Raw genomic sequence first — 288,358 nt, 5'->3', positions numbered from 1 at the left:
TGCATTACAGACCAGCTTTTATTTCACTGCAAGTTCTTATGGAGCATCCTCATCCCTGCTTGACAAATGAATAATAACTTTTGAGCACATAGAACTTCTTTATAACACCATTAAAAAGCACCTGTTTATAGTGTCTTGGTCTACCAACAGATAAAGGGTCTGCCAGTGACAGGAATCCTGGCTGCATTTTCCAAATAAAAAAGTCTCCTCCTGGTTGAATTTCAGCTGGACCTTGTAAAGCTATCTCCTGCTCCACCCACGCATCAGGTATTGCATATTTTGGTGTTTGACTGGACAGGACTAAGGGATAGCAATAGCAAAGCCACCTTCGTGCTGCAGAGCAACTGCTCAGCACAGCTCACGCTCAGCACTGATCTGCTGGTCATCTCAGTGTCACAACTCCTTTCCAGCCCAGGAACCAGTGTTTTCTTCCTACCAAAAGCAGAGTGTGCAGGAGAACTTCGTGTGGCAGGGCTCCACCTCACCCCAGAGACACAGCTGAAAAGCACTTTCTAATCCCACAGTAGAGATGCAGCCTCTGGGCCATCATCCATTCTGTGTTACTCCCTACCCAGGGTGGGTAAAGATCAAGCCCTCGCACAATTTAATGGTTCTGTACATGTGAGAGTCCACCTCGAGGAAACAGGACCATTCAAGATGCCTGACAGGGCTTCCTGCGATCTTCAGCTCTCCAAATTATCCCTAACAGTCAGGTAATCTGATTTCTGCTCAGGTGATCCTGGTATCTCTGGGCTACTATTTGGCCATCTAACTTTGCAAACATGATTTCATCATGAAGAATGGCTTTGGAATTGACTCTTGCTAGCAAAAATGCATTTAAAATGAAAGAGCACATGCTATTATTTTTGTGAATGAGCTACTCTGGTTAATGGGTGATACTGCAAGCCAAGTTGTGTGTAAATGCTAAAGAAAGCAAATAATCTTACAACTTCCTCCCTCCCTCAATTTCCAAGGAATTTCAACTAGAAAAGCACTTACATGAACATAAGTGGGCAGTTCCTGAAGTCCTAATTTCTCAGAAAGGAAAGCCCACAAACACCTCCTCCTTTCAAACCTTCCCTGTATAGCTGAATACCTCAGCCCATTCTTGTACCTTCAAGGGACAGCAGGAAAGAGAATATCCCTTTGGGAGGACAGCCAGGATAACACAACAGCTGGATGTTGCTGGCACCATGTGGGCTATTGTGAAAGAAACTAGCAAAGCTCTTTTATACAGCTTTATACCTGTATTTACTTACCTATAAATACCTATATCTACATAGATATACTGTGTTTTTTTTGCCATATAACTTCTTTATAGAGAGTGCTAATATTTCTATTTACCACACCAGGGCACTGTGCAGTGGAAGCTGAGCTTGAAGGAAAGGCAATCATGGAAAAAGACTCTCAGACATAGGCTTAAAAAGCAATGTAGCCAAAGACAAACAGTTTCAGGGTGAGGTATCTTATGGGGTGTGTTTTCCTGACAGAAATACAATTCCCTCAGCTGTATTCACATCTTCTGTGCACTTGCATCATGTTCAATGATATAATAAATCCATCTTAGACGAAACCTACTGCCGCTGTAAGACACAAAGCACTGATCCAGTATAAATTTGCTCTGCTGATTCAAATTTGTTAAAAAAAAAAATAAATTGTTGACAGGTTAACTTTTCACAGGCAGGCTTTATGTTGGATCACGTACCATCTGTCTGAAGTGCTTCAACATTTTCTGAGATCACATACCATCTTCGACTACCAGAAAAGAAACATATGCTCCTTATCTTATATTTTGGCTCATTCACTAGAGATGTAATTTCATGTTCATGCCTGATTTAGTTCAAATCTGCATTGCTGGATGGTCTTGCAAGTGCATGGATCTGGTATAAAGACCAGAGAATAACATCTTCAGCCTTTGCTGGAACAGTTCCAGATTGTATTGCCCCAGGGCAAAGTCCCTGGTCTAAGCAAGGGGGCAGATGAGTGCTCAAGGTGGCAGGAAAAGCCATTTGATGTGATCTGGAGCCAAAACCGTGGTACCCTCTCTAAATATGGATCTGACCTGAAACCCAAAGCTGCTGCTGACTTTGCTAAGGCTGGACCAGTTACATGCATACACTTTAGGTAATACAGACTTCAAAGTATTTAAAAGGCTTGAAAACAATCATCTTGCTCTTCTTGAAAACATACCCTTTGATCATTGTTTCAGAATTGCTTTTCTGACTTTTGTCTTTTTTTGGTGTTTTTCAGAAACCAGTTTCAACAGAAAGCACTTTTAGCTGTCTGCAAAGAACAAAATAAAGAGAGGGAACTTTTGATTTGTAACCTTTTCTAAACAACAAAAAAGCAGGTAGAACATCCCCTGACGACACCCAGGTCACCATCCCCTACAAGCCACCCCCGCTCAACTGAAGGCGAAATGGTTCTAGGTGAGCTCAGAAAAAGCTCAAAAGAGAAAAGACTGTTGGGCCCAGCTAAGGCTCTAACCTTGGTCTTTTTGAGATGACCTGTTCATTGAAGTTGCTATGTGGAGTGTAATAGATCAGTGGGTTTTGAAAACTCACTGAAGAATGTGTGGGCTGGAAGCATTAAAGCTATGTAAATGGAAATTTTCTTTCTAAAGAGTGAAATATGCAGATTTTGCTCATTGCTTCCACATAAATGAGTGACCAAATGAACAGAAAACTGATCAAGAAAAATGTATGCATAATAAAAATGTGTGCATGCTTCATCTAAAATTCATTGCCTCCAAAGGTTCATCAAATAATTACTTAATCTTGAACAGCTGCATGCACAATAAAATTTGCTTGCACTAGGTTTGAATAGAACTAATTTTTCCTGAAAATTGTAACATAACCAATACTCTCCAAGCATTCAGCAAGTGGCAACTCCAACTGAAAACACCACCAGAGTAACTTGTATTTAAAAGGACCTACCCAAATCAGATTGATTCTGAGCTGACATTTGCTGGTTTTAATCATGTACTTCACTGAATACTAGCAAGAGCCTGAAGAAATAACGGAGCTACTGCGTACAAAAGTTTATTAATGAATCGGATCCAATCCATGCATTTCTCCGCTCAACAAATCTCAGAAGCTTTATGTCACAGCTGAAATATTTCATTCCTGCTGTGAACTAAGGAGAGATTATTTAGGCGCCATGCAGGAGATTTTAGAAATTGTACTTATTGCAATACCTTAGTTTCTTTTGCTTCCCAAAACATCTGCAGGTAGGGCAAAGGGCTGGGGTCTCAGGCAGGGTTTGAGGGGTATCGCTCCTCAGTGTGGAAGGAAAGGGGGAGCCTCAGCAACCTTTTTGGAGCAGAACTTTAAAAGAAAGATTCACTCCACCCTGCTCTTTCAGTAAAATCACTTCTGTGCTGACAGCAGGATTTGTTCCAACATGCTTCATTTTTTAAAAATATCTGTTCTTATCAAATTTCCTTGAATAATGTTTATTACTGGGTCACCTGTCTTGAAACAGGAGGTGCAGGCAATGTCCTGACCAGACTGAATTGCTGTCCTAGGTCGCTGATGTCCAATAGCCTATCTCACTAGCCTTCCCTGCAATGCTGTTGCTGTAAGAAATTCCCCAAGTACCAGTAAATTATACTGCCCCCCCCACCCCCCGCCTCTTCCTGCTTGTACAAACCATCCAGCAGGAGACTTTCTTTGTTGCCCTGGTTAGTAGAAAGGCTCCCACTGACTTCACTTCAGTGACAACTGCAGCAGACTCCAGGTAAGTGCATCGAAAATTCACAAAGCACCAGTTTGGAAGCACTTAACAAATGTCACCGTTTACTGTAGTAAGAGGAGCTGCTTGCCAAAGATTCAGCTCCCAGGGTGAACAAAGGGATGAAGGATGTTCTCGATTTACCATGGATAGCTATCCCTCGAAGCACCAGGCTGCCTGTTTCCATGCTCAGTTATGAAATAAAAGAAGTTTCACAATAATCACAGGACCAAAGACTGCCTGTCCTCTTCACAAAGCTGAAAGAGCTCAAAATGCTTGGGATGACAGATGGCGATATCCGTAGTCAGACAAGGTGGGTGGCTGCCCATGTAGTTTTGTAATTAAGCTAGGTTTGCATGGGGTTTTTTTTTGAGAAAAAAACAACAGGATCTCTTATAATTGGAAATGAAACTAAACGAATGCCACTGCCTTTATTCTGGCAGCTGAATTCCAGTAATGCTTAGCAATTGACGTGTTTGTAATGTAAATATACTACTGTCGCTGCACTGAAATAGATTTCTTCTTTTTCCCTACTCATCAAAGTAAAAAATTTGCTCCAGCTGCTGCTGATCAAGAATTTGGAGAACATTACCCAGACTATTAGTATTCTGTGCACACTGCCAGGTGCACAAATAAATCACTAGCATCTCTCTCAATCCAGTTAATTGAATCGTGGCTCGATTAGGTTCAATAGACAATAAAAAATATTTTTCCTGTTTGAAAAGTTTTGACCTACTTCAATAAGTAAAAGAGTGATAAGGGACATCTCCACAAGAAAAAATGGGTTTGCCAGTCTCATCTGAATCTGTCTTCAATTTTGTGAGCGCTCAGCTTTTCTTTTGCTTCCATATTCACATTTCTTATGTTAATGCTGCAAGACAAATGAGCCAGCAGATACCACAAAAGGTCAAAAAACAGATAGCAAGAAAAATTATAGCATAAGTAGATACTGCCTTCCATTGCATGGTCCTGCAGTGTACAGATGGGATTTCTGCTCTAGTTGCATTCTCAACTGGGACTGCTACAGCTATATTTAACAGAGCAGGCATTGCCAAAGAAGAGGTGACCTGCACTGGACCACTGATTTGTCCAGCTGAGCATCCTGCCTCCCGCAGCAGCTGTCAGAAGGTGAAGTACAGGAATCCCCAAAGACAGGGAGAGCAGTTGGTTCCACTGAATTCAGCTGGAAGGGAACTAACTGTAAGGGAAACTAAGGAATTTTACAGCTGAGAAAACCTTCTCTGCTGTGCAGAACTACCAGACCATTTTTAAGGAAACTCCCTTTTTTTGTGGAAACGGAGGACTCTCATGCTTCCTAATTGTCTAAAAGTTTTCTGCATTTGCCAGAGGAACCATGGAAATCAGCTACAACAGTGGCTGTGCCAGACAAACCTTCTCCTGCTGTGTCTTCAGCTCATTTCTCCAGCTGACACTTCCTAAACTCCCTGCTTGCCGTGCTGGGGTGACCTATAGCATTGGTCCCAGTCCAAATCTCAGAATGCAGTTCCATCTCCAGCACAGCTGTAGCAACACCAAGCCAGCTAATGGAGAAGTCCAGAAGGCTGAGACCCAAAGCCCTGCAATCTTAGCAAAATCTGAGGCATTCAACAAGCATTGCCTAGAAAAGAGCAGAAGGTCCAAGGGGATGGAGCAGAACTGCATTGTCAGCATCCACAGCGCTAACAACTTTGCATTTTCTCAGTGACCTTGCACGTAACAGTCAGGATGAAGGTACCTGGAGGGCCATGTGAAGGTTGGCTTTGGGCCAATGCATGCATTTGCTGCCTGGCTTTGTGATCAGATTTGAACCTTCAGCCCTACCCATCATGGCATACTTTTCCACTTATCAACCCACAACTTTTCTGGGTTGCAAGAAGACAAGATTCGCAGCTGATGTAAATCAGCGTATCTCCAGTAAAACTAGCAGAGCTGCAGTGCTCTGCACAACTGATCTGTCATCTAGAAGGGTCCAGAGATCTTACTATTTTGTAAAATATCAGGCATTACATAGCAGGGATGAATTTGACTAATTCTGAGAGAGTTACAGTCCCATTCATTAGCATCTGCGTAATATTTCCAATTTCCTTGTTTATTGAAAACTAGTGTTTCCTAAATACTGAGGGTACTTTTTTAATAGACATGAGCCTCAAATAATTGTCAATCCATTCAAATTCTATTTAATAAGCTCTTGAGTAGAGCCTACTCTTCCAAATTTGTTTTCTGTTTTGGGCAAACTTCAGTGGAGGACAGGCCAGCTCTTAACATCTAGCTTTGCTGTGTTAACCACCATGTGTTAAAAGAAAAAGCTCAATACCCTCAAAAAACAAAATACAAATCAAGAATTAAGAGCTTTCAGCTGCATTCAGTTGTCAAACAGGCTCTGGAGTATTAACAGATGGAAACAGTATGTATTTTGGTGTGATTAATATAGAGAAGGAAGATTGATGATGCAGAATTAAGCATCAGATTCTGAATTAAATCTTGTTTTTATGTGCTGGACTGAGGTGTGCTTTATTATAGCATGACATCCACCTGCACAGATGAAGTTCAGGGTCTGTCAGCATTTTCCAGTCTAAGTCAGGTCTGTTTTCCAGAGCAGGAAGGAGATGCAGGCTGTAACTCAGCTGTGACCATTCTCTTGAGTCAGTAGTTTGGCAGACAAGGTCTCCTCTGAGGAAAGTGGTGTTTGTCCTGCTAATTATTGTTCCAACTGGCTTGACCTCTTCAAAATTAAAGGAGAATTTGAAAGGAAAAGTATACGCAGGTCAAGTTTTCCACAATTTCACCTAATTTCTTAAGGCTTGAGATACTGTACTTTGTGACTGTAAGTGCAGAATGTGGATGAAATGTGAAGAATGTACTGAAAATTAAGAACATGACCCTTCAGGTATTTGATCCTAACCCTTCCCAGAAAAGACTTCTAGGTTGCAGGCTACAAAGTGAGAACTAGTTTAGATTCCTTCAAATCATAAAGATGTCAGCGCGTAACAATTTGGTTTGGATCTCTGTTGACTGAAAGTGATACATCTTTGTAAAAGGCACGTTTGTTTTCACTGTTTTTTTCAAGTAGGCTAAAAGCAATGTAGTAAATGTAACACTTCTATCAGTGACCTCTGCGAATTTTAGAAATTAATATGGTAATTGGAAATTGTTAAAAATTGATAAACACCCATCAATGAAGAGGAACTGCTGAGAGAGAATTTAAATGGAGAAACCATGGAACAAAGCAAAAGCAGCAATAGAATTTTTTGGCATGTAAACCAGTTTTTCCTTAAAAAGTGTATGCATATACAAAAATAGAAAACATGTAGGAGAAAAAGTTGGAAAATATTTGCACGAAGGGACATATAAGGTTCATCCAGCCATCTCTTTGGAGTCAGAATAGAAGAGATGAGTATTAATTTAGCACTAGCAGAGAGCTGTTTTGGCTGCATCTTTATGCTTATGCTGAACTCAGGGAAGTTTCGATGGAAGACTTCAACTGGAATTGTCAGCGTTCTCAGAAAAGGAGGCCTGGTCCTGTCGTGTCTGGGAGTTTGCCTGAGTGAAAGCTGTACAAAACCACCCAGAATAAGGAGCTGCTCTGCAGAGGGTCTTTACACATGACAACTTGTCCTCACAACCAGAAAGTGAAGCAAAAAAGCTGGCATGGCAAACTCTGGAGTATCTAAAGATAATAATACAGTAATAATATAATTAATGGTCAAGATTATTAGTGAAATCTTTTTAAGTCATGAGGTTAAATAAAATATAAGGATTTAAAGGAAACCTCAGCTGACTACACTGCATAGAGATCACAAAAAGAAAAGTCTCTTCTAATTGTGGATTCAGAATACTAGTGAGAAACTGGCACTAGACTTATCTCACAAATTTGATATGTACAAACAAAAGAAAGGAACAGAGGACATAACTGAAGGAAAAACTGAACCATCCCTGTCACCTGCAGTTATAAGTGTCACGCCAGAGTTTGATTTTCCCTCAGAAGCAAATACTTACAGAAAGGTACTTAGGATACCTGGGAAATGGCTTGGACGTGTCTGAAGGATCAGCAAATAATGTCGTACATAATGAAACATTGCAGTGTCCTTCCCTAGTCAGTGATATGATGTGAGTAGACCTATTTCACCATGACTGTCCTTAGAGGACTGCAGTCTAAGGATCCAAAATCCCAGGCAGATAGATATTCATTCCTTCTTAAAAGTTGGAGGCTTACAAACACTTTGCATTCCTTCTGTGTAGATGTCTTTTTTCATCTCCTTTGGCTGTCACGAGGTCCTACAATATTTACAGCAACTCTGCAACGTCTCAGTAATTTATCCAAGATTCAGCAAGTTTCTCCATCTGCCACACTTTATGTATCCTTAAGGAGTCTCCTAAAGAAAAGACACTCTTGAATTTCTGTGCTCAAAAACACAGCGCTAGACCTGACTTAAATGCCAAACACACCTTTCAGATAAAGCACCAATTGATGTCATACTTCCACTGATTAAACCATGCAGCTTAAAAGTAAAATTTTATAGTTTCCAACAAGGGTTTTTTTATGTGCAATATTTTAAATATTCACTTCAGGCAGGATGCTGTTTGAAGAGGCACTTCGCCTAGAGATTTGAGTGCGATTCCTAGCCTCATTCTAGTCTCAAAGGAGACTAAAACTTTATGCTTGTGAAAGGTGTTTCATATGGGGAATCTCAGTGTTTCACAAATAAATATTAATGTATCGTAGTAAGGAAGCTGAGAAGTTCAAATGGCCAACCTAAGGCAGACACACATTTAGCAAATCACTGTTTTATGTACCTCACTTTAGACATGTGAGTGGAACTTACTGGCAACTTTCTGGCTTAATTTTATTTAAAAAAAAACCCAACTGTTTAAAAACCAAACTTATAATGAGGAAGGGCCTGATACTGCTATTTTACTGTTTCAAAATTATGAAAAATCTTCTGGTTTTATATTAAAAGCTAAGTCTAAATTACTTCTGTTAATAAGAATTAAATTTATATCAAGAGATAAAAACAGAAATGTTTTAGTTGGCTCAAATTTCCTCTTTCCTACCCTCTTAGTTTTGTTTATTTGAAAAAATTGTTAAAATTCTGATTTTTTCCATGACAATTTTAAGATGTGGAAAATTCTCGGAGAATGAAAAACACTTCCTACATGAGGTCATTTATGAGTAATCAAAATCAAAACAAGAATTTGACTTCTAATATCAAGAATGTGTATACTAAATTAGACTATGTGAAACACAAAAGAATCAAAAGTGTTTGTTCACTCTTGTAAGGTTATATTTATGACAGAAGTTACTTCAGACACTGATTCCATATGAAATTGTGTTCATCCTTTAACAGCATTTTCAAATTTTTAATTGAATTTTCTCCACCCGTTTAAAAGACAAGTTTATTCAGGAAAGGCATTCCTCTTCCAAAATAAGAGCAACCACCCAGAGAGTCAATTAAAAGCAGCTAAATGGCTTGACATTCCAACCTTGCATCTTATTCTACACTTTCTTGAGCATAAGCATAAATCTTGGTTCACCTCTTTCTCCTTGCCTTACTGCTCTCCCTTATCCAAGGCCATTAGAGACAGGTAATTCAATGAGTGGTGAGATAATTTTGCCTGAATAAAGACACTGCTTGAGCCTGCTGCAGATGCAGACTGAGAGCTTTCATCCCACCCTCTCTCCTACAAGCGTCCTACGCTGTCACAGCTCCTCCATGAGATGCTGTCACATTGCTAAGGCACAAGAAGTTGGAGCCATCTGCTTGCTTCGATTAATTACAGCTTGCTCCCGAGATTTCTTCTGGGACTCTCCCTTTTCAGGCATGCTGAAATGAGACCCGCAAGCATTAGGGGAATTGACCATATTGTCCCACCTTTTAAACAAGAATAAAAAGACATGTCCTTTTTCTAAATGGGAAAAATGGTATTATTTCAGCTCCCTCAGAAGTGACTGGTAATGCCTTTCTCTGCAAATGACTGTTTACCACATGCTCAAATAAGGCTAGGAGAGGTTGAAGCATCAAGAACGGTTGAATTCTCAGCTACTTGCTCTTTAATATACAATGACAGGCTGCACTTGGAGTTCAGCAAAGAAACTCTATTGCCTTTCTGCTGCCAGGACATCTTTATGCATTACAGGCTTGGATACAAAGCTTCCTGACACAGCAAGGTTAGTGCAGTCATGCACTTGAAAAGACGACCAGGTGATATTCAGGGTTGACAACTGGTAAGTATTAAACCATTCAGGTGTTAACGCCCTTGCTTTGTGAGCTCCTCCATTTGCTTGTTTACTGGAGAGACATCTTATGGGGGAATTGGCAACGAACACAGCGACTTTGGGTCTCACTGCAAAGAGGGCTGTTCGTAACTCTGGCGGTGAGATTTTTCTAAGTACCTAAAGTGAACACCTAGTAATATAATTTGCCAATTAGAAACAAAATTGCTGGCTCACAGCCTAAGTACCACCATGTTATATCAGATTTATCCTCTCCTCCCAAATATACATCTCTAACTAAGGAAGGCCATGAAGCAAAAAGCCCCCTCGCCTTTACGTGAATCCTCATGTAAGCATATGATGTTACAGTTTCTGTCACAAAAAAATAGAGTCATCTGCCTAATATTTTCCAAATCATTGAAGTCGAATTTCCACCGTTTTCTAATACCTCCACAGTTCATCTGAGCTAGCTCTGTGATTAGATCCTGGAGTATCATTAACTTGCCACCAGCCTTATGACCTACTCCAAGCACAGTTCGACATTGCACTGTAAAGAACCAATCTGAATTTTGCTGGATTATTCCCAAATTCACTAAACTCTCCTTCTCATTAGCTGCAGTGTAATGCTAAACAGTAAAGAGTAGGCTAAATCTAACTGCTTCAGTGTTGCTTAGAGTCAGCCAGCCAACTGCTCCTCAGGGTTCCTGACAAATAGATACACCCTTCCCTCCCAAGGGAATTCAATGCACTTGTTTAGCTCAAGCTAGCATCTTCTCGCTTGTCCTGGATACAAAGAGAAATATAAAAAGAAAGTTCCATTTGTAAAGTGTTTCAGATTCGTGTTTAACTCTGGTTTTCAGTCCCTGCCACAGATTTGATCCATTACTACGCCCTGTGCTCACAGTGAGCACTGGGGTTGCAAGGTATAATGAGAACAAGCTTCATTAGTACCTCTACTGCTGACGGGGAAAACACCAGTGTATCTCCCAGTTTAGCCTGCATGAGATAAGAAACCAGAAGGGAAATCAGTGTAACCTGCTCCTTTCACATTGCCTTCACAAGAGCCCCAGCATCCTCCAACAAAACCTTGGAGCTATTGCTCTGAAATGCAAACAAACCTAGAGTTGGGAAGCTTGGAAACTTCTGAGGAGGACTGACATAGTTTATTGATTTTCACCTTTTGTTCAAAATATGCATAGATATCTAAAGTCTGAGGTTCATAAAAGTCACTGAATAAGTGCCACTTTAAGAGATAAACTGCAAATAAAGGAACATATATCTAGCTGTTGAAATGATGCAGCCTATAAATGCCAAGAAACAGTGACTCTTTATAAGAGCTGTACATCTGCTACTTCTGTCTTTCCTTCCTATCCTTCATTTCTGTGTAAGGATGCCCTTCAGATGGTTCCTTCTTGTAAAAAAAAGAAAGGAGGGGGGATGGGAAAGACGTGAATGAAGAGCTTTAAATCAGAAATACAGGATCTGAACTCCTTTTTGATAGAGAACTTGGAGTCTGACAGTTCCCAAGCCTGAAACCTGACTTGTCTCTCCCAGTAGAAGATGAAGGAGACAGTTTGTTGCAGCGTTAGCATGTTAAAGTTTCTTAATCCATTCTTGCCAAGAAGCTGATTTTGGGTGAACTTGCTGACAGCTCTGTAAACCTTTCCAGATTAATCTCAGTGAGTGAATGACATTTGCAAGGGTTAGATGGCTCGGATTACAACCTTGGGCTGGAACTGCTTTAAAGCTTCTCAATTTCAGTAACCTAGTACTAACAATTCAATTAGAGAATTGTCACCAGTCAGTTTAACTAGAAGTTCTTCACATCAAGTTCTTAAATTCCCTTTTCTTCAATAAATCAAGGCATTTATTCTCCCTGTCATCCATCATCTACTTGTTATTTGCCTGGCTTAAATATTTTAGCAAGTGCTTTAAAAATGTTTGCTGTTTAAAAATTTAGGTGGTGAATAAATATGCCAGTTTCCTATTTCTTAAGCCCCACTGATGCCAGGGACCAGACATTAATGAGAACACTTTTCTGCTGAGCTCTCACCAGAAGAATTATACGTTCACATTGTTGTCAGAGGGTTTAGCACTGGATTGAATCAGTTCAGTGCTCTTAGCACATCATTCCTTTAAACATCTGTAAATGAATAAAGCGTATTTGATGAAAACCTGTCACGCACTAGTCATCTGTATTAGCAGATTTTTAAATTTTCATGAGAATTATGTTAGACTTTAATAATAATAAAAAACCCAACCTTGTCTGCAGGGAACACAGGGAGTAAGAGGACATTTTTTCCATACAGATTAAGGAGTTTTAAATGTATGAACTATACAGCTTACATCAGCGATGGTGAAGAAAAACATATATGGTCTACAAACTATTCACAGGATACAAAGAACGTAAGGATCAGGGAAGAAGAATTAATAAAAAGTGTGTACAGGGAAATACATCAGATTTATTCAGATTGGAAAGAGGGGAAGAAATAACTTTTCAGGAGATCAACCCACACTTAAAGTCCCATGAAAATCCCATGTGTCTAAAGCTGGGTACACCTGGGCATTTGTTTAGTGCTGGGTTCAGCTGAAATGGAAATTTAAGAATTACTTTTCAGGAAAAAGCAGCTCCATTGTGGCCAAGGAATTATCCTGGCCTTAGAATTGGCCCTGTTGTATACTTTCCCCAGTCTCTCTGGATTTGTTTCTTGATAATTGTGGGTCCCTGAAAAATACCTCCCAGGAGTCAGTAAGAGCTAAATGATCCTGGCTCTGGGAAAAAAAAAAAAAACAAAACCAAACCCCCCAGAGATTTAATCGAGAGCATAAGGTGAATATTAGTGATTTGTCCTCTCTTCACCCAATCACAAAATTATCCATGGTCCCAAGTAATGGGTCAAAACAGGTTCTCAAATATCTTTGAGGTCTGTTAAACAGCAGGATGTTTTTCGTGTTCTCCTTTCCACTGAGATCAGTCAAACAGCAGCCCGCTATTACTCAACAACAATCCTTTGATGGAGCTACACAGTCTGCGAGTCTCACACAGCACATGCCTTTGCGAAGTATGTGTTGGCCACCTTCTGAATTCATGCTTCCATGTATGAAAAACTGTACTGAAAGGTTTGCTTCACTACAGAGCAGACAATGAACAGTAATTTAAGAACCTGTCTGCTTAAACAAGACCTGCTAGAAATGAAAAATGACATTCCTGATACAAGGCAATTACTGTACTTCCAGCCATCCAGTCAGGAACAAGGTATAAAGGAACGCTTCCTGTATTTAATTTCCTATAAAATCACAGGTATTAATTAACTTGACTTTTCAGAAAGGTGCTGCCTTTGACATTTGAACACACGCAAATTTTACAGAGGTTTGTAATCATCTGGTTGTTGAAAACTTATCTGGTCTCTTTGACCTGACTGAAGAACTGTGCAGTGCACTATTTAACTGCTGAGAAACAGATTAATTTTTTTCTTCCTTCATCCAAGATATTTAACAGCTGTAGTAAGGGAACAAACCGTGGTTCAGATAAGTCTGCTGACTTTTCAACAGCAGTAACAATTTATGTGGACATTAGCCAGGGGAAGTGAACGAGGAACAGATTAAGAGCTTGTGACCATGCTGATTTTTTGATTTAGAAAGCAGAGGAAATGGGTTACATGATTAGATTTAGGTGGATATTTGTTTGAATCATGAAGCACTGGGAAAATCTTGATGCACTGCAAGATTGGGAAGCACTATTGAGATTTTTTTTTTTTCCCCTCAAAACTTAACACTTTTTCTACAAGGGGAGCCTTTCCTAGAATGACAGTGAGGTGAGTAGACCTGGCTGAGGGTTCTGCTCTTCCAAATATTTGGAAGAAAATGTCTTTCTACTAGCCTAAAGTTTCTCCTAGTGAAAAGATAAAGTCTCCAATTTCTGTGCATGTCATATCTCCAAACAAGTTTTCTTCTAGTTATTGTTACTTAAAAGCAGCTTGATCATTCTCCTAAGGTCAAAGTAATAAGTCTACTGCATCTCTGTAGGCAACACATTCTCCCCTGCAACCCATCTCTGAACCTGAGCACAACTCTACACACATACTGGCACATACAACTCTCACCAGCTGCTGCATGTCTGCTTAAATCTTTTTCTTTTCTCTAAGTAGGAAAATGTCTTTGTCAGTCCTGCCCTGAGCATCCTTGGATGAGAAGGCAAATTTAAAGTCTGTGCTGTGGTAGCCTCCTTGATATATCACTGGCATGAGGCCTCCATAGATGCGCTGTGAGCTGATGCAGTGCTATGGCTGCTGCCAGATGTTAATATCAGCAGCCAGGTACCCCGACACTGAAAGTCCTTGCTGCAGATAACTGAATATCCCCCTGTCTCTCATTAGTGTTCCTCACAATTCCCATTTATGATCTCTTCACTGTACTTACAAGTGCCTAGCTGTTAAACACTGTCACTCCAGTTATTACGTTTCAGATAAATACGTAGCTATAATTAATAGAGTGTAACAATTTGATTTAAAAGATACTGGCTTGCCCCAGTATGAAAAATGACTTGACTGTCACTGCAAGCTTGGTTAGTCCTCCATGAGATTATACGTGCAGTTCGCATGGGGAATCATACAGAAATCCCTCATCAGTAAAATTATATTCATTAGCCCTCGGTATAGAAGTGAAGCTGGTAAACCAACTTTATCTGCTATGTGTGGGGCAAAGAGACTTTTGATAACAGCTTTTTAATTAGATGAGGCTCCTTAGCATCAGCATGCAGATAAGTGAAACTGCATGAATTACCTACACTTTACAGAAATAGATCCTTTGATTTGAAATACAACAACAACAAAAAGATTTTAACATCAAAAGTATTGAGGACAGGACTGCTTATGAATAATAGCATTTGTGTAAATTATTGCAGAAACAGCTGCAGCAGAGATGAATGCCTATAAAAATGAGCCTACCAGAAGTCTGTTTTCATCAAAACCCAGAGAAATCCAGTGCCAAGCGACTATTAAAACTTCCAGCCGGTCTCCACTCAGATGGATAAGAGCTGCCTCACACTTGCTTTTGCTTATGGGATCTTGATTATAAAACATTTATCACATTTTCATCCCTTGTTAAATGATTTCTTCCAGGGGAGTTCTTTATTGGCAAGCATATCTAGTGCTTCCATATGCCAAGCAAGCAGGAAAAACTGCAGGAGAATGGAAAGATTTAATATATCATATAGTCCCTGGTTGCACAGTTGTATGCTTCTGGGACACTCTGCAAAAGATATGAGGTTTAAATAAAGCTATTTCCAAGAAAATGGCTGCTAAGTTTCGCCTTTTGAACCTGCTAGTCACATAACTTCTCAGGTGAGAAGTAACCAAGAACCTGAACTCAGCTCTTCCCACAGATGTACTGAAACTGGACTCCTGAGAAAACCAGCTTCCTCACATCGTCTTATTCATGCACTAGACTCAAGGCTTTTGCAGTCTTCATGGATGCAACACATTCATTCCTTGCTGCTCTTTCTGTAGATAGAGGAGAAAAAGGATGAGAAAAGGCTGTGGGCCAACAAGATGGCTACAAAAGCACCTATGGAAATAGGACAGGATCTTGCTCTCTGCCTTTGAGTTTTGACAGAAGACTGCTTTTAATGCTGGCTTTGAACCTCCTATTTGCTAATACATGGAGCATGGCAGAGTTTGGGCAGCCTCTTAGTGGACCAGGAAATTGCTGCATTTGTATGTGCCTTTGAAGATTTTGATAAGCACTCATCTTTTTCCGCAGAGTAAGTATACTCACACTGAATCATGAATCTGATGTATGTTTTCCTTCAGCGGTTACTGTGTGCATCCCAAACCTCCCTCTAAAGCTTCTCTCGGCATCTCCACGCTGTATGTGCAGAGATAACGTGCTTCTGGTACTGAGGCTCAGAGCTCTCATTTCTGTGCTGAATTATGAAGGGCAGCATTTCCAGGTCACTCATCTGTCACTACCGTCACCTCTGTCAGACTACCCTAGCTGGAGCTAACCTTAACTGTGTATTACCTGCCAGTGCTGGTGTTCTGAAAATCAAATACAATGCTCCCACTGCAAAGCTCAGAAAGTGTAACCTGGCACAAACTATGTGCCAACAGAGATTGAAATCTTCCTGGGTAAACAGCTGATCACAAGGTCCCAAGGCTCAACTCCGAGGTCTTTTAGAGGGACAGAGCTTGTACTCTGGAAACATATAGCAAAAGCTAAGCCATAGGACCTGTTCTCCTCCTATCGACATACCAAATAGCTTGCACCATCCAGCCTAGCCTGGAAAGCCATCCCAAGGGTCCTAGACCTGACAATTGCATTGATTTCTATGATTCTATGATTTCTCATCAGTTTTGTCTAAGAGAGGGGTTAATGTGGTCTGAGGAAAATGCAGAGCCCGGAGGTTTTTAGATGTTCCAGGAAGTGCAGGATTTCTAAGGTCCAGGTGAGGACGTGACTGGTTCTCAGCCTTAACGTCCTTAACATGAGTTAGGAAGAAAAAGCATCCTCCTGAGCTGGCATGAGGCTTCCCCTGTGGGGGCTGCACTGTCCTGCCATCAAGCGACTCATTTTTAACACTAGGATGCTGGATGGGAAAATACCAGAGCTGTCTACAAGTTGTCTCTGCTCCCATGATGGCAGCTGATAAGTGGGATACCTTGAGTCTGATCCTCCACTTGCTGTTCCAGAGCTATACCATGGAGAACTGCTGCAGGAAAAACTCAAGTGTGCTGAACTCCCAGGGAGTCTTTGCCTTCTCCCAGCAGGCACATGGGGACCGGGACCCAGTGCCTGCCAGTGCCCCAGTACAATACTGCCCGGCTTCGGCAGCGCTCTCCTCCTGCTGAGGTTCAGTTAGAAGACCTCATTAACATGCTTCCTCCATACCATACCTCTCACAGAGCACAGCTTTAAGTTTCCTCCCGAGGCAGGTAAAGCTGCCTGCCACGTAGCTCTTCACCGAGGCCGTTTGTGTTGTTACCGAGTTGCTTTGAAAATTCTGTAATTCTCCCCTGTCTGCTCAACACTGGATTTTATGGGAAAAGATCTTGCCTGGGTTTGAAATAATCGCAGAGAGAGAGGAGGTAACCAGAGGAGCACACACCTTTCTGAACAAAGACAGTTATTTTACATACTGCACAGTATCATTGTAATTTAAATGATGTCAAATGTAGCTCTTAGGATCTCTCTGCTCCAAGCAATAAACTTCCAGGCAGTTTTAATACCATTCAGTTGTCAAACAAAGTAGTAATTTACATAATAGTGTACTACTATGTCTGTGATAGTCCCAACTCTTTCATAAGGCTCCTTGGAATAACGCTTCTGCCTCTAGGAATATTTACATTATTTTATTCAGTACAATGCAGCTCTGTGGGCCCCAGCGGATTGAGCTGTCCCAAATGCATTATCCTTGAAATGATGGAAGTCTTTTGTGCTGTTTTGACAGAAGAAATTCCACCATCTGGTCTCAAAAGACTTGCAGAAGCAGCTGACTACTGGCTTCAGCACATGACATAGCTCTTGCTCGATGGGTTACTCATGGAAATGGTTTGCATGCATTCTCCTGCTTCTCAGAGAGGTAATGAGCAGAAAAGGGAATAATTCAATCCTGAATTTGATTCCAGTTCTGCACAGTAATGCTACTTTGTAATCCGTGTCCTCTTGTGCCTCCAAATGCTCTGGGGCTAAAGAGGTTTTTCTTCAAGCAGTCAACAGGCAAGAGTGACAGCACTGACCACATCTGACCCCAGCTGGTAAAGGGCACAGCAGGGCAACCACAGCCCAGGCAGCTGGCTTTGATTACACTATCAAGTAATCTGATTAACATCTGGATTCCAAACATGCATAAGGTCTGCTCAGGCATTTTTCTCCCCCAGTACAATTTGAAGAAAAATAAATAAAACAGAGTGCCTGCAAGAGAGCTGAATTCTCTCTGGTGCCAGGAAGCAGGGTTTGCACTCACTGTTATCGCTGTTTCAAGGTTCAAGGGCAGTGTGGGCCCAGGTGCCACACGCACACACTGTGGGAGAACCTCTGCTGCATTGAACCAGAACGACTGGGAAAGGTTTATAACAGATGATGTAAAACCTCAGGAACCCAGGGGCAAGAGGAGATTATGACCTGTTGTGACTTTCTGAAGGTCACACATTCTGTTTGCACAAATCTCAAGAGCCTTGTCATTCCAGCTCATTTTAAAACCCCAAAGAATTCTGTTTGTTATTCAAAATGACAGTATTTCACTTTGAGTGAAGTTTTGCACTGTTGTATTGTGCATCTAAACTTTCTTTTTCCACACAGAAGCAACTAAATTCCTCTGAGCAAAGCCTGCTTTGTGAGATGCCCAACTAGGCTGCCTAGAGTTTGACAAAAGCAGCTTCTATTCTGGTAGGTATATGACATACAAACTGCTCCGAACAGTGCAATCTCCAGAACTCCAACTAAACCTGAGTTTGAAGGACAGGCTGCCACATTTGCTACTTCTGCAACAAATTCTATCAAGAAGAAAACAGTGATCCTAACCACAGTTCTGCTTCGTGTATGGCAGAACAAGGAGGATATAAAACTTGATGTTTTCCCATGCAGAACGGCTATTGCATATATACGCTGAATAGCATAACTATGCCAATAACGTCAGTGACAGATACTTAGGTCAGAAAAATAAAACATCCTTCTCACTGGTATAGGGCACCAGCCTCATATGGTAGAGTAGCTTAACAGAACATAGTCACTTTCCTCTCCGTGTCAGAGGACCTCAAGAAATACCATTTTATTCCAGTTCCTTTTACCTCTTATTGAGTACTCCACATCTTTCAGTTCAGCTGCATATATCTCAAGAATAACTTAAGAATGGAGAAGAGGAATCAACCCTGGAGGATGAAAAAACTAAGACAAATCTTGAAGAGGGGAAGACACAGCAAAAAAAGCAAGGATGTGTCTGGAAATCTCTGAGTTTCAACCGTTTGTTTTTATCTTGGCTGCAAGGTCTGAACCGTGGTATCATCCAGCCATTCATGGTGCTTCTCTTTTCACTTAAACATTACAGTTAGGACAACTCCCTCCCCATCTCTCCAAAAAGCTACATTTCAGCTTGTGAAAAATCATCTGGACCACTTATAAAACAGTGCATGCACATGATCAGCCAAGAACAGCTCTATTACAGAATCACAGCTTAGCCATCACTGTGTTTACTTTGACAAAAATCTAATCCTTGTTCTTCTCTCAGTAGAGCTCTTGGCTCAGTCTCTGTGCTCTGCTAACCTTGCTCTGAATCCAAGTAGCTGCAGCTCACCACTTTCCAGTATGGATGTTGTTTTGTTAGGTATACATTGAGCATTTTAACAAGTACTGCAGTCATTAATGAACGGAATTTCAATCTGCTGTCATCTAGTTATGTAAATATGGGGGCTTTACTTCTCTCCTGTTAAAACCCCCACCTCATGTTTCATATTGGCTTCCAGGTATTATAATTACTGGTCTTATACACAGAACATTGTTTTACAGTATACTACATCTTGCTCAAGTCAGTCTTCAGTTAAAGCAGCTGAGGTTAAAGTCCTCAGTCTAAAATTATGTGAAACCATATTTTCATTTTCTTCATTGCATAGCATCACTCAATCACACAGGCATATAACCAACTTTAGGCGAAAGACATCTTAAAATGCCCAAAGGTTTTCAAAAACAGGAGAAATAAAGCCAAGAAGACAAAAGAAAAGACGTCTTTCACAAGATTCAAACAACCCTAAACACTAGGAGTACTAAAATATCTCAGCCCTGTCTCTTTAATTCAGCCCTTACCACCAGAACAGTGCTCTAAGTAGTACAAATATTTTTTTCTCATTTTGGTATTTCTAACAGGTTTCTTTGCATTCAGCACTGAGCAGACACAGACTAAGAGAGACCATCCTTGAATGTGAATTGAATTTGTGTTTTCAGGTTATAAATCTCTCCTATATTCCAGCACGGATTACCCATACAAGTAAGCAGCGCCAATCTGCACCTAAGTAAAATCGTCTCACTTGAGATTAAATTCTCTCTTTGCCAGAGAAATAGGAGCATTTATTTCAGTACGATACAATTTCTTTCCTTTCAATCCCTTTCACTCTATTTTCCTTGGAAAGGTGGGAGATCACAATGGCACTCTTCGATCTCAGTTTCCTGGATATGCTTATGCATATGAAAAAAAGTGATTCAAAGTTCACAGTCTTAGTAAAACAGAACTTCAGTGTCAGAATACACTGTAGAAAAAAGCCCTTAACTTGAAATAAGGATTTGTAGCCCTTCCTTACAAAGCCACAATATATACCGTAGTAATATTGTGGGTTTTTTTGTTGTTGTTTTTTTTCCCCTATTCTTTTTGTCTCTTACTGTTTGTGGAAATGGCAAAGGTGAAACTGATGCAATTATCAAATAAAGATTGTGGTTTAGATATTTTGCAAGGTCACCTAAACCTTGGAATAGCTGATGATTTGGTACAGACAGAAATAGATGAATCAACATGCAGTCATTTTTCAGAATGTTCAACTACGAATTGGTGATTAACCTTTGAAACATACTATGAAGAAAAGCGGCTGATTCTCTATCTCATTGCCTTCAAATCAAATCTGCTCATCCTTCTGTAACACATGCCATAGCCAAGATCAAGCTATTGTGTTCAGCACAGGACTCTGTCTGAAATTCTTCATCCTATTCTTTGTAAAGACGAGACTACATAAGCATATAATCTCTTTCAGTTGAAACTCTGTCAACTGGTGTATAACATTTCTTGTACCTACAAGCCAATATTTTAGTGTCCAACTCACAACCTTATTTCATCATTCTTTAATAGCATGAGGAAAAATTAGTTTGTTGGTATTGCTACATTCTAAGCCTCTAGAAACAGTGCATTTGTTTCTAATTCTCAAATTTCCTAATGCTTCCTGTCAAATTATATCGATATCAATTTCACTTAAGTGGGAGCCATTCCAATCGGCAGCCAAAGAAAATCTGCACTGACAGAATCCCAGAAGCCGATGATTAGGCATTGAATGGAATAGTGGAAGCAACATAAACACTGGCAAAACACACTATTGGTCCTTTAAGTGGAGAAAACATTATTTAATGAATGGTAAACTGACGATATTCCTCAGTGGCATGTGTTGATCCAGATTTGTAATGAAGTAGTAGGTCTTGTCCTTTACACAATGAATTTCATAAGAGGGTGTCCTGGTTAAACCACGATAGAGGGAAAATAACCTTGTTTTGACCTTGGTGTCAAAACAATTCTTCAAAGTTGATCAAAACGACAGATTGTCACCACCATCTCAATTATGTTTGTTCACTGCTTCCAATTGCTGTCAGAAAACCAGTGAAAAGCACTCTTCAGGTCCTATAAACCTGGATTTCTGCTCTATCAAGTGGCTTGAGATATAAACCTCTAGTTTGCAAAATTCAGTTGGCTGAAAAGAAAGATTTACATAGCTGTGTAATATGAAAATGAGGAGGGGATCAGATTTATGGAAGATACGTGTTTTTTCCAAACTGGGAATGTGTAACACATCCAGAAGCTACCTATAATTATTCAGAAATAGAGGAGGATGTGAACTGGTTGAATAAAGGCAGAGTTGGGAACAGAGAAATCTGTGAAGGTGTATCCTACTATGACAGGGAAAACAGACCCATGAAGCCCCAAAAAAACAAAATAAGGTTTGAAACCAAACTTATTTAAAATTAAAAACACATGAATGCTGAAGTTCCACTCCAGCACCATCTCTGATGATTAACTATCTAGCAGTGTCTGGCTCCAAAGACTCAACTAACACTCTTCTCTAGCTACACATGGCTATCAGTTTGACTTCCATAGTTACTGATCAGCACAGACAGAAGCCTTTTATTGTGCATAAGATATCAAAGAATATTTTTAGCCGTTTTTTTAAAAATCTATGCCTCCTTCTGAAATGATTTATATAGGGGCTTTAAAAACATGGCAAATGCAAGAAAGGATAAAACTGCAAAATTCTTTATTAGATGACTAATCCTGGTGTGTGGTCATTAAAAGAAGTAGTGAGTCTGTCCAGAGATGTACTGATATGGTGCTCCAGACTTTACTATTGCTTGTTTTGGAAAAAAAAAACGGATCTGGCAAATACCCTTGACATAGCTGCTACACCAAACTCAGTCTTCTGAGACAGAAGCCAGAGTGAAAGATTTGCTTTCTACTTGACCTTGAAGAAGTCACTTGACCTTTGAGTAACCACACTAGAAAACCAGGTTAATAGAAGAACTTTAATAAGAACCAGATGCTGTATCTGAACTGAATTTTCATGAGTTCATGAATTATAGAAACTCTAGCAGCAGAGGTAGTATCAAGCTTATAATTAGATTTCAGTTGATGTTTCAGAGTCCTGCTCCAGTATACAAAGATCTAGGGGGAAATCTGAACAACTTTTGTGAGTTGTTCTTTTTGTTGCATTTGAATATCAAATAATTCACTGATTTGCTTCATACCTCAGATAAGAAATCTCTAGGTCTGATTCTTCTTCACCTATCCCAGTGGGGAGTCTCATATGCAAATATCCTTATTATGGCTAATGACCACATTTCACCAGTGTATACATGGTTAAAGAAAGTACAGGGTAGTTGAAAATTGGTCTGCCTCTGAAACAATGCTTAGCCTTGCTTGAAGCTTCCCCTGACTTTGCTGGATGCTTTAAAAAATATAGCCAAACGACAAAATATTAAATAAAGGCAGTCACTAAGCAGCCTTTTCATGCATTTGGTGGAAGACTTCAAAAAACATTCCACCCCCTTATCTTTCAGCAGCTGTTAGTGACTACAGCAGGTGGAAAACACTTTTTCTGTCTGTAAAACTTGTGCTATGTAGTTTTGCTTCCATAAAATTAAAGAGAGTGTGCACACAGAAACAACATGCAAAGTTCTTGGCTTACTCATCTTTCTTCTTGTCTAGCTAACCAATACTGAAAGTGACCATTTGCTTTCTGGTCAACATGCAACACATCGGCATTGAACCCTTTTACTGAAGAGCCAGGCAGATATTAGAGCAACCCAGAACCCTGATAGCACCACCTTTATTTGGCTGTTCTGTCTCAAGTGCCGCTGGTTGAGAAGGTGGCCGCGTGTAGCAGATGGCCCGATGTGCTCCAATACACTCATGTCACATGCAATGCTGTGCACCGGCACAAAGCCTGCAGTTCCAACTTCAGACCTCACAAGCCCAGCACAGTCTCCTAAATCATTTATTTCTCAGATCAGGCTTAATAATGATGTGGGGAAGAATTTGGTTTTGTGATGAAGAGTGATTTCACAGAGCTAACAGTATGCCTACAAGCTTTGCCGAGGCTATTCAGCAGAGAGGTGAACATTCTGCTGCTGTTAATGGTTAATGGGTAGTTAGTCACCAGGCATTAACCAGCTGTCATGAATAAAATCTCTGCAATCTACCAATTTCTATACATGTAGCAAAGGAGTCTGCACTATGGACAAAAATACTACCTTCTGGACCAGGCGATAGGAGCACAAGATGTTGCAGTTTACTTTGGTTTTGTTTTGCTGAGAAACTGGCATTGTTGTTATTTGGATCAACCCTAATGAAACACCTGCTAGGTTTTAATTAAAATAAAATGGAATGCAGTTGCATGAACAGGTGGAAGGAGAAGATGATATACCATACAGCTCAAATCCCTCCATGTGTTCAGAGACTTTGTGAAGTCCCAGCTATCACATCCATAAAACAGCGATGGAGTGTGTCAAGAACATTTTGATTGTGCACATGAGTCTGGTTAAAAAGGTGTCTACTTAGTCAGGGAACAGCAGAAAGGTAATATTCAAGCAGCCTTACATTACATCCAGGTAATGACTGCTGCAACGGTTTCGCACTTCTAATGTACAACATGGTGAGATTTTCCAGTTGTGAGAAGGTGGACTATTCAAATAATTCACAAAAAAGTGTTAGACATTAGAACAACTGCCAGACATCAAAATACACAAAGCATATAATGATTATGATCTTAAAAAAAACCCACAAAAAAAAATACAACAAAAAACACATTACAATTCCTATCCTGTGCTCAACCTTTGTTGCAAAGAGCCATCTCCAAGAGGCACGAGGTTGTACACCTCTAGCCAACTGCCAAACAGAGCAGGGCAAGATCAGCTACTTGTTTAAGCATAGAAGAGAAGTGGTGCTCTTCAATAGGCCACTGCCTCTTGAACTTGGCACAAAGTTATTTGCCATCTGCACGTGGCAAGAAAACGGAAAGTAATGAAGAGACGGAATCATGCTCCACACAATCCTGGCCCTGGCATAAGAGAGAAAGGTAATTGTGAAATGTGCACGGTGAGCATCTAGTGTAAGAGCTAGTTCTAATCCTATCATTTATGGGTAATTCAAGTTTTGAATGACATAAGGGAACTTAGTGGGCTAGAAAATCTGGCCCTTTGCCAAGGAACGCTTAATACTGATTGCTTTAAATTATGTCTGTCCTTTAAGCATTGACTTTTTATGCATTTACTGTCAGTGAGCCTGTAAGTGTTCATCTATTATTATTTTGGTGGGTACTTTCTTCTAAAACTATAGCTCTAGAACCAAACGATTAAAAAAATCCTAAATGAAGTCTGAAAGGCCTTCCCATTTCCCTCAGGAGAAACTCAAGTCAAAGTTTTCCTGTTGCAAATAGACTACTACAGAAGCCCTTAGTGGGCATTATGTTCATCAGTAGACAGAAACTATTTAGTGCATGGGTTATTTATCTTTAATAAACTTCTCAGTCTATCAGGTTGAAGTAGTTCAATGTTATAAAATACTTATGCAAGAGAGGCTTTCTGTACGTGAACATCCACTAGTTTGAGATACAATGCATAAAACTTTTCTGATTTTTGCTTTCAAGATAATAAAAGTCCCCTAAGGACTAATGATTTGTAAAATTTCAGGTGGGTATTGAAGAAAACAGGAAAGCAGATGGCATGCTGCATTCAAAGGAGCTCTTCATTTCAAATAACTCCAAAAATTGCAATTGTATACAGTAAAAGGTAACAGATGGAGCTGGAAGTTTGACCTGCTAGCTACCTTCTAGTTCTGTTTATTGTATACTTCGTACAGTGGGTTGATTACTGGTTACCTCCTGTAAACCCAGGAGTTTTCTGACATGCTTGAATCCATAATTTGGAAAAACGTCTGCAGTTTGTGCTCCTATTTAGAAAGTGAAACAGCAGTGATGTTTTAAACGAGAACTCTGTAGAAGAACACATAGAACTTGGGGAAAGTTTTGCTTTCCAAGGGATGCAATCCAGGGCACTCCTCCCAGGCAACGGGTCATGAAGTTTAACAAGGCAACAAGCCTGACGGAAGCTGGTAATTGAAACAATGTCAGAACTGTAAAAATGGTTTGGAGACAGTAGAGTGTTAAGAAGGAATGATGACCTTGGCATGCGCCAGATCCTTACGTAACCCAAACATGTGCTGTACTATCAGAGGGCAAGGAAGTCACCAGATCCAATTAAGAAGGACAAGGAACTGCTTGAGAGAGTCCAGCGCAGGGCCACAAAGATGATTAAGGGAGTGGAGCATCTCCCTTATGAGGAAAGGCTGAGAGAGCTGAGTCTCTTTAGCTTGGAGAAGAGGAGACTGAGGGGGGATCTCATTAATGTTTATAAATATGTAAAGGGTGACTGTCATGAGGATGGAGCCAGGCTCTTCTCAGGGGCATCCAATGTCAGGACAAGGGGAAATAGATATAAGCTGGAACATAGGAGGTTCCATTTAAACATGAGGAAGAACTTCTTCACAGTAAGGGTAAAAGAACACTGGAACAGGCTGCCCAGGGAGGTTGTGGAGTCTCCTTCTCTGGAGATGTTCCAAACCCACCTGAAGGCGTTCTTGTGTGATCTGATCTAGACGGTCCGGCTCTGGCAGGGGGATTAGACTGGATGATCCTTTGAGGTCCCTTCCAATCCCTAACATTCTGTGATCCTGTAATTACTTATAGCAGATAATTCAGTACATTTAAAAGCATCTGCACAATTTCAGTCCATGAGATAATTAAGAAACAAAGCACTTCAGAGGATGAGTTGGTTCTGACCTCCCATGTTGAGGTCTATTTCCATAACTTTTCTCATAACAACTTCACCTCCCATATAGAGTTTTGGCTTAAGTCATGATTTTTGGATGTCTCCCGTGAAAAAGCAGGCTGCACTAGCAAAATAAGTCTTTGCATAGTTTAAAGCCATGTTTTCTTTCACTCTTGCTCTGCAGTCTGAATTTGTAAATTATATCTTCCCTGGCAGCTACAATGATTGATTTTCTTACTGGTTCAGATGGAAAAAGTAATGCTTGATCTGGAAAATCCACTTTATTTTTTTTTTAATTGATTTATGCTGTCACAAAACGCGAGCAATATACATTTTTACGTGACATGGTTTATTTTTGAATGTGAATTACCTCCCACATTAAACAAGAGAAATTTATCTCTCAAGAAACCCTAAAAACAATGACAAAGTATGAAGTTGCACACTCTGATAGGAGTTAAGTTCCTAGATAAGTATCTTTAAAGATCTGGGCCTGTGTTATCCAGGTTCTTTAATGTCCTGACCTGCCTGCATTTGCTATACTCCTGCATGCTTCGTATAACTGCTACGTTAAAACTTGGCAGCACTCTTCATCCGCTGGTGTAATAATTATTTACAACACAGAGGAAAAAGCAGCAAAACATTTGTTCCTTTGTGGTCATTGGCTGTGATAATTCGTGAAGCCAAACATTCAAGAACAAAGACTCAGGTAAAATAATAGTCATGGGGCAAGAGAGGAAGGGCAGGGAAGTCCAGCAAATAGTTATGCTTTTTATGATGTGTTATAGCTGACATTAACTCCGCATTTGTGTAAAGGTGAAAGGACGTGAAGCAACAAAAGCAAACACACCTCAACGCACAGAAACAGACACAGATGTGGTTCATATTAGACAAGAAGGTGGTCAAAGTATACAAAAATACGTGGGCAGAGGTAGAGCAGAGAGGAAAAAAAAAGATTATTGGGTTTGAACTCACTTTTACGGCTTTTACGCTGCCAAAGTTCTTGTGGTAACACCTATAAAGCAGAATGAAGATCTGAGGCTTTGCAAAGCAGCCTGAATTTTGGATTTTATTATGTACCATTAAAGTGCATAAACCATTTAATCACAAAGGCACCCACTGTTCTGGTTTGAAAAAAGAAAAAGCAATTGCTATCTCTTATTACACAAACATTCAAGCTAAGCATCCTGTATGGGTTCTCCATCAACAACCACAAACAGATGCTTCAAAGAAAGACAGAGAAATTCCACAGCAGACAATTATACAACAGTCTACTGTAGACAGAAGTACTTTCTAACACAATTAATGTTTCTTTTTTTTTGCCCAGGAGCCTGATAATCTGTATTGCACCAAACCAGATTTCTATGTAACTGAAAAAGGATTTGACATTTAAACAACAGCGAAAACATAAGACGTGTTGTGTCATCAATGCCACAGATAAAAGGGTATCGTATTTGCTCAGGTTGCATCTCTCCAAGCTCTGCAGTGGATGATGTTGATAGTTAATCCAGTTCACATCATTCTCAGTGTAAGAATAGACATTTGGAAGATCACTGAGCGATGTTTTTCTTTTCTGAGGTCCACAGATAAAACCATGTTTCCATCAGAAGTTTATATATTTATATTTTATATATTTATATTACTTATAACATCTGCAAGCAGATGCCTCTGGCTTCTTTGCCATATGACCTCTGTCATGCCAGTAACTTTTCAAGTACCTTCTAAAAGAGATAATTTCTTTGCTTGTACAGTCATTGCAAGCAGCAGGGAACACCATGGATTCCTTTAACAGATCCTTTAGCATCAACAAGAGTAGATTACAAAAAAAAAAAGTGTTTTCATGTTTCACTGAAACGAGCCAAACTCTTCCAGTAAAAAAAAATGAAGTAAAGTTTAACTAAGAAAACACTTGCTCATGCATAGTTGGATATAACCTCATGTCAATTAGTCACGTGGTCTGCACCAAAAAAGCAGTGACATTTAAACAAGTAATTAGGTACACATTTCTCTTGGCTAGGCATTCCACTATCTCATTTTCATCACTCTTTCTCTAGTCCTGAGGAGCAGAAATCTCTTTTTTTTTTGTTACACATGAAAAGCAGTCCTGTGGAACAAGACAGCAGCATGAATAGACGCAGCACAAATCCTCGGCGTGGTTGGAAGATGCAGTTTTCCTGATACTACAATTTCCACATCTGCACATAAGAGCTCCAGTCAGTTACGTTAAAAGAATCTAAGCTCTATTTACTTATTTTTTTTTTAATAAGCTTCTGAATGCTTATTTCTTCCATTCTGTAATTTAGTCTCCTAAGTACCTTAAGTTTAAGATCTTACTAGGTTAAAAAAAACAACCCAAACCTATTGGCTCTGATGTTGAAAGCACCATCGCTTTTGGACTCTATTTGAATACATAGTGTTTCTTTGCGGGTAAGTTCTGGGATTTGTGGGAAGCGTGAAGGGCTGCAGATGTTTCACAGGTCAGAGATTAAGTTTACCTAGTAAGACTGAAGTGGTTTAGGATACTTTGCCAGTGAAGGTTTCATTCCCTTCTCTCAACCACTTTAATAACGACAGTGAAATGAGCCCCCAGTGTCCCTTGTCACTGACCTATCAGGCGAGTTTAATAAGATTTCCTCTTAAATATTATATCACACAGGGCCTTGAGACATCTTTTCCTGTTTATAACCTATTTCAGTCTGGGCTAACCCTTTCATATTTTGTCTGTGTTCCTCTTCCAGTCCTATTCTTCTGTTCCCAGAGATACAAACTTGGAAGCTGGAACTCAGGAGCACAGGTAGCTCCTACCTTCTCTAGCAAGCTCAATGTGAACTTTACTTACACCACTGCTTCCCAACTGCATTAAAAAGGAAAAAAAAAAAAAAAAAAAAAAAATCACAGACCCTCTTCAACACTTGCAATTCCCAAACCTAACACTTCGTTTTACTAGATCAGAACAGATTGCCCTACTTTTTATATCCTAGTAATTGTCCGTTAATAAATCCTACTCCTGCTCAGCCTTATCCTTCAGTTACCCAGCAGCATTGCTGGCACCAGCAAGATCCAATTCAAAATTGTTCCCAGGAGGGCAATAAGTATGCAAGCTTTTGCCCTTGGCAGGCATCAGTGATAATAGTAAGTGGTAAGGTGCTGACCTACATCCATCTCACAAACACATGAGCTAAAGAAAGTCTTGAATGCCAACACTTTCATCTGCCTTTCAGTCTCGGTCTGTTCACATGTATCAGAATATCACATATTTGGAACTAGAGATAGCATTGCTTGGGTTTTTGTTTGTTTGTGTGGGTTTTTGGTTTTCGTTTTTGGTTTGTTTTTTTTTTTTTTAAAATGCTGTTAGGCATGGGAGCCAGGAAAACTGTGCTGTGAGTAAAAAAGCCTCTGTATGTTGAGAGTCCAGAACAAAGTCCAGAAGTTACAAATAGAGGTCTAATTGGAAAAGTTGAGCTTTTTTTTTTTAAAAAAAAAAGCTAAAAGATGATAATAAAGACAAATATTTGCTTCAAGGAAAAGCTTTGGAGCAAGTGTCGCCCATTTGATCAGCATGCTGTCTACTTTGCCTGCCTCCTCTCCTTTACAAGTCTAATAGAAATAATTTCTTTAGAGACTGCACACAACAATAAGTGCAAGGGAACTGTAGACCTCTGGTGAACGTGCTTATCAGCCACTTTCAAAGGGCATGGAAATGAACTAACTCCTTCTGACCTCATGAGCAGATTAGGAATAATTCAAAGACTTTGACCCTGCAAGCATTAGATTTGTACATCCATGACAAAAGGAAGGGTTACAGCAACGTGTATTTGTATTTCTTTCTATGCAGTCTCAACAAGGAGTGCAACTTGCTTTTTATCCGCTTTGTAGCATCTCACATAGAGGACTTTTTTAAAAAAAAAATATTGAAAAACCATCTTCTTGAGCAATTCATTTGTCCACCTGCTAAATTATCACTATTTCAAATAATGATATTTAAGGAAAAATGACAGAAATAAGGTCTGAAGAGGAATCTATTGAAAGTTCTTAAGAATAGGATCACATTTGCTATAGAAATGTCTTATCCTAGGATAAAACAGGTGAGCAGAACTCATTCTCATAAACTGAACTTGACAGGTATTATCACCAGTGGAGTTGAGTGTATGGCTGTATGTTCCCATGAGCCAGTGATACACTAGCTATTATGAGTAGAGACATGCAGTGCAGCAACATTTAGATTAGGTTCTTAATTTAATTCACTCCACCTCCAAACAGATTTTGCAGCTCCAACATACTTTGGTGAATGCATCCAGCAAAAGCAGCTTGCTCCTGGCTATTGGCAAGAGGTTTGCCCTTCTTGGGTTATATTCTTCTCTGGCCCACTGCTGCTTTTTGTTCAAAACCTCTTAAGCCCAGTTTCCATGGCACTAGTCAATTCTATCACCTATTCCTCCAAAGGACTATGTTAAGATGATTGTGTGCATCCAGTGGCATTCCAGACAAGCTGACTGTAATTATCTGACTAATTTAATTTTTACAGGCATTTTCTATGATTTTACCTCAGAGCATTTACAATAATTGTCTCATATCTGTATCCGAAGGAGAAAAAGAACTCATGAAAAATTAAAGTGTCTGATGCTCCCAAAAGATGATCTTAAATTGTGAAGCTTTCCCAGAGAAACTACTGTATTTGCTATGGCACTGAATCTCACAAGACATTTCCCCTAGAAAATATTACAGTATATTAATTTAAACTAAAGGTCATGCCGAAATAAATAAGGAAAATGAGTAAAGATGATCAGTAGGAAAGTGGTACAGAGACCAGTATTCTGTCTGCCATACAAAGGACCCTTCTGCTGAGGACTGCTGTACTTACGTGCCTCTTTTCTCACGAGTGAGTGTTACCATTCCTAAACAGAGCAGCATAGCAGCAAGCTCCAGGCATCGATTTTTGTTTAATTGTTGGAAGAGGGAAGGAGAGAGCAGAAAAAAAAAAAAAAAGAAAATAGAAAGGGGAAGTAGGAAGAGATTGTTTTCAAAAATCAACAACGTACAACAGGGTGATGAAACCACACAGAGTCATGCTGCTGTCAGCCCCACAGGTGCTCCTTTTGGAACCTCATGCTCTCGATCATTCCCTTCACTTACTCTCCAAAAGATGTAACTCTGCTTGCCATTTGTGTTGACTTTTCAAGCTCTATTTGCCTTAAATAAGTCTTGGCAAGATGATCTTGGGATCAAAGAATAATGAGGATAGGACTTATAAAATAGGTTTTTGATTTATTAACCACCAATTATGCCTCTTGAGCTTCACTGCTAACACGTCATTACTCCAAGAATTTGGCTTTAATTCTGTGGTGTCAATCAGGACATTCCTGAAGGACTCTACGAAGAAGAATGATTTATATTTCCAAGTGTTAAAGGAGAAATGATAGACACAGCTATTAGACACCATCTTTCTTTGTCGTTCATTAGCACAACGCTCTGGTGGGAGTCCTCTCCATGCATTTTATCCCATGCAAATGCTTGCAACGTTGTGGTCTAGCGAAACTAGAAAACCTAGCAAGCAGAAGACGTAGCCACACATCTCAGCTGCAAAACCAAACCTCCCTCCATTTAAACTCAGTCCTAGCCAGTAAACTTGGCCCCATTTTAGGTGCTAAAACATAACTTCAAGTGCTTAACCTGAAGTTGCCTGCATTTTAAGGGTTCTCACTGCCTCTCTTTGTATAAAATAAAACGGACACTCTTTAACGTCTCTGATAATTGAAATACAGTAGGCTATGCAGAAAGTGTTCTGTTGAGGCAAAGTCAGCTGTTCTCTGACCACTGTAGGGAGCAGTGCACATCTGGAAAATAAAGTTTTATTGGTCAGTGCTAATTGATCATAGCAGACCTTGCTAAGCCCAGTATTTCCACAGCTGCTTGCAATACCACTGTAATACAGCAACCTTGTAATAGCTGTGTTACTGCTTTCAGCACTAGCTCACATACTCTGACACAGAACCTATTTTACTGAAAAATAAAACTCCACCAAGACAAAACGCCACCCCATTCTCCATCTGGGAAGGTACAGAACTTCAGATAGATATTTTTTTAAACTATCAGAAGAACGCAGTGCATCAACAGACAAGAATTCCTGCATGCAATGGCTCCCAATGGAAACAACGCTCCTTTACAGATGTGTTGTGTAATAAAAATAGTTAGTCTGTGAAATATTTAATCTCTGCTATCCAGTTCTCCACAAAGGAGTTACACCTGCTCCTGAAGTAGCATGTTTCAGAAGTGCTACTTTATCACAGTGGCCTGATAAGAGCTTACTGAAACTAATGGAAAAGTTCCCACTGGCAGCTTCTTTTTGCTGGGTCAATTTCAAGCATTTTAGCAATAAACCTGCCCATTTATATAGCCTACTGCCTAATTTTGGAAGATTGCTTCTGAGACAAGCAATAATCAGCCAACCTCAATATTTCACAATATACAGTGAGTAAAACTTATAGTTAATGCTTTTACAAAAAGCCCTTAGCGCCATTTAGTTCTTACAATGGGAAAATTGGTTCTTTCCTGGCAAAGAAAAACAGGAGAGAAAAATATCTTATAAGCCTATAATCAAAAATACAAAATATATCCTTGGAGGAGAGTTGCAAAGGAGACAGTTTTTTAAGCAATGAATATAAGTACCAGTTCTGAACGCAAGCAGCTACAGAAAAATCAATGCAAGGGCTGAACACTTCTCTTGACACTTTTCCTTTTCTGAATGGTGCTCATAAATTAGTTTTTTAGCTTCTTGGAGTGCTTTGCTTCACAAAAGATTTAGAAATATCTGAATCCAACATTCCAGTCACTCCCCAGAAGATAATGTACTTGCTCATTCCAAGAAGAGTTATATAAAAAGCAAATTAAAAAATGCAAGATCACATCAAATCAAGGAAAGTCAGTCTCAAATATTAATGTCTCATGTCATAAAGGTACAAAATGATAAAAACACTCCCTATAGGCAATTGAAAAAATAGCAACTTGGCAAGCAATCAAGAAAACTGCAGCCCTGGTTTATAGGTCTGCTGGCTCTGCAGAATAATGAGGCTCCTATTCCATGGAGTGTGTAAATGCATGCATAAATCCCATGGTTTCTAACTGGATGCAGCCCCTGCTTACATATTTTGTGTCACAAGGGTGCCAGGGAGGTGAAGAAGACTCTTTGGGTAGAGGTTCCAAGTTTATAGATTGTTAATCTGGATTAGACCAAAAGCTCAATGTTTACAGCAAATTCATTAGTTGGTAGCCTCAGAAATGTCACGTTATCAGTTTCACTGGTACCAAGTTCTGTTCCTCTGCTAACAACTCCTGGGTCACAGAACTAGCGATGTCAAAACTGATGTAGGAACATTCCTTCTCAGATGATGAAGTAATGAAGGAACCACACTGTTTCTGGGAAAGTGATCCTGCTGTACCACCACTTATATTTGACAATTGATGAGGACAAGTTCACCCACAGAAGGCACATCCTATCAGTCATCCTCCGGTTCGACATGGGCAAGGAGTGACAAAATCCTAATAAAAATTTGTCAGCTTCCCTGAAAAATAGTGTGATGGAAATAGAGTTTAATTCCAGAAGGCATTATTCTGTCCAATTACTAGCAGAACACAGGCACAGAGTTTTACTCAGTTACCCCTGTAGTGGCCAAATGACTTGTGTCCACTTAAATCTAAACCAAAACCGTCTTGACAGGCTGCAGTGTCTCAAAGCTTGAAGAGAGAGGAGGAAGTCACCTATTACTTAGCAACTTGTTCTAACTGGCACTTACACTCATTGTTTAAAAGTGTATCCACCACATTTTAAATTTATTTGGATTTCTTCTTTGGCTCTTGGGCCTTTCGAGTTCACTTAAAGTGAGCAAAGTACATCTAAAAGCTAGGAAAAGTTTTAAGTTTCTGGTACCCACTCTAGAGAGGTCATAGCAGTGGAACACTCTGGGGAAGTGGAATTGGTCTTTTTCACTTTTTTTATAGTCACCAGCAGTTTGTAAACCTCAGAGACTGTAAGCAACATGTTTGCATAGTAAGGCTCCCTAGAGCACCTTTACCATGCTGGAGCCCTGCTAGGACAAGCAACAGCACAAGTCTGCTGTCAGTGCCACACCACCATTGACTTCAAACTAAATTCACTTCTTCCCACCCCAGCCAATAGCACTGGATGGGCACCCATTACAGCAAGGGATTCTGGCTTGCACAGCCAGCCAGCTGCAGTCCTGAAGCTTTTTGTCTTGCCATGAAGGAGTCTCCTCTGCTTTTACAAGAATTTCTCATTATAAAAGGTTATGTTTTTTCTCCCCTCCTTCAGGCATCTTCATTACAGAGTGCTTTAAAAAAAACCACAACAAAACCATAGTGCAGTGTGCCAGTCAATAGTGAAATTATGAGAAGTGTAATCTACTCTCCCCACCCTAATGAGCTGATGAGTAAATAACTGTCAGGCCATTGCACTAAGCTATTGATTAGGGCTTCCCACGGAGCTGATATGCTGCACAGGTACCTGCTGCTAAACACAAGAGATCAATAGAGGAAACTTCTGAAAACAGTAACAAAAGATTTTGGGTTTTTTAGATGCTTTCTCTCATGTGCTGGGGCAGCACATCTTCATTGTTACATCAATGTTCACTGTTAGATCGCACCTCCCACCCTGCCTTTCACCTTAAAAAGGTTCAACATGGTTTGTAAACACATAGTACCCTGAGACAGATAAGGCTGATTAATGAGAAGTGTAGATCATAGCAGATATTAAAGCAGCTGGCTGAGATAACATCACCTGCAATGAGTGCTCCAGAGAAAATTTCCTCAAAAATTTAAGCCTTATCTTCTCGTCCCTACACTACACAGCCATCACATCACACATGTTGGCTTCCTATTCTAACAAAAGCCAAAGCTTGAAATTGTTTTACTTCCAAAGTCTGTGGAGGGGTTCCTTCACAGTGTCATGCTGTGTCACTCCTCCTCCATTTTCCACACTATCATCCTTCATTTAGTGCCAAATTTGCAGGGCAAGACTCTTATCTTCTGCTGCATGTGTCTTTTTTTTTTTCACCATTTTTTTTCCAAGTCTCAGCTGAAAAGTTCTCTTCCCTTCTAGACTTCAAAGTATTAAATTTTCTGTCCTCTGATCCTATTATTTACTTGGATGGTCCAATTTTCTCAAGACTTATCATAGCTTTTGCTTTTGTCCTCACCTCTTCTTATTGAAGCTAAGTACAGATACAGATGTCAGCCTTGAATGTCAATTTTTAAGTTTCCTTTTTATCTTTTTATAAAATTACTTTGCAATCTTTTTAAAAGTCCATTTACAATTATTAAAAAGAATGAAACGTATGCTTTTTTAATCAAAAAAAGATTTCAATTGACATAGTTCATCTTTTAAAAAATTCCAGGGTATGAACAATTGCAAAAATCTTACTTCGTTTGGTGATCTAAAAAAAAAATTTCAAATTCAGGGAAGCTCTTATGAAATGTTAAATCCTGTTGTACTATAAAAGAAAGACTTGAATATCATGTGATTATTATCTGATGAATTCACAAGCAGCTACACCTGAAACTTCAAGTGGAGAGCACGTATCTCCAGATAAATAGCTAGTGACTTGAGTCCCTGTTAGATATCGCGTCTAAATCAACAACATATGGAAGCATGCTGTTCTCCTTCCTACAGAGCTGAGATTCTGTAAACACAAGCCATAAGCCTTGTCTTCTATTTACGTATTGCCTTTCACTGAGAAAAAAAATAAAATAAGCACACTATGTTGCTATGGAGTAGTATTATTAACATATTTAAATATTAATTTCACCACAAATAAAAATACATTTTCCTATCAGAAAATGGAGTTCATAGTATTTTTTAAAGGTGTAACAATTTGGATAGAATTTTTCAAATGGGAAAATTCAAAAAAGTGTTTGGGCCTTGTGAAACAAACCAGACGGTGGTTTTGAAACCTGGAAAACTTTTACTTGCATAGAGACCTGACGGACAACACCTTTCCAAAAAATTGGTTACATCTTCACATCTTAATCTGTGATAGGAAAAAGTTTCAGAACATCAGAAGTTTCTGCAAGACTGAAGTTGTGTTTGGTGATTTGTTGTAAGAATTCTTTAAGGCATATACTTAGCCTCACCACCAGTGTCCTGTTTTTTCAGAATTTGTTGTATGCTGCGGATATTCGGTTTCATCACACACCCCAGAAGAATGTCATTGCAACAGTTATTTGAAGTAACATCAACCTTTTCTTGCTCAAACTCAATAATTAAAGATAAAAAGGGGTGGTGGATTAGACAAGACATTCTATCTCTTCCTTTTACACTGCTCCAAATCATTTTATCATAGGGAAGATATTTTCAGCAGCTAGGTACTTGTCTCCATTGAAATGCAGCAGAGGACGTTTTAAGAATGATCAAGGGGACACACTGAGGTCTTCATGTTAAACAAACAAGAGAACTTGATGTATGATTCAGAAAGCAGGGAATAAAAAGAAAGCTTAAACAAGATAAAGGAGATAACAGCACACAGAGGATAAGTTATCAAACAGAAGACCTTGAAGCAAAGCTTATTTTGTTCATTTCAATAAAGAACATAAGATTCCACACAAGAAGATGGAAGAAGATTATTATTTTCTTCTCTGACAGATTCATGTTTGGAGCTTTTTAAAATTTATTTTTATTTAGCTGTACTATAATCAATTCCCTCCTTCAGTCTCCACTCCCAACCTATAGATCTCAAGCCCCAGAAGCTAGTGGCGCAGCTGAAGTTACTCAGTTAGGAGATACTGTCAACTATGAAATTAAAAAGAAAAAACCCAAGATAGATGAAAATAAGAAGCCTGGGAACTGCAAGATAGCTTTAAAATGAACAATGGACAGCACAGCAGAAGGCACTGAAAGCTATATCATAGAGCCAGTATCTAGATCGTTAAACTTGATATAACTGAGTTGCCAAAAGGAAAAAAAAAAAATTTATTCTTAAGAAACAATTTATTGCAATATAGACTCCAAACCAATCATTTGAGCCATGGGTCAAAAAAGAAAATACTACAGTCTTTAAATCCTAGTAACATTCAGCACTTGTTGTAAGGGCTCATTTTTAATATTTTGGTGCATGGATTAAGTGGATAGATCTAATCACGCAAAGCATGAACTTTACATCCACTAATTGGGGAGAAACACACACACATTTTCTCAGTGAACATGAAAATGGTACATGATCCCAGAGAATGGGAGGGACCATGAAAAATGCCAACCTCTCCCTCAACATATCAAGAAGTAAAATCAACAAAGTAAAAAGCAGGTAGTGACCAATCAGGACCTTGCTCAGCATTAGAATCTCAGCAGGTTTTTCTTCATGTTTCTTTGCAAGGGTCACTGTCTACACAAGGCAAATCTCAGAGAGCACCTGTGAAAGTGATAATCAATAATAGTGGAAGGAAAGATGAAATAACTGATATTGTTCTCTTCCCATCACTTTGGGACGCAGTGCTAATAAGACAAGGAAGAGCTATGGCAAGTCTGCAATCTCAAAAGGATAATCCCCCTGTCAAACAGAATGCCAGCAGACATCAGAATAATAATCAAGGAAAAGCTTTTCTGGTGCTCCTGGATGTGATTCGTATTACATTGTTGATTTCTAGAGTACAAAGGCTTTACTGCCATAAATCTGAAGGCGCCATGTGTTTTCCCACAGTTAGGATCCAAGACAGGTTGGCTTTTGCCCGAGAGCCCATCATCATAACTGTATTTTCAAAAATTAGATATGCAGGGGAGAATAAAAGAGACTCCTCTGCATTTGAGACTTCAGCTGGCATACATCAATCCTATAGCTAGTGGTGGTAGCCAAAATTAATCGATACTGCAAGATGGCAGATTCAAAAATGTTTTAAAAACCTACATACAGGCACTTTGTCTGACAGCATATAATTATTCTGAGAAATTCATTGGTCACTGGACGCTCATTAAGGCTGAAACTATCAAAGTTGAAGAGGGAGTGGACATCAGTTATGTAATAAGTGCAGATGACCCTAACACTTCCAAGGGCCACTAAATCTTCACTTCTTGATCTTAAGCCAATTTTTTTGTGACTAGACATTAGGACAAAAGCTTTAAGGCAGGGAAGAAGCAGCACAAGTTATTCCTCCTCCTAGCATGTAAAGGAATTTTCTTCTGCCCTACTTTGTTACAGGTCAGCATACTAGTCTGCTAGTCAGGTTACTACCAGGATGTACTCACTAGATGGGGCACAAGCTGGCAATTGTCACGTCCACAAACAGTTCTCTCAGATTCTTGTTAAAGCACTATGACATTGTTCCTCGTGTGTACTAGCTGCTGTTCAAATAGGCAAAGGAACAGTCCATATTCTGCATTCCCTTGTGTGGTAGGCAGGTGTTTAAGTACAATTGCTGCCTTACCATGAGCAGTACAAGACCCCCCAGTGCCTTTGCAGCCTTCCACGACCCTGTTCAGGGAATGCAAGTTCCAATGGCTTGTGCTAAAATGAAGCTGTGAATTGTGGTAATGAGGTCTCTTCCCTCCTTTATCCCAGGCACTCTTGCAGACTCCTTTCTAACTGGAAAGATCACAGGAGAAGAAAGGTTAGTGGGCTTCTTTCTTGCAGGACTGGCCACAATCCAGACCCAAGCATCTGTTAGAGAGCTCACTATTGCATTTTTCATAACAGATTTGGCTGGTAAACCCGGTAACAGCTGCATGAACTATGCTTGTGATCCATTCAATTAATTTGCAACTGGCAAACCTGTCGTCGTTCATCACTAGATGACAGCAATGCACTTTGGTGTATGCCTTGAACTGTTACTAAGGACATGACTCCAAGCAGCCTTGTGTGGTTCTGTGGCCTGTTTCTCTGCCACAGTTACGTCAGAAAACAATGGGAAGAGGACGCACTGGAGGAGGTAATTCTGTGTGGATGAGGTGCCACAGTCCCAAAGGGAGATAAGACACCAGTTTAGGAAAATACAAGTTAAAAAACAGTGGTGGGGCTCTAGATTTACCCCAAAGAAGAGACTGAAATATTAGCTCTCTTCCTTTCATTACCACAGGGACCGCACTCAGGGGAACTTAAGCCAACTGCACTACGCTATGTCATACACATGACTTTCCTGCATCCATGGCACAAGTGCTGATGCTGTTGCAATATAAGGCAGAAACATGAAGTGAGAAGTTTCTAACCATGTGATGCCATATAACTTCCATTACCAGGAATATACACGCTGGACTGCAAGAAAAGGAAAAGGGTTCCACAGGAAGAGTGAAGCCTGTGGTAGCAATTCCTGCCTCAAGATTCTTGCTTCCTCTTCTGCTCCTGGGTGCAGCACAGTGATTAGCAGTTATGCCAGCAAGACCACTTGAGTGACTGCACTGTGAACAAGTTGGTCAAGAAACTCAGCTGGCCTTGGACCGATTTGGTCCATGTCCACCAGTTTGTGTTGCAGCCAGGCAGCTGTGACACCCCCAAGCCATTATTCTAGCAGCACCATGAAGGCTGGGAACAGCAATAGCAAAAGCGAAGTTGCAGAAGGCAGGGATATTTTAACACCACATTCCATAGCAAGCAACCTGGCCAATTTGTATTTTCTCAAGAGGTTACAATTTAAACTAAAGGGTGGATGCAAGTGAGCTCATAGATGGAGATGGAGAGGGCAGGAGGAAGGGAAACAAACACAAAACTCCCATCAAAGCAAATGGACTGGATGCCTGACCAATTCACAGCCAAACACTACTTCAACCGGAGCAACTATAAGTTAATCCTCCAGTTTCCATAGGAAAGCAGTCTATAAGTTTAGCTGCATACATACATATGTATACCCACATTCACATAAATCCTTGGGTGAGAACAAGGAACGTGAATATCTGCAGCTTCAGTGATTCCTTGCCCCGCTGGCAAAAGAAGAGTAATTTCTTCTTATTTATATCTATGACAAGCCATTTATTTACACATGGTATTTTCATACTGCCCTTTTTTCCTTCTCATCTGATATTTTGCCTTTGCTGTATAGTTTTTAATTTATGATAATTATGCTAATTCTGAAGTTAGCTTTGGGGTAGATAGTCTTGCAGAATATAAATTAAGCCCTTGTCCACTTGAGGTCATTAGACACTCCATGGCAAGAAAATTTTTTGTGAACAAGAAAACTTAGCTCTCTCTACCTAAAAGGAATAAATCCCCGGTAAGACCAAAAAAAACCACCACACAATAAACCACCACACCAAAAACCCCCAACCAAAAAAACCCACAACCAATCTCCCTCCAAAAAAAAACATCTAGAAGAGCACAGAAGAAGATTCAGCTGAGAAAAAGGAACAATTTGCATTTGCATTGCTTCTGAAAAATCAAGTTCTCTGTGTTATCCACTCACAGGTGTCAGCAAACCCTGCCTTCTTTCTCCCTCATTTTAGTATAATAATCTTTGGTTATTTCCTTCTGGAATGGAATCTTCAACTAACAAGCTGGTAATTTTGTTCTAGTAGAAACCATCAGCCAGAGGTGCTCATCCTACATAAAAGATCTTTAGTGATTCCTCATCCTTGCAAGAACCATATCTTCTGAAAAGAGTTTATAAAGGAAGCTGCCGGTTTAGACATTCACCTTCATGACAATTATTCTTACAACAGCAACTTTTTTCAGACATGATAAGACTAGAGAAGGTAATAAATATACAAGTTTATCATGGTAGCCATACTATGGACACTTAGCCTAGCAATATTAATCAATAGGGGTTTTTCCCTTCTCAGTCAGTCATCAATCCTCAAGTCCATAGCAACTTCTCAGATTCCACAGTTCCCTGGAAGGTCTAAGAGGGTTCAGTTTGACCTTCCACTAGGCAAGATCTGTATGTATGGCTGTAGGAAAGCACAATGAAAAACAACACTGGGTTGCTCAAAGAGCTAAACTTCCTACAGTTTTTCTAGCTAAATGAAAGACAGGTGTGCTATTCTCTACAGCAGAAGTAGAAAGGGTTATAAAATGTTGAATTCTTGATTTTTTTGGCAAAGCAAGGAGAATTATTTTAGACCTTCTTGTTCTACAGAAAATGAACACGATCCTGGGATAGCCCCAATCCTCTTCAAAACTAACTTAATCAGTTCTTCACTAAGTGAACCCAGATGCCTCTGGAACTCCATGCTTAATCTGAGTGTCTTCTGGTTTTATAATTGTCACGACTTATGTTGTTTTATTCATCAGTGCAGCATGTGATCCAGAAGACCCATACCAAATTGTAGAGCTCCTTCCTGCCTCTTGTACATTTCCATTCTCCTTCCCACTGCAAACTTCCCTGCCTTGTGTTCACTGCCCTCCTTCACCAGCATCTAAACTTGCTCCTTGTCCCAGCTTCTAGTCTGCAGGAAATCTCATTCCCACAGCTTGTTCAGTATCTGGTGTCTCGGAAAACAAGGTTTCCTAAGAAAATACGGGACGTCATTGTGCTTAAAAGACACTAATGATTGGCAGGGGACTGACTACACCCTATAATGAAAGGGAATGCAAAAGAAGCTTCAACTTTTGCAGCTCTTTAGGGAAGTGTTGTTGTTTTCCCGCTTTAAATAAATTTTGAAGAGACGACAGGTGAACTCTGACTGCAACTCCCTCTGTAGGCAATAAAGCATCCGATGGAATTTCTGCACATCTGTGAGTGAAGTGATATGGATTAATCAACATATATCATCATCTATATGGAAAGTATTAAAATCTCCCTTGGACGGCTTTGCAAGAACATCCTCTTGAACTTATTTTGATATGAATATCTCAGCCTTTATTTGTTCATTGTCTTTTGGGGTGACGGATGAAGGTTAGAAAAACCAATCTCAGTGAAAAATTTTCCTTTGGAAAATAATTGCCCTAACCTTGCACACTGTATGGAAGGGTAAATAGGAACCTTAGGTTAATTTTCTCCATTGGTTTTCATTCATGTGACAGTAGAGAGAACTGGCTGGCAGTTTCTTGACATTTTCCACCTCCACACCCTAAATGGAAAACATGGAAAACTGACATTTTTCAGAGAGAAGGTTTGCTTTACCATAGAGTATCCAGTTAGACTTTTGTAATTATCAGAAAGTCCATTTTAACATACAATGGAGATTTGGAAAGATGTGATTTCACATTAGTTTTGACAGTATGAAAATAAAACACTGATATACTTTGAAATGGCTGAAATTAATAAAACAGTGCATTCCAAACTTTACTGGGGTGGGAAGGAAGTTAAGCAAACATCAGATTTTGATTTGTAAGTTTAAAGAGAAAAAAATTTTGTCTCATACAATACACTTAAACGACATCTTATTAAAAATCTCAGAACTATAGAGGAAGTAGTATTTGCCTCAATATAAACATCATTTGATTAAAATTATAGAGCATACTAGGAGATATTAGTATTGGTGTCTTCAGTACTCTCAGCTGATTTTCTTTAAAGTTTTGGTTTTAACAGCATCTTCCACTGAGTTAAGAGACAGTCCTGCAAGGTTTTAAGGATTTGCTTGAAAAAAACAGCAGCTTGTTCTTTGGTGTGTTATGTGAGCTGTTTTGTGTCAAGTAGGACAGATTTCAACCATCTTTCTCCAAAATCCAGTTTTGTCAGAAAGCCTGCTAAACTGAAACATTCAGTTTAAACCATGATATAATAGTAAGTCTTCATAGATTTCATAGATTTCTAGGTTGGAAAAGACCTTAGAGATCATCGAGTCCAACCATCCCTAATCCCCATTAAACCATATCCTCAAGTAGCTCATCCACCCTATTCTTAAACACATCCAGGGATGGGGACTCAACCACTTCCCTGGGCAGCTTATTCCAGTGGCTGACAACCCTTTCAGAGAAGAAATACTTCCTAACATCCAACCTGAATCTCCCCTGACTAAGCTTATGCCCATTTCCTCTTGTTCTATCTCCCATCACTAATGTAAAGAGCCCTTCCCCTACCTCCCCACCATCTTTTCTCAAGTATTTATAGGCCGTAATCAGGTCTCCCCTCAGCCTCCTCTTCTCCAGGCTAAACAGCCCCAACTCCCTCAGCCGCTCCTCATAAGTTTTATTTTCCAGCCCCTTGACCAGTTTAGTTGCCCTTCTTTGGACTCGCTCCAGGAGCTCAATATCTCTCTTAAAGCGAGGGGCCCAAAACTGGACACAATATTCCAGGTGCGGCCTCACCAGTGCCGAGTACAGGGGCAGGATCACTTCCCTGCTCCTGCTGGTCACACTATTCTTGATACATGCCAGTATCCCATTGGCCTTTTTGGCCACCTGGGCACACTGCTGGCTCATATCAAGCCGGTAGTCAACCAACACCCCCAGGTCCTTCTCCGCCAGGCAGCTCTCCAGCCACTCCTCCCCGAGCCTATAGCGATGCTTGGGGTTTTTATACCCCAAGTGAAGGACTCTGCACTTGGCCTTATTAAAGCTCATGCCATTGGCCTCAGCCCAACGATCCAGTCTGTTCAAATCCCTCTGAAGGGCCTCCCTACCCTCGAGCAGATCGACACAGCCTCCCAGCTTGGTGTCGTCCGCAAATTTACTGAGGGTACATTCAATCCCCTCATCCAGGTCATTGATAAAGATGTTAAACAGAACTGGACCCAGCACTGAGCCCTGGGGAACCCCACTGGTGACCGGCCTCCAGCCGGATTTAGCCCCATTTACCACCACTCTTTGGGCCCGGCCATCCAGCCAGTTTTTAACCCAAAGGAGGGTGTGCCTATCCAGGCCAGCAGTTACCAGTTTCTCCACCAGAACACTATGAGAAACTGTATCAAAGGCTTTACTGAGGTCCAGGAAAACTACATCCACAGCCCTTCCCTCGTCAACCAGGCGGGTCACCCTGTCATAGAAGGTGATCAGGTTTGATTGGCAAGACCTGCCTTTCATAAACCCATGTTGACTGGGCCTGATCACCCGGTTAACCTGTATGTGCTCATTAATAGCACTCAAGATAACCTGTTCCATGACTTTGCCCGTCACCGAGGTCAGACTGACAGGCCTGTAGTTCCCCGGATCCTCCTTCCGCCCTTTTTTGTAAATGGGGGTAACATCCGCCAGCCTCCAGTCCAGCGGAACTTCCCCAGTGAGCCAAGACTGCCCAAAGATAATGGACAGGGGTTTGGCAATGACATCCGCCAGCTCTCTCAGGACTCTCGGGTGGATACCATCAGGCCCCATAGACTTGTGGGCATCCAGCCGAAGGAGCAGATCCTTGACCCGTTCCTCTTGGATCACAGGAGCTTCAATCTGCTCTCCCTCCCTGCACTCAGACACCGAAGGCCAACTCACCTGGGAACTGCTGACCTTATTATTAAAGACTGAGGCAAAGAAGGCATTAAGGACCTCAGCCTTGTCTTCATCCCTAGTGACTAACGTACCCCCTGAGTCCAGTAGGGGCTGGAGGTGATCTTTAGCCCTCCTTTTGTTATTAATATATTTATAGAAAGACTTTTTGTTGTCCCTTACGGAGCAGGCTAGTCTAAGTTCCAATTGGGCTTTTGCCTCCCTGATTATCTCCCTACATGCCCTAACTTCCTCCCTGTATTGATTCCTGGATGCCTGCCCATTCTTCCAAGACTTGTAGACATCCCTTTTTCTTTTGAGATGTTCCCAAATCTCCTTTGTTATCCAAGCTGGTTTTCTACCCCGGCGGCTCGACTTCCGGCACACAGGGACAGCTCGCTCCTGTGCCTCCAGAATTTCCTTTTTGAATAGTAACCATCCCTCCTGCGCCCCCTTACCCTTGAGAGCTGTCTCCCATTGGACTTTGTTAACCAGACTTCTAAACAGCCCAAAGTCCGCTCGCCCAAAGTCCAGCTTGGCCGTTTTAGTGTTCCCTCTCCTAACTTCCCCTAGAATTGAGAATTCTATTATCTCGTGGTCACTAAGCCCCAGGCGTCCTCCAACCTTCACATCTCCCACAAGACCTTCTCTGTTCACAAACAGCAGGTCTAGGGGAGCTCCTTCTCTAGTCGGTTCACTAACCAGTTGTGAGAGGAAGTTGTCCTCCACACTCTGCAGGAACCGCCTAGACTGTTTCCTGACTGCCATGTTATACTTCCAACAGACATCAGGCAGGTTAAAGTCACCCATAAGGACAAGGGCTAGTGAGCGCGAGACTTCCCCCAGTTGTTTAAAGAATAGCTCATCAGTCTCACTGTCCTGATAGGGTGGCCTGTAGTAGATACCCACTACAATATCCGCCTTCATAGGCCCCTCTTTGATTTTCACCCATAGACATTCTACTAGGTCATCCCCAACATTTAACTCTAAACAGTTTAGATCTTCAGATTCCAATCTAAATTTATCCAGAGCCAGTTTATACACAATTTAGTTTTGTGCCAACATTGTTCTCTAGCTCAAATAGGTATTACTCTCTTACGTTTGTAGTTACTTCTTCTAGATGAAACTTCTGCACCTTGAAACTACTTTTCAGCCTACTTGGCTCAACAAATAGGCCTATTCATCAACTTAACCCCTGAAATGTTCCTAATTTGGAACGTGGTTCAAATGCCAGATCAAATCTTTCTAAATAAACCTACTCATAAATCTTTGTAGATAAACATCTGTCACGCATCGAAGTAAACTGAAGGAAAACGGAAATTCATGGCCAGTCAGTTACTTGCTTTACTCAATTTCTCTTTGCTGGTTCACCTCTCTGGTTGCCTACAGCTTGGCAGAGACAGAAAGCACATTTGTAGCAGCCAGCTCTGACTGCATTTGGAAAGGTCTGCTAACACGACCTTTTTATGGCTGCATGAGGACACAGAACAAAGCCAAAAAGGAGATGTTTTCGAGACAGAGACAAGTACTTCATCAAATACCACTAGTAGCAGGACATGTTCAATAACAAGGATATGCCAGCAAGAAGAAAGCCCAAGTTCAAACCTAGCAGTGATTAGAGCAACTAAAAGAACTGGTAAAGATGTTTAATCCTGTTACAGACCAGCAGCCAACCCCTAATAAACAGCTCAGAGAGGAGTTTAATTTCTGCAGTCACTGTACTGCTGCAAAGACTGCAGGTACCAAAGCAGCTGGTACTACCAGTGCTGGAGAGAAGCCACTGGACACAGTAAACTGATTCTGTTTTCATAGAATCATAGTCTCATATGTCCAGTGGCTTCTCTCCAGCACTGGTAGTACCAGCTGCACATATCTTCCTCAGCTAATTCTCACATGCACCTTTCTGTTTAAATCAATAGGATGATTAGGAATGACTCGGTTGTGGCAGGATTGCAAGAGTGTATTAACATCACATAACATGAAAGAAGAAATAAAGGGGCACTAGGGAATTTCACAGGCCACCAGAAACATGCTGCTCTGTCTTAGGGGCTTGCTTCCATTATACTGATAAATTATATCTCTATTGCTTGTCAGATACTGGATGAAACAGGGCATCTTCATTAGCAACAATGTACTCCAATTAGAATTTTAAAAGAAATTACTTGCTTAAGAGCTCACTCAACACTACTAGGAATATACATTGTGTTATAGAATGGAAGGGAGTGTTTTAGTAGTAACAGCCTATTTTGACTAAATTTATCTCTGTATCCTGACACTGTAATGTTGATTTAGCACTATGCCTGTCAGTTATCTTGGAATAGTAATTCTGTCTTCCAGCTGGGGAATACAGCTTTAATAAAAATATTTATGGAACGTATGATTTTTCTTAATGACACCCAAGTTGGGCAGACTTAATTTACAGTAGCTAAGCAAAACACCACCCAAAACAGCTACAATCAATTCTTTTCAATCTATCAGCAGTTAGACTTGACAAACTGGGAGCACTTACAGCAAAGTCACTGAAATAAAACCAGTGAAAGGACATACTACTCAAATCTGAAAGGACTATGCTGCAACTGCTTGGACTATGCATCCTTAATACCTTATGCTGCTTTGGTCGTGTCTTTGACTTAAATGCTCAAAAAGTCACTGCTTGACAATTCTGAGAAAGTGACATTTAAAAGCATAGACAGGGGAAATAAAGTAAAAACAACAGACAAGATTTAGCAAAGAGACCATTCATCTTTCACAAATGAGCAGGTGGAGAAACCAGTACAGAATTACAAGAAAAAAGACAAAGGAAGAACCAATTGAGCAAACAAAGAACATACGGTCCAGAGACACCATTGCACCATCTGCCTCCATTTGCAATGGAAATGGCAGAGCTGGGAATAAACATCTCTTTTGAACAGTGACTGGACAGCTCCTCATCCCATGGGGAGTACTGCACTCCGAAACAAGACATTGTAGGAAAACTATCCTTGTTTGCTTTGAAAAAGCTTACATTCCAGCTTTTGGCTGCTCTCATCTAAAGCCATGCTATCTTGCTTCGATCCGAATTGCACATGTCAAAACATAACTGGCAGTCCCAAATCAGGAATAACTTGCTGTGACAACTAAAGTAATCTCTACAGTTGGCTGACAGTCAACTGATATGTTTGTAAGATTCACAGAAGTGTCAACTGAAAAAAAAAAAACCAGTTTCATCAGCAGTAACATGTTTACAACTTAAATGAAGGTTTGTATTTATCCAGAAAACGGTAAAGAAAATGAATGAAAGGAAGTGAATGCTGTTCCCCCAGGGCTGAGGTTATTTTAGAGGTAGATTATCTCTTTCTCCATAGGAAAAGCTAAAGATGATAGCCAAGCCTGATTCCATAATCCTATTTTGTGAAGTGTAAAGACTCATCAAAAGCTTTTGGAAAAGAACAGTGCTTTCTTGACAGCTAATCAACCAAGGACTATTGTTTATCTCTAGGAATGACCAAACCATTGTTGCAGTGTCAGCTCTTATTTGAGGAATACACCACAGTACATCAATGCAGATGTGCAGGCATGCAAACTATTCTATCTGACAACTGTCATCTTCAATTATTCTTTTCCAACCTACCTCAGTCTTCTTGTCTTACCCTGTTGTAATGAATTCTAAAATGCCCCCTAGGATCTTGGCATCTTGTAAGAGTCTGGCAAAAAAGATTCCAGCCTGTCTCAAGTAGATCTGTGACCTGGTGCAATCAGTACACAATTGCATAGGAGCAGCTTGAAAGAGAGGAAGGAGTATGAACCACGCATGCACAAGTGTAGCCCGGAGACCCATTTATGTGCATTTGTAAGCTGTATTGCTAGGAGTTAAAAACTGTAGTTAAAATTACTCTTGATTTTTTTCCCAGCAAGCAAGATCAGCACAATCTCACCTGGGGATGTTACGAGGAGTAGTAGTGATTCCATTGGTACTCTACCTTCTTCTAAAACTATATGAAGACTAAGCTCTGATAAAACAGGAGCACATATGGACTGGAAGCAGAGACCAGGCAGCTACTACAGTACTGAGTTGAGTTCATCTCAGAAATTTCTGTGAAAAACCCACAGGGAGTTGAAATAACATTCATCCATTTTCAACCACTTGAAAAATCAATCAGTCGATTTGTACTATTGGCAGGAAGATTCAGTCCACCTGTCTTCTGACAGAGCTGCTGATTTGGACAATAGCAGATTTTGTCTTTTCAGGAGAAAATTTTGTTTGAATGTAAGTCTGAGGAATTCCCTCTGAGAAAATAGGTCAGTCTGATATCCAGATAAATGTCTGCCATTAAAATAAAAGCATGCACTTGCTCTACATTGAGGTCATTGTTATTCTTAATGGCTTTGAAGGGACTCCATAGCAAGTTAGTTTAGATTTTAGTTCTGGGAAGTGATGCAATTCATTTGCATCTTGTATCGCATCCTGAACCACACAGGCTTTGAGCGGCAGAGCACTTGTGTTGGAAGAATTTTAAGTATCCTTAGAGTTATTACAGGTAGGATCTAGAAAGCTTGCTGCATAAACATCCTCCAATGCCACTGGGAGAACTATGATACACTGAACTGTCTTGAATCCCAGAACACAGGAAATTGCAACCTTTTAAGCAGCATTTAATTCTCTTCCCTTAACATCAAAATTACCTATTCTGTTTAAGAACAAATTATCACTTTCCCGGTTTCCTCACATTCAATCATCATTATAATCTGATCAATACACAACCCTTGTCCCCTTGCAATCAACTTTGCCAATAGTTCCAGCTGCATGATCAATGCCTGTATTTCTTAAGCCTTTAATACTTTGCTGCTAGTTACACAATTTAGCACACCAGATCACCTACTGTTGGCATTCAAACTTCATGCACACCTGTCCCTAGAGGACCTCAGTTTTCCCTGGAAAAGATGACTTTGTAACTAAGAAGTTCTTGAAAATATTTTCTGATCTTCACACCTATAAAAGCAAGTAGATTCTGAGAAAGAAATGCTCCATGATAATTTACTTTCATAATTAAATCAGTTAGCAAATATGGATAGATATTTACAAAGTACGTTAAGTGTGCAGAAACCAAGTATTCATGAACAAAACAAGTGAGGGAGGGAACTGCTTCTCTTAAATATTAAAAAGGAAATAAAATTATTTTGACATATCTAGCTGTTTCTGTACTTTGGTTTGATTTGAATATTAAATAACTTGATTAGATGACTGTGGTAAGCATAAGAGACTAGAGCAGAATCCTATAAAGACTCTCAACCAGCTATTATTATTTATACTTCTTTATTCTTTGCCCTAACTGCACTTATAACAGAAGAAATAAGTACTGCTGTTGTCTTCCTGTACCAGTTCTGCTTTCAGACGATTTTAATTTCGCTGCTTCGTCTAAGATATAACTTCATTTCTAATTACTGGTTTCTGTTCCATTTAATTTCCATTAGTGTGGTTTTTTTTTTAAGACTAGGGAAAAGATGAACTCTATGCTGTTTTGACTCTGCGTGATCATCCTTAATCACATAAAGCTCCCAGCTGTTTTCAACATACACATACTTATTGGGACCCAACAGATATAACATACTTTATTTATACTCTTTGCAAGGTCTTCTGAATTTCCTCGTTCACCTGAATTTTAAACAATACAGGTTGTTTAAAATTACAATTAATTAATTAATTAAAAATCCAATGCCTCAGCACTGGCTGAGCAGTGCGTTAATGCAGCTTTGCTACTTTTGAGCTCTAAACTAACCCTCACTTCCCTCTGAGTATCACAGCACCGTGCCAGGTAGGGCAACAACAGTACAGAAAACACTCAGACTCTCAGTTGTGTTTTCTAGAGAGATAAATGCAGGTCAAGCATGCAATTAAGCAAATGAGCCATTGTTTTAAACCTGAACTAGATCAGCAACAGAGATTTTGAGACTGCACAGTAATTAAAGAGAAGAAAAGCTTTTAAAGATTAATTCTTATTTTCTACATTTTCATATCTTGCCTTGCTTACTAGAAAGTTGTAGTTACTCCGCTTCAAGCATCACCTTTCAGGCTTCATCAATATACACACGCTATCCACTACTTACTGCACTTAAATTTACAGCAGTATTCTCTGTCTCTATTGACTGCCTCTTTCGGACTAGAAAAACCCCAACCATAAATTGACCTATTCTGTCTTAGTTAAGGCAATTCCTCTGCTTTACAGTTACCACACGCAGCAAGATTTAATCACCTACTTGAATTTATTCATTTCATTTAGGCACGCTGCATCTCCATCATGCTGTAACTGATGTGGTTCAGGAAGTCATTTACTCTAACTAGGGGTAAGTGTCCTTGGCATTTGTAAGGCAGTTATCACCATCAGGTGCTTTCACTGAAATCACAGGGCAAACTGCTCATTACAATTGCAATTCATACCAAGCTTAATTTCCAACATGCTATAAATTGAATGTATCATTTTGGGCCATAGAAAAATACATTTACCTGCCCAGTTTCAAGGCTCATCTTCATTAGAACTTGTGTTCCACAGTTAGCTACAATAAATCAGCTCTACCAAAAAAAAGAGCTCCAGTAGCAGCAGGTTTCCAGTCGTTGTTTCAACTCATCCCTACCTGTAATTAATGCTTCATCACTATCCTTGAGGGAGAACATCTGCTTCCACGGATCATACTAATGCTTGGTTAAATACAATTGTCTTTATTGTTCCCAAAAATGTATTTGGCAGATCCTAAACATATTGTATCAGATTTTTCAGGAAGTTTTTACAAGTGTTTTCCTAGACTCTTTACTATTCCCTTTGTAGATCTCAAGTAACTTTTTTTTCATTAACTGACAAGGAATTACCATCGTACTTCCACTGCCTAGAGACAGAGCTGCAGTATGAGACCGTTATCATTATGTTACCATTTTTCTCAATTACACTAAGTTACAGTCACAAATACTGCGTGATATCACCATTATCATTACACCTATTATTACTGAAAAAAGTGTGAAGATAATTAGCAAAGGGATATTAAGACTTGCAACAAGCATGTGTTTCTCAATCTAAGAGTTTCACACCTCTTCTGTCCTTGAATACAGACTTTTGCCTACAGACACCATGCAGAAAGTGCAGTTAACTCTGACCTCAGTTTGCTTCCCCCCTTCTCTTCCAAATTGCACTGAACTCCAACAGCTTGTCTTTTACTCTAGCAAGCAGTGTCTCAAGATGCCAGTGGTGCCAGGAGTATGCCTCTTCATGGACAGTGCCAACAATTCCAGTTTGCAGAGATGGCGATATCATTGAAATTAAAAGAATTGCCACTGATTAGCTTCAGAGACCAAAACTAACCTAGCTGAGCATAAAGGGAAGTAGGCAAACAACTCTCCCATAATCTATAATCTTCAGCTGAAAGATAATAACAAAGATCGAGAGATAGCAGCTTCCTACATCATTCTGGTTTGATTGGTGTGAGGTTGTGGTTTAGATATTGTTTGTTTCTTTAAAAATCTGCCCACAGTTCAGACCATGTAAACAACAAAACAATACTTCAGGGACATTGGTGCTAAGGTCACAGTAAAACATTCACTGCAGAACAGGCTGTAGTACTTAAAGCTATCAACTCCTTCCACTCCAAAAGAGTGATTTTTGCCATTAACAAGGATGAAGAGGATGGTGGTTTATCAGCCTAGCTCAACTGCAGAGACAAAACCCATGGTCAATGATCATGCGTGATAAGAGACTTGAGTAATTTCTTTTTGTAGCTGCTTTTCTTTCCTTACTATAAAACACTGATGCTTTCCCTGATCTCTACCATTTCACCATAAAGCATGAAAGACACGTGAAACCAAAAGACGGACCATGGTCTAACAGGGTAATCCCATGCAACACCAGGGAAAACCACAGACGATTTTCCCACTCCTGTGCAGGAAAACAGCAGCTGTGACACTCCGAGCTTCTGGCACCTGGCTGAGCTCTAATGACTCTGAGGGTGGAGCACAAATGGCAGGTCAGGCTCTAATTTACTCTTTTCAGTAACAGCTGCTAGGGCTGCATTGACTCACTTCACTTTTCTACTTGCCCCACACTTTAGGTAGAATGGGGCTAAACAATAGGGATGTAATTATTGTACTGAGGAAATCTCATGAATCAAGTCTAAGTCTATGCTACTGTTGTAAACACATAAAAATCTCATTCATTAACACAGCTTACAAGTACTTAGATTGTTTGCCCCACCTTTAGTGGGGCATTCCTTTAGTGGTTAAAAAGATAACTTTCTGCTGTATCTTACTAACAGAATTTACACCACACTGATGTTTACTACATCACAGATGTGCTGAAACAATAGAAGAAAATATTTAACAACTGATGTCCCATGTTTCTGTGAAATGCTTAACACCCACTACCATCACCCCACTCTACAAGTTGCTGGTACTTTCAAGAGAGGTCACAGCAGTAGCATCTTGAGAAAATTCCCAGCTTAGACAGATCATAGGAACATATTTGAGATGTTCATTCTCATATAGGATAAAAAGAGCATATATGCAAGGAATTGTTGGTTAGGGCATTCTGGGCTAAGCCAACACATATCCATTGTCAAGACAGAAATAATATTTTAACTGCAAAGCGAAAGCAACTGACAAGAGGATAATTCTCACAATCAGAGATTACAAAGGTGACAGTTTTAAAATCAAATAATTATATTGCCCGCAGAACCATTTTAAAGAAAGTATAGCTCATAGTAGAGTTTGATAAATAGCATCTCATTAGCAGAAACTCGAGGAGCCAGAGGTTAGTGAGAGTTAGTGTCCAGCTTGATCTGTAACAAGATTTTCAAATTAAACTCTTCATTTAGAATATCCAGACAAAGTAGAAGCTGAGTTTTACAGCTCCTGTATATTTGTTACTCTAATCAGGTATCAGCCATCATTCTCTCACCAGTACACCACAAAAAGATAGATTTCCCCTCTCTCTCTTTTATATGCATACAATTGTCTGGTTTTCAGGTAAAAGCTTTAATTGTTAGTACATGGCAAGTGTAACAATGGGAGGATTTGCACATCTGATATTTCTTAAACGGGAAACAAGCCTGGCAATCCAATTAGCTGCCTTTGATGGCAACCTTAATTTCTAACCTTGGGTAAAACTCTTTCAAGTAAGCCACTTTGTGCTCTGAGCTCCCACTGTGCCTGGTATTTATTTGTCACTGTCAAAAGAATTCTAGAAACTAACATATTTTAACTCTGAAAGTTGAAAAGTAAGAGTATTATAAATGCAGCTAATAAGTGCTGAAGCATTCACAATCCCATTCCAAGCTTCTATTGGATTAGTCATTGTAGACTTAGTACAGACAAGTATAATTGAGCAATCATATGACAGGGATTTTTGTTGGGAAAGAGTCTGTTATGAATTGAGGCACCCAAGAAAGAACAGGAGCAAGCTAAGAAGATTCCGAGTCATGCCAGCATAGGATCAAAAAAGCACCATGTGATCTTACATCAGAGGTCCACCTCCACCAGCCAGCCAACTGACACAGTGACAAACTCGTGCTCTAGAGCCTCAACTTGCTTTGTCCAAGCCGTTTAGAAGAAAGTTACAATATGTAACTATAAGAGCATACAGGAATGATGTTAACCTACTGTATCCTTCTAACACGGAAATTCAACTGACATTTCAGAAATAATGAAAGCAATCTCTGTTTAGTTCCTTTAGAAATTCAGATCCAACTACTCTTAGTTACACCAGCCTACAGGCAATCTTTCCTGACACCTGTAAGGTAGTAAAAATAAAAGACTAGAGAGACAACAGATACTGGGATCTACAAAGCTTCTCACTATTGTTTTCTGAAAGGCTCCACATGACAATGATCACATACAATACGCATGCTTCAAAGAGTATCCCATAACCAGACCTAAGGTTTAAAGCATACTACAGCACGCAAATACCATGTGCCTCCTATCCCAGTATCTTAACTTTGATTTGAGGCTTTGAATTCACAGCAGAAATTACCTAATACTTTGATTCAAACAAACCAGTAAGAGCATCTGTACTTTGCCATCATGTGAAGTTATCCTCAGCCTTCTAACAAATCAGACTTGTTTTATTGTAAGACTTAGTGATCCTTAGAGGACGAATCAGTGTTTCCCCCCCATGCACCTATAGATAGATATACCACAAGCAAACACACCAGATTAACGTTTGATGCAGAATTTAATTTTTGCTAAAAAGCAAAGCAATAAAAAGCAAAACAAGCACAGTAAAAATCTAGGCAAAACAATAAGAACAAATAAAATGGTTATAGCCCTTATGAACTTATTTATCAGTACAACGTCCCCTATATTCAAATGATAATTCTCCCCTCTGAGTAGCTGACAAAGATCCCTCAAAAGCAGTCAGCAACCTTCAATTTTTTTGTTCTAAGAAATACTTCAGATTACATTATTTTACTTCTGTGAGACAAAGTCAGGAAAGCTTTTAAGTACAATGAGAGCTGAACAAAAATAAATTACCTTTCTCTGTAATTTCAGAAGGCTTCTCTAAGCTCTTAACAATCCTAAAAACCACACAGCAGTAAACGCACCATCCTTCCACCACCTCTTTTTGTATGGCTGAGGGCACCTGTTTACCAAATGCTAATTGCAGTTAATTAGCTATCAATTATGAGAAGCTACATTTTCACCTGTTTCAGATCAAAATCCCTGGTACTTGTAGCTTGTCCAATTACCTTGTTCAAACCAGCGAAGAAGTTGATGATCTGGTTGAAGTTAACTCCTGCCTTACTGTTTAGATTCATGACAGAGTGTTTGCTACATGCAGTTGTCGACTTGTCTACTGCCGTTATAGACTCCAGCAAATTCTTCCTGTTAGCATTTTAGAAGAGAAATAAAGATATTTTTGAAGCAGCACACCAGTTTGCTAAAATATTCTGTTGAATTGTAAGTAGTTTTTCTAATTAAAATGCCTTCTTATTGAGGACAATTCCTCTTTGTAGGCAAGTCCTTCTATTCTTTTTAACCATTAAAAAGGAGTTCTTAACAGATTGTATGCTTTGACAAGGATTCTTATTTTCCTTCTCAGATATTTAACAATGTTCTTGTTGTCTACAGTTCACTTGTTTGCACTTTATTAAAACTGCAGTGGAAGCTATGCTCTGTATTCTTCCTGGATTCTCTTTCTTCTTGGCTGTTTTGGTTTTTTTTTTTTTTTTTTTTTTTTTGGTTTGTTTTTTTTTTTTTTTTTTTTTTTAATTAAAAAAAGAAAAGAGAAAAAGTAGAGCATTTTTATGAAGCCATCCAAGATTTTAATTTTCAACCTTCACAAATAAAAAGACATCTAGTTCTGGGATAAATAAAAATTAGCTCAATTATTATGAAGATAAGTTAGCTGCAAGTGAATAATGTTGAGACCATGGGTACCTGATTTGCAATAATTTACTCATTGAAGAACTATAAGCCAGTCAATTTGCATTAGAATGGTTAAGTACTTTAATTAAATTATGGAATTACTATTGGGTGATTAAAGACTGAGAACAAATAACAAATAAGTCTGAGTTCATTTTATTTATCTACTAGCTACTAACTACATGATTTAGCAAGATTGTCAGTTTAATTAAATTTGTCCCTATGGGAATTTATCTGGTATTGTTAAAAGCAAACGCGTACATGAGGTCACTAGGGAATGACCTTGCCTTTCTAGAAATGTTTTGGGATTAGGGAGGGAGATCCTGTACAAACTCTTTTTTACAAAATTATTGAGACAAAAATCTTCCATGAAGTCAGGTTGTAAAACCAAGACGAAATACCCCCACACCCTCACTTGGAACTTTTATAAATAAATTCACACAAAACCAGATGAAATATAGAACAAAATAAAAATTGGTCCATAAATCTGTGGCTGGCTTCTCACTCAACATGGGATTACGAATGAGGAACTGATGCCTCGTTCGTGTGCAAAGCTTCAGATCAAAGTGAAAAGTAACTACTTCATGCCATCTGTTGTGAACCTGCCTCAGTCAAATAGCTGTTTATTTATTTAGTGATAGATGATTACAGGTCTCTCTTCTGACACAAGAGGATTTGCTTGTTGTTAGACACTCAGCATTGTGAGTAAGCAATTCCTGCTCCTTCGGGCTGCTCCCAGGCCCTAGACATGAATTGAATGTGCTCACTTTGGGAGAAATGAAAGTTACTATATTCTACATCCAGAAGGCCAAATTGTAAAAATCTCTATATTTAATGCGCTCATCCTGTCATTTGTTCTTTTTAGCACTCCACCACTTTAGGTGGTTGTTGATGAAAACCTCAGTTCTGCAAAGCATTATTAAATCTGGTGAAAGGACAACGACTTCCATTGAATGTGCATGTGTGGTATGCACACTCATAAAAATCCTCCAACACCACTAAGTTATTGTTCAAATCCTGGCTTACAGTTCTTTTTGGCACACTGAAAACCACTTGGCAATGGTTAGGAAGCTGGAGTGTTTTGATCACTAAATGCAACTCTGCCATAGTTGCATTACTGGGCTATTGACTTCTCCCTCACCCCATCTCTTTAAGTGACTCTGTCATTACATCCCTTATGGATTTTGGCAGTTTTTTGGGGCAGCTGCCTTTCTAGAAATGCTTTCTATAGCACAAGCTATGATGGGTCTGAACCTTCTAGGCACACAACAGACCAACGATAAAAACCCCAGAATTATTAATAATAGTAATCATTACCATGCAGTTGTGTCCCAAAGATAAAACATGGGACAGTGTATATGAGCATTAAAACTTGGCATTCACAGTATTATCCATTGAAATATATTGGCAATTTAAATATTTCTGGTCATTTGCTCTTATTGTACTGATCACATTTCTAATTTCTCCCAGGCTCTTCCAAGAAAATGATTTAACATGTAGTGCAGATCTTCCACGTAGAAAGGCCCAGCACTTTTAATTATAGCTGTTTCACAGGATCTAATAGCAATAAGGTTCCCATAAACGTTCAGAATCTAACAAGCTTCATGGCACTTTGCAAAGAGTAGCCATCATTCAGCAGAAATGTTAGAATGCCCTTTATTCCCTTTCTCTATTTCCGAGCAAGCATCCCAGGAGAATCATGAGTTTTAAATTTGCTCAGGCATGAAGGGATTGTGTGCCCCTTGAGCTTTTGTATTATGATAATGCACACATAAAGGTAAGTTTTATTAATTGGAGCTCTATCCACAGGGGTTACTACAACGAAGGAGGCAGGGGAAAGGGAACTGAATGGAAGTAGGATTGACCCTACTGAGCAGCGATTCCAAGATCCAAAATTCAATCCTGATATACTCCCTCTTGAGCCTGCCCCTCTTTACCTGTGCACTGATTTAATGTGAACTGTTCCAGGCAGCACTAATTTTTAACAACTCACTCTAATTTATTGTCTTTTAAAAAAATTCAATACTCCAAACTCTCTTTTGTACTTATCTTAAAAATTGCTTTCAGGCAAGATTGGAATTCATTACTGTAGCCTTTGCATAGAAGTACTTTGAGTTCATGCTCTGCGCCTTCCTAACGCCACGAGTATAGATGTGAGAGATTTCTCAATATTTTCCTCATTGCTGTCAAATTACGCTATATTTCACCCTTTTTATTTTCATCTCTTTGTATCTGTGACTCCTATCATTATTGCTTTCTTCTTATCTTCCCCCATTTTAATAGCTGAGGGATATACAAGGATGTTTTGATGGTGCCAGATCCCTTCTTCCCATCTTGCTACCAGCGTAAGCATGACTAAACTTACGCAGAGCCTTTCCTCCATCCCCATCTCCCCAAAGGTTTTGAGCGGGTGTAGAGGTGAGTTTCTTCACTTTGGGAAACAAAAGCCTATATGACAAATGCCCCCTTGCTTTCTTATCAGCTAACCATGCTTTTGGAGGAAGGAAGAAAATAAAATGTGGTGGTAGGCTACTCCCCTGCTTCATTACTTATTGCTCAGGAAGCCATCAAGTGCATGCTTTGAAGACAATTTGTAAGCTCTGCTTTGTCAGAGGGAACGTCATCAGGAAAACGCTCCATATTCACAACAGTAAATTAAAAAGGCACCTGCATTGAGCAGATTGACCTAATTATGATTTCACACATTTCTAGTGGTTTCAAGTGAGACACTCAGAGAGCCCCTCAGGATGGAGGTCAGTCCAAAGACAATGAACGTCGGAAAGAGCCCCGTTAATTATCATATTTCAGAATACATGGAAAGAGGAGAAGCAAATAACTGGTGTAGGTTGGGGACATACAAATAAGCCTTCAGATATACGATACGGTAGGAACTCAAAGAATTCAGAAGTATATTTTTAGGCTCCTCCCTTCCTCCCTCAATCCCCCCAAATACAACCATTTTCTTTTCCCCTAACTTAAATTTCTGGAAAACAAAAATAACACGAAATTTGGACAGGTTAAAGTTATTCATTAGATACCAGGAAAAATTTGCACTTTAAGGAAAAATAAACAGGATTTGTAATTTTTAATAAGTAAGTTTAGAGTTATATTAAGAAAACACAAAACTAACAAAATTCCTTCTAAACCAAGACTACTTGTCTTCAATTGCGTTTTGGTCCAAAAAACTGAAATGTGGGATTCAGGTAAATCTGAAAGAGAATTTGTTTCCAGCTTCAGTCACCAAACGCAAAAAATTTGCTTGGATCTTCTGTTGTACTAGAGAAAACAAACAAGATATCAAATATTCTACAAAGATCTCTTTATACCTTCTTTCATGTTAATTCAATGGAATGGCAAAGAGCAGGACCAATGAAAAATGAGTGCTTTAAAGCTTTCTGCAGCTTCTTGGATTGTTGCTTCTGTCTCTGATGCTCAAGCAGAGCCTTTTCATGGTTAAAAGTGAAAACAGTTAAGAGGCTTTTTCCTCCTTTTTCTGCTGGAGACCGTTCTCTTTTGAGCTAAAGGACATAAGCGGAGTGTAGCTAAAATAAACTTAGGATCTGATGGCTGACAGCTGGAGTTTTTAAGATGTGGTTTGACAGGGATGGGGAAAAAAATCATACAGTGACTTCAAGAAATTCAAGCAAAATCAAACGCAGCATGAAATGGGCCTCTCCCACCCCGCTGTGTGGCCAGCCCATATGTTCTGGGTATCCCCAAAGCTGGCTCTGAGCAGAGAATGCTCTGAGCAGCCAACAGTTTTTGTGCATTATGCTACAGAAAAGGGAACTGGGTACTTTTCAGATCCCTGTGTTTTGCAACAGTTGGCCAGGCTCAGTCCCTTCCCTCCGTTATGTTCTCAGGGCATTATGTGTCTTGGAACCAGACTTCATATTGTACAGCATATGAAGGCTGGTAAATAAATCTGACAGCACCAAAGCAGAGCTTGAATCAGAGATGTCTGACTCGTTTCACTAAGAGCTCTGGCACAAATACTGTTTTTCATATCATGCTCACACTTACACGTCTCAATAGCATCTGAGCATCCGGCTTCTTATGGCTGGGCACGTTCACCTAGTCACAAAGCAAAGTCTCTGTATTTAACTGTATGTCCCCATTTAGCAGACGCCCTACCAATCCAGTCAGAATGTAAGTATTCTTAAATCATCACTGAGCCTTCCCACACCTGCCACATGTTAGAAAAAGAATAATTTAAAAACAAAAATGCTTGCAGAGCTGATATCTCCTCAGGTAGCTCCAATCCTGCTGGCCCTCCTACCTACCTCATCGCTTCAGTAGAAAGCAATAAACAATATTCTCTTTCCCAATCTGACAAGTAAGGGCAAATTGACTTACAGAGTTTAATTACTTTTTTTAAAAAATACTAATGCCGTTGGTTGCCATGGCAATATATTCTCATTAGATGGAGAATGGCAGTATTGGAGAAACAGTCTGTCTTTGTAACCGCCAGTCTTACAATAAAATACAATTATTAACTATAAATGCTTCTTGCTGTTTAGAACTGCAAATGCAACAGCCAATACAATAGTCAAGGACTGCTTTTGATGCACTGCTATAGAAATTTGTGTGGTTATGGTCCTGTGGGCTGCTGTTGTGGCAGTGGGAAAGGATACAGCCCAAATGCTACTATTCCCATAGCATATGACAACAATGACGCATGGGTTTGGAGAATTGGGAACGACTCTCCACTGCGACAAGTGTGCAAAGTTCGAATACTCAGAAAAATAATCATATTTATGTCCTGGCCTTAGTCTTGCCTAAACACTTGCTTAAAACAATTTAAACAAACAAACCAGTGACTGCAAACGCTTAATTGATGGAAGTAGTAGATAAAGCTAACGAACCACTAATTAGGCAGTTTGGATCCTAACCAGTTATTGCCAAAGGAGAATGCAAGGTGCAGTCCTTTGGTCTCACGAATGTGGAATCCTCACTTGCTTCTCTAAGTTCTTCTATGCTTCTGGCTCTTTGTATTCCTTCTCTCCTTTTCTCTCAGGAGTAGAGCTTAGGTAAAAAAAGTATCCCAGAATAACCATCTTGGGAATGGCTGACAAAGTGACAGACTGTCTGAATATCATCACTTTCACATATTTTGGTTAAATATGATAATATATCATTTAATTTACACAATTCTTTAGAGTGGAAAAATTCCAGTTATCCCTCCATCACTTCAGCTCTGCCCTTCAACAAACTGTTGATAGATATACATGAACTATAGCTCAATTTATTATCTTTTTTTTTTTATTCTTTTTTTGTTTTTTCCAAAGTGCTATGAGAGCAGATGATATTCAACTGGTATATTTTTGCTGTCTTAAGGCAGGTTTTGATTTATGTCTCTTAATGCTTGTTCACTCCAGAACCTTTAATTATGAGGAAACAGGACATTTCAGGGGATAATATTCTTTGCATTTCTTTAATTAGTTTTAAACTGATGTCAACGTCGTTCGAAGTCACAACTTCAAGAATCTCCTTTCAAACTAAGATGCATTCATGCACAAGTAACATGCCAGAAAAATGTTGAAAACTTCAAAGTTATAGACAAATTCTTACTTAATAATCAGGTCCTCTGTCTCACACACATCTTGTACATTAAGTGATTATACTGAATTCTGGCAAGAGTGTACAACAAGCATTAGGTGTATTAATTTAAATTAAATAATCCAATTTTTCTCCTCAAGAAAATTTTGCAATGACTAGTACCTTTTAACCATTTCACAAGGTAGATTTATTCCATTATTTACTGAATACCACGAGCACTGCAAAGAAAATGGAATGAAACATTTGAAGCATCCCCAAAAGAAATACCAAAAGAAAAAGAAAAATTCTCAAATTCTTTTAGTTGCACCATCATAGTTCAATAACTATAAAAGTAATAGTTAAAATAGAGTTGTACAATGAACCTCAGACTTTGAAAGAAAAATAAAAATACCAAACCTACCTAAGGTGAGCAATGAGTTCTTTAATAGCACCCATGCTACTTTTTTTAGAACAATTCCGAAACAAAACCAAGAACAGATCAGAGCTGCAAAAAACAGAGTAGAGCTTCTGCTCAGTAATGCTATACTCTGCAAAAAAGTTTCAGGAGAAAAGAAATATTTATGTTAAGTGAAATTGAATTTATTTCTAAGTTTCTTGAATAAGTATTTTTCCACGGCATAATACAGAAGCACAATATTCTATTGCTTAAAAACTCTTGACAAGATAAAAAGGTACAAACAATCCAAAATCAATACTACAGTCCTCTTTTTCAACTAAGATTTCCCAAAATGATATTTTGCTGGTAAAAAAATCATCTGGTAATGCTGAGTCTTTGTCCTTATCAAACACCACAGTGAGATTTAACATGGCTGAAATATTTTCCCTTGCTATTATCTCTGGATATTTGTATTTTAATTATTGAATGAAGGAACATATGTATAATGAATATATGGCAAAAGTTTTCCCCAGCCTCCAGAAGTGCACAAATAGCATTTTATGTGGATTTTTTTTTTTTTTTTAGCTTTTACATTTTTATTCCGAAGTCTTGAAATTGCTTTACAAAGTATATGCATTTTTCCCACCTCACTGTTAACACATTCTGGGAAAAAGCAGCAGGACAAAGGTTACGCAGTAGTTTTCTACCGGAGCTCAAACTGGATTCAGTAACTTGAGCCTCAGTCTAACGGCATAAACAAAAGTTGGTGAGGGGACATGAAATCAGAACGTAGCAGGCAGTTGCCATAGAACAGATCAGCTATACGAGCTTCTACCTCTTGCTGTACTTCATGACAAAGGGACCGCAGTCACAGCTGCAATAAACCAGTACCTCCAAAGCAGTGTGGAAAGGGACTCAGGAAATTTCTGTTTTATAAAAATCCTGCTATAATGAGCTGCATAAAGGAAGACTGATGAATCAAATACATTTCGGGCTCCTTTCTCTTTGGGCTGATTTGCAAGAAATAAATCAGCTCTCATCAGCTGGACCAGTGCAAACAGACCCCAGTGAAGTACAGCGGGCTCTGGGTGAGTAACTATACCCCACGTGCGAGTATAAACAGTGCCACCTACTCGCCGCTCCTCAGTGGTTTTCCATCAACTTATTTAAACTCTCTTTAAGACTTTTGTATAGGGTTTGATCATTCACATGCATCACTCCTGTCTCTCCTAGGAAAAGAGCAGGCCACAGAAACAGCATGCTGCTATCACACTCTTCCCCAGCTCTGTTTTGAGAGTTTGTTGTTCCCCCGCGGTAACCAGCAAGGGGAGAAGTGCTAGAGCACAGTGACATAGGGACCACATCTGACGTTTATTTCCCAGAAATCAATATTGATGGTATTAAGGACCTAGCTGGAATAGCATAATAACATGCAGTGCAAGTAAGGAAATGGAAGAATAAAAGGAAAATGTATGGGTGTCACAGCTGGGTATCAGAGCTGAGACACCCAGAGGTCAAACTGGTCCCGTGCTGAAAGGGGCCCACCTCTGAAAGCATTCAGATATAACATAGTAAGCAGTGAAATTGTGAGATGGTAGGTTTCAACAAAAACCTGTCAGTGCCCTATTTATTTTCAGATCTTTGAGCTTCAAGGTATGGAAATAATTGAGAGATTTTATGGCATATTGTTTAAGTATAAAATATGGATTGTTCCTACCGAGCTGAGTAATTACAGAGAGGGAGCTCTGGAAGAAAGAAATATTTGGTTTAAGATTAACCAGCTGGCCTACATTCTGGGGAACATCCCCCTTCCTCCCCCTGATCCCAACTCTTAATTGTATTGATTTTGCTCATGGAGATCATCAGGATCCTTTAGATTTTTCTAAAGGAAAAATACTACTTGTAACTTAGAACTGGGGTTTGGAAGCATGGGTTTTGCTTTTGTTCTGTCAATATATTCCTGAAAAGCTCTGAGAGTATGTTTGCAGACGAGGATTTTGCAGCTTTGCTTGCAAATGTGCAAGCAGAAAAAACAATACATTTCCAGGTGTTCTTAGCTTACATTTTTCAGGAGCTAGCCTGAGGATCCTAATGGTGAGGACACGTTCAAAGTGAAAAATCATGCCCCATGTTAACAGCTTTAAAATATTCTCCACTACCAAATTAAAAAAAAAAAAGTCATAACTGTGTATACAACAGCCAAACACAAGAGACTTCCTGTGGAAAGCATTACTCTCTTTTTTTTTTCATCTAGCATTCAGAAGAAACCTCTCTGGATTTTGCTTTTTATGAAGACGAGGAAAGAGCTTGTCATACTGACACACAGTGTAGAAAACCAAAATGGATATTGGATTGTTCCTTTAATTCAAAGCATGAGCAGATAGTCACGCAGTATTTATCACTGAAGGGCAGAGGAAGCAATCAATAATGTTTTCCCACGTGGGCCATTTTTCTCATTACTTTATAGGACAAATCCAGGTCTCCAAACACACGAAGCATGGATAAAATCCACCCCTGCACACAAGACCTGTGTTAAGACCCATCTGCTTCTGCTACCCTGCTTTGGAGGTCTGAACTGTTGCACTAATTCCTCTGCCCAGGAGTGAGCTTCATCCGACAGATACTGTTTACCCCTAAGCAAGAACAGAGTACAGCCTTCTAAATTTCACCGTTAAGACTGCTTATGCAGGAAAAGATAACAATGTTCAATAGCCAGTATTAAAAAAGAAAAAAACAAATCCCCACAAACCCAAACAACAAAAAAAACCCACCTAAACCATAACTTGTGAGTTAGGAATAGTCAGTCTTTCTTAGATATGTTAATCCGCTTACCTTCTATTTCTCATTCTTTCCCTACTTCTCTTCTTCCTCAAATCCAGATAGATTTATTCCTGGTGTTAACAAAATTCACCAGCTTCAGCTAATTATTCCAAATTAAAAACAGGAGGAAGGAAGATCTAGGAAAGCAGTTGAAAACACTTAAATAGAGGCTATAAGGGGTAAATATCCTTCATTTAATTAACAACACCTGGAATCCTTAAAGAACTGTAATTGATTTGTACGGGTTTCATAGCATGCTCTGTACTTTTCAAAGATTTCTTTTTTCAAGAAATCAAACATACAAGCTATGTCAGATTTTGAATTCAAGTCTTAATGATAATTAATTAATAAAAATTAATGTTATTTTTTGACATTTGAATGACAGTTCATTATTTGACAACTACATGAAAGGAGAAATACGTCCAAGCTGCATGCAGTTCAACAAACACACACTCCCCCTCTCCCATAAAATCTGTATTAAACCAAACCCCCAGGTTTCAGAGTTTAGCAAAACCTCTAGGTTTCCTTTACCCATGAAAAATTACATTTGGCAAAATGTCATAACTTTGCTTTATGCTGCTGCTTTGAGGATTGCAACAATATAGTTTTTTTCTTGAAGTGTCAATTTAATTAATTTCACAGTTCTTTTCATACTTTCCCTTATTGCCAGCAGCCCTTGTACTTGAGCAAAACAAACACAGAACTCCTAGAAAGGAAAAACTGCTACTTTTTCTACTTTTAAAAAGAAGCAAGCACACAAACTCTCATTTCAAATTCTTCCTCCCTCCAAAAAAGAAAAAAAGGGATGTAGAGAAAAGCTTAGTGTCTGCATACCAGTAGTGCCAGCTGGGCCACATGCATGATCCCTCAGTCTCTCACTTCCATGATTCTGCCAGATTTCATACTCTGCACCCGAGGAGCAGCTGACCACATTTACACGCAGAGCGCAAATAATCTCCTGTAACTCTTGGTGCCCTGTACAGATTCTCATACAGAAGGGCTCTTTATTTTGAAAGCTGTAAGAAAGATAATGAGGGATAGACTTCAGTCTGTCTTTTAATTATACCAAAAAGTTATTTTGATGAGTTTCACTCATTTATGTATGGAGGAACACTCTACTTTGATGTTGAAATAAGGAGAGAGACTACATCGTCATGCAAGAGACGGAGGCCATTTAGATTCATCATGTACTCATACCTGTACAGCTAAGGCCACAAAATTCTTGACAGCATAAATTATCTTGCAAGAACAACCATTCCAGATAAGCCCACAGGTTCAGTAAGGGGTTAATCCATGGAAACCCGGGCTTTCCAGACAAAGAACAGTAGCATAGCAGATGTAGGCACTCCAGATAATGCATTTTGCCCCTGTGGAAATATTTAACCGCTGGACAAACTAAGGCATCTTCCCCTCAGTCTTCAGGCAAGCAACTAAATGCAGTCTATCCATTGAAGCGCAGCAGTCATAACATGATGTGCTTGAGGTTTATGCCTTCAAGTTTCTTCTGACAGCTTATCTGTCTCCTGTGTTGGAGGCTTAAGAACTGCTGAAAACAGGAAGATAGCCGTATCTTGCTCTTTTCTTGGCTAAAGAGAAAACAGAATGTACTTCGAGTCTTTTTAGTTCATTCCTTGTTTATCTTCCACTTATGCAAAGTTAAGGCTACATCCTCTCTTTGCAATCCCTGCCTACCTGCTACTTTGGCCACAGTATTCTGGTCTTGTCCTCAATACCAGATAGAAGATACACACCCCAGTTCAAACAATAGCTTTTTTTTTTTTCCTCATTTTGCTGTTTTTGAATGTATGCCATCATCAATAAGATTTTGACTGATGTAAAGGGACCTTATCTGCTAGAAGCCAAAGGCCACCATCACTGAAGGGCACCAGCAGTACTAACATCACCAATACAGACTGTTCAGCTGAGGTTTAACATCACTACGGTCACACAAGGGCACAGGCCAGCACAGTGTGTGCTGGGAGTTCACAGAGAAAGGTGCTGCAGGTCTTTTGTAAAATACTTTTGAAAACATGTAGGTGGTAGTTGCTTCACATGTCAAACTGTTCAATCATTGATGTTTTCTATCCAAATACAAAGCATATATATACAACTAGAAGCTCATTTTGGAAGTATTGTCAAGGTCATTTTGTTCAAGAAAAAAAATCACAAGTAAGTGAAATTATGCCATTGCTTTCTCCTGCCAGACAAAGAAAAGCAGATTCAAGGATACAAAGACATTTTATAGGTGTGTGTCGTTTTTTTCAGACATTCCAGTCTTTTTTCCATAGTCCTGAGAGTCTTAAGTTGCTGATGTTTTGGCCTTGTGTTTTTCCCCTTCCAAACCAAGTGTTGCATTTTTCCATGAGCTTCACACATTTAGCTTCAACACCCTCATTTTTTTTAAGTTAAAAGATTGTAAGTTTTCAATTTTAAAATCTTCTATCCAAATCTATTTTTAATGATGTGCTAAACACTTAGACCAATTCTTATAAACACAAACATTAACTAAAAAATAGTATCTCAGCACCCACTCAAAGCTCTAACACAACCACATACATCCACCCCCTTCTCAAATTCTTTATAAACAAGTCTCTATTTACAGAGACTAAACTCAGCACACCTGAGGCATCTCAATTATTTAATTAAAAATCATCTTTGCACATGCTAATCCTGACTGAGGTTTAGTTTTCAGACTCAGAAGAAGAAAGTGATTACTAACACAAGCAAATCAACATTCTGCAGCAATATAGTACCTCAAGTGTATTTATAAACAGGAAGGTATTATTAAAAAATAAAGAGCTCCATAGCTCAGACTAAGCATGCAATTGCAGTTGATTATGAAACTCCATCATCATCATAAACTCACCAAGAGAGATTGCTGAACCAGTACCGAGAACTGTTTTTGTCCCCAGGAACAAGAAGATAAAGCTGCTGTTGCCTTCCACCAGGCCTCCAAGGACAATACTCACTGTTTAGACTGCAAAGCATCAGGATAAATTTCACGTGGGCCCATACATCCATTCTGGGATTTAACCTTTGTCTAGGACTGGTGGAAGGTAATAGCTAATGAGATCTGCTTCAGGGTTAGACAAGGGGACATGGGAGGGTAGCACAGTTAATGCAGCAGGAATAACGAGGCAAGGAAGGCAGGCTGTGCACCGTCCGCTGCGCACATGGTGGCACTTCTCAGATGGCTTTGCTGAGCTCTAGGCACTGAGCGCTGACTTCACTCGACGGAGGAGAATTGCAATTAAAAATGGTATTTTTACAACAAAAATATTTTCTAAACAGTTTTTACCATCTTTGCTATTGAAAATGGTTTTTTTTATGGCAAATGAAACTATTAAAAATTGCAATAGCCATACTGACGAGAGTCAGCTAGCTTCAATGAGTGAAGAGTCTCTTATTTCTTCTTGGTATTTTCACAAGGTACAGCTAAGGCAGTGAAAGATGCTCATGTCACAGGTAGTAAAAACTGAGCATACTTGAAGAATACGGGGTCAAACCCTCTTCTCTGAAGAGAAAGCCCTTTGGAGCCGAAATGTCTGGATTTATTTTTCCTACAGTCCATTGCTTTAAGGTGGTCTGAGGGATAAATCAATCAATTTTAAAGCATTTTCTGGCATTATTTTTCACTCACGTGTATTAGCATAATCTAGTTTGATCATGGCTCCAGAAATGTACAGCTCTGAACAATACTTCTAACACCTTGACTGAAACAGGATCTTCTTGTTAGCATTTTCCTTCGTTTTCAAGGACAAGGTGAGGATGAAGCCTGTTTCTCTGAAACTGTTTCCCTTTCCTGTGATTAAACATAACACTATACAGCAAGGAAGAGGACTAGAAAAGAGCAGATATCCGGCCACGCATCATTATACAGCGCTTTCAGGAGTCAGGCAGTAAGCAAGAGTCACCTCCTCAGAGGTGACTGCCTCGAGCTTTGACTCCGCTTCTCCAGAGGCCACAGGACCCAAAGCCCACCCAGTCCCTCTTTCTGAACAAAACCACCGCTAATTATTGCACCTCCAACATGTCACGAGAAAACCTGCAGCCTGCAAAATTGTTACAACTGAAATTATCTTTAGCATGGTAAGCTGAAGTCATTAGTTAGTTATTCCCTGGCAGTGTAGGTGGATAATTAGCGCATAATTTGAGGTTTTCTAGGCATGACAGCCTGCTCTGATAGCTGCCCCTAGTCCTGATTAAATCTCTGCCTCAGATCTCCCAGCAGCGTCTCATGTGAGAAAATTCCAAGCTCTGCCAATATCAGGTTGCTGTCTTGCAGTTTGAAACCATCATGAATGTTTTAGGTTGTGTTTTTTTTAGGAAGAGAATTTTTTTTTTCCATTTTTCCTGGAGCTTTGACTAAACGTTGCTTTGCATCCAAAGCACCTGTGAGGACATGGATGCAACTGCAAAGGACCAAAAGGGACATTGCATGAGGAATTAAAATAGCATTATGAACAGAGCCATGCATGGGCTTCGGAAAGGAAAATAAATATATCTGCATGCTAGAGAAGGAAAAGCGTGTTCAGTGTGTGAAGTGCGTTGTCTGCTCTAGTCCACACGTGATGGAGAACCCCTTGGCAGCCTTGTGCTGGAGGCTGGTTTTGGAGCACTTCTGCTCCCCCAAGTGGGGTTCTACTTGAGGTACGCTGGTTTTTCAGCCTCCCCCCCAGTCCCAGGGCAGGCAGTCAGCAGCAGCCGGGTTAATGGTGTATGGATTCTGCAGATGGCGGCAGTGGTGGGGTTGCAGGTTTGTGTCGGCAGCGCCCAGAGTCGGTCGCTCGTCGTAAGCAAGATGGGCAGAATTGGTACGTTGTGCTTGGAAGGGTCACGGCTCTCTGAAGTCTGCAAGCCCTGTTATTGTCCCCTTCATCCCTCGAGTCACTAAATGCCAGTTAGCTGAGTGGCCTCTGGCAACAAATAAAAACAGTGGGATAAAATGGGCCATAATCTCTTGATTCAGAGAGTGGGAATTCTGTACAGATATTTATTTAAGAAGATTTTTCTGCTCCCATAAAATACCCGAGACCTTACTGATTCTCTCTCCACAGTGCTTCTCCTCTCTTATTCGCATTTTCCTGCTGTTTCCGCTCTGCCTGAGAGCGCAGGAATAAGCGATGGCAGAGCCCAGCCCAGGGGCCGCCTGAGACCCCACATTCCTGCGGCTCACCGAGTGCCGAAGCTCCGGTCCCACGGGCCTCCCCGAGCACCACGACCAGCACAGTGAACACTCGAGGGCAGGCATAATGGGAGGGAGAATCTGACCCCGTCTCATGGTCAGAACAAGAAAGAAAGGAGGTGTCCAGCTGCTGCTCATGTTGTTAGGGCTCCTGGGAGATTTTGTTGTGTGTTTGTTTTTTTTTTTAAATTCACAATCCCTTCAGAGTGTTTTTTTGGCATATCCAGAAGTCGTAGCAGAAAATACCTTCGTTATTTATCTGAAAACTGCTAAGACTTGCACACAGGCCTTTCCTTTTCCTGCCTCACCTGGCAGCCATCCTCACAGCACAGGAGATACAGGACAGCTGTTCTCACCTTCTCTGTGCCCCATCTTGCTCATACAGGAACTAAAGAGCCTATCCTGGGAACCACCAAGGGACAGAGGGACATTACCTAAATCCCTCTGTGGATATAGATTTCATAAAGGCATTCATGACAGAGCCTGGCTCCAGAGTCCTCAGTCCATAGCCTCCAACACCTCAGTCCATAGTTATTCCACTGATGTTGAATAGATGTCACCCTGAACTCCCATCACAAAATATTACCTCTCAGCATCTTAATAAATACACTTCTTTCTTTCCTTGGACTGATCCCTTATTACATTTCAGGGGCTAGCTTGCAGAGGACAGGTTCATTTGCTAATACATGAATCATTATTGCTTTGAGCCTCTGAGCTAGCATTTTTATGAGCACGTTTCAAAATGTATTTGATTGCTGTTAGAAATCATTTTGGTTCACACTCAACAACCAGGCCAACCTAAGCCAATATGCTCTGCTGGCACTGTGAAAGGATGTTGTGAGAATTTAATTACTAACTGCAAGTTACTGTGCATATGGTGAATTTTAAATGTACTATTTCTTTTATTTTTTTGCCTCCAAGATAAAAACACCCAGTTGTTTAACTCCAGCTTATTAAGATTTCTGTCTAGCAGTTCTGATAAAATTGTTTCAGATTGTACACCCTACAGAGAACAGCATGCTGCCTTTCCTATCCATGAACTGCTTGCAGACCATAAATTCCATCCATCCTCTTTGCCCTTCTGTAAGTCTGGGCTACGCGTTAGGGATTAGAGTTACTTCATTGCCTTCATGTAAGAAAGCTTTTGGAAAAACATTTGTTTTATGTGATAAGGTACAACAAAACATCACTAGAACAGAACTTAATTCTGGCAGCAAGATTCTTACCTTGGGGAAGAGAGGGAGGGAAGGATGGTAGAGGTGTAGACTATAAAAATATATTTAAAATAGTTTAAAATTCATTCCCTCTCTACTTCTCTTCTCATTTTGCACTATTGTGATGGTGCTGATGCTTTTCTACTGTTTGGCTCCCACAAACTTTTGTGACACGAAAACTCCATGATATATATCACACCGATATTGACTATATATTGATATACACACACAGAGTAAATCAGAACCTTATACTGGAATCAGATTTCATCAGCACATTAACAAGAGGAGGAGGAGGACTGTTCAGAATGTCTCTTAGCAATACACACAGCACAGCATAAAGCCCATGGAAAATTCTAGTTCTACACTGTGCTCCTACTCAGGACTCTTTCCAATGACATTGACTAAAACACCTTGGGCCCCACTCTATGTGTATATTCCCCTGAGCCTTTTCCCTGTGGAATATATAGTGTGCACCACATACCCCCCTGTCCACCTCCAGGAAAGCTTGGTGATGCAGTTCGGGTTGCCCTTGTTGGGAACCTGGCACCATGCCTTTTTTCAGAACCTGACTGCCAGACCCACAAAGAAGCAGGACACTAGCTCAGCCAGGCTCAGCGTGCAGTAGAAACAGGGAAAGTATGAAGAGAAAGTGGAAGTAAATTTGAAAAGTACCTTACTCCAGATGGTAAAATAACAAATATGCTTACAGTTCAGCTCCTTCCCCATGGCTTTCCATAAAAAAAGACATCTCAGTGCATAGAGCCTCCTTTAGGACAAACTTTTCCTATGTTCAGCAGCACGAACTGTCTTAGACACATCTTCTCACCTGTACGAGCTGTGTGCTTACAGGGATGGAAAAATAAATCATTAAGTAGATCTGGGAACCTCCCTCCTTTTGCTGGATTTTTTTCCTCTCTGTTTAAATTTCAGTGCTAATCTGCCTTTATCGTGAGCAATTCAGATTGGAGGGCTGGATATAAAGAGTGTGATTTGAATTTATTGTAGAACAGAGAAACTGCTGTGCATGGTGAAAAGCAAGACTGGAAATCTGGAGTAATGAAGCCAGAAATAGAATTGTAAAAACTGATTTAGAACCAGCATCCAAAGAAGCATCTGCTGACTTCCACCTGAAGATAAAACCGAAGCTGCTCCTGAAAAAACCACTTGCTTTGAAGGGGGATTTGGTAATGTGCTACTCAAAGGAGAACACCACTGAAGTAGAAGTGACCTGAGATAAATACACTGTGTCAATGTGGACTAGCTGTTCCGGAGGCCAGCAAGTTACCGTCATGCTTAATTGTGGGTCTGAGAGGGCACATCCTCACCCACCATATTGCATTCAATTACATCTAATTTCCCCAAAGCTCAACTGTATCTGCTCAGCATTAAATCCAACAACTTCACTGAAAATCATGAGCCACTTTCACCTGCATGTTTGAATGCAGGAGGAAGCACATCTCGTTGTTGCTTCATTCAAGACACATGATGTTCGCCCCCTGTTTTGTTACAGACTTCTGCTCGCGAGCCACTTCAGCCAGGCTTTTTGCCTTGGTGGCTTTAGATTCTGAACTCAAATTTTGGATAGAAAGGTAGAAGGAGAGAGGAAAAAGAAAAGAGCTATTTGCTCATGGGGCTTCTTTTCCCTCCAGAGGCATGTGTGATGAGGAGTCTGACATGCTCCTCAGTGAAGCATCTAAAACAAACTAGGATAAATGCAGTTCTCACCCTCCCTGCACTGCAACTCCTCCTCTTTGTGAGGGGAAGAACCCTTACAAGGAAATTGCAGGAACAGGTTCATTTGTGTTTATGACACATTCAGATATACAACAGTAAGAGTCACATCAGTGCTTAGATATTTCTGCAGATGCTGTGACAGGCTTCTTATAGTTTACTTTTGTGCCTCGCTCTTTAGATTTTAATTCTCACTATGAAATGCTCGAAGGAACCAGAGTGTACATTTCAAAACAGAAATTATGAGTACCAGCTTACTTTCTAGGCTTGCCACTTCAACAGTTCTTTGAGTCTCATGCTTACAAAACCAAAACAAATCCTAAACCCAGTATTTTATCTTTTTCCACGGTGTTGCCAAGTTTGCTTGATACCTTCTGAGTGCAATAAACACATACCACCAAATTTTCATGAAGTACTCAGGCCTGGCACATACTAACTAATTAGGAGCCTTGCTTTTTCTAAGCAGCCAGCATTTTTCTAATTGTTTGAGATGAATCCTGTGCTGGTGTACAAAAGAGCAATTCTGTGAGACATGATGAAGCTGTGCACGTTTACCTCAGACTGAATTTTTGGCCACATCTATCAATGCCTTTCAAAAGGAAAAGAAAGAAAAAAACCTGAACCCTAGAAGTCCATTGTTTTGCTTTGTGCTCAGGCAAAGAAGTTAAGAAAGTGCTGCAAAAGCCTTAGAATAGTAAGGTTTGAAGTAGGTCTAATAGTTAGAGAGTCCTCTTCCACTAAACCGAGTGAAGCACTGGTATAAAGAAGAAGAACAGCCTTATGTCACTCTGGCCTGATGGATAGCAAAAAGGGTCTCTGTAACTGTTTCAGACTTAAGAAAGGAGCTTTGGCTCCAGGATCAAAACATAAAGCAGGCTTCTAAGAGATGAAAAGTGTCCTGGCTTTTTTCTGACAAGGCTGGACACAACATAAATCCCTCACTGCCCCTCAGGAGCCCAGTGAAGCTTTGAACTTCATTTCTGTTCAGAAAAAGGAGGTGGCACAAAGCAGAAATCTGGGCCTCAGTATTATGATAGCTTGAGACTGTGAGGGAAACACATGGCTTGGACATCCTAGGATGTGTTGTGAATATTTTAAACAAAAAGCCCAACAGAATCATTCAAAGTATACCTTTCCAAAGAACAAGGAAAAACATTTTCAAAATACCTGTGTCACTTAATGAGCCTACACTCTGCTCCCAAGAATGACTCAAAATGACCTATACTATGTAAAAAGAGGAAAACTGGATTCAAAGTTATTTAGGTTCAGATTCAGAAAAATATTTAACTACTTACCTTTAGTGAGTTGGGCCTCAGCTGACCTGCTTGACTCGTGTTCTGCACCCTTGATGCAGATTCTCTTCTCATAACTCTCTGCCCTTGGCTCAGCAAGACGAGAACATCCAGCATTTGTCCAGCATAGACCTCCTCTCTCAGCACGAGAGTGGCCAGCCAGGTCAGCACCTCATTTACCCAGAGTCACCCTGAACAGGCTGAACATCTTGCTAATTGCTTTTTAATACAAAACCATCAGCCTTGCAATGAAAATAGCAGTTTCTTCAATTTAAACAAATCATTCTGCTGGTTAATTTCCTCCTTCTTGCTGATAGGTGGCACCATTTTCTGCAAGGAATGCCAACACTTGAAGTACATTGAGAATTTCAATAGCTTTTAGCAAATGTTTCACTGCTAACACACCACAGCACCAACCCGTGTGTGTTTAGGAGCTCTGTCAACAGATTAGACAGATTTCGCTGTAATAAACTGCAAAAGCAGAAAAATGTTTTCCTGAATCCTGATTAAAATCTCATTATAAAAGCTCAGTTATTCATGTAAAGAACCCAGAGCCTGATCACTTAGTGAATCGCTGTATGTCGGTTCATGCTTTCCAGACAGGGCAGTGCAGCTCAGTCTCTCATGTTTAACTCCCACTTTTCCAGATGATGGAAACCCTGATACGCCTTGCCCTTCCCTTACCATCCCATCTCCGTAACTCTGAGTTACAACACTAAACAATGACCCTTTCTTCAAGAACTTTTTGTGCCAGCTGGGCCCACCCAAAGCGGGTGGTATCTTGTTCCACCCTCAGCAAGAAAAGGGCCATTAGGAAGTCCTCCTTGGCTTTTCTAAAATAAATAACAGACTCTTAAAAATGGTACATCTGATCCAATGAATGTCACAGCACCTTTATCCTCAAGTTCTGTAAACAGCGCAGTTATTTTTGTTAGTTAGAAAGGCTCCTTTTTCCAATGCAGGCCATCTATATTAGTAATATATCTGAAAAAAACCCAAAACAGTCATACAATTACATTGGGGAAATAAGAGGATAGAAGAAGGTGGGAACAGCCTAAAGGGAAGGTCAGAGAATATGGTTAAGCAGTAAAGGTGAGCTTATGATAAGAAAAGCACAGTCCAGAAAAATGTTGTGCTAAATTTGCATGAAAAAGGCTGAGTTTTGTTTGCTGGTGCTTCGGCTTATAGTGACTTTCAGACACTGAAATAAGTTCTTGGATTTTTTCGTAGGTTAGGAACGTGGCATAAATTCTAGCATAAAGAGGTTTTGTTGATTTGTTTGTTTGCTTTTACCTCAACATTACAGACAGGAAAATAACTCAGTCCTATTTTCTTGTTTTAAATTCCAGAAAACCAGTCAGGATGCAAAGGCAAGTCTAATACAGGTGCTCAACTGCATTACAGTATCCACAGATACCCAAAATAAAACAAAAAGTTGACCAAGCAATGTATAGGCTGAAGAATCATTATCACTTTTACGTCGTGCTCGGTTACAGGCACTTATACATGATTCACAATTGATTCATGAAGATTTATTGATGAAAAAAAGAAGAGGGGTGGCTACATTCATGATACACATTCTTCACAGTGAAAAATCTGAGACTTGGGATAACTTCTGTAGTACAAACGTTGTCAGATGCAGAACTGCTGACAAAATATTTACACGAACCTAATTTTGTTAGATATTATTCACAGAACGTTCATTTTAGCAAGCATATGGTACCTTTAAAGGTGACACTTCTCCTTCCAAGAAATGCTGGCTTTATTATAATAGGAAATTAAGTCCACAGAATACCTCGGCTAGCAACAGAGCAGCATTTCTACACAGAGTCCTCAGTGTGGATTAACAAGGAAATACTTCACTCTAAAAAAGACTGATCCTGGAGATGGAGCTAAACTTGCCAAGGCTGTGTCAGGCTATTCCTTCTGAGGCTGACTGTTTTGTTGCCCATCTGAAGACTGCAGCCAGCTCTACTTCCTCTGGATAAACCAAAGAATCACTTAACAGCTGCTCTTCGACTTACACAGTCACTGTCCTTGCAGGAATCAGGAAATAAAAAGCTTGTGCACTCAGGTCTCACGCATTTAATTCAGCTGAAGCAGAGGTGTGCAAGAGAGTAACCCACGGGTGAGCCCGATGGCCGCCTCCTAGCGGGAGGAGCAGGGCAGTGAGTTCTTTCCAGCAGAACGTAAGAAGGTGCCAGATCCTTTCTCAGATACTCTGTGCTCTTTGATCAAAAATTGCAGACTTTGTGCACACACACTAACAGAGGAGGAACAGTCTGGCTGAGATCCAAAATCAACATTAAAATCAGTAATATACATTTTATACTGCTGAGAGGCTCAATGACCTGATCAGTTCTCACCATGCTATCACCCAGTCCAATATATGGCACAGAGCATCTGCTTGCACTTTTACAAAGTCATTTGCTAGTGATACAAAAAAAGCACGATCCTCAACCAGTTCTGAAATACATTTTAAAAGAGGATAACAGAGGTCAAACTAAAAGAGGTGTTAAAAAAGAGTTGGCAGCAGTTATTCACAGCTTTTCGCCATAAGAGAACTACAGGGCATCCATCCTATGGAATGAAAAGCAGAAGATACTGACTCACAGCAATTGTGCTATTCATTACAACAGGGCGTTGTGACATCCTGAGGTGCAAGTGGATTAGATACATACAGGCCCACAGTAGTTATTAAATCCAACAGTTGGGTTGGTGTGTATAGCCTCTGGCTTGGGGAGTCCTTACCTTTTGAAATTAGGGGGAGATATATGATGAAAAGATGATTCTATGTTTTCCCTGTCTCCTATTTCATTCTTCTGAACATCAATTATTGACTGTTTTCAATGATGAGGTACTGGGCTGTGTAGACTTCCAGTAGAAGTATGACAGTATAGAAGCACTTCATATCCCTTCTCTATTGTCTTTGGGCAGATAAAAGTGACTTTGGAAGAGCTTGACTTTTGAAATCGAATCAATAGCAATATCACCAGTTGCAAAAGACAAAGTCTATAGATGGTATAAATGACTATAGATCCCACAACTTCCTTGGCTGCAGCAGAGAAATGCCATTTTATATTGTCTGTAAATCTGGCCTCTCTGTTGACATAGGTTAGGTTAGAGTGTGGCATATCCTTCGGTCCTTTGTACTAACTAGGCAATTTGGGAAGTAAAAGTTGTTCCCTTTCTTTGGTTGTGTTCTTTAGAACAGTAGCACAACGATGACACATCAATTGTGCTCTTACACATCTGAATTTGTAAAACAGCTCCCACACAAAACTCCGAGGAAGAAAACAGCTTCCTAGGAGGAAGGTTCGATAGCATATCTTTCCCCATGGTTCAATGATTCCAGGAATGGTGACTGCAAGGTCAGAATTTTTTTTTATGGAGATTTTTTTTAATCTATGTTTGCATGCTCCCTGTGGAGCACTTGCTGGTCCCATGGGACCACACAGGAACAGAGCTTCTATTGCTCTGTGGATCGGTACCCGCGAGCAGTATGCAAGTACATCTTTGTACTGGGATGGCAAGACAAGCCTCCCCTCAGATCCGACAGCCACAATGCAGTTGTAGGCTGTACTGTTATCAGGTCAGTTGTGGATGTGCCCACTCAGGGACCAAGTCTCTAATGAGCATGTGGTGATGTGTCTCCTCTGACATGCACAGAGCTCGTCTGCTTTAGAACAGCCTGCCATCTGCTGCAAAGCGTGCTGTGCTCAAAACAGGCTGACTACCTTTCAGAACAGATTATGTGCCATTTAAATTTTAAAATGCATGCATTCTTAGCTTTTCCAGTTTTCCTTTGTGTGACAACTTTGAATTTTAATACAAGGTGTCCAAATATACAATGATAAAAAATGCAGCTCATGTCAGCAGTAAAATGCATAGTAATTTATTAATTTTTCAAGTGTAAATACAAATTGATTTGATGATGTGCCACATAATGAAAAGTTATTTGCAGTCACAACTTGCATTCTAGTTGCTGCGTTATTTTTTTTTAAATTAAACTTATTACAAAGAGTTTGAAAACTGCGCAATACTTGTTGATGGCCAATAGAAAACTTTAATCCTATGAAAAGTAATAAGTGCTTCCATACGTCTTTGAAGAATGCTCTTGATTCAGAAATTCTGTTCTTCAAAATCAGGTTGCCATATATTGCTTCACTGGGGTATTTACAAATCAATATCCTCAGTCAAAGAAAACATTGTTTTTACTTAGGGCAACCCATGAATTCAATACCTTTACTTACATATCATTAACACTTTTGTAATATAAATCAATATATTTTGTGAAGCCATTCTAAAATCCATTACAAGGTACTAAAGAGTCACTGTATGTCTCTCTTTCCAATGCCAGTGGTGGCTGGGACATTGCAAAGTCACAGCTAAAGTGTTCACATGGCATAAGCATTCCAGATCTTTATAGGGTCAAGGTATTTTCATCAGTTAGCAGACTAAAATAGGAAGGTTGCTAGGACAGAACCTAAAGCTAATTAATTACATTTTTTAGAAGATGTAAATATTGATGCACTTTGTGCCAAATTCACTGAGAATTACTAACTATATAATTTCAGTATTTACCCCTTGAGTCCCCTTAGTTCACTAGGTAAGCAGACGCCTTCCCTAGCAGAATGCACTCAGTGCATTAGTATTTCAAGAATATCCTTGTCACCACACAGGAAGCTATAAATGCATGAGACACATACTTCAGTAGACCATGGTGCCGATTAATGTATTTTCCATGCATTCAGTAATTACAGCTCTCACCTTAAGTCCACTAATGTTACACACACACAAAAAAAATATCAAATTGTATCCGCAAAACAAGATTTAGAGGTACACACTACAGTGATCTCTTGAGTAGGTATTCTTGATGAAGCAATACAAAAATGTCTTAAGTTTGGGATTCTTTCCAGAGAGAACATGATATTAAGTTTACTTTGATGGCATCCAGATCCAGAGACAGGTGAAGACCTGATCATTCCTTGGTTTCTATCCAGCTTGTTAGCTAGTTCTTCTAATTTGCAATATCATCTTTTATCTGTGGCGTGACCTCGTGATCAACTTTGATTAGAAGAAGCAGGCAATCAAAATAGCAGCAGTCAAAAATGGGACATCATGGCTAGAAACATTTTCAATTAAGCAAATTTTGACAGTTGTTCTTCCTCCCAAAGACTTTAATGAGAAAACACAAAGGTATTTGTGTCCTAACTGAATAATAATATGCCAAACTCTCTCTGAACTCCAACTTCTATTAAAGTTCTTACAACTCCACTCATTGGGTCCTGAAGGCCATAATGTGCTTTAGTCTGGCTGTTAATGAACCATTTCAAATGAATACTGGATACTGAAGGAATTACATGCTGTGTAATTGATCTAAAGAACAGATTAGGACTGGTGCTATTTCATTAAATCTTATTAGCTCTGGCTTAAGTACTTAAAATTGCAGCTGCCCTGTGTCAGACAGATTACACCCCTTGTCACACGGCAAGTGAGGTTTTCATCTACTAGACCACAGTTTTTAAAAAGAAGCAGGCTCATGAAAAGAAATGCAAACAAAGGACTGCGAAGGCCTTGTCTTTTGACACATCAAACCCCAAATTATTAATTGAAATTAGATAGATAGTTCAACACGTTCAGAATACGTATAAAACCTGTTGTTTGTTTCCACATTTTTGTCTTAGATCAATTCTATGGAACCGGAATTTAGTTTTTTTGATGTGGAACAGTCCTGAAGAGTTCTTGTGCCTCGTGGATAAGCACAACACAGATCTTTAGGTAATTGCAGGGGAATCCATTGAGTCCTTCAACAACACCTTTTTTAGCTCTTCTTTCTCTTTCCACTGGAAGCTAGCATGCCTCAAGAGTCAGTGGGCCAATAAAGCCAGAGGACAATTTTGGCTGAGGAACACATGGCTTTTATCAAGCTAAGAATAAATTCAGCTTAGAAAATAGTTTATAGCTCTCAAAGGAGAAAAGGCTTTTTTTCCCTCTGCAGGACTCAAACTAATTTTTAGGAATATTGACATCCTTACAAAAGTATTTTTTTTTACTGGTTTGCCTTTGACAGCAGTGTACTAGACTTGTTGTTCTTTCACACCTTGTATTTTTCTGTCATAGGACCTAGTATTTAACTGCATAATCTCCTAAATCAAACAAAATAGCAATTGAAGATTTTGATCTGAATTTTCTCTAAAAATATTACAGTGTATTAAATACTCTTCATAATATCTGGGCTGCTGCACTGTGGAAAACAAGACTGAAAATTCAAAATGACGTTAAGCAGGACTTCAGATTATACTAAGAGGTGAAATACTGACAAGAGACCCATAGACTGGTTAAACCAGATAGTACTCAAGGCTTTTTTTATTATTATTTCTTTTATGAGAGAATATTTAAGACCTTCTCACATGCAGAGTCACCATGTGTATACCACGGCCAAAGCAGTGGGTCGCACAGATAAAAACTAAAGTAAAAATAATCCAACAGATGTATTTTTCAAATATAAGAAATTGTTTCAGTAAATTTAAAAAAAAATGACAATCACAGAAAATACCGACTCCAGCTTTAAGAGTTATTTGAATTCTTTTATATTATTCTGTAAATCTCAGAGCTGTTTATCTATCACAAAAATCTGCTTTCCTTCTTACACTGGAAGTCTGGTTCTTGCCAGCCTTCTGCAGCCTGCAGCCTCTGCACTCAAAGCTTGCCTGGACTGACCATGCTCAGCGAGACGGTGTGGCCACATTCAAATGCTTTGCACTGGGCTCTGAAAATGTGCAGTAGCAAAATTCCAATATGACCAATTCACATTCATTACAGTGGTGTCATAGTGAAAGGTTGCTTGAAATCTTTGCCAGTAAACGCAGATCTATCTGGTCTTTTCAGCTTCAAAGCTCCTAAACTGCAAATGCAACACCCTTCTTAGGATAGTAAATTTAAAACCTGGTATTCCTCCAAATATACAGCTTTCCATTTCCTTTTACCCAGGATTTGAAAGGCTTGCTGCCTTTGCTAACCAAGGATCTAGTGTAGCCTGGCAATTGAAGACAAGGAAAAGTTTTTTAAAAAAAACCAAAACCACAAACCAAAACATGTGGCATATTTGCTTCTGTTCAGCACAGTAACTTTATACTGTAATAGTCAGGCATTTAGTAGCCACACTGATACATAATTACTTTCAACTTCCAGCTATACTTCATATAAAGTAGTTAGCACTTACTCAGTGGAAAGAGTACAAATGGTGTGAATGACCTCTGATGTTACTCCTCAAAAACTCACCTAGTAAAATTGTCTTGCCCTTCTTTTCCCTTCTCACCTCCCTCAGTCAAATACTTCAAGGAGTAAAACTCCATCAGAGTAAACAAAAGAAGAATACAGCTTTCATACAATTTAAAAGGAAGAAATTGTATCTGGAGAGAAGATGAAAAGTCACTTCAAATAGAACTCCTGTGCAAAGCGTTCAACACCAGCTCCATAGATTAGAACTATCCTTTTAAATTGTCTAATAGGTTAACATAAGGAGGTTAAATGCAGGGCAGCTGTTCCCAATCTATATTTAGCCTGAAGCTTCTTACCTGTTTAATACCTGCAGGAAGGCTTGAATACTGAGCTTGTCTATGATTTTTTTACTGTATTGCTTGATTTATTAAAGATGCTACTTCTCCCTGCAGGTTGTCTTACACTCTTCAAGAGGTTATGTTCAATTAACCATAAAACGGAATTTTAAGCTTTTTTGTATTTAGAGTCTCACCCAGAATTATTCTTCTGTATATATTCATATATAACCTAATCCATATGACATAAATAAAGATCAGCAATTAGCCACAAATAAACTCCAGGAGAATTGGCTTTGTATGTTTCAAAAAGAAAATTGGGGCAAAATCTCCAGATACTAAATAAGAGTTGACAACAACTGATGGATTTTGCATGTTAAAAGTAAATATTTTATTACATATCATGCCCTTGAAAAATTCACTTTGTTTCCATTCTATTTTGTTCAGCATGCCTTGAAATAGGAATGGCAAAAGCTCTTCAAGGAACAGATCACCAAGATTCATGGTACCGCAGTGTCTGCAATCATCTATTTTCCTGGCTCAGTAAAACAAAACTTTTTTTTTTTTAAATTACTATAAAATATTAAACAGTGAACAGGTACCACCTCTTTCTCTCCTTCAGTATGACTGAATCTGCTGTACTGAAAAGCTGTCTGCCATGGACCCACATCCAAAGCCACACAGTGGTCATCAACTTGGACAGCCTTTTGGATAAGGCCTTGTCATCGCTCTGGCTCCCTGTGCACAGATACTGCATGAACCACTGGATATATTATTAAATTCAGGTTCACAAAGATGTTGTCAATGGGTCAACTACAGTAAAATATTTATATTTCAGAGTAATAGTACTTGTATATGCTGCCTAGATCTGTCTTGCTCTAATTTCTCCTCTTATCACTAGGTTTTTGTTTGTTTTTCAAATTCTGAAAAGACTTTGTTGGTTTGTTCAGGAAATTTGTCTAGACCGTGCTCACAAAGCGTATTTGCTCACATTTCACATTTTCACAGGATGGGTAACAAAATGGAAGATTCGAGTTGTTAAATTCCACAGATGGCACCCAAGCCAGTCAACTTATTTTCAGAAGTAATGAGCATCCAGCTTCCAGGCAGTTTCTGGAACAACACAACAGTGCACCTGCATGGACAGCACTGCAGGATGGGAGCCTTCCCCTTATGCACTCAGGACTTGTGGGCCAGCTGAGGCCTCTACAAATTGATCCATCTACTAGGACATTTACTGCCCTGAAAGAGTTAAATATGCAAGTGCTATATTGTGATGCCTTTACAGCCAGGAAATGTAAAATGTGGCAATATAATGGAGCATGTGGCTATTTTAACTATTCAACATTTACCTGTGTCTACCTAGAAGAGGTCTCTAAAATGCTGCTTTTTAGCAGCTTGAAGGTTGAGAACCACCTGTAAACATTTGCGGAACAGTCTCTTTCTAGAAATAGAGACTCCTAAACAATCAACCTTGAAATTTATCATATATTATATTATATTTCCAGTGTTATTTACAGGTCTTCTTTAGCACAATGAACCAGACATGCTGAAAAGGTAGGATTTTTCCAGTCCCCTTTTATCCGAAGTACAATAAAAAAGGCACATGATTATTCACCATAGGAGTTGTGCACCAGTCAATAACTTAAAGCTAAAAAGCTACTCATCAGAGAACTCTCTATGAGGCAGTAGTGGGATCTCTTCTTTCAACTCATCATAGAAACACCTGTATATTAATTCCTCTAGCAGAGCTTAAGGAACCCACTCTTCTGTTGATTTCTGATGTTCCCAAGATTTCCAAATCAACAGAATACTCATTTTAAGCTTCCCGGGTCATCTACTGGAGCAAGAAAGAGTCAAATAGGGCATGGACATGTCTGCATTTCTTTTTCTTCTTATTTCCTTTGAATGCCCAACTATGAGGGACTCTTGAGAGCCAAGTCCTGTTCAAACTAATTTGCTTTAAGACAAATGCCTTGCAAGATATGGCACGCTGAGCAATGAACAACGGCAGGAGAGGCAGCTCCTCAGCCCCAGCAGTCAGTGTCGGCCGTGTTTTATCCAGTTTCTAATCATCCATTTTTGCCCCGAGCACCTTTGTACGACTAATCTGAGCCCAAAATTTGCATCCTTTGACATTTCCACTTCTAGACAACGGCCAGTGTCTCTGCTGATGATTGGACCATTCTGAAAACAAAGGAAAGAAAAGAAAAGAAAAGAAGGATTAGAAGAAGGAATAGAAAAAGGAGAAGAAAAATAGTGCTAAAACTGTAAATCCCTAGAAAACGCTATAAAATGCCTGGAAATTTCTGTATATATCAAGCGATAACAGTCCCTAGAAAGTGCTAGAAATTCCTAGGAGAAGCTAGATAATCCATACAAAGTGGCAAAATAATTCCTTGACAATTCTAGATTTAGGAATTGCTAGAAAATTCCCCAGAAATCGCTAGAAAATCTCAAAAAAGCACTATAGAATCCCTACAGAACCTAAGATACATGAAATCCCAGAAACTGTTAAGAATGCCTTCAAAAGTGCTAAAACTTAATTGAAAGCTTTAGGTCTAAACATTCCTAGAAAGATGCTAGAAAAAACCTAGAAATATTCTAGAACCAAAAATTCCTAGACACTCCAAAAAAATTGCAAGCATGAAAATTCCTAGATAGCACATGACCTAGAAGGTATAAGAGAGGATTCCTAGCATGGTCCTCTAAAGACTTGCTTTTTTTTTTTTTTTAATTAAATATCCCCTAAAGCAGTATTTCTCTCACAATTTATCGCTGCAAGATTCCCTGAACACTTCCGTACCTGTGTGAAATCCCAGAACCTCTGCGCGGGCCTCAGGACATCTTCACACTTCTTCAGAGTCGGTGTCCTGCCCTTCCCATCGTCAACGAGGCATTTGGAGTCGGGCAGAAAGGCGGTGGAGCCCAGCGGCCCCAGCTGCAGGACGCCTTCCGAGCTGTAGCGGACAAGCTGGGGAAGAAAGGAAAGGGAAGACTTTAACCACAGCCTCAGGGACCCCAGCGATGGGACACAAAGCCCACCTGCAGCTGCTTTCACTGCTGGCTTCTGCCCCAAGTGCTGGTGAAGAGTCCTTCATCCTGCTGCGTGTTGGGACCTTCCCGGTCTGGCACACGCTGCTCAAGGGCAAAGCTCGGGAAACTTGTTTCACACACACCCCGGGTCTCTTGCAAGACACAATATTCCTTTCTTTCACACCTCTGCTCCCCACCATTCCCCACCCACTATTTCACTGCAAAAGGGCAATCAAGAAAGTGAAGTAATCAATATGTAAATCATACCCACTCAGCAGGAGTTGATTTAACAAGGACACAATGTCAATTCGCTGTGCAGTTTGTTCTTCAGAGCTCTGTTAGAGGCTATTGATAGCAACAAGGCTAATTAGTTTTTGTAAATAAACGCTACCGAAAAAATCCAACCATGCAATCGGTATCCAAAAATATGAGAGGAAAAAAGAAAGCGTGAGGGAAGTAGCAGCAAATTTGCTAACATATGCTTCAGGCCTACATAATAAAGAATCACACTCTGGCATTTCAGTTTTGTGTGAGGCTTAACTGTTCTGCAATTTAGTGATGTGGTAAATGCTACTGGCTATAATTAGAGGCTTCAGGTAAGGGCCATTTATTATTTTAGAGGCCTTTTTTTTTTAATAAAAAAAAACTTAAGCAGGCACAATCATTAATGTTAATTTTTATAGGAGTGTAATTTTTTTTTTAACCTTTCTTCTATTTTAAGTGGTGATTTGACTTGCCTCGAGTCATTCACAGTAAAACAGTCCTCAAGGGAAAAAAAAAAAATCGCTATGTAGAAGGTGAGGTAAAAAAGTTGGTCTTTTGTAATCTCACTGTGCCAGAATATATTTTATTACATGAATACTGGAACAAGGGAAAACATTTCAAGACATGAAGACTATCTGTAGATGGCTCTTCTTGATGAGCCATCACAACACAAAGGCGTGATGGAAGAGAACTCGTTTGCTGTGTTCACAGCAGCCTTTTTCTGTAAGCAGAGGGCAGCTGCCCCTTTGCCTTCTCATGCTGCTGCATTTTGGGTCAGTGAGGCTGGTGACACCACTCCTTGTCTGGGACAACACAACCTCGTGCACTCCATGTGTGGGCAGGGACAAAGCCAGCGTGGAGTCTGCTGGCTCCTGGAAGAGCAGGCAGCAAACGAACCCACATCTTAAGACACTGGAGGAAAAAAAAAAAAAAAGCTTTTCCTAGGGACACACTGGGGACCTTGAAAAGTTTCTTGCAACCCAAGAAGCCTCTGAAGAACTGCAGGATGACAGCAGGCCTGAAGAACATCATCTTGATGAAAAAGAGTTTGAAATCAACCTTCCATTCTGTCTTTTCCAGATCTGATTTTTCTCTACTGCAATTAGTTTCAATCTGCATTCTGATAAAGCCTCAAAGCCTTAAGGGTGGTTTTAGGATGCTCATTTAGAGGGAAAAGGGGCTCTGCCAGCTCACTCTGTATCACATTGCACTGAGATAACTATGACAGCAATGGAGTCCTCATTTATAAGTTGCAAAAATTAATAAGTAATTCCCTTAATTACTACTACTTCTTTAGATTGTTGAGGGAGAACCTATTGAGGGAGATTTCAAAGCACATTAAAGGGAAAATGCACGATGTTAATTTGGCAGCAGGTCAATACATCAAATTAGACGTATCTATTTCTCACTTCTGTGTTTAAATCCAGAGTCAATGACACCAGCATAATATTGTACCTTTCTTACCCTAGAAGTAGTCAAGTGCAGCACCCAGGTGCCAAAAGACTGCAAAATGGAGTCAGCTACATGGCTTGTATGCTGTGAGGCAGAATGCTGCAGGGTGCAGATCAGAGTCACCGAAGAAATGCAATTATCACCCAGGAAATTCACTGCCTCTCTGGTCTTATTGCTGTTATAGGGCTGAAATTACTTAACAAGAAAGGGAAGGGAGGTCAGAAGTGCCTACCATTTATTGGATGCTACTGACCAGTGCATGAGATATCATCAAGAGTCAATCAAAAAACCTCGAATTAGAGTCTAGCTTTCTACTGCCACCCTTATTAACCTCGGAAGAATCATGCTGTGAATAATCGTATCTTGCTGGTGGTGAAAAGAGCATGGTCTGCTCGCTGCCAGACCAGATACCCTTTGACAAACTACGTGTTCATTTTCCCACCTGCCACTTCTGTTCAGAGCAACCATGTGAAGTGCAGAGTTAGAACAGAGCCTACATCTGAGAAGGCAGAGGGATAACGACCGGAAGATTCTCCTTGGTATGAACAATGTCATAGTTGAGGCACTGTCTATACGCACTAAATTCAGACACTTTTTTTTTTTTGTCTTTCACTATAAGAGTATGAGCGACATACGTAAAAGAAGCTCAAGCAAGCAAAGTCATTCAAAGTATGAATGGACTGCCAGCTCAGACAAATTAACTTCCTTTTTTCTCCACATAAAGGAGAGGTGGGAAAAAAAAACCACTTTTTTTTTTTAAAGTAAAACCTGTTTGTATGTTTCACACTTCTCATATCTGATCGATACTTAGCAGAGTTCAAACGAACTGCAGACATGACTAAAACTTACACTGCCTGGGAAACATGTTCACCTTCCAGACTTATTATTATTATACTTCTCCAGGTCCCAAAACATCACGTAGCAACCTGGATGGCTTTGCCTGATCTAGATAATCAGAACCACTGTTCATAACAGGCTACCTGCTCTATAGGATCAATTTTCTCTATGGTTCAAGATGAGCAGCATTTTCTGTACTGATATTAAAATGGTGTAAAATATTCTTTGTCCTTAGAATCTCAGTAGCCAGAATTGCATGTGCTCTGCATCGCAGTAGCCATGTACTTGGGAAAGACATTGTTATGCAGAAGCCTGTCAAAGCAGAAATTACCATTTCTGCTTAGGCCTTAGAAGGGGAAGATACACGAACTCTATTAAACTATCTCCAATATTGAAAGTGGCAGTTGTGTGACAGTTCGAGTCGGAGATGGCTCGGTGCAGGAAACCGGTATCTATACAATGACAAGACAAATGGAATATCATGGGTTCGATCTTCCTGAATCCGTACTTTCTGCCAAGAGCACCAACAGACATAAAAACTTAGGCTCACCCTAAAATAAAATAAAATTCTAAGAAACCCACACCAAACCAATTATCTCAGTTTAGACCACATGACATAGTAAAGTTTTAGTGCCTGCTTCTGCAAGATCAGACCAGAAATTAATATTCAAGAAACTACTATACAATTAACAAAGTCTCTCTCCAAAGATTTCATATCATAACTTCGTAGAGACAACATAAACTCTGAAAATAAAATGAGCATTAAAGTTGCTTATTACTGTAGACTAGAAAACAGGAACTGGGATATAGAGTCAATGACAGTGAAAATAGCACCTGCTGTGTTCAAATTTGATCTTGAGTTCCACCACCACACTGAAAAAGAAATAATTTCTCCATTTGCATTAGAACCGTGGGCACGATACATCACACCAAATGCATTCCCAGTGCCAACCAGCCAAAATCAAATGATAAAGTCCCCTTGATTAACAGATATCCAATCCCATTCATAACAGAAGTCTGTGCTAGTCTTGATGGGCTGAGAGTCTTATGTATCCACATACACCCATTGCAATCTGCAGAACAGAAACAGAATTTTATACATCACATGAAGATGGACCTTCGCTCATTGTTTCTCTTTCATCTGAGGAGAGCTGAAGGATCCACATAAACACCATTGAAGCTAAATGCTCTATTAAATACTCCAAGATCTAATCCTGCTACTATGTGCTGTGCCTAAGATAACATAGGATACTTTTCCCTTCAACATTCAGAAATCTGCACAAAATGGAAGAGATGTCAAAGTTTGTTTATCAAAGCCACCATGTCTGATTCAAAAACAGAGAGCAGTGCTGCCTATGGAAGGTGATTCTTCAGTAGCATCAGTGTGATAAGTAAATGCCAGCTTTTAATTGAAGGATTTGACTTCAGAAAAATCCATTCCTGCTAATTTCCATTCAAGTGAAAAAAAGCGAAAAATAACAAGTAATTGTTTGTAGGAAACAGTCATATGGGTAGGTCCCTTAGCTTTCCACTTTAAATGTAACCCCTCTCTCCTCTTTAATTCTCGTTCTCCAAGCAAAAGGAGATCTTTAATGATCCTTCAGCCCTGCAGGTTAAGGTGAGCTGTAAGCTGGCAGAAATTGAAACAGAGAGCTATACAGGAGTCTGAAATACCTCCAGAATACTGTCACCAGAAGACAAACAGATCACAAAAGAAAGTTACCAAACTTCCAGGTTTGTTACAGAATCTCACCTACCGCTTCCTGCAAGTTAAGAAACATTTTTTTTTTTAATCTTTTCATCCACCCTGCTCTAAGCAACCAGTGCTGCTAACCCAGTGTGCAACTCCGGAAAGCCACAGCTCTACCAAGCAAAATGTTAAATATCTGCCCTCAAGCAACAGTTTAAGTAAAGCCTTTCATCTCCTCTTACTCCATCTGTTTGCGTAGCTGCGAGCTCCAGGAATCCGAACGACGACGAGCTCTCCCTCCTTTCTGCTTGATCTCAATGCCGAGGGAGTTCTCGCTTTCGCAGCTGCAGTGCCTCCTCTTTCTCTCGGTATGAAAAGGGAAGAGAGGAGGGCGGAGAAGAAGGCTGTTCACCAGGGCCCTTCTATCCCAGGATGCCGTTTTATTAAGTTCTCCTCTTCTTTCACACAACGTATAATCAGCTCCACATCACAGCACTCAGGACAGACTCTGAGGCAGTGAGCATTTCCACTGAGGCTGTGTAAGTGCCCTCAGAAGGTTCAAAACCTGTGTGTCCTATAACCATTCTAAGAAGCTTCCAGAACAACACATTCCACTTTTGGGGGGTTGTGTTGTCTGCCCCCTCCTCCTTTTTTTGTTTTTATTTATATTTATTTATTTCACAACAAAAGTGTAATATGCAGTGCTGTAGAACCAATGGGCTTTACAACTGATTGTACAAGACAAGCCACATGCAGAGGCAACATAGTCCAAGACCCCCATTATATTGCTTTGTTTCTGAATTTTCTCTAGCCTTGGACTGTTTCCCGTTGCTCTCCCAGCAGTTTTTTCCTGAAAGGGAATGGCCTCAAAGTTCAGATCCAATGAATACACGGAAAAAGGACAATACTTTTCTGTAAAGCAAATTTTGAAATCAACTTAGACTGATGCAAAACCTTGTCTGGATAGTCCTGTTAGCTTACAGTGACTTAGCTCAAGTCAAACTCATTAAGCTAAATTGAGGTAAACTCAGGCTAAATACATTTCAGAGCATCCATAAAAGAGCTTGTCCCTCTTTGAATAAAGAAATTCAAAAGCTGATGTCATTGAAAAGATGTGATTTGTCACGGTAAAAACTGATGTTGAGAGTACACATGGGAAAGGCATTTTGTTGATGGAGCAGTAACGGCAGAGTGGCTTTATTTTTCACTGGTAATGCAGAACAACACCCTTCAGAGTTGTGCAATGTGCAAGGGAAATAGAAGGGTAAGAAGGAGAAGAAAAGAGCATTTTACCACAGATGAACAGTAATCTTATTCCTAACTCAGCATTCTTTAAACACTTGACTGACTTCTGTTGGTTTCAGTGGAACCACATGTAGACTAAAATCACTGGTAATTTGCTTGTCAAAATTGATGAGTATGAAAACCAAGCAAGACTGTAGCTGAATAGCAAGAGGCTTTCACACCGGTAGGACACATCAGGCACCAGTGATAACTTAACTGGTGAAAAGGAGTGCCATGCTTATTTTCATTTATATTCAGTAGGAGTGTACAACTAACCCACATCTCAACTCAGCAGGGGTATTTTATGCCCTACGCTTGAGATGAAAAATGTCAGAAACTGAAAGCTAAACGTAACAGCCAACTATGCTCACCCAGGCTGATTAGAAGAGAGGCTTTAAAAATGTTTATTTAATATATTAAAACACTTGCTGTCAACACCTTTCATGCTATGTGCTTGAATATCCTTGATTAGGGTTTGTGCAGCTGTGGTTCTCATACTGAATTAATTCGGTAAATTGTGGTGAGATGATAGAAGTTTTCCAGCTGTGTAATCATTAATTAACTTGGCTGCATTTGAGTGGCTCCAACCCACGCTTGTCTGTGAAACACTCCACTTAGATAAAACATCACCTCTGCCTTCTGCTTGGTGTTTCCTACAGAATGAAAACTTTTTTTCTTTTTCCTTTTTTTTTTTTTAAGAAAAAAGGAAATGAAAAGTGCTGCAGGTTGATTTAGTAGATTAGCTTTTTGCCTTTCCCATACTTTTCTCAAACACAGGGGATGCTTTGGATTTTAAGGGTTTGGGAAGAGTGACTTTATCTTTCCATGCATTTATACAATGCTAGTAACAAAAGGGCTCTAGCTTGTGGTTGTATTGTAAAGCCTAAAAAGAGCTTTTCAGGATTTTTCAGAAAATTCACATAGACAGGATACTGAAGACCTGTAGTAGAAGTGAACCAGAGGAGATTTAACTGCTCACTACTCAACTTCAACTTCTTGGGCACTATATACTTTATATATTGTTATTTGCACCTGGGAAGAGCTGCCCAGTGTCTAGTCTAGAGCCCACAATTTAAAAGGTATCATCTACTAGGCAACGTATTTACATCTTACTAAAAGGAAAATGACCTGTTCCTTAATGGAAAAAATTAGTCAGAGCTGGATGCTGAGAGGTGAGACACTTTATGCCCCAAAATTTACAAGAGTTACTCAAGAGATGCTAGGCACATCGTACTTCCTTTCAAATAAGTGCACAATAACTTACGCCCTCATCTATTTTCTTCTTCTGGAAGTCAAAGCATGTTCTATGAAAGAGGAGTCATAGAACATGGGCGCAAACAAGTAGGTTAAGGACTTAAACTGCAAAGTAAATTACAGTCAGAACCGTTTGTTTCATTATTCTTCTCAATGCTAGCACAATGATAGATTAGATGTTGCAAACAGACTTTCTAGAAGGACTTAAATTTGCAACTTTCTGGTCAGAATTAGAATGGAGCAAGAGACCGAACTCTGAGTGCCTTGACATCTCTAACTAGAGTCTTCTTGACAAGCTCATTTACATCTAATTAAGGAACACTATTTTGTTACCTTACTCAAAGGCTGTTCCTTGTGCCTCTACTAGGAAACTGTCAGTCAAGTGTTCCATAATGATCCTGCCAAAGGTGGACATTTTATCAGTAGGAATTACTGTCTATCTCACTTTGCTCTAATAAGGTATGACTCTTCACCAGCTATTAAGCACAATAGGCAATATTTATATTTTACGGCTCCTGTTATGCCTCCACAGTGATGTACGACCCAGAACTCCAAATCAATATATGTATGACTGAACTTCAGATAATTGTTAAGTCCATGATAAGGTCAGAGTTTATTTACACATGAGAATGTTCATTAACGTAGTTTTGGTTCAGATAGTACTTCAAAAGAAACTAGAATTACATTTCAGAAGAAGCTCAAGTCCTGGATTTAAATAATATCCAACTTGTATTTAAAATACAAGTAACAGCACTATGAGCATAGAAAGAAGAAATGTAATTTTAAAATCTCCAGACATCTGTAAGAAAATAATAATACACACAGGGACTGACACAAAAGAAATCTTCTAATTTAGAAAAGTATTAAAAGATATTCTTAATTCCCTTTGAAGTTGATGTTAAATATGTGCTTAACTTTTTGCCTACTTGGAGAGTCACATCAGCAGCTTGCTAAATAATTTCTGCATAGCCGACTACTGGATCAATAAACAGTTAAAGAGGTACTATTCTTTGAACAAGTTAAGCCAAAAGGAGAAGAGCCGCTCACTCAAACTGCCTAAATTCATTAATCTTCAGTAGATCGCTCTGTTATTAAAATGCATTATCATGATTCTTTTGTTTTCCTTACTGGTATCTTCAATGTATAGATTCACATGCTGAACAGCCTTGGAAAGGGCACCCAAAAAGACTGGAGTAAAGCCAGATATTTTCCTATGCAACTCAGTAGTATACTGCCAAAGTCAACTCAAATGCACCAAATTATTTTTTGTTTCTTCTGAAAATTCTTTAAGTTAAAGGTGTCTCATTAATGATGGGATTTTAACCATTTACCTGAGAGGACATTCCATGGCATGGATAAAGGATTGCTTTGTCATCCTCTTCGGCTCCCTGATCTAAGCAGTAGCCACTAGCTTTGCTGTTACGCACCTATAACCAGATCAGAAAGAAAACAGTTGTATTAGAAATTAATCTGTCCAATGCCAGCCCAATCTAGCTAAATTTTAGCTGCACTACAGCTATCGAAACAACCAGGATGTAAAACTATTCTCAGAAACACATGCTTATTCTCTAGATATGACAGGATGTCAATAGTGAATTTGCTTCAGGAAAAGACATTATTTGGACAACCTGCAGTCTTTACAGACCTTGGGTCAGAGTTTTATTTTCAGCAATTGCTCAAGGATCAAAACCTCATAAAATTCACTTTAAGAAACCCAGGCCAAATTTTGCTCCAAATTAGCCTTGTGTAAACACAAATTTTGACCACATATGTTGAGAATGTGACTTAAACCAAACAGCATAGGAACTACCAAGGATTGGAATGGGATATGGCACCCTTTTATTTGCTCCTACTGCATATATAAAAACAAAAAAGCATATGAAATGATTCTATTTGAATTGAGAATATAGTGTATGGTTAGGTACAGAAGTGATGTAAGCACATTATTGTGAAAGGATACAGCAATGCTGAGCAGTGTTGGAAGGCTTTCAATGTATAGAAAGTTTGGGTTCAGAGAACCAACCAAACCAAAAATTCGGATGCCTCCCCAGACAAGGAAAGTTTACAAGTCTATAAAACTCATCTGGAGCTCTTGTGAAATTTCAGGCCTTTCTTTCTCTTCAGGCTAGAAGTATTACACAATATTTTAGACACAGAAAAATTTTACAGGTATCTTAATCAAGAGGTTATTTAGAGAGATATTTTGAAGCAGTCAACAGGTCAGTTTAACTTTAGACTGTGAACAATTTGTCTGGCCACTCTCATAACATAGAAATAGCTGCCGCATGAGGTGCCAGAAAAATTGGTAAATAATCCTTCATATTACAGTGTACAAGCATAACAGCGATCTGATAAGGGGGCTTACCATCAGCTAAATTCCAGGAGGTTTATTTTATGACTCAAGTACTATAAAGGCTAAAGAAGATAAAGACAGCTTTATGACACGGCTTTAAAAAATGTGAATTGAGTCACTAGGAAATATATTTTTAGTACTGTTTAAATCTGTTTCCCATCTACTCAATACACGTATTTTCCTTTAAATCTGCTAAAATCCAGATATCTTTTCCTCCAGGAAAATAACCAGAAGAGAAGGTATTTAATAATAACCTTGATGCCATTTAGATGAAGCTTCTGTTTTTTTCATTATGGGCATGTAAGACTGAAAGGGAACTATGCCAGTTTATATTAGGTAAATAGCTTGTGTGGCTCCATTTTATTATAAATTTTAATGAATTAGATACTTGCATCACTAAACTTCCTGTTTGAATCCAGAACCTTCATGCAACCACTCAACAGAAACAAACTTCTTTTTAGAGCCCAGCTTGCTAACTGGTGGTATAATTGACACAACATTGGCAGTACTGCCAATGTTCTTCGCAGTTAACAGCCTCCTCAGAGCTGACAGTTACTAATAGCTCCTGTTGAATTTACTCAACTTCTTTCTTCAGTTACTGCCAGGGATAGTTATATTAGGACGCAAAGTGACATTATGCAATAAAACTTGCACTTTGTAGCAGTATCTGAAGCGTCTGACTTATCTTTACATGAAGTCAATCAAATGGAACAGAAAGGAATAATGTCCATTTAGTTGTCTTGTGCGAGAATATATCGCTGTTGGATTTAATTGTAGTTCATGTAGGCAATTAAAACAGAATGTTAAAAACACTTTGCAGCAGATTTGTCCTAGAAGTTCACCCCAGTTCACAGTCACATGTGATAGGAGTCCTCACATTACAGGCACGTCAGAGATTTAAAGAGTTATAGAAGGCATGCCTGACTTCTTTAAAGGTTGGAGTCAAGCATACATTGGAGATTTGATTGGCTGACAGAAAATAAAGAAATGACCCAGACAGCTGAGGTGAACTGAAACATCTACACATTTCTAACACATTTGGATCCAGCATTTTATTAGGGTAAAGTAACGTATCCACTCAGGTATCTCAGAGTAGGTATCTCAAGGTCTTACTCAATACTGGTACCCAAATGGAAAGGAAAATACAGAATCTGAGCACAAAGCAGCAAAATTGTTTTTCCTCTAATGACTTTTTCATAATGAGATAAAGACCTGCCAAATGGTAGCCCCACCTCATAATCTGAACAAGGATATGTTGCTTTTTATTCTGAACAAGGAAGACTGCAAAAGTTTATTAATAAAGTGAATGCAATCCTTCAAATAGTTTAGCAAAACTCAAAAAAGGGTTTCTTCTTTACCTCCAAAAAATTTAGTAAACTCAACTGTTTTAATTAGTTGTAATTATTTCAGCTTTCTTGACTTTCTTGATGACATTTGTGGCATCCTATTTGGGAAAATGATTAACTCAAATTTATGTTCTCAGAGTTGCTCTATTTTAAAAAGAAAGCCAAGGAGTTTGCATATCATCACTAGTGAGAACGATTTCATCTGAAACACTCCAATGCAAGGGACAATGCTTCTCAAAGCCACACTTAGTGTTGATTAAAAGTAGGGGAGGACTTTTCTGTTGCTACTACTGTACTGACTTGAAATTACTCTGTACATCCTGTATACCCACCACTAAGACGAAAGGACTGCACTAATGCAGCCACAATATATTTTTAAAGACATACAGTACCTCTCCATAAGTGACTGTATTATTATAAACCCTCATTTCAGGATAGACGTTCTCCAAGTACCACTTAAAACTCCGGCACTGCAGTCGCTGTCGTAGAGCTATTCGTTCAGAAACATCTCCAAAGTCAACTCCAGGGTTCTACAAAGCAGAAAAAAGAATAAAGAAATCTTACTGCATTGACTTTACAGTTGTTTTCTTTACTGAAACCAAATTGGAGTTCATTTTGTATACCAAGATGTATTTCCTTCTCTTCTTTCCCTTTTGTAAGTAGCAGCTCATCAAACAGCTGCTGTTGAGAGCAGAAAATAAATATTAATGAAAGTCAGTGGAAAAAGAAGGATAATGAACAAGCAAAAAACCAACATAAATCGAAATAATAAGAATACAATAAGAATGTTGTTACTTACAGCAATTTAAATGTTTGCAATCAAACCTGAACTCTCTTGCTTTCAGATTCGTTCAGAATTTAGGCGGTAATTCTGATGTAAGACATGGCAGCTTGATCAAGATTTACTCTGGTAATAGACTTATGTATTCACCAAGGTAAATGAGATCAGAACAGACCTGTTACAACGTCACAGCGGAGCCGCTCAAAAAGTCATCCAGCTCCATTAAACATTTGCACAGACCTGCATTCAGTTTTTACTAGAACTCAAGCTCATCGGCAGACTTGAGCCATACAACACAGTTAGACTCAAACCCTTTTTCATAATTCTACTTCACAATTTAATCCCTGTTTGCATACAAATCCCGGGAAAAAACACAGGCCGGAGGAGGCAAATCAATATGATCAAAACCAGCCATTTAAAAACTGCCAGGTTCTGATTTAGTGTCTGTTGATTTAAATCATTACAAATCATCACAGTTCAACGTTAAAACAGTGAGAGTTACCTCATCTAAAAGTCTTTTCCGACACTGTATGAATCAAATGGACTGAAACTAGGGAGTTTTGCACGGATCTGTCTTAAGTGCCAAGTACATTTCCTCCAGAAAGATCTCTGTACATTTTACAAATGATGTCTAACGCAGGGTTACAAGACAGCAGCAAATCTTGGCTCAGGGTTTATTAGAATCCCCAACAGATGCCTAGCTTTCAGGAGAGAATACAAGTGTAATACCGAACAGGTTTTTCTATTTGCCACATAAAGAGTTTACTGTGCTCACTGCTGCTTGCTGATGCATACTTTGTCAGGAGTTCTCTATGCAGCATCCATTCAAATGAATGTTAATTTACATACTACTTCAGGCTACATGGAAGGAGAGCAAATCTCAGAGGCACTCAGTACAATAAATCACTCAATTTAAGATTCGTTTATCACTAAAATTGTCCAGGAATAGATCATAAGCAGGGGCATAGCAAATATTTGCTTAACTAAAATAAAGATGTGCTGACCTGTTGGTGAAGGTTATAAGAATATGATCTCGCAAATGTGTCCAAAGATCATTCACTAATCAGGATACACATTATGCACAGATCCTCAATAACTTGGAAGGGAGCGAGTTGTGGAGCTGGTATGGGAGAACACAAGTATTTTACCTGCCTCCTTTCTTCCCTATTGCAAAATGAGGCAATCAATGCCCTGTTGGCAGTGCCATTTCTACAGACCACGAGAGCAGCAAATTGAGCAGCTATGAAAACACTGTGCATACTTCTGCACTAGCTCCAGTCATTGTGTGCAGGTTACAGTGCGATGGCACAAGAATGAGGTGTCCACAGAATGTAGCACGTGGGCAGGCAATAAGGTTTCTAGTTCTCCTGTACAAGTGTTTTCTTATAGCTCACAACAGTACTGTACTTCTTAGTCATCTAGATTGAATACTACAGTGGAATAACTCCGTGAACACCAACACTAGCTGCCTTTTCCTGAAAGCTAATGGGGTTATTTTTATGATGCACATTTTATCAATCAATTTATTTTATGGAAAGAAAATTTTAATGTTCAGTACTTATGCTGATTTTATGTTTCTTAATGTAGATGGTGCCCTTTTCTTTTTTTTAAAGCACTGCTGTATAGCTCAGTGTAGAAAACTACATCAATAAGTAATCTCAGAGAGATTAAAGGAAATCATGTTTTGGTGTAAATGCTTATTTAAATGTCTTGTCTGTTCTCAGAATTCATTTGCAGAAGGCATCAAGCAAAGAAATTTACCAACGTTACTTCTTTTTCCTCTCACATTTGAAACTTACAATTTTATCAAATGGATGCAGACAGGGCCAAAATGCCCTTAAAAACTTAAATGCACGCTGCTTTGTCTTCCTCTTACTATTATGGAAATCTTGTGTGGGAAAGAAGTTATGCAGTACTGCCTTGTTAAGGCAAAATAATTCTCTGCAATTACCTCTTATGCCAAAAGAAGACACCAAAACTCATTGTCACAGAGACCTAACTTTCAACATTGCACAGAATGTCCAACGCTGAATGGCAGTAAGTGAAATTCGGACATGTGTGAGCATCTGACATATTCAGACATCACATGGAGAAGAATGAAACATTGCTCCTTTAGGTACAGTATTTTCAAAACTACAACAGGAACGAACAAAAATGGGTTTTGATGTATTACCTGGGTACCAAAGTACACGATGGTATTTAGGACACAGACTAAATCTGATCAAGACTTTGACAAGACTCCTGTGCCTTCGATGAACTCCAGGTCATAACTGAATATTCACAAAGACACTCCTGGGTGGGCATATTTTCCTGCTCTGATAGGAACATTACTGTTTCTGTTCACTTCAATCAGCTTTGAACAAACCCCTCATATAAGGATTAACTAAACCCTCATTACCTACAGAACAGAGTATGCTTCCCCTCAGCAGCTCTCCCTGTGCCCCTTCACATGAATAATTTGGATGCAAATACCACTAAAGGATATAGCACCAGTCAGCTTCCACCTGACTGGGATATAACATATACCTGTTCTCTTGAAGAATTATGCTCAGTGGAGATGTAGCATGTGATATATTTACAGAATAAAGTGATAAATTGAACCTACAGTTTATCTAATATTTATATTACATGGATTCCTAGAGGTCCCCACATGCCATCTACAATTCCTATGCACAGTAGGAAACAGAATGTGTCCGCATTGCAACTCTCAGCCTGTAGACAATAAAACTAGTTAATGTGTGATTCTTTTATTGCATACTTTGTTTTTATGCTGGTGAGGTCTACTGAGTCTCATGATGAATAATGATTTTTATTTATGGATATTTCTGTAGTCCTCACCAATGTAGCATATGAACACCTCGAAGTTTAATGGCATCCCAAATTAACGACTTCTTCTGAGGAAGTGCATAAACCTGAAACATCATGCTCTAGTTAAATTATAAATCTGTGCCACCGCTCCTGAGCACACAACAAAACTTACGCCGAGAAGGCAAGTTTATACGGCAGAACTCTCCGTATTGAGCACGCACCAGCATGAAAGCACTCTTCCTCTTAAGGTTAGCCCACTTCATGCAACTGTAGTAATATCCTTCACCTCAGAGCTAACTAGGAACAGCCATCCGTGTTTCTGCTTCTGTTCAGGAGAGAGCGTGACCCGTACTTACTGCCATGGGGATGTTCCACGCCATGTAAACATGCGACTTGAAGTCGTCCATCCAGACCTCAGCAGCCCGCAGGGCATTGCGCTTTGCATAGTAATCAATGTCGTTGTTGTAGGGTTTCTTTGTGCGTTCAATATGTGCCACACGAGAACAGGGTAACACCTCCATGCTTCCTCCACACTGCCAGACCTGGGAGAGTTGAAGGAAAAAAAAAAAAAAAGATTTTTTTTTTTTCTCTTTTTAAGGTGATACGACTGCTTCTTTTCAGATGCTGTATATAGAGCATTCCCTCGGTGGAGACGGGTACTATCAAACGATTCAGAACGATCAGTGGATTTACCTGCTCTGGAGGTCACCACATGGACTACAGATGAGTCTGAGGTGAACACAGCTGGCTGTGTTAAGTACATAAGCTTAGGTGCCATAAATATCCAAGTCCTTCCCCATAACGTCACTGTTCTTGGAACAATTAGGCAGAAGACAAATTATAAGGTGGTAAGCTCTGTCATAGGGACTAATTTAACCTAGTGATTATCACTGAAACATCAACAAAAATCAGTTGTATCAACCAGCCGTGTTTGGTGCTGTACATGGGGGTTACTGTATCAGCTCTGCAAATCAACTAACAAACTTTTAATAGCTTAAATGTGACTGCCAGAAAAATCTGATACACGTTTAGCATACATAAGCATCCCATGACCTATTCCACACCTGAGTCTTTCATGTGGGGATTTGAACGTTACCTTTGGGAAAGAAAAGGAAACAAATTACCCATATGCACAATACCCATAGAAAAAAAGCACGGAAACACATTTATTTTGTCATTATGGTAACATAGACTTTGATTGTGAGTCAGTCCATTTTTCTTTTCTTTTTCTAATCCAGCCCCTGCAGGCTTCACTGATTTTCAGGGCAGCAATTCTCCCTCGCAAACACGCTTTGCCCTGCCGTCAGTGAGAAACACTCACCGACCTGGTACAGGACGTCCCACGGAAATCTTAGCCAAGAGTAAGACACAGGATGCCTTAGTAAATCCAGCCATTAACCAAAACGTGCGTTTATTTAGCGACAGAGGTTACTGCCAAACTTGGTAGGGAATGTGAGCACAGCAAACGCATTGCTCACCCCGTGCTCCTGAAACCTCTCAGCCGCTCACCTGCCAGGCAGAGGAAAGGAGGAACCTTGGCTGCAACTATTCTGTGTACCTTTGCCTGCAGCCTAGTCACATAAGAAGCAACAGATGACCACCTATCTCTCCATTCCCGAGTTGATGAAGATGGATAAAAGGAGTTGAGCGAAGACTGTATCACCCAGCCTTCCCTGGCACCACTGTACCCATACCGCGCAATTTTTTCCTGTTATTTACTGTCTGAACTCTATGGTGGGAAACGAAGAGGACTTGCCTCTTTGAATCAGTGAGATTAGGAACAATGCAGGGTGAGCAAAGCTTATGTGTTTCAGTTTCCTCAGGTTTGCACGTAGTACTATAGTCTAGGTGAAATAAATAAAAGATATTAAAACATAAGCAATAATCCATTGCTTTCCAAGGCCACCTTTTACTGAGCACGAGAGCTCATTTCCAGACACAATGCGCTCCAGAACAATACTGGGGCAGTTCTCCACCTAATCTGCCCACTCAGGGACAAAGATAAATTGCTTGGGAAGTGGCAGATAAAAATCTCCTCCTTTTTTTTTTTTTTTTTAAAATACTTTGTTAGGTAATATTTATTTGCTGCTTTCCAAACAGTTCTGTAGTAAATAACTGGCACTGGAATTTGCATTTGATAAATAAAACATACTGAAAACCACACTGCTCATAAATTTGGACTGACATATCCTGAAGGTTTTCAGTGCAAAGGGGAAGTGCTACAAAAAAGAAAGGAATTAATTGATTTTCATGATCAGAAGGGGAAATGAGTAGTATGCTTTAGTATACTGCTATTTGCCCAACCCATCCTGGAAGTCAGCTATTTAATGCACAGCACATTTTTCTTTCTCTTGATATGGCTAATGACCTTGTAATTTTTATTTATATATTTTGGTACCAAGGGCAAACACATTATCTGAGCGACAGATTTATTTCCTTCAAATGCCAGTGCTCATGCAAACCTGAAAAGAAAAAGGTACTAAACTGCAATATTAAAGGAAACAGTTTAGCTCATCTGTAAATTCAACACAAACGGTTATTTATCAGCAATAAATTCTGCCCAGATGAAATCCACAGGGAACTCAGGCACCTGGCTTTGAAGAAAACACAACAAAAAAAGGCAGCAGCAGCAGCCTCGGGCCAGATAATGCTCACCCTGTCAGCCAGGACCCTCCGTGCTCAGCAGTCAGCGTGAATTTGCACTGTGGTGTGACCGCCCCATCTGCAGCCATATAGATTGCTTTACACTTACATTCAGTCACTCCTTGACCCTACCCCTCAACTCCATTTTGCTCTTTAAAGAGACAAAATCTACTGAAGAGTAGGAAGGAAGGAAACAGCCAGGAAATAATCAAGGAAATTTTGCTTCCTAAGAAGATGCTAATTTACCCCAGATGACTTTTTTTTTTCTGGGAATATATAATTTTTAACACCAGTGGAGATGTTTCTCAGGGTAAGGATGGGATTTCCAATCCCAGAGAAAGAGAAATGGATGTACAGCACATGGGGCGAGGAGGCAGACAGACAGTTGTGTATCACCAGGCATACATCATCGCGCCACCGTTTCTCCATATCCCAGATAAATGCCATGGCTGCTCGACTATGGGTCATTTATTCTCAGGCTAGACAAGGTCTCCTGTTTCACTTCATAAGGATTAGTTGCTGTTCAGTGGAGCACGGACATGACTCTGTATCCTCACACTCTTTCAGTGCATTGCTAAGTACAGAATAAAGCACTTGTCCTCTCCCTTTCCATCCCAATGATTACTTAAATGTACACAAAATGAGAGTTGCAGTAGTACAACCAAATATGTGCACCCAAAACCAGAGAAGATCCCAGTAGTTCAGAGCAGTCATGTGAGATTTAGATGAAGACTCAAGACTTGTGTCTGAATCAAGAGGATGGGGAGGTTTAGCAGCACCTTCTCCCACTGGACACAGAATTGAAAGACACATGCCTTTCAGAAGACATGTCAGAAAACCATTGCTTCTAACTACAAGAAGTCTCTGAAATACCACGAAGGATGAAAGAATGAGGAAAGTTTTATGGCATGAAACAGATGAAAGAGGTGAGTCAGTGGCTGACCCTGAAACTGGTTGATTCTCCTCCTATTTTAGTCTTCAAAACTGTATTTAATGACCCATTTTAACAGTAGTAAACAAACAATTTCTCTCCACATCTAACTATGAAATTATGCCAGAAAAATAATTTTGTGCATCTGTATAGCATTTATCAAGCAGAGTTCTTAAAGTGCCTTAGTATGGGAAGCAAACTATTTCTACCTGTGAGCACAAAATTATGCCCAAGTCCCTCCAAATTGCCACTTTTCAGGCAGAGAAAACCAACTTCCATACCTATGACATCTTCTGGGATAGCAACACATTTCCAATCCAAGTTATTCCTCTCATACTGAGCTGGCAACATTAAATGTGTGTTTCAAGGTTCATTTACTGAGAAGGTGGAAGTTGAACAGTCTCTCTGAGCTGCTCCCTACAAGGGTGCACATCACTGAAAGGCACACTCAGCCTTCTTTTCCCCCCATGGAGAGGCAAACCCCCAATAGCAAACTTTGTTTCCAGCATCACATCACACGCTCATCAAACCCGTATTGTGGGGCAACGGCGCAGGCTCCACTGAAGGTGAGGTGGATACAGGCTCCAAAGATGCCCTGGGCTGGGCACAGGAGTTATAACTGCAGAGAAGCCAACAGGCTCCTGCTGCGTGTGCTCCTCGACTCAGTGCAGCTGCTACAGCCCCGGGACTCGGCTTTGCCTCCGCAAGCGTCACGCTGTGCAACCTTTTAAGACATGATCAAGTAATTCCAAGAGACACTCAATTTATTTGCTAATTGTAGTTAATTTCTAATTTCAGTCTTGCTCTTCAGGCTGCTATAAACAAAATTGATAGCAATATAAATGTTACCATAGTTGTGTTACCTTAGCATTTTTACTGCTAATTATCTCAATCAACTTTTCTATAAACAGACATATTAAGTATTAAGAAGAACAAGTACCCACATCGGGGGTAAATTACAAACTGAATGATAATGTTTGTGGTTGGCACTACAATGATTTACTGGCACTAATTATTAGCTATTTCTGTACACCTGAGATATGGCTGTCCTACAGAAAAGTATTTATCATTTATTATTCAATAGTCAATTGGACATCATACTCAAAGAAAAACTGAGATGAGACAGTGTCTTGCTTACTGTGACTTAAGCAGTGCACCACCAAAGTTCTCTGAATGCAAGTCAGGTACATGATTTTAAAAGGCTAATAAATGGTTATGCTTTAACTCTTGCCAAACGAGAAGAAATTTTCTGAGTAAGTACATTTTCCCATAATCACTTGTTGCTGAAGGTCCAAATTACAATTTTTAATAGGATTTTTAAAAAATAATGGTTTCCTAAAAAGATCAGAAAAGATCTTAAAACAACTGCCTTTTTTTTTTAAATGAAAATATTAGGAAGTACAGTTTCAAAAAGAAAAAAAAAAACAAACACTTCTGACCAAAATCCAGGTATTTTTGTAAGAAGGAAAGGAGGTGAAGCAAAGTGAATGTAAAATTTTATCAAACCAATTGGCCCTTCCGGTGAGAAAACAGTTTCTTATCTTAAAAAAAAAAAAAGTCAGACAACAAGCCTGGTCACTGTTGAAGGAGAATGTAGAATTGGCTGGACTGCTGGACTAATCAATTCCTAAGTAATGGCAATATCTATAGAGAGAACATTGCTGATGGTCTCCAGGTCAGCAGGTAAGACCTATTTCCAACAGCATCATACTCTGCTGAGTGAGTGTCAGAGCTCAGAAACGTCATGGGATCAACTGTAGAGGTGAGCCACCTGCAGTGGGGCAGTGCCGCTCCCATGGAGCACAGAGAGGGCTCTTCACTCCCCATGGACTCAGGGCTCTGTAAATTGAAAAGCATCCCAATGTTACCTTCAGCCATTCTGGTTTTTGAAAATACATGTTTGCTGACTAATGAGTGAAATTATTCATGTTACTTCCAAAAAGGGCAATGAAATTCCAGTATGTTGTGGCCATTCTTCTGTGTGCTTTCAGCAGTGTCAGAAGAAGGGGATGCCTGTAGTCTACAAGTCACTAATGCTAGAGATTATTCACTGTTTCAGTAAAAAATAAGCAGTATATAGCTTCACAAGTTTATGTATGACATTATTTTGTACACTAAGCCAACTGTATATGGTATTTAATTTGGTACATCTCAGTATGTATTTGGATGATCTCAGTAAAAGCAAAATCAGTAGGTAAAAATGAAAATGGCAGTGGTATGAAAGCACAACTGAGGAGACAGTTAACTCCCTTAGAAAACTTACTGGAAAGAAAGATCATGATCCTTAAGAACTTTGTATCCTGCTGTGAATTTTGTAGTTTAAACATCTTGGTGCTCAGTGAGAGAGAAAAAAAAGCTTCAGACTCTCTGTTGCAACTATTTTTTCCATCAAATAAACCTTTGATTCAAGCAGCTGGAGAGATGAGGTATCCAAAAAGGTGTAACAGTAGAAAGGAGACTTCAGTGTGTGCGGGATTTGCTTCCAAATAATTACCCTTTGCTAACAATGTCACAGCCTCTTTTAATGGACACACTGGTTCTGTTCATTGGTGTAAACACTGCAAGTTTACAGATGCCAAAGGAACTCCAACACAGGCATTTGCAACACGTTGGTCTCCACCTCTTCTAAAACCAGCGGAGTAAACATTGGCTCGTTTTTCTAACAGAGCGCTCAGATTAGTCCTGCTTTCTAATAATACAGAAAATCAAGCTATTAATGAAATTTGCAGTAATCTGAGACTTTGAGCTCATTTTTCATAATTAGCAAGCTCTCTGGAGGTGGTGCCAGAAAGGACTATTACTGTACAACTTGTAATTGTGTCAGAGCAGCTCTGCGCTTTATCTGTTTCCAAGAACTTGCAGACATTTCAGCGGTCCTTTGCTGAAAGGAATAATTGCTGTCTGCATCTTCCAGCAGTAAGAAAACAGAACGAATCAGCTCCAAAACACACACGTGGTGGCAGGGTCCCCTCATTTCCAACATGCCCAGCAGAGCACATTACCTGGCATTTCTGTAGCGGCTTCTGCCAGAGGCAGCACTTCAGAAGTGGATGTTCAGCATATCCTGAAACAAAAACCTCAAGCTAGAACCAGACTCTGATGTTTTACAAAACCAGTTCTGAACTCCACCTGAGCAGCACTTCCTAGAAGTAGTCTTTCAGATTTTAGGCTTTCTTTTCTGCATGAAGCCAACAGAAGAGATTGAGGAGTTTTCAAAGCAGCTGAGATATCCCTGTTTTATGATATCCCAGCGTGGGAATTCTTAAAAGTCAGAGATTTCAGGTTTTCTTCAATTTTCAAAGCAAAGCCTATCAAAGAGAGATGTCTTCTAGACTACCCACACACACCTACGGCAGGACTGGAAAAGATTTTCATATCACGAAAGAATTTCCACGTTTCAGAAATTTTGCTGACCTAAATTCTCAAGAATAACATAAATCTTAAATGTTTCCACTAGTTGAAACACAGGCTCCTTGTCAACCCCATCTTCCTCCCCACAAAAAACTACCTTAAACTGTTTTTCTAAAACTGAACCACTGATGATTTTCAGGAGATCTGTTCAGTGTTAAAAGATTTTTAATATAAACATATTTAAATCTGAAAGGTCAGTTTAAACTGAAAATCCAAACGTTTGTTGCAAAAATTAGCAAAACACAATCTTTTGACAACATTTTAAAAAGATATCTGTCCTCACTTAGAAATGTGGCCAAAGTACAGCCTTTTCCACAGAAGTATTTTTGTTCAATTTATCAGCTGGAAAAGCCTCAAAAACCTGTCCATCAAACTTAAAGGAGGCTGGTGGGCTCACAGCCCTTCTCAGAGTGCCTGTGGCCTGGAGATAAAGATGCCTTAAATCATTGCGACAGACCCTCCAAATGAGGGGATCTGACAGAGTGATTGAATTGTGGTGCCTTAAAGTGAAAAAAGTCTAAGTACTTTCTGGCAAAAGTTGCAACTTTTGCCTCTAGAACGGCAGGAGGACACGCAACCCAGGTGGTAAATCCACAGCAGCAGATATGGCTGGGCCCTTCTCAGCTCCTTTAATGCTGCTATGTAAAATAAAATTCATGTGTACAGCAAAGTTACAGGAAAATTCCTACTCTGATGAAGTAGGAATAGGTAACTCTTAACATTAGAAACACGCGTAGGAAGATGATGCTGTAGTTTCAGCCTCTCTTCCCAGTCAGCCATGGACCAACACGGTCTAAATCAGAAGGGATTCTTCAAAGTAAATTTGAACTATGACAATAAGATCTTTTCCCATCTGTGCCGTGATTTAGCCCAGCCAAGCACCATGCAGCCACTCAGTTCTCCACGAACTTCTCTGACTTGAGTCCTTCTCACAGGCTGCAGTTCTTCATGAACTGCTCCAGCGTGTGTCTCTCCCACGGGGTGCAGTCCTTCACCAACAGACTGCTCCAGCATGGGCTTTCCCACAGAGTCACAGTCATCTTTGGGTGCAGCCACCTGCTCCGGTGTGGGGTCCTCTGCAGACTGTTAGTCTTCACAGACTGCTCCGCTGTTAACCTCCATGGGCTGCATGAGGACAGCCTGCCATCTCACCATGGGCTACAGGGCAATCTCAGCTCTGGCACACCTCCTCCCCCTCCTTCTTCACTGACCTTGGTGTTTGCAGAGTTGTTTCTCCCACATCCTCCTCCCTCTCTTTGCTGCAGGTTCCCCCCACCCCAGCAGTGTCTTTTCTCTTTTCAAAAATACGTTTATCACAGAGGCACTTGATTGACTCAGCCTTGGCCAGAGGTGAGTCTGACCTGGAGCTGGGGAAGCTCCTAGCACCTTCTCACCGGAGCCACCCTTGTAGCCCCTCCTCCCCTGCTACCAAAACCCCACCACACAAACCTAAAACACGTGAAAACAGGAGCGCTCTAGTTATCCTCCTGTCCTTAATGGATGTGGTAACTCTTCTAGTGTCTGCTCTAGAAACAAAAAATTATCACGAACATAGCACACTTATGGTTCTCGCGTCTCTGATATTGACAATTTACATAGTTCACTGAAAACTGATTTTTCAAATAATTTATAGGCTGACATTTTCTTCTTTTCTAATGGGGTTTTATAGATATTCTTTTCTCCATGTGTTTGCAGTGCTGACTAGAGAGTCATATTTAATCAGCTGTGCTAGATAATGTGCTCTCTATTTTTCATTTCACACAGGAAGCTGGTAGAAACTAGGGAGCTGTCATAATCAAACACGTCATATGGAAAAATCAATCACGTGGTCTCATTTTGCTCATCAACTACATTTTTATCATCATCTATAAAGGCAGCCGTAATTATGGTTTGAAAAAGTCCCCACTCTCGGTTCTCGAAATAGTCTGTGCTATTTAATGGTGCACTTACAGAGCAAAACTCTTTCCACGCTGGGACAAAACAGCTTACAGCAGAGAGACTTTTAGCTGCCAAAAAAGAATTCAAAAAGGGAAGAAATCGCATCATAAGAGTCACAGATCATATGTTTTGTCAAATATTTCAGGATAAATTTCTGACCAATGCTTGCAAATTGCAGGACCCAAGAGTCCTTGCCTGACTGATCATGGTGCTGTCTGTTACACTCCCTGCCTTTTTGGTTTCAACTCCTGCTAACAGCAGTTTCTAGATAATGTGCTCATAGCAGGTATATAGGCAACGTGACAAAATCTCATACATAAAAGCTAATTCTGTCACTAGGATAGTCTTATTAATGTAGATGTGTAAATACCTAGCCCCTACTTCTCTTGCTGCCCTGCAAAGCTGGGAACATGCAGCACTGTTCGTCGACTATTGATTTTGGAGGGTTGAATTCCACTCAGGGCTTTCCTCATGTTTTTTTCCTGTCTCATGCAACATGAACTCAATTTGAAGACAGAAGCACAGATATGGAGGATGGAGCAGACACAATCCTATGAGTCTTTAGTATATGTTTGGCACTAGTATTACCTCTCTTGATAATGATGATGATGATGATTATTACTATTATTTCAGTTGCTCCAATGATGAATACTTGGAAGCCAGCTGCGTTTCCCACAACTATTATGAGAGGTTTCAAGAGTGTGTTAGATCCTCTTGCAAAGTCATCTAATGTGAGGCTTTACAGCAGATTGAAAATGGCATGTTGTAGGAAAGTAAACAATTTCTTTCAAAGATACTTTAAAATTTGTTAGAAGTTATTGAGGTTTGACCTCTTAGTTTTGTTCCCTCAAGGTTTTCTAATATTTACAGATTAATTTCTTTCAGAGAAAAAAGGCAATGGGACCGTAATGTTATTGCAGTGAGATACCCCAACTGATGCACGTTTTTCTCTGGTGGCTCTTCAGTAGCAAATTTAGAGGTTGCCCTTCACATATTTCCTAGAGGTTACACAGAACCTCAAGCCAGCTGAGATCTCAGATGTGACAATAGTGAGAAGATAAAACCCTTCTGTTAACCTCTCCTACAGAAGAAAACAGATAAGCATGAAGAAATTGAAACATGTTCTAGAGAAACTCACGCTCAGCAGCTGCTATCTTGCTGTAAAGATAAACTTTGTACGTAAAGAACGAAGTCCGATAAATTAATAGACTAGCTGCTATGGGAGGGAGAAGATAGGATTTAAAATTATACTAAAAATGTCCCACGAACACTAATCTGATCTCCATAAACTCATATTTGGCACAATTTTTACAAGTAATATTGCACCTTTGTAAAAAGCACATCTAGGGAAGAAGCTGATGATTTTGTGTGAAGTAGAATTCCCTTCTGCAAGGAAAATTCCAGACTTTCTGAAAGGTCTTGGGGATGGGGGACAGAAATTGCAAAGAAGCTTCAAAGAAACAAGAGCAGAGCCCGACCACACAGGCCAGCTGCAGCTGCAACGCTGCACAGGCCATGCTTTATATACGTATTTCAAGTATGCATTAACTGGGATGGCAAAGACTAAAATGTCACCTCAAACCAAGGTGGTTCAGCAATTATTTGCCACACTAGAAAAGTCCATCTATAACTGCAGTGATACTGGGCAAAGAACACGTGCTCTGAGAGGACTTTCCCTGAGGAACTGGTGAGAAGGCTTCACAGCCAAGCAGAGCAGAACAGGAGTTAAGCACAAGGCCAAAACAATGGTGAAATGCAGCCAGGTCTGTACTTAAAGAAATGTTAGGACAGCTCATGCAGATACCAGGCTTCCATCACTGGGCTCTGGAGTCCACTCCTCATTCCCACACCTGAGCTCCTAGGATTCACATGGCTGAAAAGCTTCTGGCAATTCTGACATCTACTGTTGCTGGCACAGGTCCCCTGGCTGCCCACCTGCTCTGGGATAGCCACCAGAGAGAGGCACCAGGGGAAATTTTCCAGGGACTTCACTGATCCTGATGGATCCAGCTGCAGCAATATACCACGTGCCATGATGGGAACAGTGGCTCATCCCCCTGCTGAAGGCATGATCTCTGTCAGCACATCCCTCGGGTAGAAAAGGAGGGGAGAGATGATCCATTAGTCTCAAAAAGCCCTTAGGGAGCAGAATTTTTGGACTCAGCAGCTTAACAGGTAATAACAAAGCAGGAAACCTCACAGGCATGGTGTATAGCAAACATTGGTACGTTCTGCATCACTGACCTTAAAAGTGGATCAGCACTGTTTATCTACCATCAACCGCGTTGACGTCATTGCTTGGGGACAGCATTAGGGTGGGAGAGGAGAGGAGGCACTGAGGAATAGGAACAGGGAGGAAGGACTGCCTATGTAAGGGTAAGTTTTTAATTTTCAAAGACTTGTTTTTCTTATCAAATGAATGAATGTTGGCACCTCAGAATGCTCCAAGAGACGTTAACAGCTCCTATCACGTAGATGACAAGCATAGAAAAGAGATTGCTTTGAGGCATACCCTGAAACTTCATAGACTACAGATAATAACTCTATTTCCTCTGAATTCTCCTCAAGTCTGAAAGAGGCTGCAGATATCTTCTCCTGGTCTAATATCAGATATGCTGTTTTTTGCAAGGCCCAATCATTTTTCCTTGCATAAAGTAAATGCAATTTGGTATCTCTAATTTAGTTTGGTAATTGTCCCAGGCAGATGCTCCTCATAACATATTCTTTAAGAACGCATCTGATGAGAATAATTTTCTGCCTTCCTACAAATCTGCTCAATTTTCCCCAAATCAATAGGACCACTGTCAGTCATTTCTGCAAGTCTGTCAGCACAGACACTGCTTGTACAGTAACTGTTAAAATTCAACAAATTGGCCTTGGAAAAATACAATCCATATGGGATAACCGAAACAGCATTAAAGACCAGCCCGTCATCCTTATTCCTCACTTCTGATTCGTGTGATTGCTTTAGGTTGTTTCTTCTCACTTATCCCAAAAGACCACAGAGAAAAATCTCCCTCTAAATTCAAGTCTCAGCAAGGGATAAAGACATACGCACACTAAGCTTACATCAGAAAATCTGCAGCTGAGCTCCTGCAGCATTTAAGTTCTTAGGAAAAGACCTGTTTTGCCAGACTCTGAGCTTTACTAACCTGCACCAAACCACCAAATAATGCTGACTAGTCAATTCAGAAGCTTCCGAAACACAAGAGCCAGCATACTAACTGCCATACTCCAGTGCTCACTTAGATATTACTTAAAGGAGGCTCAAGAGTAGACCCGCTGAGCATAGCAGCAGTCCAAACCAGGTTGAAGTACACTGTCACAGGCCAGGAGAAGGTCAGCAAGAATACTGAAGGTCAGAGTAGAGATGCCTTGTTTGACATGTGTAGGTGTTCACATGACACTTCCATAAGAGTCTCTTTGAAGAGTATAAAACTAACTCACAGAGGACAGAACTGGGGCACTTTCTGAAAAACATCACTTATAAAATAACTGCATTGACCACACTTCTTGCTGTCTCAATTTACACCAATATATGTCAAGATCAGTATATTCCTCAATCATTCAGCTACTTGATCACTGCCTGAACAAACTGAGAGGCATTAAATCTATTAACCATGTTGATACTTGCAGTATGGCTTTCTAAACCTTTGACTTCCTATTGGAAAGTCTTATCTAAAAATAGTAACTGGCGTTTAGTCATTATGTGCCTTTGGCCCATTAGCAGTTTCATTCCGTTGAGGTTTATAAGACTGTATTAACAAAAATCAGCCCTTCAGATAACGTAGCGGGGCACCGTGCTTTTGATCTGAGGCCAGTTCCACCCTTGCCTTAGCCAGGGCTGTCACCTATGGACACTGTTCATAAAGTGACAGCTCCTTTAGAAATAAACTTTTACTCAAGAAACTCATCTCAATGGGGAAAAAAAAACACCTGGTGAGTACAGAGGACGAAATTTGGTTAAATCTAATCACGAACTAGTTTAAACACATCTCTGAGATAGAGCTAAAGTCAAAGATTTTCATACTCAGATGAGGTTTGTATGCATCTAGTTTAGGTTCAGGTCTGGGCTTTGGATCTGTGGTAATGAGGACAGTCTGAGCTTTTCAGGGGAAGACTTGTTTTATGTTTCAAACTCCTTTTCATTTTAATTTGATATCTCAAGTGAACAGGGATTATCTCCTCTGACTAAATTAAAGCAAAAATCAGACCTCAAACCCAGAAGCAAAATTAAAAGCCTTTGCCAAAGCCAGGTCCTAGAATTAAAACACTCACACTAGAAACCTCTGGGGTTGGTTCACTCATAACACCAAATTTCAAATTCAGATTTTTTTGAACTCAGAAAGAAAACAAGAGAAAAAATTATACAGCAAGTTTAGAGTCTTATACATCAGTGCATGCGGCAGCTGAATTACAGAATCACAGAATGGCTGAAGTTGGAAGGGACCTCTGGAGGTGACTTGGTACAACCCCCAATGCTCAAACAGGGCCACCTAGAGCCAGTTGCCCAGGATCATGTCCCAGTGGCTTCTGAATACCTCCAATGATGGAGAGTCTATGACCTCTCCGGGAAACCTCTCAACATTGTCTCAACCATATGATTTCAATGAATTTTCTTCAAAATGGCAAATGGAATGGTTTTCACACTATTTAGGGTGTCTATTCTAGTACATCTGGGAGATAAACTACTTCTAACTTTGCAGAAAGTGCAGACAGCAAGTGTGGAACTCAAAGGCATCTTTTCTAACAGGCAGGCAAACACAGTAGCCTAGAACCAGGCAGAACCTCTAACAGCATCTCCCTTCAATTGGTACCTAAGCTAAGCCAGGATGAAAGTAAAAGGCAAAAGTTGTTCAAGCTTTTTTTTTCTTCCCTCTCAAAGTGAGTTCTCAGCTTTCTTGTGTAATACCATTAGTTCACACTTCCAGTCTTTTGCTAAAGAAATAATACTGTGTGTTCAACCTTCAGTGAGAAGGCTGAAAAATGATAAAATGCTTCTTGGCATTTTAGCTGAGACCACAGGGAGAAAGAAAAAAGAGTGGAATTTATTGAAGCTTCCATTAAAATAAAGTCGTTCTTGAATAAGAAAATATTGAAACAGACTGTCTAATGAAGTGATCACAAAGGGTCTTTTCAAAGGACCCTAAGTGGAGTTGTCCTCAATTGTCTTCTCTTTCCACAACAGCCTCTTAAATGATCTTTGCATATTGTCTGCACTAAATCCTGCAGGGTTGCTATTTTATTTTAAAGAAAAAAGCTTTTAGGCTGCAAGGGATTCATTCAGTGAGAGCTATTATGCTTATTGTGACTCTGCTGCAGAGCCAAGGGATTTACTATATGCTCATTAGATCCTGCTTTGTTCCAAAACAATCTTTTACAATGCAAATTTTAGCATGCTGATCTACTTAGAGTAACACTTCCCCAAAAAAGGCTATTAAAGTAAAAGCTTCTTCTAATGCAGAAACACTACAAACTCAGATTAATTACTAATATTTTAGACCATGAAGACATCTGGTGTCTCAGCTTGAATGCAGCTTTGAACATGGTTACAAGAAGTCACAAGGACTCAGTGTTACGGATACAAAGCAATGCCACGGACAGTCACACAGCTCAGAGGCCACACTACAAAGCCATCACGGATGAGGCAAATTTGTCAGTTGGCTTCTTGGTGGCCGCCGTATAAAAGACTTGTTTGTTCAAGCGCTGGCACCTGGAGCAGTTAGGCAGTGGAGAAGAATCACCAGCAGAGATGTTTGTTCACCAGGCCCTCTGAAGGAAGCTACATGTGTCAAGAGGTGTGAGCTCTCCACAGCCCTGCTGCATAACCAGATCCAGAGCAGTGCCAACGAAAAAAGGAAAGAAAGCAGGACAAATGCAGCTGGAAAAAATGGCAGAACTGAGCAGAAACAACTCACTGAGTTCTGGTGCTGGATGCTCAGCACTCGGGGAGCTGTGACAGCTTCCATCTCTTGGGAGTGCTCTTTAAATTCATGTCTGGCAGCTGTGACCTGCAGAGGTATTGATGGTGTGGGGTGCACTCTTGTTTTGCAAAGCATTAATTCTATCTTGTTCCTCCTCTATGACCTTCCCATGGGAGCTGTTGTACGAACACAGAACGATGAATATTATCATCCAAGAGATATACCTGATAGCTCATTCTTAATGGTTCTATAAATCTCACTAAGTCTTTGTGCTTTAAGTGTACAGCAGAGATAATACTGCTGTAAGGAATAGTGTGAACTCATCTCTCATAAGTACAGAAACCAGCCAGTCTAGTGACACTATATTAAAGTATTCTCTCTTGTACTCTGATTAGCAGAACTCAAGCTGGAGGTGGAATTTATACTGAAAACTGATCTCTAGGAGGATAATTAATAAAACATCAGAGGTAAGCAATACGAAAAAAAATAGTTCGCTAGCAGAAGTACTAACAAATCATTATAGTAACTCCAGACATCCTTTCCCACACACCCATTCTAAATCAGATCAGCAAACTAAACACGCAGTTTATATTAAAAAAACCCCACAAATCATCACCTGCTTATACTGGACAAGTTCATCTGGTGGGAATAAGCAGCTGCTCCCTAAACCAACACGATTATTGAATTCAGATGACGTCTTGTTTTATACCGTAAGTGTCAAATCCTTAATAAACATAAGATGCAGATGTGTGTGCACATGAATTTCACTGCAAATGCTTATTTACTTCAGATGACAAACCCATGATAAAAATTCTCCTCCTGGGGAAAACATAACCAATGCTCTAGGAAGGTGCCAGAGGAGGGGAGCTGCCCATAAACAACTGGAATAAGCTACCTGGTAAGGAGAAAGTCAGAACTGAGATTAAGTCCAACAGTGAAACATGTCTCTGAAGTTTGAAAAACACACCTCTGACTTACGTTGCCCAGTCACAGCTACCCTTGGCAGCTACTTGAGTTGCAAGAACTCCTTGAAAAAACACAAAAAAACCTCAGTGAGTCTGTTACAACACACTTTGACTTCACCTTTCTGATTAAAGGACAGTACATGTCTGAAACTATTTTTGGATACCCTAGAGGAAAGGCACAAAGGCAGAGAAGAGGAATTTTAACAGAAGAAAGTGCTATTATGTCCTAGTCATTCATTCTGCTTAAATGCTTTATTACTACTATTAACGGACAGATAATAACATTAATCATAGGCTGTGAAGTGACTGACAAACCAAGCTATTTTATATGAACAGATTGCTTAGTACGTCACTTAAGGAACTGGTAAAGGGATGCAGTTTGGGTAAAACACAAAAGAAAAAGGCTGTTTGTGAATTTGATGGACAACTCCCTAAAGAATCTCCAAATCCTGGGACTGCAAAGTAGGCTGTCACATTTGTAGATTTGTTGCCTCTCCAGGGAAATTTGAAGTGAGGTGTATCACCAGACACAGCCTGGTACTGACTCTCTTAATTTCATTTCTCCAGGATCAGTTATTCCCAGTTACAAAGATTTAGACTAAGGTTTGTTTTAGTTGACAAATTCTTTTGTTTGGTGGATTTAATTTTTGTTGTTGTTGTTCTGTTGTATAATGAAACCAACAGAAATGTATTGATGGTGATATATGAAAGAGTTTGCTAGGCATATTTTAATTCCTTAAACTGGATAGGACACATTCCATCTAGCATTAAGAATGTGAAAACACACATACACATTTGGCAGTATTTTTCCCAAGAGCTAGAAGTGTCCTTACCATTGAACACTGTAAATATTAGCTTCAGCTTATTGGAAAATAGTTTCCTGTATTATTAAAGTGCTGAGCAAATAAGGGATGTTCTTTGTTTGTGAGAGATTTCTAGAAGTTAAACATACATATATATATATATATACACACACACAAAGAGATATGGTTTGAAATCGAACCAAAACTGTGCTTGGCATTTCAAGGTGTTTGATGACTCAAAATATGGAAAGAAAGTTCATTGAGATCAAGCAAAATATTTTGTTTCAACAACATCTGAAAATATGCTCTTTTGAGAATGCGATTTAAAAAAAGTTCTAATGGATTCTCCTTTCTCAACAGATGAATTCAGGTATAATTTTTTTTTTTTTTTCTCCAAATCTGTATTCTTTTTTTCAAAGAAAAGTTACTGGAAAATTACTGTCCTGTTACAGAATAAAAGTTCATTAGTTGATTTCAAAGAAAACACCGACATTTACCTCTGCCTTTTTATGGCTTCTTTAGTTAAGGAATTCATTATAATTCTTCACTCCTAAACACCAAATTTCTGGGAACCTAAACACCAAATTTCTACTGTATGCAGATTTTCAAAACCCTTCAATTCAAGACAGCCTTAAAAATCAAACTATGTAGAAGAAAGCTCACACTTTGAACCAAGTCTATGTTCTCCACCTTGGATTGACCACTTCGTGCTAAGCCAAAGAGAAACGTAATCTACAGCTAACAGCATTTCACAGGAATTCATCTCGTTCCGCTTCCTTATGTCAGAGCGCTACATGCTGAAGCATGTGGTGACATCTGTCACGCTGGGAATCAGCAGCAGCTCCGTCCCGGCCCTTGGAGACAACTGTAAGACAGAGCTCAGCAGAAGTTAGACATGTTTTGTATCATCCTTCCTTGCTCTTACGCAAGGACTTTCATCCTGATACCTGAGAGTGATTTGCAGACACCCACTGTGAGCAGGCAGAACAGTATCCCGATTTCATAAGCTAGGAAATGAAAACGGATGTTTTTCATGCCACCTCTCGATGACCTTGTTCTTATAAAACTCATTGCCTCTGTGAGATTCTTAGCATGGTAAAGGGTTAGAACAACTCGGGTATGTTAGATGAAGATTTCAGAGAATACTTAGTCAACTTGCTTGCACAGCGAGCACATCCACCCCTTAATCCTGCCCTTATTTATCCTTCCCAGCTCACCCCAGAATTTGCCCCGATGTGTTCCACATACCGCTAGATGTTGAAAGCGATTATGGTGCAAACACACTCACAAACACGGCACCGCCTACTTGTGTCTGACAGTCATATACAGCAGAGCCAGTCATATACAGCACAGTCATGAAATACAGGTACTAGCACAAAACCGACCTCAATAGGATGTCAGACGTGACCAGAAAAGCATTATATTAGAAAAAAATACGCAGTTTACTTAACGACCTATGGCATTTTATGTTCCAGACAGTTGCTATAGTTTTCCTCCAAAAGATACACTTCAACTGCAGCTTGGCTAAAACAAATAAATAAAAACAACCCCTCTGTTACCCCAGTAATTTTTTATTTCTAGAGAATGGTAGTAGTCATTAAATACTACTTTGCTTCATTAAAGCTTGAATTTCCAAGAACAGAGAGGGACAGTGCCACAGGATTAAGTAATTCTTTCATCACATGGTTGATGTGTTTTATTCCTGCTGGGTTGCAAGTGCTCTTCATTTACTGAGCTCCAGGTTTTATCTATTTATTTGTGGAGCTTTTGTTGTAAACATTTTGAGCTGCTAAAGAAATAATCAAGAATCTTTCCTACTTTTCTTTTTCAACCTAAATACAATTCTCTGTTAAAAACCCTTTTCTGATAAAATGAGATGGATGATAAAAAAACAATCACAGGGGATGCATTGCTTTGCCTATCATCTGTAAGAAAATTTGAAAAAAATACAGCTCTACATCATTTTTATGAAGACACTTTTCTGGACTTTCAGTTCATTTAATTTTGCCCTGGAGCATCTTTGCTGTGAGTAACATGGAATACAATCCACTTGTCTGTCCCATTGCCTCTAAATAATCTCTTTCCATCTTCTCTCGGAGCCAGGCTGTCACAAGCAGCGTAATACCTCTAACAGAGATGAAATAAGACAAAAGCAATAACCACAGCCAAGGCCCCCAGGGATTTCTTCGCTAGCTCTAACTACAGTGTCCACTGTATCAAAATCCTGCCTTGCTGCCCTGTGTCAATGTTTACATGCTCTGCTGCTTCTACCACTCGCGTTTTCAGAGGAATTCCAGCCTTACCATCTGCTTTGTCAGGTCAAGGCAACAACTATTTCCTTTCCCTGTTTCTCCTGTCACTGCCACCTTCTGCCAACCAACTCTGGTTGCAGCCTCTGCTCTACGACTGAACTATGCTGAGCTGTTCTATTATTATATGAAGGATGCTGTGTTTGAAAAATCATTCAAGTGTGCTGTAACTCTGCAGGAGAAAGGGCTTTGCAGCTGCTCGTGTCCCGTTGCTGAGACTAAACTGCAGGTTATGTGGCTTGTTTTGGCTGGGCCAGGTGAGAAGACCTTATCCCAGAGGTGTTTGTGTCAGTCCTGGTTCATTCCCTCTGCCCTCCATATTCCCCCATCCCCAAATGATTACCACTGCTTGAGCTGCTCACGCAAATGCCCTGTAATCTGGGTGAATTATAATTCAAAATGACACAGTCTAGTTTAAACACTTAATAATAGGAGCAGCAACTCTGTATCATTTTGACAGGTTTGGGAAGAGTAAGTATGCAGCTGAGGTTTAAGGGAATGGCAATCTCTGTTTCAGGATAAAGACAAAGAGGAGGCAATATATTTTTACTTAGCTTTGCTGAAAACAAAAGGTCTGACCTTAATTTATGTTGGCATGGACCTGTTAAAGGGTGAATTTCATTTTTTTAAATGAGGAGTACTGTGGTTGTTAACGTGACAGCAGTTATGGAAGCTTCAATCGCATCCAGATGCTACACATGCACATATTAAAATACTAGAAGCATTTTAGAGATCCTCTGAAAGATGTGCCTGGACAGAAAGAAATATTTCCTCCCATCTGCCATAGAACAAAAAATTGAATACAGGGAAATAAAATATTGTATTCAAAGTCACATCGAACCTATGGCAGAGACAGAAATGAACTCAGGTTTTCCAATTTTTGGGCTAGTGCCTTAGCTGAAAGATTATCCTAACGCAATCAGCTATGGTCAGTCTATGGGCTCTGCGCAGAACAAGCAGAGAGTTTTCAGTCATTAGCAGATATCTGCAGGATTTCTGGCCAGGAAACATCACTTCTGCACAGTATTTCAAAATTTGTGCTCACTCTAGTTTTTCTCACCTTCATTATTTTGAAGAGAAATCTTCCTTGGTGCTCTGATAGGAATCAGGAGCTGAGAAGCCCTGGCAGCCCCAGATGAACCAGGACATGTGAGCAAGGACAGTGCTCCAGCGAATACATGGCCTCTTCTTGAGCTGCCCTGGGAGCCCTGGGCTCCCCAAAGCCGTGCACAGGTGGGCTGCTGAGGAACGTGATCTAGCGAGAGACCAGGCAAATTCAGAGAACCCAAACCAAATGAATAGCCTGTATGGAATAAGATGAATGTGATGAATCATTGCCTTCCAATTCAGAACTACCCTCGTTATTTTTTCCCCCCAGTGTAGTTTAACTGGGATCCTCCTTCCTGATTAGAGTCAGTGATTACCAATGGTCTCCAGAAAACAGGCTAATAAATTCACGTGTGATACATAGGAGTTGTGAGAATATAAAGACACTGTTCTTAAAGATGTCTAAATACTGTCTCCCAATATCTGCAACGATCCATGTCAAAATGCCTTGGGGAGGGCTCAGCAGCACCATCTGCTCCCTTGAAAGAACATGTCATATACATTCAATGTCTACCTGCATTCATGCGCACTGACAGACGACACAAGCCAGTGGAGCATCTAAAGGTGGTAGCCAGAGATCAATAGAAAATTTGGCAGGTAAACCTGTCCCATATCTACACTTGCCAAAGTGTTCAAACTTCAGGTGGAACAAAATTTGTGCAAATGAACTAAGAAAAAGTACTTCTCTTCCTCGGAAAAATTAACTGTAATTCACTAGTGTTCTTTCTAAATAGCATGAGTATGTTATCAAATCTCAAAAATATGTTACACATTGAGACTTAAGAAGCCCAAGCTATTTTATGAGAGAAGTCCAAGAGACAGTTTGGTAAATAGCTGCATGGGAAGAAATTCCTGATCTTAGCTCTTTAATGTAGCAGAAAAAGACATAATGAAATCTAATAATTGGTAGATAATGCTAGAGAAATTCTGACTTCAGAATAAATTGGATTTTTTAAACAACAAAGATAATTAAACATTGAACAGCTTACTGTGGCAAATTCTCTGCTACTAATTTTTTTTTTTTTTTTTTTTTTGTAGTGAGGCTAGGCATCTTTTAAAACCTACCAAAACCTGAAAGAGGAATTACGGTGCTGTGTAAGCTGCTGGGTGAGGATCTTGGCCCTCCATTAGGTACTTTAATTGAAGAAGCCTGCTAGAAGCTAGGGGATTTAACTTTGCATATCAAATTTACAAAGTATTGTGAAGCAAGAAAATACCATGGCTCAAAAGAAAGCCTGACAATGAGCAAACTCTACTTTTTTGATTTTTGTAAATGATATATAATTTTTACGTATTAAAAATTAATCAGGCAAGCTTCCTAGACTGGGCTCAATCCAGACCAAAAACCCTTTGACCCAGAATTAGAATTTCTTCAAACAATATTTCTTTCCTCGAATTTCTCAGGCTATGATTATTACAACCACAGGGCAAGAGATACGGATGGAGAATAATAACACCTTCACAAGGGGAAAAACATTGAATACATAGTGATCACTTTCTGGTAATCAGAGACACTATAGAACAACGTCTTTCTCTGCTTGTAATCACTAAGAATGTGCAGCAAACCAGAAGTTATCAAGCAGAACAAACTTAATGCACTTGAGAGCGGTACAGTCATGGTTTTATATTAATAAACTCAAGAGTAGGCAGCAAGCAACAGCTACTAAATAGGCACCATGGCCAGAACTGAGCACACTGTGTGACAACTCTCAGAAGCAAATGTTCTGTAAAATGTCTTCCTCAAATACAAAGTGGAAACTTTATTTTTAAGCTAGCCCTTGAGGCCAGTCATCATATGACTCTAAGTTTTAAAAAAAAAAAAAAAAAAAAAGAAAAAAAAAAAAAGGCAAGCAGCAGAATTACTGGGAAGAGGCCAGGTGAGTCTCTCCTAAATCCACTGTCCCTAATCAGCGGAGCAAAGCCATCTCCCAGCCCCTGTCTGGGTCACCACACAGGACTCTGAGGAACTCTGTGGTGTCTCTGCAGGGCAGCCCCACGGCACTCTTCAGAAACACTCGCTTCACACTCTGTTGATCTCCAAATGCAGCTTCTGGTGTAGCTGCACTGCAACCTCTGGGACACGGAGGGTCTCAGGACACAGCGTCCTGGCAGATCCGTAAGCCTCAGCAGTAACTGCTGACAGGCAACTCCCCAGCTGCCACAGAGGCAGATCTACGGACTCTCCTTGTATCTCTAGGTGGATTATCTCAACTTGGACCTTACTTCCAAACTACTTTCCATTTTTAACCATTAGATTGCATTTTGCCTTTGTCTGCTGACATAAAGAAAACTCCGCTGCTAGAAATCTTCTATTTTACATCCTTTGAGATCATTAGGAAACCAGCTCTTGCCTTCACTGCTGATGCAGAATGGCATCGCCAAGGGCAGAAATGCAATTTGCAATTGCTTGTAGTTCCCGATCCAGCCAAGCACTTGACTGCTTACTTAACTATACAGCTCTGTGTTATTCCATTGACTACAGCAAGACCACTCACACAGTTAAAATTAAATGCCTATTTAAGTGCCTTGTAGGTTTTTGGCTTATTAACAATTCACTGCCAATACCTCAACCTGCTTAGACTGTCGCTTTCTCACTTGAAGTGGTTCTCTGGTGTTAACCAGAGCTTTAAAACTCCTTTTAACTCCAAGTTGAACAAGTAAATGTGCTTCTGAAAACACCCATGAGAAGACCTACTGAAGAACCTGCTATCTTTCCTACTTATGCAATTCTCATAACAGAACTGTACATCACACTTATCTCATTAGCAGTCATCACCTCAGGCAGTACATACCATGTGGGTGGGTTTTCTTTTTTCTGATTACCTAGGAAGTCTTGCTGTCTCTAATTTTCCATGAATCTCATGAATTGCCACTGAAAACTTTATAGCTACAGTAGCCTGGAATGTAATGCTCTAAACCAATTTTATACCCAATAAAACAATTTAATACCTAATAAACTTTACAAAGAAAGTGGCACATTTCTAAGCAGTGTCTCTTAGTACTGAAACCAAAACAAAGTTGCTTGAGGGAGAAAAGCTCCATGTTTGTGAGTAGCAGCCTTGGGCATGTGCTGAAACGTAGGGTGGACATCAGAGACCTCACAAAACCAACCAGTACAATTTGATTGCCCAGCCAGATTTGGCAAAGCTGTAGCAATGAGTCCATCAATGAGGAATTACTAATCCTTTTCACAACAGACATAATGAACTGAAGTGTACTGATGCGGATAAGGAAGGTAAGTCGAAATGCATTGAACTACAGTGAAGAGGCAAGCAGAGCTCCTGTAACATCCTATTGACAAGTTTGGTTTGGATGAACTTTCCAAAGACACAGACTGCTCTTCCTCAGAACAGTGAGGCTGGAAAAAGCACGGAAACAGTTTCTTACCTTTCTACTTCAGCTGAAGCCTGAAAATGCTGGTGTGTGAAAATGGGAGTTAATTTTGCAAGAACTTTCTGGAGCAACTTCTGAACTTCTGCAAAAAAATGATTTGTGGATTTAATTTTAACTGAGAATAGTGTAAGCCATCCCCGAGATGAAATCAGCATTCTTGAAAAAAATCTAACTTCAGTTTGGAGAACAGTCTCATCCTTTCGCTCCTCAAAGCAGCTTGTAGCAGATCTAATCAAATAATTATAATATGCTTTAGCTAGAAGGGTAAGGGAGAAAAACTGTATGTGAATGAAAAGAGGATGGGTCGCAATTGCAGCAATGACTTATGAGGGTTATTTTTCACATTTGAAAGCCCAATAACTCACAAGTACCCCAGCCATAAGTGAATTATGAGTCTTTTGTGCAAGCAAAATTTTCCTTTATGCACCTAGTCTGATGCACTGTAACAATTTGCCTCTCTTCACAAAACCACAAGGAATGTTTCCAAGAGAGCTACAAGTGCCACAGAGGGTAAAAGGCTTCCTTGCCTGCAGAAACACCTGTGCTTCAATCATCAACACTCCTCTGCATTTAAAGCTGCCTAAGTGCTTTAAACTCCTCTTTTGATGCTTTTTAGAAGTGTGCATCATTGCATATGCATCATTGCATACAGTCTATATCCTCTGTTTCCTTCTGTTTTTCCCTCCGATACCTTCCATACGAGATGACTAAATCGAACTTTCAGCTTGGCTGTTGTAAATTTACAACAAAGTCATTGACTTGAGTGAAGTTAGTCTGAAACCATACCAGCTTAAAGGCATATATGACTATATAGAAGTAGGGACCTCCGAGTGACCTCACTCTGGATAGAAGACTGCTTCAACTCCAACCTCTGACCAGCTTTAAAAGATAAATGTGAACAGCAGTCCATAAGATATGTTATCTAAAAAAAAGTGGAAGGTGCTAGCCCTGGTTCTTCACTCTGGCTCTGGATACCACAACTGGAAGAAACCAATTTGTGGCCCTGAGATACTCAGTCTTGGTTGAGTATTAGAAGTTGGTGTTTTATACTATGGTAAAAAACACTTGCAAGTTTCCCCTCCTGTCCATATTCTGCTCCATTGTCCAGTTCTCCAGTTGCCAAAGAGAAATAAAGAAAAAGATGGGTGAACCTTTGCACAGCCTTTGTACCCATGGAGAACTGTATATGCTACAGATAATTTTTTTATTTTTTTTTATGCATACTCATTTCAGGGCTATTGTACATATTATCATGAATGTGCAGTGTGGGAAATCATGCTAATTATGACTATGGTATAACACGTTAGGTGAGTAAACCGTATGCCTGTGGTCCTATGACTGAAATGGAGAGTCTGTCTCAACAGAAAATATCAGCCTATCTGCTTGATACTTCCAGTAGCACAGGAGCAGTGAGTGCTCCTTCAGGCAATGATCTGTAACATCCTTAAACATATTTCCCCCGACATGGGTGGGAACTTCAAAACTGTGATCAAAACCCTTGGTTATATTGGGATGGAATTAAATCTGCGCTTGCCCTGGACGCTATTGCATCTTTGCGTGATGGATCGCTGTAATCATCTTCCACTTAATCAAAACACAACTCAGCATAGCTGTGATTACACAATTTCAAATGACGAGTAACAGTCTTCATCTTTTGTTTTGATGAATTCCAAGTTCTCTACATAGATAACATGGTTAATTTGTTATTCAGAAATGGCATTTAATCAGTGAAGGACATCCTGAATCTGACCAGAAAAAAAACACCCCAACAACAAAAGGAAAAATAATCAAACAACACTGGATAAATGTGATATGTTTTGAACAGTTTTGTCCAAAGTGTTCAGCTTAGCAAAAGTAGGCTAAGTTAGCAAATATCGTACTAATTGACAAATGGAAAAAACCCAGTCCTGTCTTGTTTTGCTTCTCTGACACTGCACAACATCTACAAGTTGCTACACAGGAGGCAGTTTTTAAATGAACGTACAGTCGTTTTGTATTCTGAACAAATTCACTTGCTCAGCAAGAGAAATGACATTAAACTGCTTGCAAAATATACAAAGCAGAGCTGGTTTCAGATATTCGTGCCTTAGACTGTGTCAAAACCACTGCAAACATTAATATCAAACCATGACTACTTCTAATAGAAACCATGAGAGAATTCAAAATAAAGTGTGTTTTCTAAAGCAAGAAGCTGATAAAAACATGTCTTGGAATGATAAAGAGACTGTAGGAAATTCAAGTACTGATTTCACAGGTATTAACTATGCATAATATATATATGTAAGAAGACAGCATAACCTTGTGGTTAGGGCATTTTTGTAAGTCTGAGGAGGACAGTTGGCTTGAAACCTCAGTTCTGCCAAAAGCAGAGCATTTAAATAAGAAATCCCACACCTCAGTGTACTCATATGTAAAGGACAGATACTAAAACTGCCTTCTGTTAAAAACACATGAGAATCAGAAGCTGAAAAAGTATACAGAAATTAAATAACTTGCTTTTTTGTTTGTAAAACAACAGCACAGATGTTTTAAATGACTGACAATCTGCTTCCAGATAAGTAGGCAGAACTTGGCGTTGACTCAGAGTAAAGATCCTCCAGACATCACTGATTATTGGGGTGCCTCAGTTTGCAGATAGCCAGTTTGGGACTCCTTAAAAAGGGCCAATGAATTCATCTCTTTTTAGCCACCTGCAGTTGTTTCCCAGTTTTGTAACAGCAAGAAGATGACGACTGAGCAGAGTGCCCCCCTTTTTGCTACTGCATACTACCACGCTACACAGCAAGTCATGTTGTAACCACTGCCTTTTGTTAGATGGATCACCACAAGTATAAGGGCACATGCCATTAAATATAATTCTGCTGTAACTGAAGTGACATTCTATGAAATGGTTACTATTCCCAGCAATTTGAACAAAACACATATTAGGACAAACCAGTATTTTGTGTCAGCAATGGATGATATCTATACCAAGAATGAAGTAGATGGTATTTCTTTAAGTCTCTGATCTTCAAGGACTGCAATTTAAACCATTTATATACGGTGAACATTACAGTGCATATGGCTTTTATCATTTTCAGCCATCCTCAGCCTTAGAATAGACCCTGCCCACACCAGGTTAGCATCAGGGTAATCCTCCCTGAACTTCCCCCCGGGCAGTATTGTTCCACAGCGTTGGTTTCTCAGTATTTCCCTATATCAGAATGAAAAGCGGCATCAAGTTTTGGAAGAGCTTGACTCTTAAGCAGGTACAAAAGAACAAATTCACTGAAGTTTGGAGGAGAAATCATTTGGTTGTCAGCTTCTCTTGCCTCTTTGCAACCCTGGAGAAAACCAAAGCATTTAGCTCCTCAGTTGCTAGGTGGTCCCCTGGGTAATGTTAGCACCTGGGGTAGGTTTGAGCACTCACAGTTTGCTCCAAGCTATATTATGCTGGCCCATCCGTTGGTGTGGGAAAACGTACCTACAGACGTAGAAGCACTAGAAGTGCTTGGCTGTCCCATTAGCGAGGTGATTAGTAGCACTGGAACACTTTCAGGCAACTACTGCACTCAGACAGAAAGAAACAAAATACATTTTCATCAGCTGAAATACAGAAACTGAATCTATAAACATAAAGCATCGGCTTTGTGAAAGTGAAAGAAAAGAGGAGAAAAAGCGAGAGAAACATCACAGCTTTCAAATGATAAAAGCCTTTCTAAGAACAATATACTGTATTTGCTGCATCATTTGTCAGTTATGAAATTTTAAAGTGAGGATCAAAAGGTACTGAAGATGAAGTACTTACATGACACAGCTCTATTTTTCTTTTTCTGAAAGCCTTATAGTGCTTTTAACACAAGAAAATATCAATGTGGCAATCACATTTCTGCCAAACAAATTTTCGGCATTGACAGGTGGTGGTTAGTAAGCCCGTTGAGAGGAATTAGCAGCTGCAGGGATGACAGCATGGGACATCAGACCACATGTCACTGCTTGCTGCTGAGAAAGAAACCAGCCCACTCAAACCCACTGTCACGGGGACACTGACACTTCTTACCAAGTGCCTTCTCCTCTGGTGACCACATTCTGGTACTTCAGCCATGCCACACCATCGTATGGCTGTTCTTACAAGCTGTTCTTCAAAACTCAAATAAATACGCAATGGATTCAGGAAAACAAGATCTGATATTTCTATTTACATTCTTTAAAAGCAGCCTGAGGCTGTGGAACTTCATAGAAAACACCTTTTTCATTTTCTTTAGCTGAATGATATAAAGCAAGTTCTGTCTCTGCTATAAAATTATGCCATAGTGATGTTGTAACCATGATGGTTTAGGGATTAAAAAAAATGAAGAAAGGTCTCAGCTCAAAAGCATCCTATTTTTTCTACACATGTACGTCAGTTAATAAAACATACTATTTCTGCCGCTCCAGCTACTGAGCGCATGATTCCCTACCTATTTTACTACTACTGTTTCTTCTTACATCGTAGTACTTTGGAAATTCAGTCATGGACCTACACACCTTTGTACCTGGCCCTTACAGACGAAGATCCCTGCAGATACCTTCTCTTTTCATCCAGTCATGCATCTTGGCTTTACAGTGTGACATTACAACGCAAACGTAGACTTACATAATGTGGATGGAAAGCCAGTCTCCTGGCTCTGCCTGGTAGAACAATAAAGACAACACATAGGAATTTAAAACAAAAGTCATGGCTGAAAAACCTAGGAAAAACCCAAATTTCTTATTGTTCTGATATAGCCTGCAAAATGCTTCAAAAGAAAAGAGCGACAAACTCCGCAAAAAGTGGCTGTAGCAATGTGGGTGAAGTACTTTGATGCCTCAAAAAATAACTTTATCTTTTAAAGAAAGCAGAGCAAGATAACGCTACTTGGAGGTAAGTGCCACAAACTGACAAGAGTTTTGCCTGACAGAAATCAAAACACAGCCCTGCTCAGCCCATCTACTGAAAGATAATGTTGCATTAGAAAAAAAAAAAACAGCTGTTGTGAAATTCTTCAGAGGACAAACCTGACTGACTTGTCAGTATCCTCCCTACTGTTCCACAGTTCCAATAGCATAAGATATGGGAATCAAATATTAATAACCCCGTTTCTCAGGCAGGCTTCCGTAACGTAAGGAAATCTCTCTCACGAACCTGCTCCTTAAAATGACTGTGACATTTCTCATCTTAGGTGAACTCCTACGAAAGCCAGCACCACTAAGTCAGAGGATGGGTAGCATGATCCACCTAACAAAGTCCATTCGTGCTTGGACAGGGCCCTTGCACCTCCTTCCAGTCATTCAGAAGGAACAAACCAGAAGCAGCAGTTGGTGATCTGAGTCATCTTGAAGAACACAAGCTCTAATTGTTCTGCTCCTCAGAAGGTGCACGGCTGCTCACACCATCACTCCTGGCAGTACAACATCACACGAGGGCATTGTTGCACTGTAAACACACTGAAAGAAAACCAGTTTCTACCTTGAAGTACTCGCTGTCCTCACAAATGGAGAAAATAAATGAAACAAAGGCAGGAACTTCCCTGAAAGCTCGATTTTTCTGTAAGGAAAGAGACAACAGTGGAGCTCATGTTCCTATTTAATACCACTTCCTAACTTGAAGAATAGATTTGGTATTTCTTCCTCCCTCCCAATCAGCTTCCCCTTCCTTACTTTTATCCCTTCCTAGTTGCCGTATCCTTCATTTTCAGTGGAGGACCATGTTGGTTTGAACCCTTCTCTGTTGCTTTCTCACAAACTTCTTTGTACTGTCTTTGTGAAGAACAATGCTGAAACATTTGTCAAATGTCACTGTTTTTAGGCATTAATTTTGCAAGCTATGGCAGGATGCCCCACAGCACGTCTGCATTCATCTCCAGGCAGCAAAACCCTTACGCACATGCTTAGTTTTAACCAGGCGCTCAATTCCCGTTGACTTCAAGGGGACTTCCATGAGTGCTTCACTCCAAGGAGGTACTTCAGGATTTTGCTGAATTGGTGCCTGAATTTTGATTGAAGACTTTGATGAGTTTCAACTTACATTTTTGGTTGTTTTTATAATCTCATTTGCCTTCCTAAACACAGTAAGACCTACTTGCATAGTTGTTTTTTTGTGTGTGTGTTTGTTGTTTTTTTTTTTTTAAAACCCTAAGTAATCATACATCTAAGTTAGCACCTCTAAGGACTGAATACAACTTCTTTCATCAGTTACACACCACTTAGAGTAAGTTGTACTGACAGCAAAGCCCCAAAGATTCAGCAAAAGTTTGGGTCTGCTCAAATGTCTGGCTGACATCTAGGGAATACGCTTTGGTGCACTTTCCAAAGCTTTTCCAAACTATTTAAAGAAAAAACAATGTATACGCAAAGCACTGTGTTCTCCTACCCTGCAAATCTGTTTAGGAAATTTTAATAGAAAGGAGTTTTTTAAAAAAATAACTTTTGCTACTGTTATTTCTCTGTGTGAATACTGTTATTACTGTGTGAATCATCAAGAAGGCAAGCAGGCTGCAGGTGCTGTGACAGACCAGTTACATTTTGGGAGCATGTTTTGCTGTCACTCATTAATATGATGTGTGGCTACATATATTGGGAAACAAAATATTAAAATTACATATACACGTGCATAATTGTGGGGTATATTTGTGTATAGCCAATTCTCATCATCCTTCCACAAAGTTTTTGTTTGAGGGGAAGTGTCGCACTGCTAATTCCAGATTATTTCAATTGAACAAACACCTCACCCAAAGCAACACCACGAGTATGAAATTCAGTCTGAGGTGTGCTACAGTACGGCAAACTCCTCACAGGGAGGATCTGGCAGAACTGCAGCCAAAGTTTTACCACTGAAATTTTCAAGCAGAAATTCAATGAGATTCGGATATCCAGGTCACTGAGTATCATCTGGAAATTTCATCCCTTTTATTGATGTTTCCTTCAATGCGATGCACGCTTAGCATTAGAAATAAATAGATGTGTGTGACTGCACATGTGCTTGGGAAGGAGGAGAGGAAGGGATGAGCACTAAATTGCAGGCCAGGATGGCATCTAATATTAAAATTACTTTATTGTTTCCACTCCACTTGATTTTTCAGGCTAGCAGTCAAGTCAGACGGATTTACAGTAGCAGAGGACCTGGCCTCCGCTTTTCTTCTGAATTGTCTCTACTGGCAGCATGTCAAAATAAGTCTTGGGCTTTCGATGGGGCAAGGAGCCAAGATTGCAGGTTCATGGATTTTTTTTTTTGTTTGTGGTTTGCTGGTTGTTTTTTTAAGCTTCTTTTGGAAAGGTTTAGTGGTATTTATCTACTGCAAGCAAGTGGGCAGGGCTTACAAGAGAAGCTTTGTTCAGCAGGTTTTCGTGTCAGGCAGGCGTGCTGCCTTATTTGAGTACCTCTCTTGTGTAAGGGATTTGTTATTTGTTTGTTGTCAAGATGCCTCTGGGTATTAGCCCTCACTTCTTATAAAGAGATTATTTTTCTATTATTTTTCACGCTGTTCCCCTCCAGCAGTTTCAGCTGCTGTAATACTTGAGGATGTTCCAAAAGGCAGAGGGATAATGCAGGGACATTGAAAAAAATCTAATGTTGCAGCTTCAGATTCTCTTTCCTGAAGTCATTTTCTTTTGAAGTGGCTTCTCAGTCCTCAAATACCAACTCCTCTTTCCTTGCCCTCTCTTAATTCCCCCTCGATGTCCACTTTAATACAAGTTTTCAACTGCTGCAGCTTTACTTGTGTCCACATGGTCCCATACTACTATTACTAGACCCTGTGAAATAAAGCAGGACCAAGAAGCCTGTCTCTTCTGGCAAAGTTGACCCTGGAAAACAGAATGCCTTTTGGCATCTTCGTGGGAGTTGTAAGGATTTTATTTTCTCCAGAATAGCTAATTTTCTTTGTGAGCCGTAAACCTGGAAACCAACCCAGTTCCAGCGCTGAGGAGACAAGTAGCCCAGGACCAACTCCTGCACCGGACCACACAGCCCTTCAGAAAACCTCATGCGTATGTGGTCTTTAAAAAGGAAAAGCGAGATCACTCATAACAGGAGGCTTAATTTGAAAATATAAACCACAAGCCAGCAACACAGAACATGCCATTAGGGTCATCTCAAAGTAAGAGAATGAGGAAAAATAGGCAGGCAGGAGAAAAAAGTAATATTTCTCATCTCAGTGGGCACTGGGTAAGAACTAGACAGGTTTGTCCTCTGAGCAGGCAGGTGAAGGAGCAAAGCACATGCATGAAGCATGAGTTCCAATGAGTATGAGGCATTTCCGAGCTGTCCAAAAGCCCGGCACTAAATTCAAGCTGTTCTGATTCACTGGTACATGAATACAGAAATAGCTAGTCTGGCACCTTTCAGCTTTCTTCAGGATTACAGGATTTTCTGAAAGGACTGTGTCTGGAAAAACATCAACAGCTTTCAACTTGCTAAGGCAGAAACATTTGGCATAAGGCTTTTTAACACATTGGAAAAATAAATAATATTTAAGAGGAACATGAATCTGGATTCAGTACAGCTTCCTGGTCTATATCTTGAACTGGTGTGGACTGGCATCTCATCACCAATTTCAAGGAAACCACGCTCATCTCTCAACTGAGAATCAGACATAACCCCTTTATCACTGGCCATAACTGAGATTTAGGACTTATCTCAGGAAGAAAAAAAAAAAAAAAGCAGTATTAGCAGGTTTACACAGGGTAGATAAGTAAAAGCCTAATGGGAGTGATGAATAATAACTTGCATAAAGGGGCAGTTGAGGTGCATGAAAAAAACCTCACTAGATTGCTTCACAAAAATCAGACAGTAACACCATTCAAAAAAAAAGTTAGCTTGAGATACTGCACTAAATCTAGTGATGAATGTGCTGGTAACTCAATCTTAGTTTTGTGTCACCACTGTAAATCAGAAGCCATTTTTCAAAAGTCTGAATGTTATTCTTTCTTGGTCCATCTTCAGCTGAGGGGTCTCAGCTCTACTGGCAAGAATAAAATTTATAGTCCAGAACTTTGAGTTGATCCTCATGGTAGATGGAAGCTTGTCTCCAGAGGTTAGGCTAACATATTTCATACTCTCACAGATGCCTGGAAGTTTTTAAGGCAGCCTGAAGTTGCCAAAAAGCAGAACGAGAAGAAATAGCCTAAGATTTGGGGGAGAGAGAGATAAGAACCAAATTTTTAAGATTTTAAGCCTTTTTTTATGTAAATTCTTCATTCTGGAAAAGCTGTCATCTTCTTTGCTACCAGACCAATACTCTAGAGCCCTCCAAAGACCTTGTGATGTCTGGTATATAAGTTTATCCATGGACAAAAGTCACTGAGCCCAGTGTACTCCCACTAGCCCAGCACGTTGGCCTGAGCACAACAGAAAATCCACTTAAGGGTTTTAGCAGTACCAGGACACAATCTAACATTATTCCTTTTGATCCAGATATTGTAGGGCTTGTCAATACAAAGATAATTAAGATTGATTTAATTAAAAGATATTGAAGTGAATGTTTGTAATTAAATAAACAAATTGGACTACCATGAAATCTCTAATTCAGGTGTAAGTGACTTCACATTGAAGATCTTGGTTTAGCAATACAAGGCCACTTTGCACACACATGCTAACTTCACACTTGGAATTGATTCACTCTTTCTGAATCAAATCAGCAAGACACTAGTTTAACATCTTCACTGAAAGGATGTGTCAAATGCTGAAAACACTTCGAAATTTGTCACAGACATGTAACTGAGAGGAGCGATTTAGTCTTTAGTGTTGACATGAGTAAATAGTTTACTGCTACCTTTTTGAAACACTGAAGTGAAACACTGTGAACAGTGAAATGCATTTATGTCGGTTGGAGAAGCAATCTAAAACTGCAGCTGGCAAACATATTGACTCAAAAGACAAGAAGGGAAACGACTTCACTAAGGACACTTGGAACACATGCATATGAAACCCTTCTGCACTTTGCCAACCTACTGCACCCCATCCAGGATTTGTTAAAAAAAATAAAATAAAAACCCCCACAGCCCTGCAAACATGACTGCAACACTGATCATTGCTGCCTAGCTGTCCTGAAAGCAGCTCATGCACCTGACCAGACCAACTTGGCTGGAACTGTCCACAACACCTGCTTACAAGACGTGTATAGTGTGTTAATGAAAAATGAACCTGTAAACTAACACACCATTAGGTTTCTGATTTAGATCTTGTCATTGAAACTAATGTCATAGGTTTATTTAATAAGCTCATCACTTGCATAGCTCTCTTCTTCCATTTGCACATGACACTCATCATTACCAGCTCTGCTCACGTATCTGAATTAATTAGTTTTTTTCCCTTTGTGGAAAAAGAACAGTGCAGATCGCACAGGACTTGCTGAGAAAACCCATCCAATGACTTCATGGATATCTCACATTAAAAGATTCATTGGCTTGAGCCCAAGGTTTATATTGTATGCTAACGTTGATGTTCTGAACAGCCTTTTCAAACTCACCCATAGCCTCACTAACCCTCTCTAAACTGGCTGAGTTACAGTAACAAAGGCTGCCACTGTGTGGTCAGTTATTTTAGCATTCAGGTGCACACAATATACTTTTCCTTCTTTATTGCCTCGCTTCAGACGGGAGACCAAAAAGCAAGTTGCTTTGTCTTGTTCCAGTGATGACCTGGATGCAAGAATAAATCAAGGCTTTACAAATACAGTAGAACAAAATAAATACACAATGCTTTGTGCCAAATACTGTCCTCAGATACACCTTTGCAACCCTGCTGCCATCAATTAAAACAGACTAAAGGGGAAAGAGATGCATTTTGCTTCTGTTAGAGAGGAAAGGGAGCTGGGAGAATGCACCGATGCATGCCAACAGGTAGGAAAAGGATCCTACCTCAGCTGCCTCTGCTTTCAAGCTTGAGATGTCAGCTGCACTACATGGACATTATTTTGCAAATATTTAGGGATTGATTACTAACGTTGTGTAATTATTTCTAGTCATTCTCAACAGAACCTTTCACCTCAGCCCTTAATGGCATTCATGTCATGTACTGACACAGCTTCAGGTTTGCTGGCCTTGCAAGGCCATATAAGCCCATCCAGTAGAAAACTCCCTTTCCTATCTATCCTACTAGTGGGAGCAAAACCCTCGTGATACAGTCAACTGATGCATACAGTGAACACTGATGGCTGCTGTTAGTTACTCTTATATAAATAAGGCTTTGTTATAGGGGCTTCTGTCTTACATGACACTTTGCCTACAACATCAATCTGTTTCCTCTGATACCAGCACACACCATGCTACCTTTGAACAAACCAACCCTAATGATCTGCACACACAAGCAAAGATGTGGTGGAAATACAGACACATGCGAATGAAGAGGATGAGAGGAGGATTGGAAAAAATCTGATTTAAATGTGTTTTTTTTTACGCTATATCATGGTGATTATTGAAATGCACTTTTTGGTAAAGCAAATCTGAATTATAGAAATAAAAGCTTCAAATCTGTCCCATTTCAGAAGAGAAAACAAATACATATACATATTTTAATTACACTGACAATGCTTTCTTCATTCTCATCAAATGGATTTGCACAGTATTAGATATTTAATTAAAATACAACTACTGAATTGTTTCTCACTGGACCTCTCAGTACTATGGAAAAGAAAACTTCTCACCAGCCTAAAGGGAAAGCTGTGCTCTGACTCAGGCCTGGAGAGCAAGAGAATTTCTGTTGTAAGGAGAGATTGTTGAGATGCTCATTTCTGATGTTGAGTTACTGACACTGGGCTATGAAATACAATTTTGTGAGTTGAAATGTCAGGAGGGAGGAAGAGATAAAGCAGAAAGATATCACACAACAAGTCTATCAAGAGCAGCTTCCCAAAGCTACTGCAACACATGTGCAATGTAAGCCAGGACACTTATGATGACGTCAGTCAGGTAGGAGAAAAAAAATCCTCTGTAATCACCCAGCAGTGCTCAGTGCCCTTACGTTTTCCATTACACAGCAATTCCAGTTTTTATGTTACATTCTGGTACCAGGGAGTTTAGCCATAAATAACAAGCCTTTGTACAAATTCATTCTGCAAGAAGACCACTAATGGCCTGAGCCCTTGCTAGAAGAAGATTGCCTACCTGCACCTCTATTGAAGACAGCAGCAGCTCCCACAGTTGACTATTTAAAAGAACAATTTGCTTTTAGAATACAGAAAAACATCATCAGACATGTTTAAAACAACAGATTAGAAACAAAACAAAAGCTAGACAGTGTAAAATGAATGAATGCTAAGAATTCGAGGGGGAAGCTCCAAATTTAAGCCTCAACTGGGAGATCTGTATGTGTACAACCAAGATGGGGAGCTTTGGTCTAACATGTCTGGACACCTTGATCTGCCAACAATCCTTAGGGAATGGAAAGCCTTCTGTTGACTTCAGCGGGCTGTCACTGCCATTAGATGTGACTCTGTGGTTGTGATACAGAATATTCCAGTTTTTGGCCTCAGATGGTGGCACCTGTGGCTCTAAGCAGCAGTGGAAATAATAAATCTGCATACTGGGTGCAACAAAACCAGAAGTACTTGACACCCATGAATGACTGTGTGCCTTCACTTGCAGAGCTACAGTGGAGGTGGCCCATGGTGCTTCAGGGAGCAGCCCATTTGTTCAGCCTCAATGCACCAGTGCAGCAGGGCCTGTCTCTGCTCTTGATGTGGGACAGAGGAGTTGTACTGGAGCTTTCTGCTCGGTGGAGTTGGAATCAGCTGGGACAAAAGGAGGGCAGATCTGAGTCTCCAACAGCTACTGCACTGCACCTTCGTGTCTGGCCTTAATCCAAATGAGCTTTCACAGAATGAATAATTGTGATGTTCTGCCCATGGAGGGGACAGCTAAAATTTGTCCCTGTGTTTCTTCAACTAATTTCTCTTCCGGTCCAAGTCCCCAGGGCCAACAGACATAGTGCAACAAACAAATGTTAATGTAGCTCATTCTTGCCAGTTAATTAATAGTTCTTCTCAGAAACCATTTAGTAAATTATTTGGATGATGAATAGTGCTTTGAAAGGGTTTTGCAGTTACTAATAACACCATTCTGTCTTCCTGTTCCACAGCTGGTTTTATTAATAGAACCCTTTCATAGATGAGGGCTGATCTGCAAGAACATTCGCTAAAATAACATCCAGAAAAAATATTACTTATAGGCTGTTCTGAATCTCTAATTCTCTAACCTCTAAGAAGGACAGCTCTGTTTTAGGAAACCATCAATATGCTGGCTGAAGCTAGAGATGGACTGCTTTCAGAAACGCAGAGCCTGACATTCTTGTGTGAGAAGCTGTTGTGAGTTTTCTAACTTTCCATAAAACACCAGTTTCTAACAAGGAAAAAATTCACCTGCTCCAGCTCTTATTGAACTTTATCAAGTCTAATGGGCTCTACTGATTCATTTTCACTTAATTGGCTTTAAGATGTTACCTCATTATTAGTTGAGCTGCAGGCATTCATACCATCTTGAAAAGGTAAATTGGCCCTAAACCCAGAGAATTACTCCTTTAATTAGGTTGGATTGATCAGAAAGGCTACAAAGATCACCTGCATTAACTACAAATCAGTAAATATACCCTGCCTAGAGTCAGGAAGTGACAAACGACCATGAAGGCCTTGTCTTGTAGCACCCAGTAGCATGAGACCAAGTTATGAGATGCTCCAGTAAGGCCATCCATCGAACAGGCCACAGACTGCAATCATGCTTAGCTGAAATTTGTTATTGTAATGAACTGAACCTTCTCAAAGTAGCAGATGCCAGGAGGGAAGGAAGTTATATGGATTTCCAATACCAGCCAAACAGCCTCAAGCTTGGAGCCAAAATTCTGTCACTCTGCTGCTCCATGGAGTGTCTTGTTTATGGACTTTCATTACTTTCCCGGCTTTGTAAACCACTCATTCCAGAGTTCCCAGTAGTACAAGCAACTTATCATCACTTGCCATCAGCTGTTGTATATTATGTACATTAGTAAGGTTCCCCATGGAAACATAGCATAATAGAAGCAGTTTGTTTTATTTTCCCCAGTAAGAAAGAAAAAAAAAATAATCAAGACTTCTGCAGAAATAGGCTTCTGAATATATAAAAATTAATAACAAGGCACTAAATGTTTCCATGCCAAATGACAGAATAGGGCAATGAAAAGCTATTCAATATGTTGGTGCCTGGCTAACTTAATACACGTTCTGGGAGGGATTGTAAAAATTGCCTAAGTGCTCTTGTAAGTGTCTTATTTTCAATGACATCTCTGCTTTAAAGTTGCTGAAGTGATCTTGAGGATTCTCCACTTTCAACACCCAACCTGTGCCATCAGACAGCTCTCAAGAAGAGACGAAATACGTGTAACAGGGTACACAAGACACTGCCGTTTGGACGGTGTCAAAATGTATTTTTAAAAGTTTCCTGTTGCTTTATTCATTTCGAGTTCCATTGAAAACCAGTCTTTAGTTAGAATACAGATACCTCTGCTTGCAAAAGCTCATAAACCAATCTTGGTTATATGCAAAACATCTGTACTCTGTATTCTGTTAAGGCTATAAATCTGTATTATGCTCCTCTGCACACCAGTATTTATCTTTGTTGTTTAGTGCACCTCTGCACACTGGAGAATTCATTAGGAAAACGACACAGTCGTGCAGCGTGGCTATAAATTAGTGTTCTGCCTGAAGAAATGCTATTGATTTTGCATGGCACTCCTGGATTTGCATGTTTGCCAGTTAGCTTAACCACAATACTCTAATGTACATCAAAGAACATCCTGAAGAGTTGAGTTTGCAGCCTAACTAAGGCTGCATTTTGGTGGTATGTTAAGCCTTTACAGAAAGCCAGTGAGAAAAAGAGCCCCCAAACTAATCAATTAAGTGGCTTAGATTTAACCAAGCATTAAAAAAAAAAAGGTTAGTTTTGTAGCTTCCAGTCTAACATTTAAGTAGAGCAACAGTGAGGAGTGAACTCTTTAGCTGACGCATTGAAGTAGTTCTCTCTCCAGCAATTTGAGGGATGACCTTGGCATATGACATCCGCCCAGCCCATAACCTCAGAGAATGCTCCTTGAAAAACAGTTCAAGTAAAATGGAGTAAACCAGTCACAAGCCTATGCTATCAGGTAGCAGATGAACAGGTTAACAGACAGAGCCAAGGCTGCTGCGAACTCATTCCAGCACAATCACACCGTTCAGACTAGCTTATCTGTTTTCATAACACGGCTTGAAAATGCAGATTCCCAGAGGAGAAGGGAAGGAGGTAGGCAAACATGAAGTCCCTGGCTTGGGCAGAACGAGAAAACACAGAACCACGGCAGGACACCAGTGAACTCTGGTAAAGGCAATGAGGGAAGAATGCTCCTTGTGGGGGGCGTCTGCAGGACCTGATGTAAGAGATGTGAGTCAGAGAGAAACTGGAAAAATGTTACACCAGGAGACGGAAGGCAGGAAAACAGAAGGAGCACCTGCTACTTGTTATCTGTGAGCTGCAGATGCCTTGGCATTTACAACCACCACAGGGACACTGTGTCTTTCGTCACTCAGCTATAAAATCCTAAAACTGCAAGTTGGCTTTAACTAGCCAGCAATCAATTATTGCAGGAGAGCCAATTGATCACGTATCATGATTAGCCAGATAATTTGCTTCATATTTCCATTAACGAGCCCAATGGGCATGATTAATTGCTGCAGGGGGTAGAATTTCAGCATGGCTAGTAGTGAACTTGCTTTGTAATATTGTGAATCCCATTACTGTTAATGGAAATTTAACAGTCAAATCCCATGTGGATCACTTAGAAAAAATTACCCCTTAAGGTTAAAGGGGATTTCATTAATAGTATTCTAGGATGCTCTGATTTAAAAGTACTGTAAGCTTCCAGTGTCACGTAGAAATATGCATCCTACTGGTTTTTGCATATCCCTCATTATTATATCTATCACATTACCCTTCTCAAATAGAATTTCAAAACACAGCTCAGCCTATTGAAATGTAAGGCATATTAAGGGTAAATTTTCTAAAAGTTATTCAAGGAGATTTATCTGCTAAATTCCTATTAATATTAATGGGAATTGCCCAGCTACATTGCTAGATATGACTACGAAAATGAATCCCAACAGCAATTTATCAGGCTCCTTGATTCCTAATGCCCACATACAGCAAAATGTACAATACATACATGTCTGAAATTTGGGCTGGAAAACTAGACACCATGTTGTCACAGTTAATGACATCTAACGCTTCATCTTGCACTAGTCTGAGATATAGACAGTCTTATAAATGACTTTCTGGAGTGTTTGGCATCAAAAGCCAATACATGGATGTCACTCGAAGCTAGCTAATGGATATGTAGAAAAATATTAGGTTGTCACTCTAGAGTGCCTTACTGACTGTCAATCACTGAGAAACACTGGTGACAGAGTGCTCCTATTTTTGGGTAGCCAAGTTGACAGAGAGTTAAATTCCCCCTGATACTCAAGGCTTATATTCTCTGGAAAACAAGGTCCATTAAGATGGACGCTCAAATGAGTCACCTTTTAAATACACATGAAACAAAAGGATAGCTGCAAATATTAGACAGCGTGTCTCAGATTGATTACCAATCATTTACATGAGATTTGGCTCTTTTCCAATTTACAAGTAATTCACAAATTGAGCAGCATTTTCACAAATTCGTGCATTGCTGATGATTAAGTTTCTGGCCATTTCTTGTTAACATATGAGTGTGACTAATTATTAAACAGTTTGATATTGGCCAAAGTCACACAGCAATGCATTTACTCCTTGATCAACCGGATGAAACTCTTCACACAGGGAAATGAGAACTATTGAATGTCAGTAGTATCACAGTGTGAGCATGGACTCACTCATTTAACCACAGACCACTCAGTGAAAACACTGCTTTGCATGCAGGCAATCAGTCTGCACACATCCATTTGTTAAGGAGTTCAAACCCTATTACATGGAACACCCACAGGAACTAGTCCCTAAGACGCTCTTCTGTAACATCTTACTGGTGCAAACCAGTACAAACTCATATGATTGCTTAAAAAAAAAAAAAAGAAAGCAAGCTACTTTGATGTTTCAGTTCAAAGTTAGAGGAAAGACTGACAATCAAAAAACATAAGTTGGCACAGTTAGTGTCAGCCACAGCTTAATGCCACCACAGCCAAGTTGTTGCAAAAACAATCTGACTAGTTTGGGAATACTCATGTAAATAAGCTGAAACATCCACATTAATCAACCTGTCTATAATATCAAGCAGTTATTAGCATTAAGACCGTCTCTAAACAATGTGGCTGTAATGGATATGAAGAAGGACCGATCTAGCCCATCTCCAAGAATATCCAGGATTTATAGGCACATGTAAGGGCAGTGTATGAATTTTAAATAGTTTTCTGTCCCACTTCTACACCCTACAGTTGTTTTTGTACAAAAACCGTGCCCGCATTAGGTGGTCTGATGTTCATGTAGTGTGATGCCTCAGGATCTGTTTTCATCGGGATGGTGAAAGGCAACGTTGGATTCACATTAGCATTACATCATTTCTAACTACTTCATCCTAATACGTAGGGGGATGAACGGATGAAAAGAAAGAAGGCAGCGTCGAAAACAAGTGACTACACAGAGAGAAAGAGACAAAGAAGTAAAAGAGTCAATCGGGCAAGAGATAACAGAGGAGTAAGGGATACGGTAGACAAATCTCAGAACAGGATTAATTCTCTAGATGTCAAGGATTTCAGAGACTTCTCCATATGCACCTGAGTCTGGCCCTCCTTTGACACATTAATCTGACTTTATTTGTGTCTGTCTCTGGGTTCAATTCCCGAGATCACTGTTGCACGCTTCAAATTTTTCTTTCAAACGCACAGCATCTCTAGAATTACTTCATCATCTTTTTACAGTCAGAGATGAAGTCAAAAAGAAAGCTCTATGATCAACAAAGGCTAATTTTTCTACAAAACATAAGCGTCTTCTACTTTTCTTCTGAATTAATTTCAGTTCCAACTGAAACATTGCTGTTACAGTATCATTTCATGTTACGGAAGGGATCCCTAGTTTATTGTTCTTGCTACTAAAAAGACTACTTTTTTTTTTTTTTCTTGAGTAATAGGTTTTCTCCTTCTCATCTAGTCTAGGCTTCTCTTAAGTAACAAACTCCTCAAACCTCTAATGCTTCCCTTACTTTGAACATCCATTGCGAAAGACATTTATGAGCTTTCCTGGGAGTTGCTTAGGTACTTAAGAGGTCTGGTGTCCACAGCAGCCCTGAGCTCATAAGTCACTGGCACAGCTAGATGAGAGCGTGGAACATTAAGGCCTAGTGGAGCTGAGCCAGGAAAGGTGGAGGGATAGAAGAATGATGAAAAAGAATAAAACATATTGGCAAGAGCAGAAAACAGAAGGTGGAGAAAAGGTCTCACCAGAAAGAAAGGAATTAGGAGTAGAAGAAAAGCTGAACCAAGGCGGGAAAGTCATCCAAATTTTCAACCTCCCCCCTGTAGGTCTCAAGATGATTTGGTCCTGTTGATTTGTCTCATGCACTTGAGTAGCAGCTCATCTCCATCATCCCCATAAAACACTTCCTCTGCTGCCAGCTCCACGCGCAGAGCAAAACCCCGAAGAGCACCGCAGAGAGCATGCAATGAGTGCTGCTTGCATACCACACCTGCCTTCCAGGGTTGAAAACTGACCAAAGTCAAACATGTACCTCCCTCTGCATCTTCTTTGCATGGTTCTCACCCTGGGGCCTGACGTACAACCAGTGTGGTTACATGTACACACCTTCCTTACTCCTGGTTTGGTTCTGTACATCGGAACATGATAAAGCAGAACTGATGGTGGGTTCGTTCTATACCCCAAAGACTGTTGTGAAAGCATCTAGGGACAAAGAGGGATGTGGTTAACAGTCAGCTATTTGCATGTAGACTCTTCACGCTCTTAATTATCTGCTTTGGGCAGTGGATACCAGCACCAGTGGCAAAAAACAGGATAGAAATAGTCTTTACTGAAGACCTAATGAGTCTATGCTAAAGGGGAAATATTGCATGAAGCCCTCACAGTGACAGAGCCACAAACAGTGCAGAAATTAAGGCATGAAAGGGAGAGGGTTAGTATGTCAGATCTTTGTTAGTGTGGTAACAAGTGTGAAACAGCACTGGATTTAAGTGAGTGGTATTGAAAACAAATACCATTCAGATCTACAGCAAATTAAAAACAGTGGCTGCTGTGCAGAGCCTACACTTAGAGCAGAAATCCATCCCACCCTCACCCCACACACGGGGAAGGTGTAGACATCTTTCCAGCTAGGCTGAGTACTCCATTTTGCTTCATGCCACAATTTAAGGAGGTCAATATACAGGCAAGTTGAAAGATTTATCATGCAGTCTCTAGCAGGCTCATGGATCCCAGTTTGTTATTTAAGTGTTTTCTCTTTTGCTAAATCACAGCACTTTCTTCACATCTAACAGGGTGTGGGCATTCAGCTAATGCCACTGAAGGAGGTTTTTTCCCTGTCCTGACTTATCAAACAGCTGGAAAAGATTATGGGATCTTTAAACTACCTTTTGAGATGCAATTCACCCAGATCACCATATCATCACTCCTCCTTTCTCTTGCTGTCACATTTGCCTCAATATCTTACTTTATCTGTGTCTCGACTCATTGCTAAATTTTAAACTGAAAATGCTAGATCACACTATCCTTCCCTATCTGTTTTCTTTGCTAAAAAAAAAAAATAAAAAAATCAGTGCCCTTCAATGTATGCAGAATGAAAAAGTTTTGCGTGAAGGTCTAAGACATATCTTAATAATTGCTAGAATTTGCTATTTTTTCATGTAGAAACTGCCTTTGACATTTGACATGACAGGAAATGTTGCTTCAGTAAGATGGACAACAGGCTACGCTTAATTAAAACATGCAGAAGGAACAGAAAGGGAGAGAAAGTAACTTAGACGACATTTGCACATCACTATATCCTCCTGAAATGATGCTGAACACGGATTAATGAGGAACAAGAAAAACAAACCACATTTCCTCTAGCAATTATTTTTGCTTTGCTTCCTGCTGAAGACAACCATGAGTAACCTGTGTGAAGAAAAGCGCATACAGTGTGAAGAACTGCTGCTGAGGACAGGATGCCACAAACCTGGCTCCAAATTCTGCTTTCTAAACCTCACTTCCTACTTCTGCTACAACCCAGAGACGAATTCCTCAGCATGACTCTAGAAGCAAAACACATTGACTCTCAAGTTAAAAACATCCTAGGAAGGAGCTGGGAAGGAGACAGAAGAATGTCTATGTTGCTCGCATGGCAGGGCAGGGAAGTTCAGGACTGATTCAGTTTACACCAGGTCTGGCCTAACATCTTGGGTGCTCAGTGCAGAACACTCAGGGCTTGGCTCCATGATCTATTATTCATATGTCATTCCCCTCCTCCAGGGACAGGTCAGGTTCATTGGAAGCAGCTGGTACAATCACAAGTGGTTTCAAAACTGACTCTACCAAGACCTGTCCTCTTCCTTCAAGAGATGCCTGTGAAAGCTTGGTTTGACATGTCCGATTCTCCACCCCTCCCTCCCCAGATTATTAATTACAGTGCCCTGGACATGATTAAGTTGCCTTCTGGCCCTTTGCATTTGCCTGTGTTTCAGTTGCTCTCAGTCCACAGCTGCCTGTGTTAATCACTGCCACAAATACTTGTTTATTGTTTGCCTTATCTCACTCACTTCTCCCATGGTTTCTCATCCAAGCCCTATCAGCTGTTTTCTTCTCTCTTTTTATAGGTTAAGCCTGACTATGCTCTCCCCAGTTCATGTCATAGACATCACGGGAGGGGACACAAAGGAAAGCAGCACAGGCAGTGAACTGAATAATCAGCTAACAAAATTTCTAAGATGATGTAGGCAGTTCAAATAATATTGAACTATTAGTTCAATGCACAATAGTTTACTGCAGTTGACTGAGAAAATAAATGCATTATTGGCAAGTTGCTGGACACACTGAACCACAAAGTCAGAACTCTGGGCACCAGGTAAGATTTCAGTCTGAGAAAGACATGTTCAACATCCATAGCCTATTTTCAAAGGGATGACTTTGTAGGTGAGTACTATTATCCAGCTTCACACACACCCCTCAGATCTTAAAGTGACTATACATCTTTGCAAACAAACATGGATTCATGCTAAAACCTAGGGCAGTGATGCCTTCAACAAGTAGCCAAGTATAAAACAACCTGAATTGCTTTCTGAATTTCTGTGCCCACATGTTGTTTTCTAGGGGTGTTGTCCCCGCTTAAGAGCATTTTGCCTTCGGAATTTGGAATCTAATTTTAAACAAAATTTCAAGACATACTATATGACCACCAATTTCTAATTGTTAGGTCAAACTAGAGCTTTAAGAATGAACAGCTGACAGAGATTTTGCATGTGTCTATTAGAGAGCTGACACCTGACCGCATAAATATATTTAATAGCTGATACAATTAGATCCAGGTCTTTAGAGGAATTCGTTACTGAAGGTGATATTTTAATAAAAATCCATAGAGGATCATCACATACCTAACAGGCATGCATGAATTGCTAATGTCTCTGTTGTATGGGAAGACAACGTTTCAGTGATCAAGTTTCTGTACAAGGTAGATTATACGGAAGTAGAGAGAAAAATTCAATTGTTTTTCCTCGTCTGGTTGTTCATTTGATGGACGTAACACTCTCTCAGACTTTTCAGACTGGTGTGCCTTTTCTGAAGTAATAAATTCTGATCTCTTTATATTTACTATAAAAGAGTAAAAAGAAAAGCATTGGCAATGAGGATAAGGATGAATTATTTTTGTGGATGCTCTAAAGAATTTGTCACAGCGCTAAAAGATACTTCTTTTGGATTGTAGTGAAGTTTGCAAAAAGCCTCAGCCTCCTCCCAGTGCCACAGAACAATAATTAGAAAAGTGTTTTAGAAGGCAAAAATTAAATGTAAGTGAAATTTAAATTTACTGAGAAAGTGGCATTTTGGTTGGACAGGTGGATTACTGAGGAGGGAGCAGAGCAGTGCACTAGGTGCAAATCACACAGCTGTAACTTATCACGTGAATCCATTCTCACAATAGTATATTGTATGGCACAAAATAAAGTCCCTAAGGGTTCCTCTTTTGGCTTACTCTGAAAGCTTTAGGGGTTTATCATTTGAGAATTAACATTTACAAGACCTGAAAACAACAGATCGTGAGTGAAAATACTGAGAAGTGCTTTTGTAGGCATGCAAAAAGGTATCCTTAATAATCTGTGCAGCCTTTTGGAGCGAAGATGCTTTGACCCTGATGAGCAAATCCCTCCTCATTTCATCTGGCACGCATTCAAGAAGCCCCAATTCTAGAAATGCTAATGCTTTTCTCTTATCTATTTACTTTAACAGCTTCTTTGCCTGATTCTTAAGTCTAGCACAATACTTCCCTCGCCCTCAAAATATAATCTTCATCCTCTTCCCGACTGTTTTGTAAACATTTATTTTATTTTTTTTCCCCTATAATACCAGTAATCAGAAAAGCACACATTTTGAGGCTTGGAGCCACCTGCCTGCATTGGCTAATCTTTCAAGAGCTTCTATACCATTCTCGAAATCCTTCTTATTAGGCAATTTGCTTCTTACTTCTCAGCACTTTGGCTGACCTTTCTTTCTGTCAACTCACCTCATTTTACCTTCTTTTTCTCATCACTGTTCTTAACACTCCAACCATACGCATGGTGTGAGATGGATACCGTCCGTCTGGTGAGGCTCTTGTAATAGAAAAGGCCCTGTCTCTTTCTCAGCCTTATCTCTCTCAACCTTTGCCTGCATTACCCTATTTCTACATAAAAAGATATTTCTATATAAATAAAAATCCTTTTTTGCAATCCCTTCCATTCTACCGCTACACATATATGGAGGGTATATCAGTTCATCACAGCACTCAAACAGTTCAGCATATGAACAACAGATTTATAATAGTCCCTTTTAAATTATACATATGCTATTGATTATGTATATCAATGAGATGATTTATGTGCAAAAGCGATGATCATATATTTTTAGTTAAGACAATTTGAGCTATGCAGAACATTCACAAAGAAAATTGAAAATCCATCTAATTTAAAGATTCTTTTCTGCTTTCATTTTGCAAAATTGATTGATGCCAAAACAAAGTTTCTCCCTTTAATTCTTTTGCTACAAAATATAGTATTCCATACATTCCTGCTTTTGGAAAAAAAAATGCTTCTGTATTTGAAATTGTGCATTTTTTATTATTAACCGTACTATGAAGTTTAGTGTTTCAGCATCAATCCAACTATTTCGCAGAAGCCCTGAGAGAAGGAACGTCCCAAAATGAGCACTAGTCCATAACCTCTATATACATATAAATATGTATACACAGACTTATATATGCAAACATGCAGATGAGTTATCAAGATGGGGAGACAGAATGTGTGTATGATGCTGCAGAAAGAGAGCATGTTTAATTAAGGGGATAACAGCACACAGAAAAGAACAAGTCTATATGTTTGGAACAAAAAGTCTGGCTTTCTGATATGCCTTCTATTGGAGAGAATTGTAATATTTGATTCTAAATTTAAGCAAACTCAAAGTGCTTAGAGAGACATAGATGAAGTGGTATCAGAGAAAGCACTCTATCTTCAAATTCTTTTCACATGCACATTTAGCAATCAACAAAAGATAATTTTTTATTTAAAAAAAAACAACAACAGTGATTGATACTGCTAATATTTAAACCGTGCATAGAAGGGAAACAAACAATCTCAGTTATGTTATACAGGAAATTATAAAGAAGAAAGCATATGCTATAAATCACGTGAGTTTGTCTGAATAGCTGCATGGGTTTCCAAGTAAAAAGTCCCTGCAAAGCAAAGATCTGACATGCAAATGAATCATGGCTTGACAGTGTTCAACATATTATCATAGCATATGAAGAGCTACTTCCAATGCCCCCTACTTCTGTTTTATTTTTATTACAGATCTGTTTGTCTGTGTCCACTCTTGGGCAGCAGAAGGTTTGAAACTGAGCCATTTGGAAGCCACCTCGGCTGGACTGGGCAGCTGGTGGAAAAGGCAGCTGAAGCTCTCTCACTTCATAACGCACAGTAACCCAAACTCCTTCTGACAAAGGAAATCAATACTTCAGTGGGAGATGTGCCCCAGCTTGGCACAGAATCTCAAACGAACAAAAGGCCTCCTCCTGCCTGAAGATCACCCCCCCAGAGCACTGCATCAAAACTCACTTCATTTAATACAAGCGTCTGCAGAGGGTATCTTCCCCTCCACACCCCCACGTCCTTCTTTAACATTTACTGCTCGAGATCAGTAGTCTATACAATTTATCGCACCTGTCAAGACTAATTTATTCATGCGATCTGGCAGTAATCAAAAAGACTGAGATCGATGTGCCAGCAAACCCTGACATTTATTCATATTTTAAAGTCCCATTTGACCTTGAACTGCAGCTAACTGGAGCTGAACTTGTCAGCAGCTCTCTGAGGCTCACTGGGTCTGGCAGATCAGCGCCTCTGGGCTAAAGGCACAGCATCAGGCAACAAACACTCGGACCATGAGCAGGAAAGGCTGAACCACAGACAGAGGGGTAGGCAAAACGGCACCATTAACAACGCAGTGGTCACAGACCCACCAGTCGACCCAGTACACGCACCAGTGCGGCTTGTACCCGCATGTTCCCGCAGTACGACTGTTCAGGAGCCGATGAATTTCTTGCTGAGGCATAAAAAGGGTGAGGGAAAGGAGTGAAGGAGGAATATGACATATGTCTGCCCACAGTAGCACAAGCAGGACACCCCACGTTGTCCTCAGCAGACTGCTGCCAGACTGGCCCCACGTGGGCCACTCATGGTGAGTCAAGGGGAGGCAAAGGAAGAGACAGAAAACAACACCACCATCCCTCCCTGGGCAGAGCGGGGGAGGAACAGAGACAGCGGCTGGTGATCCAGCTGCAAAGGGCAATGCAGAAGATATATCAAAAACTCTGCAACCCACTAGGCACCTGCCAGCACAACGTGGCAACATCAGCTGGAAACAGGAACAGACAAAACAGATCTCAGGAGAATTGCTTTGAACGTGCTCTCACACTCCTGCTCAGGAACAGGCTTCAGAATTTGCTTATTCTTCTTGAAGTCTATCACCCTTGTCCTCTCCTCACTCAGTCATGCCCTAAAGGAACAACAGGATTTTAAATGCAGTTCTTCTAACACATTCATGTGCTGTAACATCCAGTAATCATTTCAGGCTTTGAGTTCAGAGCAATTGATAGGGAAATAAAGTCTATTCAAAATAGTTTCAGCCTGGGCTCTGCCATCAAATGAATCTCAAACATCCTGTGAAGATATTGTTAGAGCCTTCTGCCTCAGTTTCCCCTTGGATCAATGGAGGCATACTTATTTACCTGCTCCTCCAGAGTCTGCTAGGAACGATGGACATGACATGCTTTGAAGTTATTGAATTGTTTGTTTTTCTGTTGATATGAAAACATTTGTGCAAATGACATGCTATTAGACATGCAGAGGAAATCTAAGTGGCATTTTAGGTAGAAATACGCAGCTAGATTTTTACTGAAACATGCAAATAGATTATTTTATTACAGTCAAAACACTTGAATATGTAATCGCAGTTGCACCTAACACAGATTTTGCAGACGTGTTTCGATGCGTCTCTGGGTTCTCCTTGGCTGCATTTCTCACACTATAAATTCTGTATGTCACATTAAATATGATTTTTCAGTGAGATCTGCCTTTTCTAAGCCTGGAATACAAATAGAAATGACAGATATGCCATTTCGTGTTTGTTTTTCCTTTCTTTTAAATAGCTACCACCTTTCCATTATGCTGGAAGAAAGTTACCAATGGAAAGCAATTGGCATTTTGACCAACACATTTGTGCATGTTATATATATGTCCAACACTGCCATGCAATCTAATCCGATGTTCGTGGAAGAGAAACAATGACATATGAGGATGCAAAGGTAATTTGTCTGTATGGATCTAGACTAGCTGCAGCACGCAAGCAGTGAAACTACATATGGAGCTATGTCAGCTACAATAAATGTGCTAATAAAGCATTCCAGCCAACATGTTTCTCTATTTTTCCTACATAGGAAACAAAATTTGAAAAAGAGAATCTTAGAACTCTTTAAGGGAGACTTTAAATGTTATATTGGAATTTTTTTTTTTTATTTCCTTCCATACTGAAATGACTTTATTTGTGCAGAAACAAAGCAGGAATTCAGCACTGTAATAACCATGAAAAAACCCAACAGAACAAACGTGGCAAATGGTGTCATCAAGTTCCCAACTCCTGGCAGCCAATATGATCTAAAGGTACATTACTGCACACATCATGTCCCAAAACATTGCCATGAAACATTACCCCAAAGCTTTTAAAGGACACTGAATTGAAAGAAACCTCTGCAGGATGAGTTTTTTTTAATTTTTTGTTTTGGACAATTGATGACTGGTGTTCATCTACGATGTGACTGCAAGCAAATGCTTGCTGCCACCAGTACCAAAGAGGAAAAGACCACAAAACTGAAGCGAGCTTAGGAAAATATTTCAGGAGCAAGATTAGGTAGCAACAGATGAACTTCTCATCCGCTCCCTCTTTTGACTCTGCACCAAGGACTGCCATCATGCCCACAGACACTCACACCTGTGTATTTTCTGTCTGTGCTCAGCTGAACAGGGATTTGTTTCCCTGCTCTGTGCCCTGTTCCGGCCCCTCTATGCCAGGTCTCATTCCTCTGTGAACGTTTTGGGGGAGAAACTCTCTCCCTGCCACCTTCCTGCAAGGTGCCTGGCTGATAGCACCTTTCTGAAACGTTAACTGCAAAACAAACAATTACATCTCATCTGTGCTCTTTTCAAAAAGACATTTTCTGCCATTCTACAGATGACAACTTCACCATTCCCTGTGCTGTTTTTCCCCACTATACAGTGAATATTACCATTGCCATTTGCAGATGGGCAAACAAAAGAGGAAGGGTGGGAAACAGACTCCTCAGGATCACACAGCTGGCAAGTATTCCCCAGCCAAGTGCTTGACCTGCCGCACAACACAGCCCCCCTGTCCAGGGGGGTCCTTTGTTGTGAATATTCCCATTGCACTACGCAGGTCATTAAAACCAAATTTACAGAAGACTTGCATGAAAAATTTCTCATTGGTGGCTAATTTTCTGCTGCCTTCAACAGAAAATAGTTTCTCTCATGCACAGAGTTAAGCTACTTTTTTTTTCCCTGTATATTACACACAACGTAGATAATGATATAACTTTTTGGGACGGAGGAGTGAACCTTTATTCAATGACACAGGTACATGCATTAGTTGTTCCCTGCTTCTCAGCTTGGAGGTATCTGTCTCACAGGTCAGCTCAACACGTTTTGCTCTATTGTAACACTATTGCAAGGATAATTACTAGTCAGTTCAGCATTTCTTCAGCAGACTGCAAAAAATACAGTAAAAACGTCATATTACCACTCAAAGTTTTCCAGACAGAATTAAAACAAAACCTAACAAATCTAAACCCCACAACACTTTCCCCTTCCAAACGCACAACTCATCAAAGATCAGCTCAGTCTTCTTCATGTTCATGTGACAAGAACACTTTCACCCACCAGTGGTATGGATTTATACGCCTTTGTTTAACATCATAAATAACGGTGACTTGAATTTTCCTACAAGGGTAACACCCCAGCAACAGATGACAAGTTAGACATTTCAATGTCTACAATCTCATCTCCAGACCCAGATTTATAGAGGGTCCTATAAATCTGACAGCCCACTTCTAAGGCTGAAGTAGGTTTTCCCAAGTGAGATGGTTTGCCTGGAGGATGGTACTTGGGAAAACCCTTTCAGCAACATAACCACATCTAGGAGCCCTGGCCACAGCCGAGGAGAGCAGGTTGGGCTGTGGGTCTCGCATTCCCTAGCTGCTCCTGCAGGACTTACCCAGGCTGCTGGTCTGAGTCAGGGACCTCCACACAGGACACTGGCCCAAACCAAGGCTTTGCTCCAACTGCAGAAGCTCAGACCAAAAGGACTGGTGCCATCCTAAAAGCTCTCTATGCTTCCTGGAGGGTCAGTTTAAACCTCTCATCCCCAGAAAAACAACCACCACCTGGAGAGCTAATCAAAAGGTCAATTAGAAAACAGGCATCTCCCCGGCTCTGGGGGAGCAGAGGTGTTTCACCTAGTACCCTGAAACACTATTGTATTTCATTTTTCAAGTGGAAAGATGTTTTCCACAGCACTGAGATATATATATTTCTTTATTTGTTTTTTAAGAGTTCTTAAAGAGATCCAAGATGGTTCCGAAAAGCTCAGAGAAATCTTTTGCCGAGTGTACTGGGCACCCAGCTAAGGACTGACAGTTGGGCACCTCTGGATACACAACAGCCCAAGCCAGACTTTCAGTAATCAGCATCAAAATTTGGAGTTCTACAGAACATTTGGAGTTTTGGATGAGCTGTTATTTTGCAACAGAAAACATGTTGCACGAAAAAGTTTCTGACCAGCTGTAGCTTATCTCTACGTTTTTGGTTCAGTCTCATCATTAGGCAAGTGAAAGCTATTTCAATCTCAACACAATTAGCACACTCAACTTCTCTGCATTTTTCCTCTCTCTCATTCAGTTCACACTTGCCATTGCAGAGGAACCTGTGATTAGATTAAGCCTGTAAGAAAGCAGCTGAGAAGAAAGCAGGAAAAACTAAGGACACATTTTCTTTCCTCAGTTTTTTTGCTGTTGATCTTTTTCTGAAATTTCCAGCCTTGTGCTTTTATAATGTCCTAGTACATGAAAGAGTTTGTAACATAGAATGTTACACTCGATGGAGCATGATGTGATATTGAAGCCAAATGGCCAGATGCTCTTTTCTGAGCTATTTCCAATGCTCCCACTTGAGAGAGCGTTTTTAACCGTATTCACAAGCTCTAGTCCTCTAGTTTGCTGGCAATTTCATGCTAGAGCACCATTGCGCTATGTGCTGATGAAAACATTGTTTTCCATTCAAGGTTACAGTTATCTTCAATTTGATAGAAAAAAAAGAAAAAAAAAAAAGAAAAACCCACATGCTGTGGTTCAAAGAAATTGCAGACAGGTGGGGAGTTGGATTCTCGCCCCAGAAACAAGATCATGCGTCTCATTTAGAGAAGATCATATAAATTATTTGGTAGGAGAGAAACTCAAGTACCCTCAGTCGGAACAGGTCAAGGGCCATCTTTTAGCTGGTTGGCTTTGCTTTACACTGTTTCACGTTCCTCTCTTTCTTGTGTGGGAAGACCTTTTACTCGGAAAACCCTCTGGTTTGAAAAGTAGTTGATGTCAGACATTTGAAACCTGGCACCAGGCGTTGGTTGTCACACTGGAATTCAGACCGTCCTCTTCATCTGCTTTTCCATGGTTTTCTTGTTTGCTGACAGCACTGCATCTCTCTGGTTCACTGCACAGCGGCATGAGCATCAGTTACTGGGAGGATATAACCACTGAGCCAGGACCAGAGTGACCAGGGCCACTAACAGCTTTCTGCAAGCTTTATTGCCCCACGTAGCTCATTGGAACTGGCAGTTGTGCACTTGGGCAACAGGGGCAGCGGTGATTCGTGGTGACTTCGGACACACCAGTGTTCAGCAGCCTGGGATTTAATGCCTGCAGGAGCATCTCCACTTACAACTAAGTCTGTCTCATTTTCCAGACAGAACGCGTTATTGCTTTATACAAACGTCAAGCCTAATCTCATCCTGTTTGAATCAATGAAACTCCGCTGGAATTAAGAGAAGCTGAACGTTCAGACAGGCAGAGGACCTGGCTCATCACATATGCACATCAACACAGAATAGACTCTTCCAATCCCTGTTTTGAAGAGGGAAAGGAGTTGCGAATTAATGTAATCCAGGCACCATGAACTCAATCCTTTCATGACTTCTTAATGCTTGACTTTACAAGCTTAACATTCTTTTACCTTAGGAAATATAAATGCCGTATTAAACTGGAGATGGAAAAGAGGACACCTTTACTCACACGGCTTATCTGGAGGATGAGACCTAGGAAATTTATCACAGAGATCTTTGCGACCTATGCAATGGGCCAACTTCCAATAGCAGTAGATTACATCACTTATTAAGATTTTGCTTAGGCACTGCAGAGTTCAGTGTAGAAGTGGTCAGAAACATTTTAATAGCATTTAATTTCATGCTGAAAATGATGATTTATCACACTTCAGTGTGAACAGGCACGTCTGTGGACAGAACGGACTACATTTTCAGATGCCAGCAATTGTGAATTTTTGTTAACATCATTTAAGTGATTAAATGTCTTCAAACGGAAAGGCTTTCTTCTAAAACCTTTCATTTGAAATGGAATTAATTTATACTAAAAATTATAGTTTGGGAAAGGTCAAAATAAAAATGAAGTAGTTTTGGATTTATCGAAAGAAGACATCTTGATTAACCTGTATTGTTATAGACTTTTCACTTGTATTTTATCACAGCATGTGGGAAAAAAATATGAAACTTTGAGATACTCTCCAGAATGGAGTTCCTACGTACCTCTTAGTATTAAGACTAGGGGCCTGGCCTCATGAATTACACAGGGTAAAAAGCAGAATTAAAGTTTGCTATACATAAACCTTGGGACATTTTTATTACAGCATACCAGCCTAGAATCAGGATTTAAAACACTGCTCAAAGGAATCTAAATCTCCTTAGCTAAACGTAATAAAATCAGGTCAAGAATTCACTACTCAACAATCTACCATTAGCATTCCTGTTCACAGAATGTGTTTATTGGTTTTTAAAGAAAGTAAAGCCAGGCCATATTGCATAAGTTTGGAAAGTATAATGATTTGCTTGTGAACGAAAGTCCATTAGGTAATGAGCTTTATTTACTCATAAAGAGATTCCAGTGAATCTGTAAGATTTTTTTATAGGACACACAGTATTTCTGCAAAGACCAGAGGTGGGACTGCATTTCTATATACATAACCCACGCTTGATTTCAGCAGCTTGGCCACCATTAGCAATGTAATCACAACAACAGAGTGCAAATGATCTGAGCTTCTATCCTGTTCTCAGGTAATTCTTTTCAATCCTGATGAACTGTGTGTTCCCAGGGCCATACTGTTGCCAGTTGCTAAAACTGACCAAAGTTACCTGCGACACATCTGAACCAGCCGATGTCACAACTGACCTTAAGCACCCAGCTAAGCTCTGCTGGAGAATTTGGATTCACCACAGAGTGAATTTGTCACAGTGGTACCAAGGGACATTTCTAATTGATTTCTCTGGCCAGGACCTCTTAAACAGTAGGTTTCTTTAAAACATCTCAAATTGGGAAGGTCATACGTTGGGGGAGAGGGGGAAGGTGTTTGTAGGGGTTTTGGTGGTGTTTTTTTTTCTTTCAAATCTCCAAGTTAGCACCTCTAAGAACTCATCAACTGATGCAGATTCCCTCCTTTGAGGTATATCACAGTGCCATTGAGAATAAAGTAGTATGTCCGGTTGATGCTGGCCATAAAAGAGAAAAAGTTTTGCTTTCATTTGTCAATGTGACGACGTATTTTTTATTTAATTTGTTTGGATTCTGAATGGTGGAAGCAGAATTTAATTTATACTAGAGCATCCTTCAAAATAAATGCTTGATCTCTTCCTACCCACCACGATGGTTGATGGGTATAAAATAAAAAGAACAGGAATTCATTCACCTTATCACTGGAGCACCAGAGGAAGAGAAAGATCCTTAGTGCAATGATTAATGACTCACTATAAAAAGATGCATCATAAACTGTTTGTATTAGGTCATATCATAAACTGGGCTTTTAATGTTTATACGATGCCTTTCTAAATATTTAAGTATGTCTGTAGCTCCCACTAGGAACGGAACTTACATGACACTTGCAAACCATGCAGTTTCTTACAGGGCCGTAATTTGGGACTCTCACTTCAAGAGAATCCTGTCCTCCTCTACATTCATGCATTGCTTAAATTTCTCTTACTATTGGGACATCCCTCTGTACTACAGATCAGAGAGACCATTTGATGTCCAGGAGCAGCAAAAATGAACATGATCTACTCTGAGTTTAGGGTGTCTTCAGGCACAGACACATACACAACTTTGCTGCAGGAAAAAGTACCATTATTTTTATTTATCTCTGCCTCCAGGTTGACAAAAGGACAGCTAAACCACTGCTGAAATGAAAACAGGGCTATCTACGCTCACTGGACCCACATGGATAGAAGGAGGCAGAGCAGCGGTGTGGTGCTTGCCTGCAGGCCACTAACAAGCCACGTTGCCTGTGCTTGTGAAGGGGACCCCATCTACATAGGAGTCAAACTCCTGGTCAAAATCATCTTTTAGGCGCTCACAGACAACGCCCATCATCTTCAGTAGCAGGTTGGCGAATGCTAAAAGAATAGCACCATTTGTCCATAACAGAATTCACTCCTGTGTTTATCCATCTTGCAGTGAAACTGTCATCTTTGAAAAACATAGTACAAGATGACATTAGGTAAGTGTCCATCTATTTCCTTACTATTACAAGCCTGCAATCATGTCCATCTCCCTTTCATTTCCCAGAACAGCTGGTGCTTTTTCTCAACCAACCCAAAATCTCCCTAGCTTGGCAAACAGACGTTGGCTTCACTGCAAAGCTACCCCATTAGGAGAATGTTGCAGCTCTAACCAATATGAAGTTTACACAAAAAATATGAGCTAAAAAAAGAGCTGCAGAGCCCAAAATATTTTCAATAGATGTGGTAGCCCCAGTCAGTTTATGCACTGCTTACTCAATACAGAAAATCACTTTGGTTAATTATTTAAATATTTCCATCTATGGAATTCAGAAAAAGGAAAAGCCAATAGCGGAACACCTAAGATGATGATTTTTTAATAAACAATAGATTTAAGGGGGATTAGCCGGGTTATCAAACAGTATCCTCCCAAATCAGCTCATTAGTTTCACTGACTTTCCCTATTTTACTTTATTAAAACAATTTAAATGAGGGTTCATTAGATGCAATGTAATTTAATTCAGACACTCCAAGCTTAATCCCTTTTCTTTGAGCAGTAACGTGATAATAGTTCACAAAAAAATTTAAAGGATTATTGTTACAGCTATTTTAAATAGGACTGTTTTCAGCCAAATGCGTGCTGCCACTTCCTCACCATTTTATTATTTATTATTTCTTGTTCTTTACTCATTCATTCATTTCTTCCTTCTCTTTTCTGTCTTGCATTGCTTTTCACCAGTGGTCACACGTAGGCAACAGCATCGCCCTGTGCAGGTGCAGGGAAAAAGCCAAATATCCCCACATGGGTCAGTGCACCAGGCCTCAGGAAAAGAAAGATTTTTTGCAACTTACTTTGAGATTCTGAAGTTTAAAAAAAACCCTGTGTAAATTCACAGTGATTTTATAAATATCTTAGAGAGAAGGGAGGAGGCTCCGGTGCTGCTAGTTTCTGACAGCTCTGAAAGACAGACAGGAGGGAATCACATGCAGGACTTGCAAATTAGGAGGCAGACACTGCATCTTACTGTGCTAGATCCAGGCTGAAAACAGAGTAACAGATCCATGCTAAGGATGTACATACAGCCTGTTTCAGAAGGCACTCGCTCATACTCCTGTACTTTCATAAAGCCTTTTTCAAACAGTAAGGTTGATTATTTTTTACAGGGCTAAAAACTCCAAACCAAAAAAGAAAACGCCAAAGAATGAGAGCTGGTTTACAGATCCTAGGTTTCTGCAGACTTTAACAGGTTCTCTACCCCTGAAAACCGGTCCTCGCTCACTCCAAATCCTTGTCTCTTCAAGCAAGTGCCATTTCATAATCCTATTAAAACCTTTGCCTCTGTTTACCAGGAGCCCTAATTGTACTCAGCAAGTTCTTCTCGTCTAAGGAAGAGCGACAGCTTTCAGATTTCTTAGGAGGCTTATTCATCAGCTACGCCAGAGTTTTGCCAGAGCGTTCAATCTATTCTGGGAGCAGCCATGTGGAAAAAGTTTCAAACAGCTCAAAGCCCTGCACAATGATAAAGGAAAGCTCACACAATCCTGGTAATAGCCTGACCCTCTTAAGGAAAATTGGATGATTTGTGGTAGCAGTTTTTCTGTCCCCTATGTGAATTCTGAACCTTACAGTATAAGCAGTGTATTCACACAGTCCCATTACAAAACCTATCCCTCTTGTGATGCTGGAATAATAAAAACACACCCATATGTGAAAATAAACTCTTGCTGCAGTGACCTTCCTCCTCAGCCCACTGGTGTGAAGGAGTTTGTAGCCATTTTAGGAAAAAAGAGTCAGATAACGAATGAACTAATTTGATGTTCAGTGTTTCGCCATGAACAGAATATATGCTTTAATGAGCACATTACATGCACCAGGGACGTGTTACTGTGAAGTAGGGGATAAAGAGTAACAGGAAAATAATTAAACAGTCAGCTTTATAATGAGGAAACTGCGTTCATGCAACATTAAGTGGACTAATTTTCAAGTGCTAAGCAAAGACATGTTCCTTGGACTTCAGAAGGACTTGCTGGCAAGCATCACCTTGAAAACAAGGGCAAAGGGTCACAAGTACCAAACCTCCTATAGGTCCAGAAGCACAGGGTGGACTGATGCTGTCCCAAAGTCATCTGTCCACACTTGGCACCGACCTGTCCAATGGGATTGAATACCTGTACCTTGTAGCTCTTATTCTATAAGAAGGACCCTTAAAGTTTTAAAATACCACAGCATTCATCATGTGTGACATGTAGAAGATTACAACTGACTTCTACAAGCTTGGCCTCAGTTTTCTGTTGGTACTGCATCTGCTAGACCACAAGCATACAACACCATCTAGGTGCAATGAGCGCATGAAGATTTAGTGTAGCTGTTTGCAGAAGCAAAGCTACTGAGAAAGCAGAAAATCTGTCTCATTGGGTTCAGATACTGACAGAATGAACCAATAAACCCTATTTCTGACTGTTATCAGTTCTCTCAAGGCCAGTAAGGCCAGGAACATTCATTTACTGGGACTGTCAGTTCCAGATAGTGTTGCAGTATCAATTACTTCAACCTAATAGCCTATCAGTCAGACAGCAATTCTGTTAGGCCACAGGCTCCCTGTCTTTCTTTGCAAATGGACGTGGTACAATGTCTCTTCTTTGTTACTCACCCTCATGCCCAATTCAATGTTTTCTCCTCCATAGACCTCCATACCAGGATCAAGCAAGCCAATCTCACCAAAATACTCTCGGTCCACTACAAACGAGCATCCAATCATGGCTGGTGTCCTGCACAGAGATTAAAGCAAAAAATTAAGTCATTGATTAGCCACTACAGAACCCACTAATAACAAATTTACACAGACAAAACAGTTCTCAGTCTTCCAGTTTACATTTTAAATTTATCTATTAGCGTGCAGTCGCGTTGCACTTCATCCCCCAATGGACAGAGGACTTTGTGGGACCAGAGCCACCCAAATAACTAGCACACTCCCAGACACACTCGGACCATCTGCCTGTGAGATAAGACACAAGATGTGAAGTCAAGAACTCTGTGCATGTAAGCGAAGCATCAGTCTGATTTTTCTTTGTTTTATAGACCCAACCTCTCTGCTGGAGCTGAAGTTCACCACCATACAGAGTAGCACAAGAACTAGACAACGCTTTAATTAAAGATTAATACACAAAAAAAGCTCCATAAGCTTTGCCAGAAATGAGGAGTCCCCTTACCCACATATTAAAAATAAGCGTGTGTTGAGAGCCATGGATCAATCACGATGTGAAGTTTGGCAAGGGACTTCCTAGAGTCAACTCTAGCAGATAAATGTCAGCCTTTGTGAAGCTATTCCGTGATTAACATTTCTATGTTGGCTGAGATCAGTCTTCAGAAAAGGAAAAATTTTCAGATTAGGAGACTCTGCCTTCAGAGCCAAAGGGGTGATTTGAGATAAATAATTTCCTTTCTCTAAGCATCAATTTCTTTATCTGTGAAACCATGGTTCTGCTCTTCTTTAGAAAACAATCTGAAAACTGTCACTGAGCAGCACTACATGACAACAAATTTTGAGATCATTTATCATATGAACACAAATATTATTTCAATGCAATACAAGCTAGTGACATTTGCTAGTTTCATCTGTCCACACTTGCTCTGCACCTCTGTACTGGTCACAACACCTGCCTCTCTAAAATTCAAGGTAGGAGCTATGTTTTGCTACTACAGCCCACAATCTAGAACTGTTATCTTGACTAACTTTAAGGTGGTAAACCAACAAGAGCCTGCAGCTCCATGTTTGACTTCAATTCAGCTGCAGGTTGCATGGTGCCTCCTAAAGATCATGGGTAGTCATCCTGCAGTCTGTTCTACAGGATGTGCCCGGGCCCTGGGGACAGATCTCCCACCATTTTAGCAGGATCCCGACAGACCAGACTGCTGAAACAGGAAAACTGTAAAATCATTTTTGAAACTGAACACTTTTGGAGCTGACCTAGAAGAATGAGCTGTGCTCCCTCTTCCATAGAAAGGGAGGTGATTTTGGACCATCTGGCAGATACAACATCATTTCTAATACTGCTATTGGAAAAAGACATCAAGAAAATTTTAGTTTATGCCAATTTTCTAGTAGAAGAGAGAATGCTCTATCTATGCCCCAAGCTTATATATATATATTTATATATATATATATACATACACACTATGAAAATGCCCTATAGAAACAAACATGATGGAAAAGGTCTAAACTCTATTTTGAGAAGTCTCCTTTGTAATGCACTGATGTAATACTGTCACTATGAAGTCTCTCTTGTTCTGGATACCTGCATGTTTCTTCAATTTGTACAGAAAGCTATTCACAAGGTATTTGCCCATGACATCTGAGAAACATATTCATGAGGCAGTTTCATACACATGTGAAAACCTGCCCTAGCTGGGAAAATGAACACATTTTTTTACCCATGTATTGGTGGATCCCACTGGCAGCAGCAGGTGACTGCTGGAACAGCGTTATCACATCATGTCCTTTTCCGCATCAGCAGTTCACCATTTCTACAGCAGGAGGTTAAAAAGGCTTCAAACAAACCGCCAAGGTATGGTCAGACAAAACAATTCTTTGCTCCTGGGCCTAATGCACATCCCAACATTGCAGAACACAGTCCAGCCTATGGCAGGAACTATTTGGTACCCTTGAAAAGGTTCATTTGCTGAAGCACAGCTATTACTTATCTGTAATGGACTCTGCTGTAGCACTCACATTACTGGTACTGCTTCAACATCTCTCCCTTGCACTTTTTCTCAGTTTGAAAGCCATTGCAACCTCTCAGATCATTACAAGCCTATACTGCAGTGAACACTATCCCTCTCATGTTTTCTCTGCATAATTGAAAAAGGCAGCTGTTGATAGAAACACGTTTGATGGGCACTGTTTCTGACAAAGAAGTTGAAATAGCTTGATTAACTCTCACGTTCCACCCTTACAGATCGAGATGCATTCTCTGGATGGTGAGCTGGGGAGATAAGATTCAATGGCATTTACAAAGGCAGACACCTGGCTTTCACAGACGACTTTGGACAGAAGTGGGGCTCTCAGCTAGATCCCTGCACCCATTCAGTTAAAAAGACTGGAGGAAACTGAAGCCAGATGTCACAAATCCTACAAAGAAAGTGCAGCAGGGTCACCCCCAGCACCCTCAGTGCTTGGACCTCTCCCACAACTCACAGTCCCCTTTTGGTGTGTGCAAGAAATTCCAGCACCTCTCGGTTTGGTGCTGTTATTTATGAATATTTTCTGTTCGTTCAGTCTCTAGTTAGTTGTTATCTCAGAGCTCTATGAAAACCACGCATGGTCCTGGGTCATCCTGGTTGGACACAGCCATCTTCTGTTGATGTGTATATGCATACACCAAGAGCTTCACAAGATGGATGGCGTTTATAAATTCAAATTATTTGGTAAAATGCCTCTTCCTGCTTATAGTTCCCAGAGCCACGCCTGAATTCAGACTTGCCGAAAAAGGCTGAAAGCTCTCCTGTACACAGGACCAGACATATCCTATATACATCCCACTGTCACATCTCCTACCACTGAAAACCACATTTTAGGCTACCAAAGAATAAATTCAGTCAAGAAATTGAAATAAAAGAACAAGATGACCAAGGAAAATGAATTTACTAGCTCTGAAATGAAATAAGCCTTTGAGGGAATGTTTAGGCATTTCTTAAAGGCAAAAAAAAAAAAAAAAAAGGAAAGGAGGTGGAGGAATAAACACAAGTAATTATCTTGATTTTCCTTTTTATGTATTTAAAGCTAAACACAGGCTTCACTGGATGAAGGCTAGAGCATCACTGCTTTGCAAAACCAAGCTGCCAGTTTGAGCTTAGACTCCTTCCCTTTCCAGCCTCCCCAAAAAATCCTCTGGAGGCAGCTCCTTACAGCAGTAGGATGCTCCCATGAAGACATTTCTCCTTCCTTCTTGATGAGGAACGGTACCTCTAGGCTTTGCTGACTGCTCTCAGGTGCTGGAATCTCTCTCTCTGGAGGATGGATTTTTGCAGCTGTCAGCTCTGTCCATTAAACCACTGACTTGTTAATTGAACGGGGGTGGGAAATACATTTTAGATGCAACTACGTAATCATCACTCAGATGAATGCCACTGGGGGATTGCCTTTGCAACTCCTTCTCTCTCTTTTAAATTTTATTTCTTCTCCTTAGATATATTAAAATACAGACTCCACAAGCCTTCATGGCTTATTCAGAAAAAAAAAAAAAGTTTGCAGGAATAAGCAACAATAGCAGTGAAATGGCAGAAGGAACCACATCCAGCTTTTCACAGAAGCCAGTCAAAAATTGCCGCTCTCAGTGCCTTTCTCTACCTGCAGCCATTGCTCTTCTGCACAGTAGCATGGCTGCAACAGCAGAAGCTGAACGGAGAATTCTGCGGCTCTGCCCCGGCCACATCCTGATGCGATGGAAGGATTTGTCTACAAAGCACAATGTCGAGTTTTCTGCATACTGCACGTTCAACACTTCCATCAGGTTCAACTAGAGTTTTGGGCATTTGGTCCTCACCAAGCCCAAGCCCTTAACTTCCCCGTGCTTTGACTGACCCAACTGTAAACTAAGTGTAATGCGATTGCACAGCCCAGTGAGCTGGTAACAGTGCTGTGAGCCAAGGGACCCTGACTCTATTCCCAGCTCTGTCATTCATCTGGTCTTCAGCAAGTCACCTCCCTCTGCCTCTGTTTCTCCATCTGTGAAGCGCACAGAATAATACTGGGTAAAAGTCTGGGAACTGCTTCAGCAGCCTGAAAGCTCAAGATTCACTTCTAAAAGCACAAAGGTGGATAATTTTATACTGGATTACAGTGTTATATTGACATACTACAAAGAGATTTTTAAAAAAATGCTCCCTAAAAAGCATAAGACCCTCACTTGGTTGTCATCACTGTGTTTTTCCAGTACCTGAAAAACTCCAGCACACCTACCACTTTCAGCATAGTGCAGCAAAGACTTCCCTTGAAAATCAGAAATGGATAGATGAGCACAGGCAACTGTGTTAGCACGTTGTACACACGGCTCACTAGCCAAGGGGCAGCAGATGAGAAGGTGCATGCCCTTGGCACTTCACAGCTTCAGAGTAAAATATCTCAACCTAAACCACACCTGCTTTGTATAAAAGGACCTTTTCCCTTAAGTCATGGAGCTTCTAGTAAAACAGTGCCATTTTTAGAAGGAAGGTATCACAAAACAGCTATTAGAGGTGTACTATTTTTTCCCAACACCTCAAAGGTGTTGGGAAACTTAATTGATCTGTGGAATATTTTTTCACACAGCTGAGGATGTTATAAGCATTAATTATAATCAACAGCAACACTCAAAGGATAACGTGGGAAACACAGCAAAATGGCTTTTGCAGCTAAAACCTTAAAATGCAGCATAGAATAGTATTGATTCTGCACTGGAGAAAGATACAGCATAGTCAATTTGTGGAAATTACCTGATGGCACGGCTGTAGCAAGGGAGATAGGAGAGAGACATTACTCTGGGTAGCACCCTGGGAAAAGGAGGAAGCAGAGAGCAGCACTTCATGGTGGTAAACGCTCCCTCCCTCCCCGCCTGCTGCTGCCGCGGGGCCAGTGCGGGTGGCTACACGGGAAGAGGGGCAGGGCATGGAAGAGGGCAGTGCCTGCTATGGGATGGCATACCAGAGACAGAGGATGTGTTTGCCAGAAATGAAAGCCACTTGCTGTAGGTCTGAGTCACAACTACTTTGTTTTAGGGACATCTCCAGGAACACGGCTTTGTCGGCAAAACTCCAGCAGGCGCTGATACCCATTTCTCCAGCCAGGTGCATCCCCCTCCTTCCCTTTACAGCCAACTGAAGGATGCTGCCTGGGGGCCTCGTCAGGAACAAGTGAAGGAGAAAGGGATGAGCACGAGACTGACATACTGCATGTGACACAGTAAGTCTTCCTCTCCCTTACGCATCTTTCTCCTCCTGCCTTAAGGTCAGTATACATGCAACCAGGTCTAATCTGAAACAGTTTTCAGAACGTACAGCAAGTTCAATTTCCAGGACAACTGACCTACAAACTCACACACAAATATATAAATATAAACACAAATATAACTATAAATAAATATATAAACATAAACGTATACATACAGGGATAAGGAAAGAGAGAGAGATTCGAATAACACATCACACACTATATCTTCGAGTTTTCCACCTTTCCTTGCAGAATGTTTCTTTGATTTAGGTTCCTAAGCAGCACCTCACTCCTGGCCTGACAGATAAGTCGGGAAAACTGCATGGTAGCTGCATAAGGATTGATTTTTTCTTACAACTTATGTCTTCTGCAAGAAAAAGTCACACCAGGCCACGAGAACAGAATTCAAAGACAGATTTGCTGCTCAGGAGGTACAGGAAAAAAAATGACAAGCTTAATGATGAGAAGGTTTGTTAACCCCTTTAAAGAGTTACAGCATGTGAAAAAAAGCAACTCAGAATGCTTGGCTAGGAAAGACAGGGCAACAGGGCTGTAGAATGACTCTCTGATGCCCCACGGAAATATATTTTTTGGAACAGGCAGGATACTCATCAGAACCTAGATAAATGAAAAAGAAACTGCTGTTATAAGCTCTTGTGAACCAGCAACTGAAAAAATGGCCATAATCAATCAATAAACAGCCATCAGTTTATTATTACATGACAGCATGGTTTATCCTGAAAGACTTTACAGATGAGCCCCTTCGTAAGCTCAGGTACACAGATGGATTTCCTCCCAGGGCAGCGAAGACCCAACGTGGCTGCACTACCATCGCTGTGGCAGACCAGCACAGGGCCTGACTTGCACATGGGACGGGCACACACACTGCCAGCCTAAAGCAGGCAGCACGAACTGCTTCACTGTGGGCACGTCAGACGCTGATTTCTGTACATGAGCGAGACACACGTGCTTTCCAGAGTGGCTGATTCAGCGCGTGTATGTACACATTCCTACTGGTACCAAGCTATGGAATATTAAAGCAGTAAGTGAGAACATATGCAACAATGAAATGCACCACTGCTGCTGGAGGAAGATAAAATGGAAAGCTGTGCAGCGCTTGGCTGAGTGAGGCTGACTAATGGCTCTAATGTTAGTGGCTGCTGATCAAGAAATCAAACACAGGGCAGTCCATCATAATCATAGCAGGTGAGGGAAGAGAAGCCACAGCCAGAGCTCAGGATACCAGACACCTTTCTTGCTGTTCCAAAAACCAGTACTATCTTCTGCGTACGGAAAAAACCCAGCTTGTTTCAATACGTAGTCAAATTCATTAGAAACTCTCTGAAATAGGATCCTTTGTTACACAGTTTGTTGCCAGATGATAAGGACGTTTTTGGGCAGCGTGTTCTCAGGAACGCAAATGTAAAACGACGCGATGGACACAGCATGTCAAAATAACAATCCTCATTTAAATCTTCACGTTAGAGACTTCTTACATCTCAAATGTCAAACATGTAAAATGGATTGCCTGCAGAAGCCGATTCGGGGAACATCAATTGTTCTGAATTTCAGAGTATTAATGTGAAAAAAAAAAAAAGAAATTACTTTAAATTATATCAGAAATCTTTACAAAATCTGACACTTTGTTCTTGCTATTTCTTTACCTTTGTTTGCACTTCAAGGCCACATCCCCTTTGTCACTTGGACCACAACAGCTGATCTGATGTTTTATGGTGTGCATTTAACATGACTGCCTATATGGTGCCCCACTGACTTCAGAGACAGTTCCCACTCCTTCCCAGCAAGGCTCTGAGTAGGATCACACCACTGTTAGTGTTCAATAAAGTAGAGGATCAGGCTTCAAATAGAAATCTTCTGAGAAAAGAAGTAAGTACATCTGTTACGTAATCCCAGAAGAAAACAGGAATTGTCTCTACTTTCTAAATCTCACCCAATTCTGGAGATCAATGATATTTATTCATCCAATGCAAACATCAGAAATTCCAGGGCTCTGATCCTCACTGATACCAGGGTATGTGGTTTTTTTTAACACTGCAAATCTTTAATCCCTTTGGAGATCTGGGACATTCCCCAGGGAAGTGGTGGAGTCACCATGCCTGGAAGTGTGCAAAATATGTGCAGATGTAGCACTTCAGGACATGGTTTAGTGGGCATGGTGGTATTGGGTTAACGGTTGGACTTGACGATCTTAGAGGCCCTTTCCAACCTTAATGATTCTATAAGTATTCAGCTACACCAACCACAAAACCACTCATGGGGTTATTAGCTATTATTCTTTTATTTTACAAAACACCGAGAGACAGAAACCACACCTGCTATTTGCTGAAGACAGTGTCAAAGGAAGCTTTAAGAGGGACAGTGTCAGCAAAGACTAAATGAACTTGCAGTTTTCATGCTGATGAACAGTCCTGCAATCTTACGAATGCACTGAACAAACACATGAATCCAAACACTATCAATGTGGACCAGTTTGCATGCCTTGCAAACTGGACTGAAACAGAAATCATGGCTGCAGCAGTACATGGTTTGGAAAGGTGCTAATAAAACCAAAATCTGTACCAAGCCAACAGAGATTTTAGAAAAAGTTTGCTCACTAGTCTGACTTCCCTTTCGTTTCAAAAATATACCTTAAATTTTCTAGAGCTACTAAGCTCCCATCCCATACTCAATTCTAAGTACAGACTTTCTGATCCTTTTCGTCAATAACACTTGCATGTTCACTCTTTCCATTACCATAATTACACTGGCATATCACTTAAAAGCCACAAAATTGCATTGTATTTCTATGGGTAGGCACAACACAACAGCACAGACAAATGCTTTAGCAAATCCATCCAGGTGCTACTGCTTTGGAGGCCCATCAGAAGGCAGTGCAGTGTGGTTATAAAGTTCTGCTATGTTCTGCTCTCCTAGATCACTGCCTTTAAAGCACGTGTTCCCAAGGAGACAGGCAAGTGCTCACGGTTCGACGCTGATGTCTCTGCATTTTAGGGCATGTAATTCGTAACTTGCATGAGAGACACTTTAACGATCACAACATCTCAGTGCTCCTGATATTTGTCATCAAGGGTTGTGGGCTCTCTTCATTGTGCTGCTTGTCTCATCTGTCTCTGGGCAGTTTATGCACTGTTGAATCGGAAGGTTTCTTCACGGGGTTCAGAACAAAACCGCTGCTCTCAGGAGCCAGCTACTTATGTGCATCAGATTTCAACACTACTCAGTACTCGAGTTTGTACCTTTGTCACTTCTGTATCAGTCCAACTCAGTGCCAGTATAACTCTGGCAAGAGCTTGAACATAAACCCAAGGAAAGCCCGTGGTAAATCAAGCCCTGTCTTGCTGAAAAAACCTCTTATACCAGCATTACAGGCATGAGATTTCTTACTCTTTATGAAAGAGATCCGCAGTTGAATTTCCAGAAGTGTTTTGCAAATGCAGCTTCCATACTTTAGGGAGTGCTCAAGTTACCATCACTGAAAGTCATATCTAATGAACTCACTGAGGTATAACCTCTTAGTTCAGTCTTATATGATATGTGAGCATTGTCTCCAGAACAGAAGATACTCGAACACTAGAACAACTCATGTGAAAATTAATACAGTGATTTCACGTATAAACTGGAAGTAATGAAGTGTGAAAAACCTTTCAGAGATAAAAGACTGAAACCCTGATTTCAGGAATGAAAGCTTTGGCTGATTAATTTTCCTTCATCAATAAACTATTTCTCAGGGCTGAGTGAAATAGATACAAAATACCTGCACTTTCAAAACAATGTGAGGAGAGTAGGGCATGTTATCCAGGAAAACTGATTTCCTAAGTAATTACTTTCCTGCTTATTGAGGTTTCAAGCTGAGCAAAGGGTCAGTGATGAAGGACTGTGCTGTCCTGTGGCAAACAGGGTTAATGTTACTGTATAGCTCTGGTTTGTAGTCATAGGGCACGAGAATGAACCTAAGTGCAACTTGCAACACTTGCTCAAATACGGACTGAAATATGACTCCGTATGAGGGACAGATTCTGCGCGATGGCCCCATCCAAGCAGTCACTTAGAAACGTGAACAGTTCGTCTGTGTCCTTTCACTTCCAAAAGACTGCTTGGATCCTTTCAGCTGAGTATGTTGTTTGGAGTGTTTGGACAGACTTCTCTGGACCTGGCAACTCAAGCTCTATGCTGGAAGGGAAGTACATCAGCTTCTCTGCCAGTGCCTACACTTGGACCATACAACAGAGTTTTAGCTCACTTTAGGATGAAGCTGATATGCATCAAAATGAAGATGACTCTAAGGCAGTGATTTGTGTCTTTCCCAAGAAATCTCAAAAATAGGACAGAACAACCTAAAGTGCATACCTGGGCTTCATATTATTTAGTATCTGTTTCAACAGTTGCTAACGATAGTGCTCTTCACCCAGCACAGCACATCTCAGAGGAGCTGTTAGACAAGCATCTGCACTGGAGATGAAGGGCTAGGAGATACAAATTTTCAAATGAAGGGGAAAGCGAGACCCTTTCTTATCAGTTTCTGTTTTCCCACTGTAACAATTCTCAAACATACTATCACAGTTCCTGAAACAGTATTTCCCTCGAAAATTCCGTTTCTGTAAAGTAAAATGTTCCCTTATAGAGAAAAATAAAATGACACTCTGACTGCACAGTCCAGTTTAATTCTAAAATTAATCCAGTGGGAAAACTCAGAACATGTGCAAAGTTCTCCAAAAAAAAGAGCAACTCTCCAACAAGGCAAGGCTAACACATCTCCTACTAGTGCTGCTGGGTAGCTCTGGTTTGGACACATGGCCAAGAGTGCTGCCTACAGACCAAAAGTGAAGCCAGCCCCTTTGTAATCACATACAAAATACCTTCGTTTCTCATACACACAATGTTTCACTGGCTTATTACTCATCCCAGTGTCCACTGGAAAATAAAAGCATAAATGAAAAAAGATCCTGCTATGCCACAGGCCACAATGTGAACTTGAACCACATGTTCACAACCTGCACTTCTATCTACATTGGAGCGTAGCTCTGAGATTCGACACGTGTCTACAGCTTCATAGAGCCATCTGCCTTCTTCACCTTCATTTTTCTCTCCCTGCACAAAGCCTATAGCTGTGCTTCACTTTAAGTTCCCCCTTGTCAGACAGCTGGGACAGACACATTGCTAGCACCAAAATGACAGCACATGGGAGATTTACCTGATGGGAGCTGACTCATCCCCTTTATCGAGCCAGTCCTGCGGTGGGATTATGTACATGCACCAGAGGCCCCAGTTATAGCCATGGGCTGCATTGGCGTATTGCTGCACTTCAAAAGTGTTGTACTTGATGTTGTCAATTGCTGGTAAGATGATCCGCTTTCGATCTTCTTTGATCCGGGTAAGCGCAGGTTCCACCCTGAGAACAATAAAACCAGCAAAATGTTTTACAGCCACCCAGCAGCCCCAGGTCCCACTTTGCAGTCTGATAAAACGAAACTCTCTAACACTGAGAGCAGTAACCCAGTGAGATGGCAGCCCGTACACAGCGTAGTGGGATCGAATACAGGTCACTGTCATACACTGAGAGGCTGGGGCTTGGTGTGGAACACTTCACACAGCAACAGCACATGAATTAGTGCCTTTATGAAGCTGTACCAGAGTTTAACAACACAAACTTTTACCAAACACTTTCTCTGAGGCCTGGAGACTGTAATTTCATTTTGCGATGGACAAGTGTTGAGAGACACTATTGCCAAGAGTAGCTGAATGGTCTCCTAACGGCTCTAACACCACCAGGATGCCTGGTAGTGATTAAATACCTGCTCTTGCTGACAAGGCCTGAAGAAAAAAACACACACCAGAGACTGAATGAATCTGAAGGTTACTCAAAGGTTTTAATCTTGTTTCCTAAGGACTGACCCCACAGGATCTAGTTTGAATGACAAGCGTGGCTGCATTATGTGTTCTAAAACCTCTTTGGTGATGAGAAGATTTCAATTGCCAGATGGTGCAAAAGCAGGGAACTGCAGGAAATGTGCCACCATTTCAAAAGGCTTTAAAACATCAATGTGCTTTCAACAGAAGCTACATCCCAAAGTGTTTCATGAAAGTAAAAAGCTTCAGTGCAAACATTCATTTCTGACCAAGGCAGGCTGAAGTTGCTACGAATGTACAGAGAAACTGATCCAAAGGCGTTGCAGACTTACATAAGGGTGGAAAGCACTTCTCAAAGCAGCATTAGAAACAGCCACTGGTTGACTCCTTTGTAACTGTTTCTCCTTGAAATAAGCTTTGAAGGCATTGCAGAGCTCTCACATCTTTAAGGGAACGGTGGTTTGCTGCAATTCACTGAGGCAGCAGGAGTTGAACACTGATCTCATTTTTCTTTTGTTGTTGGTTAAAAGGCAATTATTCCTTTGTGGTTTCAAGTTTGTTACCTTACATTTTGTTTGTTATATTTACTTTTTTACCATGTATTTTCTTGTGTAGGCCAGTAGAAAGGGACAAGTTACAAAATTAATTCCACCTCTATTTTCAATCTTCACTGCCTCAATCTGAACTATCACAAATTTTCTGATATCTTCTGGAAGAAGACAGCAATTTCTCTGTACTTGAACACAGTCAAAATATTTGTCTTTTGTGTACACAGACTCCATATTGCTTACATGAGGTCATGCTCTGCTTGCTTTCTCTTCTTTATACCCTTCTCACATCAGTAAGAACACACATAGATTCAGTGAAACCCCTGAGTATTGATGATGAGCTACTTACTCCAAATAAATCATCACAAAACAATGTAAAGTAAGAGCATAACTGACAAAAAGACAAGGTGCCACAGCATTTCATTTGGAGAGAAGTCAAAGAGAGTTAAACTAGTTTTATTTGGATTCCTCTAGAAAGATGACATTTGAATTTATCAGCTGGATGCCAATAACACAGAGCACGGAAGTTTTAATAAAAAGGATGATCACAAGCATGGCAGGAAGAGAAGAATGTCATTGCAAGTTGCAGAAATTCCCCCTGGCCAGGAAGGTTATGAAAGAGATGTTCATCTCATATGCACCATGTATTGTTTTGTTACTCTACTTGATTTATCTGGGAATAAATCAATACATCCCTCATGACTGGAATGGCCTGAGGTCTCTCTTACTCATGCCTGCCACCTGCAATTTTCTGTTCTCAAAGCCCAGTCCTGCAAGGTACCAACGACCTCCACAGAAGCATGAGAGCGCGCCAGCCCAGAGGAGGTACAGTGATTTCAGCTCAGGTTGTTAAGAACCTTTTCGGCTTTAAAATATTTCCTTAGTCAGCAAGATTATACGTTTTTTCTTTTTCCCCCTTTTTTTTTGCATGGCATTTAAAGAACTGCACCCCAGACCCTAAGGAGATTTTTTGTTTTCTGTGAGAGAGACAAGAAACAACTGAGAGAGATTCAAGATGGTGCAGTACAAGGTTCAGAATGCCAATTTGTACGGTATTGAGGCCACATTCATGCACCCACATAAAGAGCCATAAAGACATAAGGAATTCTTCTCTCTTACTGTCAGATGTCTGCAGTAGACCCCCCGCATCCAAGGTAATTGCCTCAAACTTTCACTCTCAGCAGAGATAGGCAGAGGCTGGCACTTTTATAGTAAGATGCTTCTCATAATAATGTAGGCAACGAAAAAAGGTGAGATTAATAATGTTCCAGAGGAGCTTATTTTGAATATAAAGGGAATCTAGCCTGCTACTTTGCAAGACAGCTTAAAATTGGACTGTTGAAGTGTATCCCAAATAACAGTTAGAGAAAGAATGTGAAGAAAATATTTAACAGTCACTCTGATTTTCATCCCTCAGTCATATTTGTGATGGTGTTTGTCTGATACTTGTGTATTGGAAATGCTACTCTGGGTCCTCATTTTCTTCACAACAAGAACAATCCATTTCCAGCTCTGATGCTGCTCTCACACCAGCCATCACCAAACTACTCCTGTCACTCTACAGTTTACTGAATTCCTGTGTTTTTCCAGTTTTATGGCTTACATTTATTACCACCTGACTTGGTGCTTTGCATCTGAGTGGCACGAGGAGGGATCTCTGGAGTGTAATATAACAGTTGGATCAAAATACATAATGAAATTTCATTAATCTCTATCAATCTAATGATTTGAAATCTCAGATTTTGAACATTCATGAAATGTGAGGCATCTGAAAGCTGTCCATATGATGGAAATTCTGTTTCAGTCCCTGCACTTGAGAAATGTAAACGTTGAAGATCTCACTACTTCAGTAAGTGTTGATATCTCTGCCCTCAGGTTACCGATGAAGTAAAAAGCCATGCCAAGGTTATGGAGTGAACTGATATGAACACAACTGCTGGAACTTCATTTTCTCAACCTCCCAATCCCCAGTGGAGGTGACTTTCTTCCTCTGTCTGTATCCGCACGTGTGGAAGTCACATACCCGCAGGTATTAGGAACAGGAAAGGTTCAGTATCTGGACAGACCGCACATTTATCTAACTTCCAAAATAGGTTCACACCCACGAGTAAGGGCAGGCTCTGAGTCACAGATGGAAAGAGAAAATCCAGTGCAGAGTTGTTCTCCGTTACCTAGAAAAACTCAGAGTGGAGTGCCTTCTAATTAAACATGGTACACCTGTGAGATTTCACAGCTTGTCTTGCCCGATCAGGGACAGCAGAAATAGCAATGGGGCATTCAGACGCCAAGCCCCAGCTCACCTCAGTGAGATCTGCAGGAACGTTCAAATCCCAGATTCTGCCAATGCCCTCTGCACCACCAACACTGCTTGTGCTCTGTTTTTCTGCCTGCCAAGATCCCTAGGTAATGGCCAATGCAGAAGGACTATAAGCTTGAACAGGAGGGGGTAATGGGCTGTGTTTACATTGCTTATCTTAGGCAATCCATGACATGTAAAGGTTTTTTAATTGCTATTCATTGCTAGCAAAGTCCAGCCTTGGAGTAGCTCTATTAGGCTCAATGGACTTACACAGTGTCTTTGTCTCTGTAAGCTGAGCTGCACATTCATCAAATCCTTTGTCAACTTTGCTGGTAATTCTGGCTTTGTCTAATTACTTCAGGTTTTTGAAAGGATTATGATTAAATCTTTCCTAGTAATTTCTAATTTTTTTTTGCTAATTTTAAGCTGCTGCATTATTATGTAGATTTACTCATCCTCTTTATAGACACCAGTGTTCTTTTCCTGTTTTTTTTTTTTTTTTTTTCCTCTTTGTCTTGCTTTTTCCACTGTGCATCTGCAGAAGTCGATGCTCCTACAAGCTCTCAGGACTAAAAGGACAGACTGGAAGAGGCTGCTGAAGTCCAAGTATGTTCAACATGCTCTGCTCACGAGCTGCAATATGTTGTTTGAGTATTTCTTTTCCATCTGGCCGCTGCTGGCAGTGAGGCAGGATTCAGCTCTGCCTGATTAGGTACATAAACCAGATATGAATTTGGAGATTCATCTCTATTTTTCACAGATGTGAAAATACTAGGTTTCCAGCTTGTATCTGAGTTAACGTACTTTATGGGCACCGAGTAGCATATATTGTTAACAAGTTATTTACTGGAGCAAGAGGAAAAATTCTCCCAGGCATATTCCAAGATATGATGGATTTCAGTAAACTAAATATAACCAAAAGATTAAACTTTAAAAAGGTAGTGTTTGACATCATCCAGTTCTTTTTATCCACCTAATAAAAACCAAGCAGACAATTTGGGCTGGAATTTGAGTGATGTAAGAAGTTCCTCCCTTCTATCCTCTCTAAAAATACGTATATGTCAGCATCCTCCTCTCACTCTGAATAGATTGCTAGTGAATGGTAAAAGCCAGAAGAAAAAGGACAGTAAATTTAGTTCTCCTATAGACTCCACTAGGCTAAAGGGTATTTTCACTTGGGTTTTATTCTCTGAAGCAGTTTCAGAAATACAGTAACACGCTGCTGAAGTCTCATTCCCAGGACTCAGTCCTGCGACTCACAGCGCTTGGTTGAAACTCCACAAAGCATATTGCTGTCCCATGATTTTGGTGGGCTTCCCACAGGCACAAGGATGTGCTGGGAGAAACAGCCACAGCAGGTGCCTTGGTAAGTGACTCCTCCTTACAGAAACTTGGGGAATTTGTTGAAGGAATCTCTGATCAGAAACAAATTCACAACAAAAGGATATGTCGATCTGCCAAAGAGCACTGAGCATATCACTAAACATAGAACATGCATTTCATGCATGTAATACTTTTGCCTACCAGTGGGTCAATTTCTGGCTTAATATTGGATTTTCCAAGGTGCTGAGTATCCACGACGGCTTCAGTGGGAGCTTGAGCAATGCCAGTACTGTAGGCCTCAAAGAGTAAGTGCTCCCAAGATAAACATTAGAGTTAGGAAAAGAGTTGGAAGGCAGAATTTAACCTAGAGACTAGAATAAGCCTGTAAGAAGACTGAGAGCAAAGGCAGGGGTCATACCGTGATCACACAAGCTTCTCTAATCCCATTGTAAGTCTGTCTCTGAGCATACCTGCATTCTGTGTTTAATATTGGTCCAGTTCAGAGCTGCTTAGACCCCACGGGAAGCCACAGCAAACAAAAACTGTGTGCTGTCTTACATCCTTATCAGATTGCCAGAGAGTTCACGACAATGGGGAAGTCTGATTTTTCACAACATTAAAAAGAACAGCTTCTTCCAGATAAAAGACAGATAAACACAAGTTAGTAATGAGCTCCTCAGCACACATGATTATATAATTCACCTTTTTAACTATGTAAAAACATCTTCTGACTTCAAGTAGACTTTTAAAAAGGCACAACAGGAATAAACGCGTGTGATCTAAGAGAAACCACATGTGTGCCACAGGCCAGATCCTCTACTGTCCAACTCTTCTACTTCAATGGACTTCACAACTTTAGGGATGCTTTGCTAACATGCGTCATCTCAGGAGTGGACTCAGAATATTTTTCAGTTCTCAATTAGAATGATTGTCCTAGGCATGTGTCACTAAGTCCCTCCCCACCTCCTCCTCCCTAAATGTCACTTTCTCTGAATTTGTCCAAAAGTAAGCCCTTTCCTAAATGACAGGAATTGCATTGGGAAATGTCTCTCTCAAATTCTGCTCTTTTGCAAGTGGGTATCCAAATATCCAAATTTCTGGGTCCTTTTGAGATAAACGTCTTTTTTTCCTCTCCACCACCACTACTCTAATTTTTATTCTAATGAAAAATGAAGAACTGACAGTAAAAAATCCAACCTTCCCCCCCCCTCCCCTTTTCACAAATCAGAATTTCTTTTTTTTTTTTTTTTCTTCTTGCAAGGACTTAAGGAATAGTCCTTATAAGACATAAATGAAAGACCACATGGTCTCTCATCTGCTAGATTTTATGGCTCAGTGGGTTTAACACCATATTTCACTCTGGCTGCATCACTGTCAGGTACCATGAAGTAAAAACTTAACACAGAAATGTAAGAAAAAAATCTGTGTAAACTGAAAGCTTATTTTGCATGTGATTTTATATGCTACCTCACATTTCACTGACAATATACATTTATCAGATGCAGACAAGCAGATCTACTGACATACATAATTCTTAACTGAGGAATATTTCATGCAGAATGCCTTTCCTGTAAATAAGTGCTCAGAGAACTAAAAAAAAATAAATTTCATACTCCCTTCCTTGGTCTCTAAGAAGAGAAAGAAACTCCCCATCTGTTCTACCTGACATCTCTATCAGCATTCCTGTGTGCCTGGGGAGGTTTCAGACCTGCAGCCCCCAGCCAGGACGGAGCGAATGTGGCATAAATGCCTGCTGGAGAGTTAAAGATCAGCTCTTCGGCTGCCAAATCTGAATAGCTCTTTTCTGCACCACTGAAATACAATGAAGATGCTTCAATGAACACTCGAGGTTGTTTAGGTAGATGAATAGTTGAAGATGCTTTTCTGGCATGTTCTCTGTATGTAAGCTGGCACTGTCCCATGAATCTGAAAGGCCCACATGGCTTATGTTGCACACTTTCCTCTTCCCACAGATAATATTAGTTCACTTTTGCTATCTAAAATATGTATTCCATTAAGTTACCAAATTGATCCTAAGTGATGGTAGAGGCTTTGGATGAGAAAAAGCTCCCTTAATAAAGACATGTTCTTTCCTTTGCATTTGCATAAACAAAACTTCCCAGGTCAAACTTAGCATGGTACCACAGCTGCTGCAATGAACCATGTCCTGAGCAGGAGTGACAGGCTTGAACCCTCCAGAGGGGAGGGACTGAACAGGAGAAGGACTGCAAACATAATCTCACCGTCACCTTCAGCACTTCTCTCCCTAGAAGGGAAGAACCACCTGGACCTTGCCAAGTCCCCAAAGAGCCACCTGAGCTTGAACAGGGGAGACTGGGAGTTTACCTGCTGGTAGACATTGGCTTCCAGTACATTGCATGAAAATATTCATGAGAGAGCTTTCCGTGAGGCAAAGACCCTGTGGCTTTGCCCTACAAAAGCATAACCATGTCCCTGTTACAGAGTACTTGGCATAACCAAAGTCGGTAGAAGATCAGGAGGAAATTAATTCCTTTTTCCTCTACGCACTTACTTGAGAATCCATTGCTTATGGTCACTAGAGCAAATTGCACTACATGTTACAGTATAAAATGGCATCTGCAAAGTATCACCCATAGACCTAGGGATCTTGATCTTTAGCTCTTCCCTCTTAGTTCATTAAAATATCAGCTTTCTATATTTTTAAAACACTGCCAGCTTCAGGGATAATCCATAATGATGGGATATGTGTGGCACAATCTGATGGATATTTGGCTTGTATTTCAGGTCCTCTTTCTCATGCGGGGCTGTCTCTGTCTCTCTGGTATATTGAAATCTTTTGATTAAATCCTCTTACTCCACTGCTTCCTTATTGATACTCCCCCTCTGTCTGGCAAAATTTTAATTACTACAGTACTGCATAACTCCATTCAGTGCTCCGATACTACCTCTGTGATAGGAGCAAAAGCAATTCCCAAGATAGAACGCAAATGTAATACTCTATCATGATGTCTTCTTTTATGGCTCCTAGCCCCCTCTTTACAGCTGCTCATATATTGTGGTCTCTGCCTTTCACTTACTGATTTCTGCTCTCCTTCACTCAATGTGTCCTTTTTCTCACCCAGAGAATTAACATCCCATCTCTGTTCTCTCTTTCCTGCTCCCAGATATAATGCAGTGAAGTTCTCTTCTCTTCTCTTTGTCACCTTATTCTCTCCCATCTCTCAAAGACAGGAGTCTATATAATGCTCTACATCTTCTGCAGCACAATTAGCAGCCAGGACTCAACAGTCTCAGTGTTACAGTGTGTTGCTTAACGCACAGTGGGTGGACCCACTCAGAGCCAGAATGCTGAAATCTTCAGAGGACTGAAAGGAAAACTGAATTACAGAAGCTTAAATATAACCTCAGTGAGGAATGTGCAGGAGCTTTTCTCACCTATTGGTTCTGCTGGGTTGCTGACTCTAGATGCTGATTCCTATTGACATTAAGTAACCATTAAAACCAGACAAGGTTCTACTGCAGAACAGGTAGAATTTTACATATGAACTGTACACATACATTATCATGTAATTTTAATTTAAAATTGCCTTTGAGAATTAATAGTAATGGCCTCCCTTTCAGCTAGCCCTCTCCACTTTTGCTCTCACAGCAGCAATATTGGCTCCCACTATCAAAAGCCTTAAGGGGAACAGGTCAGTAGGAAATCTCTGCTCTGCGTTAATATATTTCAACACCTGAGAGGAAAAAAGCAGCAATTAAGCACAGCAAAATAAATAATTCAATAGTTAATTTGACCTGCAAGGTTGTAGAGTATTTTTTTATATCCTACCAGATTGTATTTTAGTTTAGACGAAGTGTCCCTGGAGAGCAATGCTGTGAGAGCCCGTAAAATGCTATAGGGTGATATAAGGCAGAAGCTCACCCATAAATGGGGCAACTAATGTTTAAAGACAAGTTTTTTTTGTTGTCAGAGTCCTGTATATTTCATGGGAAAGTGATGAAGTCCTTCTCTGATTCTTTATGAATTAATCTGTCAACTTATTAGGCATGTAAAGCGGCCATAGATTGGAAGACTAAAATTGCACTGCAGGTACTTGACTTTTAGATGGAACACAAACCAAACAGAAAGCTAATGCTCTTTTCTGTGGTAAAGGAATCGGCTTCTTTTTAATTGCCTCACAAATAATCCACAGGCAGCTTTGAGTGGGAGCAATCCATGTGGCCTCTGAATACATGAATATACACTGAAAACGGGGGGAAATATTCACGTAAGATGACAGTAGGAGACTAGAGCAGCAGTACTTTAACAAGATACTCCTGCATGACTACCAAGTTTATAGGGTTATGGAGTAGGGGTAATGTTAACCTGGTGGGGAAAAAATAAAGCAATCCAAATGGAAGGACATCCAGTCCCTCCCAGTAAAAGAAGATGAGATGAAAATTGAGATGACAGGTAACCGCATGTGCACAGGTGGACAGAACTAAAACTAGGAGGAAACGCATAGAACAAGGTTTGAGATGGCTGTCAGCAGCCCCAAAGGTTGAGGAGGAGCAACAGGAGAAACACCAGAAGGGAACGCTCTGAGCCTCCCCACACGGCTCGGAAAGACAAGGAAACGTGATGCTTCTGGTGCACGTTTGCTATCTGCATTCATCCTCTGTGGCTGCTCCAGAAGCCAAGCGGTCTCAAGGCAGCGGCACAGACTGGCTCAGCAGCATTACTGAGACTTAAGTGCACTTGTTGAAAGGAGAGTACACCAGGGAGGATGCAGTAAGCACAAACGCTTTTTATCTCGGATATACACACTCTCTCATTTACCGAGTGGTCTAGGTTCTTGCTATGCTGATTTCAAGCCTTTCTGACAGTAATGCAAAGCAGTAAGGTTAAAAAAAAAAACACCATCAAAACCAAAAGCCATCACAAACCCCTCTCCTGCTTACTGACACCAATGCCCAGTATGATCTCAACGGCCTTTATAGAAGTGATAACAAAATTATCTGCAAGGCTTAGAAAACTGCAGCTTGGGCAAGACAAGCACTGGGGACAGCACCCAGAACATGCTCTCCCCAGTTCCCAATTCTGTCCAGTAGCTGATATTAACCTACATGAACATTTGCAATGATTTGAAAGATCTAGTTGCTTTAAAAGTAAATAAAGAAATTAAACCAGCTCTTCAGCTTCTAGAAAATTACTACAACTGCTATCATAGTCTTTCACACAGAATCACAGAATGTTAGGGATTGGAAGGGACCTCAAAGGATCATCTAGTCCTGGGGAAAAAAACAGGGTGCACATAGACCAGGTGCACTACAAGACTTATTTTACTGCATCTTCTATTTTATAAAGATATTCATGAACACATAAAAATAAACACTCCACTCCTTTGCAATTAAGTTCCTCTCTAGTTGTAAGTACAGCTATTTTCAGTTTTAATTTGGGGATATCTCTCCAGCATATTCAGCTCCACCATAACAGTGTATCACCATCATCAAATACCAGACCATCTTTGGAAAATACACATTTTACGTATTGAAGGTTCCAGTAGCCCTTTCTCAGCTGACTGTACATACCATTTCCTTCAGTCCCGACTTCCAGTAATGCCACATACTGGCCACTAAGTGATGCTACAAAGATTTACTTCAACTGCAGATCTGGCCCATTAAGCCCAAAACTGTGCTTGCCACAGTCAATACTGCTCTCTTGCAAAACAAAGGGGATAAGGAAAGACGTGCTAATTACAAGCCCCATTAAAAACGCAGGAAACAATTCAACGTTTCCCTCAAGTGTAAATGCAAGAAAATTTATGAGGAAATCAGATTGGTATTCAAGTTTCCAAGAAGAAATGTTAGCAAATGACAAGGAGATTTAAAAAAGTACCTGAAAGCATGCATCTGCCTCCAGCCCAGAGTTTGAGTTCTTTGGAGGTTTCATATTCATCGTGGTTGAAATTACTTTTCTCTCCACTGAGCTGTACTAGAGCAGGAACAACAGCTTTCTTATGGACCTTGCAGCCATTGCAGAAGATTGTCGGCAATGTTGCAATAATCAAGAATATTATTCAAAAGTAACTGCTAACGTGATAACACCACCTACAGCCGTCTCATCCCTACAGTTTTTCAGCTTCCCTGTGGCTGAGCAAATCTTTCACAGCCTTTGCGACACAAGGCACAGTGTAACAGTACTGCTCTCCCTGTGGGAACAGCCAACCACTTACCAGCCGATGTTGAACTCAACGTGAGCATCAAAGAACCCGACAACAGGAGAAGTTGCTGCTTTCCAGCCTTGGATTCTGGCTCGAATCAGTCCTTCTCGTTTGTTATTGCGCACTATTTTCACCAGACCTGGGTATCTTTTATTGACATACTGGTCCAGATTAAATTTTAGCTCAACTGCAGGACAAAAAAAAAAAACCAACCCACAAATATTCAGAATGAGAAAAGTCCAGCAATGTTATGTTTTACTTTGATTTATTCTGAAACAGAAAGAGAAAGAAATCCTTAAACATTCCTAAACCCTTTCTCAGTCTCACAGATACAAACCAAGTACTCCAGTTGCGGCACAGACCGGTTCCAGGGGTATCAGCTCAGAGGAATTCTCTATGCATCAGAGACTTGCACAGGTTTAATATGGTGAGATGTATTCAAGTATTGTTTCATAGAGATAGTTTGCCTAAATATTTTTAAATAATTACTATTCTAATTCTCTGGTGGTTTGCGTTAGGTTACAACCGGCCTCTGGAGGAGCAATTCTGACCTCACAGCAGTGTAACATGGGAGTCTGATGATTTGTTTTTCTGATTTATGCTATTCTGTAAGAGTTTGAAAAATAATATCAATGGATTTTAGGTCAAGATCTAATTCAGATCACAATTAATTTCCCTTAATTTTAAGGGGTTTCCCTTAAATATAATGAAGACTCTTCAATACCAGGTGGCTTCTCTGTTGAACTAAATGGATATTGAAGATTTCAAATAGACTTCTCTTTTGTTCATTTTCAGGCATTCAACCACAGATGGAGCAGAACTCATTCACTCCTTTACTCAGCTTCATTTCAATAGGCTTATAAACCAGCAAATTACCAAAACGGTTTCTCTATTTTTTAAAAAATCAATCTAGTTTGGTAATTCATTTACTCTGCAACTATTCATAATGAGGCTTTTACTCAAATATATTTATTAGGAAAACTAGTAGAAGCTTCCAGGATATTAGAAGCCTCATTCTTCTGGTCTATATTACACAGTAGAATCATTATCATCAGAATCAAAGACCTGATAAATCTCCAGTTCTCTAGCAAAATGACAGAGAAAAGCCATATAAGAGTTCACTGAGAAACAATGTGTCTGATTCTCCTCCGTATTACATTGACTCAAACACTTTGCAATCTCACATAATTACTCCATTGGTTACACTGCCTTAACTGAACGCAGAATTGGACAAAAGGTTTCTTACATCTATAGGTTTGGGAACTTATTTTTGTTTTAGTATTTGTTCTCTCAACCCCCCCTTTCTCTTCAGGGATCTTGAAGAGGAACAGCAACTTAAAACTGAAAGATCTAAAGCTGTTGATCTGTGGAGGAAATGCTAAACCTGAACCTTATTTTAACAAACATGATTTGAGAAGATGCAACAGTTCTAGAAGTCTGAAATATAAAAACTTAAAACACAACAACACTGCTAGTCATCTGTATCTTAAAAGTTCTTCAAACCTGACCATCCTGTGAAACATGTTGATCAACAGGACTCTATATGCTCACCCATATTTTGAGTTTTGATTGCTGCAGCAGAAGTGTTATTTTTACATTAATAAACCAGATGACCTGAAAGTTGCATGTGCTTTGTGCCCATTTGGCTTCATTCTCATAGTCTAATTTACTCTCTACCTCAAAAAAAACCCCAAAACCCACCAACCAGACTCAAAATCTGATATTATCTACACCTGTTTAAATCATGAAGAATCAGAGTGTGTTGCCATGTAAAAGAGAAGAAACTATCTTTAAAGGAGAATCTGTAGCCCCACTTTTCCTTGGAAGCAGAATTTAAACTTTTAGTCTATTAATGATGATATTCCTCTGGATCTCAAAATTCGGAGAAAAGTGTCATTTCTATATTAAGATTGCTTATACAAATGTCATTCATTCTGTGAGGATTTCAATGAAAACAGTAGGGTTTATCCACATAATGTTTGTTTGTTAAACACATAGTTAATATTTACTCACAGCTTTGTGCAAGTGGTCAATCAAATACAAACTCTTGTAAATTCTACTGACTTCAATAGAAGTATGTTAATTAACTTATGATCTAGCTTATTAGCCATAAATGAGTGGTTGCATGTATGACCTTCCTCCCTTGGCTGTTTAAATGCAGAATGACTCAATGCTGTTTCATCCCAACATTAAAAAAAAATCTAAACATTTCAGCTAGTAGTGACCAAACTCCCTTTGATTTACATTTCATGTCCGTTAAACACACAGAATACAGGAAAAGTTACATATGTTCACCATTGTCACTGTTGTCATCCACCAGAATGATCTCCTTGAGCAAGTGGGATGGAGTGTGGTTCACAACGCTGTGCACAGAGCGCAGGATGACAGAAAGCGCCTCATTTACAAATATAAAGACCACAGAGATCTGGGGCAGGTCATCTGGGTAGGTCATCTGTTTGCACCTGGAGAGAAGAAAGAAAGAAAGAATTAAAACTCAAGTAGCCACTGGGAGGTAAAATGCACTGATTGCTCTCCAGCACATCGGGACTTGCAGGCTTTGTTCTTTCGAACCCCAAATAAAGATGTGATAAAAGCTCAAAAGAAGCAACATAGCTAGCAGTAGCAAACTTTCCATCAACTCAGGAAAAGCCCATGTGTATCTGCATGCCCACACTTGTAGCAGCTCTCATTCCCTGGAAGGTTAAAAGCATCTTTTGAAAACCAATGGAATATCAATGACTTTGCTCAAAAACAACCGGAGAAGGCCCCCAATAATATAGCCTGGCCGTGCTCCCAGGGGCATCAGCAGAAGGTCTGCTGCTAACTCACACTTAGATCTCACTTTTAAAACTAGGACCTACTCAAGCAAATTTGCATTTGTCCATACAAAGAGCACTTGCCACCCTTTCTGATTTTGCAGTTTGTACAGCAATAACAAATGCATGACGTTTGTTGTAGAGGCATGCAATTGTTGAAATTTTTGCAAAACTGATCTGCTCTGAAACATCACCTTGGTAGGCAGCTACATCCTGAGATCCACAACTTGTTTTTGAGCTTGCTCACTAATGGATATATATTACCACAGACCATTTTGAGAAGAAAAACCAAGGCCTGGAGTATTCACACAGCACAGAGCAGAACCTCTGTTTCCCAAGCCACAGTCCATGCCTCCCTGTAACACCATACTACCCTAACTTAGTGGAATTCTCTCCAGCTAACAAAGATGCTAACTTTAAAAAATTACCTACGTGTTCTCACAGTCAAAAGCCATTCAGAATTACCATAGCAATTACTGAACCTGCTCTCTAAAATATTGCTAATGATATCACAGGAAATGACTTTTCCTGCTCTTATCAAACTTTCTGACCTCTTTGCTCATTACTTTGGCATAATAACCACTTTTTTCCCCCACTATCAGCAGACATGGGGATGGGGAGGGCGACAAACACTTGACTGTTGGGTAACCTCTGGAAATCAGTTATGAATTCTAGTAAAGTGCAATTATTCATAATTTCTACTCATCCCAGCACTAACTCAGAGAGCTGAGAACTTGTCATTGATTACAATGTTATCAGAGCTACTTACGGGCAGTTTGCTGGTAGCCTATACCATACAGAAGACCACTGTGTAAAACTTCTGGCTAAGCAGCATTCTTACACAGTCTAAAAATAAACCTGGAACAAGGACAGAGATTTACAGGAGGTGTGAATGCTCTGAACACAACCTTCTTTTTGAATTTCTTTTTGAATGTGATTTTCCTCTTGACTACACCAACACATCAAAGTCATCCATCAGGAATACTTCACTAACAGGAAAGAGCCATCAGCTAAAAACGTGGACCTTGCAAGATTCCCCTGATGAGGGACATCTTAGATCTGACAGCAATTTGCTTCAGAGCCTCACTCGTATCAGCAGGACACAGAGAATTGCATCTCAGTAAATTGCACTGGTACCCAGGGAGTGGGTGCATTGCTGGTGGAAGTGAGGCAGAGGAGGGAGCCCACCCCATCCTGGTGGGGTCCTGCATCAGCACTCAGAGCTAGTGGGAAAGAAGGGAAGCAAAGAAACTGAGTGTAGCTGAAATCTGGAGACAGCAAGGAGACTGTGGCAGAGGAGTATGAGGAGGAAGTACAGTGAGAATGAGAGGGCAATCAAAGAAGCACTTGTGATGTAGAGGGATAAGCAATCAAAACAAAGGAAGGATGAACACAAACCTCAGAAGCAGAGGCATGTGTGGAAGGACCAGAGTATTTTGCCTTGGAAAAGACAGGGAACCACTGAAATAGCACAAGACCTCAGTGGACTCCTTTATCTTCTGATCAAGGAATTTTGATGAACTTTTCTGCAGTACAAAATATCTGCTTTATGGGCAAGTGAACTGAAATACCTGGGCACCCAACCACATGTTCCTGTCCAGACTGAAAGGTTGAGAAGGACTAACACCCAGCATTTTTCCTCCATCCTCAACTTACATTCTGAGAAAAATCAGTATTTCTAATTCAAGCTCTAAGCCCAACACTTCTAAACCATAACCTCTACTTTTGATTTTTGTTCCTTGTTATATTAAATCAACGCATTATTACACTGAGTGTCACTCCATGGTCTTGATGGTTCACAAGACTTCTTGTGCCTTGGTTCTCAATGATTACTTACATTGTAGGACATCACACACTGCTTTAGAGAAAAGGCTGGTTTGAATTTGTTATCCCATCTGGGTTAAGTCATTCCTATCACTTCTCACTTCCATCAGTTCTCTCTCAGTTAGCAGGATATAGTTGAAAAACTGCACTATGTCTGCATTTGGAAAGAGAGCTCCAACCATTACATATCAGAATATCTTGGGTAACCCCACTGCAACAGGAACATCTAGAAGGGCAAAGGCAAAACTCAGAATTTAGCAGTGGTTTAAAAGCTGTCATAATTTTATTTATTACAGTAAGGATTAAGAACAGCAAGAGAGGCTGTCCAGCTGAGTAGACTTTTCAAAGTATAGCAGTGATTTAGGAGTTTATTTCCTGCAGACTTCCAGTCAACCTTGAACTTCCAGTCTTTAAGTCACTTCAGAAAATGAGATGGATGTGCTGAGGTAGTCAGGAGAAAGTACTGGTCCACTAACAAACACTTCTGATGATGTCTGAGAGCAAGAGCAATCCCAGTCAAGGGGCCTTTCCTTAAAAATCAGTGGGTGCTTAAGTGCTTTGTTGGATTGCTGCCCATGTGCTTCCCAATGTATTCTGTAATTAGATACCAGCCGCAGCAATTTACAGTTAATACTTCCTTCATTCCAAGAAACTCTAACCAGCAATTGACACTCTGAGCCAAACAGTGACATTAGCAAGTCACATGCAAGGATGCACTATCATGGACGCACAAATGTGCCTGCTGTCACCTTACACCACGCTTGCTTGGCCAGATGCTGACAACAGACCAAGTGCATTGCAATGGAACGTTCAGTCACTTGTGCTTGTATGCAAGGCCGAGAGTCAGAGCGCGAGGAGGACTCATGCAGCCCTCCTTGGTGCAGCCCTTGATTTTGGCCCTGGAGCATGGCAGGAGGAGAAAGTTCATTCCAGGGAAGACCCAGGAAAAAAGTAAGGCCATAATAAGCCTATTGACTTTCAATAAGTGCAGGGTGTCCTCTCAGAAAATGGTTGGAGCAGCAGCCTGGAGTCAGAGGGAAAGCATCAGGCAAGAAACCTACGAGCTAACAATAGAGGAGTTTAACACAAGACTAGTCACTTTTATTATTTCTTTCAAGAAGAAAAATAACCAGAAGGTGAGTACATCAAACTGTATGAAGGAGTCCTAGCAAGGCACACTCTTATATGCTTCAACCTTACCACCAAAAGGACTTTGGCAAGAAATTAAGAAATCATCCATTTCTGGCAGCCCTGATACTGTGCAGTGAAGTGCCTGGGTGTTTAAGGCAGCCCTGCTTGGGCTCGGTGCCCTGCTTGGGCTTGGGGAGCCCACAGCACCAGCACTACGCCCAGCACTCTGCCGGGGAAGGGAGCTGGGCACCACCACGCTCTTCACTTCTCTGCACTAGGTCTGATCACATTATAAACTGGCAATTGGCTGAGGGAGGAAAATTGCAGTAATTGATAGCCGAAACTTGGCCTCATTAACATCTGTCTAAAACTACTGAGTTCGGGAAGAATTTAGAGCACACATTTGACCCCTGTGGTAGCTAACGACAGTCTGAACTGGCCAGGCACAGCTCACATTTAATATTACTGTGATTCTAAGTTAGTATCATGAACTGTCATCAGGTCTCACAGTGCACAACCAGCAAAAGACTTCAGGTCTGCGTGAGAAGCAGCACCTCTCTCCAGGACAGATACGTATGCAGTGGAGAAACACAGCCCTGGATACATCTAGGACCAGCGATTCCAAGCAAAGGCTGACGATGTCATGGCTAATCATTTCCATGGACCAGCTGAGGATGGATTAGACCTGATATGTGAAACAGCCCTTCAGGTGCCTTTCATACAACATGCCAACCATCAAACCTGAGGCATCCTGCTATTGTCTTGGGAAGAGTCGTTGAGTGTTCTTGCTCCATATTTGCTACTGCAGAGCTTGGCTGGCAATCCAGAAGTATTTCCTTTGCACGTGACAGAGAACTTGCTGACCAAACATTTTTCTCTATTCTGGAGATGATTTTCTCTCACTGTTTCCCTTGCATTGAAAGGGAATGTTCCTTAAACGAACATTTCCCAGCCAGCCCCCTGAGCCCAGCTGTGAGCACTGTCTATACAGGCATAAGAAAACAGGAAAGGCTCTCCATTTGGCAGATCAGAACCTTGGGAAAAAAATCATATACTAACACAAAAAAGGTCACAGATTAGAAACTAGTACAATGAGAAACAAAAGCTGCTCAGCTGCACATGAACCTGCTGACGGCAACCCTGTGATCTTGTAGGAAATAAAGGGAGGGAAATTTTCTTTTGTGTAAACCTTCATTCCTTGATATTTGTATTTACTCTATTTGTATCTGATCCAACAGAAACATGTGAAGTCCTCTGTTTATCAGAGCTGGTCTTACAGTCCATTTAAGTTGCATTTTTTTTTTGTGAAGGACTGGCACTACAGCCATGTGGGTAGCTCAGTCCATTAAAGAAAGAAAAAAATCTTAAAAAAAAAAAAAATCTTTCTTAAAGAAAGAAAAATCTTTCCTGTTCTCTTTTTCCTGCCTTCTCTCCTGTCTGCACACTTGCTAAATTCCAAAAATGAGTTTTGCTTGCAGACCTTAATATACCAAGTTTGGAAATGGATTAGGCAATGCATTTAGAGATTTCTGACAGCTTTACCCTTCAGGAAGAAATGCAAACAAAATTAAAGCTGCTTCATGAATCTTTAAAGCATTTAATACAAGATATGTTTTTCCAATGAACCACTGGAAGGGAGATGACTGTGGGTTTCTCTTCTTCACAAACTTGATGAAGTTGCTGGGCATGAAGAAACCTCCTCTGCAGTTCTAGCACAAAACAACCCCAACATAACTCCACACCTTGAATGCTGCAGAATGGTCTGTGCTCATGTTTTATAGCCACAGCAGGAGAAAGAGGCAGAACAGCACTTCATTGGGTACATGATCAATGAAAGGACAAAGATAAATATTAAAAAGATTATTGAATCCTTGCTCGTTAATGCTAACCATACTACTATTTTGAACCCATTTAAACCAAAGGCTCAGAGTCATCTTACATACCTGGTTACCTTTTAGTACCTAAATGCTTCTGTGACTTCCGTAGGCACAGGCAATTTCAACAGCCAAATCACTAAATTTAGTGGCTAGTTTAATGTCTGATTTCTTTCTCCAGAGAACCACGGAGGCTTTGCAGCTAGCGCTAGATATAACAATAACTTTGCAGATGCAGAAATAAACTAGCATTATTTTCCTGTTCCGCATTGGCACAACAGTGAAAACGTGACAAGCTGCAAACATCTCCTTCCCCAGCATGGGATTCAATTGCTGACCAGTCCGCGGAAAAAGCAATGACAGGCTACAAAACTGATTAGCTTCATGGATCATGAATCTGTCAGGCAGAGGGGCTCCAACTCCTTCCTAATTAATTCTCCTTCTCAATAGATGCTGCTAACTGTATTGTGGCATAACATTCTCTTTCTATCAAGGATGGATTTTTCTGTCCTATCCAAAAGGAAAAAAAAAACAACCAACAACCCAGTAAGTTTTTGAGTTCAAGTCTTGCTCTTCCTTTCTCCTCCTGTTTTACAGCTCAAGGATAGCATTCACTGAGAATCATGTAATATAAAAACAACTGTGAACAAGGGAGCAGTGGTACAGAACACTGATGCTCTACGTATCTTGAGAGAAGCAGCCCATTGTATTTACAAATAAGGTAAAAAAGGAAGCGACAGTTGCTTTCAGAAAAGCCTAGAAACTATGGTGATACCACAAGATACCTTTTTACCATGGCTATTCCTGCACAGTCTGTGTTGCTTTATGGAACAACCTTCACTTTGATTTACCACACAGAAGGAAAATCAACACCACCTCCTTTTTCCTGAATTTATTTGAGGAAGTGCAGAACCAAGACACAATGCAGTTCTTGTTGATGCTGTAAGCTTGGTGGTCTAGGTAGCTTGAGAGATCATCTTCATGGTATGCATTATTTAAAACGCTCCTCTGTCAAGACTTCACAGTCTGTAAATGGTCAGCTTCCCTGAAAAACTTCTACCTGACTTCAAGTGCTCCCTTGGCCACAGTCCATACAGCACATCCTCAGCAGTTATCCCTGAAGAAGAAATTCATTAAAATAAAGACGCCTCCTCAACTGTTCCCGAGTAAAAATTGTATCTGTTCCTCCTCCCACAGTGTTTCAGTGCTTCATATTAAGGGGGAGTCATGGGAAGTCAACCAAGATAATCTGTCCTTCAATTTTTCTGGTGCACAGTGATGTCAATGGTCATTTTCAGGATTACAATAAACTGAGATCTTAGATCTATTCCACACTGCAGGAATTCCATTCATTTCACATGACACTCTGACACGTTTTTCCTTATTTTGCATCTAAAAGTCTAAAAAAGAAATCAGGCCAAATCCTTGTCCTGTGCTAATCACAAACACTTCCTGTATCAAGGAAAAGCGTCCTTTAATATCAACCAGAAACAAACGATTGCAATACGCCATGACTTTACCAGCACACATCTGCTCCTGGGAATTTCCCTCATTCCCCGGCTGAACAATTGGACGTCATGCCTGTAAGATTTGCAGAATAAAGAACAGCAGCAGCCTTTTTAAAATTAATGTCTTTTATACCTTAGAACTCTCTCTTCTTTGTCCTATTTCCTACAGAAAAGACCAAATTTACTAGAATTTCTGTCCTGTAATACTTCCACGAAGGAGAAAACCCTTTCAAGCTGGGACACAGGCAGTTCCACAGGTAGGTTAAAGCTCTCCATGAAGTTGCAATAATACACATGGGACAAGGGTTTCCTGAGAATCAGACATTCATTTTGGTTCTCTTTCCTTTCTTTTTAAATTGCAAGCCAGTACAACTGGGACTAATTTCTCTGCACAAAAAAAACCCGCATCCCAGCACGTTTGTATCTTGCATTTTTTAACACACTTGCTGCTCTGTTTGGCTTAATTCCTCCCTTCTTTATGACAAATTATTTTATTTGTACGGTAGAAAGCCCCAAGAACTGTCCATCAGTGACTGATAGCACAATATATATGCATCGTTAACATATGCAGCATGAAGATGGCCCCACTTGTAAAGAATATTAACCTTTACATTTAGGATTATTGTGGCCACACATATAAAATAAGAAGCGTTGTATTTCAGTGAGCTATTTCTGGCTTTCCTCAGGCAAACAATACCAGAAACATGCCATCATGTCTAATATTCATATTGATTTATACATATAAAAATGCTAAAACTAGTTCAAATCACTTTTAAAACAAGTCCCTTTATTAACATGAAAAATGGCTAAAAGCTCATGCTCAGATCCTTCTGTAGTATAAAGTATTTGCCTTTTTTTGGTAACTTAACTTGAGTCACTAATATATTTTGAAATGCCATCTGTAAGAAATTTCCACTCTATCCCCTAGTGTGCCTATTCAGATCTGCCTGTGGCTGTATGCATGCTGCATCACAAAGCATTAGGCTGATTGGAAATTAATGGAGAAGCTGAATTCTGCTTTCAAATGCTTTCCAAAAATCCCCAAAGAAAACGTATCCCACATGCGACTTTTTTTTTAATAGTGCTGCACTTAAATTTAAGGAAGAGCCCAACTAAATTCCAAGTGATATGTATTCTGCCTAATTTTAGGTGATTAATCGCTAATGGCTTATTGAGATTTGTCAAGTGATTCTCAAGATTTCTGGAAGATCCTGGTCCCTGTTCCAATCAGATTTTTAGCCTGCATCCTTTAAAAGTTAAAATAAGCAAGAGATGTCTTTAAAAAAAAACAACATAAAGATGGTCTTTATGGTGAAAAATTAAAATTCTGCTTTAAGATTAGAGAGGTCTTTGAACTTGAAGTTAAATGGAATATAAACATCAGTGAAACCAATGAAGTGATACTAAATAAAGGCAAAACTAAAGGCATTTTGCCAATTCACAATAGCAGTGCTTTGATTTGAAGTTCTTACCAGCAAAATATATTCAGAACACACTACCTTTTGGGCAACTTTTTGAAACTTGATTCTGGGAATTATGCTGTCTATGGTAGAGAGAGAATATACTCTCATCTCAGTGCCTTGCCAAAACTAAGACCTCATATTTCAAACAGGGAAGGTTCTCAAAGAGCCATTCAAGAAGCCAGAAGATGTTTTCTAGGGTGCATTCACAAAATTGGCTGTTACCCTGGGGCATCGTTTCTTGTTCCTGCCACCAAGGGTCATTATTCTCCAGCTAGCAATGTGAAGTCAGCTATTTAGCTGCATTTCCAACAGTGATCTCTAGCAAAATTCCCATTAAGAAGTACTCTTCCACCTAAGGTGATGCATCAAGATCCAAAAAAAGGATCTTTATAGCCAAGGAAGAATTAATCCCAGCATGCCTGCGGAGAGTGAGAAGGTAACAGCCCAGATATCCAAAAGTGGACTACCTATCTTAAGATACCATCTTCTCTGAAATGCCTCTCCCATTGCACTCCAAGTCCATGCCAGATGAAAGGGAAAAAACAGTGGAGTGGATGAAATCAAAGGAAAAATTGTCAATAAATAATGTATAAGAGTAAACTCACCATTCTCCATTTGCACAGAACAATTTGCTGTACCCTTGAAGCTATTTGTTATTCAGATAATAATATGTAAATACAGAAAGTTATCCTTGACTATTAAAAAATTTACTGCAAGTATCTAATATTAAAAATTCAAGGTATCTTTGTTTAATTTTGACTATCTCAATCCCTCAGCTGGTGCTGTTGGTGCTGGACATAGGCTGAGTATCACAGTGTTATCTACAAATGTAGGGCAATAAAAAAGTTTTCAAGGTAACTGCTGCAGAGCTCTTCACAGATTTCATTACAGATTTGCTGTCACATTGCCGTGTGGTGGTAAGGAGGAGGACAGAGGAATGCAATAATTTTCCACTAGTACTTCAGCTAACAATGTTTTTTACGGTCTCGGGAGGACATACAACAGTGTTTGGCAAACAATCCTTTCTTTAATGGGCTCCAGTGTATTTCACAGGAGACCAGCTTTAATCTCTGGTCAAATCCAGTTATGCAGGAGAATGTTTCTTTCTACCCATGTACAAATACAGGACAGTCGGAGGAGTAAACAACCAAATGGGAGGTCAGCCATAAACCGAGCAAACCCATCCCCTCACTGCCTGCCAAAACTGTAGAGAGAAGCTCTTAATTTTGGCCTGTCCCAGCAGCTGCAAGGCTGGTTGTGGCCAGAAAGGTAGTGCTTCCCCGGTAATCACAGCACTCGGTGTGCTGCGGCGATGCAGAAGTGATTTGACTAACCAGCAATGGCCTTGAAACGTTTAAACAGCAGTCGCTTGCTTTAAATGATCAATTTCTACCAGAGTGAAAACAGACCAAGTTTATGGTATGTGGGAAGAATTATGGTTCAAGTAGAGCAGTGTTCCAAGAACAAATGCATAAAGAACATTGATTTAGCACTGAAAATGGGAGTATTAAATCCATGATGTTTAGATGCTTTATATGGGATTGAGTGGAGAGCCCAGCGGTAGTAGCAGCACTTTTATGAAAAGGCCTGTCTCTGACTCGAGTAGAGGACAAATGAAGGTGCACGTGCTATACGTGTTCCCCTTGGTGCACAGGGGTAGGAAACTGCCTGACAAACCACGCTTCTTTAACAACAGATGATGGAGAGTATCCAAAGATCTCAAGGAACTTCAGATCAGGACCCTGCAGGATAAATCGTTGGGCAAAACCAGCTTTGTGAAAACCTTAGAGCAGTCAGGTCCTGCAGTGCAGATGGGACTTTACTCCTCTCTACATCTTTCCCAGTGATACTTGCAGGATTGTTTTTTGTGCATTATACTGCTTTATGAAATGTCCTATTAACGTAAAGCAGTTAAGCATGTCTTAACTTTACCGGGGTTACTCATACGCTTAAAACCAGAAACATATTTAAGTGCTTCATTGGACTGAAGCCTAATTGCACTTTTATAGCTTCTGTTTAAATTAAAGGCTAGCTAGAGGTGAACAGCACAGTATTCAACAATTTCATGCATTTAGATGTTAAATGTTAACAACAGTTTCTTACCTTCTAATTATTTTGGGCACTTCAGAAAACTCTTGCATTTTAATTTCATTTTGGTTACATTTAGAAATAAAAACATCTTTTAAAAATCCAGCCACATTTACTGTCTAGCACAAAGCTAATATCTAGGGCACACACTTCATAGCAGCAAAACACTTCAATGTATGGGGATTTTTTATATTTATGAGCTCTTACCCTAATTCAGAAAAACAGGTCAGCATACGCTTAGTCTTCACTCAGGTTGACAGAAATCAGGCACACATCCTAGACCAGGCAACGTACTTCAGTATGATTGTGAATTTGAGTGGGCCAAGGACACACACCAGTCCTTCCTGACTCTGAGGAGCTATGGCTGTTGTAGCACTTCGACATTCATGCACTGCTCCTGCCCAAATCTGCCTGCTGAGAACCGATTTCCTTTTTCACTCTATGTTGTCTGGTGTTTTTTCCTCCTTGCCCACAGACATTTTGAAGTCACATCCTCAGTGTTTGCAGACTGAAATTAATTTGCCATCAGAAAGAAACCTGGAATTGTGCTCTGCACTGGGGGAACAGCTTATTCCCATTAACTGTCTGCCCAGCAGACTGAAGATTTGTTCACAACCATGCCCTTCTTCATCTGTCATCTATAGACAGACACATTCAACCTGTTTCATCCAGACTATTTGCTCAAACCTCCACTTAGAGAAACTTTCCCCTCACTGCTTCCAGAGATTCCCAGATCTGTCAGGCAAAGGATTTGAGTGCTCCTCTATGAGCAAACAGAACACAAATTCCCTGCCTCTTGGGTACACGTGGGTTAATAACACCAAGGCAATAAGCCAATGAACTAGCTGTAGGTCATGTATTTGTTTTCAGGCAGCACAGAAAATACAGGAGCAAAGCTTCAATGTCATTTTTATCTTGAGTTTAATGTAAACTGCACCACGACCCTCTGGGAGAACTGTGTCCTAATGAAACATCCAGGGAGGGGATGAAAGCTTACTCCAGTTGCTGAATGAGACAACTGTTCATTTTGTGGATGGAAATAACTAAAATTTATGCCTTTCCTCTGGAATTTTAGGGGTACAGTCTAACTTAGCAACAGCACTCAAGGGTATTTTAGTGCACTGTTTTAATTATTATTGCTGCTATTAATATTCTACCATTAGTCAAGTCTGAACTACCATCTCTGCCGGAGAGCTGTGTTTCATACTACCCCAGAGGCTAGCCCAACGCTAGGTCATTCTGAAGACAAAATACATAAATGCAGACTAACAAAAGACTGGGAGCATAGAATAAATAATATACTCATCCCTTGGAGCAAAGAAGAAAATAAACTAATTAAGGAACTATTTGAAAACCTGAAGGCATCTCACACAGGTAAAATGCAACTCCAGAGGGCTTCATTTCTAGAAACTGAGAAACAAGGAGCTTTGTGCATAAGCAGTAAACAATTAGAGATGAAATATCTTGTAATTTAAAGCTGCCTAATGCCTCACTGATAAATCCTGCCATGCCACCACCACCAAAAATTGTAGGTGCATGTCTTAGACCAAGGGGATTTGGATTATGCCTGATGTCAGCATGGCAATTGTCCCCATTCTCTCTGTTTAATTCAGCCATATAAGGAAAGATGTGTCTGTCCTAGGCAGCCAGCTCTGCTGTTCTCCCCCATTGAATGGCTTCTTGTCATTGCTTAAGTGATTCCTACACAATATATCAGCTACATTATAATTCTCTACAGAAAACAGAGAATAAAGTTGCCTCCTCTTCTGTCACTACTGTTAACCTGCTGAGCAAGGGCCTTCCTGCTTTCTTTCTGTAGAGGGAAGATAAGAAACACTGATTTGAAGTTTTTTCCAAGTGTTATTTTCATGTATATGCTAATCTGTACACCAGAGGTGGTCACAATAATGCACAGAGGATTGTTAACTTAAATCGCAGCCCATACCAAGTTTCTTTGCAAAGAGTAACTTTGCCTCAAATATTCATTAATTACAGACTTAGGCCAGTCATCTTTCTAAGACAGAGCATTTATTTGCACACTGAATGAAAAAAAATAGTAGAAACACAAAGCGTGCCATGTGTTTCCCCAGTGACCCTGCCTTTGCAACACTGCAGCCAGCCAAAAGCTCCATCCCAAGTTTTGTCTGAAAAATTAAATGTCCTAGTTCTTTCCCCAGTGCTCACGAGACTATTCCTCTGAATGCACAGAATTGTCAAGAAGCACAGAGATCAGCAGTCTGATTTTACACCACATTTTACACCCTAGTCTGCTTCTGCTATATGCAGAGAGTGGGTTTTTCACCACCTTGGAGTTCCGAGGCTTAGGAACACACACTGGATGATGCTGTTTCACAAGGGTTATTTAAACGTGCCTGGACAGCCAAGAAATAGAGACAACAATGATTGGCCCGGTGCTGGCTTTACAACGGAGGCACCAAGGCACAGGCCCGGAGCTCCTTCTCCTCAGGCCTTGCACCATATTTCAAGAAAAGTCTGTAGGTGGGAACAATCAGCTGTTGCAGGATTTCTTGTGGCCAAAATTGCACATACTCAGCTCCACAATGACTTCCTATTAAGAGAGCCAGTTGGTTTGGCAGAAATTTAGGGAAACAAGTGCACAGACTGCATGGGAAACAACTGTCCCTGGACCTCCTTTGAAGTGGCATCTAGCAAGGTGACCTGGTTTGACTACGGTTTGTTTTTAAGACCACAGCAGAAGGTTTAGAAGCAATACATCCGAAGCCAAGAATTTTTCATAAAGCCAGAGGACATGAAAGTAGAGGCCCCATACTTCAACATCACAAAACTATCAAACAACTTAACTCTGACAGGTGCTGTTTCAGAGAAACAAAACCTTGGAAAGCATCTAGATCAAGATAACCAAGACAAGGAGCTGACATTTGCTAGCTTGCAACTGTCAGGTACTTCTGGCTCTGGCTAGTTTTAAGAGTCTCTCACTTTTATTAGCACTAAATTCACTCAAAACAAGAAACATGGGCAAAACAAGCAAGAACTGACACTATTAAAACGAAACACTGCATCGACTTGGTGTTCACAATTCAGTTTTATTTCAGACAGGAGAGTAAATTGTCCGACATTTTGGCCTGTTCATGTTTTTATCACAAAGACACAAACAACAACAACTAAAAAACCTTGATGTTATTTGACCTGAAACCTTGACCCGTACACTATGAAACCTATGCAAATAAAACAGGAACCAAAAAATAGCTAATTTTATAAGTTACACCAGGAAGGCATTTGGAGATAATACATATCTCACACTGTCAGCAGAACTAAATTTGCATGCACATTTTAAGAAAGAAAAGCAGAACATCATCTCAAACCACCAGAAGAATTCCTTCAAAGCCATGAGAAGGATATCAGGTGTAGTGTAATAGAGATACATGTAAGGAAACATAAAAGGAAAAAAAATACCACCCTGAATTCATTGGCTGACTTGTTTTGTTACTTCTTTTTATCCTGTAATGTGATATCATAGAGTGTAACATAACATGACAGTTCAGAAATTTACAGCAATACCCTTTTCTCCCTGGAAGTGATAGCGGGCAACAATCAGCCATGGGCCCAGGGGAGGAAAATGAAAGAAACTTTCAAACGCCAACACACAGCTGCAAGTCATGGCTGGATCTCAGCATTGTTTCTGCACTACAGATAAATATTTATTTGTGAAAGAATAGCATATGCATCTGTGAAGACAGCACCCCACCATTGCTCTTCTTAAGGAGGAAATACTCCTTCTGCTATGAAAATATTGTGACTCTCTGTTTTCAAGTTCAGAAAATTACTACAGTCTCTAAAGCATACTTTTTTTTAAAAAAAGGCAATTGTGTTTAAGGCACCTGTAAATGCACAGGTCACACAAGACACATTTAGTCTTATGACCTGTAAGAAAAGTTGAGGGATGCAAAACAGGTTTTTGATCATCTTTTCATCCAGCTGAAAACTGTGCTGCATCCACAGTTTTGCCTCCACAGCTGCTGGGTGGGGACCTTACCCAGGCTGCCCATGCTGGCAGGTCATTCTTCAACATGTGTTGCTAAAACAGAAATTCCCTCTTGTTTCTCCATGCCTTGGAGCATTTAGCATTGGATTGGATTCACCTGAAATCCTGTTTAAGCTGTCTGTCCCAGGTTCCTGAGAAAGAGCGCTCCAGAGGACAATACACACTGTACATCTTAAGAAATGCTACCACGTCTTCTTCTTCTCCATTGCCTATCAAGGCAGCCAAGTTGATCACCATAAATCAGACGTCTAATTTTTAGGCAATGTTATCCAACCCACCTTAGGTAAACTATTCATGTATTCCAGAGTACGTTCTGGTGCAGACAAACTGCAGGGAATGGCTTCCAGTCTTACTGCATTTAAACACAACATTGCAATCAGTTATTTTTCATGCTCCCTAGTTAACCAAATTCAGCCTTCACTAAATTTACATTTATTAGTGCTGACACTCATGCAGAACTCGTCTTCAACAATTAATATACACCAAGACACTGCAAAAATGTAACAGGAGGAAAATTACTGCATTTGAACATAAGGTGGGTTTTTGGAAAAGGTTGTTCGTTTTTATGATTCTGTTTAATTTAGCCTTGCTGCTGCTCCTCCTTTTATTATCCCATGGGCCAATGTTAATTATCAAGATCTATGTTATACACTTTGTGGTATAATTAAAGTCACTACTTAATTGGAAAGCCTAGCACTAAACAAAAGGGGATCAATAACATATCTAATGGGAAAAGCCAGAGAAAACTTCTATCGAATATCAGAAATAACTGTGAAGTATTGCTATGTGCCCGGCACTGCTCCTGTGGAGACAACACGGAGTCTGGCTCATGGCGAGTCTCTGCTTATGAGCTTTGTCCTGCAAAAACCTTTGGTACTCTCTGTCCAAACCCTATGGAGTCACCAACCCCTATATGCACAACAGAGCAGAAGGCAGAGCATAAGTGTAGTGCAGCACGGGCAGTCTCATGGTCCTGCCTCATGGTCATACCCTACTGCTGTTGATCAAGCAAAATCAGTCCGAGAACCTTCCTGTCAACGGCCTCAGAAGGTGGTTGGAAAGTTTCTCTATTATTTTGTTATTATTGGGAAACATGGTCTTCTCATTGAAGCAACTTAACATTGTATAACTAACTAAACATTCAAAGACCTAACGGTGACCTGGGATTTTAAAGATAAAGGTTTGAGCTCACATTCCAATTAATATGTCATTATTTATGCAAAGCAAGCAGAGCTCCAGTGGAGACTGGGAGAAGACCTACACAGTACCTTCATAAACAGAGCCAAGTCACCACTACAAGTCTCAGCGACAACTACAGAGGTACAGTACAAATACAGAGCACTGGGGTGTAAAGCCAGAGGCTGGCTGGCAGTACCTAGGATTCACAGGGAGTTTCCTTTCCCAGCCAAAGGAGCAGGTGATTTTTCCATCTTTTGCGGGCTTTACACAGTTCCTGTCTGAGTGTTACAGCCAAAACAGGAAACGCTTCCCAAAACGCACCGATAAGCCTTTGGCATGCACAGGGATACACAAATAAGCACAACTGGCCCAGAGGCAGTACTACGAGCAAATTTAGGTTGTCGACTGATATCCCAAACGAGCTGAGTCAGAATTACACCACCAAACACAGAGCCCAGCTCTCCGCAGAGGAAGGAGCACAGGGACTTACTGAGTCCACACCCGTTCCTTCTGCTCTTGGGCAGGATGGAAAGACAGCTCAAACGTGGGCACATCTCTAGGAAGCTATATCCAGACAGCGTGTGCCAAAGGTGCCTGTGCTACTTGTAGGGGATTCACGACCCGAAGAAAACATCCAGCCTGTGTAACTTGGCAAAGCTGGTTGAGATCTCTATAAAGCCCCAGAGCACATGTACACACACGCCCCCTTTGCACTGTTCAAAATCCACACGCAGACATTGATGTGGAATCTAATTAAAACACTTCAGTTAGTTTGAACTCTTACTCAATTTCCCTCCAATAAACAATCCCAATCTGTTGCCCAGAGGTAATTCTGCCTTCTCTATTTTCTACCTCCGTTTTTCCTTCTCTCTGCTTTAACTTACTTCATATTTGCAATGAGAAAGGCCAAAATAGGGTTTTCAGAATTTTAGCATGATTTTTTAGATTTATCGAGAGTAGGTGCAATAAAAAAAGGTCAAAGTTTCCTTTAAAAAAGAAGCCTAATTGAAATAAAAATATTGTGCCAGTATTGTGATTATGCAACACTGTCAGCTGAGGAAAGGAAATGTTAATTTCAACTAATGTTTCACTGTGACCTAACATTAATCTGAAAGTATTGGTAGAAGTTAGTGATAGAAAATTCATTACTTTGAAACTGAATTTCTAATGGAAAACTAAATGCTTTGTTGGTCTAAACATACTTTTAAAATAATCATTTCACAGAAGATGTTCAGCCTGATGTAAAATATTTTTAGGTTTTGCTCTTTTTTTTTAAATTGCCATTTTCTGCTCATCAGAAATTCTGTTTCCCAAACAGCACTGGATCTGTTACAGTTCAAACATACCTTGCAAAAGGGCCCATTACATTGCACTCTGGTTAACCTGGGAAGAATCCTAAGGGTCTGTTTTAATTTGGAGATTCTTGTGTCATTTTTCTAAGTGGTGCAAAGAACACCCAGTGTCCCCAGAGGATTTGAGGTCACGAGGCAGAGGTGAAGAAAATCAAATAATACCAGGTCTAGCTCTCTCCAATCCACTGATCCAAAAGCTGATGCTCTTTGAAAGCCATCTGCCTCCCTGCCTTGCTCCTGCAGGGACATCCAACACAGACGGGCAGAGGAGCTGCCCGCTCCGACAGCCTCGGGCAGGGGCCGTTGTACCCGAACACTGATCCTCCTCTTGCAACAGAGAACTTGCAAATGTCTATATGATTTGGCTCCAGAGAGCTGCTGACTGATGGCTCAAATATCACAGCGAGTCCACAGAGCTCTGCCGCCAAAAGAAAGGATCAAAATTAAAGGTGAGCTCCCTGCGTTCTCCAAAGGCTTGAGCTTCTGCCCGGCCACTGAAGGACAGAAAGGCTATTTTCTAGCTACTGGCCTCATACTAGCTGCTGTTATTAAACCCTTGAATGAACAAATCAGAGGTCTATTTACCACGTCTGCCCCCTTGATAGCACTATTTGATCAATTCTAGAATCCTTTTTGATAGGTAATTAAAAAAGCTTTTCCTTAGGTATAGAGTGGAGTGAGGCATTAATTACACTTCAGAGCCCTAGAGATGCAATTCCTTTACTATTGTGAAATGTCTATAGCAAGCAACGAAAACACTCGCCTCTATAAAAGGACTGAATAAATGAAAGTAATTTCCTCGAGACCTAGATTCCTCTGCTTTTTATGGCTAAAGACTTGGGTTGCCTCAGCATTAATAAGTTTGTTCTTTAGTGCTGAATTTTCTCAATACAAACATCCATGACCATAACACAAAGAAATATCTTCTTCGGCTGATAGAGCCAGCGGACTGAATCCATATATTAGTATTATTGTTATCACTGAACTGCCACAATGCACTCGGCATCAAGTTGCACAAAAAAGATCAGTTAAATTAAAGATCTGCACCAAGCAGCGACAATTTCTTGTAAAAGCCAATTTAGCCCTTATGGAAGCTCCAGGATCATATTAACTTTTCTCAAAAGTATGCATAATGCATCACAGCAAGTGGTTTTAACAAGTGCATGCGTGTGTATGTGTGGACGTGTCCTGCATGTAAAGAAACCCCAGAAGTTATTTAAGTTACAAATTCAAGTGATAGAAAGTTACAAAATGCCAGATTTACAGGTGTTCTACCTATTTAATTCAACCCCTTAAGATCCAGCCTGTGCACCAGAAAGAACAGGGGAATTCATATTATCCTGAGAGACGATGGTTATGTTTGAAAGCATCTGGTTAGTTGACACCTCCTGATTTTCCAGGATGCCACACTGTAAAACAAACAGCTTTTGTAAGTTTGTGGGCATTTCCCCCCATCTTTGACTGAAATTCCCTAAAGTTTTGACTTTTTCTGCATTCTTCATCTTTTATAAAGTAAAAAACCTATTGTCATATGGGGCTGCAGCACCTCTGTCTTCATGCATCATTGGGAAGGATTGAGCCTGACTCTTTTCTACTGGAGCACAGGCTTACTTTGTGCTACAGTTGGTGGCAGTGAAGGCTATTGTTCCCCTAAAAGGGCAGATGGATGGCTGCTGCCTTCCTGAAGCCTCTTGTAGCAATACAGCACGTTCCAAGCGAAACCTGTTCTCTTGCTCTACTCTCAGTACACCCAACAAATTAAGCCACTTGAAGACAAATGACTATGCAGGGGTTCAGGTGACCGACTCTGGGCACTTCTGTTTGAAAGCGTGAGGTCTCTATCGAAATCTCAGCTGTGTTGCTCCAGATCTATTTTTGACTATTCAATCAAATATTGGCCCTTTGACACTACGGTAAGAAAGGCATGCACGCAGCCCAGCAGATCTCACAGCATTCCCGTGGGCAGGATTCAAGGCTTTTCTATATCTACACGTACTGGTAGAGAGAACTGACACAAATACATGTGTTTATACTTTCCCACACATATATATAAAGGTCACTGGCCAACACTGGATTTGTCTCCACTAAGTATTCAGGTTCATGTGGCCCCAACCCTCATTTTAAATATGGAAGGACATAAATGGAAATTATTCTCCAGTAACATTTTACCATTAAATAACATTTTTCCCAGAGAACCACAGAGCAAGTTCTAGCTTAGCCGTGTGCTTCCAAGGGAAAAATAACTTGTTCCTTACTAGAGAAGCTTCTCTTTCTTCCATTGCACAGAGGAAATAGGGTATGTTAGTGAGGGCTAGAAAGTCCTGCTAATACTTTACTTCTGGGAAGAGAGATCAGGACATTACACATCCTGAGTTCTCTGCAACATACTTTCCACAGTGGAAAAACTTCAGCATACCGGGAAGCAAAGATGGGGCTGCAGCAGGGACACGCAGAGACCTGTGCTATTGTCCCTGCCCCTTCTTCTTGTGGCTTGCCCTTAACTTGAGAAATGTTTTTCAAGATTGATATGTGCCTGTATGACAGAGGATGAAAATAATTCCATCGCAAGCAGTATAAATTTCCTTGTAACAAAATTAATCCTGCAAAATTCTTCTGGCATTAATGTAGATTTCATACGTACTAAAAAATTAACTCTAAAACTTAGATAGTTAATAATAGTTAGTATTAACTAGACCACTGTTTTAGAGTTATTTTCATGTTTTTTAACAGACAACAAGATACCAATCGCTTTCCACCAAGTACTTGAAGCAAAATCTCAGGTCAGTCCAATACTAGGAAGATTAGCTGAACATTTCTAAATACTCATCAATCAACCACAATAAATTCTGATTGTTCTGCTTGACATTGAACTCAAACATATTTCATTCCCACTACTCAGTCCTTGCATCTTCTCAGAGCACTAAGCTGCACTGTACTCAGCTGCTTCAAGGCAAAAGGCACCATTAAGACTCATATAACACGTTATGGAAAGATCATCAGCATGACTTTAAAATCGGCTCATTTGATTTAGGTGAAAGCCAACAAGAAATGAAACTAGTGTTGAAGGTCACACTGAATAAACTTACAAACTGTTGAGGAGGCTTTGCATTGTTTTATAAAACAAAATTGCAACTTCTCTGTATTACATGTCTCTTGAAACTAAACACAGCTTGAAATATCATTTCACAGTATGTTTTTGAACTGTTTCCCCAGGGTTGTCCACTTCCGACACAGAGACAGGGCAAGCATTCAAGCTGTGGGAGGTGCAATATCAGAGAAGAAAGAGCTGAGACATTTATTACACCACATTATGATCAAACTACAATTTTGTAATTATTGTGTGAATCGTAATCACAAGTAAACTATTTACTGTCATTGCTTCGATTTGGCACACAAACACAACATGCACCGAAATCTGCTGTGGCCTCCTCTACCTAGTGATTCCTATCTTAAAGGAAAGGCCTCTGAGTTAAAAGGAATAACTGCACTGGCAGCAGCAGGTAGAAAAGCAGAACACAATGTAAGTGCATGGGAAAAGCATCTTGAGAGCAGGACTACCCACCCAGGTTCGCAGACTTTACTGCAGTGAAAGAACATGGAGGTGACTCCAATTTAGGAGCCTTCATGGTCACTCTGTTTGACTGTACACCTCTTCAGTGTAACATTTTTTTAATTTGCTGTGTGGGGATGAAAATACTAAATGAAACTGCTAAATGTTTACTGAAGCTATGCTAGTAGATGGAACAAAAGGCTTATTCTACCAGAATAAGATACTGGACAACAATAAGAGGGGAGTTCAAAGTAAAATGAACTAAAAGATAATATTTCTGATCAAATTTCTTTTAAAAGATGACTAAGCCTGGAGCATTACAAGTCCCACATTAACGTAGCGAAACGATGCTTACTTTCATAAATTGTGTCTATGCAACGTAGATTTGTGTATAAATTCTCATGGTTCATATCTTTAATAACTACTGGTGTGTGCAAATACGTAGATCTGAACGTCTTAAATGGAAGCCAGAATGGGGAGAAAGCATGGTTTAATACTTTGGGAATGCGAATCCAGGTAAGTGTTTTTCTTCATAAACTGGCCATGGACTCTGTACATGGACTTGGATATTAATTCTACCTTGTTTCTCAATTTAAAAATGAAAAGTTCTGGGAATAACATGAAAATAAATCACAAGCAAACTGAGAAGGGCTCAGCGATAAGAGCTATTTTCAAGACTCAGAGAGGTAGGACTACTGGGCAAGTCAGTATACAAAGTTGGACAAAACAAGAGTGTTTTTTCCAAAGCCTGTCTCAAAGATCTGAGGTTTAGTTTTCTCCAATATATAATTAGAGCAAAGCATCTAAACCAAACAGAAAGTCAAGCTCAGCTTTGCCTTATGGCGATGATGCACCCATTAGGTAAGTGTTTAGATGTAGTACTACATGGTGGAGAAGAGGAGGTTGAAAGGGTAGGGAGTGAGAACTGCCTCTCAGCGTTAGAGTGACAGCTCCCAAGAGGGACCGTGTATGAGTACCTGTGCATTGGAAGGGGTCAGAGACAAAAAATGCTGCTCATGAGGACAGCAGAAATTTCTAACAGAAAATGGCAACCAAATGGCAGCAAAAGCTCCTTTGATACAAGTGGATAAAACTCTTCATATAACAAGAGCTTCTACCTTCTCCAAACTTTCACTCATTTTTTCACAGCAAATTCATCTCGAGGGGTTTTCCTGTGACTTGTAAGTATCTAGAGACAAGTGTTTCAATTCCAGCAACTAGACCTAACTAGAACCACCTCAAAAGTGCCAAAACATCTCCCAGTAACTCACACAATTAATCATGCAGCACGGCCTTCATGAGTCCCAAAATCAGCAGGTCAATAAGCTTATCTGAATGACTCATCAAAGATTCCAAGTAAAACTGTGAAAGAGTATAATCTGAAGTGAAACATCACTGCATTGCAAATGCTCTCATGCTTCTGACAGACGCTGAGTTTGATTCAAGCTCTGCAACTTTTGTTTTTGTATTTCCTGGTAGAGCATTCTCATTTATTATCCACCTGACTGCAGCAGCTAATAACAGGTCAGGTCAAACCTCACTGACTTTTGTCTGAAAAACTTCACACTGATTTTAAGAGTCTTTGGACCAGATCTGATGCACAACTCAAATATTTGCATAACTGCAGACTACTTCTTCCCCAAAATAATTCCATGATGGATTCTGATGATACATCAGGAGAGATGAGACCACTGGACACGTCAGTACACTTGCATCAACTGTGTTATCAAAGCAGCAGATTATTTTCCTCTTTGCCTCTTCTTTTATCTAGGTTTTCTTTTGTACAGCAAGTGTCAGAGAAAACAAATGCTGAGTCAATCCTTCTGAGATTAGATTAATATGTAGCACAGCTAATGAAATTTGTAGTTAAGATGAAGTTTTCTTTTACTGGATTTTGGTTTTGGCAGCTAAACTGCCTAAAATCCTAATTCAATTGCAATCTACTCACCGAGCACAGCTGTTTTGCTTGGCTAAACTTTTCTCACCACTTAATAAGATACTTTTTTATTTAACTTTCAGTTCTGCCTAGGAGCCCCAGTGGGTCTTTTAAAACAGAAGATTATTATTTGAAATTAATTAAGTATTCTTTTCAATTCTGTCTCCTGAGAGCAACTAGGCATCGCTGCATATCTCCACTGCATTAAGACATTACTGATTGTCATTCGTAGGATGACAGTGCGGATGTCTCATCTGGAAGACACATAACTCCATAAATATGAAAGATTTGAAAGACATTTAATACAAAATATAATAAATCAGTACAAATATTAAACGTATAATTGCAGTGTCAAACAGAGCACAGGCATGCAAAGACTATAACACTAGAAGAAAAATAAACACACATTCCAAAGACAAAAAAAATGTTATTGCAATTATAGGACCCCAATGGATTACACTTAGTCTGTGTTTCAGCACATTGTAAACAATTCTAAGAACATCAAATGCAATTGAAGAAAAGGCAGCTGATGTGATGATTGGGTATTTTTAAGAGACCAGTGTCTGCCAAGTGTTTGTTGTCACTGCCCCACCTTCCATTGCACATGACTACAACCAGCATAGTCTAAGCCTCCCACCTCTGATGGTGGGCTCAGCTGGCACTACCTGGCTTTTTCTAAGTGAACCAAACCCAATTAGCACAAATATTCTGACATAGTTTTTGATCTGAGGCTTTGAATGTGCATATTAATGCATTACTCACAGAATTAGCTATGCATTTAACATGGCGCTTCACGCTTGAGGTGGCAGTTGGTCTTTTTAATTTTCACTAAACTCAAGGGTATACAGATAACTAACTGCTGTCATACTCTAACCAGGAAAGGATGTGAAGAGAAGAATGCCACCATGGGCCAACAGAACGACAATCAACCACTTACTCTCAATAATAATAATGTGGAATCCTCTAACTTACTTTTTCGGTCTGTAGTCAGGGATGGACCTGTCCAGTGATATCCTGTCACTGAGTTGGGCGTTGTAACCATATTCTTCATACTTAGTCTCTGATTCATGGCTATCATCTCTCAGGGTAGCAGCCATTCCCCCCTGGCCCAAGCCGCCTGGACCTTCAACTAATCCCATGGGCTTTGCCAGACCTAAATGAAGAAGAAAAAAATAAAATAAATCCAATTATCGATATAAGGGAAACGGATCTAACTTCTTCTGTGACCACAGAATGTTTTTAAGTAAACAAGATCTGAATTTCCATGAAACTCTGCTCTGAAAACCTCATGGCTCTGTGGAAATTATCCTCAGCTTTTCAAACCAGAGTCCATATCAACACATCTGGTAGTATCAGTGCATAATTATTAATGAGCAAACTATAAAGAATCAACTAACAGCTTTCACAATTTCTCCTTTTTCCTATATAAATCCCTAGAAACAGGAATCTTGTTTCCAAACAGTCCAAAATAGCTAATTATCGTTAAGATAATAAGGACAAATTTTCCTCATAAGAACTGGAGGCCAGGTCTTTTCCCATTATAGCTCCATTCATTTTAAGGGAGATATGTTGAATTTCTACTACATGTAGATCTGCCTGTTTTAACTCTGTATTGATGTCAGTTCTGGAATAAGAGTTGGAGCTGAGGCATCTGCTCTGTCTCTAAGACCACCTGCAGCTCTTGAATGGTTAAGGTTTGGTTCCCATGCTGGGAATACAGCTATGTGACTGGTCACCAGCTGCTGCTGGGTGGGAAATACAAGGTAAACCTAATTTCACTGTCAATAGATGGGTCATTCGAACTCAGCTGCACGCCTTGCCCAGTCAGTTCCCACAAAGATGTGCTAAAACTATAAGGCAGCTGACACCATCTCTCACCTGGGAATTACTCTGGATTTCCTCTGTCCTTCAGATCTTTGATGAATGAAATATGCATATTATGCAAGATACTCAGCTCTAACACAAAGTTTGGACACACTTGAGCTAGAATGACCAGCCCCACTTGGTTAGTGCTGAGATATTAGCCAGTCAACAAGGCATTTATAGGTTTCATTCACTGATATATTACTAGTCAACTCAAAAATACATGTAAAACAAAATAAAAGCAAAAAAGTTATTTATAATAGTCTTGGGGATACCATACAGAAAGGTGCAAATATCATCCAAATCATTTACAACACAGAGCGAAACAATTAGAGTTTGACCTCCTCGACATTTTTCAAATTCAGTATTTTTCAAGATGAAAATGTCATTATTTCAACTAAACAATTAAAGACAGAAAGAAACTGTCAACATTTGCTAATAACAGACGCACAGGGTAGCAGAAAGCTGGGACTGGCTTCTCCAAGTCACAATAAGGTCTGGGATAGTTTAGTCCCTCAGGAAGGAATGACTCTTGCAGCTCATTGCTAACACTGTCCTTGCTTGTCATAACTCCATCATCATCTCTGCTTAATTACAGGATAGAACAGAGAGACAGTGGTTCAATAGTGATCTGAAAGAGTAAAGTTAGCATTTTCTACTGTAGGTGCTTATGAGAAAATCCTGTGCTAAGGTTAAATATAAGACTGTAAATTGTCTGAACATAAAAGGATTGAGAACCTGCCATACTTGGGAATTTTAGTACTGAATTTCAGACATTGCCTACAAAAATACATACATCATACTGCAATCAGTGATCCCAAGTCAGGACAGACTTTGCCTGTGTTTGTGTGTTTGATGTCTTCTTCGTGTTCCTCACCATCATGCACTGAAACGCTCAATTGTCTCAGAGTGAATCATGAGTCTTGGCAGGAGGGGGGAGGGCAGAAGATGAAAAAAAGGACGACCTACGGAAAAACATTCTTGGCATGGCCAAGCTTTTGAAAAATTCAGACAGCTCCAAGTGTTCAAGCCTAGTGAGCTGTTGAAAAGAAAGGAAAACAAGAGGCTCACACAGCCATGGTCTCATTATAGGTGTGTGTGGGAGGTGAACTCCGGGTCTCACTAGCAAGGGAGATGGAACAGAGGCACGAGCAGAAACCCCACAGGGCACGCATCCATAAGGGGAAAATAGAAAAATGAAGGTTCAAACCAGCATCTTTTTCTAGGGTATTGTACTACTGAGACACAGAGTGAAAAAACAAAAGCACTGAGCTACTGGGATTGATACCGATGTTTAATCAATAATGCACTTTTTCAAAGCTGTAAGTGAAACAAAACGCCAGGAAAAAATGAAAGGTGTGCTCAAGGCAAGGGAACATGGTATTGGTAGACAGTGGTCGTCTTCAGTCAGTCAAACTGCCAAACTAGGATCTTGGACCACCTTTGATGACTTATCCCTCAAAATCCGATAATGCAAGACAGAGCCTTCCTGCTGTTGGCTATTCTTCCTCCCAGGCCAGCTATGCTGTCTTCCTCTCCCAAATATGTTTTTCTTCAGTAAGGTATGGAACTAACCCAGAAGACAAGTAGGAAAGTGCTCACATCCTGTCTCAAAACACACAAGGAGAAAACAAGAAATCAGCTCAGCTGGACTGAAATGAGCCAGCAGGATGGCATAGCAACTCTTCCTGCTCATCATCTTTCGCTAAAAGGAAAAAAAAAAAAAAAAAATCACAAGGAGTTACCAGCATAAGCCAGTAAATGCTAGAGAATTTTGCCCTAATGCAACGACTGCAAAAAAGTAAGCTAAAGATTTCCAAAGATGATTATAATGATTTAAAATACCTATATTGTTTTCATTCATGTCTCATATTATTCTTGAATTCATGAAATTGTCTTTAGGTATGTGCAGGAGCGTTTAGAAAGTTTTTGCATGCTTATCTCATCCACGCTCCTCCTCTGTGCAGAAGCAGAGGGAGTAAGAGTCTTTCTTGTGAGCTTAGGCTGGCCACATGAGCCTCTGAGCAGCTGCATTTTCAGGTAAATGGAAAAATAAGAGTTGTGTCTCTGCTGCCCAAATGACTGGCCAACAGGAGCTAGCTCTCATGAGCACAAATTTCCTGCTGACTTACACTGGTAGCAATTTACTCAGCATCAAATCCAAGTCATAGCACTGTGCTGAACTGCTGCTTAGTGAGAGACACAACCGAGCGTGCTGAGCCTGGACAGGATTTATGACACTGGTTGCCATTCTCTAGAGCAATCCTGACTGGTTCTAGCTTAATTATTACAAATATTATGACACCTACAGTTACTTAACGTACAAACACACCAAGAGTTCCTACTCTGAATGACTAACATTAGCTTAACGCGATCGCATGAAAAACAGTATTCTGTACCCCTAAAAACTGAACAGATTTACTTCATACATCACAAACTAGTCATCATTATTGCTCACATTTCTTTGTAGAAACGTACCTTATGACTCTCCCAATACAACTGGTTGAAAAATGTCTGAGAACCTTCTGCTCTTGCAGCAATTAGCATAGAGCAATTGGGCTAGCATCAAGTGGTCAGCCTGCAGCTGGTATTATACGAGCAGGGTCAGGGAGAAACGAGCACAAGGGAGGCTGACAATCTGGAATTGATATAATCACGTCTCCAACTGTGTCATGCAAAGGAGGAAGCTGTAAGCAAAAAATGTGATATGGTATTTGGGGTATTTAAGAGGGACTGTTTCAATTTGTCTAATGAAACAATTTCCTGTAAGGAAAGTGGAGAACGAGACAGTTTCTGTTGAAACATGACTAAAACTCTTCAAGAGTTGTGTTGCAGTTAGTGATTTCAAACAACAGAAGTTCTTTTACCTTACTAAGTGAAGCACTTCAATACACATTAAATATTTCTGAAAATATTTTAGGGAGCTTCATTTTGAATGAAATTGTAATATTTGTCCCTTTTGTTCCAATTCAGATAAGAGGCTATTTGGCATCTTAACGAGCTTTAGTACTTAATATTACTTCCCTTAGAAAAATGAGAACAGAAGGGCCTAATGTTACCACCTCCGGCCTGACAACTAGTCCTTGCTCAAGTAATTACACGTCTGAGACTCTAAATCTCTCCTCTCTCAAAATGAAAAACACAGCAGCCTAATCTTCCTGCATGACACAGTCTCAGACTTAAAAGGCACTAACAGCAAGCAGTGATGCTGCATGCCTCTGCTTTACTTGCCCAATATATGGCATCCTAAAGAGGGGCTCAGTTTCAGAGAAGAGTCAGCAGTTCCCTCAAAAAAAAAAGCACAAGCACGTCTTATTGAAAGGGAGTCAAACCAGGCATTGTAGAAGTTAAAGAATCCAGAAAACCAGACACTTCATACGTCCTTGAAAGACCACAATGTGGAAATTTATTTGCTGATCATTTGGTATCATCTGGGCTGGGTTCTGACCTTACATCAAGGCAAATTGAAGATGACTTCAGTGAAGTTAACTGACCTGCTTTAATGAAAGGGACTTCAAGATGTAGCAAGCTTATGTGACATTAAGCAAAAATTTAATTCCAGTAGTTGAAAACTTTATACTATAGGCTCTTGCAGTTTACAGAACAAAACACTTGCATCTTTATGGCACAACTAACAGGGGAATGAAAATTTCAACCCACAGGAAGCACTGAACACTTTGTTTACTATTTTTCTTATGACAGAATTAGTTAGATAGCCTTCCAAACCATGCATAATTACAATTATTTCATATATTTTTTCCCTAAATTATCATGCTGATAATCTGATCTTGTTCTAGGAAACAGTCATAGTATGTCTGACTTTTGCTCAGAACGTATTGCTATGAGGTTTCTTCCCCATTCATCACTCAAATTGTAGTCTAGTCTGACTGACAGTTATTATAGCAAGGCAGTAACATTGACCAATATACAGCAGCAATTAAATACATTATATCAGATTGCTTCATTCTGCAAGAAAAGCACTAAAGTGTCTCTAGAAGTTCTTAGGAACAATGAATGTAGCATATTTTATGTACTCGTGCGCGTGTGTGTGAAATTCAGCAATTACAGGCAATGTTCTTCAATGCTGGGTTGGTTAGCTAGACACAATATAACTGTCTCACACAGGATAACATTTGCATAGCATTTTTCATTTCATAGGATTACCTGTTGCTTCAGCAAACGTCTCCCCAACAGAGTGCTTTGCCCCATGGCTACCAAAATCAAGATCATAACTCACTAACCCCCAAATCCAGTTACCTGCATTGGTCAGCCTTTTGTGAAAAAACAGAAAAGGGGTGTCAGTTCAGCAGCATCTTCTCAAAAAAAGGTCGGTCTTAAAAGATGCGATTGGGAGGCAGGAGATGGGAGACAGTGTCCTGAGGTCTGGCTGAGGCAGAGACTGCTGGTGAACGAGACACATCTTCCAGCACATCCTCTGGTCCCTGATCTGAGGGGTGCCCGACACCCTGGGACCATCGAGCAGAATTGTCTCCTCAAAGGCCTGTCAGCAGGTCCATCACAGGAATAACACCTGGGAGGACATGGAGAAGCAGAACACTCTACAGCAGTGCTCCCACAGGATGCAGAGGTGGGCTGCCAAAGACGGGAGGTCAACAAAGAACAAGTCATTTGTGCCTTACGGCTTGGCTGTTTTCTGCTCAGCGAAAACCCAGACAGCCTTCAGGGACAGCCCATAGGAGCATTCATTCCCATGGGTCTTGCCTACCAGAGCAACAGGGAAAGGGATACATGTCTGGAAATACGGCTACTCGACAGAGAGACAATTGCTATTGATTTTATATGCTGGGTGGTCAGGTCCTACAGTGACAGGGAGCAGTATAAAACCTAAAAAAGACAGATAGAGAAGTGCTTCTGGTTCAACCTTGAGCATATATTTGGGTTTTAACCAAGGCACATCGGATGAGAGCACATTTCGCTTTTCTTCTTTTAAAGCTTGCTGCAGACTTCCAGACTCTCCCCTTATCTTTGAGTTACCTATCTGGCTCTAACTAGCACCCATTTCACCCATTTTCCCATGGCTTGTGAAGCCATTGTGGGCAGGGCACAGCAGCATTGGTGACAGTGTAACCCCATGGCTTATGTCAGAGCAAAGGATTGAAACCATGCTGCCTGCTCTGAAACGGTGATGGGCAGAGAGGGGAGAGAGGGAAGAACAGCAGCAATGCCCAGTGAGCTGCTATTTTAAAGCTGTCTTTTCTTTAAATTTTTAGAACTAAAAAGATCTACAGCTCATATGCTGGGATCAGTCATATCCAGTTCAACACCGCAGATGACAATGAGGTCACAAATAATTAGTGTCTGTCAGTCATTCCAAATTTATTGCTCTCACTGCAGAGATTTTTGTGTAAGACAGAAATTGCTGGGAGAATGGAGAGTAGAATGATCTAGTCTTAGTTTCCTAACCAGATTAATTACTCCGCAGGACGTATAATTTTCTAGGAAGAAAAGAGACCTTCTATTTTTCACCATAAACCCTGTCACAATGGGAAAATTACTGAAGAGATTTATGTGAGAAACTCTGGCAAAAGCAAGATTAAACTACATCCGTGATTATTTTACTGTCTTTTTTTATTATTATTTGCAACACAATTACAGGCAGCAGTGAATCAGGTTCAGCCAAGGTTCTCAGACATAATTAACCTTTTGCCAATTCAAAATAAAAATAAGCAATTGAAAATAATTATAGGTGTCCATTCACAAAAGTACAGGTCTGTTCTTAGCCTTTTCCTGACCTTCCTGTCACTTCTGGCAAGGCCACCCCCACTGCAGCAGCGTGGCTCTGCTCCCACACCTCATCCCTTTTTCATCAGAAGCCTGCCCAGGTGGTACCAGGGATGCTGGGCACAATCACAAGGCCAGCTCCATCACCAGCACCACCAGAGTTTAGGCACTGACAGAACTGCTGAAAAATCTCCGAAACGTCCTTGCTGTCCTGTCTCAGACTTAGGTTGGGAAGGGCTCCAAAGCCCAACTTCTGAGCTTTAGCTACACTTAGACCATCTGCGCTCCTGAATAACTACAAAAATGTATTCCAATTCCTAGCAACTTAAAAGGAAGGAATAAAATTTCTTTCTAAAAAACCTTGGTATATTCACCCAGCAGTTTTACCTGTGGCCCCTGAAACACATCTCTCTCTTAAACAGGAAACATAAAACTCATCAGCAAAACAGTTGTTTCCTTCCTTTTCCAATTCTGATCTCTCAGTTGAAAATGTCCCTTCATACCTTGTAAGGCAATAAAAACCTTTAGATCCTAGTTTAACCAAGAAAAACATAAATAGAATTTAGGGGCTATGGCAACTCTATAGAGACTGACAAAGCTGACTTTTAGCATTTCCAGCTGTATCTTTTGAAAGAAAAGAATAATGTTCATAGACTCTAGGAACAGGTTCAGTAACATAGATAAAACTAGACACAGCTTACATTTGTTTAAGCTAGTTCTATACAAAATCACCCTTCTGGAAGCAGGTATTAAATTAGTTGCATCTAATGAATCAGCCCTAATGCTTCCATCTTTGATTACTGTATCATGTTAATTTTGTAATCTTGTTCTGTTGCAACTAGAAACTTCAGATGCAGGTTACAGCCTCACTAGCTGGCGTATCTATAGGCATGGAGGAAAAAATTGGTCTTCCTCCTTCAGGAGGTAACAGTATATGTTAGCGTGAAGCAGATACACAAGAAAAACAGCTGGCTGGAGGAGGAGGAAGAAAGAGCAACATGAGTGAGCTGTTCAACGCTACGCAAAAGGTCTCAGCTCACCAGTTGTCTTACTGTTTATAGCTGCATTTTAGTGATCTCTAAAAATAACCAAGAGGAACAAGTTTTCCGAAATAACAAGTCTGCATCAGAGAAAGGCTCAATCGCATAAACAGTGCCTAAACTCTCATATACATCTAGCACAGCCCAGGGACGCTGCGATGGGCTGCTCAGTTCAGTAAGTTGCTCAAACTGGGTGCTAGAGGAGACATCCCGGGGAGGCCAAGAAAGTCCCTATGGGGCACAGTTGCTACAGCTGAGAGAAAAGGTGCCATGAGCTTTGTCTCAATTCCAAATTGAGCTGATGAATCCCACCAGGCAGATGGTTTGACAAAGAAGGGACATATAGAGGCTACAAAATGGCAGCAGTAACTACTTTTATAAAACACTTTGAAATCTCTGGATAAAAAGCACCCAATTTATTTACTATATTCCAAAAGAAGCAGATTTTGGGCTTGAGATTCAGTATCAGAAAAAGATCTCTTTTTTCAGAACTAAACAAAACCTTCTTCCTTGGAAATTTTAGTCACTGAGGTGCTCCAGGATAATGTTTTTGCATTAGCTTCCATTGGATCACATGTCCTTTCACTGGGCTACTGAACACAAAGAAGCCCTCACTGTACAGAAGGTTATCGTACTTGGAGCTCTTTTGTGACTGTCACTGAAACGTTGCAATGCCTCCAAAACACCAGTGAGGTTGGACTCCCAATGCCCTTTGAGGTTGGAAGAAGTCATGCTACCCATCTTTGGGTAGAAATGATCTGCTGAAAAGTTAAGGAACTCCATAGGATTGCACAAGACATAGTGGTGGAGCCACAAAACAAAACCAATGGCTGCCTGAATCCTTGTCCTGTTGTGATTAATTTGGGAATTAAAAAACAGCCTCCCTTAGTTTCTAACACAGGCCTACCCTGGCCAAAACTGAAGCATCTTCTGTCCAGTGATTCTCTGTGATGTCAGTAGGAGCTAAACAGTGTGGGGTAGTAGCATATGGCATCACATGTAGAACGGTATTTCTCCCTTTTCCATCCAGGGATGCCACCCTGATTCTGCCAAAATGCTGAGCAAGTTTCTCAGCCTGGGCTTTCTTTCCTCCCCTGCCCGCCCCATGCTGTATGCTTCAATTTTGCCAAAGGATTGCAAGCAAAAACTTGCAAAAAACAGGTATCTGCCTCTTTCATTGACTCCTGTAAACACTGCACAAACTACAGTTAACAAAGAAATGACCATAGCTAAAGAGTGGCTTCCTATGATTATTGCCTTGGAGAATATATAAAAAAAATTGTTTTGTCCCACAGACATAAATTTGCTGAATACATTAGCAGCCCAGTGCATGAAAATTAAACCCAGAAAAGTAAAAGCATTTTGCAGTTGCAAACACAAGGATCAACAATATCCAGAAAAAAAAAATCTTACTGGAAAGTATTTCAGTCGACTTTGCAAACAGTCGCATGCAGCATGAGGAATCAGTACTGTCCGGTTCATGATTCAATCTAAATGTTAAACAGAGCCTGGCCCTTAATTTCTGCATATCCCACTCTCCCATATCCCAGATCAGTTTCTTCTGCCACCACCCTGCAGTAAGCTTACATAATATATAAGATTTGCTGCCCAGGGAGCTGATCTGAATTTTGTTCATAGCAAAGTTGCTTACTTTCTGAGCTAGAAGGAGTGCTCTATGTGGATGAGATTTCATTTTACATATAGAAACACTCACCAAATGGCACTCCACAGGGACACAGGCTCCAACTCCTTGCAAGGAGGAGAGCAACAAACAAAACCCCATCCAATTTAAATTACTCCAGCACTTCCATCTATCTGAAATCTAAAGTACAGCCCTATTTTTTATAGCTGTAATCAAGTTTGCTGCATCCTTGCTTGAAAGATTTATGTCTCCTAGTATCCAGTGTCAGTCCCAAGTATCTCTGAAGATACACCAGGGAGAAGACAAATAGTATCCTGTGGCTGCTGGTTTGAAAAGGGAAAAAGTACAATAACTTGTAAAGCCAAAGCACTTAACGGGCAACTTTTCCACTAGAAACTAGGTGGTGCAGTGGGGTTTTTTTTACCTCAACCTCATCTCCAGACCCTTCTCTCTGTTCAAGTGGGAGCCTGAGATAGTGTTTCTCAGCCTTCATCCACAGATGACTGACAATCCTGTAAGACATTTATCTGTGAGAAAACTGCTGAACGGTGGTGAAGGGATGAAGTGATTTGGCAGCTCTGCCTGTAGGAGGGCTCTTCCTTTTCTGCCTACAGAAGCTGGTCAGGCAGAGAGTGTGCAGAATCAGGAGCCTTGGAAATTATGCAGATTAGGACAAATTATCTGGCAAGAGGACTAAGATCCAACCCCTTATGTGCTTTACTCTATGTTTCTTCTTCTTTTTTAAAACGGGGACATTTCCTCATTGCAGAGAGCACTCTGAGGCATAGCCTATGAATATCTGTCAAGTACAAAGTACATTGCATAGAAAATGCCATAAAAATGCCCAGGGCTGTTATCAGCATCTGGCCTGGAAGCTGATCCTTATTCCATCCTACACAATCTGCCCCTACCATAATGATGTATCAATCCTTAAACCCTTTGTAGTAAGCCCTACCCAGACAGGATTTGGCCAGAACAGCTTTTTTTAATTAGTGTTTTCATAACGGGTAGTCTAGATTGAGGACACCATTGTAGCAGATCCTACGCAAGACCAGAAAGACAGTTTCTACCCCAAAGAGCTTGCTATCAATGTTGAAGACAAGAAACAGATGCAGAAAGATAGTCAAGGAAGACGACAATAAGACAACACGGATCAGTAAGAGAGGCAGAGGTTGCAGTGCAACAGTGGCCTGCAGATTTCACCCTTGTCATAACAGCAAGAAAACATGTTATCTCATAGCCCACTGGAGGATCTTCTTTTCTACCCCATTGAACAGATTCTATCTCAATGGGACCTCCATACACAGATGGCTGCTTGGGGATGAAAAGGAGAGGATTCCTATGGGAAAGTAACATAGGGACAGGATTTATAATCTTCTCCAAAATAACACAACCAAGATGTTTCTCAAATTATTCCTTTTGTAGAAAAGCTTGTAATAAAAGCTCCCTACTCATTCAGGCTATTTTGAGATGATGAAAGATGGCAGTTCTGATATATGTAAGACAGCTTTCCACTAAAAAGGCTCAGCACAACTCCTCCTGTGCCTATAGAGGGAAGGAGTCCACATGGAGATCTCTGGAAAAGCTCCTCCATGCCAAATGCAAGATTCCCAGTGTACGACTTGAGACTTTGAGGAAGAGGAGAGGAATATCTGAGCAAATACAAAAAACGCATAATGGAGGGCCAGCTGTAGGAGACAAACGTAGGAAAAACTGCACTAATCAGCTTGGCACAATGAGGAGACTGACCAAGTCCATCAATGCATACAACAGGTCTATTGTGGAAAAAAAGGAACATATGTCCTTGCAGAGCTATTTTCTCTCCCTGACCTACTATTCAAAGGAGTTTCACACATGCCACTGCTGGCTTCATCAGCCCTTTTACAGGCCTAATTTTTTGTTCATTGACTTAGCAGAAACAGTAGCATTGCGTAGGGTACTCTCTCTCTAGACATAAAATTCATTAGTGCTTTTTAATTGGAAGAAATACTGTGTTTTTATGTACAGATATCTAATATCAAAAGTAATTGCTTTTATAGAATACTCATTTGGAGCTGGTTTCCCCTTGAGATGAGAAAATGTATTCTAATTACAACAGATAATTCAGGAGGAGATAAACAGATTGATGACTGGAAGGACCAAGAAATAGGAGCTACAGAGACCACTGGAGATGAAGATAAAACTCCATTTGTGAGGTAGTACACTGATCCCAAGCCTATCGATAATAAAAGAGAGAACAGTTTTGTCAGAGCCTTGATATAAGCAAAATCAATTTCCTAAAGAGCAGAGATCCTTAAGCAAGGGAGATCTATGTGATATATTTTTAAACTTAAATTCTGAGTAACAAAAAAAAAAGAGCCTCCCCCTTTGCACAATTCTAAATTATATATGTATGATTCTGGTTTTTTAAAAATTTTAATTTTAATGATCAAAAAGATCAGTCACAGAGAAAGATCAGTTTGTTTTCTTTAAATAAGTAACAGATGCCAAGATTCTTCTTGAAGTTTCAAAATCCTAGTTGACTTGTGGCTTGTGCTGGTGAAACATATAAAATGGATTTTTCTCTTCAGGGCTTTGGAGAAAAGCCAGAAAACTCCTCCTCTGGTGATGGCATAAATCTGAGTTGGGAGAGGGGGTGCTGAAACGTTGGTGTAACTGCTCGGCAGCCCACTGATATTAAAAGGAGACAAAATCCAAGTGTCATCAGTTTGGTATCTGGCCTCTGGCAGTGGTCAATACCTGAGGCTTCAGAGGAAACGAAACACAAATCATAAAGCACTCGGCCAATTAAACTCTGCACAGTCCCTGGAAGCAGAGCTCCCTTCTGAACCCCACAGGCAGGTAACTAAAGCCCTGAAGCATAATATTAGATTACCCTCATTATCTTAACTCAGACAGGTAGAAATAGGGCCTAAAATTACCCAGTGCCCTTTAAAAGCTCAGCTACTAATATTGGATTCAATGGCCTCCTGCAGCAATGAATTCTCTGGTACTGTCACGGTCAGAGTGTCACTGACTCACATGAAATGGATCATCTCTATCAATATATTAGATTTCCTTTAATTTTTCCAGGCAAACAGAGGTGAGATCTCCTGGGGAAAGTGATAGTTAAAATGATAACATAGCCATTCTAGAGAAAGGGAAAGGGGCGTCTCCTTGAAGAGCTCCAAGGTGCAAGAGAGAAAACTTTGGTGCTGTTAATTAGATTCAGGAATAAGCTGCTCCAAGCCAAGTTAAAGGGCTTTCAGCTCATAAATGAGGAAAAGGTCTTCTGAAAAACAAGGAGTTTGCTTGTGTGAATCAGAGTTAGGGAAGGGAAGTGGTGGACCATTGCAGGAAGGGAGTTCTGACCCAAGGTCTGACAGGACGGAGCCCACAGCTGAAAAGATGCTATGGGATACGATGACGTTTTCTTGCACCTACAAGGCTGACTGCACGTCTCTAACTGCTAGAAATATTCCTTTGATTTCTGACGCAGCTCTGGATGAGAAATCTCTGGCGAGTCTGTTCTCAGAACAGCTCAACTACAGCAGTAAATCCCACAGGGTTATGTTCCATAAGGAAGAATTTATCTTTAAATACAAGGAATCTAGAAAGAGCATATCTGTCTAACTCGAGGTCCTACACAGACTTGTACTACTCTAGGCTCTACTGTTCTGATATTAAAGTCTAAACTAACCCAAGGCTGTATCACATCTGGCACTGCAAAGCCTGCCAAATTACTTCCTTTCGGCCCAGGATTCAGTCAGGCACCCTTGGGACTCTGTCCCAGAAGGACTGTGCCCAAGACTAAGCAAGACTCTCCTCTCCCTGCTCAAGGGTGTTTGGTGAGCTCTCGACAAGGGCCAGACAAGCCCATCTCCTGCAGCTTCACTTTGCAATCATGCTCCACATTATTTGCAGACATTCATATGCCTCCCTGCTCATTTACCTAAACAGTCTGCTATTAAATTACACTAACCTAATCACTCAGGCAGCTTTCCCAATAACAAAGTCACATACAACACTTGCCATTTGTATGACTGAAAAGCTCCCGGTCGTTCAACCCGTTTTACACAGCAGAGGATGACAGCATTAAACCCAGCCATAGTAGCTGCTGGAACTCAAAACCGCATCATGCTTGAAAGCAGGATCTCGATTTTTCACAGCTCTGAAATCAGTCTCCAAGTCCACTCTGGCAATGGGCCTACAAGAAAGCTGGAGAGATACGTTTTACAAGGGCATGTAGTGATAGGACAAGGGGTGATGGCTTTAAACTGAGAGTAGATTTAGATTAGATATAAGGAAGAAATTCTTCACTATGAGGCTGGTAAGGCACTGGAACAGGTTGCCCAGAGAAGCTGTGGATGCCTCATCCCAAGGCCAGGTTGGACGGGGCTTTGAGCAACGTGGTCTAGTGGAAGGTGTTCCTGCTCATGGCAGGGGTGTTGGGACTAGACAATCTTTAAGATCCCTTCCAAACCAAATCATTCTACAATTCTATGAATGCAACTACAATAAAGAGACAGAATAACACCTACAGACCTGAAGGCTACGCCCACTGTTCTCCCTTCCCTGCTCCAAGAGTCACTGCCCTGTGTCTTTGTTGGCTATGAGAGAATCAAATAATCTGAAAAGGTCCCCATTTTTTTAAGAGCTGTGCTGATTCTCTATCTGCTGCCTCTCATCTTATCATCAGGCATGTCTCCTTGGGAATGGATGGTAGAAGAGACCGGCTGCCATTGAGGACATGAGATTTTGAATACTTCCATCAGATCTCTTCAAGGGCCCACACGTGAAAGTTAATTTGGATATCAGTTTTGACAGGAGCCAGAGAGTGCCTTGATTCCCGTGTTTTCTGTTCAGTGTGATATTGCCTTACAGGCTCTTTAGAGGTGACATACTTTTCTTTTGCATCATTACACAGCAATATTGATGGGTGGCTTCAAAACATACTCATTTTCCTGACAGACTGCCTATTTTACATCTGGAGATACGTGTATTTTTCTTGAACTGTGTTTGTGTGCTTCTTTTTCAGTCACATCTTTGACACCTCCCAGGGAGTCTGGCTTGGAAATTTGGTTTGAGATAGAACTTGCATCTCTGCTTTTCCTCCTCTTCCCTTCGCTTTATTTTCATATCTCATGTCAACATACACTACAGCTGTGCCTTGCTTGTCAATGCCAGGCTGCAGTGCCTCCTTCCATCAACCTCTTAATATGCATATGATTTAATTTTCTACCAACAGGACAAGTCAGTTCAAAACCAAACACAGGACACATTTGAAACAGCAAAAATACAGCCCAGAATCCAGTATCTGAACAAAAATGCTTACAAATCAACAATTTAGGGCAGTTTTGAATCTATAGTGGTTGGAGAAAGTTACTATGCAGAGAGTCCTAATTGCTGAGATAAATTGGTAGCCACGTTTATAGCAGATCTATTAGAGGATGCACCACAACTAAAGGTCTGATTCACTCCTGCTCACAGGCAAGGAGTAGGAGTAGAAGTCATCCACAGTGCTGAGAATCATACCTGGTTTTGAAGTGCCTTGCTATTGTTTAAGGAAATGTTGAGCCTGGATTTGGTTTTGGCTCTGGCTCTAGAGAGAAAAGTATTCCCTCTTGAAATTCATAAAAGAAAGCCTGTTTAGAAATGAAAGACACAATGTTGCATGGAGAGCTTATAACATACAATTAATCAGGGATTTATCAGGGAAAAATAAAAAGAATTAGGTACGATATTCTCTGGAGGAAGTAAATCAAAGGACGAGACAGTTTTGCGAAGGAAAGGAGAAATGAGGATAAATAGCAATTGTCAATAAATTTGAGAAAATAAAGATGTACTGTTGGGGAAAAAATATCGGCACAACGTTTTATTTAAAAGCAGCAATAAAAACATTGCTTACTTTGATTTCTGCCCTTTCGGCTTTATCGTTGATATAAAGATAAATTGACTCAGACTTCCAGGAGCGGGAAAGCTACGATCCACTGTTACAGGCACTTTAAAAGCCAGCACTGCTATAATACCTGATTCATTATTAACAAGATTGGCTTCATTGCGTGTTGGTATTTTTATGAATTGACTGTGACCTACGGCTAGTTTAGGCCCTGACAAACTCACTGCAAGACAAAGTGGGCTTTGTTTGATAAAGTGGGAGGGTGCATTTGGTAACAACATGATACTTTGATCCACCTACAAAGAACGTTTAAAGCTATCACACGCATATAGAATTCAGATTGTATCTAAAGACAATGGCCAAGTTTTTGAAATTGTGGATTGGACTTCTCCAATTTACCTTCCTAATGGTACTGACTGCAATACTGCTTATATGGTTTCCATCGAGGCAATGTAAAAAAAGACATTCAAGTTTTCAGAGACTCAATTTTTCTTCAAGCTTTCCTTTACTTTATACAGAAATTCCATAAAAGAATGACTGTTTCTGTCCCTGATGTGTCTCAGGTTTGTACTTCTGACTATGTTATGAGATGTTAAATTACACAGTAAAGAGAATTGAAGACAGTGATAGAAGGTACTTTTATACAGGAGAAGAAGATCCATCAGTGAAGAGACAGGTATGAATCAGAATTTGAATGTCAGACAAACTGACATCTGAGCTTACAGCTTGGACTCATCACCCCTCAAGGACAGAAAGCAGACATGCCATCCAGTCGTACTTAAACTTCAGGTCAGACTCACGCTTCCCATAAGCAGAAGGAGCTTTCCAGCACCAAATGGTCCCAGTGAAAGCCAATGCTGAGCTCTCTGGGCCATGAAGGGTACCTGATAGATGAGTAGCAGGGCATGCTTCACACTGCCTAGCAAAGAGAGCAAGGGATCATTTCTCTGCTCCACGCATAATTTAATTATTTAGTCACTACTGAAAGGCAATGAGACAAGCTAGTGGGCCCCAAGCCTGCCATCTTAGGAAGCTGAAAATAAAGGAGGCTCTCCTGAAGTACTGGTGTAGTGTCAGGGAAATTTTATGCTGCTATAGTTACTAACCGAATGAGCAGGAAAGCAGAGTAAAAAAACTTGCGTTAACATATTGCCAATTAACAGAGCAAGCAGAGGAATTCAATGTGAAGATCTGAGTCTGGTTCCTCTAAAAGCTAAGAACTTGATTTTCATGTTTGTGTTTAAATAAGCAAAAATCAGATTTGTCACCAATACAATTTTAAGTCTGGTTTGCTAAGAAAAAACAGTTTGCAGGATCATGCTATCAGTCTGCTTCCCTTTCTTATACCATCCCCTCACCTCTGCTCGTTAGATTTTGAGGACTGTGTCTAATTTCAGCCAAAGCTTGGCAGACAGTCAGAGGTCTCCAAAAATTACATTTCTGCAAGTGTCACAAAAGTTGACATCTGGGAAGAAAGTGGCGTTAAAAAGTTCCTACTGAGAGAAGAGGTTCAGTGAGAGATCAAACAGGAGAGACCTATTGGAGCTATTAGAGACCACCCAAGAATTCACCTCTGTGATACCAACCCACCACAACGTCAGCTTTCTTGCTTCTGCTGCTCAAGGAAATGATCACTTTTAGGATTAATTGTGGTAATTACTGGTTGTCTAGGTCTGTTGGACGTCTGGCTGTTATTTATATCATTGATTAACAATATCACGAGCTAAGACGCCACACAGACTATTCTGGACTCAGACCTCCTCAGTTAAATAGAGGACACAGATAAGGGGAGGGAAAAGAAAAGAGCAGAGACGAGCTGACACCACAGCTAAAGCTCAAAGGAAAGGCACACCTGGAAAAGAAGCCCAGATCTCCTAAGCCCATGTCCTGTATTTCAGCAGCAATAAATATTTTCTCAAAAGCCAGAACTGAAGCTGCTTCTTTAGCACTCGGTTCCTGTTTCTGTGGGCTTCTACACGCTTCTTGTCAGGTGTTAGTGGTAATGATGAGAACCCGGTTAAGCGACAAAACAGCATGCTTTTTGGTCACAGATTAGGGGATTCCTAATGAAATAATGAGGTATGTCTGTGACCCCATTTAAAACCACTTTCCCTGTAAAGACATCACGTTAAAGAAAATTCATATGGAAATGCCTGACTCACTAAATTAGCACTTCTTTCCTTAGGAAGGGAGAGACACAGACTCAGGTGAGGCACCACGACAGCAGGACATACTGCTCCATTCACAAGGGACTTTTTACAAGAGTGTCCACTGATAGGACAAGGGGAAATGGGTTTAAGCTGAAGGAGAACAGATTTAGATTAGATTTTAGGAAGAAATTCTTCAGTACGAGGGTGGTAAGACTTTGGAATAAATTGCCCAGAGAAGTTGTGGATGCCCCCTCCCTGGAGGTGTTCAAGGCCAGGCTGGAGGGAGCCTTGAGTAGCCTGACCTAGTTGAGAGGCGTCCCTGCCCATGACAGGGAGGTTGGATTTGATGATCTCTGAGGTCCCTTCCAGCCTATGCCATTCTGTGATTGTATGATTCAGCTCTGCCTGTTTCCCCTGGCATTTATTACGAAATTAATCTTTCTGATTGTTTATAGTAGGGGTGATTTTCTCTCCCTACCTTTGAAAGGAATATAAAGCAAGGTATGATCCCAAATCCACACAGCCTCATCAGCAGAGTATCAAACAAAGCCTTTTTGTTTTCTTTTTCTTTTTTTTTTTTTTTAACAGGGAATTTGTTAGCTCAGTATCTGTCAAACTACTTTTGAAAATAATCAACCTCTAGTTTCACTACCATATGCTGAGACACTTGTATCTACCATAGAGAAGCCACAGGCATGCAATATCACGCATCAAACAGATTAGAGGCATCTTCTTCCAGTTTGAGGACAAAACCAAAAGATCATATGCTGACTACTTTTTCTAAAATAAATTTCTACCCAAGAATATCCAGTTTTTGTTTTCTGACAGTACAGTACAGTGTACAGAGGATATCTCAGTCTACCATCACACAGAGCACTGCCTAGTCACGTCGAATTGGTGTTGATCCTGTATTAGCTGTCCTGTCCTTCAGGCCTGACTCTGATCTACTACTACAGTGTCGTACGTAGGCTATGTAAAAGACAGGCTTCATCACTTGAACTTCTGGTCCAGAATAGTTATCAATAATCTACATTAACATGAATTGTCAAAATGTCAGGCTTTACCTGAATAACCTGTTGTACATTGTGCTGCAATGGAGAACTCCACATCTCCTTAGGGCTAGAGCAGTCCTAGCATGACTCATGCATGGACCCCGATTCCAGTTCACTAATCCCATGCTTACTTCATCCACTATAAGCAACTCCAATAAGAAGAATTTTACAAAGCATTTCATTGGTCTTATTCTTCTACAATCTTCACCGTGTCTCTAAGACAGCAGTATTTGCACTCCAGCTTCACATCAGTATGATTAAAGGCTGAGAGATGCCTCAACAAGTCCTGTAACATATGCAAAAATGCCCTCTGCAAAGATCAACACCTTCTCTGACGGCTGCACTGCTCAGCCTGTGTTCATTGGCATGCCGGGCTACACCATTCCAGCTTCAAAGTTAGGCCATATCTTTGTTCTCTCATGAATATTTCTCCTCCATTTCTGCATATCTTCTGTTCACTCTTCTCACTGTGCAAGGAAGATTTAAAAATCTCACTTTCTGAACTTTTTAAAGTGTGACAGAAAGAGGGTGCAGACAAAGAATCCAGTTATTAGGCAGATCAGGTTCAGAGTGAATCACAGAAGAAGTTTTTAATTCCCTGACCTTATCTGGGAGGGCTGTCCGCAGCCTGGCTTAGGGTTTTGTAGGCATGAAATGGAACATGGCTGTGAATATAGGAACCATACCGAGCTGACTCTTTCAGAAAACAGAAGGTTTTACATATAACCCCACTGGATGCTAGCATTTTAAAAGCCACTTCCGTTTCAGAATTAATTTGCTGTCAAATGAAAATGAATTGAGCCAGAAGGATCTATGTCAGGAGGAGGATCAGGCTGGCACTGGTCTAAAATAAAAGATTATGGGTATTGTGTATTGCTGGAGTACCTGAGAGCAAAGCGTTCAGTGCAGGTGCTAATATGTTCAGGTCTATGTCTAAAGAAGTATCCCAGGAAGGGTATATCGAGCGAGTTTGCCAAATATTAAATTGCAGAAAGATAGGAAATTTCTAAAGGATATCAGCAAATCTCTTCACTGCTCCCTACAATACTGGCAGTGAATAAATAAAGGACAGTCTTCAAGGGCTGGAAGAGCTGCAAACTCTAGCAGATGCAAAAGATCATTAAAAAGTGAGAGAAAAGACTGGTTACCAGGAAGAAATACACAAGCAAGCTCCAGTGGAGTGTTCGGCTGCCCACATCCCTGCAATGGTGCTGGAAATCAGAAGCCGAAGCCCACAGACCTGGATTCTGGGGATTCTCCATGTGACACAGAAATTATGTAACAGAACCACCAAAAAAATGTGATTTCCAAACCAAGATTAACATAGGCTATCACCTAAATCACTGTCACGTATTTTTCCAAGCCAAACCCACTCATCACTTCTGTAAGTTCTAAGCATCAACTATTTCAGCAGTGAGGCAGCTTAGTATTAGGCTATTTAACAACTTGAACACGATTAGCTCACTCTTATCTCATACTCCACTCCCACCTATTACATGGAGCCACCTGCAATCTATCAGCATGTTTCAGGATTTCTGTGCAGCAAAATCTGTTTTTCCTATTAGAGGTGTGAACGGTGCCTAGTCCCTGCTCAGCACCTCCAGTGCAAACACAAACAGGACAGGAATACCTAAGCCTCGCTGCCCAGCTGACACCAGCACGATGGGTACCAGCAGCTTTCTTCAGCAGGTTTCTGCTTGTGGTAGTCACCACTGGGATCGAGTTTTGCAGATGCAAAATTGTGCAGCTATCAGTAGCTTCATTTTACACATGGCTGGATGACAAGAAATCTGCCTTACAAGGAATCTATAAAGCAACTGCAAATTTTAATCCTGAGGAAGACTAACCTTTAGGTGACACAATGCTACTTCAATTGGGGATATTTTTAGTCTTATCACTGCCTTCAGTTCAGCATGCACAGGAAAGAATACCACCAATCTTTTCTACAACACAAGGCTTGCTTAAAAATGAGTTAATATAACAAAAAATACATTTTTATTTACAAAAGCTTCACATTCTAGAGGCATATGAGAACCGTAGAAAAAATAAATTCAATTTCTAAAAGGGCAGTAAGGCTCTGTTGCCAAATAAAATACAAAACCAGCGTAAAGAAACCAAATTAAAAACAACCAATTAACCCTATCACCCCACCAAAAATGCCACAGAGACAAAATGAGAAGCAAACTTCTCCAGTATTGCAGGAGAGGGCTGTCCAGCTGTCATGCTGGATACCTTCCAAGAAAAATGAGCTCCTGTGCAACAAAGTCCCTTTTGCTTTGGGAACAGTACAGCAGTACCTTGGCTAGGATGCTAGCTGGGCTGTGAAAACAGGAATTGGAGACTGTGTGTGACCTTGCACAGTTCCTGTTTTCGATGCATTCCAAAGTGCTCTAACACACTGAGGATAACTCCTAGGTGCCAGCATCTGCCATTCAAGGTGAGTGAGTGCTTGCAGGAAGGACCTGCTCTCCCTGCAGGGAGAGATCAAACCTTTGGTTGAGGCGTACGATGGGGATAGTCAACAGAGGATGCTGAAAAGGTGGGAATGAAAAGTTCCATCCTTGCTTTGAACATTTGCCCGCTTAAAACCCACAGCTCTAAAGAATGCAGCAGAGGTCTCATTCTTCACATAAATGAAAGGGAATGTTATATGATCCTCCTTTTGTTTTTATTTTTTAAACAACATACTAGTGGTTAAAGCATTCAGCTAGGATGTGGATAACCCATATACATTTAATTGCATACGCACAATAAAAATACGTATTCAATCAAATATTGAGGAAAAGTCTCATCTTGGATCCCAGTTAGACTCCACCAGCTAGGCACCAATTTGGCCAGCACTGTCAAACCGAGACAAAAATTATCATAGGCAGAAGCAGATCTCAAAGGTCAAAACTGGATGGCTTCTACCATGCAGGCTCTGGCTGAGGGATAGGGGAGCTATGTCCATGGGAGTGTGGGCATCAGCTGAAGCATGGGGGGTTGTGTCCAGCAGCGTATGTAATGGACAGGGTGTGAGAAGAGGATTCAGTTTTGCTCCGTGGTAGGTAGATAGTACTGTTGCAGTGTTGTGGAAACAGATAAATCCATCTCTGAACATAGCTTGCTCAGATACCAGGAGTAAGACGGTCACAATAAGGCTGCTAATCTGACCTCCTGGTCTGTGTACTTCTTTTTGCAAAATGCAAACTGGAGCCAAACAGCACAAACACAGAAGCAATCAAAGACTCCAGTAGTAGGGGTCAGAGGCAGAAACAAAGGTCATCAGATCTATGCTAGAAAGGGGAATCACTACAAAACCTTCAAGGAGGAAGGATCCTGTTCTCAACCATACTAAAGCTGCACAGGGACACGGCATGAATTCATCCTTTATACTACGTATGCAGCATCATAACTAGCCAATATACTGTTCATCCTGTGGCAAAAGTACCTTCATTTGGCCAAATTTACTACTGGAGTTACTATGCCAATAACTACTGGCTGTGCCAATGTTTCTGGACCAATAGCACAGATGAATTTACGCAACTGACTTCAACAGAACTAAGTGCATAGGTGAGCTAAGGAGAATTTGGATCACTGCTGCAGGCAGGAAAACCTATTTAAGCAAGTTGCTCCATCCAACCAGCATACCTGTCACTGTCCACACAATGCACTGCTGACAGCAGAAGAGAGGTTGGCAGGATTTGCGGTTTGCTTAGAAAGCAGTGTCGGGTTTATACCTGACTTAGATTCCCGACTCAACACAACTGCTGACTGTATCACAGACATGGTTTTCAACAGTTCTCCCCAGGAACAAGAACTAGTAAACCACTGGTAATCCCACAGAGACCAGCTCTGTGCTGCCTGAGTCTATGAAGCCTATGACAGAGGGTACCCCTCACAGGTAGCTCTGCATAGTCTAACACAGCCCTGCAAGAACCTTTGTAGGCAGAACTTGTGTTTCATGGTATCTGAATATTTAAAGAACTTCACAGAAGAGAGAGACCTGGCAGGATCTATTTTCTTCCCTGAACAGTTTATCAGACCTTAAAGCCTAGTTGGGAGACCTTTCACGCTGCTTGTACCAAGCGGTGATTCAAATGTAACTCTAGCAAACCTGGTTTGAGTCATGCTTTATAAAGTGAGACCCTTACACTAGCGAGCACTTATTCTCTTGAGTACTCCAATAGAGACAACCAGAAATACCTGTGTAAGTAGCCCTGAAATGTAAGTAGAAGGTAGCTGATTGAGTTCCATGGATGACTTTTGCCTACACAGGCTCAGATTTTCTCCTCTCCCTCCTGCTGCAGCTAATTACCTGAAGAGGGGAAAGCAGTGGTTTGTACAGCCAAGGAATTGTCCTCCTGGAGCGGAGTTCAGTGGCATTCAGGTAACAAAGGCCTTTACATCAGCAGCTTCTTTCCACAGATATGTCTTGGCCTTGCAGAGAGGAAGGAGGCATCAGGGATCTGTTGGGTATAGCACGACTTTTGCCAGCGCTTTACTATTTTACAGTGGCTATTCCACCCAAGGAAGATGTTGGCATTACAGCAGCCTCTTAGGCATTTGCTCTAACATTTAGCCCAGGAGGTTAAGATTGAAGGAAATGCACCAAAGAACCCCAAAGGCCCAACATGTTCCTTCGTATTTTCATCCACTGAGTCTGGGTTACTTAGATGAGATTTCCAAATGATGCTGTGAAACAGGTAGCCCTCTCCTGTGGCATTCTGGCACCAAATACCTCTGCCTGACAGAACTATTTTAAAGTAGCAGTGCTTAGAGCAGCTGTTTCAACAGCCTTTTCCTTGGTTTAGTTTTCTTAATCATTGCCCATTCTCAAAGGATGACATGCAAATTACAGCTCGAGTATTAAAAGTATAAATCAGACCGTGGTGGCAAGTGAAAAGGCTCCTAAAGAATCGCTCCATAGGAGGTGGTGCAAGGCTTAAAATATTCGGAAATCTATATTCTCACCTTTTCTAAAAATGTTTTGTTCATTTACTTAGACATCTCTTCAGCCCCTGAGAAAACTGTGTCTACACTGCTCATGATGACAAAGCAAAATCGGGTCCATTGTCTCTTCAGCTATCTACCTTGCAGATGCCCTCTGATTCTCCTCCAAAGCCAGTAATCAAGGACAATACTTGAAAAAATAAATAAGTATTAGCCCTTCTGCCATTTGTCATAGATTCCCAGAACTGGCCTTTTTCTACTGCATTGTTTCACTCAGGATTCCTCTCACTGAGGGTGCAAAACAATTTATGGTCCCAGGCTCATCCTTGGCTTGATAGCAGATCCCTCGGAACAAGTCATCCAAGTACAATAAAGGGAGAGGCAGGGTCACCTCTGCTTCGCAAGACAGCTTTGCAAGGCTGGGCAGAACGCAGATGGAGTAGCTTAGTCTGATGGCAAACAGCAAGTGGGTTTTCTTTATCCTGAGGACACCCGTTTCTTCCTCTTATTACAAGACCAACAAACTTCTCTACAGTCATTGAAGTGAGCCCTCTCAACACGCATCTCAGCAAGATGACATAACAGGCATAAACGAACACACAATTATTCAGAAATGAAAGGGCCTGAGAAATGCAGTAAGAGGGGTAGGAAACTGGTGAGAGCGCTCCTCTGGATGATCCACTGGATTTCCCACAGAAAGTGCTGCAGCACTGTCTTTCCGTGCATAGCAATGAGTTCAAGTTAGCTAAACCAGGTGAAATAATAAGCTAGTGCAAAGAACCACAGAAGCACAAGCCCACTTCCCTCTGTCTCCCTCCCACAGGAGACGAAATGTCAAAGAGATAAGAAAGCAGCTCCAAAATACCACTTCCCTGGACATCTACAGACTTGCATATACACACAGAGCCCACTTCATTTAGATCTACAGCAGGCCACAGGTGTGACATCACTTCAGCAACCCAGCTGGTGAAGCTCAATTTGAAGAAAGGAACATTTTACCACAAATAGTAATCCCATCCTCAATTCCCTCTGTTTTAGAGGACCTCTTGTTGATGCAAATGAAGGCCCTTTGCTATTGCTTCATAGTTCAAAAAAACAAGGCCAGAGAAGGCATACAGATTATCCATGCCACGCTCTTGTACGCTACCAACGTGGATACTGTGGGCAATAAAAGAAGACAGAACAGAGGTAAGCCTACACTGGAAAGATGAAGCCTACCAAGCCTGGAAGCTATCTTCACCAGGCAAAATTCCATATTCTTCAGCGTACTGGAGAGTTTACAAATAAGAACTCGAAAGCCTAGTAGACTAGACTTAGAAATAAATTACAGAACCAAGATTGTCACCTTCACCCCTAGCAGTACCACCATGCATTTAAACTCAAAGTAACCCCAGTTAAATGAGAGGACCTGAGACCAAGTTGCTTCACGCCGCTCCCTGATTACTCCCTTCTGTTCCGTAACTCAAGCAAACCTTGGCTCAGGCGATAGCCTCACTACAGGTAATTTCTATGCTCTTTTTACGTCCTACAGGACTTGCTGAGTAACCAGCAAGCGTCGGTTGCACTGTAGCGTGTCTCCAAATCTATCTGGGAAACCTGGATGTTCCACAATACCTGAAAGGATAAAAACAGGGCAGAAAGACATTTTTTAATCTGTTTGCATCTGCCATGCTGTCCTTGAAATGGGTTTTGCCTCCATCTGCAAGGCTTTCAGATATCCACAGCCATTTCCATGGCACCATAGCTATGGGTTTTAGGAAAAGCAGACACAAGTCTATACACAACCAATTAGGACTTGGCTGCTTTAGCTCTATGCTTCCAGCAGAAGATGGCTTTGGGTCAGTAGGAGGATATCTATCTGGCTTTCATTCTCAAAAGCTAAAGTTCTCTTATTTCAGAGGACAATTTTAATCAATAGGACTACAAGAAGGTTGGAAGCTGCTCTGCTGTCATTGTCTTTCTTCCTTCTTGTTATCTGGAATATCAGTCTCTTTTTCTTTTCTTTTTTTTTTCCCCTTTCAGTTTGTTAGTTTAAAATAAGTGATGGAGATGTCTAGCAAGTGAAACCCCACAAATAATAACAATAATAAAAAAGTATGCCAAGTAGACTGAGAAAGAGAGACTGAGTACCCATTAGTAAGGTTAGAGAGGGGCATTAATAAAAGGAAGATTTGTTAAACATGACTCATTTCTTTTCCTTCCTTTCATAAATCTTATTATTTCCTTGGAGAACAGCCATGCACTCAGTGGCTGGAACTGCATTCTTAAATGATGCTCTTATTTAACTACTGTCTGCCTTTACTTAGTTTAAAAATCAAATAAACAAAAAAAACCCCTAAACTCAAAAACCACCTCACCTCTCACTAACAAGGGTATTAAGTTAAAGTCAGGTTTTCTAATCCTTTAAACCTGTGTGGTGGTTATAGATGTGCAACAACCACACAGCAGCTCTTCACTAGAAAGATGACAGCCCCATATTTGCTTTTCAAACTCCAGGCACATTCTACAATGAAATGGAAAGAAACTGAACTCAAATACCTCCTAAAAGGCAACAGAAACAACATCAAAGATTTTCTTTCCAACTCTGTAAACACTGCTTTAAATCCTATGTAGTACAAATGATTCAAGTTCTACACAAATAAGTGAGTCAATGATAAAATTACCACATGATTTTTCTGTCAAAATAAGCTTTCTTTCCAGCTACAAACCCAGAAAGCAGAAACATTACATAAAAAAATAGTTACCATTCTATGAAACACACTACAGGAAGAGACTTTAAAATCGCTGGTGTGCTGCTGGAATGGAGATATATTTTTTGTATTTGCCAATACTTTGAAGAGTTGAATGCAGTTTTGCTCATTTTACAAAAGAGATTTACCCTCTTTTTTCTACCAAACCTTTAGACCTTTTCTTCCTAAAGTGCCTAAATAGAGCAATACTATTTCAAATATTAACGTTATATTTTTACAGTGGCAATCCAAATATCAGCTCATGATGTTTTCTTCCCTTATTTGGGGGAATAAAATTTTGGCCTTCCTGAAATCATTGATGATGAGTTTCCTCAGCTACATAAATCAAGACTAACGTAGCTAAAGCCAATGTGAAGCAGAAATCAGTCCTTTGGACTTGACCATCACTTTGCAATACAGAAGGTCAAGCCTGTAACAATGTTTACTTACCTAAGCTTGAGTAACTGATCCCGAACAATTGAAAATACTTGTTATGTGCTGTGTTGTAAACAGATAAACTGCAGCCTAACTTAAAAATAAAAGGGAAACGTAGTTGGTATTTTTCACTCCTGCCTTCACTAGGTCCAACCTTGCATTTCTTTAAAAAAATCCTCCAAATGAGACCCCATGAAAAATCCTCTCAACAGTGCAAGGAAAGCACGTGGCTGAGAGCAGTCTCCACAAATAAGTTGATACTTCTGGAGATAATTATGTGCTAATTTTGTCAGATGCATGTTGGCATCAGATCATAACCAAATTAAATAAAATAGTTATAACATGAGAACCCGTATGTGAGGATGAGTAGGTACGGTTTCATCAGTGCAAGGCTGGCAGTCACGCTTAATCTTCCCCCATGCACACGTGGCTTTACCTCTCTTCTCTGCAGAGGAATTACTCTTCAACTGAAAGTTGCCAGCTGCAGGAGCTTCTTTTTTGACAAATCTGATCTGGACACTCCTGTGATTCATTTGCAGCCTGTTCCCAACCCTTACTTTCAATATGGAAATTGGGAACCATTTTCAACCAGCCCAAAGCCTATGAAGAATAAACTGTCCTTTTAAAAATACTACTGTACCTTTTAAGTATGCAGATTGCCAGGCTGAATTTTAAATGCAATCACCTTGCTTCCAGTACACTCTAAAAATCAGGAGCCACAGTCTGCGTGAATCAGTCCTCTGCACCTAGGACCTGCTATTTCCATCATTTTAAGCCAGTGTGCTGCAATTACGTGAATTGTCCACTTTTTTCCCCAGCCTTCTCTATGAAATGCATATGCAATATAAAATCCATTTACGACACCGGAAATTGCTATTGTATTTAATCTTCCCAAAGAGAGCATAATCAAATTACAATGTGCAAAGCATGATAATGTGCCAAATTCAAGGGAATACTCCAAACTCATCCCTCCACGTCTGCAAGAGAACAGGTCAAAGAGGTCTGATGTAGAAAACATGGATAGGAAGACATGATGTGAGCATACATAATGAGAAGATGAAAACTCTCTTAATCTTCGCAGATTGAATGAAATCTAATTACATGCTGTATTGATTGTTGTGTATTACTGGAAACAGACAGTGAAAAGGGAAAAAGGCAATTACAGTGAAATTGTAGTCTGACCCTTCAATTGCTTTTGGCACGAAAGGTTATGCTCTACTCAGGGCATCAAAAATTATTTATCGTCTATGGCAAATCATTAGCAGCAGACTCAGAAGCAAAACTGATTAGGGGAAAAATTCACTCAATTAAATCTTCTTTATTTTTTCCCCTTTACAAAAAATAGAGGCAAGGGAAGAAAATACCAAGGTGTTATCATTATGACATTTCATGCGTTGCTACTAAGTCTTCCTGGCACTAGTTCTGTGTTGACTGACAATACATCATATTGATCAATAGAAATACCAGAGTAAAAATGAAAGAATATATAGATTGATGAACTCAATCTAAACTAACTCAGTTTTTCAAAATAAACATTACACTCAAATTCAAATATTAAGAGGTAATACAAAGTTTCACCAAGGAAATTCCACAGACACATTTCATTGCTTTCCTTTCCCTTTGCTGCTCTGTCCATTTACTTCAGCCAAAACCAGCAGCAGCTGAGTGTAAAGAAAGCTTTCAAAACCACTGTTTTCCTAAGTTGATAGAAAAGCAAAGCACAAGCCAATTGAAAACTATTGTTTGGGTGTATGTCTGCATGACTCTGCGGGGAATCATGGCAATTCTCATTCATTTTAGTCTAAAAATTCTTGTTTTCCCAAAGATAATTGCAAGGACCAGCTTTCTACTGACTTCCATGCATGGTCCTCTGCATCCTACGTACATCTCCACAGGCATTGTATGCACAGTTTTTATTGAGACTAAAAACTTACTGAATTCTCTAGTGATCAGTTTTAGGTTGCCTCTTGATATACTTGTAACATTACTGCTTGTGTTTATTTTTCCTTGCAGAAGGTACACTTTCAAACATTTCTTTGGTTGTCTAAAAACAAGTAAGTGTGACAAACAAAATTCTGTATGGCTGCAGCTGCAGGGCTGGTTTCTCACAGATGTGTCTTTCTATTGCATTGGGTCTTCAACAGAGTCCCTAGAAAATCCAGGTACAGTCTTACTCCTTTAAGACTAATTTGAATAGAAGAGTAAAATGAAACAAAAAACACTGAGACTTTGTTACCAAAAATATGACATACTTGATAGATGTCTAAATTTGCTGATCCCAAAAAAGAAAAAAAACAAGAGTAGAAAACTGAAATACTGATCTGGACAGACCTACCGTAACAATAAACTGAGCTGGACTCAAACTCTTGGTGCTTGCAGGAGTTCTTGCAGGGTATGCAAGGAATTCATATTCCTTATGAATAAAATCTGCCTACCCATGTCTGTCTCTCCCTATAAAAGTGACTTTGACCCACCTCATTAAAAAGTGACATCCAAGAAGGCCTCAGATAGCTCTCTAACCTTGTACTAAAGCAGTATACAGGACAATGCCTGAGAAACTTTGCCCAACACCAGGATGAAACTGCACAGCTCCAGAGCAGAGAGTGCTTGTGTAACACCAGTCTGTCCACGAGACACAGCGCAGCACTGTCACGACAGGCTCCCTCTGATCTCAATGCTGCCAGAGCAGCATTATGCCTGCTAATTGTGTAAGTAATGAGTCATATTAAGAACAGAATACCAGTGAGCCAAACCCAAACATAGATGCTTGATCCTGATTTCACTTACAGTAGTGCAACTCTGATGATTTCAGTGGAGCACTTCCTAATTTTTTAGGACTTTTCGGTTTTGTTGCCACAGAATGGGGAGGGGGGAGAAGAATATGACAAAATATCTTTTCACGATGATTATGAAATTATTAATCTGTGTTAATGTAGTGCAATGTAATAAAAAAAAACCAACTGCGTCAGAGAGATATTGAAGGAAATGAACAGGAAAGTTGAACAGGTCAGTTTGAAAAACTTTCTGTATTTTCCTGTGTAAGAACCTTCAAGAAGAATAAGAGACTGCCTACAGTGTTTATCAAGACCTGATGACGCAATGAACATTTAGGTTCAAGTAATTTCACTGTGAAGTTCCATATCCAACAAACCAAATTAAAGAAGAAAAAAGTCCCCCAAATAGAAGTATACTTTACAGAGAACTCCCTGTTTACTGCGAAGCCACAGGTATTATGTGCAGTGGTGCCTGTCTAGTACATTAAGGACTCCTGCTGATTCTCCAAGGGATGGTACACTGAGATGAACCCAGAGTAGGTAAATCCTACACAAAGTCTCACCTATGAGCAACACCATGAACAAATCAATTCGGGCCAAAAAAGCCCATCCACTTGAGCTACAACGGACATAGCTTGGGGACTGATCTAATTTAGTTTGGGAACTCTATGGCTTTGCTGCATTTGGGAGGAGGATTTCCCTCAAATCCTACATTCTTCAAAACTGCTCCAAAATATGGTTAGGAAACACAGCTGTTGACACGTTCCCTCCAATTCACGAGTGTGTGTTTTTGTGACTAACACCCACACTCCACATTCCCCTTCTCTCTTCCCCGTTTATACAGATGAGTGTGTAAAGGGATGTCTGTTCTGTAACACTCGCTGGCATAGATGGCATATTACCATAACAGTCTAACCTACTTGGATTTATACATTCATTCAGAAAGTGGCAACAGGAAAAATACTCTACCCTAAGCCTCCAATTGGTCTGCATTTTGAGACTAAGTAGCCTTTGTTAAATCAATGTTACGAGCAAGATTTTCACAAGCAGACTAGAAGAACATTTGGTATACTTAAACCTATTTACACTGGAAGTTTTATTGGTGTCTGGCACCAAAATGTTATATTTATATTATAATTTCATGTAAAGTTCACTCCTTCAGCCTCTTCTTGTCCAAAGCACTGATGTATGTAATCACATACTTATTTCTTTGATGTTCCACATTTAGAACTTTTTGAATCTATGCAAATACAAATGCACTTGTTTTGAAGAATTAGTTTCTACACTAAATGTTATTTGTTGTATAACAACTTTTATGGCTTAGCCTGTTCTGACTACCACGGAAGGGTTCTTTGCTTACCTACCCAGATTTTTCAAGGCTGGTGAATTAGAACAGAATGTCATAAAAAGAAGGGGTGGATGTTTCCTCTCCTCACCAAAGATAATATCAAATTTAAATGGCAAAGTTATTACGGAAACATATGGGTGTGATGTTTAAATAGACCATTAAAAGTACCCAGCGTAAGAACTCAGCAGAATGTTTTTAAAGTAGTTCTGTGATCGAGTATATGACTTCCAGCTGTAACCCAGCAGTGTATTTGCTATACAAACACCTGCCCATGCAGAGTTAATACATCCAGGCAAACTGTAGAACCTGGTACAGTTTGTAGAGACTTCCATCAATCCTCAAAGCCAGGAACTCTGCAGCCTCCTTAACTTTGTATCTATTGAGGAAGTCCTGACTTTGGACTGAGAGTTAGTGGGGTGAGGGGGGAAGGGGGGCTCGACAAATCTCTCCGGCAAAACCCTACGGCACCTCTTTCCCTTCCTTTTCAGCACTTCAGCAGTGGGGGCTGTGCGTATATTGCCCGGGCTGCCCTCCCCGGCGGGCGGGCACTTCGGGTCCTCTTCCCGCATCTGCCGCACCCTCCCAGGACACAGGGCAGCACGGGACTGGTGCTGCGTCCCACTCCCAGCCCTCCGTACCATTTAGCTGGTTGTAGACCACTTCCTCCAGGTGGTCCAGGCGCTGCAGGATGGACTCTCTGTCGGCCAGGCTGCCCACCTTGGCGCCGCGGCTCCTGGCCCGGCGGTCCGCGCTCCGGACGATCTGCACCAGCTCCTGGGAGCGGTCCTGGATCCTGCAGTAGACGGAGAAGAGGATGATGCCCACGAAGACCAAGATGTTCACCGTCAACAAAGTTTTGATTTTCCGTGCCACCGCCATGGGAGCCGCCGGCGCGGTGGCGGGGGGCACATCAAGGCGCGGCGGCCGGCGGCCTGGCGGCCACCCGGCGACGGGGCGCGCCCCGCGGAGGGGCGCGGAGCGGTGCGGAGGGGCGCGGAGCGGAGCTGTCCTTCAGCACCGCCGCGCCGCTCCCCGCCCGGCGCCCGCCTTCGCCCCGCGGGGGCCGCGCCGCGGCGGGCTGGGCGGCATGGAGCGGGGCGGGGCGGGCCGCGCAGGCAGCGCGGGGCGCGGAGCCGAGCCGCTGCTGGCTGCGGAGGAGCCGCCGCCGCCGCCGCCTCTCCTCCTCCGGCGGCTCCCGCCCGCCCTCGCCGTCCGCCGCCCCGAACGCAGAGCGCCGGTGCGGAGTGACGTGCTCCGGGGGATCTCATCTACATGCACACGGCGGAGCCGCGCCGCGCCGCCCCGCCTCGCCCGCGGCTCCCGCCCCGCAGCCCGGCCCTGCCGGGGGCCGCCGCCCGCCCCCGCGGTGCGGCCGCCGCGCTCGCCGCTGGGTTCAGCACGGCGGGTCGGTGAAGGAGTCAGGGGAGCCGCGGGCTTCTCTCCCACGGAAGACACCAGTGGCCATTTTCTCCTCCTTGGCCACCCAGAGGGCCCTCACCGTGCCCGAGCATCGCTGCAGGCAGCTCCTGAGAGCGGACAGGACAAAGACTGTCCTTGTCCATGGGCTCAGCCCCTGGAGGTGAGATGACGCCCCAGCTGCCTCACCGCTGGAAATAAACTGAAACAAGCAGACGTGGTCCCAGCAAGAGGGAGAGCTGCTCACGCACTCGACTCCCCAGGTTCCCCAGCAGCCAAAGTACAACAATGGCTGGTGACCCTACCTGGGAGTGACATGGCTGGGACCAAGTTCCTGCGAGAGAAGTTCTTGCCAAGCATACGCAGGTGGAGAAGAGCAGCCTAGGCCCTTACTCTCAAACACGCGTCCAGTGACTGCTGAAGAATTACCAAGATCTCTATGCTTCCTACCTATGGACATTAGATAAGCCCTTTCAGTTGGCAGCTTCTCAATTCATGTTCACAGTGGTCCTCCTTTGCATACCATCTTGCTTAGAGGACTGCATATCATAGTATAATGCAGGTAGTGGGAATTTTTTTTTTCCCTTTCATCCTTCTTTCTTTATTTCAGGACCTGCCCAGCTTAAAATCCAGCAAAAGTTAGACCCTCCCTAAACCTACTGTAACTTGGCAAGGCCTGCTCAGGGTTTCCTGAGGAAAACACTCTCCACTGATGTCCTACTTCTGACCTTCCTGGTGTTCACCTTCTGCAAGGTCCTTGAGGGCACAGTTTGTTGAAGACGTCATGTCTTTCTGTCTTAAAGGAATTCTCCCCTTGCCTTTTGGGGATCACCAATGAAACTTGTGTTGGAGAGATCAGAACAAGCCTAGACTAGAGTTTCACCATAATCTAATCTTATCCCTAGCAAAAGATGATACACGTACAGGATTTGGTTACTTCCTACAGTACTGTATCCTTAAATAATACCTAAATGCAGGGTCAGAAGTTCTCTCACCAAAGCAGTAGTAAAACTCAGTCAGCTCAGCAGAAGCAGCTCAGAACCTGCAATATATTCCAGTGTTTTGATTATTTCAGTAGTATTTGTATTGCAAGTCTGTCATAGCATTACGTTTGCCTAGAAAATATCAATCTGGCTTAAGAAAATGTATTGAACTAATGCTCAAGTGTACCTTATTAGATGTCTTCACAGCATTTAATATATTATAGCAACACCTGCTGGTCTTGATATGGTTAAGGATCTGTTATATCACTATTTCCATTATAAACTCCAAGTTCACAAGCTGGTCACAAGAATTCAGTTTGGATTCTGACATGAGCATCTAGTTTGTCCCAAGAGTTGTAAAACACGTTCAACTATCTCAGAGAGTTTACAAAGTTTTGACCTTTGTTTGTTTTGGTTTTTTTTGTTTGTTTGTTTTTTTTCCGCATCACTACAGTTTTAAACAGGCTCTTTCAAAGACATGATTTCATCCATGATTGACTTAGGTCAAACAATTGTTTCCTTTTGCTAAGTAAATGTTCTTAAATGGTCAGCTTAAAATAGTCTATAATGTGTACAGAAGAACACGAGAATATATTTATATGGCTGAAACCTTCCCTAACACCATTCAAGTAATATCTTATAGATCACTGTTCATTCAGAGATCTCAATGCAAGTTACAAAAGACATACTATTAGAGCTGACTGAAGGATGGCCATAGTGTTTTTGGAAAAATTTCAAGGTCAGAAAATGTATTTTCTTTTTGCATTGGAACAAAACCAAAAAGCTTTGAAATACATTCACACAAACAGCATTGAGCTGAAGCCACTACTTCTTGACCCTTCCAATTTTTGTTCCCTCAGAAAGGCTTATATTGCCAAAGAAAACTAGATCAAAATCAATATATGCAACATCTGGATTTCACTGAAAAGATTTCTGTTGAAACTATACCAGTCAGCTCTGATTGCTGACCCATCTTACAAATGGGGAACACATTTGAAGGCATTGGTAACTTGTTCTAAATCAAGGGAACAAGCCAGAGGCAATGCCGGGATCCCATTCCAAATCCCAAATCCAGTTTCCCTCTCTCTCTCTTACTATTTGTTTCTCTTATTGATTTTTACTCCTACTTGTCTCCATAGGGCTTATGTTTTCACTCATCCAAGATGGATTAGGAAGCTGCTATAAAGAAACATCAAGATACTGTGTATTCAAATTATAGTCTATAGCTGATCATGCTTCTTTACACCTCTCTTCTATCACTGTGCTCAGAATAAAAACCTAGATGAAGGACAGCTGGCTGAAAATGAAGATGATTTAAGTAGCCAGAGGTAAAGACTCTAAAAAAACAGTCAGCACTCTCAAATAGCCATGTCATAGGCATCTCCCCTAATGTAGTAAAGATGGTTTATTACCTTGGGGCACTCCTGAGCTGCTACTGGACTGTCAAATAGCTAAGGCTGCAGCGATCACAGCAGCACAGAAAACCAAATCTTGCTATTGTCTGTGGCTTTCCTTCAAATTGTGCTTGGTCTTGTACAGTGTTGATCTTGCAATGGTTATCTTCACTTCTGTTGACTGTTGGTTCTACAGAACGCTCCATCTTGGCACGAAGATATTGGTACAGAGGAAAACTTTGGTTGCTTCTGCATTTACAATCCTGTTCTGCTTAGCTACTGAGGTCAGAGACAGTAAATTTCACTTCAAGCAACACTGGACTAAAAGATTTTGAAAAGAACCTTTAGTAAAGCATCGGTCTTACAGCCATCATCAGCAGAGCCCATCATGCAACTAGTCAAGCCAACAGACTGCAAGTCAACCCAACCCCAGTTCATTTGGATCTACTAACCTCAACCAATACAGAAGAACTAGTTGTTTTTTTTTTTACCAGCTAGTAAAAACTGTAGATTATGCAGCGACTGAATATGACCAAGATCCATCATCATCTGGACATTTCCCAAGTTCAAATTTTCCCCAAAAGTTGTCAGAAAAAGCTATAAAGAAAGGTCACGTCAGACCTACAAAGCACCATCTCTATAGCAGAACCCTTGCAATCACCATGCCTTCTCTTGTGGGTACATACTCAGATAATCAATACGAGTTTCTATTTTATATGAGATGTTTTCTATCGAATTTCATTTTAATGTCCCTAGGAGGAGATGAAGGAATTGGCTTGCTGATGAAACAAAATAAGAAAGATTTTACTTTTGAGGAGAAGTGAGAAGAGGAGAGGGTGATTGAAAAGTTGCTTGAAAGTTTTTGAATTTTAAAAAGCTTAGGCTGAAAAAATAAATAAATACTGAATTCAAGTTAATAACCATAAAATCATTCCCAACCACTTTTCCAAAAGGACACAAGATTGATTTACCATATCTAAAGAGACATACCTTTCTGATCATTCTGCTGCACGATATGAGACATTTGAAAGAATGAATAATGTGTAGAAGGGAAGACTTTGATGTTTAAAGTATTTGAACACTAGCTTTAAAGGGGAAAAAAACAGACAAAATATTATGCCAGTGGTGATCTGCAATTTTACATTCCAGCTGCAGTTATTCACACTCACTAATTTCACCTACCATTTTCCTAGTGAAATCCCAACTGCATTTACTCGCCCATTGCTTAGAGTTTTAATATAGCCTAGTATTTTTCTACTTTAAGTAGTACTTATTTAGAAGAAAACAGCAACAGAAACAGACAACAATGTCCAAGATCTCTGTTAAATTACCCAGACATACAGAACTGAGGCCCTCATCCTGTTGCAAAGAGGTATTGCAGCTCATCAAACAATTGAGCAATTTAGTATTTGTGCAGCCCTCTTCTTACCGTAGTTCCAGCAGCCTCTGTGAGAAGTGATTTGAACAAACAGGATGTTTGCATGAAGTTTCATGAAGTTTTCTGCAAAAGTAACTAGCAAGTTCGGAGGGAAATAAATGAAGCAGCTTCGACTGTCTCATACTTGAGATGTTTCCAACCAGCCTCATCTTTTCTGCTGTAGCTTCGGAGAAGATGGCAAGCTGGTATTACCGTGGCAGGAGAAGGCCAATAACCAAATAATTCCCACTGCCAGGTCCCTAAGGCTTCAAACTGCCACTCTGCTCATGTTGATGTAGAAGCTTTGGAGCATGTTGACAGTTGACCAAATTGGCCTGTTACTGCTAGCATTGAAGTGCTATGGCCAGGTAAGGCAGAGAGAGGAATCCCCAACCTGGTATCCATCTCATTGCATTAAAAAGGCTGGAAGCCCAAAAGCCATAAGGGATTTCCATTCAGTGATTCTATGCTGGGAACATTTAGTGCTGGCTTAAAAAGTAATGGTGTATGGTGACTGGATAGCCCTGAATATAATCAATGTCTACTTCACTTAGAGCAGAATGACAACACAATGTGCTGTGCTGTGGTTTCAACCAAGACGAATGTGCTTACTTCAGTAAGATGACCTCTCAGTTACACTCAGTACAGACCCGATGCCATAAGCACTTATTAGTGGGGTCACAATTACAGTGTGCAAAGACTCATTCATAACCAGCAGACCTACTCAAAGTGGTACGCAAAACACAGGGATGAAGAATTCACAAGATCAGCCTGAAGGTGCTGAATTTTAACTTCATCTTGAGGATGGTTCAAAATAAAATGAGATGCCTTAAAATCTGAACACACATTTCAGAAATTATATATATCTCTCTCCTTTTAATTTTGGTAGAATTAGTCTCATCACTATTTCACTTAAAGTTACACAGAAGTTTCCTAAATGCACGTTTGAGATGTTTCTTTCTAAAATTGCAGCAATTCCCACTTGCACATGGCACAGTTCTTCAGATGTACAGACTATGCTCTGTGTTCTAGCACCTGTTGCTGCGACAACAAGATGCATTAGCCATATATTCCTCATATTGTATTAAAACTACAAGTTAACTCTGCAGAGCGGATTTATAATACACGGCACAATTGCAGGCAGATCTCCTGCTTTCATGCTTGTGATATTGTGCTGATGACCACGCTGTAGTAAATAGCATACAGATAAAACCCAACAATTATCCAAACACACGTTAAAAAACCCAATAAACCTGTCATTGTAAAAACAGAATATAAATAACTGCCAAGACTAAAATATTCAACCCACATGCTTACATTTGACAAAGCTCTAATTTATAAACATTACAGCTCTCACCAATTTTAATAGGAATGAGTTGAGCTCCTACCTTTTTAAAATCCATCTGCATAGACCTCTATCCATTTTTGATTATTATCTTCTACTGTAATTTCAGAATAGGTGCTTGTTTGCTAAGACAGGATTATCACCATTCACCATGATCAAAGATTATTTGGGTAGTCTTAGATTTACTCCATGCAACAACAGAAAAAAAAAATACTTGAGGACCTTGTCTCCCTCAAATGGCAGAGAGGCTCAGTCCATCTGTGCCTCAAAAGGGGAAGGTGGTTGGAACCTGCCTGAAAGCTGCTGCACTGGGATCCTGGGCTGCAGACTGATGTTTTTGATAGCCATCATAACTTACTGTAAGGAATTTCAGAGGTACTGTGGTAAGACAGAGATAGAGAGACTCACACACTGGAAATAAATCTGGGAAGTTTTCAAGGACAGCTTCTCTGATAATGAGAGTTCTAGTAAAGACAATAAATATGCAAGAGATATATAAATGTAATTTAATATCCAGCTATTACAGATACAGCAAATTCCTCATTATACTCCTTGAAATCCATCTATAACTGTTGCTGGAAAAACTTACAAAAACCTAAACAATGGCTAGGCTGTTTGCATGCTGAAGCTTCTGCTTTTTGTACTGATCAATATTGTCTGCTGGTTCCCTGTGTTCCATCTCCTGCTGTAGTCGCTGTCTCTGCTCTCATACACTGTGTAGCCTTTAAAGCAAACTGCTTTTTGATAGTACAGTTTAAAAAAAAATAGTTCATGAATGGTGTTCCTAATTCCAGGAACGAATCAATCTTTGGCTCTGTCAGTTGACATTTATGGACTATGACCCTGAGTTCCTCCTTGGAATCCATTTGTCTCATTTCCACCTTTACTCTTAAACAGCCAACCTTATGGTAACGGAATTTGCATTCGGCTCTTTTATTAGTATTTAATCAAATATTATCTTAGGCAGAAAACCTTGTCTAGATCAAGTTTTATATTAAGGCATGTTTTTAATATAGCTGTCCTTTTAGGTAAAAGTCTGTTTAGTGAAAGGACTGGCAAAATGAAGTGGGCTTTCTCAGGCAGGTGTTGAACATAATAACAGCTCTTCACTGGCACTAAAAAGCTGGAAGGATGTCACTCCCTGTTCAATCCAGCCAAAAGCCTATGAAAAAGCTGAATATTATCACCAGGCTTAGAAGAGTTAAAAATATTTTGCTACTGGAATTGCACTGAATTCCGTAGGGCACATTAATCTTTGGCCATCATCATCACAGTCATTCCGCTATGAGGTGCAAGCTTGTGGACTTCTGCAGGTATTTGCCCAGGCTGAGCTACTTGCAGGAAAAGAGCCTCATACAATATTCATTACTTACTTGTCTCTGTCTTGATGCACATTATTAAGAGATGCATGGCCCTCCAGCAAAGTCTTCACAACAAAATTAAGAAACACAGCCAGTCATCATGTCAAAGTCATAAGAGATTAAATATTCTAAGCGCAGCAGCACAGGGGTAAATTAGTATTGTTACCTTCTGACCCCCAGAGCTGCACCCAATGCTGGCTTTAAACAATAAAAATAATGAGATTTTTAGATTCCATTTCTTTTGAAACAACAACTGGCAGCTTGAAAGAAGAAAACATGTTTTGGCAAATAAAGTTGACATTGACATTTTTAGCAAAGACTAGCTATATGGTGGCTTGTCACTGGGCAAATCTGAAGAATCACTGCTGCCTCTGATGTATGTTTTTCACAGGGACAGTGCATGTGTGAGTAATGAAGAACATTTTAGTACAGTTTGTATCTGCCTTTAACAGAGATATTCAGAATATTTAAACAGAAACCAAACCATTTCTAGCATTAAATTCTTCAACGTATTTTTTTAAAAATATCATCTTAAAAAAATAAGATAAAAGCTGATGTATGGTAAAATTGCATCCTAAAAACTATGCCAGTGAGAAGCCTTAACAGATGGAATTAGGATGACAAAACCAAGCTCATCTAGCTGAGGTGAATTCCCAAATATTCCCAGTAAAGGACAAAGTCTCATTTAAGAGTTTGAGGCTTTTTTTTTTTTTTAAACACACTTGCAAATTACTCAGTCGGTAGGAAAAGAACATTGAAGGCTATATTGGACTATGCAAATGCTTAAAGAACTGTTATGCTGGTTCCTGTTCCAGACCACACAACTCCTCCAGTTTTCAGTTTCTCCATCTGAAAATTTGGAGCAGCTTGCCATAAGGGAAGCGGCAGAATTTGCTTTTATTAATCTTCATCTCAATTGATTTAGAGACCATATGCAGCTTAAAACAAATAAAAGTCCAAAACAAGAAAAACACGGAAAGCCAACAGATCTACGTCATCAAGGCACTAAAAGAGCAACACGGTGAGGGGAGGCTGCAGGTAGACAGAGACACGTAGGTACGACATGCACAGATATTCACAACCCTTTCGGCTGTAGATGCTGGGAAGACATTCTCTATTCTTCATTAATTCTACGGTGAGCAGATAGATTAAGCATTTTTCCCCTTCTTAATTAATCTTGCTCTGGGCTATGAAGTTGAAGAGCTTCATTAATTTATATATTTACTTATTTTGAGGGAAAAGTATTTCTCACCAAAACCCTCTATAGTGAAACTGCAGTGTCAAAGCCTCCAGCCAAGCTCACAAGCATTTCAGACTGCGTAAGCCTTTAGCCACTACATCATGATACATAATTGCAGATGCAGAAGACTTCCTGCTTTTGATACTAAATACAAGGAGATATACTATGTCAGTGGTTTGATTTTCCCAATTACAGACATCAATACCAGCCATAAAGGACAGATCATATTCCACCTATATAAAGGAAACATGAAATGGAAAGGATCTGATCTGTAGTTTTCTTTATGCTATTTATTATTACATATTATATCCAACACGTGTCCAATTGTATCAGCTCACAAAAATTTCCTGATATTAAATCCTTTAATGTCTATTGAGCTGCTTTTGATTTACATAAACCCAAGATCAGCAACAAGCCGTGAATAGGCTGCTTAGTGCTGAGCAAAGCTTTTGTTGGTGCTGATTATTCCCTTCCATCCCGCAGGCACACAGGCCCCCTGGGAGGACACACCTCGACAGAGGTTAGCATGGACCTACAGCGGCTTAAAATACAGGGGTTTCAACCGCCATTTAACAGAGACGATGCTGCACTGAGCAAGCACTACTGCTTGTTAGCATGCTTTGTTCAGCACAATTAGTACGGTACCCTGCCAGAGTAAATACTAAAGGATAGCTCAGGTGATAGGCTGAGGTTATTCAACTTTTGATGAAAGGTTAGGGGAATTCTCTTGAAACAGTAATTGTCTGTCACATGAAATACTGCAACTTCTTGAATGCAGGAAAGAGGAAAGCATAACAGGAATTGGATTAGGGCAAGAGGAAACTAGGCAGGCCAGTACAGCAGGATCTAACGGACTTACCAATAGTGTCTATGGTAGACTGGACAGAAAAAAAAAAAGAATAAAAGAAAGCTAATTAAGATCTCAAATTAATCTAATGTGTCTGTATCTAAAACAACTGAGGCCGGTCTCCTCCTAGGTCTTAAGAATTTTTGTCGTCAGTACATGGATAGAGAACTTCTTCAGTATCGCAAAGAAACGTCTCAGAGGATTTGGCATGGGATGCTTTCCCATGTGAGCCAAGAAAAAGACAGAGTGGCTTAGGTGGAATAATTTATTTCTAGGGGTGGCAACATTCACTACACTGTAAAAACGGACTCACAAGTAATGCATCATCTTAAAGATCCAGAGCCCAATACAGATATAACGCCATGGTTACCTGGCTAACTGGAGGTATGAAGTTAATTGCCTTTGCAGGCAAACGTTCTGCAAGTTTGGTTTGAGGAAATAATATTTAGGAAGCCTTCAGAATGAGCATGCCTTTTGCAAAGGTATCATTTCGAACACATGGGTGCACAAGTCGGGTTTGGAACAGAGGGTAAAAAAAAGGCTTAAAGTGAAAACATGTAACTTAATCTGGTAGTAGAGCCAGAAGTAATATTCACAGAACAGGTCTTACCATTGGCTTTAAATGGTCACAGACACAACTACTGACTACCATCAAAATCATTCTGTTGATGAATCCTTCAGTCTGTATCTTACAATCCCTTATTTCTCCTGTGGCACTTCCTCAAACTTTTTGTTCTCATGCTCGAAAGGAGCATTCATCTACAAGACCCTGACCTTGACTGGGACAGTGAGATGCTTCCATCTGACACACAACACATAGACAAGACAAATAATAATGGGCAGCAGCGATAAGAATAGCGCATCTTCATAACATCCACTCTAAGTATGACATAAATGAATACATCAGATTACTCTTAAAATAGCCCACTAAAATTAGGTAAGTGAATACTGCCATGCAACGCTGTAATACTAATGTAATTGGAAGAGCTGGATATAAAGACCAGATTTAGTGCTGAGAAAATCCTCTGCATTGAAAATGTAAATTCATTTAATTGCCACTAATTATGCATAGCATCAGTGTAAATTCAAACATGAAAACTGAACAAGCAGTACTGAGTCTGACTTTTGTCAGGTAAAACCTTCATTTTAAGGACAATCTGTAGGAGAATGGGTGAATGTATGCTCTTTTACACCCATCTAGCTTTCCAAAGCATGCTGAGACAACTACAAGGACAATACTAAGATAAACACGCTCCAAATTAACCTCAAATAAAGTGCAATTTCTCTGGGATGCACAACAGTCCTAAGCCACATCTTCCATCATTTTGTTCCGCAGTTGCCTGAATTTGCAGCATAGAGGACAACCAGAAAGAAAAATTGTTCTTTAAATGCAGCTGACAAGAGAGCACCTGTGCAGACCGTGTTCACATGAGGGTTTCCTGGGCTGATGTAAATAACTGAACCATGGACTTCCAGGGATTATGGCAGGATAAAACTACTTAACGCGGAGCAGTAACAGACTCACATTTCTGTGGGCACAACTGGACTGTTGTGTAATGAGCTGTCAATTCAGAAATACCTGGTCTCCTGACCAACAGACTAAGCAATATCCAGGACTACATACGTAGCCTCTGGCTTTTGAAGATGAAAGTCAGGTTCTACAGATGCAATCCACCATAGTTTCACATATTTGTAAGCTTAGCAAATACAGGCATGCACAGTAGACAAAAAAAAAATCCACCACCCACTGGATGACATTTGACTTGTGCCATTGTCTGTGAATTCCATTACTGCAAAGCCTCAGAAAGACGATTTGGGGTGTTTTTTTTTTTTCCTAATTACTTCTTTTGTGATTTTTACCACAAGAAATTATCTAATTTACCCACTTATCACAGGCAATTTGTTTGAGAGAGGTAGTCTTGGTTGACTCCAGCATTCGTGAAATAAAGAAAAGTAAACCCCAAAAAAACCTGTAAAGAGCCTTAGCTACAACTGTTAAGTCCTTACTGCTTTTTAACTTTTGTAACACCACACCTTCAGGTTAGAAGAAAAGGCAGATGATGTTAATATGCCATCTGCTGCTATCAGTGTATCCTAACCCACTGGAGGACCGTGCACCATCCAAACAATGCCTGGGGTGCACTGCAATATCAGTATTAAATCCCAGCCCAAGGTCTAGCAATTCTACTGAATAGCACTAAAAGGCAGGGATCCACCTTGGGAAATCTCCTTACCAAAGAAAGTATTAAAGTCCCATAGCCATAGGATAAAGAAAGCCTTAAGAACTTGCAGCAAGTTACAACTGGCAAGAGTAAACCTTTTATCCACTTTTTGCCCTCTGAAATCTCTTTCTCCAAGTTGTGGTATGTGGTAGCAAATCTCATACTGTTTTTAAATGGCAAGAGAAGCAGCTGAATTTCTTTCCACTCCTCTAAATCATAGTAAAACCTACAATAGATAATTCAGCTTTACAAAAATTCTTATCCTAATGGGAATTTGGTGGGTTTGGGGCGCAGAGAAGAGGAAAGACAAGACCCCTTTGTTTTAAGGAATGAAAATCTATATCTGATAGCCAACAAGACAGTAAACACTGCCATAGTGGACACAATTTGGTACATTACAGGAAAATTGCTTATTCTTTTGGGAATATATTGTCACAAGCCAGCTGCTTATACTGGATTAGAAAAGGGAATTAGAAAATGCACAACCCAATTAAAAAGTCATGTTTTGTTTGTTTCTTGCAGTTCTTTTGCTCTTTCATACTAATTTCTTCTCTTTTTTTCGTTTTTACTTAATTTAATATTAATATTGATATTCACAAATAAATCCCAAGGTTCATGTCTTTTCAAAATGCCTCTAGCATTTGTTTTCACACCATGGCCTGATCCTACAGTTGTAAACGGAGCTATGCCAGCTTCCAACAGCTCAGGATACAGCCCCAAGCATTCCTCTGCTGACTTCAGTGGAAGAAAGACAATCTCTGAACACCATAAACTGTCTATATCATCATACCAAAATGAAAAGGTGCTCCAGCCTTTCAGCCAAGGACACCCAAATGAATCCATATCACTTTCACATAGATTTATAGAAAAGTTGAAAGAAGGATTGTGCTGGAGGCAAGACAGAATGGGAATTTTTCTCATGCTATGCGTTCCTCTGATAGCACAGGTTGGAAATGGAATTGGCACCTAACAGAAATACCAGTACATTAACTCTGCTACCATCTAGAATGGTCCATCAAAATAACAGAGACAGTAACAGGTGATATTGTAAAGCAGCACTAAAATTCCAAAAAACAAACAGTAGAACTGGCTGTAAAAACCTACACAGACTTCACAAAATACCGATCTCAGATTTGCCAGATTTGAGGGCAAATTCTCATTTCCAACGTGAAAAATAGAGCAAATTACACAACTTCAGACCGACCTGTGGACCTTTGAATTCTTTAGTGTTCTTAGAAATAAGAAGGGTTTTAAAGATGCAAAGTCTCAACTTTTCCTTTTTGAAGACAGGAAAGAAATAGTTATTTATTAGGCTCCTTTAAAATCTGTGAAACATTTTCAGACAAAAAGCTTGTGGCACTCCATTTATTCTTGCTTTCACGAGGCAACTTATATGATTAGAAAAGAAATGTAAACTTTCTGTACTGAGTGGAAAAAAAAAGGTTAAAATCAGAAAAGAAGAAATAGGACAAAGAAACCCCTCCAAAACCATGATGTTGCACTTCTAGCAAATTCCCTTAGTCTTCGGATGAATAAATGTGTCCCATTGTCACATCTATGACACTCTGAATAGTTTCAATCCTGGTAACTTCTCATTTTGAGAAGTAAAACTTGTAAAGAACACGGAATTATTCAATATTCAAATACTTGCAAGTCCATTTTTTTTTGTTCATTTCTGTTCAGCCTACCCCAGCTAACACAGCACCCTCAAAAGCAGCCTGGTAAGCTTACTGAGTGAAATACATTTGAATTTTAGATTGCAGAATTCCTTCCATCTTTCAAGTGATTCTTGTTTGATGCTTAAAGTCAGGAAAGTCAATTGAAACTTAATTCTTTTCTTCTTTGATTTATAGCAGCTGTGGATTAAGAACCTGATTTGGGACAGATTCAATTGTTTCCTCACTAAAAACAAGCTAAGAGTTTTTCTTAAGATTTGTACCTTGAATAATGGTGGTGTGTGTTTTACCGTATTACACCACTATATTTTATTAGAAAGCATTAGTCAACCCTTGTTTCCTGGAAACTCACCAGTGGTGCATTCATATGTTGTCAGAAGATGGCAATGACTCAACAGCACTCTCTGCTCAAGACACACGGGGACAAGGGGCTTGGCTGACCTGGGAGATGATTCATTCATTGAAAAATAGAATTTAGACACCCAAGAATGGGCCAAAAGCATTTACTGCAACTGTTGGTAGGATTTTTTTTTCAAATAAACTTTAAACAGGATATTTTGTTCCAAAATTTTCATATCTTTCCACTCTTAGTTTTTTATTTCTAAATGACACCCTGATAATGAAGTGGAGTCAATTCTGATTCTAAAGAACTTCTTTTTTTTTCTTTCATTTCATGGATGTGTTTAAGAATAGGGTAGATGATCTACTTAGCAATATGGTTTAATGGGGATTAGGGATGGTTGGACTCGATGATCTCTAAGGTCTTTTCCAACCTAGAAATCTATGAATCTATGAATGAAAAAGCTTGAAGAATTCATTTTGGATCTGCGTATTTCTCTTCACCAGTGTTTTGATTTAGTCAACAAACAAACAAATCAGTTATTTGTGTATCTCCAGCCTCCCTGCAAAAGTCTTCCCTTTTTAGAATTTGTAGGAGGCAGCGTACTTCAAAATAACCCACTCTGATCTGGGGCTTAGTGAAAAAGATGTTTAGTTCATATAAATCAATATCTCTTCAGTGAGGAACACGAAGCTGTGTGCTTTCATGCCAGGCTAGAAACCAACCCAGTTTTACAATCTCATTTTGGAGATAACTTTTTTGTTTGCAAATATATATGTTTCATTACTCAAAAATATTTAGTTAAAAAATATAATTACAGAAAACATTAACGTAGTATTTCCCTAAAAAAGGTTCACTGAAGTGCACAAAGTATTAGGAGATAGGGACATCATGCTATACAAAAATAGGAACCCTTGACAAAAGAGTAATGCTTTGAAAAGATAAAGGGAAGATCAATATGTTCCATCTTTATAGACTCTCATCTTGTATTCTCCTGTCGTCTCAAGTCAAAGCCTACTTTTGTCTGTAGTCTAACAAAGGGTATCGGTGTTATGAAACGTACAGCAGTTCCTTCTTTATGCTCCCTGATAACTTGTCATTTATAATCAGTCTGAAATTCAAAACAGCTTTTTCTTTATCTGCCTGGTTCCCCTTGCAGAACAGCTCACAACTACCCGCAGTATGGTACCTTGTTTCCCTGCATTTAAAAGGCTGTTTCCTTTGTTTGGTGCCTCCCTGTCAAGCTGTCTAAAGCACTGCCAACAATGGCCAGAGCAGAAAGCTGGGTGAAGAAAAGGTCTGTTTAGCTGATGTACCAGCAACTGCCATAATTCACTGGGCAGTAAACATGAAGCTATGTTACACACTGAAAAGAAAATTACGCCTCAAATATACCCACAACTGCAGGTGAGGATGTGGCAAATCAGCCCCCAACCACCAAAGCTACTAATATTAGGTAATGCTAGAGGTGGCACATCTGCACCAAGGTGCCCCAAGAGCATGCTGCTGTCTTGCAATAAGCAGCTGAAACCTGTGGCACCCAAATACAGAGGTCAAGCCCAGAGATTTAACTAAGCAGCCAGCTTTGTATTGCTCCCGAAAGTTAAGGAAGGGAAACGTAAACCATTATTCTTCAGAGCAAGTGCAAACCACAGCTGCACAGCAATTTAAGAACAAAGCTTGTTACCTGTCTCAGACTTACCTAGACGTGACAGCAATTACTTGTATATAGAGAGACACTATTTTCTTCCCTTTTCATCCAATTATCTGTATTTAAGACGTGCCTGTTTACAAGAAGTCATGCAAGATGGAAAAGGAAGTACGAAATCACACCCAGAATAACTTAAAATAGCTTCCCTGGAAATGCAAAGTCCTTGTGATATTCCCTGGTGTTTCAGCCAAGAAAGCTTTACAGAATCCTTCCACGATGTACACTGTGCCCCTGTTATTTGTGCTTGCATTTATAGCAAAGTTTTCTTTTGCTATAAATAGCAAAGCATTGGTATTCAGCACTATTTTGAAAATTTCTGAAGAAGTTAGGGGTTTTTTTTGGGGGGGTAGTGGGGGAGGTCATTTGAAGCACCAGTCTGGAAAGCAACATCTCTCTATAAATTCACGGAAAGGCAACTTGCAGAACCACCAGCGTGAGTTGCCACTCACTGGCTTCACAGACAATTCACTCAAGAAAAAGGAGTTCTCTTCAAAATCAGATTGACTGATTTCTTTCTTTTTTCATGTGCCACCATTGTGGCTTAAACACAATTAGATCAGTAGCAGACTGGTTAGTGCACAGCATTTTACAAACATCACACAAAATAAGAAGTGGAGTATTAACGAGTGCAAATGAGTCATATGAATACAACCTCTGCCCCCAAAGCAGCTAAATATATAGAAGCCCAGAACAGGGAACAGCAGAATGTCTTTTCTATTAAAAATTAAAATAAAATAAAATAATAATTGAAAAGGTACTTCAGCACTTCTGGACACTTTTATACAGAATAGACAAAGCAATTTTGAACTAAATTTCAACATTCAGTGCTTAACAAAGTGTTGATCATGTTTGGAGAAGGTGCAGAGTAAGGAGAATGTGAAATTCTCATAGTTCTTGTTTCATTTCGGAACCCAAAAATCCATCATTACAACATTTAGGATTGCCAGGAATCAGAAAATCCTTTTCCCTATTGGCTCCAATTACAAAATCCCAGCACTTCCCATTCATACAGAAGCCCATTAAAGTATAAGGTGGGCTTTTCTAATCTGAAAAAAATCAGTCAAGACCTTCACTTGCTTGCTGCCCATCAGTCCCATCCGGGCAAAGCAGTGTGCCTACACCATCCAGACGGCAGCCCTTCAGCCTGGGGCAGCGCAAGGAGACTTGTACTGTTGCTTTAGCAGAGGCTCTGAATCAGCCACTTGCTTTATCCTGACATAATTGCATTCATTACGTGTGTTATGGCAGATAAAGAAGTAGCCAGCACGACAACAGAGTAAATGATGCCCACAACCAGCCTTCAACTTGCAAACACAAAAAGCACCTTCTTTGGAAACTCGAAACTCCACCGGATTAAAGCCTGAGTTCTTGATAAGGAGGCAGATAACTACTTAGAAGAAATGCTAAAAAGACAAAATCCTTCTGCTGCAGACAATGAACTGCTATGAGGACCAAAATCCGTTTCTTATCTTTCAGTGAATTTTTTTGTCTGGATGCTATTAGCACAGAATTCCTCTGGTCATTTGTAAATGTCATTTATAAATCCTGGCACAATTGTTCTCAGCAGAGTATATTACAGGGTCCAGCCTTCCCTCTTTCAGATTGCAGACCATTCTCTGTGCTTAATAAGGATGTTGCATATTGTGGTTTTTTCAGTTTATGCTTCAGTGACTACGACTCACGTTGTGCTATAAGGAACCAGACCCTCTACCAATTCCCGTAAACGGCTGAATGTGCGATATGTGAAACGCAGAGGATCACACTCTCAGTCTGAAAACTTGCACTCATTTTCTCGTAGAGCTTTCTTCGAGTCACGACTGATTTTGACTGGATCAGAAAAGCGGGCTGATCCCACAGAGGACCATCTGCATGAACTCCCCATATCTGCAAGAGTCTCATGCACACGAGGATTTCTGGCCCTATTCAGAGCTGCCTGGACATAGCTGCACTGCTGGGTGAACCCCTGGCCTCACACCTACTAGTGTAACTTTATCAATTTGCAGCAGTATTGTTCTTTCCCCCCCAGAATAACACAGACAACAAGAGCTGTTTATATAGATGAGATTCTCATGGATGTTCAGTCTCCTCTCAGAGGCGGTGAGGCAGACAGAAAGAGAAGTTTGATGTTGATCCTGTGCTAAGAATTACCTATTTCTTGATCCAAATCCTACCTGCAGACAGGTATGGGGTCCATATCTGCTTGTTGAATTTTAAAATTCCAAGTGCTAAATAAACATGCTATCATGTGAACTCTGGACCAAAAGAAGCAGATGACGTATGTTTACTTCTAGTTTAGGCTGTCAGGTGTACTTGTTTCCAGGTATTTTAGTGACAATGTCCAATTCTGAAAAGCTGCTAGCCGTTTATTAATTTCAAAGGAGGAAATGGAACTCTCTTTTTTGAATTAATTAATTTCCTTCAATTCATGCAATGCTGCTTCTTCACAGTTTGTGATCAAAGAAAGGATGTCTTAAATAATGCTAAATATGCTTTAGGTTTTACAGCATGCTATCTGCTAGTTTGGTTTTCAGTTCTCTAATGAATCTTTTGGTTTGTAATCACATCACGCGAGGACTGTGATAAACACCACACAGGAATAAAAGAGCACAGTACTGAGTCCAATGTAGAAATCAAACAAAAGCCAGTTGCTATCTTATCTTATTATTGCCAGTGCTGAGCTGAAACAACAGAAAATCTCCTAAAAACCACCACCTACAACCTCTACGAAACACAACAATGAACAAACACCTTCAGTAGTGGGACTGGTACCATTTTTTCCAGAGGAATCCAAAGACAGTTGGGGAAGCAGGTGATTCTAAAATGCTACATACACCACCCTTGTCCTGCACTCAGTAGGTGACATTTAGATCTCATTCTGTGCTGCAGCAAGTAGAGGTCCCAGTCCGATGAGTGGTTGCCCTTTCGGCACGCTCCAATGGACCAGAGCTGGTACAACTCCAAAGTCAATAAGAGTACACTCACTGCGCGGCTGATTCCGGCCCAATGCAGAGAATTATGTCATGTTTGCCAAAATATTAATGCGTGTTATTCTCCAGTGTTAACTAAAAACATTTCTTAATCTATTGCCTAATCCAAACAAACAAATTAGTATAATTGGAGAGCTATGTTGGTGAATACAAAGCATAAAGACAGGCAACACACATTGTCTTGTTGTCATTCCTATCAGGCAGCAATGTTCAGCTAGTTCTGCTCCTTGCAGCCTGAGCATACCAGCATAATTGATGGCAACATTTATCATAACAGCAGCGCAAAAGCATCAATTGCTTGATGAATTTATTTACTCCTGCCCAGAAGTGAAGCTATGATTGGATCACTTTATAAACATCAAACTGCTGTAGACCTGGTCTGTTGTTGTTGATTGCACTTAAAGGGGAAGAGAGAGGGGGAAAAAAAAAAAAAAAGAAATAACAAGGGGAAAAGACTATGATTGGGAGGCTGGAGCTTCTGTGAAAAGACAAATCTCTTTGATTAGAGGAAAACAATCATTATTTTACCTAATAAAAAAAAAAAAAATCAAACACCCTTAATATATCCGTGATCAACAGCCGCAGTATTATCTACTGCATAGTTTAGTCCTTTCTCTGGCAGGTTTTTTCTTCCAAGCCCACAGTATTCCTGGAGGTAAAGAGCTGTAAAGAAAGTATCAATCTCCCAAACCTACATGACAAGGCCCCTGGGCTTAGCAAAGCAAAAACATGAACCACATCACATTCCTATTTTGTGAACTACTTGTCTTCCACAGAGAAATATGGGGCCATATTCTCTTCACCCTGGCACTCCGCAGTCATTTAAACCTGTGCAAAACTCTGCTATTTTTCCTGGGTGGATTTTGCACTTTTTTGCACAGATGGAAGTAAATCCAATGGGAAATAGGTCCGATGGCTCTACATTTGGTAGGTTTCCAGACTCATGCTCTAGCTCTAAAGAGGTCTTAAAATCATAGCTTGAGATGGAAATGGTCTGTGACACACAGTCTGCATGTCAATGAAGCATAGTTGTTTTTCAAATGCTAGTAACTAAAAGAAAAAAAATATTTTTTTTCCCAGTTGGCTCCTTAACTCCACTCTGAGAAAAGCAGAGGGTAGCAGGGTCAGGAGATGAAAGTTTCAAACATGCAGATACTGTTTGAAACAGCCTCTATCCAATCTACATCAGAGCCAACAGTATCATCGCAGGATGATTCACAGACTGAGAAACAACACAAATGCCATTAGGGGCTTCAGCAGGGTAAAGAGTTCGTCCTTAACGAGATCTTCATGTCCCACAACTCACTAGATAAAATTTAGTTTATGATATTACGCTATGAAACCAAAGTGTAGTCAGGCCTGATACAACCAGGCTCTTAACTCCATAGTTAAGACTCTTAAGCTCGTGCTTTAAACTGCTGAGAAGCCAATATCTGCTATTGAGATATTCCTTTTGGCCAGTAATTTTAGGAAGAGGTGACAGAAACCCCAGAAAGGAAACCATCGGCTGTGGTAGTATATATATACAGACAGAGGAAATAAGCTTTAGGTAAACTTAAAACAAACAAAACCCAAAAAACCAAGCCAACAATTTTGTAGTCAAAAAGGTATAAAATGGAAGAGTAATATCTTTAGGTTCCCAATTGGGCCAAGAGCTGTGACTCATGATGGCTCTTATATATGACGTTTCATGTAGTCAGATGATTATAGACACAGTCTAAGGCTGAAGATGTACCAAAGTCTGCAACACTTCTCATCCTTGTCCACTACAAGAACCCACTAAATCCTGATGCATCCAGTTACTAATGTTACACACTCCATGGTAAACGAGATGACAGCAGCAAGACCTGCTTGTGGCTGTTTTCTCATCTCTGCCAAGGAATTAATGGGGAAACAGACAGCTCTTGTGCATGAGACTCTTGTTTCAGGGCAGTTAATGGAATACATTGACATCGCCTTTAGATAGTAAAAGTTATTAAAATACACGCTTCTCTGTAGAAGCAGGCAATTAGTATTTCCTACTACCTGGAGAGATACCTTATAGACATTTTAGTGGGCTTGGCAGCTGAACTGACACCTTTGATGGGGCTTTCATTCAAAGGCTTTGGTGGTGCCACTTGATCAAAGTTTCAACTGTGAGCTCCCTGAACACGCAAGGGCACTTGCTTTGTTTGCCAGTGACCAGGTGAACAATTCAGGATAGACTTTTATTGCTCTTTCAAATAATAGCTTTTGTGCTCAAAGGTATCACCTTTCACAGCACAAGTCACAGCACTAGGACAAGGAATTCCAAACTTCTCTTGCAACAAACAAGACTTAAAGGTACACTGCGGTTCATCTCAAGGAGCACAGGGTGGTGAAGCTGTCCTCCAGAGCCCATGCAAGCTAGCAAGGTCAAACAGAACACGCAGGGCAGAGACCAATGTGCTCTACAAGCAGCGTAGTAACAGTGGCTGGATCAAGCCCCAAGCAAAATAAGTGGGATTTCAGAAGCATTCATTGGCCTCAAGAGCACAAAAGTCACTGAATTTCTTTGGTACTTACACTCCTTAATGCCTCGGAAGCTTTAGAAAATTCCTCCTGAAATCTTTTAGATTCCCTTCCTAATTATGCTGCACCTATCTTTGAAGAGCCACATACAACGTGTTTTGTTATAGAAAGCTAGTACAAACACCCGTGCTCCCAGTAAGAGCCTGTGAAGGTGAACGGGAACAAGCATGCTGCCTCCCGAGTGCCTGCAGCATCAGACTCGTTATAATCTAAAGATTGTTTTTATAAGTGGGGCTTGTGTCTCCTTTATGTTTTACACAGCACTTCAAACTCATGATCAGCGTCACATGAAGAACAATAACATAATCACAGTAATAAAATGCTAATCTATCCTATTAACCTGTGCCTGGAAAATCGCAGCAAAACTGGCTTCTAATAAAAATGAAGGGAGGCCTGAGAAAAGGGCAGATTAGACAGATTTCCAGCACGGGGAAATAACCCACCAAATCCTGCTGTATCCAGTTAGTAATGTTACACACCGCATGGAAAATTGGATGACAGCAGCAAGAACTGCTTGTGGCACAGTTTCCATCCTGCTCGTCTGCTGAGCACACGGATCGAGTCCCCGGCAGCCCGGCCAGGGAGAGGGGCGGCTGTTAGCGCACAGGAGAAGCCGCGTCAGAAGGGGTGAGCAGTTTTCCCATCCCCACTGCTGCTCCATGAAAGGCGCAGCTGCACCTTTCTCTGAGTTATCAAAGACTATTTCCCAAAGCCCGCAGAGTGGCTTTTACAGCAAGATACGTCCCACTCTCTCTCTGCTACTCTGTTCTACAAAGCAAGGGGACATGGTGCTCTCCCTTTCACACAAGCCTCTTGGCCAAAATACTGCTCCGCAGAAGAAACGGCTGCTTACAGGTAGCCTGTCGCTACCATTGACCTTAGTCGAGTCCTTTAGGCTGACCCACGTTCACTTTGCCAGACAGGTGAAGAGGAGACAGCCTTCCTACAGCTGTGGTTGGGAGTTACGGGAGAATTTGAAGTCTCAGGCAAACGCCTTGGCAGATGAGCCAAGGCGGCCCCTGCTCGCCCATGCTAACAGATGTCAGACAAAGCTGGGCTCTGCTGGGAGTTGTCTGACTAAACAAATGCTTTGAACGGAGGAACTGAGCACAAGATGAGAAGACCACAGAATAGGCTTCCGTGGCTCTCATTTTAGCATGAATCTCTTCGGTTTCTTCAAAAACCCTGAGAAAGAAGGCGAAAGGGAGTCTCTAGTGATTTTGAAAATTCAGAGGTTTTCAATTGAAAGGAATAAATTTCTATCAAAGACAATTATTTTGCTTTTAGTACAAGTAATGCAAGCTTAGCTCCTTAAAGAAAAAACCATCTCAGCAGTGCATAGCAGCTGAGGACTTTCCTCCCTGTACTAACAGCAACTTTAATATAATCTTTGCTTTTCTTCCTTTTTGCATCACAGTTCAATGACAGAAAGAAAAGGTGATGGCCTTTCCATGTGGTTACTGCTCTTTTCACTGAATAGGATGGAAAAAGTTTCTCTGGAGTTACACCTTCATGGAATTCTGAGCAGTTCTTCAAGCCCCAAAGGTGGCTGTTATCCAAGGGAGGCTGAGGGGTCTGGAAGCTGAGATGTACAGATGGCCATCTAGCTGTCATGCACAGCACAAAGGCTATGGAACCAGATGGCTGCTGTTAGGAAGCGCAGGAGAGATCAGCTTGATTGAACTCGCTGGCATCATTTACGGTCATTTCAGGACAGGCATGAGGGCACCATCAGGAGCGTTGCTCTGAGCTGTTCTATCATACGTGCATACCCTTGCTCAGAAAACAAAATCCCATTCACCATGGTTTGTAAAAAGTCCTCAATACCATCAAAGTAAATCCTTCTTTACTATCCAAACACCCTTTTTGAAGGGACTTTATTGCAGCTTTAATAGTTATTTAACTATTAATATTATTTATGTATTATTTAACTGTTCCACGAGCACGCTGCAAATGCCTACTTAATTATCAGGAATTCCTCCACAAACTATTAATTACAGAAATACCTCTCAAGAGTGCCCTAGGTCCCAGCAAGATTACTCGTGAGCAACAGAGGGATGTACAGCTCAGACCAGCATCAAGACCACACAATCGGAGGACGCAGGAAAAAGCCACAGAGCTGCCAGTCACACTTCCTTAGCCTGGGTCTGGTGAGCAAGACTTCCTCCCTTGCAGAGGATGGAGCTTCCCTCAAAAAGCACAACACTATCAGCCACATTACAAGAGCACAAACAATTTAAATGTTCCTTTCCCATGGTCTTTCCACCCATTTCCCCTCTCTGCCATCTCCTTCTGAATAATCTCATTCACTGGCTCCTCCTTTACACATCAAAAGGATAACTAAAAACCACCCATCATCCAACCTGGAGACAAGGGGGAACAGTTCTTTGAGGAAATCAGCAGGGCAGAGCTGTTGCACAGTCACAGAGAAGCGTTAGCTTGGGTACAGGATCCAGTCCAGCCATGACAGAACTAATCCCCGTGGGAGAAGAGCTCCCTCAGATTCATCTTCCTTTACCGGGGAACTCTGCGTCCTACTCTGAGCTCCAGGCTGATGGAGCTAGATCACAATCAGGAGTGACTTTAAACCCAGACCGAGGATGCTGTGGACCAAATCTGCAGGTAATGTGAATGAGCACCAATGTCAAGGCAGATTTATACCAGCTGAGGAATTTGTTTTCTCCCCAGCCCATCTTGCAAGAATAAAGCATTTTCTTTCCTCAGCCACGAGACACTAGCAGGGTTTGCCGGGCTCTGCACCTCCCTCTGGAGGCAGCTCTGCCTCCTGAGGGCTGCAACAGTCTCACCCAGGATGTTTGGTCTTTTAATTCAATTCCCTTAAACCAATAGCAATGTCTAGGCTTTTCTTTTCCGTTCTGATTAGCAGACCAAACATGTTCTACATGAACTGCATAACTATATCGGCAAATCCATTCTCTTTTGCAATTTTTTTTTCCAGCTTCCCTAACGGTAGGGCTTTTTCCCCCTGCAGAACTCCCCAAAGAGATGCCACAAAGCAGAGCAATCATGCAAAAAGATTTATGACAGTCATTTGTATACATGAGTATGCTCACAGACATTCAAGATCCCTCTTCTGTCTTCTCCTTTTATTTAGTGTGAAAGCACAAGCTGTTCCCAAGTCACATTTATACATTTTTCATAAATCAGATACACTACTCATATCATTTTAGAGATTGACATGAGGGGATTTTGTGTGTTTTCTTTTTCCAGGGTCCCAGCATATTTCATGCTTTGCCTGGAGTCTTTAGCAAGCATCAAATTTAATGAAAAGGGACGCTCACCTCATACTTAATGGTGACCTGGTCTGAGCCTTTGCTCAGTGCCCTGTGTAGGACTGGCACTAACTGAGGTGCCTGAGGAGGGAAGCATGACTCAGACATAGCTCCTGCCTTGCCACTCCACTGTGTGATCCTGCAGATCTTACCTACGTACAATCCGCTCACACGGAGTCAACTTCAGCACCTTCCAGTTAAAATTCCTGCTCAGGAGGAGCGTGAGACTGACAGATGAGCAGTAACGCATCAACAAAACAAGTGCAACAGGCCTTACTGCTGGCTGTTCTGCAGAAACTGGTCACAGCCTGGCTTTCCATTAGCATTAAAACAGCAAAAGCTGGTTAAAGCACATGATTCAAAAACTAACACTGATATCTTCATCTGCTATGGACGTGCAGCACAAATACAGCCATCTCATTTAGTTTGTTCCCCATCTCAGTTTCCTATTTGCAAATGCCTGCCCTATTTTACAATACCACACAGCAAATGTAGAATGAAAAGCCTCTACTAAAAAAAAACTCATCCTCAGGTTCTTGTCTTCAACCCATCTCATTCTCCCTGAAGAATACTCAGGAACCTGATGTCCTAGGATGGAGTTTGGACTACTCTGTGATGGAGGGTGGATTATAACATTTACACAGGTTCCCCGAGCGTTACAAACCAAGAAGGTGCATGGCTGCATATTAAAGATCCACTTGCAGCATACAACTGCGTAAGACTGGAAAAAGCAGGCTCTCTTCTTGCTCCACTTCAGCAATCCTCTCTTCACACTATCCATGGCAACATATATAAAACAAATGCAAGTGGCAGAACCCCTTTACACTGCTTTGCATCCACTCTGCATAGGTGTGAACAACCACCTGAAGTGCATGGCAGGGGGGAATGAAGCCACAGCACATCATTTGTCCTGAGCGCCTGGCTAGTAACTCATCTCATTACGGTATAAACTAGAAACATTGAAGCAGACTAAATGAGTTTCTGAGTAGAATATATACCTTATTACTCAGCTGAATGCTTCCAAATAGTTACCAGAAAGTATTAATCTTCTGTATTCTTGGGAATATGCCGATGCAGCATGTAGAGTTAAAGGCCAGGGAAGACTTCAGCCATCCAGGGCTTAGCACATAACCTCCTCTTAGGATTGCTCTCTCAGGAAGCAGAGTCTGGCTAGGGTTTGGCTGACATCAGTAAAACAGAGCACAGAGATCTCTGTTTATCTGTGTTTATCACACATTTTGTGCTACTTAAGGCAAGTGCCTTACTCCTCTGCTTCAACACTACTGTGAGAATCAGGATTAGATAGACAAATGTTTGTGCTTTTTTCTTTTTTGTGGGGAAGTTGCACAAAGCCTTTTCCATTCTTGTCAAACGTACACTTGCAAAACACTGGCATTTATTAAACACAAAATTCAAAGAAGATGACAATAAAAGCTGAGTTAAAAGAGAGTTTGGGCTGTTTCCTGTGAATAAAAGACAAAATATTCCTAGACGAAATCAGATACTTTCTGAAAACATTTCATTTAATTGAATATAAGTAGTTTTCATGGTGGTGATGCTCACCCAAGACACAGGGCTGCTGAAGCATTATTCAGAAAAGCTTTCAAATCATACTGAAAGATGACATTTCTGCACAAGAGTAGTATCAGAAAATGTTCCATATTTTCATACTCCAGAGCAGCAAGATCACTCAGCAGTGGAAGGTGGAGAAAGGAAGAGGCTACTGACTTATTAAACCAAGCTGGGCATCTGACCAGATTAGAGAGAACCTTGAACAAAAAGTTTATTTATTTTTAAATCTATGTCATTCAAAGTCTAGCATGACCAAAGTATGCCGAAATCGCTGATATGTGTTGAAAGAATAAAGATGTATATGACAAGAGAGGAAGAACAACAACATATCAGGAAGAAAACAGTTTCTAACAGATGGAAATTAAACCTGGGTATGGAGGTTAGTGTCCTGATGTGGTTTTATTTCTAATCACTGTAAAAGGTGATATGTGAAGCTGTAAAAGCTAGTCAAAATGTGTGTATCTCAAGATCTATGGGTTGTACGCTTGGCAGAATGTTTCTTACAAAGACATTATCAAGCTACCACTCCAACTGCTAGTTCAAATAATCTTGTAAAGATAACAAGTAATACTCTAATTAAAAACATTTTTTCCATCAAGTAAATAATTTTAAAGATATCTGTGGCTGATATGATGGACATTACAAATGCTGGTAGCACTCATCTAGGCCCATGCCAGCAGCACACTAGTATATAATTTTATCTAATTGATCTATTAAATTAAAATAATCTTTGAAACAAGCTATAATAAGAGTTGTATAATTCCAGTGCTACCTATTATTTTCCTTGCCACTTTATCTACTCTGTCTCACTAAAATATTCTTCCAGGTCCTGGCTGAGTAATAAAATGGCAGTCCTGATGGTTTCATGACAGAACAATAAATGAGCTACAGCTGAACAATTCAATTAATTTGAGTCTCTCCCCACGTTAACCATTTCTTGCTGTTATAAAAAGTATTGAACTAGAACCTTTTCTTAGTCCCAGTCACTTCATCGCTTCCAACAATCCTCAGCCTTTAAAAGACAACCATAACTTAAAACAAAAACACTCATTAGATGGCAGTTTTAGAAAGAAAGTTTTTCACTGAGATACTGTCTTTCTGCTGGGCGTAGTCAGGACCTTCTACAGAAGAATACCCACTGGTTCCTCTAGGTCTCCCATTACAGAGGTGCTAAACCTCTGGTAAATCACAGTAACTCACACCAGGTTGGGACCTGCTTTGCGTCAGTGCGTTTTCCCCTCGTCTCTGTACATATTGTCCATTTTCTCACTTAACAATATTGTCGTCTTGCAAGAGGAAGCAGATGCTGGCTGAGATATGGAGCCTTCAGACAAAAAGCTTTTGCCAGGGAAAATAAGTGATTTCATGATTAAGCTAACAACTAGCAGAGTAAATGCCAATATGTATTGAAATGCATGGCAGCTGCTCTCCAAGTTGTTCAGTCCCTCTGAACAAATGCTGAGGCTTGAATTCTTCTGGAGGGATTCTCTCTAAGGAAAGCTACAAATATACTATTAAAGTAATATCTTTTCCTTTCAAAGATGAGGTTCCATGTTCAAGCATATGATCATGTCATACGCTCATCTACCACCTTATGTTCCAAAGGGCTGCAAAATGGCTGGAGATTGATTTCCCTTTACAGTGCATTCACTAGCAGACACTCATCTAAGGAATCAGCAGGCTGGAGTATGAATACTTGGAGAAACTCAGGAAGAAGTTTTTTTCCTTCAGAAACTCCTCAAATAAAAAAACCCCACATGATCTAGCTCTACTGAGATGGAAGCAGAAACCCATGCTGAGCACTGCTTAACTTGAGACACAACTTTCTCTGCTACAGGGAATGTATCTAAACCTTGGTAAGGAACAGAGCAGCAGAGCAGCTAGCTATGTAGCAAAAAGCCTGGCTATTTCCTTGTGTCTTAGTCTTTCAATGCTTACTCAAGGCGTTTAATTCACTACGAAGCCTGAAATTAGTGTTTAAAAAGTTTTACCGCATGACTTTGAGAAGGCAAAACTTTTTTTTAACTTCCTCTGCAGAACAGAATTTATATAAAGAGTCCTGATTTCTACACTGGCAGAAGAAGTAGACCTTGGAACTTCTGCAATCTCCAACATCTGTAAAATATGCTTATTTCTATTTAACATCTACCTGGACAGGGCTCAACATGCGTTGAAGTCAGAGTCATCAAATTCATCACTATCAGTGCCTTCGGATTTACATTGCTGTAAAGGAGAAATACTTGGCCCATATGGTCTTAATTCCTATTTTCCCTTCAATGACTGAAATGGTTTATTTTGGTTTTCCCAGGTGTGAGGTCTACTGTCTCCACACATCTATAATTCTATTAAACTGCTCTTCCTCCCTAACTTACCTTTAAAATTACATCTTCTATTTCACTGGCATTTAAGGAATATTTGTTGCAGATAGATAAGTAAAAGATACCCCAAATGAAATCTGCCACCCACAAAACCTACTGCTTAACCTAACAGTATTCGCTAAGCTTACGTGCAAACACCATCCAAGTGTGACAAGGGGGAAATTTCTGGTATGAATAAGAGCAAAGGGTGAGAGTTCTGCCAGATCTGTTAAGCCAACAAACACTTTGCACCTCAGCCAAAGGCAAGTAAACACATGGTCAGAAATACAGTCCCCACGGGAACTATTCCCCTACTCTACAGTAATGCTTGCTTAAATGCTTTGCTAAAATGACGTTGGCATATTCAACATCTTCAAGAATCAAGTTGTTTCTAGCACTCAAAATATCACAATAGGAGATAGGGGCAAACAGCCAAGCCTAGGAAGAGATCATGGCCCTGTGGGAGCCATATACAAGTGTTTTCTGAGCTCAGTGTCCTATGAATAGTGAGGACATGAGATTATCTCAGCCTGTCTTTTGCAAGAAACAGCACATGTAATAATCTTTTTTCAGGAGGAATCCATAGGCAGTTTAAGTGGGTTCTGGTAGCTTGGCATTACTTGGGGGCAAAAATTCCCCAAAGAATTCAGAGCTGAGAGAGGAGGGGCTAGCACAAAAGAGAAAATGACAGAAGAGGGGAACAGGAAAATTGGAAGAGGAGAACTGCAATGAACCCAATCTGATGCCCTTCACAAAGGGCATTTTGTCTTTCATATGCATTTACAATCATTCTGTAAACCTTGAAGAAAAAAATCTAAAAATCACAGTCTCACCTGGGAAAGAAGAAAGCTAGAAGAGAGATGCTGCCCTGCTCAGATGATGACAGCTTGCTTTGGGATGCTGATCTCAGGAGGGTGACGTTTCCCACTTTTTCACAACTCAGTATACTGGAAATTAAATCTATTGGCTCAGGCAGACAGAATGAGGAATTCTACTGCAGTCAGCCAAGATCGATGAGCAGACTACCGGCCAGTAAAAAGAGTCAAGAATTAGCAAAGCAAAGGACTTGTTAATGGAACTTTATATTGTCGATCTCCATCTGCCATCGAGAGTCTTCAGTCACAGCATGAAATTTATTCAGACATTATAACCACCTAGCCTTACTCTGACATTGGGACTTAACATGCCTTCTCTTGTTAATATTATTCAGCAACAACTGCATTATATTACCTGTCAAAAATTATTAATCCAATTCTGTTTTCATGTATATTTATCATTTCACTGCCAACTACAGTCAAATGATTCTTTAGGTATATTGATTTCCTGAATGAATTAAATGAAAAGTATCTGTCATGAGTTTTGCAGACAGTGGAGTGATTTTCAGGTACTCTTGGTTTTTTGCTCTCTTTTATTCCCAAAAACTTGCAGATAACAGTTAGGGAACAGAGATGCACTACTATGAGGAGTTTTTTCTTCCTTTCATTTTACTTGCTTAGAAGAACTGTGGCAAAAAGCCAAATATCCTCACCTTCCTCATGTACTGATTCCACTTAAATTTAGGAGAGCTCTTTGTGCAAAATACGACTTCACCACAGCTACTCATCTGAGTAGTTCCCAGAATCGGAACTAACCAAGTTCAAGAAAACCATTCTGTGCTCCTGCCTTTTCATTCGTATCATAAAACCAAATACATAGCAATTTACTTCTCATCTCCCACTACATTCAATGGTAGGCTTCCACCAACTTCACCAAGGATGAATTCAAGCTTCACACCTGTTTAAACAATTCCCCATTTACATAACATTGTCCGGGTCATGCCAGTGGACCACAGACTGCACTCTGCCTTCCACAACTGGGTTGCTACATGGCAAGAAGTGCAACGCATCTCCCCCAGTTAATGAATATTTACCATTTACATCTAGTATCCACAAAGAGAATTTAATACATAAAAAAACAAGTCAGCTTGTTAAAAGACAACTGGAGGTCTTGGTCATTGAACCCAGGAGTCCTGAGGAAACATGACACTTCTCAAGCAAGCTCCTTTTATCATTTTCTTCAAATGAAATTATAATAAAGTTCACCATGCCTAAAGCAAAAATTAAAGTCCACAGGGACTTCAAAAGTGACAAATGGATAAGAAATATGTTAATGTGAACAGATATTTCCTTCAACCCAGAACGGGAGGTGCCAATCACCTGGAGATAACAGACAGTCCCTCTCAATGACATTCAAGTGACTGAAGAACAGTAATTTTTCCTGAAGCATCTACCTTTTCCTCCCAATTTCCTTCAGGTGTTGACAAACTGAATAAACACCTTCAAAAGCTTCCTCGTCTCTCCTCCAGCCCATCTCTGAGGGCATCTTGTAGATGGCCCAGGGTTCAGAAAATGCTGCGTTACAGAGAGGTTCAGCTCTTGCACAGGAACACAGCTGTATGGTGAGGCAGAGTGAAACTGATCCATCTCTATTTGATAACGCCAGTGAGAACACCCAAATGACCCCAGAGTTGTTCATCTCTCAAGCTCATTGCCTCCATTCCATTCCCTAGGACACAAGTTCACCTATCATCATTATTTGCAGGTTGTAAATCTTCCCCATCTTCCAAAGGACACAGATGCAAAATTAAGCTTGTTTTCAAAGATCACACTGCCAGTAGCTAAGACAGATGCTCCTCAGAATGACACCAAATGAGCTGTGGAACATAGGCCGTTATGAGTTGGACCTTGTGTGCAATACATCAAAGCTTTTAATAGTCAAGACATAGGATTGTGCAGGTGAGGTTTATTGCATGGTTTGTAGAACAGGTGTGAGGTGTTGCTGAGCTGGGTAAAACAGCAGCTAAGCAAAGCGTTTGCTGCCTGTACGCCGGGCTTGGAACTTGCAAAAAGCACAGCAGCTGCGGCCACACTGTCAGTGACCCTACTTGGCAAGCAACATTCTTCCCAAACAAGTGTTACCAAGTTAGTAGACCATACAGAGAAAGATACACATACAATAATGCATTTTGCCATGTTTTCCACATAAATATTTAGGGGGAGTTTGCCCCCTGCTATTTACTCATGGATGCAAATATATTTGGGAGATGATGAAGGGGGAAAAAAAATAAGGCAATCTCCTTCCTCTCCCCCACCCCTCTCAGTCAACCTAACTTTACCCAAGTCATTTCTTAGCAGAAGCATGGAAGAGAAAGATCTTGAGATGGGCTGATAGAGTAGGTGCCTCAGTCCAGAGATGCGTCCACACATAAGGAACAAAGAAGCAGAAAGGTATGGAAAAAAATATTTGGATTTCCAAAATTGGATTTCAAGCAACAGAGACTTGAGAAATGTGGGTCCCCACTTGAGATAGTCCCCAGGATAACAGGCAAAATAAGAATCAGAAACATGAGTTCAGCATTTGTCATTGTGTCTGGGTCAGGGAGAATTATGCAGATTTTAAGGACACTAAGAGAGAGAAGGCTACAGTATTTTCGATTCAAAGGAGTGATAGTCTAGATAGGAAGCCTGATCGAGCGCAGAAAGAGGAAAGGCATTTCTTCAAAGTGATAAAGAAAATATAGTCTGTCCACTGCCAGAAGGAGGGAAGGGAATTTGGGGTAAGACAAGAAAGACATGGTATCTAGGTAATAGGCCTGGGTCAAACTGAGCATATTTCCTATATGTTACCCGAATGCTTTATTACTGAGGTAAGAGTCAATGATTTCATTTCACTTTCTTTCAGGCAATGCAGCTTGGTAATTTCTCTAGGATCATCTTGATTTTGTTTTCCACTTTGACCTCCAGCTCTCTGCAATTGATATTTCCTCAGCGAGTTTTTCTGTAGCCACTGTGAATAACAAAACGATGCTACTTCTACTCTCAGTATTCCCAATTCTGTTGCTGCTATTTGCTCTGGAACTGGAGCTCTTTGCTTTGGCCATATTGACTCAGGGCTCCCGCAGCCCGAAACTACACATTAGTGCTGTTTGTAAAACTGAATAGCTAGTTATTTACTGAAATGCTTTGTTTTCCACACACAGCCTGCACTTACAGTCTGAACTTTCACAGTTTCCGTGAGAAACAACTAGAAAATATTCCCAAGGAAAGGAGAAAAAATGGATTTTCTTTTCTCCCCTCATCTGACAAAATGGGAAATAGGAAATCTGTGCACAGTGACAGCAGTGCCCTAGCTCGTGTATGATTCAGGCATTTGAGAGGTTTCCTCCCTTCACCAACCTGCAGGACAAGTAATGTCCTTACAAGCACATAAGAAGTGGTACTGGCATCCCATCCCACTAACTGCTGCACACTGAGTACATTTTGGATTGTATAGGTGCATAATAACCCCTTTCTTTTCCCGTTTACCTCCTTCAATACTACCAAAGAGGCTTGTGCAACTAGTTGAGGAAGCTGAAAAATAAATTACATTACCTCAATCGAGATACGGGCTCAGACTACGTGGTTATTGAGAACAGGCAGCCTCCCCTCCCTAAGCTGGCTCCCAGAGCTGGGGCAGTGAGGAAACACTTGATTTGAACATTCAGGTGCAGATCGGTGCTGTGCTCTGGAGGGGACAGCCGGACAGCTCGCATCGGACAGCCGGACGGCTCGCATCTGCCAGCCGGACAAACTGCCGCCAGGTCAGCTCAGCTGTTGCTGGGATATGTCATGGAGGGATATAAATTGGTAGCAAACTACTCCTCCTGGTCCTCCCCAGGAGCAGGAATGGCTTGTAGTTGAACGGGCGTTTCTGAGCCACAGCGCTGTGGGGCCCACGTGCAACGTCCACGTCACCAAAGCCACCCGTAACCCTGAGGAGCTCTTCAGGGAGCACTTTAGTTTGCTGCAGTTTTTGTCCCCAAATAACCATCTGAAGCTTCAGATGGAAGTGGAAACGACATAGTGTACATATTAAAACAGCTACAACGGAGGAGGAAATCGCCTTTCATTAATTTTCCATAAGTGGATTACACCAAGCAGAGTGTAAACAGTCCCACGGGCACCAATTACCAGGCTTATTCTATAACTGAATTGTCCTAAACAAGCACCATTTTAATTTGAATATCAAATACTTTACACAGCAGGAAGGAGAAGGAATAAACCAACCTAACAATACATTTGTTATGGATTTCTACAAAATTGCTGTGGAAACCTCTGTGTCCCCATAGGATTCTGCATATTCTCTTTGCATATGCTCATGCTGCACACCTCTCTCAATCAGATGAGAGGCAGTGTGGGCACATGCCAGCTATTGTACTGTTAACAAAACTGCTCCAGAATTTAAGAAGGGGCTGAATTTAAAACCAAACCAAACAAAAACCCCCACAACAGAACAAAACCCCCACATTTAATTAGATTAGGCGTGATTCACGATTTTTTTCTTTTATCAGACTGACTTACTAGACCTATTTTCTGCTTCTAAACGTCTTGATGAAACTACGGTATGGTTTTTGGGTATGATTTTTCTTTAATAAATTGGAATGAGTAAATACCTCATATCTCCAGGAACGAGTGACGTCAGCAGCATTAAAGAAACCGTATCCAGCACTATCCATATCAGTTCACCAGCATATTAGAAGCAGCACACATCCCCATGAAGATTTGGGGCTTTTTTCTCATTTTCCATCCAAGCTCTAGCTTGTTCCTGAACTGTCATTCCAACTCCTAACCCAGTCATAGAAGCGTGTCACCCTCATATGATGAGCTACTAGAGAGAGATGTTCACTTGCTGTTCTGCAGTACAGATGAAAGCATCAATCACACACAACAAAATCATAGAATGGTTTGGGTTGGAAGGGACCTCAAAGATCATCTAGTTCCAACTCCCCTGCCATAGGCAGGGACATCCTCCACTACACCAGGTTGCCCAAAGCCTCATCTAACCTGGCCTTGAACCGTTCCAGGGATGGGGCATCCACAACTTCTCTGGGCAACCTGTTCCAGTGCCCCACCACCCTCAATGTAAAAAATTTCATCCTTAGATCTAATAAAAATCTCCCCTCTTTCAGTTTAAAGCCATTACCCTTTGTCCTATCATTACATGCCCTTGTAAAAAGCCCCTCTCCAGCTTTCCTGTAGGCCTCCTTTAAGTACTGGCAGGCTGCTATAAGATCACCCTGGAGCCTTCTCTTCTCCAGGCTGAACAGCCCCAACTCTCTCAGACTGTCTTCATAGCAGAGGTGCTCCAGCCCTCAGATCACCTTCATGGCCTCCTCTGGACTTGCTCCAACAGCTCAATGTCCTTCTTATGTTGGGGATTCCAGAGCTGAACGCTCTATTCCAGGTGGGGCCTCAGGAGAGCAGAGTAGAGGGGAATGCCAAGGTCAAGTAGCTTAAGAAACTATATAATGGAGAATTCCAGTTCTCACTAGTGGGAAAGGTAGAGGATGGTGCAGCTCTAGCCCTCCATAAGACCTCAGCCAAAGCAAACCAGAACTGGTCAAAAAGAACAACCAAGGAATGGACCTTTGAGAACAGCTTAGTGGTCATTAGTCTGCTGGCATATTTGGAACGAGTTAGTGAATTCAGTCCTGCTATCAATTAGCAATATCAGCAAAAGGCCAGAGATTTAACAGATGAAATTAGAAATGAGATAATCAAATGTTCTACTCTGCCCAAAGGAAGGCCCAGAACTTCAGGGGACACTCCACAACTGTTTCAATCCTGGTAAAACACGAACTTTTGTCCTCATATTTGTATGCAGTGCAGTTGTGGTTATTACAGATCAGCCCTTGTGAGTCTTGGCCTCACTCAAAGACATTAAAGCCCTGTAACTCCTGTTTGTGGAACTGAAAATTTGCAGGCTATTCAGGTTGGAGAAAAGGTCTAAGAGAGTCTAATTGGTTATCCCAATTTAAAAAGTGGAAATTGAGGCATGTGTTAACCAGTTTACTCAATGACACTCATGCACGTAGTCTGAAGAACACCTGCTTAAACAACAGGGCTCCTAGCTCTTCATCTTCTCTCTTGTAGAATGTCCATCCCCAGAAGCAGTAATAATGCTAGGAAAAGGCATAAGAAAGTATGTCTCCTGATCTACATCTCCAACACACATGACTGACAAGGCAGATTTGCAAGAAGGTATTCAGAGCCTTTATGGGTATAAATTCAGTAATCCTGCCACAGGATACTCACCACTGCAATATGTTCCAACAGACCATGCTGTAAATTGAAAGCAGAGTGTTCTCTGTAAAGTTCTTGAAGAAATAATTCGGTTCCCAGGTGAAGACAATGTTGTTAAATGTCTTTGAAGCTCTGAATACTAAATAGTCGTCTTTTCCTGCCAGTATATTTTGGGTTCATTTTATACATCACATAGATGAACGGCCAGGAAAAAGCAGCCTTCTGGAAACTGAGTTTGGTCTTTGCCCAAAACCATTATTCATTTCCATGTGGCAACAGCAAGAACTGCATGTTCTCCGCTTGTACTTACAACATTAAAAGGAAAGGCTTTAAAGAGAAATGTGAGGAGAAATTTTTTACACATAGAACAGGAGCTATGAAGTTTCCTTTTCTTCAGTTTCAGTAAGTAGAAGAAAACTCAGCAATTACTTAGACTAAATCTAACCATCTTCCTTAGTAACCAGACTCCAAAAAGGCCAAGCCACAGTGTCTTTCCATTAACGTTTACTTATATGAGGGCAGGATTAAGCAGGGTGGATCAACAAGACCCTAAAGGAAAGAGTTTGGTGTCTTCTACACACGTCTGGCTGCTTCTATACAGAAGCAGAAGTTGGGCCCCTTCCTTCTACACACTCCTCTGCTTCATACTGGCAGATTAGAAGTAATCAGCCGAAGGCTTTGTGCTCAGATGCAAAGCACCTGGGAATCCTGTCTCCATCTGTAATCCCTCCTGTGCCAACCTATGTCCTTCTGAAGCTCCTTCCTTCCCCTACAGATTATTTTAGCCAGTCCTCCAAGGCCACAGCCTCCAGGCATGGACATTGGTGTGGAGCACTGGTGTGGAGCACTACTGTATTGGCATTTCCTCTTTGTCACTGGTTTCTCAGGCTAATGCGTATCACGTTTCACAGAAGAGGTGAAGACTACAAACATCACTGCATCAGATTCAGGTACCATTAACTTCCAGACTTTGCCACCACTGAAGAAACAGGATGGGCAGGCACAAGATATAATTTTTAGTCTTTCTTGTGGCTGTCAGGAGCTCTTATTCATTAGACACACACTGTTCCTGTATTCTGCTTGCTGCCTGGATCTGGCAAGAGCACATACTTCTCGTTCAGCCCCATCCATTATTGCCAACCCAACGGAAAAACAGTTCAGATCCCCTGCTCCAACACAGACTTCCTGTGTGACCTTGACCAGGTCACTTCATCTCAGTTCTTCACCTGGGAAACATCCACAAGCTTTTACTTCAACAGAGCACTGTAAGGATAAAATACAATTCACTGGAACAGATAAGTTACCAAACACTGGGATAATGATTAAGGATGGCCCTACATTTTCCAGCTAATTGGTATGCGTGCTATGCTCTACTGCAGAGGCCACTAGATTCTGTCCTCCTGCTTGCACAGTCCCCCTATAGCCCCTGCAGCCACCCCTGTATCCAGGCAGCTTGCATATAGTTGCGTTATGTTCCAAGCCACATTCACAAGTCTCCAGTTCAGCCTATGCGATGAGATATACTGGATGAAAAATAGGAACAACAAATTTCAGGCTCAGTGGAGAAGCTCCCTGTATATTTATGAGCTTAAGTCCAACCTTTAAAAACTCTCTTTTCCCCAGTGCGGATTCCTTCAACAGGAAGTCATGGATAAAACACAGAGAAGCTGCTAATAATAAAATGGTCAGGCAGAAAGAATAGATTTGTTTGGGGTTTTTTCCACATCACTATGAGCACAGTGAAATAGCAAGGAGTGCCAATAATTTATTTACTGGTCTTCAGCACTTCCTATCCTGCTGTTTTTCTACCTCAAAACAAGACCCTGTGGGTTTAATTAAGTTTTCAGAGGAGGCTTGGGAGATATGATTTCACTCAGTCTATGTCATTTATTCCATGTTTTCTACAGATGCATGGGGAAAAACCTACACGGCACAATAAATCAAATATGGTGGTGGTGAGCAATACACTAGAGAGACATGGCAAAAACCCCCTTCTTCTAATGCTCTAACACTGCACGGATGACCACAACTGACTGAAGTCCAGAAAGCCTCTGCCTGTACAGGGCAAGGCAGTGCTCAAAACTCACTACATCATGGACATCATTCTTCATCAAGAAATGGGAGGAAGATGTGAATGAGTCCCCTTGATGTACCTTTCCTCCCTCCCTTGCCACATCCACATGGTGCTGCCTTATCCCTGGGACATCTATAACAAGGCTGGCATTTCCAGTCTCACATTTGAGACTCCCACGGGCAGTAAACTAATGCTATGATCTGGACAAATCACCTAGGAGTAGGTCCAAAGCAGTATTTAGACCTCTGTAGACTCAAATGGGTACCTGCAATTGGGAGTTCGGCACTTGCAAAATCAACCAAACAACAGACTAGGATCTAGTCAAGTTAACGATGTTAAGTATTGGGCCCTTGAACTTTCTGCCTCAGTGCACCCCCTGCATTACAGGAAAACACGAATTATCTGACCTCTGAAGCACTATGTGAAAGACAAGGGAGGTGCTCAGAAAGAACAGGGAAACGTGTAGTTGTGTCAGTACTTGCAGAGACAGATATCCATGAATATATAAATCTTCCTGGGCCCACCTTCCTGACCAGAACACAGAATCAGCCTGTGTCTTATGGCACGTTTAGACTTCCAGAATTCATGTAACAAAAGGTATTGGGATTTTGTTTTCACCCTTCCAATGAAAAACTAGACTTGTTCATCATCCCCTTTCACATCAAGCAGCTAGTGTTTGTGTTTCATAAAATTCTGTGTTCATATTGAACACAAAATACTCTGCAGCAAGATTAACCTATCTTTTTGAGGTTGCTTCTGCCAGAATTGGTATTAACATAATCTAACCCTTCTGCTTTCACCTTTTTTTCCTGATACAGTGCACATGTTCTGTCCCCATGTACTGCATGCAAAAAATATATCTTATATCACAGCATTTTGAGTCAATCTGCCACCTGAATTGTCTCTGTCTTAAGGACCTGCAATGTTGTTAGGAGGCTCCAGGTCAGTATCAAGACTGTCTCTTGACTGTCTTCACTTGTGTGCATATCAACTCTGGTGTCCCTCCAGAGGGAACTCCTCTACCCTGACTCATTCAATCTGTTTGTTGGCCAAGAGGAGTTTGGAGCCCTTGAGATCCTTCTGGGACCGATAACCATAGGAAAAAGTTGTTGTACCAAGCTTTTCTAACTGAAAATGAGCCACCACTCAGCTTGTCCTCTTAAGAGTCAATAATGACTAGCTGAATTCCAAGCAGTTTTGCTTTTGTCTGAATTTCCAAGCAGTTTCGATTTGGCATTTTAGATGACCACATGTGCCTGATCATTCCCTGCAGCTATCTTAAATCAAAGAGTTTAACCCAGCCTACCCAATACCTTAGCAGAAGGCTACAAGTAGTAAGAGGTTCAGGAATCATGCTTTGAGACAAATTGAGATCAATTCATATTTGAGGAACATGACTAGAGCTCCAGAACAATAACTGAAAATGGTTCCTAGCCCTAGGCCCTCTGTCTACTGCTGTAGGAAAAAAAGATTGGAGGCCACTGTCAGCGTATTTTTCATTATTTTAAAAAATGACTGTGTTTATTTTCTCTCCCTGTTGTTTTTAAGCCAACATCTTAGAAGCTTGAAAGTGAAATACATTTCTTTATCAATTTCTTGTTTTTCTCCTCCTCTGCCACCCATGCATAGTGGTTTGCTTATTGCAATTCATTCATGTGTAGGGGCTGCTGGCATTGATGTATTTTGATGTATTTTGTTAGCAGGGTGGAGGGGTTTCCCCTCCCCCCCCCCCCCCCCCTTTTTTTTTAAGAGCAGATTGGCACATTCATTTAGGCTGGCAGAAAAAGCAGAGGAAGATAATGTTAATTTTGCAAGGAGAAACAAGCTGGATAGAAACGCTAGGCTCCCCACGTCTGAGACATCACAGCAGGCTACCACACAGTCAAGCTCAGGACTTCCAGACTGTAATTCTGAGCCAGCCTTATTATGACTGTGTTGTGACTGAGGACCCACAAAAGTTTCACTCCCTTTTGAAAGTATATTTTGTGGGGTTTTTTTAATTGCTTCTACTCTGACTCATGGAACAATTAGATTTTGAGATCACGTGCAGGGACAGCATTCTCCCCTAGTTCCATTTACAAGCATTACTACAGTTTTGCTTATCGTGCTTTCAACTTGCTGTTGAAAAATGAACCCTACAACATCACACAACTTTATGTCCTTAAGGAAAAATGACAAAGCTCTCCAACGACATTGTGGTGTCTCTCAGACAGGGAGGATGAGAATAATTCTGTAAGCATCCCTTCCAGCAAGAGAGACAGCTGCCAGGCTTAATCAAATCAGCACAAACATCTTCCTCTCATCCATGTCTGAAATTACAGCAATCACCAAAGAAACCAATTAAGGAAAAATGTTGATAGAAGTTAAACCATTACTTATACAAGTGCAACTGTTTTTAGCCCTACATGTGTGTGAGAAACCAGAATCATTCTGCCATTTCCAAACCAAACAATACTGTGAAATTTATTTACACAACCAACAACACGGCCCATCTGAAGGTGTCAGTTCCCCACCCTCTTTACAGTCATCTATATGAAGAGCAGATCAGGGAGTGAACTACAATTACTGCCATTTGACCAGCGAGGCATGATCAGAGTCCAGCTGCTCTAAGAGAAGAGAGTTCACAGATGGACAACATGCATTTCAGCAGACAGAAGGCAAGCCATGCCATGCGTGCATGTCTATCACTTAAATGATGTCCCTTAAAACTGTCTTCTCCTCTCGGGTCTAGACAATGCAGAGGTGTGAATTCAACCCAGTCCCTCCAAACCCCTCACCAGGCCACAGCACCAGCATACTGAATTCTCAGAGGGAAACATTAACAATCCTGTGTCAGGGATTGTGAGGCTGCATCACACAGCTTTTCAATAGCCAAGGTCAGTAGGCATCCAAATTTTAGTTGGTCAGACACACCTATTCTGCTAAAGCATTCAGTTTATCCAGTAGTTCTGCACTGTGCAACACTAAGCCAACAAGTCATCTGCCATATGACTGTCTTCTGCGCTGCTGTATCTCCCTTGCCGGGCTACTTAAAAAATAGCTTTGACTTGGGTTTTTTGAGGGGTTTTGCCTACTCCAGAGAGATGGAAAGCTGTTCACAACGTAGACAGATGAGGTTCTGCTCCAGCAGCAGTATACTGGATTTATCATTCTCTGCCCAGCCAGCTGGCAGAGACCTTCCAACTGCAAATTCGAAGAGAAAGGAAAGCTGCTCAGAGGATGAACCTCTCCCATCAGTGATCTTATCATATTTCCACCAGGCAGCATCTTAGTAAGTATCAACAGTGTTAAAGATGGGCTCTAACTGGAAAGTTAAGGATAGGATTGATCTGGGTAAATCTGTCTCGTGCACTTGGTCTTCATTGAGATTTACTTCAGAGTGTATCTATCTAATGCAGTTCTTTGCATGCTAGTGCTTGTAAGTAAAATACGGACACTTGTAGCAGTAGCAAGGAGCTCTCTGCTCCTCCAGGAAGCTGGATATACATCAATTCACCTGCTCCCCTTTCAGCCATTTATCAGTTCATTAACACTACTTAGTGCCTCATTCAAAACTCTATTCATGCAATTAGTTTTTAAAAAAAAGAAAAGAGTAGTGATTTGTTTACATTCTTGCACAAGCTTCTTTTCACAGGAACACTAGCTGTAGTACACACACTTCAAATACTGTCCACAGGCTCATGTATCACATGTAAATTAGCTCTTGAATAGAACGAGCTCTGGGGTCCTCTTAGCAGGTAACAGCATCTTCTAAGCCTTTTAACTAAGATCACTAGCAGTATCACTTCGATAAAGGATACATCATTTCCCACCAGGTTACATTCTGCTTTTTAGAGGGAAGAAGTGTAATGATCTAATAGGCCTCTCCCATCCCTAGTGTTATTGAGTACGATTTGAATAATTCAAACAAAAGTTAATTGTGGTCAGAATCAGTCCAATTCCTTTCATTAGATGCCAGCTCTTTGGAGTGAAGAGGAAGGCTTTGTCTTCACTTTTTAAAAGAGCAGCGATATTTATCAGAAGGAACAAACACACACCAGGTATCCTACACCAGAGGATCATCACACTTCATCGAGAAGTCACCAAAGCAAACCCAAGAAAAGGACCAGGGTTGATCTTGGCTACTTTACCCCCTTATTAAGCACCACACTTCAAAATTTGTTTAACAGGGGTCTTTCCCCTTGCAAACACCTAGTCATGCTCCCCAGTGCCCTGCTGAAACCAAGGGCTCCCTCTCCTCTCACCCTGCTGCAGACGCAGGGCTGCTACCCAGCTCCCACAGTGGAAAAACCATGCAATATCAGTAACTTTGAGTTAAAATCACTCTTTTAACTCCAGTCCCTGTCATGGCTATATCTTCTAGCTCATACACATCTTTGTGAGAGCTTTAGCTTCTGTATGAAGCCATTTTGCAGCAGCCCTTTGCATACAAACCCAAGGTATACATTTCAGACCTCCCCGAACACATGCACATGCTTACATCTAGACAAGTTTGCACGTGTAAAATCTGTCATCTGCCTGGGAAAGGGGGAGTGTGCTCAAAAATCTTGCACTCAGATGGAAGCTGCCTTGAAACAAAAGCTTGCTTAGACATACGTCAGTATTTCCATTGAATAATAATAATTCAACACAACAATAAGGAAAACTCAGAAGAAATCTGAGAACACAGAGAGTTTCAGGCATTGCTTAAAGTCTCTTGTAATATCACAGATTATTATCCCTCCATATATGTTAGATTAGTTCAAGAGAAAGAGGAGGGATTGCTGAAAATTGGCTTTTAAATCTGGCTTCCCTTGAGAAAGATGGTCATGCTCCGAGGTTTGTGGTATTACTTGATAAGCGGTGATTAAAACAGTAATCCCAAATTGTAATCAAAAAGCAGTCAAGGCTCTGAAATTACTTTTCACTAAGCTTTTTCCCCTTTCAAAGGCAGCCCCGTATGGCAAAAGATAATAAAACCACAGACGCCATTCCAATTTCATTTAGAAATATTTGATCCATTAATTTATAGTTTGGAAAGGTTTTTCTTCTTTTATTTGTCTTTAAATCCGCATCAAAAGTGGGTCTATAGTCTAGGATGATGGAGGAAATTCTTTTTGCTGTAGCTGTTCACTCTGGAAGAATACTTGATATACTTATATGTCAGTACAGTACGAAATAGTGAAAAGGTTTCCCCTTACCCAGTGAAGTGCCAGCTAATATCAGCCTTACCCATGCTTTCCCAGGCAATAAAATGTCAAGCTGGTCCATGTGATTGTCAGCTGAATAAAGCCTCACCTAATTGAAATGGTTTTGAGAGAGTTCTGAGAAACAAAGCTCATGCTGACTTGATTTCATGAGCAGAGTTTACCGCTCTGACTTCAGGATGATCTCTGCAGGATCGCTGGATGAAGACACCACACAGAATGGCTGTATTCAACAACTTCTCCTTCAGCCTGTTCAGCCAGAGCAACTGCTATGTGTTCATGTTTCCCTCATGAGACGAAAAGCACAGGCAATGGCTTATGACAGTTTGATTTTTCCACATATCAGTCAAACTAGCAATCAGTTTGTTTTCAACAATGATGTTTCCAGAGGAAAAATTATTAGCAGTAGGATGCTCCAACACACATGCTTTTTAAAATTTCAGAGAGGTAAGCACAAAACTCTCATTAAGTTCAAAATTTTTCCCTAGTTCTGTGCAATGATTTGTGATTTTTTTTCCCCTTTATGCTGATTTTGCAAGAAAACAGAAATAAAATTCATCAAGCTGTAAAAAAAAATCAATAGTGATGCTTTGTCCTGTGTAACAGAAAAACTGCAGGAGTTTATCAATCTGAACTGCAAAATTCACAAAGGATAGCAGGTCATATCTGGCCACGGGAGGAACTCAAACCACTGACTGTACATCACAGTCCAGCCCCACACCCAAGTCTTAGTCTTTGTTAGGGCCACGATAAGGACACTACCTAGTGCTGCCTTTTCCCAAACATGCCCTTATCGCTCTGGATTCACATTTATTTTAGAGACAACTTAGAGATTTCCACTCAGTAAACGCTACTCATGGCGCACCCCGAAACAGTCACATAACTCGCACCATTCTGGGTCTTGTGTTCCCTCCAAAGATCAATTAAGTACTTTTCTAAGTACCACTAAGTACAGTGGCACTTCTCCACTGTACGTCTCCTAAGGCCAACTGCCTCGAGAAACAGGATCAGCTCTTCAGATGCAGTAGAAATGGATCAGGCTGAGCTTGAGAGATTGCAGATAAAGCGGAAAGCCTTTGAGAGCACCAGTTTTTGTAATAACGGTGGAGAGAGAGATAGTAAAGCTTTTTGTGTGTGTTGATTAACCAGTCAAACTCATGAAAAGGCCCACTAATGAAACTTATATATCCTTGATTTACAGAACTTGATGAAACCAAAGCTATAACACAAACTTCTCAAAACCAAATTTTCTCAGTGATAAATGTTTCCCTTCTGTTCCATTTAACAGCTGGGTACTGAAGATGAAGACAAAGCACATGTTTTATCCACGGATTAAATTAAGCCCTGGATTAGAGATCGTAATTGAGCATAATTATTCCAAAAGTACAAAAATTTAAGGTTGCCCTCATGAGGCAGAATTTGCCCCACAGAGTAGCATTAACATGATCAAAATGGTTATGTTCTACTAATGCACATTCTGGCATTCTATTTTCAAGCAGCTAGAAAAACATCTTCAATTTCTTGTGGAGGAACAAAAAGTCCCAAGATGCCTTTATGTTTTATATTAGTCTATAAAACTAGCAAAGTGTAAACTCTATAAAATGGCTTTTAATCTAGCACAAGTTTACTTTATACTGTGTGATACAATCATCTAGAACAAATGTTGTGGGTTAAATTTGGAAAACAAAAGATGAAAACTAAAAAACCCCTCTCTTTTAATGTCTCGAGAACAAACCCCAGCTGTCCTTCATAATCAAAAGACTTGAAAATAATAGAATATGCTATTAGCAATGCTGGTCAGGTTAGCATTTCTCTCCACAGAAGGAAAATTCCTACTATTCTTTGGTCACATGAGTGCTACTACTCATGTCAGTAAGGCAAACAAGATTTGACTTACAGAAAAATTCTTATATGCAGTCTCTGTGATAAATACAAATGCCTGTTTATCACTTTATCATTCAATCTTATGAACTTATACTAGTGTAATTCTACTGAAATAAATGTAATGCAAAAAAAGAAATAAGAAATGCATGAACTGGACTCTGTGTCAGGAATCATAAAAAATAGGACTACATCAAGGAGAAGATTTATTTTTGAGCACTGAGTTCATGTCCTTTAGAGACAAAAAATGTACTGTACTAACCAGACACCGTTTGTGCTATGAGGATGTGTAGCTTTCTGATCATGTCTAAAGGCATCAGCTCCCAAAATACGTGACAACATCATTGAGCAGCATCCTCAAAAAAACAACAGCTTGTTACATCATGATTTACTAGACCAAAACATAGGTTTTGCCTGCTCAGCTCACTCAGGTGCATACAATAGCTGAGCCTGAGCCATTCGTAGTGGTGATCATGTACAAACCAGAGCCAGCACGAACAGCACATATGCTTGTGTAGTTTCAGCTATACTATAAACGCATGTGGGAGCATTACTTAAAGATTTTAGACCCAGGAGTAACTGGCATATTGCAAATCCAATCGACATTGTTCAGAATATCCAATCAACTAGATGGGAAAGGCACTACCCAAGCTACAACAGTACTATTACATGCAACCTGGAACACTTAATCATACTGTCCAGATCAGTGAAAAACAAGCCATTTTGAGAAGGACATGTCACACAAAATGACTGGATTTTTAAAAAGAAGCATAATATGGGTGAAAATGTCAGCGCATTGTGTGCAATATGATAAAAATGAAACAATTCAAAGGCAAAATTGACTCCATTACATTTGTTTTACCAAGAGCAGGAAGTATCTGACTCATCAGAACATGATTTCTTCAAGCCTCTCCAGAAAGATGGAAATGAACATACTTAGTATCCCTCAGGATGATTTAGGATGCTATGGGAACACCCAGGGCCTCAGAGAGCAATGGGGTTCATTTTGTGAGGCACCAAGGGACACTAGACTTCCTTTGGAAGTATATGAGCGATCACAGATACAGAGGAGAGTAAAAACCTGGTTCAGAATTAAGCTGATTGTAGCATTTATAGTAACAGTGGCTGCAGTACATCAGCTCCCTTACTGCTAAAGTGGAAGGGAAGAGCGATTCAGAAATAGGAGAGAGATGACAACAGAGCAAGGATATGATTATTACAGTGGAGGGATTTGGTTTGATGGACTGGAGAAGATGAAGCCTCCTTAATGCGGAAAGCAGTCAGAATAACAAAAGAAAATAACTCCATTCAAGACACAAACATGAATAAGACTATCTCTAGGACAAAAACTGAGCATACAAAAGGCAGAATGAACCATGAGTACCGGGAACACCCAGGGGGGAAATCTTGGTTGTGCAGAGAACAAAACTACACCTTGGACATACTGGGTAGGAAGATGCTAAACCAAAGAGGAAGCTGAAAAATATACCAAGGAATGCCTTAAAACCTATAGCACTCTCAACTCACATGGCACTGGCAAAAAGCATTCTTGGGGTGGCCTTCTTTTTGTTTCTGGGATTTATTGGATTATTGCTTATATCATTGTGTTTCCATTGCATTAAATATAACAATATACTAACAATTTCAATGCCTGATGAGCATTCCTGTCTGACTTCCAAAAGACACAGGCATCTCCAGATGCAAACAGAGACTGTATGTACCCACGTATAATACCCTCCCACACATATATATATACTGCACACAAACTTGGATAAAGGTCAGATTGTGTCATTAAACTGTGTTCAGGATCCTTCATCACACACCAGGATCTTACCGCACTAGAGACTGACAAACACAAACCAAGAGCTCCAAACACAGCAGAAGATAAACAAATGGCGAATCACATGGAAGAAGGCAAGACGTTATGGCCTGACAAAAAAGGTGATGTACACAAATATACCTTCTGGCTGTGGTCCATTGTTCCTGGCACCACATCACAGGAGGGTTTGAAAAGTATGATTTGAAAGAAACTAACAGTAAAGCTCTATAGGCTTTTAACAGAAGGCTTTTCTAATTCATCTCAGAAGTCACAGGTCGTACTTCCCTCTACAGATACTACAAGACCTACTGTAACAGCAGCTCTACATATACACATATATAAGGCAGAACACAGCTGTGTGTCCAATTCTGCCTCTCCCTGTAAACAAGTGAATTGGGGTCATGATTTGCAGAAAGAGAAAATTCTCACTTTACATTCAAAAGGTAAATAATGACTCTGACCTACTGTTCTGACCCAAGACAGTGCAGGCTTTCCCTGATCCATCACTTACTCTTGTAGCATACAGAGCAGTACAATTCAGGGAGTAAATTAATCATCTCTCTGCAGTGTACAGAATATGGACTGCTCTAGTGAGTGACTTCTTTATAAGATAAGGTTAATCAATAAAGATAATTAGACACTTCTGGTTAATATGTCTATGTCACTGAAAAAAGCTCATAAAGTCCTGCCATCTTCTACTGAAATACAAACAAACACTGGAACAAATCCAACTAGTATAAAAATGATCTAACTGATAGGAATTTAAACACTCAGATTAAAAATATTGCATGGTTCACTCCAATCTGAACATTTCTGAACCTCAGAGGAAATCACATACTACCTTATCTCCCACAGTCTAAGCCATGAGGTTAAACCTCCGTGTTCACCTGGAGCCATCCTGATTTTAGTAGATCTTTGAGCAGCTCATGGCAAGTATCAATTTGTCAAACTCCTAGAGCTGGCATCTGGCATCTTGGCAAAACTGACTGAGATAAAACCCAGTCTTCGTCACTATTTTTGGGCCATCTTTATGCAGCAACTACAAAACTAGAGGTTGATGAACCTCACCCCAGCCCCATAACCTCTGCCTGCTCAGGCTTCCTTTGACACAAAGAGAGATTTAAGCAGGGGCAGTTTGTCCAAAGCACAAACAAGTTCAAAGGTGCCCACACCGCTTGCTCAGAGAAGTCCTTCTTTCCAACTGCTTCTATGGGCACCCACAGTATTTATTTTTAATTCCTGTGAGCCACACAGTTCGTCTCAGATCACTTCTCAGCTCTGAACAGGGAGGGCAAGATAAACCTCTCCAGCTAACAACTAGAAATCTATAGTGATGGACAACCGGCAGATCATCTAGCTAATCTCTACTTGTCCCACTTTAACTGAAGCTTTCCACAAACAAGTATCGATCCATTGTTCCACAGCCACAAATCCTCAAGTAATTCTCTGTGAAAGAAGCCCTTCTTTTTGGGAGAGGAGGGGAAGCTTTCTTTTAAACGGGGCCGAGGGCACCAGCAGCCACACAGAAACTTTGCTTCTGCCCACAGACCACAGGCTCCCTCTCACAAAGTCATACAAACATATCTTTTGCTTCCACTTCCCCCAGTTAACATTTCATCCCCAAGCAGGATTTGGACATCAGTTTTACTTTTCTCATAGCTGTGCTATTGAGCATATTCTGCTTTCCTTGCTCACACGGTGCATCTCCACTGGGGCTGCACTATAAGCCTTCCCTGTGACTTTTTTTGCTTCTGTACAGTATTCCTCTTTGACTTCCCAACGGAAGTGACAGACAGTGCCATGACGCCATCTGAGTTGTCATCCTCTTATTTTTGCAGGTCCCAATATGCAGCCACACACAGCAGGGGCTGGTCAGAGTTCCAGGGATGGTTTGTCATTGCCTAAGTTTAGTTTTTCATAAATAAGAGATAGTGCCACCTTTAATGGAAGATGGAAAAAAACAACACAAACAACCAAAACCCAGCAGGAGCCCTTGCCAGAGAAAGCTTTTACAGGGAACTAATACTTTGCTTTCCCCCTTCTCCATTGGAATGGCAACATGTTTCTCTTCTACCAGCACATCTCAGCATGATGTTACTTTCACAAAAGTGGTTGAATTCTGAAAAAAAAAAACAACCAAGCTGCTAAAAAAAATAACAAGTGTTAGGCTGGGGGAGGAGCTGCATAACATTGTGAGATGATGACCTCAACCCAGTGGAAACATTCAGAGAACTGTAAGAACCAAAAGCCTAAAACAATGGGAAGAAAATAAGCACAACTGGGCCACCAAGCCCGTGTGATGGAAACCACACCAAGATGCTTCACGTCACTATAGCATCTCATTGATCTGCACCAAAACGGTGCTCCTGTTCCACAGGAAAAAGGCTGAAGAAGCCCAGGCAGGACAGCACCTAGAGTTTATCACAACATAGTATAATCATGAGAAAAGGGAAGCAGGAGATGAGGTCAATCCCTCTATTTTATTTAAAAAAAGAAAATTTTGGCTTAAAAAAAGGACAGATTTCAATTTTCTTGCAGATTGCTTCAAAAAATTAAACTTATTCAGTATCTGTTCCCTATTGAGAGGAACCCAAAAGATCTCTGGTGCCTTTTGAACTTTAACTTGTGTTAGCAGGTGTATCTCTCACCAGAAATTACAGGTCTTCAAACAGGTTGAGGGTAAGACTCTATTGCCTGTATTACAAAAATGGAAAGAAGATAATCACCATCTGATCCTGAAGACAATTAATTAAGTATTTTTTCAGGTGAACAGACATTCACAGTCCAGAAGATTAAGGAGGAAAATGCTCAGTTCCTGCCATTTTTGGTATTCCCTTTTTTTAGCTCTTATTCAACTCCAGATTCTGAGGTCAGAGACAATTTCATGACAATCAAAATACTAGATGTATCAAAGATTATTCCATATCCTCATGTTATCCAGAAAAGTAGTTTTATTGTTTTCATTATCTTTGGAGTTTTATTATTCTAATTATCTATGTGCTTTTATTACCCTAAATATTGATCTTTCCTTCTACTTAAGCCTATAATTACGATAGGAAGACATTGAGTCTGTTTGTAACAAATGGCAACCAAGAGAGAACAAAGCAAACTAACCCCTTGGTGCCATGGAGGGAGATGGAATCAAACATCTGGAAAACTCCTAAACCTCTGAATTTGATTTCTAGAATGTGAAAAGCTGAATTTAGTGGCAGTTTCCACATACAACCAAGGACCAATCCATTGCCAGCTTACTGACACAAACAGCTGGACACAGGGCTCTGAAGGGAAGAGACTTTTCCTTCTGTACTTGAGCTGCACTTTGCACAACCATCTCCTGGCCCAGGGCTACTGCTCGTGTCACTGCAACACAAAGGATCAGTAAACAAATTATTCTCTTCTGCATCCTGTTGTATTCTTCTGCCTTAGTGCTGAAAAAGTCATCAGGGCATGTCATATTTTATTTGGAAAATCTATTTTGCATGGTTTCTTCTACAATTTGCAGCTGCTTTGCTTGCTTCTCACAGCATTTCACATGTGGGCGTTTGTAGTAAAGTAAGAACACACATAGTAACAACACTCAGTGACATGTAGTAGAGCCATCTTTCTGTTCAAATTTGGTCTCCTTCCCACTGAACAAAGACTTTGATGCCAGACAATCGTGGAAGTAACACTGAACTCACAGCGTTAATGTATAATATGTACAATAATATTTTTCTCCTGTATTTTCTTCACAATAAGGCCCCTGTTAAATATTTATGCAATAAAACAGATGAAGGCAATGATACTAGAGAGCAAACAATTAGACTTTCTTACCAAATTCCTCCAGTAAATTAAGTCACATGTTCCTGAATTTTGAAATCTTTCTCCTTTAATTTTTTGAAGTTATATTCCAGGATGGCATCTGGCTTTTGGTAGATTGTTTTGAATGGAATTATGTGGACAAAACTAAAAACAAAAATCAGGAAAATGATCCCTATCCCACAGTGGGTATAAGAACACTGAAAACAGCTCAAACCAACATACAGGCTCCCGCATCTCGTCTTTTAAAGAACATTTGTGATTTTGGACAAAGATGTATAGGCCTTCAGCAGAAATAAAAGTCCTATTCAAATATTTTCCATCCCAGGTTGGAGGGAACAAAAAATGGATCTTTTGCAGCTGCTTGACATTGCACCAAATGAAGCAAATCCATCCTTACAGACAGCAGAAACTGGTAATTATTTTTATACTCTTCATGTTTTGGGCAGCACAGCCACAACTGCTGCAGCAGGACGGCCTTTGCTGGCTTCTGTAGGGGATCTTCAGAACTGCATTATTGTTTCTAGAGCAGGACATGCAACAAAGTCCTATTAATAACACAGTATATAAAATTCTGACAGTCTCAACAGCTTTGTTTTTGAAGTATGCAAAATCCCTTAGTCAGAGATGGAGAAGCGTCCAGTATCAAGCTGAGTTCTGCTGACAAAACATTATCATGATACCTGAAGAAGTACAAATGGTCATTTAATTCCTAAGGAGGTATATTCCAAGCCACTCTGCAAGAGCTGAAGAAATTTCTGACAGTATCTCAGTGAATGCCAGCCTGGCCAGACCCTACCACTTTGCATCCTCCAGTTCAGATTTGGCTGACTGCACACAAATTGTACACTGGGAAATTCAAAGGAGCCTTCTGCATTGTAACTGCTTTATCACCTGCTCAAGTAGCTCTGTGCTGTCCATCTGACATGGCTGTCAATTCATTTTTAAGCTTGAATCTTAAAAGCAGATGCACAGCTTCAAAACCTCCTGGACTATCACATATGGCTATGCCATCTGATTTGTTACTGTTCCAGTATAACCAAGTCACTCGGCTCTTTCCTTCAAGGTCTACTGAATGTCAAGACAAAATGAACTTGGTGATAGAAGAGGGAGGAAGTTCAGATTTGCTTTTCATTCTGCCATGACTAAGAGGATGAATAGGCAATAGATGCTCATTCTTAAGTAGCACATAATATTGAGAAGCATAAGAAGTGCATGTAAAAGGCAAGTGTAGCTGAACGGATGAATCACTCAGAACAGTAAACATCATGTTCTTTAATTTTCATGAAGAAGCTTGAAGTGCCTACTCTCTCCTAAGGCCATCTGGCGCACAGACAATGGTTCTCCAGGAACAAGAAGGGCAAGCTTACTTGCCATCCTGGTTGGTTTCTTCAGTTTTGCTTTGCATCAGAATTGGAAGGTAAATGAAAGCAGCCTTCTGAAACACTCTATCCATTCAGATAAATAAAGCACTCGAGTTTTATTTGCCCTGGATTATGCAGTCAGAATGTGCGTATGTAGAAATTCAGGCACAGGTTTTCATGAACAATGAATCGGAGAAACACGATTGAGACATGAAGCAATTACTGTGACTGATAGAGAAAAATCCCATAGATCAGAGATCCAAGGAAAAAAAAAAATCTCCTATAGCTTTAAAACTTGATCTTTACCTACCCACTAGATTCAGAAGGATATTACAATCATTTCCATGGCTTTTATTCTATAACCAGGTCCAGCCACAAAGCCAAACTGTGGAAAGCATATTTCTTACTATTTCTAGACTCAGTGTGCCCATCATCACCAAAAAGCAAGGAAGAATGACTCGAAAGAGCTCTCTCATAGCAAAGAAAAAGGAAGGTCTTGTACAGAAGACCCTAAATCAAAATCCTGAAGATCATAGGTTAATTAGCAGCTTCAGCATGTGATAATTACACGAGCTAGCCTTCTCCCTGCATCATGCTTCCTCAATCATGCTCACTTCATCCTTACTTTATCTTGTTTACTAAGCTTTTCAGGACAGAGACCAAACTACTGAACAACCCTGTGGCTCCCACAACATGAACAGAAGTCTGTGTTTGTTACTGTATGAGAAACAAGAGGAAACATAAAATGCTCATGAGGGGACATCAGGCAAAAGAACACTATTCACATATTTTAAGGCCATTACCTTAAGTCTATAATAGCTTTAAAGCTCATATAGATCTTTATATTGGCAAATCTTTCCTCTAGATAAAGATATCAAGATTGGAGTAACATATTTAGACCTCTCTATACCTGGTTATGGTCCATGCCAAGTTCCACATCATTGACAGAACATGTACAAGGCCTCTGAAAATAATCCAGTCTAGATAAGAGCATTTGTCAACAGCCTTAAGCAATTCATACGAGCAAATGGTCATAACCTGACAAGGCTTCCCAGATAGTGAAATGAAGTCTTAATAACAAACCTGAGATATAAGTCCTCTGATAAACTGAAGGATAACACAAAAGTCACACTGCTGCTGTCAAAACATCATTGCTCTGAGAAACCTCCAGTGCTAAAACACGAGTCACGTTGGCTTCCCACTTGCAGAAAGCATCCTGGGTGATTAAGAACCTGCTAAGATTACAAATCACCCTTCAGACATGGCACTGCTTGTGCTTCAGGAAAGGTATTCAAAGGAAACTCCGTATCTACAAGCTTGGAATGTATTTTCTTCTCTTTTGGTGTTATTAATACATAGACTTTAGACCAGACTAAAATATCTGCTGTTTCTCTAACCTCTCAAGTAACTGTTGATAAATTGAATTGCTTTGTTCCCAAGCCGAG

General features: G+C 40.5%; 1 protein-coding gene across 1 annotated transcript; it reads right to left on the bottom strand.

The window, feature by feature from the left end:
• Positions 1 to 83,439: 83,439 nt before the first annotated feature.
• Positions 83,440 to 235,859, bottom strand: GALNT9 (polypeptide N-acetylgalactosaminyltransferase 9). Its single transcript, XM_009977466.2, has 11 exons — positions 235,619 to 235,859; positions 204,368 to 204,548; positions 180,946 to 181,112; positions 178,663 to 178,837; positions 167,640 to 167,837; positions 157,115 to 157,232; positions 98,861 to 99,046; positions 95,308 to 95,445; positions 92,548 to 92,643; positions 84,206 to 84,373; positions 83,440 to 83,586 (listed from the first exon to the last, which is right to left on the bottom strand). Exons 1-11 carry the CDS (start codon positions 235,857 to 235,859, stop codon positions 83,440 to 83,442), a joined length of 1,815 nt encoding a protein of 604 aa, XP_009975768.2.
• Between the last annotated feature and the right edge of the window lie 52,499 nt (positions 235,860 to 288,358).

This window comes from Tauraco erythrolophus, chromosome 19 (genome assembly GCF_009769465.1).
Source record: "Tauraco erythrolophus isolate bTauEry1 chromosome 19, bTauEry1.pri, whole genome shotgun sequence".
NCBI classification, from domain to species: Eukaryota; Metazoa; Chordata; class Aves; order Musophagiformes; family Musophagidae; genus Tauraco; species Tauraco erythrolophus.
Note: the sequence above shows the minus strand (reverse complement) of the source record. Positions and strands in the feature narration are given on the sequence as shown.

What these genes read in the sequence shown, in the direction of transcription:
- GALNT9 (XM_009977466.2), bottom strand. Translation starts at nt 235,859, where the DNA reads ATGGCGGTGGCACGGAAAATCAAAACTTTGTTGACGGTGAACATCTTG. An exon ending in GATGAGTCAGCTCCCATCAG is followed by an intron (nt 157,233 to 167,639) that starts GTAAATCTCCCA and finishes ATCTCTGTGCAG; the next exon opens with GACACCAGCCATGATTGGAT. An exon ending in CGTGGAACATCCCCATGGCA is followed by an intron (nt 95,446 to 98,860) that starts GTAAGTACGGGT and finishes TCTGCTTTGTAG; the next exon opens with AACCCTGGAGTTGACTTTGG.